The 288,358-nt window shown below is 35.3% G+C and overlaps 1 protein-coding gene across 1 annotated transcript; it reads left to right on the plus strand.

Annotated features, from left to right (window-relative positions):
- Positions 1 to 152,423: 152,423 nt before the first annotated feature.
- Positions 152,424 to 153,572, plus strand: PABPC5 (poly(A) binding protein cytoplasmic 5; the record flags this gene model as incomplete). The annotated part of the gene is made up of 1 exon (XM_082864955.1): positions 152,424 to 153,572. The coding sequence occupies one exon, from the start codon at positions 152,424 to 152,426 to the stop codon at positions 153,570 to 153,572; it is 1,149 nt and encodes a 382-aa protein (XP_082721081.1).
- Between the last annotated feature and the right edge of the window lie 134,786 nt (positions 153,573 to 288,358).

The raw sequence follows: 288,358 nt of genomic DNA on the forward strand, positions 1-288,358 counted from the left end.
TAACCATTAGCTTCAAAATTATCTGTCAATGGTATCATATGTTCCCAAAAGGATAATATCTAGACGGAAGTCTGAGCATTTTAAAAATCATCTACTATAGAATCACTTTTACCTTTTATGATTATATCAATGTTGCAGGACATTAATTTTACTGACCTTTATATTGCAGACGTCCAAATGAAAAATTATATTGTTAACATTTAGTTTTCATGTTAGTATTTTTCAAAAGGGATTTTTGAGACATTCTGAGTTAGAAACTAGTATGTGTGTTTGTGTGTATGAGTGTGTATGGGTGCCCGAATGTGTCTGTGTGTATTTCTGTGTGGGCATAAAGTTTTTACCTCTTTCAAATTGGTATTTTTTTCTTCCACTTACATTCATACTGCATGTGCATCACCAGTACTTATTTTCTAATCACCAAACATACACTTTCATGCCACCTTACTACCACCATCAAATCGTGGATTTGAAATTGATTCATTAAAGAATCCTTTCCTGGGCACCTTCTCATGTTACATCAGTTTATGATTAAAGTATAATATACTTCTCAGGACTTATTATTAATTAATTGTGGACCGATTTATTCATTTACTCTCTATCTTTCCTAGTAGGTGATAAACTCCATTAAAACAGAGATCCTCTTTTATCATCTATCACATACACAGTACCTGGCACATGGCAGAACTTAGTAAATTTTTTTCAATGAATTATGGAAGATGGAAAGAAGAAAGTTGACATAACACATTGAAAAGTTAGAGAGCTCTTTAGAAAAAAAGATTATGACTGATTGACATACAACTAAGTCTATTCTCTATGACTGGGGCCTGTGAGTGCAAAACCATTTTGACAAAAGCAATAACTACCCCAATGTGACACAAACTTATTTGGTTATAAGAATTATAAAGAAGAAGCCTCATTCACCAGAGGGTTGACAGCAGGAGCAAGAAGAACTACAATCCTGCAGCCTGTGGAACAAAAACCACATTCACAGAAAGATAGACAAGATAAAAAGGCAGAGGACTATGTACCAGATGAAGGAACAAGATAAAACCCCTGGAAAACAACTAAATAAAATGGAGATAGGCAATCTTCCAGAAAAATAATTCAGAATAGTGATAGTGAAGATGATCCAGGACCTCGGAAAAAGAATGAAGGCAAAGATCGAGAAGATGCAAGAAATGTTTAACAAACATCTAGAAGAAATAAAGAACAAACAAACAGAGATGAACAATAAAATAACTGAAATGAAAAATACACTAGAAGGAATCAATATCAGAATAACTGAGGCAGAAGAACGGATAAGTGACCTGGAAGACAGAATGCTGGAATTCACTGCTGCAGAACAGAATAAAGAAAAAGGAATGAAAAGAAAAGAAGACAGCCTAATAGACCTCTGGGACAACATTAAATGCACCAATATTAGCATTATAGGGGTCCCAGAAGAAGAAGAGAGAGAGAAAGGACTCAAGAAAATATTTGAAGAGATTATAGTCAAAAACTTCCCTAACAAGGGAAAGGGAATAGCCACCCAAGTACAGGAAGTGCAGAGAGTCCCAGGCAGGATAAACCCAAGGAGAAACACACCGAGACACATAGTAATCAAACTGGCAAAAATTGAAGACAAAGAAAAATTATTGAAAGAAACAAGGGAAAAACAACAGATAAAATACAAGGGAACTCCCACCGGGGTAACAGCTGATTTCTCAGCTGAAGATCTACAAGCCAGAAGGGACTGGCATGATATATTGAAAGTGATGAAAAGGAAAAGGAAGAAGCTACAACCAAGATTACTTTACCCAGCAAGGATCTCATTCAGATTCAATGGAGAAATCAAAAGCTTTACGGACAAGCAAAAGCTAAGAGAATTCAGCAACACCAAACCAGCTCTACAACAAATGCTAAAGGATCTTCTCTAAGTGGTAAATACAAGAGAAGAAAAGGACCTACAAAAACAAACCCATAACAATTAAGAAAATGGTAACAGGAACATACATATTGATAATTACCTTAAACGTGAATGGGTTAAATGCTCCAACCAAAAGACACAGGTTTGATGAATGGATACAAAAAAAAGACCCATATATATGATGTCTACAAGAGACTCATGTCAGACCTAGGGACACATACAGACTGAAAGTGAGGAGATGGAAAAAGGTACTCCATACAAATGGAAATCAAAAGAAAGCTGGAGTAGCAATACACATATCAGATAAAATAGACATTAAAATAAAGAATATTACAAGAGACAAGGAAGGACACTACATAATGATCAAGGATCAAACCAAGAAGAAGATATAACAATTATAAATATATATGTACCCATCATAGGAGCACCTCAATACATAAGGCAACTGTTAAAAGCTCTAAAAAAGGAAAGTGACAGTAACACGTTAGTAGAGGGGGACTTGAACACCTCACTTACACCAATGGACAGATCATGCAAGCAGAAAATTAATAAGGAAACACAAGCTTTAAATAACACAATAAAAAAATGACACAATATACCAGATAGATTTAATTGATATTTATAGGACATTGCATCCCAAAACAGCAGATTACAGTTTCTTCTCAACTGCACATGGAATATTCTCCAGGATACATCACAACTTGGGTCAGAAATTAAGCCTCAGTAAATTTAAGAAAATTGAAAGCATATCAAGCATCTATTCTGACCAAAATGCTATGAGACTAGAAATGAATTACATAGAAGAAAAAAGAGAAAATAAACAATGATGAACCACACAAATGAAATTAAAAATTCTCTAGAAGGGATCAATAGAAGAATAACTGAGGCAGAAGAACGGATAAGTGACCTGGAAGATAAAATATTGGAAATAACTACTGCAGAGCAGAATAAAGAAAAAAGAATGAAAAGAACTGAGGACAATCTCAGAGACCACTGGGACAACATTAAATGCAACAACATTTGAAGTATAGGGGTCCCAGAAGAAGAAGAGAAAAAGAAAGGGACTGAGAAAATATTTGAAGAGATTATAGTTGAAAACTTCCCTAATATGGGAATGAAAATAGTTAATCAAGTCCAGGAAGCACAGAGAGTCCCATACAGGATAAATCCAAGAGAAAAACGCCAAGACACATATTAATCAAACTATCAAAAATTAAATACAAAGAACACATATTAAAAGCAGCAAGGGAAAAACAACAAATAAAACACAAGGGAATCCCCATAAGGTTAACAGCTGATCTTTCAGCAGAAACTCTGCAAGCCAGAAGGGAGTGGCAGGACATACTTTAAGTGATGAAGGAGAAAAAAACCACAAGCAAAATTATTCTACCCAGCAAGGATCTCATTCAGATTTGAAGGAGAAATTAAAAAATTACAGACAAGCAAAAGCTAAGAGAATTCAGCACCACCAAATGAGCTTTACAACAAATGCTAAAGGAACTTCTCTAGGAAGGAAACACAAGAGAAGGAAAAGACCTACAATAACAAACCCAAAACAATTAAGAAAATGGGAACAGAAACATACATATTGATAATTACCTTAAATGTAAATGGATTAAATGCTCCAACCAAAAGATATAGACTGCCAGAATGGATACACAAACATGACCTGTATATATTATGTGTACAAGAGACCCACTTCAGACCTAGGGACATATACAGACTGAAAGTGAGGGGATGGTAAAAAATATTCCATGCCAATGAACATCAAAAGAGAACTGGAGTAGCAATTCTCATATCAAACAAAATAGACTTTAAAATAAAGACTATTACAAGAGACAAAGAAAGACACCACATAATGATCAAGGGATTGATCCAAGAAGAAGATATACCAATTGTAAATATTTATGCACCTAACATAGAAGCACATCAATGCATAAGGAATATACTAACAGCCATAAAAGTGGAAATCAACAATAACACAATCATAGTAGGGGACATTCACCCCCCACTTTCACCAATGGACAGAGCATCCAAAATGAAAATAAATAAGGAAACACAAGCTTTAAATGACACATTAAACAAGATGGACTTAATTGATATTTATAGGACATTCGATCCAAAAACAACAGAACACACTTTCTTCTCAAGTGCTCATAAACATTCTCCAAGATAGATCATAGCATGGGTCACAAATAAAGCCTTGGTAAATTTAAGAAAATTGAAATTGTATCAAGTATCTTTTCTGACAACAATGCTATGAGACTAGATATCAAGTACAGGAAAAAATCTGTAAAATAATACAAACACATTGAGGATAAACAATACAGTACATAATAACCAAGAGATCACTGAATAAATCAAAGAGAAAATTAAAAAAAATACCTAGAAACAAATGACAATGAAAACATGATGACCCAAAACCTATGGGATGCAGCAAAAGCAGTTCTAAGAAGGAAGTTTATAGCAATACAATCCTACCTTAAGAAACAAGAAACATCTCAAATGAACAACCTAATCTTACAGCTAAAGCAATTAGAGAAAGAAGAACAAAAAAACCCCAAACTTAGCAGAAAGAAAGAAATTGTAAAGATCAAATCAGAAATAAATGAAGAAGAAATGAAGGAAATGATGGCAAACATCAACAAAACTAAAAGCTGGTTCTTTGAGAAGAAAAACAAAATTGATAAACCATTAGCCAGACACATCAAGAAAAAATGGGAGAAGACTCAAATCAATAGAATTTGAAGTGAAAAAGGAGAAGTAACAACTGACACTGCAGAAATACAAAGGATCATGAGAGATTATAACAAACAACTCTAGGCCAATAAAATGGACAACCTGCTAGAAATGGACAAATCCTTAGAAATGTAAAACCTTCCAAGACTGAATGAAGAAGAAACAGAAAATATGAGCAGACCAATGACAAGGACTGAAATTGAAACTGTGATTAAAAATCTTCCAACAGAGGCTTCCTAGGTGTCAGTGGTTGAGAGTCTGCCTGCTGATGCAGGGGACAAGGGTTCGTGCCCCGGTCCAGGAGATCCCACATGCCATGGAACGGCTAGGCCCATGAGCCATGGCAGCTGAGCCTGTGTGTCTGGAGCCTGTGCTCCACAATGAGAGCAGCCACAATAGTAAGGGGCCTGCGTACAGCAAAAAAAAAAAAAAAAAAAAATCTTCCAACAAACAAAAGCCCAGGACCAGATGGCTTCACAGGCCAATTCTATCAAACATTTAGAAAAGAGCTAACACCTATCCTTCTCAAACTCTTTCAAAATATATCAGAGGGGGAAACACTCCCAAACTCATTCTATGAGGCCACCATCACCCTGATACCAAACCCAGACAAAGATGTCACAAAGAAAGAAAACTACAGGCCAATGTCAATGATGAACATAAATGAAAAAATCTTCAACAAAATACTAGCAAAGAGAATCCAAAGGTTGTGGAAGTTGGTGGAATAGTAAGATGCAGAGATCACCTTGCTCCCCACAGATACATAAGAAATACAACTACACATGGACGTGCTCCTATAAAACACCCACTGAATATTGGCAGAAGACCACAGACATCCCAAAAGGCAATAAACTCCCCAGGGACCTGGGCAGAGCAAAAGAAATGGAATCCAACAGCACATTGAAAGGATCATACACCATGATCAAGCGGGGTTTCTCCCAGGAATGCATGGATTCTTCAATATATGCAAATCTATCAAAGTGATACACCATATAAAAATCTGAAGGAGAAAAACTATATGATCATCTCAATAGTTGCAAAAAAAGCTTTTGACAAAATTCAACACTCATTTATGATAAAAACCCTCCTGAATGTATGCATAGAGGGAACTTTCCTCAACATAATAAAGGCCATATACGACAAACCCACAGCCAACATCGTCCTCAATTGTCAAAAATTGAAACTATTTCCACTCAGATCAGGAAAAAGACAAGGTTGCCCACTCACACCACAATTATTCAACATAGTTTTGGAAGTTTTCACCACAGCAATCAGAGAAGAAAAAGAAATAAAAGGAATCCAAATCGGAAAAGAAGAAGTAAAGATGTCACTGTTTGCAGATGACACGATACTATACATACAGAATCCAAAAGTTACTACCAGAAAACTACTAGAGCTAATGAGTGAATTGGGTAAAGTAGCAGGACACATAATTAATTAATGCACAGAATTCTATTGCATTTATCTACACTAATGATGAAAAATCTGAAAGTGAAATTAAGAAAACATTCCCATTTACCATTGCAACAAAAAGAATAAAATATCGAGGAATAAACCAACCTAAGGAGAAAAAAAGACCTGTATGCAGAAAATTATAAGACACTGATGAAAGAAATTAAAGATGAAACAAATAGATAGAGAGATATACGATGTTCTTGGATTGGAAGAATCAACATTGTGAAAATGATTCTAGCACCCAAAGCAATCTACAGATTCAATGCAATCCCTATCAAACTACCACTGGCATTTTTCACAGAACGAGAACAAAAAATTTCACAATTTTTTTGGAAACACAAAAGACCCCAGAGAGTCAAAGCAATCTTGAGAATGAAAATGGAGCTGGAGGAATCAGCCTCCCTGACTTCAGATTATACTACAAAGCGACAGTAATCAAGACAGTATGGTACTGGCACAAAAGCAGAAATATAGATCAATGAAAGAGGTTAGAAAGCCAAAAGATAAACCCATGCACATATGGTCACCTTACCTTTGATAAAGGAGGCAAGAATATACTGTGGAGAAAAGACAGCATTCACAATAAGTGGTGCTGGGAAAACAGGACATGTAAACGTAACAGGATACACAAAAATAAAATCAAAGTGGATTAAAGACCTAAATGTAAGGCCAGACACTATCAAACTCTTAGAGGAGAGCATAGGCAGAACACTCGATGACATAAATCACAGCAAGATCCATTTTGACCCACTTCCTAGAGAAATGGAAGTTAAAAAAATAATAAAGAAATAGGACCTAATGAAACTTAAAAGCTTTTGCACAGCAAAGGAAACCATAAACAAGACCAAAAGACAACCCTCAGAATGGGAGAAAATGTTTGCAAATATAGCAACTGACAAAGGATTAATCTTCAAAATTTACAAGCAGCTCATGCAGCTCAATAACAAAAAAACAAACAACCTAATCCAAAAATGGGTAGAAGACTTAAATAGACATTTCTCCAAAGAAGATATACAGATTGCCAATAAACACATGAAAGGATACTTCACATCATTAATCATTAGAGAAATGCAAATCAAAACTACAAAGAGATATCTTCTCCCACCGGTCACAATGGCCATCATCAAAAAACCTACAGACAAGAAATGCTGGAGAGGGTGTGGAGAAAAGGAAACCCTCTTGTACTGTTGGAGGCAATGTAAACTGATACAGCCACTATGGAGAACAGTATGGAGGTTCCTTAAAAATCTAAAAATAGAACTACTATATGACCCAGCAATCCCACTATTGGGCATAAACCCTGAGAAAAACATAATTCAAAAAGAGTCATGTACCACAATGTTCATTGCAGCTCTTTTTACCATAGCTAGGGCAGGGAAGCAACCTAAGTGTCCATCAACAAATGAATGGATAAAGAAGATGTGGCACATATATACAATGAAGTATTACTCTACCATAAAAAGAAACGAAATTGAGTAATTTGTAGTGAGGTGGATGGACCTAGAATCTGTCATATAGAGTGAAGTAAGTCAGAAAGAGAAAGACAAATACCATATGCTAACACATATATATGGATTCTAAGAAAAAAAATGTCATGAAGAGCCTAGGGGTAAGAAGGGAATAAAGACACAGAACTACTAGAGAATGGACTTGAGGTTACGGGGAGGGTGAAGGGTAAGCTGTGACAAAGTGAGAGAGTGGCATGGACATATATACACTACCAAACTTAAAATAGAGAGCTATTGGGAAGCAGAGCATAGCTCAGGGAGATCAGCTCAGTGCTTTGTGACTGCTTAGAGGGGTAGGATAGGGAGGTTGGGAGGGAAGGAGACACAAGAGGGAAGACATATGGGAACATATGTATATGTATAATTGATTCACTTTGTAATAAATCAGAAACTAGCACACCATTGTAAAGCAATTATACTCCAATAAAGATGTTAAGAAAAAAAGAAAGACTATTGTGCCTTAGATAGGAAACAACTCAAGTGTCTCTCAACAGATGGAAAAAAAAAGAAATGAATTACAGGGAAAAAAACATAAAAAACATGAACACATGGAGGCTAAACTATACATTACTAAAAACCCAAGAGATCACTGAAGAAATCAAAGAGGAAATCAAAAAGATACCTAGAAACAAATGACAATGGAAACACGAAGATTCAAAATCTATGCAATGCAGCAAAAGCAGTTCTAGGAGGGAAGTATATAGCTATACAAGCCTACCTCAGGAAACAAGAAAAATCTCAAATAAACAATATAAACTTACACCTAAAGGAACTAGAGAAAGAAGAACAAATAAAACTCAAAATTAGTAGAAGGAACGAAATCAAAGAACAGAGCAGAAATTAATGAAATAGAAACAAGGAAAACAGTAGCAAAGATCAATAAAAGTAAAAGCTGGTTCTTTGAGAAGATAAACAAAATTCATAAACCATTAGCCAGACTCATCAAGAAAAAGAGGGAGATGACTCAAATCAATAAAATTAGGAATGAAAAAGGAGAAGTTACAACAGACACCGCAGAAACACAAAGCATCCTAAGAGATTACTACAAGCAAATCTATGCCAATAAAATGGACAACCTGGAAGAAATGAACAAATTCGTAGAAAGGTATAACATTCCGAGACTGAACCAGGAAGAAATAGAAAATATGAACAGACCAATCACAAGTAATGAAATTGAAACTGTGATTTAAAATCTTCCAAAAAACAAAAGTCCAGAACCAGACAGCTTTACAGGTGAATTCTATCAAACATTTAGAGAAGAGCTAACACCCATCTTTCTCAAACTCTTCCAAAAATTTGCAGAGGAATGAACACTCCCAAACTCATTATATGAGGCCACCTTCACCCTGATACCAAAACCAGACAAAGATACTACAAAAAAAGAAAAAAAAGAAAAGAAAATTACAGACCAATAACACTGATGAATATAGATGCTAAAATCCTCAACAAAATACTAGCAAACAGAATCCAACAGCACATTAGAAGGATCATCCAACATGATCAAGTGGGATTTATCCCAGAAATGCAAGGATTCTTCAGTATATGCAAATGAATCAATGTGAAACTCCATATTAACAAACTGAATAATAAAAACCATATGATCATCTCAATAGATGCAGAAAAAGCTTTTGACAAAATTCAACACCATTTATAACAAAAACTCTCCAGAAAGTGGGCATAGAGGGAACCTAGTTCAACATAATAAACGGCATATATGACAAACCCATAGCAAGCATCATTCTCAATAGTGAAATACTGAAAACATTTCCTCTAAGATTATGAACAAGAGACGGATATCCCCTCTCACCACTATTATTCAACTTAGTTTTGGAAGTCCTAGCCACAGCAATCAGAGAAGAAAAAGAAATATAAAGAATACAAATTGGAAAAGAAGAAATAAAATTGTCACTGTTTGCAGATGACACGATACTATACATAGGGAATCCTAAAAATGCCACCAGAAACCTACTAGAGCTAACCAATGAATTTGGTAAATTTGCAGGATACAATATTAATGCACAGAAATCTCTTGCATTCCTATATACTAATGATGAAAATCTGAAAGAGACATTAAGGAAACATTCCCATTTATCATTGCAACAAAAAGAATAAAATACTTAGAAATAAACCTATCTAGGGAGAAAAATGAACTTTATGCAGAAAACTATTAAGACACTAATGAAAGAAATTAAAGATGATACCAACAGATTGAGAGACATACCATTTTCTTGGATTGGAAGAGTCAATATTGTGAAAACGACTATATTACCCAAAGCAATCTACAGATTCAATGCAATCCCTATCAAATTACCAATGACATTTTTTACATAACTAGAACAAAAAAATCTTAAAATTTGTATAGATGCACAAAAGACCTCGATAAACCAAAGCTGTCTTCAGGGAAAAAAACAGCTGAAGGAGTCAAGTTCCCTGACTTAAGACTATACCACAAAGCTACAGTAATCAAGACAATATGGTACTGGCACAAAAACAGAAATATAGATCAATGGAACAGAATAGAAGACACAGAGATAAACCCATGCACATATGGTCAACTAATCTATGACAAAGGAGAAAAGGGTATACAAAGGAGAAAAGACAGTCTCTTCAATAAGTGGTGCTGGGAAAACTGGACAGCTACATATAAAAGAAGGAAATTAGAACACTCCCTAACACCATACACAAGGATAAACTCAAAATGGATTAAACACCTAAATTAAGAGTAGACACTATAAAACTCTTAAAGGAAAACATAGGCAGAACACTCTATGACATAAATCACAGCAAGATCCTTTTTGACCCACCTCCTAGAGAAATGGAAATACAAAGAAAAATAAACAAATGGGACCTAATGAAACTTCAAAGCTTTTGCACAGCAAAGGAAACCATAAATAAGACGAAAAGACAACATTCAGAATGGGAGAAAATATTTGCAAATGAATCATCAGAGAAAGGATTAATCTCCAAAATATATAAAGAGCTCATGCAGCTCAATATTAAAAAAACAAATAACCCAATCAAAAAATGGGCAGAAGACCTAAATAGTCATTTTTCCAAAAAAGACATACGGATGGCAAAGAAGCACATGGAAAGCTGCTCAAAATCACTAATTATTAGAGAAATGTGAATCAAAACTACAATGAGGTATCACCTCACACCAGTTAGAATGGGCCTCATCAGGAAATCTACAAACAGCAAATGCTGGAGAGGGTGTGGAGAAAAGAGAACTCTCTTGCACTGTTGGTGGGAATGTAAATTAATACAGCCACTACAGAGAACAGTATGGAGGTTCCTTAAAGAACTAAAAATAGATTTACCATATGACCCAGCAATCCCACTACTGGGCATATACCTTGAGAAAATCATAATTCAAAAAGACACATGCACCCCCATGTTAATTGCAGCACTATTTACAATAGCCAGGTCATGGAAGCAACTTAAATGCCCATCGACAGCTGAATGGTTAAGGAAGATATGGTACATATATACAATGAAATATTACTCAGTCCTAAAAACAAACGAAAGTGGGTCATTTGTAGAGATGTAGATGCATCTAGAGGCTGTCATACAGAAGTAATTCAGAAAGAGAAAAATAAATATCATGTATTAACGCATATATGTGGAACCTAGAAAATGGTACAGATGAAGCAGTTTGCAGAGCAGAAATTGAGACACAGAAGTAGAGAAAAATCATATGGACACCAAGGGGGGAAAGCGGCAAGGGGTGGGGGTTGTGGTGTGATGAATTGGAAGATTGGGATTGACATGTATACACTGATGTGTATAAAATGGATAACTAATAAGAAAAATAAGTAAATAAATTAAAAGAATTACATGGAATCCTTAATTAATAGACCGTCTTCCTTGGATATTTGGATATATTTGAAATCAAGTAGGACTATGGAATTTGTATTTTATAGGTAGCATGATAATGATTAGTTCATTAGGAAATTTTAAGCCTAAATACAACAAAACCTCCAATTCACAGAATAACTTTTCAAAGGAAAAAATCATAGCAACAAGAAACTCATTATATTAGTAGTAAAAATATGAAGTTTTATTTTCTTTATTTTTACAATCCATTCGAACATATTTAAGAATTTTCTTTTATATATTATTCATATTTGTTAAAATTATTTATTGTAATAGATCCCAATAGCAGGTTTTTAATTAATAAATATGTTTGGACAGAGTATGTTTAGACTGACAGAAAAGTTGCAAAGATAGAACACATAATTTCAAATACCCTTTTTCCAACTTTCCCTAATGTTAACATCTTACATAACCTTGCGTTATTTGTCAAAACTAAAAAAATAATTTTTTCAGTTTTTAAAAGGAAGATTTATTCAACAAGTTTCACTTAGCACAATACACCTAAAAGGAAAATCACAATACAATGAAAAGATTTAAATCAAGGCCTCAGAATTTCATACAAACACCAAGACCAAAATTCTAAAGTATTGGTATTGCGTCTCAAATTTTCCCCATTAACTTAAAAAAAAGCTTAAACTTACATGCCATAGAGGTTATTAAATGAAACTAGAATTAACAAATATGCCAAATGTTTCACTTTTAATTGTAGACACAGCTCCTATATTGAGTTTCACAAAAAAGCATGTCTTTCAACAATGCATCCAAACAGTGCTCAATGTAATGTGGTGTAAGCAATATTTAACATAATTCAATTGCTTTAACCTTAAGTACATCCTACAATATAACTAACTTGAGGAAAGCTGAAAATTATTTAACAGTAACAGATTACTCAACCTAGTTACATCCTAAATGAATGTTTATGTTCAAAAATACTGAAACTTAAGCCTTTAAAACAATCCTGATTTCCACTTAGAGTAAGCATAAACCACAAATTTGTATTGCAAAACTGCTAAAACTTAAGTTTTGTTTTTCTTTTAAAAAATGTTGACCAAGAGTCAGTGACCAGGATCAATTACATTCCCCATCCACCACTCATACTGGACATGCTAGACATCCCTCCCATTCCGTTCACTCCCATAGATGCTCGGCTTCCACTACTGTAGTAGTTGCTGTTCACTGCTCCTTGGCTGCCTATGCAATGTTTGATTGAGAATCACTGGAGTTTTCCTGTAAAACTTGGTCATATCCACTCATGCTGCTCTGGCCACCATAGCCGCCTCCATTACCACCACTCAGCTGCTGGCTGGCTGGGCCACCATAACTGGACTGGTTTGACAAGCCCATGCCTCCCATCATTTGGCTACCATAAGCACCACCACTTGGTACAACACTATTAACTAAACTACAGACTCTATTCACATTTTATGAACTTTTCCACAAATCTACTCTTTTCTATGCAAGGACCCCACGCAGGACATAACATTGCATATAGTCATCGTGTTTCCTTAATCTCTCTCCAGTTTTTGACAGTTCCTAAGACTTCCCTTTTTTTCATGATCTTGACGTCTTTGAGGAGTATTGGTCAGTTGTTTTTTAGAATGTCCCTCAATTTGGATTTGTCTGGTATTTTTCTCATGATTAGACTGGGGTTACAGTATGAGGACCACATCATATTGGGGGTACATGATATTAATATGACAGTCCTGGTGATGAAAATCTTGACCACTTTGTCAAGGTGGCATCTACAATTTTCTCCACTATTACATTACTATTACACTCTTTATATTCTCTCCTCTTTGGAAGCCAGTCATTATGTCCAGTTTACACTCCAGCCAGAGAGAAGGATTAAGTTTCCCCTCCCAGGGGATGAGTACCTATAAATATTATTTGGAATTCTCCTGTAAGGATGTTTTGCCCCTTCTTTTCCATTTATTTCCAGTAGAAGATATTTAACATGAGGAAATCTGGCTTTTTCATCATTTATTTCTAAGAATACTCTCCCCTTGACTTTCCTTTCAGTATGCATTTGTAAACTAAGCCCCCTCTCCTCTAAATTATACACATTCAAAAATTTTCCTCTTCATTCTCATGAGTTACATTTGATGAATGTTTGGGATTTTTTTAACCAAAAGCAGAGGAAAAGACAAATTTTCTGGTACTGAAAGTTATATATGCTGTACAGCGAGTTTTATTTTGCTGAGTGTGAAGTAAAAACAATATACTAATAAAAATAAATGAACTAAGGGAATAAGAAAAATATATTTTCTGAAAGTTATACCTGACATTTGGCATATATTTCATTTTAAATTTGCCAAAACTGACTATAGTGTCAACAATTTTTTAAAATAGTAACATGAGATAAAAAAATGTTTGAGGTTATAGTTCTACCTATACAATTAATTAATTGATGATAAATTATAGAGTGTTCTGTTATAATATTTTGGTAGACAATTTGTACCTACCACATGTATGACACTTTTATATGTATAAATCATCTCTCTATTGAATAAGGACCAAGTCTGTAAGTTAAGATAATCAAAAGTAAAATACAAAGGAAACGACTGAGAATTGTAATTTTTAGGAAACTGTTGTAATAGATTAATTTGTGTCTTAATTACCACTGAAAGCCTTTCTTTTGCAACATCATCTATATGCTCACAGCACCTATCTTGTCCCACACACTAATTGTGCCTAAAGAATATTTCTTTCAGAGTTAAGTAAATAATCTTCTTTTAGAAATATGCATGATGGCTTTGTTGGGAACTCTAAGAGAAAGCACAAGTGAGAAACTTAGTGAGATAGTAAGCAGAATTTTCCCTTGTTGTTCTTTCTCTTAAAAAGATGCCTGACTTCATATTACCAAAAGTCAGGTCCTGTATTCCTAGGGAATCCTAGGTAAATACTTTGTCTTTAAATGCTTGATAACCCCTCAGCAGCTCTTAACTCAAGCTTTACCTGTTAGATCAGGAAATAATATGCTATAGTAGGAATATTGGCAAACTACAGCCCACAGAACAAATCCCACCTGCTTTCTGTTTTGTAAATAAAGTTTAATTGGAATACCACCACACTCATGTATTTACTATTATCTATGATCACTTTCTTATCACACATGTAGAGTTGAGAAGCTGTGACAGTGACCCTATGACCCACAAAGCCTAAAATATTTACTGTCTGGCCTTTTATGGAAAAAGTTTGCTGACCCTTGCTCTGTATAGTTAACTAACACCAAAATGAGATCTAAACCTCTATCTATATTATTTTTAACCTGTTCCTAAATGCAAAATACAGTCACTTTTGATAATTCTGAGAAAAAATATGTTTAAATAAAAATTAACATATTTTCCATAAAATGATTATGTGGGATTTTTATGATTAAACTTATAGCTATAAATATCTATGAATATGTATATAATTTCCACAAACGTCTTGAGAGTAGTGTAAATAGTAAAAATACTGTCTATGCCATATGAATTTGGCATTTAATATATGCTACTGGCTCCTCAGCTTCTGCTTGACTCTTCTGGAACATGGGAAATCGACAAAAATAGTTCACTGATTTGCAGCCCAAGATGTTGTATATGTTGAAAGTTTAAAAATAACACTGGTTGCCTCTCATATTAGATGTAAAAATGAGCAATGGATTGGTTTACTAACATCCAGACAATTGTTTCATAATTATAAAATAAATGCCTATGGAAAAAACTGAGAGAGGTAAAGCTGTGTATTCATTCTCTTCTTTAAATAGAGGTATAATACCAGAAATTGAAATTGTTTTGAAATAATTCACCATTTCTTTTACTTTCACAATTAATTGGCCTTGAGGAATTGTTATCTATCAGGTTTCCAGAGTGAATATTTTGTCATCTAAAATAAGAAACTTTTTTTAATATGATAAAGTTATTATGCTCTTAGCCACCTCAAATGACAAGAACTAAAAAACAAAACCGATTCCTTAAATAACAGCCTAATTTTTTAAATAATTAGAATTTATATATTCTAATCCATTTTTAAGCCTAAGTTGTGTTCCCAGCTATTTATATTTTTTTCCAGCCTCAATCAAGAAATTTGTGAAGAAAATCAGCTTACACATAAGGCATTTGTACTATCATCTGACCATCTGACTTGTACTATTATTTGACCAGTGGACAGAAGGGAGCATTCTTGGAAGTCCTTCAATTTACATATATACTTTCCTTAACACCTCTGTGTATGTTTATCTATGTGTATCTTCTGGTGCATTACCACATATCTGTGTTTCATTAGATTGCTCAAATTTGCATGTAAGTAAGCCAATACAATTTTGAAATCAAGTGATTCAACAGTAATGTGAAAGATTATGCAATGAGAGAAGTATGAGAAGGGTTGTATTGAGCCAAGCTAGGTTTTTATAAATATTGATTGTATCCTGAGAGATGTGAAAGTAGAGTAATTTTCAGGTTTTATTTATTTATTTTTTAATTTTCATTTATTTATTTATTTATTTGTGGTACGCAGTCCTCTCACTGTTGCGGCCTCTCCCATTGCGGAGCACAGGCTCTGGGTGCGTAGGCTCAGTGGCCATGGCTCATGGGCCCAGCCGCTCCGTGGCATGTGGGATCCTCCCAGACCAGGGCATGAACCCATGTCCCCTGCATTGGCAGGTGGACTCTCAACCACTGCACCACAAGGGAAGCCCCAGGTTTTTTTTTTTTTAGTATATGCTATCAATTTGGCTATCAAGATATGTTCTTCAATTTTAAGGCAAAGTTATTAATTTTAATTATCATGGAACATTTACCTATCATCAGATTGCATTCCATGGGTACAGTCCAAGGTGTTCCTTATTTTAAAGTTCAAAAGTAGAGGGGAGACCTTCAAGATGGTGGAGGAGTAAGACATGGGGATCACCTTCCTGCCCACAAATACATCAGAAATACATCTATCTGTGGAACAACTCCTACAGAACACCTGCTGAATGCTGGCAGAGACCTCAGACCTCCCAAAAGGCAAGAAACTCCCCACGTACCTGGGTAGGGCAAAAGAAAAAGAAAAACAGAGACAAAAGAATAGGGATGGGACCTGCACCTCGGGGGGGGAGCTGTGAAGGAGGAAAAGTTTCCACACACTAGGAAGCCACTTGACTGGAAGAGACGGGGGCTGGGTGGCAGGGGGAAAGCTTCAGAGCCACAGAGGAGAGCACAGCAACAGGGGTGCAGAGGGCAAAGTGGAGAGTTTCCCTCACGGTGGATCGGTGCCTACCAGCACTCACCAGCCTGAGAGGCTTGTCTGCTCACCTGCGAGGGTGGGTGGGGGCTGCGAGCTGAGGTTAGGGCTTCAGAGGTCAGATCTTATGGAGAGGCCTGGGATTGGCTGCCTGAACACAGCCTGAAGGGGGCTAGTGCACCACAGCTAGCCAGGAAGGAGGACGGGAAAATGTCTGGACCTGCCTAAGTGGCAAGAGACCATTTTTGGGGGATGCATGAGGAAAGGGGATTCAGAGCACCACCTAAATGAGCTCCAGAGACAGGCGCGAGCCACGGCTATCAGCGTAGACACCAGAGACGGGCATGAAATGCTAAGGCTGCTGCTGCAGCCACCAAGAAACCTGTGTACAAGCATAGGTCACTATCCACATCTCCCCTCCTGGGAGCCTGTGCAGCCCACCACTGCCAGAGTCACGTGATCCAGGGACATCTTCCCCAGGAGAACACACGGCGTGCTTCAGGTGTTGCAACATCATGCTGGCCTCTGCCACCGCAGGCTCACCCCACATTCAGTACCCCTCCCTTCCCCAGGCTGAGTGAGCCAGAGCCCGTGAATCAGCTGCTAATTTAACCCTGTCCTGTCTGAGTGAAGAACAGACTCTCTAAGGCAACCTACAGGCAGAGGCAGGGCCAAACCCAAAGCTGAGCCCCAGGAGTTGTGCAAACAAAGAAGAAAAAGGGAAAATTTTCCCAGCAGTCTCAGGAGCAGCAGATTATATCTCCACAATCAACTTGATGTACCCTGCATCTGTGGAATACCTGGATAGACAACGAATCCCAAAATTGAAGAGGTGGACTTTGGGAGCAACTGTAGACTTGGGGTTTGCTTTCTGCATCTAATTTTTTCCTGTCTGTATGTTTATCTTAGTTTAGTATTTAGAGTTTATTATCATTGGTGGATTTGTTTATTGATTTGGTTGCTCTCTTCCTTCTTAATTTTTTTGTATATATATATTTTTCCTTTTTCTCTTTTTGTGTGTATGTGTTTGCTTCTTTGTGTGATTTTCTCTGTATAGCTTTGCTTTTACCATTTGTCCTAGGGTTATGTCTGTCTGTTTATTTTTTGTTTTTTTATTGTTTTTAGTATAGTTTTTAGTGCTTGTTATCATTGGTGGATTTGATTTTTGGTTTGTGTGCTCTCTTCTTTCTTTCTTTTTTTATTATTTTTAAATTTTTTTATGTTTAATAATTATTTTTTATTTTAATAACTTTATTTTCTTCTTTTTCTTTTTCCTTTCTTTCTTTCTTTCTTTCTTTCTTCCTTTCTTCCTTCCTTTCTTCCTTTCCTTCTGAGCCATGTGGCTGACAGGTTCTTGGTGATCTGGCCAGGTGTCAGGCCTGTGCCTCTGAGGTGGGAGAACCAAGTTCAGGACATTGGTCCACCAGAGACCTCCCAGCTCCATGTAATATCAATCAGCAAGAGCTCTCCCAGAGATTTCCATCTCAACACTAAGACTAAGTGGTTAGTATCCAAAATATATAAAGACCACATACAAGTCTATAGCAAAAGGAAAAATAATCTAATTTTAAAATGGGCAAAAGCCCTGAATATATATTTTTTGAAAGAAGATATATGAATGGCCAACAGGTACATGAAAAGATGATCAACATTACTAGTCATTAGGAAAGTGGAAATCATAAACACAATGAGATATCACTTCACACCTGTTAGTATAGCCATCATAAAAGACAAGAGATAACAAATTCTGGCTAAGATTTGAAGGGAACACTTGTGAACTGTTGGTAGGATTCTTAACTAGTACAGCCCCTATGAATAACAGTATAGAGGATCGCCAAAATATTAAAATCAGAACTACCATGTGATTCAGCAGTTTCACTTCTGGAAATGTATGTAAATCTAATGGAAACAAAAACTGGAAAAGATATCTGCACAACCACTTTCATAGCAGCATTACTGACAAAAGCAAAGACATGGAAAAAACCTAAGTTTCCATCAGTGGATAAATGGATAAAGAAATTAAAGTATATATATATATGGAATTAAAAAGAAAAGTTCTAAAGAACCTAGGGTCAGGACAGGAATAAAAATTCAAACATAGAGAATGGACTTGAGGACATGGGGAGAGGGAAGGGTAAAGTGGGAAGAAGTGAGAGAGTGACATTCACATATATACACTACCAGATGTAAAATAGATAGCAAGTGGGAAGCAGCCGCATAGCACAGGGAGATCAGCTCAGTGCCTTGTGAACACCTAGATGGGTGAGATAGGGAGAGTGGCAAGGAGACACAAGAGGGAGGGGAGGACGAGGGGAAGATGGCAGAAGAGTAAGACGCAGAGATCACCTTCCTCCCCACAGATACACCAGAAAAACATCTACACGTGGAACAATTCCTACAGAACACCTATTGAACACTGGCAGAAGACCTCAGACCTCCCAAAAGGCAAGAAATCCCCCACATACCTGTGTAGGGCAAAAGAAAAAAAGAAAAAGACAGAGACAAAAGAATAGGGACGGGACTTGCAACAGTGGGAGGGAGCTGTGAAGGAGGAAAGGTTTCCTCACACTAGGAAGCCCCTTCATGGGCGGAGACTGTGGGTGGCAGAAGGGGGAGCCTTGGAGCCGCAGAGGAGAGCACAGCAACAGGGGTGCGGGGGGCAAAGCGGAGAGATTCCCAGACAGAGGATCAGTGCCACCCGGCACTCACCAGCCTGAGAGGCTTGTCTGCTCACCTACCGGGGTGGGCGGGGCTGCGAGTTGAGGCTCGGGCTTTGGTCAGAGCGCAAGGAGAGGACTGGGGTTTGGGGTGTGAACACAGCCTGAAGGGGTTAGTGCACCACGGCTAGCAGGGAGAGAGTCCGGGAAAAGGTCTGGAGCTGCTGAAGAGGCAAGAGACTTTTTCTTCCCTCTTTGTTTCCTGGTGCGTGAGGAGAGGGGATTAAGAGCCCTGCTTAAAGGAGCTCCAGGGACGGGTGGCGCGAGCCACGGCTAAAAGAGCGGACCCCAGAGACGGGCAGGAGATGCTAAGGCTGCTGCTGCCACCACCAGGAAGCCTGTGTGCGAGCACAGTTCACTATCCACAACTCCCTTCTGGGGAGCCTGTGCAGCCTGCCACTGCCAGGTTCCCGGGATCCAGGGACAGCTTCCCTGGGAGAAGGCACAGCGAGCCTCAGGCTGGTGCAATGTTATGCCAGCCTCTGCCGCCGCAGGCTCGCCCTGCAGTCCATGCCCCTTGCTCCCCCAGGCCTGCGTGAGCCAGAACCCCCAAATCAGAGGCTCCTTTAACCCCGTCCTGTCTGAGCGAAAACAGAGGCCCTGTGTCAACCTACATGCAGAGGTGGGGCCAAATCCAAAGTTGAGCCCCTGGGAGCTGTGAGAACAAACAAGAGAAAGGGAAATCTCTCCCAGAAGCCTCAGAAGCAGCGGATTGAGGCTCCACAATCAACTTGATGTACCCTGCAACTGTGGAATACATGAATAGACAACGAATCTTCCCAAACTGAGGAGGTAGATTTTGAGAGCAAGATTTATGATTTTTTCCCCTTTTCCTCTTTTTGTGAGTGTGTATGTGTATGCTTCTGTGTGAGATTTTGTCTCTAAATCTTTGCTTGTACCATTTTTCCTAGGGTTCTATCCGTTCATTTTTTTAAAACTTTTTTCTTAATAATTATATTTTTAATTTAATAAGTTTATTATATTTTACTTTATTTTATTTTACTTTATCTTCTTTCTTTTTTCCTTCCTTCCCTCCTTCCTTCCTCCCTCCATCCCTCCCTCCGCCCCTCCCTGCTTTCTTTCTTGCTTTCCCTCTTTCCTTCTTTTCTTCTTTCTTTCTTTCTTCCTACTTCTACTAATGCTTTCTCTCTAATTTTTCTCCCTTTTATTCTGAGCCATGTGGATGAAAGGCTCTTGGTGCTGCAGCCAGGAGTCAGTACTATTCCTCTGAAGTGGGAGAGCCAACTTCAGGACACTGGTCCTCAAGAGACCTCCCAGCTCCACATAATACCAAACGGTGAAAATTTCCCAGAGATCTCCAACTCAATGCCAGCATCCAGCTTCAATCAACAACCAGCAAGCTACAGTGCTGGACAGCCTATGCCAAACAACTAGCAAAACAGGAACACAACACCACCCATTAGCAGAAAGACTGCCTAAAATCATAATAAGTCCACAGACACCCCAAAAGACACCACCAAATATGGACCAGCCCACCAGAAAGACAAGATCAAGCCTCATTCACCAGAACACAGGCACTAGTCCCGTCCACCAAGAAGCCTACACAAACCACTGAACCAACTTGAAACACTGGGGACAGACACTAAAAACAATGGGAACTACGATCCTGCAGCCTGCAAAAATGAGACCCCAAACACAGTAACATAAGCAAAATGAGAAGACAGAAAAACACAACGCAAATTAAATAAGAAGATAAAAACCCACCAGACCTAACAAATGAAGAGGAAATAGGCAGTCTACCTGAAAAAGAATTCAGAATAATGATAGTAAAGATGATCCAAAATCTTGGAAATAGAATAGAAAAAATGCAAGAAACATTTAACAAGGACCTAGAAGAACTAAACATGAAACAAACAACGATGAACAGCACAATAAATGAAATTAAAAATACTCTAGATTGGATCAATAGCAGAATAACTGAGGCAGAATAAAGGATAAGTGACCTGGAAGATAAAGTAGTGGAAATAACTACTGCAGAGCAGAATAAAGAAAAAAGAATGAAAAGAACTGAGGACAGTCTCAGAGACCTCTGGGACAACATTAAGCACGCCAATATTTGAACAGAGGGGTTACAGGAAAAGAATAGAAAAAGAAAGGGACTGAGAAAATATTTGAAGAGATTATAGTTGAAATTTTCCCTTAGATGGGAAAGGAAATAGTTAATCAAGTCAAAGAAGCACAGAGAGTCCCATACAGGATAAATCCAACGAGAAATATGCCAAGCCACATATTAATCAAACTGTCAAAAATTAAATACAAAGAAAGCATATTAAAAGCAGCAAGGGAAAAACAACAAATAACACAAAAGGAAATCCCCATAAGGTTAACAGCTGATCTTTCATCAGAAACTCTGAAAGCCAGAAGGGACTGGCAGGACATATTTAAAGTGATGAAGGAGATAAACCTGCAACCAAGATTGCTCTACCCAGCAAGGGTAGATTTGATGGAGAAATTGAAATCTTTACTGACAAGCAAAAGCTGAGAGTTCAGCACCACCAAACCAGTTGTACAACAACTGCTAAAGGAACTTCTCTAGGCAAGAAAAACAAGAGAAGGAAAAGACCTACAATAATGAACCCCCAAAAATTTAGAAAATGGGAATAGGAACATACATATCAATAATTACCTTAAATGTAAATGGACTAAATGCTCCCACCAAAAGACACAGATTGGCTGAGTGGATACAAAAACAAGACCCATATATATGCTGCCTACAAGAGACCCACTTCAGACCTAGAGACACATACACACTGAAAGTAAGGGGTTGGAAAAAGATATTCCATGCAAATGGAAACCAAAAGAAAGCTGGAGTAGGAACTCTGATATTGCACAAAATAGACTTTAAAATAAAGACTAGTAGAAGAGACAAAGAATGACACTACATAATGATCAAGGGATCGATCTAAGAAGAAGATATAATAATTGTAAATAATTATGCACCCAACACAGGAACACCTCAATATATAAAGCAAATACTAACAGTCATAAAAGGGGAAATCGACAGTAACACATACATAGTAGGGGACTTTAACAACCCACTTTCATCAATGGACAGATCATTCAAAATGAAAATAAATAAGGAAACACAAGCTTTAAATGATCCATTAAACAAGATGGACCTAATTGATATTTATAGGACATTCCAACCAAAAACAACAGAATACACATTTTTCTTAAGTGCTCATGGAACATTCTCCAGGACAGATCATATCTTGGGTGACAAATCAAGCCTTGGTAAATTTAATAAAATTGAAATTGTTTCAAGTATCTTTTCTGACCACAACGCTATGAGACTAGATATAAATTACAGGAAAATTCTGTAAAAAATACAAACTCATGGAGGCAAAACAATGCACTACATAATAACGAAGTGATCACTGAAGAAATCAAAGATGAAATCAAAAAATACCTAGACACAAATGACAATGGAGACATGGCAACCCAAAACATATAGGATGCTGCAAAAGCAGTTCTAAGAGGAAAGTTTATAGAAATACAAGACCACCATAAGAAACAGGAAACATATCAAATAAAAAACCTAACGTTGGACCTAAAGCAATTAGAGAAAGAGGAACAAAATAACCCCAAAGTTAGCAGAAGGAAAGAAATCATAAAAATCAGATCAGAAATAAATGAAAAAGAAATGAAGGAAACAATAGCAAAGATCAATAAAACTAGAAGCTGGTTCTTTGACAAGATAAACAAAATTGATAAAACATTAGCCAGACTCATCAAGAAAAAAAGGGAGAAGACTCAAATCAATAGAATTAGAACTGAAAAAGGAGAAGTAACAAGTGACACTGCAGAAATACAAAAGATCATGACAAATTACTACAAGCAACTCTATGCCCAAAAATGGACAACCTGGAAGAAATGGACAAATTCTTAGAAATGCACAACCTGCCAAGACTGAATCAGGAAGAAATAGAAAATATGAACAGACCAATCACAAGCACTGAAATTGAAACTGTGATTAAAATCTTCCAACAAACAAAGGCCCAGGACCAGATGGCTTCACAGGCGAATTCTATCAAACATTTAGAGAAGAACTAACACCTATCCTTCTCAAACTCTTCCAAAATATAGAAGAGGGAGGAACACTCCTAAATTCATTCTTCGAGGCCACCATCACTTTGATACCAAAATCAGACAAGGATGTCACAAAGAAAGAAAACTACAGGCCAATATCACTGATGAACATAGATGCAAAACTCCTCAACAAAATACTAGCAAACAGAATCCAACAGCACATTAAAAGGATCATACACCATGATCAAGTGGGGTTTATTCCAGGAGTGCAAGGATTCTTCAATATACACAAAACAATCAATGTGATAAACCATATTAACAAATTGAAGGAGAAAAACCATATGATCATCTCAATAGATGCAGAGAAAGCTTTTGACAAAATTCAACACCATTTATGATAAAAACCCTGCAGAAAGTAGGCATAGAGGGAACTTTCCTCAACATAATAAAGGTCATATATGGCAAGCCCACAGCCAACATCACCCTCAATGGTGAAAAACTGAAAGCATTTCCACTAAGATCAGGAACAAGACAAGGTTGCCCACTCTCACCACTCTTATTCAACATAGTTTTGGAAGTTTTAGCCACTGGAACCAGAGAGGAAAAGGAAATACATGGAATCCAAATCAGAAAAGAAGAAGTAAAGATGTCACTCTTTGCAGATGACATGATACTATACATAGAGAATCCTAAAGATGCTACCAGAAAACTACAAGAGCTACTCAATGAATTCTGTAAGGATGCAGGATACAAAATTAATGCACAGATATCTCTGGCATTCCTGTACACTAATGATGAAAAATCTGAAAGTGAAATCAAGGAAACACTCCCATTTACCATTGCAACAACAACAAAAAAATAAAATATCTAGGAATAGAGACAAAACACCTGTATGCAGACAAAACACCTGTATGCAGAAAATTATAAGCCACTGATGAAAAAAATTAAACATGATATAGATTGATGGAGAGATATACCATTGTTCACAATGGTGAACAACACAATAAATGAGATTAAAAATTCTCTAAAAGGAATCAATAGCAGAATAACTGAGACAGAAGAATGGATAAGTGACCTGGAAGATAAAGTAGTGAAAATAACTACTGCAGAGTGGAATAAACAAAAATGAATGAAAAGAATTGAGGACAGTCTCAGAGACCTCGGGAACAATATTAAATGCACAAATGTTCAAAGTATAGGTGTCCAAAAGGAAGAAGAGAAAACGAAAGGGACTGAGAAAATATTTGAAGTGATTATAGTTGAAAATTTCCCTAATATGGGAAAGGAAATAGTTAATCAAGTCCAGGAAGTGCAGAGAGTCCCATACAGGATAAATCCAAGGAGAAAAACACCAAGACACATATTAATCAAACTATCAAAAATTAAATACAAAGAAAAAAATCTTAAAAGCAGCAAGGGAAAAACAGCAAATAATATACAAGGGAATCCCCATAAGGTTAAGAGCTGATGTTTCAGCAGAAACTCTGAAAGCCAGAAAGGAGAGGCAGGACATATTTCAACTGATGAAAGGGAAAAACCTACAACCAAGATTACTCTATCCACAAGGGATCTCTTTCAGATTTGATGGAGAAATTAAAACATTTACAGAGAAGCAAAAGCTAAGAGACTTCAGCACCACCAATCCAGCTGCACAACAAATGCTAAAGGAACTTCTCTAGGCAGGAAACACAAGAGAAGGAAAAGACCTACAATAACAAATCCAAAAGAATTATGAAAATGTTAATAGGAACATACATATTGATAACTACCGTAAATGTAAACAGATTAATGCTCCAACAAAAAGACACAGACTGGCTGAATGGATACAAAACAAGACCCATATATGTGCTGTTTACAAGAGACACATTTCAGACCTATGGACACATAAAGACTGAAAGCAAGGGGATGGAAAAAGATATTCCATGCAAAAGGAAATCAAAAGAAATCTGAAGTAGAAATTCCCATATCAGACAAAATAGACTTTAAAATAAAGACTATTACAAAAGGCAAAGTAGGACACTACAGAATGATCAAGGGAACAATCCAAGAAGAAGATATAACAATTGTAAATATTTATGCACCCAACCTAAGAGCACCTCAATACATAAGGCAAATGCTAACAGCCATAAATTAGAAATTGAGACTAACACAATAATAGTATGGGATGTCAACACCTCCATGAATGAAAAGATCATCCAAAATGAAAATAAATGAGGAAACACAAGCTTTTAATGATAAACTAAAGAAGATGGACTTAATTGATATTTATAGTACATCCCATCTGATACAACAGAATACACTTTCTTCTAAAGTGCTCATGGAATATTCTCCAAGATAGATCATATCTTGGGTCACAAATCAACCTTTGGTACATTTAAGAAAATTGAAATCATATCAAGTATCTTTTCTGACCACAGTGCTATGAGACTAGATATAAATTACAGAAAAAAATCTGTAAAAAATACATACATATGGAGGCTAAACAATACACTACTTAATAAACAAGAGATCATTGAAGAAATCCAATAGGAAATTAAAAATACCTAGAAACAAATGACAATGAAAACACGACCCAAAACCTATGGGATGCAGCAAAAGCAGTTCTAAGAGGGAAGTTTATAACAATAGGATCCTACCTCAAGAAACAGGGCTTCCCTGATGGTGCAGTTGTTGAGAATCTGCCTGCTAATGCAGGGGACATGGGTTCGAGCCCTGGTCTGGGAGGATTCCACATGCCGTGGAGCAACTAGGCTTGTGAGCCACAACTTGTGAGCCTGCGCATCTGAAGCCTGTGCTCCGCAACAAGAGATGCCGTGATAGTGAGAGGCCCGCACACTACAATGAAGAGTGGCTCCTGCTTGCCACAACTAGAAAAAGCCCTCGCACAGAAACAAAGGCCCAACACAACAAAAATAAAAATTAAAAAAAAGGAAAGAAGAAAAATTTCAAATAAACAACTTAAATTCACACCTAAAGCAACTAGAGAAAGAGGAACAAAAATAACCCCAAAGTTAGCAGAAGGAAATAAATCATAAAGATCAAATCAGAAATAAATGAAAAAGAAATGAAGGAAATGATAGCAACGATCAATAAAAGTAAAAGCTGGTTCTTTGAGAAGATAAACAAAATTGATAAACCATTAGCCAGACACATCAAGAAAAAAAGGGAGAAGACTCAAATCAATAGGATTAGAAATGAAAAAAAAGAAATAATGACTGACACTGCAGAAATACAAAGGATCATGAGAGATTACTACAAGCAACTATATGCCAATAAAATGCACAACCTGGAAGAAATGGACAGATTCTTACAAAAGCACAACCTTCTGAGACTGAACCAGGAAGAAATAGAAAATATAAACAGACCAATCACAAGCACTGAAATTGAGGCTTTGCTTAAAAATCTTCCAACAAACAAAAGCCCAGGACCAGATGGCTTCACAGGTGAATTCTATCAAACATTTAGAGAAGAGCTAACACCTATCCTTCTCAAACTCTTCCAAAATATAGCAGAGGGAGGAACACTACCAAAACCAGATAAACATCCTGATACGAAAACCAGACAAAGATTTCACAAAGAAAGAAAACTACACGCCAATATCACTGATGAACATAGATGCAAAAATCCTCTACAAAATACTAGCAAAAAGAATCCAACAGCACACTGAAAGTGTCATACACCAAGATCAAGTGGGGTTTATCCCAGGAATACAAGCGTTCTTCAATATGTGTAAATCAATCAATGGGATCAAGCATATTAACCAACTGAAGGAAAAAAAAATATGATCATGTCAGTAGATGCAGAGAAAGCTTTTGACACAATTCAACACCCATTTATGATAAAAACCCTCCAGAAAGTAGGCATAGAGGAAACTTACCTCAACATAATAAAGGCCATATATTACAAACCCACAGCCAACATCTTTCTCAATGGTGAAAAACTGAAACCATTTCCACTAAGATCAGGAACAATACAACGTTGTCCACTCTCACCATTATTATTCAACATAATTTTGGAAGACTTAGCCACAACAATAAAAGAAGAAAAAGAAATAAAATGTATCCAAATAAGAAAAGAAGAAGTAAAGCTCTCACTGTTTGCAGATGTCATGCTACTATACATAGAGAATCCAAATCATGCTACCAGAAAGCTACTAGAGCTAATCAACGAATTTGGTAAGGTATCAGGATACAAAATTAATGCACAGAAATGTCTTGGATTCCTAAACACTAACGTTAAAAAATCTGAAAGAGAATTTAAGGAAACACTCCCAATTACCATTCCAACCAAAAGCATAAATTACCTAGGAATAAACCTACTTAAGGAGACCAACGACCTGCTTGCAGAAATATATGAGACAATGATGAAAGAAATTAAATATGATACAAACAGATGGAGAGGTATACCATGTTCTTGGATTGGAAAAATCAACACTGTTAAAATGACTCTACTACCCAAAGCAATCTACTGATTCAGTGCAATCCCTATCAAAATACCAATAGCATTTTTCACAGAACTAGAACAAAAAAATTCACAATTTGTATGGAAACAGAAAAGACACTGAATAGCCAAAGCAATGTTGAGAAAGAAAAACGGAGCTGGAGGCATCAGGCTCCGGGACTTCAGACTGTACTACAAAGCCACATTAATCAAGACAGTATGGTACTGGAACAAAAACAGAACTATAGATCTATGGAACAGGATAGAAAGCCCAGAGATAAACCCACACACATATGGTAACCTTATTTTTGATAAAGGAGGCAAGAACATACAATGGATAAAAACAGCCTCTTCAATAAGTGGTGCTGGGAGAACTCAACAGCTACATGTAAAAGAATGAAATTAGAACACTCCCTAACACCATATACAAAAATAAACTCAAATGGTTTAAAGACCTAAATGTAAAGCCAAACACTATCAAACTCTTAGAGGAAAACATAGGCAGAACACTCTATGACATAAATCACAGCAAGATCCTTTTTTGACCCACCTCCTAGAGAAATGGAAATAAAAACAAAAATAAACAAATGAGACCTAATGAAACTTTAAAGCTTTTGCACAGCAAAGGAAACCATAAGCAAGATGAAAAAACATCCCTCAGAATAGGAGAAAATATTTGCAAATGAAGCAACTGACAAAGGATTAACCTCCAATATTTACAAGCAGCCCATGCAACTCAATATCAAAAAAACAAACAACCCAATCCAAAAATGGGCAGAAGACCTAAATAGACAATTCTCCAAAGAAGATACAAGATTGCCAACAAACACGTGAAAAAATGCTCAACATCACTAATCATTAGAGAAATGTAAATCAAAACTACAATGAGATATCACCTCACACTATTCAGAATGGCCATCACCAAAGAATTTACAAACAATAAACGCTGGAGAGGGTGCAGAGAAAAGGGAACACTCTTGCACTGTTGGTGGGAATATAAATTGGTACAGCCACTATGGGGAACAGTATGGAGGTTCTGTACAAAACTAAAAATAGAACTATCATACAACCCACCCATTCCACTACTGGGCATATACCCTGAGAAAACCATAATTCAAAAAGTGTCATGTACCACAATATTCATTGCAGCTCTATTTACAATATCCAGGACATGGAGACAACCTAAGTGTCCATTGACACATGAATGGGTAAAGAAGATGTGACACATATATACAATGGAATATTACTCAGCCATAAACGGAAACGAAATTGACTTATTTGTAGTGAGATGTGTGGACCTAGAGTCTGTCATACAGAGTGAAGTAAGTCAGAAAGAGAAAAACAAATACCATATGCTAACACATATGTATGGAATGGAAAAAAAAAGGTTCTGAAGAACATAGGTGCAGGACAGGAATAAAGATGCAGACACAGAGAATGGACTTGAGGATGCGGGGAGGGGGAAGGGTAAACTGGGAGAAAGTGAGAGAGTGGCATGGACATATATACACTACCAAATGTAAAATAGATAGCTAGTGGGAAGCATCCTCATAGCACAGGGAGATCACCTTGGTGCTTTGTGACCACCTAGAGGTGTGGGATAGGGAGGTTGGCAGGGTGACGCAAGAGGGAGGAAATATGTGGATGTATAGTTGATTCATTTTGTTGTAAAGTAGAAACTAACACACCATTGTAAAGCAGTTATACCGCAATTAAGACGTTAAAAAACAGTTTTTTTTCCAGTTAAGCAAAATGAATAAGCTCTTGACATCTTCTGTACAACACTGTACCTATAGTCAACAATACTTATTGTACTCCTAAAATTTTACCAACAGGCTAGATCTCATGTTAAGTGGTTTTCTACAATAAAATTTTTTAAATGTTTAACTGGCATATAAATTTAAAAAGTAAGTTAAATTAAGTTCAAAAGTAGAAACAGTTCAATAGTGAATATCCAATTGTGCTGATCAAAGTCTAAAGATGGCTTCAAAATATCCACATGGCTTCAGTGTTGGTACATGATTGTTAAAACATGTCATTGAAATTTAGATGGAATGTAACTCTACAATGAGTTAAATATTAAGAATGGTATTCACTGTTTTACTATGTGTGTAGTCCAGTAAATATAGAAAATAAAAAAATGCTGCATCACTATATTTTTTCTACTACAATGATGTGCAATTCAAGTGAGATATGTATGTCTAAACTAATTGAAAACTGTATCTGTCTGCTACAAAAGCATTCATCCTGAAATTTAAGCTATAAAATATTATGACCTCAAGGATTTCCTGATAAAATATTTTTAAGTATTGAAATTGGCAATCTATGATTAAAGAAAAATATCCAGGATTGATGTCCATGTGTTTACATTTGATGACCACTTTTTAATGGAAAATGAGACCATCCCAGGAGGGAAAGCTTCAAATTCTGATTACAAATAGAACATTAATGTTGTTAATTTTGTTGCGCTCTGGAGATTTTTCCAAGTCTCAGTTTAAAGACTCTGTAGGCTTAAAGGCTTAAAAGTTAATTCAACATTCTCACTAGGTAGATTTGCAACCTTTCATGAGTCAAATTAATGCATATAGGTGATGAGAGGCAACAGGCTATTTTCTAAACTATTGTTTTGCTTTAACTCTTAATGTCTTCTATTTTGATTCACTGACTTTGGGTGGAAATGGTTTCATATTTGTAGAGCTTTCTCCCTCTTTAGGCCTCGGAGGAACTGAATGTCTGTGCTTTTTCTGCTGAAGAATTGCTCTTAATGAAATACTCAGGAATGAAGTACTAATTTATAACCTGAAAAAATTTTAAATCCTCACCCAAGCGCATATATTTCCACACTTTCATATTGGAAGTTCAGCACTTCTACTACCAAAATTCTACATTTAAAGATGCATCACATTACTCAATTTTCAAAACCAAAGTCTATTATAACTTCCATGTAAGAGGTTAACACCATGGGCTAAATTAGACTGAAAATATTTTTAATTTTCAGGGAAGCATCAGCCACTACTTTCAAAGGTAATTTTGATGTTTTAATATCAGAAAGATATAATTATGACATTATGCAATGCATGTGTGTTAATTTAACTAAACCAAAGAATCTATTACCTCCACGTTTTGTGGCTCTATAATTGTATCCTGCCTTCTTGACTTTAATAGAACAAGTGATATATCAAAGAAAATAGCATTATTTGAGAAAATCCTTTGGAGATTTATGAACAGTATATCATTTTTAACTGAATTAATTCTCCTTTTGTGATATCTGTACCATGTTCTTTCATAAAGTTAAAAATGCATTTGACTTTATTTAGAAAAGAACTATACCATTGAAAATACTTGAATATTTGTCCTAGAGTTTACTTAGGGTAAAGTCTCCTGTAATTTGGATAAGATTTCTTTTAGATAAAGAAAATAAGTTCTAAGTCACAGAAATCAAAATAAGCAGTGTTTGGAACTGAAGGTGATTTTGATTCTTAGGGTTGTAGATTAAGAGAAAATTAAGCTCGTCCAGAGCTTGCTTGCTTTAGAGTTTCAGTGAAAACATCAAGCAAATCATCTTTCCAACTCTTTAGTAAATATACCTAATTAAACTTGTTGTCTTTCAGAGCTCTTATTTTCACTGTTTACAAAATGAAAGAAAGCATATCCTTGATGAGGAAATTGGGCAAAGAACCACTCACATATAGGTCATGTCCTGATAGAGAACAGGTCCTGGTGGAACAGAACAAGAACTACCCTTGTACTTTTGTTTGAAGATTATCATATTTATAATAATTATTCTTAAAAGTATCAACAGTTATACTGTGATATATGCAGTAAATTCAAGAAAATATCTTTATAATTAAAATTCTGCAAATTGAAGTTAATTTTACCATTGTTAACTGACAAAAGGAGAAATATATTTATACATCAGGATGGAGATAACTTTTATATATAACATTAATAATTTAACATAATGCTGATGTGGGCTTACTGTATTAAAGGTTTTATGTGCAAGATCTAACCTACCAGTTCTACAATAACCATACGAAGTAGATGCTGTAATGATCTCCATTTAGAGAGAAAGAAACAGATACAGGTGGAAAAGTAACCTGCCTAAGTTACACAACTAAGTAAGTACAGGGGGCAGGAATTTCAGAGTGGAGTACTGAATTTGTCCTTCCATAAAAGGAACAAAATATTATTCCAAAATTAAATTTTTCAGAACGCTGGAAGATACCTAAAGACTTGAAAAAATCTGAGAAGTATTTATTCAAGAAAAACTGCTGAACTTTAATAGGAAAAGTAAGCTTTGAGGAATTGTAACTTGAGCAACATCTTTCCCCCAAAGCCAGCAGACTTGGATTCACCAAAGGGGGCAGACAAGGTTTGGAGCTCCTCAGAAAAGTCCCATCCCCAGGGCATTGTCACTCTTAAACCTGTCTTGCATCTCCCTAGAAGAGATTCATGCCCAGGGTGTTTTTGTTATTTGACCTGAATAGGAGATTGTCTCCAGAAATTTGTCAAAAACAATTAATGCCCTGAGGTATACAGGAGTCTTGTCAAAAACTCTTTTAAATTTCCTTTTATGACAATTTGAGGAAGAAGCTGTCCATAGGGTCTGCTATAGACTGAATGCTTATGCCCCCTCAAAACTCAAATGTTAAATCCTAACACTCAGTGTGATATTTTTTGGAGGTGGGACTTTTGAGAATTGATTAGCAGCCTGACTGAACTAAAAAAAAATGGTACTGAGGAGTGGGGTACTTCCGTAACAAATACTTAAAAATGTGGAAGCAGCTTTGGAACTGGATAATGGGTAGAGGCTAGAAGACTTTTGAGGTACATGCTAGAAAAAACCTACATTGCCGTGAACAGACCTTTAAGGGTGATTCTCATGAGGACTCAGAAAGAAAAGAGGAAAGCTGTAGAGAAAGACTCAACCTTCTTAGAGAATGCCTAAAGTAATCTTGAACTAAATGTTGGTAGAAATATGAGCAGTAAAGACCCTTCTGATGAGGTCTCAGATGGAAACTGGAGAAAGGTGATCCTTGTTATAAAGTGGCAAAGAACCTGGCTGAATTATGTTCATGTTTTCATATATTGTGGAAGGTAGAACTTGTGAGCAATGAAGTTACCTATTTAGCTGAAGCAATTTCTAAGCAAAGTGTTGAAGGAGCAGTTTGGGTCCTCCAGACTGCTTATAGTAAAAAAAGTGAGAAGAAGAAATGGCTTAAACATGGAATTGTTAATTGAAGAAGGAGCAGAACTTAAAGATCTGGGAAATTATCAGCTTATTCATATTGTAAAGAAGGATAAAGTATGTTTGGGAGAGAACACTAAAGGTGTGGCCAAAGGACCATTTGATAAGATCAGTCAGCCATCTCAACAGAAGCCAGGAGCCATTGTTGAAAACAATGGAAGAATGCAAAAAAGGAGCCACCTCTGCATGCCCTGCCCAGCATTGCCTGATGTGGTGAGCTCCACTTCCCATACTCTGGTGGCATGCTCCTTGGCTGCCCCCAGTGCTGCTCTGGCAGTCTCTGGAGTGGTGCAGTCCATGGCAGTTGCCCCTCCAAAAAACAAATCAGCAAACTCTGGTAGCATCCTTGTGGTGCTATCTCTGTTGGCATGCACAGAGTAGGGGGCTTTTGGGGTGTGGCTGTCTCCACCTAGATTTGAAAAGATACCAGGCAGAACCATAAGCATAGAACCCCACCTCAGGAAAGTTGTGGGCAGGGCCATAAGGGTAAGGTTGCCCAAAACCTTGGGGGCCAACCCCTGCCTGGCAAGACTGTGGGAGCAGGACCACTACCCCAGTGAGTTTGGAAGTCAGGACACCGTCCCAGTGTATCGAGAAAGTGGGAACTCTACAGCAGTAGGATGGGAGGGCAGAGGACTGAACCAAAGAAATATTCTCAAGTTTAAGGTATAATGAAATTTGCCACATTTGCTTTTAGACTTACGTGGAACCTGTCAAACTTTTCTTCTTTCCTATTTCTCCCTTTTAGAATGGGAATGTATAACCTATGCCTGTCCCTCCATTGTGTTTTGGAAGCACATAACATATTGAGTTCACAGGATCACAATTTGCCTCAGAATAAACAATACCTTGATTTTTCACCCATATCTAATTTAAAAATTTAGAAGAGATTTTAGATTTTAGACTTTTGAGTTGATGATGGAACAAGTTAAGACTTTTGAGGCTACTGGAACGGAATAAATGTATTTTGCATATGAGAAAGAAATAAATTTGGGGGTACCAGGTGAGGAATGTTATAGACTGAATATTTGTATCCCCCCAAAATTCATGTGTTAATGTCTCATGTAATTTTATTTTGAAGTGGGGACTTTAGAAAGTGATTAGGTCATGAGGGTGGAGTCCTCATGAATGGGATTAGTGTCCTTATGAAAGAGATCCAGAAAGCTCCCTCATCTCCTTACACTGTGTGAGGTTACAGTGAGAAGGCAGTCATCAATGAACCAGGAAGTAGGCCCTCATCAGACACTGAATCTGCTGGCACCTTGATCTTAGACTTTCCAGTCTCCAGAACTGTGAGGAATAAACTTCTGTTCCTTATAAGCTGTGCAGTTTATAGTATTTAGTTATAGAAGCCCAAATGGACTAAACAGGAGCTTTGAAAACTCTTACATATTTCTGCATATGTGGAAGCCCACATACATGTTCAGAGCAAGAGCATGCCCAAGAAAGACCCAGAAGGACCCTAATTGATCACCTCTGGCTGACCTTGAGGTTTGTACTAGGAGGAAGTGAAGGCTTAGGAAGAATTGTAAATAGTCACCCCCATGCACATACACATACATTCAGGGCCCCTAACTAGGGAAAAAAATGTCTCATTGATTGAAGGTATTTAATAAAAACTGTGTCTAATCGTTAACTGAACACTAAGCTAACCTAGCAGAGATTTCACTATCACATATGACAGGGAATACAGACTTTACCAAATTAGTCCAAGAAAGTCACTAACAAACAAATATCAACAACTATAGCAAGAGCAATAAATTTTATAAGGAACAATGACAAACCATGGGCAGGAGTGGTTGGGGGGGTGTTGTATAAGATATACTTTCTTTGTGTGACAGTAATAATACAAAGGAGGTGAAATGGAACTGGGATATATTAGAGGAAAATATTTCTGTACTACTGAAATTATGTTATATTAATCACAACACTGTTTTAAGATGCTGATTGTAGAAGTGACATGAGCCAAATAGTGGAATAGGAAGCTCCAAGCTCTTGGTCCCCACAGAAACATCAAAACACAAACAGAAACCAGATAAAATAGCTTTATAGGAACTCTGGAAAATAGCTAAAGTCCTACCACAACGAAGTAAGCTCCCAATCAAGAGAAACCTTATGAAATTTCATGGCATTTTTTTCTCACACTTGTCCTACTTTTTCACTAGCATGGTGTAGTTTGTTCTGAAGGAGGCAATAGACCAGATTCCAATTCTCTCCCTGAAACTGGAGGGAACAGAATGGACATTATTTGCAATATTCTAGCCTTTTGGGGGACTGACTGAAGGATTGTCTCTGTCCTGCCTAACTCAGATCTTAAGTAGAGAGAAGTGGCAGACACTGCTCATGAAAGGTAAGCATCACTAGACACCCACAGAGGCCTGGGTCAAAAGATTACATGTAGAAATAAACAATGTAAATTAAGACCCTAAGGAGAAGTTGGGATGAGACTACTTGGGAAGTGAAGACATTCAGAAGGAGCGATGTATGGGAGAAATCATAAAAGTGAGACATGGGTCCAGTTAAGAAGCATGCTCAGAAAATACCTGAGAAGATTTTAAGCTTTCACTTTGGTTTGATCATTAAGCTCAGAGCAAGTCCAGCTCATTAGTGAAGGGCTTCCCAGGCACAGAGCCAATCTGCATAGACTGGGAGACTTGGCTGTTTTTTCAAATGTCCAATTTTCAACAAAAAATGAAGAAGCATAAAAAGAAACAAGCAAATATACCTTATTCCAAAGGAAGAAAATAAATGGGCAGAAAGTTTTATGCTCCAGAGGACTCCAATAGAAAGAAAAACACAACCCAGATAATGGGAGAAAATATTTGCAAATCACACATTTGATAAGGAAATTGTATGCAGGATATAAAAGGAACTCTTACATCTAAATAATAAAATGAAAACCCATTTAAAAGATTAAATAGATGTGTCTCCAAAGAAGATACAAGGGCCAGTAAACCCATGAAAAGATACTCAATGTAATTAGTCATCAGGAAAATACAAATACAGATCATTCTGAGATATCATGTCACACCCACCAGAACAGCTATAATTAAAAAGACAGTTTGGAGAAGATGGGGATAAATTTGAACACTCATAAACTACTGGTGGCAGTATAAAATGGTGAAGTCACCTTGGTCATCAGAAAGGGAAACAGAGAGCTACCATACAACCCAGCAATTATATATATATATGTGTGTGTATATATATATATATATATATATATATATATATATATATATATATATATATATATATATATATAAAATATTATATATTATATATATCAAAAGAAATGAAAAAATGTGGTTACAACAAACTTATACATGAATGTTCATTCAGCATTATTCATAATAACCAAAGGTGGAAACAATTCAAATGTGCATTAAATGAAGAGTATGGAAATACAAATGCAGTATATCTATACAATGGAATATTATTAAGCAATATAAAGAAATGAAGTACTGATACATGCTGCAACATTAATGAACCTTAGAAAGGTTACGCTAAGTGTAAGAGACCAATCACAAAGAAGTCAATCACAAATATTGTATAATTCCATTTTTATGAAATGTCCAGAACAGGAAAATCTATGGAGACAGATAATAGATTAGTTATTGCCCAGGGATGGGGGTGATATGGGGATTGGGAATGATGACTTGAGGGTGCAGACTACTTTGGAGGATAATTAAATTTTTCCAAAATTAATTGTGGTGGTGGATGTGAATTTCTGTGAATATACTAAAATCATTTGAATCATACAATTTAATAGGTGAATTTTATATGTTAATTATACCTCAATAAAGCTTTCAAAAAAAGGAGAAACTAACCAAAAATAATATGACACCTATGAAATTAGTAACTCAGATTATTACCAATTTCAGGTATAGTAAAATTGAAAGTTACTTTTTAAATTTTGGTAACATTTTTCACTGATTGTTATGAGATATCTGCAAAATTACCTTTATGCAATACGCCTTTCAGCAATAACCATCAGGAAACTTTGAAAAAAAAGTAGTTTATTACTTAAAAGACATGGAATTTACACAGCACACCTGGGGTCGTGGGGGGAGAGAGAGAGAGAGAGAGAGAGAGCGAGCGAGCACATGGGCCTGGGTTTCTGCCTTTATTGGGGTCTCAGGCAGGAGCCTAGAGTTTCACAGGATCATTATTGGTGATTTAAAACATTAGCACAGAAAATTAAAGAGCTGGAAGACAAAAAAAAAAAAAATCAAGTAGTCCAAATGATCAGTTATTGAAATCAGCAAAGACCTTTAATACAAAGGAGCCTCAGTGTGGGGAGGCAACCTGACTCTGTATCTTGTCCTGTGGCTGGCAATGTGTTTATTCAAGATAGTCATCTTTGAAGTGAATGCCTTCTTGAAATGGAAGCCTCAGTAATCAAACCTTGTCATGCATTTGCAGTACGAAAAATAAATAAATAAAAACCACTTTCAGGGCTTACACTGCAATCCACTCTAAGATGCAGAGGAATCAGAGTCAATGGTGAGGAAACTAACTGCCTGGGTAGCTGACATGCTAAAAGTCAGGGGTAGGACATGTTGTAACCCAGAAAGTACATATCTGAATAGGCTTATAGTAGAAAATTCCATAATCATACAGGCAATAATCTGAAATCCAGCTTGTAGCCATTGTCCCAAACTTGAAGTGTCTCCCAATGAAACTAAGTCAGTAATCTCAGGAGCCCTAGGAATGTGTTCAAAGAATTGGGTAATATTGTGAAATATATTAACACCTTGGGCCATTTAGTGTAAGTAGGTTTGAACCTCTCTGGAGTTGGTAGATTTTTGCATATCTCATTGAACTAGTTTCTTAGTCCTGAGAATAGGCTAGTTCAGTTAAAGTTTGTGTCTCATTTCAGGAGTCAGTGATGCAGGTAGGCTACTGAAGTTAGACCTATGGTACAATCAGGTATTTAATAAGAAGCATTTCTATGGATATAAAAGAAGAATAATAGCTAATGATTGGAGCAGAATATAAACCAGATTTTTGAGCCCAAGGGGCAGCCAGTCAAGAAGATTTCTAGGTATCAGAGTCAAAGCCTCTTCAGATGAATTGAAGGTAGGCAGTAACAATCTGATAGATTTTCCTAGTTTGTAGTTTGAATGTCTCTGGTGATCTTTCTGAGTGAACCATACAGCAACAGGCATGAACATTGTCCATACGAGAACTGCTGAAATGATTTCTCTGAAGTTTATATAAAGTTGTCCCTCTTTAGCTTACATTGTTTTAGGAAAAGAGCAGTTTTAGTTCTCAATGATTCCAAGTCAAAAGGGTGGAAGAAAAATTGCAAATGTTAGTTTGGAGAGGTTTAGCCAAAGAGTGGAGGAAACTAGAAGAATTCAGTATCTGGTCCAGTTTTACAGATAGAAAACAAACCTCAAAGACAATAGGCAGTATTAAAATCTAATATCCACGAAGGTGTATTACTAAAAAATATATTTTCTCTCTAAAATTATCTTTATTTCTACCAAATATAGTCAAATTGAGACTAATTTGTTTGCAAAATAAGTCATTTCAATAAACTTGGCCCATTTTTTTTTACATAAGTGCAGCAAGAATAATAATTGATCATATAGACTCTTTTAAGTCTGCTTTGCTAGAATTGTTCATAAAGAATCTCAGATTGAACTTTTAAAGGCCTCTTATGGCCAGGAAAGCCAAGCCAAGGACTTACCATCAGACTTTGCCCGTAATACGTATAGATTCGGGTAAATTCCTCTCTTATTGGGGTTCCGAAAATATCCTGAAGTTTCTGGACCTGCCAAGAAGGGATATTCTTATTCATCTGGTAGGGCTTCTGGGAACTTTGTAAACAAGGTACCAGGATGTTCTTCCAAGGGGCTTTATTGGCTCCATAAAGTTAACCTTAGTTTCTTAAAGCTATCTGGTTATATCTAAGTCTATGCATGTCTCTCTCAAAGATGACATTCCAGTCAAAGCCTTGGTAATATAACTACTCTTTCCAATTGTGTCCTGCTAAAAGAAGAGCAGATGATTATTGAATTTATGCAAATAATTATACTGCCACAAAAATAAAAATATTCATTGGGACTTTCTGAATTCTGGATGGATCAGGTAGGGAGAAAAAGTAAATGTTTCATCTTTGTTCACAAAGGTAAATCTTACCAAATCGTTGATAACTTAAGGGAGAAGAGAAAATGTGGAAAAGTAAAACATTAGAGAACCAGCAATAAAACAAAAAGTTACAAAAATTGTTATTCATTCTCATCAGTTTATTCAGTCTCATGTAACTTATCCTGGTTGATCTTGATCTTTTGTTAGTAGTTTTATGAATCCAGCTTTTCCTTAGAGATCTGTAAATTCTTACCCAGTTTAGTTTTATGATCTTAAGTTTATCCAAAACCTGTATTTGTCAAAAGTCCTTTCCATAAATTTCCTTGAAGAGGAAGCTTTATTTATTTATTTATTTATTTATATTTTGGCTGTGTTGGTTCTTCGCTGCTGCACATGGGCTTTCTCTAGTTGTGGCGAGCGGGGGCTACTCTTTGTTGCGGTGCACAGCTTTCTCATTGCGGTGGCTTCTCTTGTTGCAGAGCAGGGGCTCTAGGCATGTGGGCTTCAGTAGTTGTGGCATGTGGGCTCAGTAGTTGTGGTTTTCAGGCTCTAGAGCACAGGCTCAGTAGTTGTGGTGCATGGGCTTAGTTGCTCCACGGCATGTGGGATCTTCCTGGACTGGGGCTCAAACCCATGTCCCCTTCATTGGCAGGCAGATTATTAACCACTCTGCCACCAGGGAAGCCCTGAGAACATGAGCTTATTTGAATTTAGTAAACCTAGGTAGAATAAAAGTATTATACTTAATGCTGATAACTCTAAAGACATGTCTGTATTAATTAACTCAACAAACTATGTTTATCAAAAATTTTCCTAGATCATGTGAATTTGAGAATATATTTGCATTAGTTTTTATTCTATTTCTAACTTTATTCATGAGTACTCATTGTTAAACCAATTAAATAGAGCTCTTTTACAAATTAATTTTGGCAATTCCTCCAGAGGCAGGGAGAGAAAAAGAGGGAAAAAAAAAACATCCACAGGTAGAGAGAGAAAAAGAGGGAAAAAATCAGTTAAAAAGTCCTCTTTCCCTCTTTGTTTTTTTTTTTCTGGAGTCTCAAGCAAGTTTTAGTTACCTCCTGGGGTGTTTACCTTCCAAAACAAGGTAAGACTTATGTCTTCAAAGGACAGAGAAAGAATATGTAAGTTTTCTCTTAGGAGTTTTAGTACCTTTTGGATGGTTTTGGCAATCCCAATATAATGTAATAGGGCTGCCCTGTAAAATAATTCTCTAGACTCAAGGTCAAATGGAGGCCTCTTCAGGGTTTGAAATGAAGAGAAAGTCATTTGGGTCACTATGAACATGGAAATGATAAACCCATTGGGCCATGCCAATTTTGAGCAGCAGGACATGGGCTTCATCCTAATGTTTTCCATTCACTATGAGCTGTAGCAGTGATCACAGTGATGGAAGGATAAGCAGGGCACCAGGCAATAAATATCCAAGGGGCACCTCATAAAGTAGGTTTCTTGGTTCTGTCCCATTCAGAGGGGACCCAAGGGGGCTTAGGACCTGTGATATTTTGGAATCAGCAAGCATGTAGCCCAGATGGATTTTTTTTTAATTTATGGAATTTAGGGACTTTAGAGACACAGTACTGACCAGTTGACACATTTTGGCAGCTGTGAATAACAATTCAGAGAGTATTCCAAACAAAAAACTAAAACAAAAAACTGCAACTGCCAATTAGTTCTCCTCTCTCCTTTCTGCTGCATAAAATCTTTAAGAAAAGTTTGAATTTCAATTGAGGTAGAGTTTTGGATCTTAGTTTCTACTTCTTGATTTTCTCTTGTTAACCTAATCTTACGTGTTTTTACCAAAAATTTTGGATGGCATCACTGTGAGCCCTCTTCATAGTTGTCTGCTTTCCTTTCCAGGGTGTCCCAAGAGACCTCTCCAGGATTGAAGTCTGCTTCCATTAACACAACATGCAAAGGATCTTTGGGAAAACTCCTAGGCCTCTGGTGTGTAATATCAGAGTCTTGGCATACTGGTATGAGTGGCATTGAATAACACCCAGGAAGCTCCCAAAGGATTTTGCATTTATCAAGGAGCAAAAGTACCTTACTGTGAAGTGAAGTACCACTGCAGGGTTCTTAGGAGGCTCTGGCACCAGATGTTCAGAACATTTATATTTGCCCATTAATTTTTTAGTAACATCATATCAGGGATTGGACCCACAATATACCCTCAATTTAGGGGATGAAGAGGAACAGTAGTGAGTGAAGTGGTGACAAAGAGGCCATAGGCCTCTGTAGTATTTCCCTCTGATGATGACACTGATTTCCAGGTGCAAGGCTATTTCACTCTTCTGGGTTAAGACAAAGTCCCGGCACGACCCACGCACAGTGTGGTTGCAGGCAAAGTCTCACATCCTCCTCGCTTACATGAATTATTCCTTTTCTTCATGCCTTTAGCTCTGAACTTCTCCTTGGGTAGTGACAATAGCCTTGTAGTCCAGTTCATCCTTTTTAGCTCTCCTTGGCCTGGAAGTGTGGAGGACCCTTACACACATTCATAGTCAATTAAAGTCTTTAAAATTAGTAGTCTAATCATCACGTTAGACCATATGGCCTTGATCACACTGCTCTGGAGGGATTGTTGAATTATTATGGTAACCATGACATTTTGGGAGGGAGACCCCAGGCACACATGACAGAGGCAATATGAGAAACCCATAGCAGTGCAACATACCCCCAGCATGCAGTGCTCCTTTCCCAGGTGGTGTGTTACCCACCTAAGTTAGGTGGTTAGTAAGCAAGTTGCAGCTAAAGGGTATTCCTTTAGGTTAATTGCCAGGGATAATCATGCAATCTTGCCAGCTATACAAATTGTTTTGTGCCAGTCTCAGTCTATCAATAACTAAAGTTGTGATTGGACCAGTCCCTGTGGTTTTTATTATGATTACAAGACATCCTTCAGTGATAACCAACAGGAAACTTTGAAAAAATAGAGGTTTATTATTTACAAGACCTGAAAATTACACAGTGCAACTGGAGCCACACAGCAAGATTTCAGGGTAGAGAGAGAGAGAAAGAGAACACAGGGGTCTGAGGTTCTGCTTTAATTGGGGTCGAGGGTGGGGGTCTAGGGTTTCAAGGGCTCACTCTTTATTGGGAAATTTAAAACATAATAGCAGGAATTGAAAATGTGGGAAGAGAAAAAAGCAAGTAGCCCAAATGGTCAGTTATTGAAATCCACCAAGATCTCTAAAACAAAGAAACCTCCATTTGGGGAGGTGGCCTGTCCATTTATCTAGTCCTGTGGCTGACAGTGTTGTTTATTGGAAACAGCCATCTTTGAGGTGAATACCTCCTTGAAATGGATGCCAGCAATTAAAGTTTGTCAGGCACTTGCAGTACAAAAAAGAAAAAAGAAAAAGCAACAACTATCAGGGCTTATACCACAATATGGAAAATCACAGGCCCTAAAATAGCTAAAGCAATCTTGAACAAGAAAAAAATGGGAGGACTCATCCTACCTAATATTAGGGCATGTAGTATAGCTACAGTAATCAGCAGAGGGTGATGTTGGTAGAGGCACAGACACATGGGTCAATGGAACAGAATAGAGAACTCATAAATGGGTCCACACAACTATGCCCAACTGAATTTTGACAAAGGTGCAAAAACAATTCAATGGGAGATTGCAAATGCATTTTCAACAAATGCTACTGGAGCAATTAGATATCTGGACCTAAATTTGAACCTGGACCTAAATTTGAATCTGGACCTAAATTTAACACCTTAAACAGAAATTAATTTAAAATGGATCATGTTCTTAAAAGTAAAACTTAAAACTATAACAATTTTTTAAATACATAGAAAATTTTTAGAAAAAATTCTGGACCAGCACTTGCTGAACATTCATTAGAATCATCAGTAAAAGCACAGCAATAAAAGAAAACAATTGATAACTTGAGGTTCCTCACAAGCAATATGTTTGTTCTGCAAAAGACACTGTAAAGAGGATGAAACAATAACCTACAGAGTGGAAGAAAGTATTTGCAAACTGCATAACTGACCAAAGACTTGAATCAGGAATACATTTTTTAAACTCTCAAAATTAACAGTTAAGCAAAAGGAAACAATACAATTTAGAAATAGCAAAAGATATGGAAAGCCATTTCAAAGAAGAGGATATACAGATGGCAAATAAGCACATGAAAAGATGTTCACATCACTAGCAATTAGGGAAATGCAAATAAGAGCACAATGAGATATTACTATACAATTATTACAACAGTTAAAATAAAACATGCATGGTGACAATATCAAATGCTAATGAAGATGCAGAGATTCTCTCTCTCATATATCACTGGTGGGGATGTTAATAGTACAGTTTTAATAGTTTAGCAGTTTCTTTTAAAACTGAACATACACTTAAGATATGACCCAGCAATCACTTTCCTGTGCATTTATCCCAGAGAAATGAAAACTTATAACCACGCAAAAGTCTGTATACAATTTTCACTGAAGCTTAATTGCTATTGGCCAAAACTGGAAAAAAAATGAAAGTGTCAAACAATAGAATGGTATATTCATGCCACAGAATACTACTTAGCAGTAAATAGGAATAAAGTATTGACACATGCAACAACTTTGCTGGATCCAAGGGGCTATTACTCAGAGTGAAAAAAAATCTGAAAAGGTCAGATGTTCTGTGAGTTCGTTTATATAAAATTCTCAAAATGACAAAATTATGGAGATGGAGAACAGATTAGTGATTGCAAGGCCTAAGTAGAAAGAGTTTAGGAAAGGGGAGTGGGTATGAGGTATGACTATAAAGGGATAAACTGAGGGAGATATTTGTGATGATGGGATAGTTTTGTGTCTTAACCTTAGTGGTGGCTACTTGAATCTACATAAATGACAAGATGGAATATAGCTATACATACACACTTTACCAATGTCCAATTCCTTGTTTTGATATTGTACAACTGTAACATAAGAGGAATCCATTGATGGAAAATGGATGAAAGGTACAGAGGATCAATCTCTTGCCTCTTTGCAACCTCCAGATATTCTGTAATTATTTCAAAATGAAAAGATTTTTTTTAAAAGGTAATACATCACAACAGAGTAAGTTTTTGTCCAGGCCTTTAAGGGTGGTTGAAAATTTTAAAACTCATCAGTGTAATTCACACCATTAACAGAAAAATGGAGGAAAGGATCTGATTATCTCCTGATGTAAAAATAGCAACTGATAAAATCAATCATTTTTGACAAAGCAAAAAGCTTAGCAAATGTAGCATAAGAGAAATACCTCAACTTGATAAAAGACATCTATATAAAACCTAAATCTAATTTCATATTGAATCATCGCACTTGAGATTTGAAATGAGAAATGGATGCACACACTATCCCCATCTCTATTCAGGGCTGTACTGGAAGTCCTAAATTATGCATCATGACATGGAAAAAAAACAATGCAGTAAGTAATGAAAGGAAGAAGGAAAATCTTCATGTTTGTAAATGCATAGAAGCTCTGAAAGAATCCACACACACAAAATTAGAATTGGTTAGAGAATATAATGTATTTTGTATACAAAGTAAATACACAAAAATAAAATTTGTTTCTATAAACTAACAACAACAAAAAAACTTAAAATGAAGACTTAAAATTAGTAGTAATCATTTCATCAAAAACATCAAATACCCATAGGAGCATCTCTAACTTCTAGGGTGAAAACAAAACAAAAACAATAAACCCACTGTAAAACACTTTATTATATGTGAATTGTATCTCAATAAAGCTGATAGAAAATAAATCAATAGACCAAGATTAAGGACCTAGTTTTATGCCACAGTATACACTTTTAGCACTAAGTACAGAGGGGAATTTCGTTTCCTTGCAACTCATTTACCAGAGAAGAGATTTTTGCCACGTTTATTTATAAGCTCTCTCAGTCCATTTACTCACTTCACCCTCAGGGAGGTGTAGTGATGCTTTCACTAGTAATTTTGAGAACAATAATTGAGCGTGTTAGTTTCGATTTGATTTAGGAGTGAGCCTGCTTATGGGCAGCGCTAGCTTTTCTCTGGTATTCCACGCCAGCATACATGAAAACAAGCACTTGAGTGGGTATGTCTTTTAATATGGTGTTCAGTATCAGTGGTTGCACTTCCCCATAGTATTATTCCCCATAGGTATAATACATGTTTGCCAACCTAACCTCTACCAGTTATAAATGCGAAAATTTGTCCCAGACTGCTAATCTCTTTTTTAATTAGCCTTTTCTTTTCAGATTGGAACAGGAAATGGGACTCTTACTAATTGGGTTTTCAGAGAATTCAATGTATACTGCCATTAGTGTAACAGAACATTAATAAATCATTTGTATTATGGAGAATCAGTAATTTTATTATGTCCTACCCTTTTAATGAGAGCACAAACTAGATGCTTGATATTTGATAGCATTGTTGAAATACCTGAAGCAAAATTAACTACTTATTTATATATAAAACTTTGGAAAATATTTTACCTCCTTTCAAATCCTATGACTCCAAACTCATTATTTACAGGATTAAAACTTAAAACTGACTGGCATTTCAAATACCATTTTCTAATATTTTATGGAAACTGATAACTTTCAAAAATGATTAAATAGATCTGGGCTGAAGGAAGGAAATTGAGCACAAAGGTTAGGAAATGATTCAAGTAGTTAAAAATACAAAAATCTCATAGGGAGAGTGTTTCTTAAAGCATAGATTTAAACAAAGCTGGAAATCATAAATGTATGATGTCAAAGAATATATTACAAATGATTTCCTTACTTTAGACATTTTAGTTATAATCTTTATTATGCACTGATTTAAGTGAAAGGCACATGTTCAAGTTTTACCATTATATAGTTAGTGCTGCAATGGACTTATTCAAAAGTATTTAATTCTTATATTGCTTCTTTACAATAAGATCCCTAATTGATTAAAAATTGATAAGGATAATTTGTTATCTCACCAATAAGTTAGTTCATTCCCCATGTGTTACACAGCTACCATGTTACAGGACATAAGAAATATAAACATTTATAAGACATGAGTCTTACCCTCAGGAGAATAACAGCCAGGTAGTCCTTTGATATCAACATGAGAAGAGGTCAAGTAAAGCAAAATATCTTAGCTCAACAAGTTTCTTCAGTGAAGAGTATGAGATCAACAAGGTAGAGAAGGAGAAATGGGATAACTTTAGGTCAAATACTGAAGAAGAGCATGAGTTTGAAGCATATGAATAAGTATCAATGGCAGCCAACATACAACATTTAGGCACTGGACTCTGCAGAAGACAGGGATGTGTAGGATAGGATATCAAAAGTTGAATGAAAGGCACATAAAGGAAGCTGCGAGGGAACACAAAAGAATATTCACTGACTTTATAATTTTGCTTATGTATCTTAGTTTAAGTTCCCCAAGACAGAGACCCTACAACAAGTTTTCCCAACTGGGTGTACATCATTAACTCTAGTCATGGAAGCACCATGAGATATTCCAGTGAACCCACCAAATTTCATATGCATTAATCTCTGCCTACATTATATAGCAGCAATCCTATCTACTCATAATAACCAAAGTATATTAATTCTGATTGAATGAGAAATTATTTCTTTGCCTGCTTGTCCACTGAATTGAGACCCTCTAAGGGACAAATTGACAATCATAACTTTAAGTTCCATGGAAGAGTTACTGAGTCCCATGGAGGAAGTATTGCTTGCTTTGGAGTCAAGACCTTCAAGTTAGCAGAGCCATAGAATTGCAGGAAATGGAAACATGTTCTGGAAGTGAGTGAGCAGATGTGATGGTAAGCAGGACCAATCCATCATCCTTCCTTTGGTTCCAAAACCAAAGTTTATTTGCACTTGGCCACAGGACCATATGTCAGTAATTGGTTCAATGCACACACTGTATTCTGTAAAATATCACCTCAACCCTAACAGGATGTCATCCACAAGCTGTTGTATTCACTGAGCCTTTAGTAAATTATTCAAAAGGTCTATGTGGCCAACTGATTTCAGGTGACACAGCAAATGGTAGAAATGATAAATTATTCTTCAAAACAAAATGAATCCCTGGGTCTGAAGCACTCATGTAGGATTCCATGTAGATGTATCAGACAGTTACTCCAAAGTAAGGACAGCAGAACTCCAAAGGCACTGTAGGCAAGGAAGGCAAATCTATTTTAGAGTAGATGTCAATTTTTGCAAGAGTGAATTATTGTCCCCTTCAGTGTGGAAAGAGTCTGGTATAATCACCTTGAAACCAAATGGCTGGCTGGTCTTCTTGTTGAATGGTATCAGATCAAGTGTTTAGCATTGGTTTCTACTAGTGAAAGGTCAGGCATTCATCAGTATAAATGGTTATATGAGTGGGATCTCAGGCTATTACAACCATATATAGTGTCCATTCCTGCCACCATGCTTACTCCTTTATAGGTCCATTGTGCAAGCACATGGGTAGCCAAGGATAGAGGCTGGTTGACATTCACTGGATGCTCAGTATCTCTGGATGCTGAGTGTCTCTTCTTGGTGGATAGTCTCTGGTGGGCACTGTTGAAAGACAGAAAATTATAGTAACTCTATCTAATCTCCTAGGTTCATCCATATGCCTATCGCAGTCTGCACTGTCTCCAAAATATTCCAGTATTGTTCCTGACAAGACCTTACCAATAAGGGAAGCTATTTGACATATGTATTCTTACTTCAGGCCACTTTTTCATTGATAACAGAATAACAACCAGCTATACTGCATACAATTCAGCATACCAGGAGGATGTCCTGTCACCAGGTACGCACCTTCAAAAAACGGTTTGTTACCAAACCCTTGTCAAAACTAGATGCCTAACCCACATAGACCTTGTGATTCTCCAACCTGATACTCCCTTTTTGTAGTGAATCAACTCAGATTCAATGTCTATCAATATGAGAAAGACTCAACAAGTCTCACTTTTCAGTGTAGTTCCTTAAAGAACCCAGCCAGCCTGGGCACAGTGGTATTTCAGCTTTTACTTGAAAAATGATAGCTATCCTTTTGTGGGAAACTTTATCCAGCAATCCACTATCTGAATCATAGCACTGGCTGAATGGGGCTCCTGATTCACAGAGGTTTCCTAAATGCCTAGTCCTCTTTAACTGCTGGTGATGTTAAGCTGAATCTCAATTGTATCCAACAAGCTGCTGCATCACTTCAGCCTAAGCACTAGCGCTGCAGAACCAAAAGCAGATGTGATTTCTTACTAGCTCAGTGACCAGAAGAACTCCAGAATGTCTTCTTAGCTCGAGCTAATATTCCCCTTGAAAAACCTTGTAACGTTTTACCCTTCCCCTTCTTTCTACTTATTAGGTTGTTGTCAATTGCTTAGTTGTTTAGTGTCACTTGGAAAACTACAAGTTGGCAGGTTATCACTCCCAGCCCCTTTGGATCCACGAAATGTGAACGGGTTACAACTATTAATAAAACTGTATGGGTTTCCCATGTAGAAGTTCACTGCAAGGCCCAGTTCTCTAATGAGACTGAATAGAATCAAGATGCTGATTGAGCCTGCACCAACTAGATTGCCACCATTGTTGTGTGGACCCAACATCATATTGTACTTTGCAACACATCAACCATCATAGAACAAGCACAATGTAAAGCATGCTATATTTCAGATGTAGTAGTTACCATTTAATGGCAGGCTTATGACTCCTGCCAAAAGATGATGTGGTTTTCTCATGGTTAGGGAGGCCATAATGCATAGACCATTGCCTCTGCCCACTCTGACATATTAATTACATCAGACCTTAGCCTCCCTCTTGGGGTAATGAGGGAGAGGTTTCCACAGCTTTGGGTACATTTTAAAGATTATGACATTACTGTTTCAATCTTATTGGCCAAGCCCAGTCACACAATTGTGATTCTTGAAACTTACTGTATAAGATGTTTCACTTTTCAGGACATTTTCAGTCTGACAATGATATACCTTTTTTATCACAAAAGCTAGTCAATAATGGGCTGATTGTCAAGGTATTCAATGAAACTTTCATGTCCCCTACCATCTACAAGCATGTGGGATTGATGAATGTGGGTACAACTTTCTCAAAATCAACTCAAAAAGATTTCTGACTTTACGTATTTTCCCTCCTTCTGTGCTACATACCTTAGTAAGGCAATTTGTTAGTTGAATGTTCTGTCTTAAGAAAGCAATCATCCCCAAGTGGTTCTGGGTAATGATCCACTTAACAGAAGCAGCATGTGTGCTTGTAAACCTATTTTGAATCATTCCTTGGCACAGTACTTCTTTCTTCCCCATACCAACAACCCCATGCTTGTATGGTTGATATAGCCTCCAAGTGTCAGCATGACCAAAAGAGGCCCAGCAGATTCAAACTTAATTCTTGTTCAACCACCTGGATTTTTTTGATAAATTAACATGGTCCTACAGCATGATGATAAAGACTACTTGTTGAGTGCACTGATCTCTGAGTCACCTACAGTGGTCTATGTGAGCCAAATAAGGGGCTCTAAGGATCTCTGTAATTTTTATAAAACTACCCTTGTCCCTATTGCACCTGACACTTTCACTTGAAAAGTCTAGGTGTAAATAGGAAATGATTGAAAGAAAAAAACAGTGTAGTTACAGCTACTAATTTGTGGCACACTAAGTTTGTGTTGGTGAAACGAGACAACCACCTTCACACCTGGAGAAGGAATCACTTTAACCCCCGGAGTGAAAAAAGAGTGAGGAATATTAATGATCTTTATCTTTCAGAATTCCCATGGGATAGGGAAAAAACACCCTTGTATGTCCCTTCTAAACTGCTGCAAACACCTTATATTTGAATGTTATGAATCCCAGCCACACTTGGGACAGTATATCCTTTAACCTTACCCTAAAATCTATTGGAAACAGCAGAGGATGGCTCTACTTTCTTCATTTCCCAAGCAAAACATCTTTCAGCACCTGCAGATGTATTTCCTTTTCTATCATTATTTCCTTAGCTGTCACTGGTTGCATGCGGTAGGTGAATGCCACCTGACTGGTGGCATGGACAAACAAGACAGTTTTAACTGATTCCATGATTAGTTCTTACTGAAAACAAGGACTAGAATCAATTTTTCAAACTTAACTGGGAACCTCAAGGCCTACTGCTAGTTAGGAGGCCACCTTATTGATATTATTAACCTGGGTAGTAGACTGATATAGTTTCCACTTGGGAGCCTCAACAACTGTAAACAATGCTTTCTGTACAGGGTCCATGTGCACCCCTGTAACTGTATTAGTTTCATGGAAACCAACTATTAGATTGTTTCAGTTTGTTCCTTAAAAGTATTCATAAGAAACCTTCAGGTATTTAATGACACACCACCAATAGATCATTTATGTCTCATATGACTGCAGAGCTCTTTCAAAATGAGTATCACTTTAGTTAGACAAGGGAGAATCTCAGAGGGCTAACAGACTCATTAATCAGTGTGCCCTGAGGCAATTATCCCTACAATGAGAGTCATCCAATTTAAAAAAATGGTACATAATTTGTACCTGACTTTAGCTGAAGGGATCAATAATACCATCTGAGCTCTGAAAAGCATTCAGGTCAGCCTTAACTTACTGGCCAGAGTCATTATGGATGACAGAACTGCCATAGACTACATATTTGCAGACCCAGGTGGTATCTGTGCCATTTCTAATGCAGCCTGCCCTCCCTGAATTAATTCCTCTAATCAGCTGTTATGACCAATAAGGAAACTTAAGGAGAAAGCCACCTCACCTTGTAAGGTAGATCCAGTTGTTTAACAATATTTGTTCAGTTGATGGAGTCCAGGATGTTGGCAGGCATGTTTGAAGTCAATACTATAGTTTGACCTCATTCTGCTTCTTAGAGCCCTGTAGATAGTTGCCTTAATTAAATGCAGTATGAGCCAAGTTGATTAGATATGATTCCAGTCTCTTAGATATATTTTGTTGTGGCTAATAAAGGGATATACACATGGGAAAATCCTTCGGAAGTCAACATTGTGTACGAATGAGTGGTGGATATTGTTGGGAGACAATGCTCCATAGGTCTCTCACGTTTCTTTATATTTTGCAAGCAGGATTGACTAGCTTTATTCCAGACTATCTTCCAAGATGTTTGCATAGTGAAGAGCCTTGGAAAATAGTGATAGTGTTTCCATATGGAACCTAGGGCACCTTTTTCATAAGCATAATTAAAATGTCTCTTTCCAGCCAAGATCAGGTAGGCTTACTGGCCATTATAAAGGTTTAAGTTCCCTATGCTTGAGGTATCTCTCTAGTAATAAAACACACTTCATGTGCCAGCATTGCTTGGCCGTCTTCTCAGTGCCCTGTGGGAACTGGGGTTCAGGAAACTGGCACAATTGCTAATATTACTGTTACCGTGAACAGTAAACTATTCTTTGTCTCTGATTTAAGAATGTCACGTCTTCTGTCAGCATCAATGAAACTGTGGCAGGTTAACTTGTTGTCCTACAAATAGGGTAAAATCTCAGATTCTTCATAATTTTAAACACTACAACACTCATATCTTCAGAAATTCTTTTTGGAATCAAGAAATGTATATGGGGCTTCCCTGGTGGCGCAGTGGTTGAGAGTCTGCCTGCCAATGCAGGGGACACGGGTTCGTGTCCCAGTCCAGGAAGATCCCACATGCCATGGAGCAGCTAGGCCCATGAGCCATGGTCGCTGAGCCTGCATGTCCGGAGCCTGTGCTTCACAACGGGAGAGGCCACAACAGTGAGAGGTCCGTGTACCACAAAAAAAAAAAAAAAAAGAGATGTATATGAAGAAAATTAAATTATCTTTTGAATAATAATTATAACAGTGGGGGAAAAGACCATCACTTGGCTTTGTACATATGCAAAACCTTATTAAATCAAGGATCCAGGAAAGTCAAACTGAAATATCCACTTTGTTAAGATCATTCTAAATTCCACTTGCTGTGTAGTATCTTCTTTGATCTTTCCTAGTGAGTCACCTTGGAAGAGTAAAGAAACCTACAAGAATAAACAAATGTTTAAGCAATTTTGTCAGAGAGTAGATATTCATGGAGATGCAACAACAAAGAAAAACAGAAGGATAAAATTTTTAACCAACAAAGTGGTGAAGTAAGAATGATTATTTTTCTTTCATCATCATTGATTTAACATTTTTCACTGAAGTCAGAAAATATTAATTTCCTCAGTTTCATTTTGAAATATTTTGGAGCACATTCATTTTTATTTAAGGAAGAAGGATCTTACTTATTTCCTATTTACAAAGACACTTCACAATATGAAGGAATACATTTACACTATATGGGAGTAATTGCCCCAATGAACCAAAAAAATCATTTTTATTCTTCTAGTTTAATTTAGGTATAGAAGACATAAAACTCAATGATCCATTGTACTATTTTTTTGATATGTGAACATAATGACCTACATTACAAAACAGATGTCCATTTCAATTTTGTCTGTACTTGTAAGTACACTCAATATAAAATGCCAGTTTTAATAGGAAATAAGAGCTAAATTATTTTTATATAAAAGATGTTTTATCTATGTTTTTAATGATGTAGGCCTTTACTCATGCTCAAGACGTAGTGAATATTTAAGAATATTTTTTAATCTCAAGCCAGATCTTATTCACTTTTAGTATGTGGACACATCTTCTTTAGATAGAAATATATCTAGTACTTTTACCACTAGCAGCAAATGCATTGTGTGGCATTGGATCAGTCAGACAAAAACACAAATGTATCATGAAATCAGTGTAATTCTTAACAGAAAACAGATGGAACACTAAATCAGTGTAATCAAAGAGAGTTTAAGAAAGAGACCATTTACAAATATGTAAAAACAATACTGTATGATAAAGCTAACAGAAGCAGGGAAACATTACCATGCCTAGTCCTGAAGGGTTAAAGGTAAAAAGCAGTTACCAGCACTTGGTGAGAACTCAAACTTAGGTTGTAGGATGTGGCCACCTAACAGGCCACCTAACAGGTAACCTAACAGGTGAGAACTCAAACTCAGGTTGTAAGATGTGGCCACCTAAAGGAGTTGTAGCCTTTCTTAGTGGTACAGAGCTCCTGCCAATCAATAGTGTGATAGGGAAGGAGCAAAAGCAATTGTTACCCTGACATTGTCCTTTACCCATTTTCTGAGAAGCTGACAATATCTCCTATTGATATCCCAATATCTTCTGACCCAACCTGAAGCCATAAAACAGGGGAGGCTGGCTGATCAATTTCACAGAGCTCAACTACCTGGAGCACAGAACAGGGAAAGTTGCATTGAGATTGGATCTGGTGGAGCAGAGAATGTCCAGGGCAAACATAAATGGAGGGGAAAACCTCAATAAAATAGTCATTTAAAACTAAAGACTTCAGGGATGCAATAATCCTACAAAGAAGAAATAGAAAAAGAGAATTCTTCTGTCTGAAGGCATCAGAAAGTTGTTAAAGCAACAAGAACACGAAAGGATAATCCAGGGAAGCAAGGACTGACAAACTTTTTCTTAATGGACTAGATGCAAATACTGTAATCTTTCAGAATATAGCCTCTGTTGCAACTATTTATCTATGCCATTGTAGCAAAAGTAACCACAGATACTTGTTGAGTGAGCATGGCTGTTTCAATAAAACTTTACTTACAAGAACAAAGAGAAGCCCCCCCTCCACTGTAGCCCATAGATTTAAATATCTAACTTCCTCTGTTTCTAACCACTAGACCCATACTTAAAGGGATCAAGTTATTTGGTAGTCTCAGGCTCAGGGATTTATACAGGGTATGCACATCATGGATGGGGATTATTTTTTCCACTAGTTCTAATATATGTATAATTTTAATGCCAACAATTTAAAAAAGGAGAAAGAAAGCAATAAGAATATTTTGAAATTTCCAAAACTGACAATATACATCAATTCATATACTCAAGAAGCCCAAACACAATATACACAAAGAATACCTAGAGATGTAATCATAAGACTTCTGAAAGTGTTTTAGAAAAATCAAATCTTAAAAGAAGCAAGAAAAGAAAAAAAAATGTTACCTTAAAAGTAACAAAGTAAGAATAATGGCTGACTTTACAACATAAATGTTGAAGGTTAAAATACAGTGGAATGGTATCATTAAAGGGCTGAAGGAAAATAACTGCCAAGCTGGAACTCTATAATCAGCAGAATTCTTCTTTAAAAATAAAGGTGAAGATATTTTCAGATAGACAAAAAGTGACAATCTGTCACTGGAATATGTGCACTACATATCATACTAAAGGATGTTTTTCTAGCAAGAAAACATTTCCAAGAGAAACATGGATTTGCAGGAAACAAGGAAAGAAATAAAGTACAAATATGTGGGTAAATATTAATGAACAATAATAAGATATTGGTACAAAACAGTAACAGTAATGTCTTGTGATATTTAAAATATAGAGAGAATTAAAATGTATGGCAGTGATAATTCAAATGTTGCAAGGGGCAGTGAGTGTTGTTAACAAATGTTAAGAATATAATATTATTGAGTATGTGGTAAAAGCAATGATTTGTATTAAATTGTATTGAACCAAGTGTGCATATTGTTATTTCAAGGGTAACCACTAAAAGTGTAGTAAAAGAATAAATAATGAGCAAGGTAATGGAGGAAAAGCTAAGTAATTAACATAAAAGAAGGCAGTAAATGAGAAAAATATAAAATAGTTTGGCTACATGGAGAATTATAGTAAGAGAATATATTAAACTTAGTGACTACATTAATGTAATTATATGTAATATAGATGAGTTGCATATTCCAGTAAAAGACTTATATTGGCAAATTGGATTAAAATACAGTTGACCCTTGAACAAAACTGGTTTGAACTGCAGGGGTCCACTTATATGCAGTTTTTTTCAATTAATATGTATAGTACTACACAATTTCTGATTGGTTGAATCCATGGATTCAGAGCTGTGGATACAAAGGGCTGACTATGGTACTTGATACCACGGATTTTGTTTTTTATACTTTTTATTTTATATTGGAGTATAGGTGATTAACAATGTTGTGATAGTTTCAGGTGTACAGAGAAGTGATTCAGTTCTACATATACATGTATCTAGAATCCACAGCAGCAGGTCCTGGAACCAATCCCCCATAGACACAAAGGGACAACTGTAATAATTACATGCTGTTTACAAGAGAGTCATCTTAAAGAACACACAGAGGTTAGAGGTAAAATAATCAATAAATATATACTTTGCAAAAACTAACCAAAAGAAAGTTTGTGTATGTTAAGACTTTGTTAAATTAACTTTTGCTAATAGAGCAAAGAGTAATGGATGGAGAGCCACAGTTCAATAACAGACAACAGGAGAAATTGAAATAAAGAAGTTTATTCTTTAAACCTCCTCCAGGTCCTAGAGGTAATACACAGCACACCTGGAGGGGCCACATGAGGTCAGGGCAAAGTACAGGCAGAGAGAAAAGCAGGACCTGGGGCACATGCCTTCATTAGGGTCAGTGGGTGGAGTGCTTTGGGATGCCCAGGCTAGATCTGGATTGGTCAATTCAAACCAAAAGAGTAGGGTTTTGGTAAGGGTCACAAAGTTCTTATCTAAGGGGTGCCTAAGAAGTACAGGCACTGGGATAAGAGGGAAACTGTTGATCCCAAGGGCTGTTGGGAAAGTCGTATCAGGAACTTATATTTGCTTGTGCCTCTGTGGGCTGCTATCTAGGACATGTGCTTGCATGAGGGGGCTAGTGTCACTTTAAGGTCACTGTAGGCTGCTTGGCCAAACAAAATGTATGCCAGGCAGCAGAACCATGGATTAGTTTAGCTAAACTTGCAACAGTGTAGCTATACTATATCAGAAAAATACATATTAAGACTGGAAGGTACAATCCTCTAGGTAGATATCACAGTTCTAAACCTGTATGCATGCAATAGCGTAGCTTTAAGATATAAGGCAAGTTGGAAAAAATAAAAAATAGAAGTGGATGAGTACACAATGTGAATGAGAAGCATTAACAGTCCTCTCTTAATAGCTGAGAGAATAAGTAGACAGAAAAGCAGTAAAGATGTAAAACATTGTAAAATTTAATATTAAAACCTCAAACAAATTGGCATATATAAAACAATGCATTCAACAATAAGAAAATACACATTCTTTTCTAGTTCACATGGAACATTTTCCAAAATTAAGCATTTTCCAAAGCATGCTTCAGAAATTTAAAAGACTTAAAATCATTCAGGGTAAACTTTCATCCAGTGGAAGTAAACTAGAAATTGTTACAAAAAGATAAATAGAGAATCCTTGAACCCTTAGAAAATAATACAACTGTAAACAGGTTAAGGAATAAATAGCAATTACAAAAATTTTAAATGAATGCTAATGAATATATGACATTTCAAAGAGCTAAAGAAATGCTTAGAAAAAAATGTATAGTCTTAAATGGAGATATCAAAATATTAGAATACCTGAAAATCCATTATATAAACTTCCACCTAAAAGAGCTAGAAAAGAACAGAAAATGGAGCTGATGAAAAGTAGAAGGAAATAATAAAATAACACATATCAGTGATAAAAATCAAATAACCAAAAGTAAAAATCAAAAAAGCCAAAGCAAATTATATCAAAGGTTAATAAAATTAATAAACTCCTAGCAAACTGACAAAGGAGGAAAAAGAGACAAGAAAAATTACCTGTATCAGGAATTAATGAAAAAGGTGGCACTAGTAATAATTCTGTAGGTATTAAAGACATAATAAAGATGATATTATGAATACAATAGGCAAATACATTTGAAAAATAATGGACAGATTCATTAAAAATAAACTTCCAAAATCAAACAAAAAAGAAATAGAAAATCTGATTAATTCCATATCCATTAAAAATAAAATATATTATTAAAAAGCTTCTGTAAACAAAGAAATAAGCAAATCAGTCAAAGATTTCAAGCATAGATGGTTCACCATTAACTTCTTCCAAACATTTAAGAAAAAAATAACCATAGAAGTAAAAATAGCAAATAAAATAATAACAATCATAAAACAATGTATAAAAAGGACAGTAAATCACAAAAAAGTGGAGTTTCTTCCAAAATACAATGATTTCTTAACACTTAAATATTATTCCACATAATGCACCTTCTTAACAGGAAGTAAAGATTAAAAGCATATAATCAATTCAATAGGTGCAGAAAATAAAACTGCAACTATTTCACAGGTTGGAAATTTGAAAGAATTCACATGACTTCCCAGGAGACACATAAGACTTTACTAAAAACAAAGGATATGACATAGAAGGGGATAGAAAGCACAAGGAACATCAGGGCTCCAAGAGACTTCCAGTAGCAGCTCATCATGGTCTTTTCTTAGTCACATAGGATGTTTCATCCCCAGATTTTAAACCATCAAGTCAGACACAAGGAATCTTCATTTCAAAATAACTTGAACAAATGTTTCAAACAGCATCTTTTATACCTCACTGGTCAGAGGGCTAAGAAAGTGTATATAACTAGTTAAACTAGGTTTAAAACATAAACCTGGACTTTCTTAAACAATGCAAACAAGCTGTTCCTTGTTGTCACCAGGGAAATTTCAAACTTTAGATAGCAACTAAAAATTTATAGCTAGTCCATAGGAGACTTATCTTGGCCAAGAGACAAAACCAGGCTTCCAGTGATCAATACTTCTATTCAACATTGTACTAGAAGCCCTAGTAATGAAATAAGGGTGAAAATAAGATGTAAGAGAGGGGAATTAGAATAGAAAATATAAAAATATCATTTGTAGAAGAAATCACAGTTTATACAAAAAACAAAGTTTTCTACAAAAAATAATTTGGATTAATAAGTGAATTTAGCAAGGTCACTGGATATAAGATGAATCTTAAAAATGAATTATATTACTAAACACCATCAAAAAATAAAATTAAAATCTTTGATTTATAAGAGCAAAAACTCATCAAATATCTATAAATAAAGCCACAAAACATGTGCAAGTCCACTATTCCAAACACCACAAAATACTGAGGGAATTTAAAATAAATAAATGGAAAGACATATCATGTTCTTGGATGTAAGAAAAATAATTTAGTATATCAGCTCTCCAAAAATTGATCTGTAAATTGAATAAAATTTCAGTTAAATTCCCACAAGATTATTTATGAAAACTGAAGAGATGATTCTAAAATTCAAATGAAAATGCTAAAGGCCAAGATTAGGCAATGCAATCTTGAAGAATAACAAATAAGGTGACTTACACTAAAAAATTTCAAAATTTCTTATAAAGCTGTAGGAAACTATGTTTTTTCTTAAAATAGACTTTATTTTTTGGAAGTCCTAGGTTTATGGCAAAATTAAGCAGAATGTTTACAGAGTACCTACAGACTCCTTGACACCTGCCCCCCCACACACACAGTTGCAGTCTTCCTCACCATCAACATCCTGCGCCACAGTAGTGCATTTGTTACATTCAATACACCTACACTGACATGTCATTATCATCCAAAGCCCACAGTTTACATATGCGTTCAGCCTTGGTGTTGTACACTCTATGGGTTTTGACAGCTGTATAACAACATGCATCCACCATTACAGTTTCATACAGAATACTTTCACTACACTAAAAATCCTCTGTGCTCCACTTATTCATCCCATCCTCCCCCAAATCCCTGGCAATCACTCATATTTTTATTGTCTGCATACTTGTATCTTTTACAGAATGTCATAGTTGGAATCATACAACATATAGCCTTTTCAGATTGGCTGCTTTCACTTAGTAATATGCATTTAAGTTTCCTCCATGTCTTTTCATGCTTGATAGATCATTTATTTTTAGTGCTGAATAATATTCTGTTGTCTGGATGTACCACAGTTTATTTATCCATTTATTTATCCAGGACATCTTAGTTGCTTCTAGACTTTGACTCTTATAAACAAAACTGCTATAAACATACATTTGCAGGTTTTTGTTTGGTTGTAAGTTTTCAACTCACTTGGTTTAATACCAAGGATTGTGATTGTTGAACCATATGGTAAGAGTATTTTAGTTTTGTAAGAAACTGCCAAACTGTCTTCCAAAGTGCCTTTACCATTTTGTATCCCCACCAGCAACAAATGAGAGTTCCTGGGCTCTGCATCCTTGCCAGCATTTGGCAGTGTCAGTGTTTGGGTTTTACACTATTTTAATAGGTATTTAGTGGTATCTCAACGTTGTTTTAATTTGCAATTCCCTAATGACATATGATGTTCTGCATCTTTTCATATGCTAATTTTCATCTTTATATCTCCTTTGGTGAGGTGTCTGTTCAGATACTTTGCCCCCTTTTTAGTCAGGTTGTACACTTTTTATTGTGAATTCTAAGTGTTATTGTCATATTTTGAATGACAGTTCATTATCAGATATATCTTTTGTAAATATAGTCTCCAAGTCTTTGGCTTGTCTTCTGATTCCCTTGACAATATCTTTCACAGAACAGAAGATTTCATGTTAATGCAGTCCAACTTTTCAATTTTTTATTTCATGAATTCTATCTTTGGTGTTGTGTCTAAAAGTCATTGCCAAACGCAAATGATTTTCAAGCAGATCTAGCTACTGATGCCAGGTGAGAATTCCCACCTCATAGAGGATGGCAAACCGCATAAAAATGCCTACCACTTTCAGAAGGAGCCCACTGACCTCAGCCCACTGCATCATGTATGAATTTGGATTTGCTAAAGTGGACTCAATACACTATGTTCTGGTTGGAACAACACTTTAATCACAGAAAGGAGAAAAGGTTCAGTAAGATAAGTGTTTGTCATGTGCACTGGTCTCCCATGATCAGTGGGTCCCTCCTGGTAGCTGATGCAGGGCTATGGACTGATGCACCCCACATGTGATGTAGGCAAAGACCCCATTTCTTCCCCATGGTGGGGGAGATGTAGTAATGGGGCTGGCCAGGCACCATATAATGCACAATATAAGCAGTACAAAGAAGTTCACTGCGTACCTAGAATAGGGAATGATTTCTCCTAATAAGAAAGAAGCATCCAACCTCTCTCTATATAAGGGAATGTTCCAGCCCTAGAGCACTAAATGCACAATCCTGTGGAGGGGTGTGAAAGGTCTTGCCAAGACTGTTTCTAGTCTTCTAAGAGTTTTACAGTTTTTTGTTTTACATTTAAGTCTATGATCCATTTTGAGTTATTTTTTGTGAAGGGTGTAAGGACTATGTCTAGATTCATTATTTTGCATGTGAATATCAAGTTGTTCCAGTACCATTTGTTGAAAAGACTATCTTTCCTATATTTTATTGCTTTTGATCCTTTGTCAAAAATCAGTTGACTATGTTTACATGGACCTATTTTGGAGCTCTCTATTTTGGAGCTCTCTATTTTGGAGCTCTCTATTTTGTTCCATTGGCCCATACCTTTGCCAGTACCACACTGTCTTGATTACTATAGCTTCGTATTAAGTCTTGAGTTAGGCAGTGTCAATCCTCTGAGTTTGTTCTTCTCCTTTAATATTGTGTTGGCTATTCAGGATCTTTTGCATTTTTATATAAATGTTAGAATTTGTGTCAATATCTATAAAATAATTAAAATAAACTGTTGGTGTTTTGATTGTGATTGCATTGAATCAATAGATCAGGTTGGCAAGAACTGGCGTCTTAATATTGAGTCCTCCTCTCTATGACATGAAATATCTCTCAATTTATTTAGTTCCTCTTTGTTTTCTTTCATCAGGGATTTTTAGTTTTCTATGGGTGTAATGTTGTTAGATTTATACCTAAGTATTTCATTTTTGGAGGTGTTAATGTAAATGGCATTGTGTTTTTAATTTCAAATTCTAATAGTTAGAATATATATTATAAGGTATATAAGAAAAATACTGTGATTTTGGCACAAGGACAAAAATAGACAAATGGAATAGGGTAGCATTCATAAAATGAGCTCACATATAGATTCACATGATTTATGTCAAAGGTGCTACAACAGTGCCTGGAGAAAGGGTGTTCTTTTTAGTAAAATAAGATTCAGCCAACTGGGAAATAAAAGAACTCTGACCTCTACTTCATACCATATATAAATATCAATTCCTAATGGATTGTTGATCTAAATGTAAAAGGTATAACAATAAAGTGTTCATATGAAATAATAAAATATCTTCATGAATTGCAGGCTGGCAAAGACATTTAATAGGACAAAAAGTACTAACTATAAAGGAGAAAAAGATGAATTGTACCACATTAAATTAAGAACTTCTCTTTTACCTAAATTAGTATTAAGAAAATGAAAAGGCAAGCATAGACTGGAAGAATATAATTGCAATTCATATATTTGACAAAGGACCCATATCCATTATATACAAAGAACTATAGTTCAATAATAAAATGATGGATACTCAGTTAAAAAAAACCCACAAATACTCAAATGGGTACAACAAAAGAGGATGTCATAAGACCACTATTCAACTGCTTTAGTCTTTATAGAATTGAAGCATAGAATCTTGTACTCACTAGAATTTCTGAGATGTAAAAAAAAAAAAAACTGAAAATATGAAGTGTTGGTATTGATTTACATCAACTAAAATCATCACACATGCTATTAGAGTATATATTTGTATACCCAGTTTGGAAAGCTGACAGTATCTACTAAAACTGAATATATACATATTCCATGACCTCTCAATTCTACTTCTAGGTATCTACCCAATAAAAGTGCATGTTCACCAAAAGATATCCACGGTAAAGTTCACAGTAGCACTATTCTAATAACCTTAAACTAGACACAACCCAAATTTCCTTTAGCAGTAAAGAAAAGTAGATTGTAGTTTATTAATCAAATGAAAATCAGTACATGAACATTAATGAATGGACTACAACTACACGTAACGATGATGAAGAATCTTATAAATTTAATGTGGAGTAAAATAGATTATTTCTGTGTGTGTATGTGTGAATCATATCAAGTTCAAAAATAAGCAGAATTAACATATGCAGAGAGAACTCAGTATATTGGTTACCCTTGTGAGGCAGAAGAAAAGGAAGGAGAAGACAAAGTACTGATACTACTAATGTTTCATTTTTGGTCTAGGTGGTGGTTACATAGAAGATTTTACCTTTTGAAAATTCAATGAGCTAATACACTTATGTTTTGTTCACTTTTATTATATGCTAATACACTTATGTTTTGTTCACTTTTATTATATGCTAATACATTTATGTTTTGTTCACTTTTATTATAAGCTAATACACGTTTTATTCACTTTTATTATACTTCAGTTTAAAATTAGCAAAAAAGGGAGGAAAAAATCGTATATAATAGAGGCTAAAATAAAACGCGTGATGATTTTCAGTGTCCAATTTTCATACCTTTGAGTTTCTTTTTATAAAGAGTTAAACATGTATTTTAACTAACTGCTGATTATAAATAACATTGTTAGTACTTCTGAAGGTTCACATTTTTCATAATATCTTTTCAAAACTGATTTCTATATTATCTCTTGTACATCAGTATAGCCTATTTTAAGGTCATATGTTAAATTATAATGCATTATCCTGATATCAGACCAATATTTTGAATATGTAACAGTATATGATGATGATAATAATCTAAATACATATACATATATGTCTATATACTGAATGAATGACCTATTCAAGTTATTTTCTGATGGTTATTAATTGCAGCCATTTGATAGATAGGGGAAGGTGGAGTTAGTGTTTTCAAAACATGACTCAATTACATTCATTTGAAACCAGAATAAGCTGTCATTTTGATGAATAGACATTGGTTCAATTTAAACACAAATTTGGACTTGTAATGAGATGACGTCAAGCCTTCCTTGCTGCATATTATTAGTCATGGAAATGTCTAGTGTAAAATGCACTGGTTAGGGTTCAGATGGGATTTAGTATATCTAATTATTACACTGATTTTACATATTTCAAACCCCTTTATCTTACTAACTTTCTCTCCTTAAGATCTTTGCATGTGCTAAAGGGAAAAGAAAGTCTACCAACAAATACAAAATGTAAAGATGGCAGAAGTTAATGCAATGTCTTATTCTATGGCACTTGCCAAAGGACCAGAATTCAGATGCTAACATAGCTCAAAGGAAATGCTCTACTTACCTCCAGGTGCTGCCCATCTCAAAAAAGTATAGTGTTAAAACAGTCAAGGAAATGATACCATGTTGGATTGTCTCACACAATTAAAAAAAAAAGTTGGGAAACTATTTTTGATAGATCTGTAAAGAGAAAAGTACTTGAGACAATCTAAGTAGAAAAGTAAAAAGAGAACTTAGTAGGAAAGTAGATAAAGAGCGTAAGTGGAAATAAGCCCAGCACAAAACCTTACATGTAGTAAGGCTTCAATAAACAATAAAAGTGTGAATTCATAATGGAAGTGGTCCAAATATTTTTTTAAAAAGTTAATATAAACAGCAAGCAATTTGATAATGTTAAGCTTGTAGATCACTGGGTTCTGTTCTTCACTGTATGGAATGGAGTTTCCAACAATTGCAACAAAACACATTCATATTTTGCTGCTACCAAAAATATTTTAACCCTTTTTATATATCAAATCTACTATGAAGTACTTTGAACACTTCTCCCACATTATATGAACTATGCTTAATAGAGAATATTAAACAACTATCTAACTCATTTTCACTTTTTTGGTAGCTTAAGTGTAAAACTTACTGGAAATAAAACACCATGGTAATTTTGTATGGTTCAAAATTTGGAATCCTTAGTATGAGCAACATTTTTTTAACTGGGTGCCATTCCTTTTCTATTGCTAGTACCCCCGAACAAAATTCAAACCAGGGGACAAAGGACACACCCATGAAACTCAAAAGAGCAGAACTCAGAATAGTACACAATTAAGCTGTATTAATAACTCCTAACTCACAAAATATAATGAGAAAGAGAGAAGGGAGTTAAACCAAGGAGAAGCAAAGATTACAATTTCTCAAACTCCAGTCATGGAAAAGTGCTTGCTAACAATACAGAAAGTACTGGATGTAGTTTTCCTACGTGACATGACTCCTCAGGAAATTGGATCCTTTTTTTGTGGTCCAAGGAGATCCTTTTTTTGTGATCAAAGGAGAGTAAGCATTTCTTTTATCAGGCAGCAGTAGATGGACTGGGTATATATCATATAGTGTCCCAGAGAGATGACCATTAGGCCCTCTGTTCTATGGAGTGAGCTGGATTATAGTCTTAATTAATTTTATTTGAGTGTTAGGTATTCAGGGCCTGGGCCATCTATTATATTGAAGGAAGCCAGATATTAAATGCTAGACTGCTTAAGCAAAACTTATCTACTAAGCTTTTTTAAAGATGTAGCTGAAAACTATTCTATTAAGCTCAAAAATAACATTTCTTCCTAAATTCAAGTTACTGCAGTAATACCAAGTTTTATTGCCCAGATTCATACCTAAGGTCTATAGATTTCAACTATCTAAGTAGACAACCAAGTGACAATGTATAATTTCCTGGAAAGCCCTCAGCTCAGCTCAGAAAAGGCATTGTCCCAAGCACTCTTATCCAGATAATGTCACCTCCTCTATTTTATTAAGAAAACTCATGTCATTTGGTGTGAGACTCTCTCTCTCTACAAATTATTTTCATCTAAATCCTGTGTTCCCTTCTTATCTTCAAATGAATAGAACAGGCTATGAATCCAGGTAAAGGCCAATTCCATCTGAACTTTTGATTGCAACTATTCTCATATTCTTGGGGATCTTGTCTTATAAATTACTCTCTCTCTCCCCTCATATTTTCAGTATTCTCCTTCTCCTAAAAGTATACTCAGGTTTTGCCCATCTTAAACAAATAAATAGCCCTCAATTGAAATCTATCTCACTCTGGTTACTGCCTTGCCTCCTTATATCTCTCTTTCTTTTCTTTAAAAAAGTTTCTTAAGGTGCTTTCTGCATTCACAGTCTCTTATCTCTCACCTAATCCTCAATAAACTAGTCTGATTTCTGCTACCATTACTCCACTAAAACTCCATTCACAAGATTATTTACATATTACCAAATATATGAATTTTCAGTATTTTTATTGTATGTTTCTCCTGTATTTTATACTAATGGCTATTAGTCTTTCTTAAAACAACCTATTGTTTGAATTTCATATTGCTTCTTTCTTCTGTCTCTTCTTAGCTTTGACCATTTCTTCTTGGTCTCCTTTGTTGGCTTCTCCTCAGCTGCCTACATCTTAAAAATTGAGGGTTTACTAAGATTTTATACCTGACCCACTGCTCATCTGTCTCTACAACCTCCTTGGACATATCCAGTCATATTCATTGTTTTGACCACCATATTTTTAGCATGGATAAGATGTGTGTATGTATGTGGTATATATAAAATTGTGTTTGTGTGTATACTTGTTCATACCTTTTTTTTTATTGTGAATGTACTTTGCCTGTTGAGAAAATTAAATCTGATTATAAAAACCTTAAAGTTGTTTTTTGCTTAACCAACAGCTAGACTGACAGATTGTAAATGACATCTTCTGAAAGACAAAGGCTTATTTTATGGGCATGCAACCTGTGCAATAGAACAGGATTTCTATCTCAGAAGTACCCTGCACTTGGTTTAATTCTTTCTTGTGCCACATTGTTAATAAATTTTGAAAGGGTCCCCATATTTTTGTTTTACACTGGGCCCTGCAAATTATGTGGCTAATCCTGCTGAAAGGACTGGTAAATGAAATGACCTCTGTGTGAACTGACATTATAAACATGGATGCCACACAGTAGATTATCTGCCAAAATCTTCCCTGTGGCCCAGGCCCATTTGGCCATAATGACCTATGGACTGATCTAACTATGGACTGAATAGTAACTATATAAAGAAATAGTCCAAAAGTTATCTGTAAATGTGTGGCTGAGTAGACTTAGGGACTCTCATATTGAACTAAAATAAGTGGGATGTAATCTAAGGGAAGAAATAAAGAGATGTAATAAAAGTGAGAAAAACTCAACTCTGCTTAAGGCCTGTGGGAAAGGGGATGAGTTTTAGAGAGCCTAGAAAAGGCACCATACACGAAGAGTGATATAATATATTGGACATCAGTGCTGTGTAACTTGAGAAGTGTTCTTATGTATTTTCCAGAGACTTGATTAGGGTTTCTCAAACTTGGCACTATTAACATTAAGACTAAATAATTCTTTGTCGTGGGGAGCTATCCCGTACATGTAGGATGCTTAGTAGCATCCATGCCCACACCCAATAAATGAAAATAGCACTCTCTGCCCTCCCCCAATCCCTAATATATGACACCAAAAAAGTCTCTAGATATTGCCAAATATTCATTGAGAGTGAAGTGGTGGAATTGCCCCATTTGAGAACAACTGACCCAGGTAAACATTTTTCAAAACTTCCTTTATTCTGATTCTATTCTCATCCAGTGACATTTCAGAAAAGAAGAGCATTCATTGTTATTTAATAAATCAGAACATAGATCAATAATGCATTAGTCTCTGGAGAATCTAACTGAGGTCATTCATTCTCTAAGAGATTGGTCACCTCTGAATGTGATATTCACCTTATAAAATTGAGTTTCTCAATGTGGACCCCTGAGAACCAGATTTTGGACCACAGACAATCAACTCAGTAATGCAAAATTGTAGCCCTATGCCAGTGTTCCATCTTGACTTTGTTTTTCGTTTTCCAGTTTTTTATTATAGTTGATTTACAATATTATATTGGCTCAGGTGTATGACATAGTGATTCAATATTTTTATAGATTATACTTCATTCAAAGTTTTTACAAAATAATTGCTGTATTTCACTGTGCCATACAATATATTATTATTATTTCTATTTTTGGCTGTCCTGGGCCCTCGCTGCTGCACACGGGACTTCTCTAGCTGCAGTGAGCAGGGACCACTCCACTCTGCTGTGCACAGGCTTCTCATTGCATTGGCCTGTCCTGCTCTGGAACACAGGCTCTAGGAACGTGGGCTTCAGCAGTTGCAGCATGCAGGCTCAGCAGCTATGTCCCACGGGCTCTAGAGTGCAGACTCAGTAGTTGTGGCACTCGGGCCCAGCTGCTCCACGGCATGCGGAATCCTCCCAGACAAAGGCCCGGACCCATATCCCCTGCATCAGCAGGCAGACTCCCAACCACTACACCAGGAGGGAAGTCCCATACAATATATTCTTTTTGCTTATTTATTTTATCTATGGCAGTTTGTGTCTCTTAATCCCCTACACCTATTGTGCCCTTCCCCCTTCCATCTCCCAACTGGTAAGCACTAGTTTTTTCTTTATGTTTGTGAGTCTGCTTCTGTTATGCTATATACATTCATTTTATTTTTAATCTAATTTTTATTTTATATTATAGTTGATTTACAATGTTGTGTTAGCTTCTGGTGTACAGCAAAGTGATTCAGTTATACATATACATATATCCATTCTTTTTCAGATTTTTTCCCATATAGGTTATTACAGAATATTGAGTAGAGTTCCCTGTGCTATACAGTAGGCCCTTCTTGATTATCTATTTTATATATAGTAGTGTCTATATGTTAATCGCAAACTCCTATTTTATTCCTCACCCTCCCCTTTCCCCTTTGGTAACCATAAGTTTGTTTTTGTTTCTGTTTCATGAACAAGTTCATTTGTGTCATATTTTGAGATTCCATATATAAGTGATATCAAATGATATTTGTCTTTCTCTGTCTGACTTACTACACTTAATATGACAATCTCTAGGTCCTTCCATGTTGCTTCAAATGGCATTATTTTATTCTTTTCCATGGCTGAGTAATATTCCATTGTATGTATGTACCACATCTTCTTTATTCATTCCTCTGTTGGTGGACATTTAGGTTGCTTTCATGTCTTGGCTACTGTAAATAGTGCTGCGATGAATATTAAGGTGCATGTATTATGGTTTTCCCCAGATGTATGTCCAGGAGTGGGATTGCTGGATCATATGGTAGTTCTATTTTTAGTTTTTTAAGGAACCTCCATACTGTTCTCCATAGTGGCTGTACACATTTACATTCCCACCAACACTGTAGGAGGGTTCCCTTTTCTCCACACCCTCTCCAGCATTTGTTGTTTGTAGACTTTTTGATGATGGCCATTCTGACTAGTATGAGGTGATACCTCATTTAGTTTTGATTTGCATTTCTCTAAAAATTAGCGATGTTGGGCATCTTTTCATGTGCCATCTGAATGTCTTCTTTGGAGAAATGTCTATTTAGACCTTCTGCCCATTTTTTGATTGGGTTGTTTGCAAATGACATGATACTATACATAGAAAATCCTAAAAATGCTACCAGAAAACTAATACAGCTCGTCAATGAATTTGGTAAAGTTGCAGGATACAAAATTAATACACAGAAATCTCTTGTATTTCTATACACTAAGAACAAAATATCATCAAGAGAATTTAAGGAAACAATTCCATTTACCATCACATCAAAAAGAATTAAATACCTAGGAATAAACATACCTAAGGAGGCAAAAGACCTGTACTATAAGATATTGATGAAATAAATTGAAGATGTCACAAACATATGGAAACATATACCATGTTCTTGGATTGGAAGAATCAGTATTGTCAAAATGACTATACTATCCAAGGCAACCTACAGATCCAATGCAATCCCTATCAAATTACCAATGGCAGTTTTCACAGAACTAGAAAAAAATCTTAAAATTTGTATTGGAGACACAAAAGATTCTGAATAACAAAAGCAATCTTGAGAAAGAAAAGTGGAGCTGGAGGAATCAGGATTTCTGACTTCAGGCTACACTACAAAGCTAAAGTAATCAAAACAGTATGGTACTGGCACAAAAAACAAAATATAGATCAATGGAACAAGATAGAAAGCCCCCAAATAATCCCACGCACCCATGGTCAGTTAATCTACAACAATGGAGGCAAGAATATACAATGGAGAAAAGACCATCTCTTCAATAAGTGGTGCTGAGAAAACTGGACAGCTACATGGAAAAGAATGAAACTAGAACATTCTCTAACACCATACACAAAAATAAACTCAAAATGGATTAAAGACCTAAGTGCAAGACAAGATACTATAAAGCTCTTAGAGGAAAACATAGGCAGAACACTCTTTGACATAAACCACAGCAATATCTTTCTGGATCCACCTCCTAGAGTAATGAAAATAGAAACAACTTTTTAAAAATGGGGTCTAATTAAACTTAAAATCTTTTCCACAGCAAAGGAAACCATAAACAAAACAAAAAGACAACTCATGGCATGGGAGTAAATATTTGCAAATGAAGTGACCAAGAAGTGATTAATCTCCCAAATATACAAAGAGCTCATGCAACTCAATATCAGAAAATATATTCATTTGTTTTAGTTTTTAGATTCCACATATAAATGATGACATAAAGTATTTGTCTTTCTCTATCTGACTTATTTCACTAAGAATAGTGATCTCTAGATCCATCCACATTGTTGCAAGTAACAGAATTTTATTCTATTATATGGCTGAGTACTACTCCATTGTGTGTGTATATGTATATATATATATATATATATATATATATACACATCATATACATATATATAATTTATATATCACATCTTCTTTATCCATTCATTTGTTGATGGGCACTTAAGTTGCTTCCATATCTTGATTATTATAAATAATAATGCTATGAACATTGAGGTGCATTTATCTTTTAGAATTAAAGCTTTCATTTTCTTTGGATATATACCCAGCAGTGGAATTGTCTGATGATATAGTAGTTGTATTTTCAGTTTTCTGCAGAACCTCCATACAGTTTTCCATAGTTTGAACCAATTTATAATTCCAACAACAGTATAAGATTCCCTTTTATTCTTATCCTCACCAACATTTGTTATTTGTAGACTTTTGATGATAGCCATTTTGACATGCATGAGATGATATCTCATTGTGGTTTTGATTTGAATTTTCTTGATGCTTAGAAATGTTGAACATTTTTTCATGTGCCTGCTAATGATCTGTACATCTTTGTAGGAAAAATGTCTATACAGGTTTCTGCCCATTTTTTAATTGGATTCTTTGTTTGTTTGGATATTGAGTTGTATGAACTGTTTATAAATTTTGGATAGTAACCTCTTTTTGGTCATATCATTTGCAAATATTTTCTCCCATTCATCAGGTTGTGTTTTAGTTTTGTCGATGGTTTCATTTGCTGTGCAAAGCTTTTGCTATTAATCATGTCCCATTTGTTTATTTTTGCTTTTGTTTCTTTTTCCTTAGGAGACAGATCCAAAAAATATTACTACACCAGTAATGTTCTGCCTATGTTTTCCTCAAGGAATTTTATGGTTTTCAGTGTCACATTTTGGTATTCATTCCATTTTGAGTTTGTTTTTGTATATGATGTGAGAAAAGTTCTAACTTCATTCTTTTACATGTAGCTGTCCAGTTTTCCCAGCACCACTTATTGAAGAGACTGCCTTTTCTCCATTGTATATTCTGGCCTTTGTGGTAGAGTAATTGATCATAAGAGCATGGTTTTATTTCTGTGCTTTCTATTCTGTTCCATTCATCTGTATGTCTGTTTCTGTGCCAGTACCATGCTCTTTTGATTACTGTACCTTTACAGTATAGTCTAAAGTCAGGGAGTGTGATACCTCTAAATTGCTCTTTTCTCTCAAGATTGCTTTGGCAAATCGAGGGGGTTTTCTGTGGTTCCATATAATTTTTTAAATTATTTGATTTATTTCTGTGAAAAAATATCATGGATATTTTTATAGGGATCATATTAAATCTGTAGATTTCTTTGGGTAGTATGAGCATTTTAACAATATTAACTTTTCCAGTCGAAGAACATGGGAAATCTTTCCAACTCTTTGTATCATTTTCTCCTTCCTTCATCAACGTTTTATAGTTTTCAGAGTATAGGGCTTTCACCTCCTTAGTTAAGTTTATTCCTAAGTATTTTATTCTTTTTGATGTGATTGTAAATAGCATTGTTTCTTTAATTTCTCTTTCTGTATGTTCATTAATAGCGTAATGAATAGCAGTAGATTTCTCTATATTAATCTTGTATCCTGCAACATAGTAGAATTCATTTATTAGATCCCTTAAACTTTTCATTTTTATTTTATTTTATTTTTTGCTGTTATGATTGGGTGATTTCCATTATTCTACCTTCCAGGTCACTTATGCATTGGTCTGTATCACCTAGTCTGCTGTTAATTCCCTCTAGTGTGTTTTTCATTTTGTTTATTATATTCTTCAGTTCTGACTGGTTCTTTTTTTAATATATTTTCTAGTTCCTTGTTAAAATTCTCACTGTGTTCATCTATTATTTTCCCTATTTCAGGTAGCATTCTTATTACTAAGCTTTTAATTCTTTATCTAGTAAATTTTTTATTTGTGTTTCACGACTTTTTTTCAGGGATTTTCTCTTGTTCTTTCAACTGAGACAAACTGAATCTTCTCATTTTACTTATCTTTCTCTGTATCTATGGAATTAAGTGAAACAGTTACCTATGGTAGTATTGAAGGGATGTCATTATGTGGGAAAGTTCCTATACAGTCTGCATGTGTCCAGTGGCTTTAGTGAGAGAGCTTGACTTGACATCAACACAACTCATGTCTTTCCTCAGGATGTGCTGGCAGCTATCACCTTGGTAGGATGTTGAGCTAAAAATGTAGGGGTTATACTTATATATAACATCCCCTCATTTACACAGAATGAAAATCTCTCTGTTCCAAATTGGTGTCAACTAGATAGTATCTTAAATCCTTCCTTTGGCCAAATTAGAACTGTTAAAGTTGGAATGCAAAATGAAAAAAGTCAATATTCAGTCTGACTTCCAAAGTAAAATATTTGAGTCCAGAGCAAGATAATATAATTGAAAGTCAATTTTGGTTTTGTTTTTATTGGAGTATAGTTGGTTTACAATGTTGTGTTAGTTTCTGCTTCACAGCAAAATGAATCAGTTATACATATACATATATCCACTTTTTTTAAGATTCTTTTCCCATATAGATCATTACAAAGCACTGAGAAGTGTTCCCTGTGCTATACAGTAGGTCTTTATTAGTTATCTATTTTATACATAGTAACATGTATATGTTAATCCCAATCTCCCAATTTATCCCTCCCCTCTTTCCCCCCTGAAATTTGGGTTTTGAAAAAGAGGAAAATGTATTGAAAAATCCAAAATTTCCTCTTACATTAAAAAAATCATTTTACTATAGGACATAGTGCACAGAGGATGAAACACATGGCAGAAAGAATTCCTCTGGACAGAAAAGTAAAATAGGAGGACTTCCCCAAGATGGGATTATTTTGTTTCAAATATACTGCAGCTGGGATAAGGAAGGTGACTACGAACATAAAACCCAGTCCCCAAACTTCCTTGATCTTGGTCAAAAGAATTAGTGTAGTAGAAACACTGATAAACTTTCAATAAAATGAAGGAGAATATAAGACTATCCAGATTGTTCCTCTTGTTATTATTGTTGTTCTTGCCTTCCTGCTCATCCATCCTGGCACATGTCAGTAAAGGTAGAGGGAGTATTTCAATTAACTGATTTGAGAGAGGGCTCTGTTCCTTAATAGCCTATGTGTGGTATGCAGGACATATAGGACTTCCCAGGTATCCTGGTGAAAGAATGCAGAAATCCTTCAAGCAGCAGTCTTTAATAGGGATTTATATACACCTGAGGATTACCAATCCATTCCAAGGGGTGTAAAGACATAGATAGTTTAAAAGAATAAATTCCTAGAACCTCAACATTCATGTATACTCTTTCTAAAAATAATTTTCCCAAGGACAACCTTTCAGTTGCATATCCTTTTCTATACTTTACTTTTCCATGCACAGCTATAGTAGAAAGTTCTGAATGAGCTCTGACTAATGGTGACAGCTTCCTATCTTAAATGCACACTATGCTTCTACTATTTTTTTTTACCTCACTGACTTCTCCTAATTCAAAGGAACCTCCTGAGTCCAAATGCAAACAGCTTGACAGTGGGAGAAGTTAATGTCCCCAGAGAAAACTTACAACCAATGGGGAATGGAAACTTAAGTGAATTGACCTGAGATAGTAAGCAGAGAGTATACAGGTCTCTATACCTCAAAGCAATGATCACTAAAGAGTACCCATTGCAAAGGAGACACTATGACTATATGAGAAAATAACACATTTGGTGGATGTCAACAAGCGTCTAATATGGTGCAGGAGTGGTGGCTATGCATGGCTGAAACTCATATCTATCCTCTCTAAAAATCTGGTCTAGCACCTTTATCTGAGGAATTACAGAATACACCTAAAGTCCTCTAAGAGACCCTTCAAAATATTACCTCTTATAACAAAGGAGGTTTTTGACAGTAGATAAATAGCTTCATCAGGGTCACATTACCACAAGATTTATTGGTACTATAGTATCCTGTGTTATCCAGAAGCAGCATATAGAAGGCCAGAATGGTTGTTTAAAAGCTCCATTAAGGTGACAATATACTCTAGGTTTGGGATGCTATCCTCCAGGATATGGTATAAGGCATTGAACTAATGACTGTGAGCTCCAGGAATCAAGAAATGAAATAAGATTGGCCCATTTGTGGATTTTTTTTGTGTCTCATACCCTCAATTGTATGTACTTCTGGATTAGAGATTCTAGTTCCCTGATGGTGACACTCCTGTAAGTTGAATATTTGATGAATTTACTGAATATAAGGATAAAATAGTTGCTTGATCCTTTTAGAGTTTTCATATCAGTAGAGCAGCAGACCAACTGAGCAAGGAAAAGGCTACTATTTTGGTGGGTGGGTGGTCAATTTTCTCCAATTCCCACGCAATGCTAGAGTTGCCACAATATAATACAAGCAGGGAAACTATTTCTGAAACTACAATGATATACCATTTTATAGCCATTGGGAAGGCTATTATTAAAAAAAAAAGAACAAGAAATAAATGTTGGCAAGGATGTGGAGAAATTTCAACCCTTGTACATTTCTTCTAGGAATATAAAATGATTCAGCAACTCTGGGAAACAGTATGACAGTTATTCAAAAAATTGACTGTAGAAGGCATGAAGGCACAAGAACATGAGTGCGTGGCTTGAGTGGCAGAGATTTTTTTCCTGAGCCATCAGAGGGAGCCGCAGCACTTCTCTCGAGTTGGTGATTGATCGACTGTGATCCACCATGCAAAAGTGAGTGGTGAAAGGCAGCAGGGCTGATGGGTCACAAGGATGTAAGTGTGACTGAAGGCTCTCACACCCTCTACTCTAGGACAGAATCATGAATAAATTGGAGGACAAGCAGGACAAGACGATATGAAGAAGTTTACAGGCCCTCTATTGCCAACTGTTAACCGTGTGGCTGGAAGGGTCTTGATGCTCTGGCCACGTGTCAGACCTGTGTCTCTGAGGTGGGAAAGCCGAGTTCAGCACATTGGTCCACCAGAGACCTCCCAGCTCCATGTAATATCAAATGGCGAAAGCTCCCAGCTCCATGTAATATCAAATGGCGAAAGCTCTCCCAGAAATTTCCATCTCAAACTTAAGAAAAAGCTCCACTCAACAACCAGCAAGTTACAGTGCTGGACACCCTATGCCAAACAACTAGCAAGACAGGAACACAACCCCATCCATTATCAGAGAGGCTTCCTAAAATCATAATAAGGTCACAGACACCCCAAAATGCACCACCAGTCATGGTCCTGCCCACAAGAAAGAAAAGATCCAGCCTCATCCACCAGAACACAGACACCAGTCCCCTCCAATAGTAAGCCTACACAACCCACTGAACCAACCTTAGCCACTGGGGGCAGAAACCAAAAACAATGGAAACTACGAACCTGCAGCCTGTGAAAAGGAGACCCCAAACACAGTAAGTTAAGCAAAATGAGAAGACAGAGAAAAACAAAGCAGATGAAGAAGCAATGTAAAAACCGACCAGACCAAACAAATGAAGAGGAAATAGGCAATCTACCTGAAAAACAATTCAGAATAATGAGATAGTAAAGATGATCCAAAATCTTAGAAATAGAATGGAGAAACCACAAGAATTGCTTAACAAGGACCTACAAGAACTAAAGAGCAAACAAACAATGATGAACAACACAATAAATGAAATTAAAAAAAGTTCTAGGGCTTCCCTGGTGGTGCAGTGGTTGAGAGTCCGCCTGCCAATGCAGGGGACACAGGTTCATGCCCCGGTCCGGGAAGATCCCACATGCTGCAGAGAGGCTAGGCACATAAGCCATGGCCACTAAGCCTGTGCGTCTGGAGCCTGTGCTCTGCAATGGGAGAGGCCACAACAGTGAAAGGCCTGTGTACTGCAAAAAAAAAAAATGCTCTAGAAGATATCAATAGCAGAATACCTGAGACAGAAGAACGGATAAGTGACCTGGAAATTAAAAGAGTGGAAATAACTACTGCAGAGCAGAATAAAGAAAAAAAAGAATGAAAAGAATTGAGGACAGTCTTAGAGAATTCAGAGACAACATTATACACACCAACATTCGAATTATAGGGGTCTGAGAAGAAAAAGAGAAAAAGAAAGGAACTGAGAAAACATTTAAAGAGATTACAGTTGAAAACTTACCTAATATGGGAAAGGAAATAGTTAATCAATTCCAGGAAGAACAGAGAGTCCCAACAAGATAAATCCAAGGAGAAACAAGCCAAGACACATATTAATCAAACTATCAAAAATTAAATACAGAGAAAAAATATTAAAAGCAGCAAGGGAAAAACAACAAATAATATACAAGGGAATCCCCATAAGGTTAACAGTTGATCTTTCAGCAGAAACTCTACAAGCCAGAAGGGAGTGGCAGGACATATTTAAAGTGAAGAAAGAGAAAAACCTACAACTAAGATTACACTACCCTGCAAAGATCTCATTCAGACTCGATGGAGAAATTAAAACCTTTGCAGACAAGCAAAAGCTAAGATAATTCAGCACCACCAAACCACCTTTACAACAAATGTTAAAGGAACTTCTCTAGGCAGGAAACACAAGAGAAGGAAAAGACAAAACAAAACAAAAACAAACCCAAAACAATTAGGAAAATGGTAATAGGAACATATATATCAATAATTACCTTAAATGTAAATAGATTAAATGCCCCCACCAAAACACATAAAGTGGCTGAATGGATACACAAACAAGAACTATATATATGCTGTCTACAAAAGACCCACTTCAGACCTAGGGAAACGTAATGACTGAAGGTGAGGGGATGGAAAAAGATATTCCATGCAAATGGAAATCAAAAGAAAGCTGGAGCAGCAATTCTCATATCAGAAAAAATAGACTTTAAAACAAAGACTATTACAAGAGACAAAGAAGGACACTACCAAATGATCAACAGATCAATCCAAGGAGAAGAAATAACAATTGTAAATATTTATGCACCCAACACAGGAGCACCTGAATACATAAGGCAAATGCTAACAGCCATAAAAGGGGAAATCGACAGTAACACATTCATAGTAGGGGACTTTAACACCCCACTTTCACCAATGGACAGATCATGCAGAATGAAAATAAATAAGGAAACAGAAGCTTTAAATGATACATTAAAAAAGATGGACTTAATTGATATTTATAGGACACTCCATCCAAAAACAACAGAATACACATTTTTCTCAAGTGCTCATGGAACATTCTCCAGGATAGATCATATCTTGGGTGACAAATCAAGCCTTGGTAAATTTAAGAAAATTGAAATTGTATCAAGTATCTTTTCCGACAAAAATGCTATGAGAATAGATCTCAATTACAGGAAAAGGCCTGTAAAAAATACAAACACATGGAGGCTAAACAATACACTACTTAATACTGAAGTGATAACTGAAGAAATCAAAGAGGAAATCAAAAAATACCTAGAAACAAAGGACAATGGAGACACAACAACCCAAAACTTATGAGATGCAGCAAAAGCAGTTCTAAGAGGGAAGGTTATAGCAATACAATCCTACCTTAAGAAACAGGAAACATCTCGAATAAACAACCTAACCTTGCAACTAAAGCAATTAGAGAAAGAAGAACAAAAATACCCCCAAAGTTAGCAGAAGGAAAGAATTCATAAAGATCAGATCAGAAATAAATGAAAAGGAAATGAAGGAAGCGATAGCAAATATCAATAAAACTAGAAGCTGGTTCTTTGAGAAGATAAACAAAATTGATAAACCATTAGCCAGACTCATCAAGAAAAAGAGGGAGAAGACACAAAGGAATAGAGTTAGAAATGAAAAAGGAGAAGGAACAACTGACACTGCTGAAATACAAAGGACCATGAGAGATTACTACAAGCAACTCTATGCCAATAAAATGGACACCGTGGAAGAAATGGACAAATTCTTAGAAATGCACAACCTGCCAAGATTGAATCAGGAAGAAATAGAAAATATGAACAGACCAATCACAAGCTCTGAAATTGAAACTGTGATTAAAAATCTTCGAACAAACAATAACCGAGGAACAGATGGCTTCACAGGCGAATTCTATCAAACATTTAGAGAAGAGCTAACACGTATCCTTCTCAAACTCTTCCAAAATATAACAGAGGGAGGAACACTCCCAAATTCATTCTATGAGGCCACCATCACCTTGATACCAAAACCAGACAAGGATGTCACAAAGAAAGAAAACTACGGCCAATATAACTGATGAACATACATGCAAAAATCCTCAACAAATTACTAGCTAACAGAATCCAACAGCACATTAAAAGGATCATACACCATGATCAAGTGGGGTTTATCCCAGGAATGCAAGGATTCTTCAATATATGCAAATCTATCAATGTGATAAACCATATTAACAAATTGAAGGAGAAAAACCATATGATTATCTCAAGAGATGCAGAGAAAGCCTTTGACAAAATTCAATACCCATTTATGATAAAACCCTGCAGAAAGTAGGCATAGAGGGAACTTTCCTCAACATAATAAAGGCCATATATGACAAGACCACAGCCAACATCATCCTCAATGGTGAAAAACTGAAAGCATTTCCACTAAAATCAGGAACAAGACAAGGTTGCCCACTCTCACCACTGTTATTCATCATAGCTTTGGAAGTCTTAGCCACAGCAATCAGAGAAGAAAAGGAAATAAAAGGAACCCAAATGGGAAAAGAAGAAGTAAAGCTGTCACTCTTTGCAGATGACATGATACTATACATAGAGAATCAAAAAGATGCTACCAGAAAACTACTAGAGTTAATCAATGAATTTGGTAAAGTAGCAGGATACAAAATTCATGCACAGAAATCTCTGGCATTCCTATACACTAATGATGAAAAATCTAAAAGTGAAATCAGAAAAACACTCCCATTTCCACTGCAACAAAAAAAATAAAGTATCTAGGAATAAACCTATCTAAGGAGACAAAAGACCTGTATGAAGAAAATTATAAGACACTGATGAAAGAAATTAAAGATGATACAATTAGATGGAGAGAAATGTCATGTTCTTGGATTCGAAGGATCAGCATTGTGAAAATGACTCTACTACGCAAAGCAATCTACAGATTCAATGCAATCCCTATCAAACTAGCACTGGCATTTTTCACAGAACTAGAACAAAAAATTTCACAATTTGTATGGAAACACAAAAGACCTCGAATATCCAAAGCAATGTTGAGAATGAAACACAGAGCTGGAGGAATCAGGCTCCCTGACTTCAGACTACACTACAAAGCTACAGTAATCAAGACAGTATGGTACTGGCACAAAAACAGAAAGATAGATCAATGGAACAGGATAGAAAGCCCAGAGATAAACCCACGCACATATGGTCACCTTACCTTTGATATAGGAGGCAGAAATATACAGTGGAGAAAAGACAGCCTCTTCAATAAGTGGTTCTGGGAATACTGGACAGGTGTATGTAAAATTATGAGATTAGATCACTCCCTAACACCTTACACAAAAATAAGCTGAAAATGGATTAAAGACCTAAATGTAAGGCCAGAAACTCTCAAACTCTTAGAGGAAAACATAGGCAGAACACTTTATGACATAAATCACAGCAAGAACCTTTTTGACCCACCTCCTAGAGAAATGGAAGTAAAAAGAAAAGTAAACAAATGGGACCTAATGAAACTTAAAAGCTTTTGCCCAGCAAAGGAAACCATAAACAAGACCAAAGGACAGCCCTCAGAATGGGAGAAAATATTTGCAAATGAAGCAACTGACAAACAATTAATTTCCAAAATTTACAAGCAACTCATGCAACTCAATAACAAAAAAACAAAAAGAAATTCCATAAATGGACAGAAGATCTAAATAGACATTTCTCCAAAGAAGATATATAGACTGCCAACAAACACATGAAAGAATTCTCAACATAATTAATCATTAGAGAAATGCAAATCAAAACTACAATGAGATATCATCTCACACCAGTCAGAATGGCCATCATCAAAAAATCTAGAAACAGTAAATGATGGAGAGGGTGTGGAGGAAAGGGAAGCCTCTTGCACTGTTGGTCGGAATGTAAATTGATACAGCCACTGTGGAGAACAGTATGGAGGTTCCTTAAAAATCTACAAATAGAACTACCATATGACCCAGCAATCCCACTACTGGGCATATACCCTGAGAAAACCATAATTCAAAAAGAGTCATGTACCAAAATGTTCATTGCAGCTCTATTTACAATAGCCGGGAGATGGAAACAACCTACATGTCCAGCATTGGATGAATTGGTAAAGAAGATGTGGCACATATATACAATGCAATATTACTCAGCCATAAAAAGAAATGAAATTGAGCTATTTTTAATGAGGTGGATAGACCTAGAGTCTGTCATACAGAGTGAAGTAAGTCAGGAAGAGAAAGACAAATACCATATGCTAACACATATATATGGAATTTAAGAAAAAAAGTGTCATGAAGAACCTAGGGGTAAGACAGGAATAAAGACACAGACCTACTAGAGAATGGACTTGAGGATACGGGGAGGGGGAAGGGTAAGCTCTGACAAAGCGAGAGAGAGGCACGGATATATATACACTACCAAACGTAAGGTAGATAGCTAGTGGGAAGCAGATGCATAGCACAGGGATATCAGCTCGGTGTGTTTTGACCGCCTGGAGGGGTGGGATTGGGAGGGTGGGAGGGAGGGAGATGCAAGAGGGAAGAGGTATAGGAAAATATATAAGTATAACTGATTCACTTTGTTATAAAGCAGAAACTAACACACCATTTTAAAGCAATTATACTCCAATAAAGATTTAAAAAAAAAAACAGATGATCTTGATATACTGTCACTTGGAGAGTCAGGTACAGAAAAGCGTAGGCTGAACCATCTTCAGGAGATAAATTATATATTATAATAAAGAGAAAGGAAGGGGCATAAGATATTAAGATATGATGTGAAGTCTTTGTATCTTGCTATATGTCATGAGACTTCTGCATCTGTAAAATTCCATTAAATAATACATGAAGACCAACTATCAGTATTGAATTGGATATCATCAAATATGAATAAAGGGGATACTTTATCTTGCTCCTTAGGAAGCATTGTTCAGGTATATAGTTTGATAGTAGATAATGCCTTCTTAGCCCATTCTCTCTAAGATAGTGAAGACCTTTTTTACTGTTTATATGTATGATACAAGTGTCCAAGGGACCAAGACGAGTCCTAACCAGTTTTCCAAAAGAAATTCTGAATAATGTGACCATCGTATTTATGTTTTACTTTAGATAACATTAAGTAATTATTTGTTAGCGCTCAATCTGTTTTCATGGTCACTTTTTGAAGAGGTTTTATCATTGTGTCAAATATTTCTCATAAAATAACATATTAATTAATTAATTTAAGGCCTGGAAAAGAAATAGGAAGCTCCTCTGATATTTGGTCAAACATTCCCCAGGAAATATCCATGTACCAATTACTGAAATCAGAAACCTGTGTTCTGTATTTCATGTAGATCACCCCCCTTATGAGAGTCACAGAGTAGGCTGTTATTTTTATTTAAATGAATGCAATTTAAAAGAAGGTGAAATTTTGGCAGATGGGAATTAGAGTAAAATCACATATTAAATAAGGAAAGTCATCAAATCAGGAATTGGCTCAGTGTTTAATAAATTTCTTCTGTTCATTAACAGCTTTCCTGGTTTTCCATAGGTTTTCTGGGCTGTGTTGAAATTTATTCTTCCTGTAAAGAAAAAGATATGATTCTTTCTTTTCTTTTTTTAATATCTTTATTGGAGTATAATTGCTTTACAGTTGTGTGTTAGTTTCTGCTTTATAACAAAGTGAATCAGCTATACATATATCCCCATATACCCTCCCTCTTGCATCTCCCTCCCTCCCACCCTCCCTAACCAACCCCTCTAGGTGGTCACAAAGCACCGAGCTGATATCCCTGTGCTATGCGGCTGCTTCCCACTAGCTATCAGTTTTACATGTGAGAGTGTATATATGTACATGCCACTCTCTCACTTTGTCCCAGCTTACCATTCTCCCGCCCCATGTCCTGAATCCCATTCTCTAGTAGGTCTGCATCTTTATTTCCGTCCTGTCTCTAGGTTCCTCATGACCATTTTTTTTTAATATTCCATATATATGTGTTAGCATATGGTATTTGTTTTTCTCTTTCTGACTTACTTCACTCTGTATGACAGACCGTAGGTCCATCTACCTCACTACAAATAACTCAATTTCATTTCTTTTTATGGCTGAGTAATATTCCACTATATATGTGTGCCATATCTGCTTTATCCATTTATCTCTTAATGGATACTTAGGCTGCTTCCATGTCCTCACTCTTGTAAATACAGCTGCAATGAACATTGTGCTACATGACACTTTTTGAATTATGGTTTCTCAGGGTATATGCCCAGAAGTTGGATCATATGGTAGTTCTATTTTTAGTTTTTTTTAGGAAGTCTCCATACTGTTCTCCATAGTAGCTGTAACAATTTACATTCCCACCAACAGGGCAAGAGGGTTCCCCTTTCCCCACACCCTCTCCAGCATTTATTGTTTGTAGATTTTTTGATGATGGCCATTCCGATGGGTGTGAGTTGATATCTCACTGTAGGTTTGATTTGCATTTCTCTAATGATTAATGATGTTGAGCATTCTTTCATGTGTTTGTTGGCAATCTGTATATCTTCTTTGGAAAAATGTCTATTTAGGTCTTCTGCCCATTTTTCGATTGGATTTTTTGTTTGTTTGTTATTGAGCTGCATGAGCTGCTTGTAAATTTTGGAGATTAATCCATTGTCAGTTGCTTCATTTGCAAGTGTTTTCTCCTATTCTGAGGGTTGTTTTTTCATCTTGTTTATGGATTCCTTTGCTGTGCAAAAGCTTTTAAGTTTCATTATGTACTATTTCTTTATTTTTGTTTTTATTTCCATTTCGCTAGACAGTGGGTCAAAAAGGATCTTGTTGTGATTTATGTCATAAAGTGTTCTGCCTACGTTTTCCTCTAAGAGTTTTATAATATCTGGACTTACATTTATATATTTAATCCATTTTGAGTTTATTTTTCTGTATGGTGTTAGGGAGTGTTCTAATTTCATTCTTTTATATGTAGCTGTAGAGTTTTCTCAGACCCTCTTATTGAAGAGGCTGTCTTTTCTCCTATTCTTCCCTCCTTTATCAAAAATAAGGTAACCATATGTGCATGGGTTTATCTCTGGGTTTTCTATCCTGTTGCATTGATCTATATTTCTGTTTTTGTGCCAGTACCATACTGTCTTGATTACTCTAACTTTGTAGTATAGTCTGATGTCAGGGTGCTTGATTCTTCTGGCTCCATTTTTCTTTCTCAAGTTTGCTTTGGCTATTTGGGGTCTTTTGTATTTCCATAAAAATTGTCAATTTTTTGTTATAGTTCTGTGAAAAATGCCAGTGGTAGTTTGATAGGTATTACATTGAATCTGTAGATTGCTCTGGGTAGTAAAGTCATTTTCACAATGTTGAGTCTTTCAATCCAAACATGGTACATCTCTCCATCTGTTTGTATCATGTTTAGTTTCCTTCATCAGTGTCTTATAGTTTTCTACATACAGGTCTTTTTTCTCCTTAGGTAGGTTTATTCCTAGGTATTTTATTCTCTTTGTTGCAATGGTAAACGGGAGTGTTTCCTTAATTTCACATTCAGATTTTTCATCAATAATGTATAGGAATGCAAGAGATTGCTGTGCACTAATATTTTATCCTGCTACTTTACCAAATTCATTGATTAGCTCTAGTAGTTTTCTGGTAGCATCTTTAGGATTCTCTATGTATAGTATCATGTCATCTGTAAACACTGACAGTTTTACTTCTTCTTTTACAATTTGTATTCCTTTTATTTCTTTTTCTTCTCTGATTGCTGTGGCTAAAATTTCCAAAACAATTTTGAATAAGAGTGGTGACAGCAGGCAACCTTGTCTTGTTCCTGATCTTAGTGGAAATGGTTTCAGTTTTACACAATTGGGGATCATATTGACTCTGGGTTTGTCAAATATGGCCTTTATTATGTTGAGGTAAGTTCCATGTATGCCTGCTTTCTGGTGGGTTTTATCATAAATTGTGTTGAAATTTGTCGAAAGCTTTTTCTGCAACTGTTGAGATGATCGTATGGTTTTTCTCCTTCAATATGTTAACACTGTGTATCACATTGATTGATTGGTGTATATTGAAGAATCCTTGCATTCCTGGGATAAAGCCCACTTTATCATGGTGTATGATCCTTTCAATATGCTGTTGGATTCTGTTTACTACTATGTTGTTGAGGATTTTGACATCTATGTTCATCAGTGATATTGGCCTCTAGTTTTTTTTCTCTGTGACATCTTTGTCTGGTTTTGGTATCAAGGTGATGGTGGCCTCATAGAATGAGTTTGGGAGTGTTCCTCCCTCTGCTACCTTTTGGAAGAGTTGAGAAGGATAGGTGTTAGCTCTTCTCTAAATGTTTGATAGAATCCGCCTGTGAAGCCATCTCGTCCTGGGCTTTTTTTTTTTTTTTTGAGGTACACGGACCTCTCACTGTTGTGGCCTCTCCCGCTACAGAGCACAGTCTCCAGACGCACAGGCTCAGCTGCCACGGCTCACGGGCCCAGCTGCTCCATGGCAGGGGGATCCTCCCAGACTGGGGCACCAACCCGTGTCCCCTGCATCGGCAGGTGGACTCTCAACTGCTGTGCCACCAGGGAAGCCCTTGTCCTGGGCCTTTGTATATTGGAAGATGTTTAATAACAGTCTCAATTTCAGTGCTTGTGATTGGTCTTTTATATTTTCTATTTTTTCCTGGTTCAGCCTTGGAAGGTTGTGCTTTTCTAAGAATTTGTCCATTTCTTCCAGGTTGTGCATTTTATTGGTATATAGTTGCTTGTAGTAATCTCTCATGATCCTTTGTATATCTGCAGTCAGTTGTTTGTTCTGCTTTTTCATTTCTAATTCTATTGATTTGAATCTTGTCCCTTTTTTTCTTGATGGTGGTTTATCAATTTTGTTTATCTTCTCAAAGAACCAGCTTTTAGTTTTATTGATCTTTGCTATTGTTTCCTTCTTTTCTTTTTAATTTATTTCTGATCTGATCTTTACGATTTCTTTCCTTCTGCTAACTTTGGGGGTTTTTTTGTTGTTGTTCTTCTTCTTCTAATTGCTTTAGGTGTAAAGTTAGGTTGTTTATTCGAGATGTTTCTTGTTTCTTAATGTAGGATTGTACTGCTATAAACTTCTCTCTTACAAATCCTTTTGTTGTATCCCATAGGTTTTGGGTCATTGTGTTTCATTGTCATTTGTTTTTAGGTATTTTTTGATTTCCTCTTTGTTTCTTCAGTGATCTCTTGATTATTAAGTAGTGCATTGTTTAACCTCCATGTATTTGTGTCTTTTCAGGTTTTTTTCCATGTAATTAATTTCTAATCTCATAGTGTTGTGGTTGGAAAAGATACTTGATATGATTCCAATGTTCTTAAATTTACCTAGGTTTGATTTGTGACCCAAGATATGATCTATCCTGAAGAATGTTCCATGAGAAGAAAGTTTATTCAGTTGTTTTTGGATAAAATGTCCTAGAAATATCAATTAAGTCTATCTTGTTTAATGTGTCATTTAAAACTTGTGTTTCTTATTTATTTTCATTTTGGATGATCTGTCCATTGGTGAAAGTGGTGTGTTAAAATCCCCTGCTATGACTGTGTTACTGTCGAATTCCCCTTTTATGGCTGTTAGCATTTGTCTTATGTATCAATGTGCTCCTATGTTGCTCGCATAAATATTTACAATTGTTCTATCTTCTTCTTGGATTGATCCCTTTATCTTTATGTAGTGTCCTTCTTTGTCTCTTGTAACAGTTTTTGTTTTAAATTGTTTTTTTTTTTGATATGAGAATTGCTACTCCATCTTTCTTTTGATTTCCTTTTGCATGGAATGTCTTTTTCCATCCCTTTACTTTCTGTATCTGTCCCTGTCCGTATGTGTCCCTAGGTTTGAAGTGGGTCTCTTGTAGACAGCATATATATGGGTCTAGTTTTTGTATCCATTCAGCCAGTCTATGTCTTTTGTTGGGAGCATTTAATCCACGTACTTTTAATGTAATTAACGCTATGTATATTCCTATTACCATGTCCTTAATTGTTTTGCCTTTGTTATTGTAGGTCTTTTCCTTCTCTTGTATTTACTGACAGAGAAGTTCATTTAGCAATTGTTGTAAACCTGGTTTGCTGGTGCTGAATCCTCTTAGCTTTTGCTTGTCTGTAATGGTTTTAATTTCTCCGACATATCTGAATGAGATCCTTGCCAGGTAAAGTAATCTTGGTTGTAGGTTTTTCCCTTTCATCACCATAAATATGTCCTGCCACTCCCTTCTGTCTTGCAGAGTTTCCACTGAGAGGTCAGCTGTTAACCTTATGGGTTTATTTGTTGTTTTTCCCTTGCAGCTTTTAATATTTTTTATTCGTATTTAATTTTTGATAGTTTGATTAATATGTGTCTTGGTGTGTTGCTCCTTGGATTTATCCTGTGTGAGATTCTCTGCACTTCCTGGACTTGATTAACTATTTCCTTTCCCATATTAGGGAAGTTTTCAACTATAATCTCTTCAAATATTTTCTCAGTCCCTTTCTTTTTCTCTTCTTCTTCTGGGGCCCCTATAATTCGAATGTTGGTGCATTTAATGTTCTACCAGAAGTCTCTGAGACTGTCCTCAATTCTTTTCATTCTGTTTTCTTTATTCTGCTCTGCAGTGGTTATTTCCACTATTTTATCTTCCAGGTCACTTATACATTCTTCTGCCTCAGTTATTCTGCTATTGATTCCTTCTAGAGCATTTTTAATTTCATTTATTGTGTTGTTCATCATTGCTTGTTGTTCTTTAGCTCTTCTAGTTCCTTGTTAAATGTTTCTTGTATTTTTCTCCATTCTATTTCCAAGATTCTGGATCATCTTTACTATCATTATTCTGAATTGTTTTTCAGGTAGGCTGCCTATTTCCTCTTCATTTGTTTGGTCTGGTGGCTTTTTACCTGCCTCCTTCGTGTCCTGTGTATTTCTCTGTCTTCTCATTTTGCTTAACTTACTGTGTTTGGGGTCTCCTTTTCACAGGCTGCAGGTTCTTAGTTCCCATTGTTTTTGGTGTCTGCCCCAGTGGTTAAGGTTTCTTCAGTGGGTTGTGTAGGCTTCCTCGTGGAGGGGACTACTGCCCGTGTTCTGGTAGATGAGGCTGGATATTGTCTTTCTGGTGGGCAGATCCACATCTGGTGCTGTGTTTTGGGGAGTCTGTGACCTAATTTTGATTTTAGGTAGCCTCTCTGCTAATGGGCGACATTGTGTTTCTGTCTTGGTAGTTGTTTGGCATAGGATGTCCAGTACTGTCGTTTGCTGGTCATTGATTGGAGCTGGGTCTTGATATTGAGATGGAGATCTCTGGGAGATTTTCACTCTTTGATATTATGTGGAGTTGGGAGGTCACTGGTGGACCAGTGTCCTGAACTCGGGTCTCCCACCTCAGAGGCACAGGCCTGACACCTGCCTGGAGCTCCAAGACCCTGTCATCAACACGGCTCTGAATAAAATGGAAAAGAAGGAAAGAAAGAAAGTAAAAATAAAATAAAATAAAAAACTTATTAAAATAAAAATTAAAAAATAATAATAAAAAAATTAAAATTATTACAAAAAAGAAAAATATAAAGAAGAGAGCAACAAATCCAAAACACATATCCACCAATGATAACAAGCGCTAAAATGTATACTAAAAAAAAACCTCAAAAAAACAAAACTGAACAGGCAGAACCCTAGGACAAATGGTAAAAGCAAACTATACAGACATAATCACACAAAGAAGCATACACGTACACACTCACAGAAAGAGAAAAAGGAAAAAATATATATATATCATTGCTCCCAAAGTTCACTGCCTTAATTTGGGGTGATTCATTTTGTATTCAGGTATTCCACAGATGCAGGGTACATCAGGTTGATTGTGGAGATTTAATCCTCCTGTTCCTGAGGCTCCTGGGAGAGATTTCCCTTTCTCTTCTTTTTCCGCACAGCTTCTTGTGTTCAGCTTTCGATTTTGCCCCACCTCTGTGTGTAGGTCGCCTGAGGGTGTCTGTTCTTCATTCATACAGGACAGGGTTAAAGTAGCAGCTGATTAGGGGCCTCTGGCTCACTCAGGCTGGGGAGGATGGAGGGGTACGGGTTGTGGGGTGAGATTGGGGTGGCAGAGCCCAGTGTGATGTTGCTACAGCCTGAGGTGTGTCACGTGTTCTCCTGGGGAAGTTGTCCCTGGACCATGGGACCCTGGCAGTGGCAGGATGCACAGGCTCCTGGGAGGGGAGGTGTGGATAGTGGCCTGTATTTGCACACAGGCTTCTTGGTGGCTGTAGCAGCAGTCTTAGTGTCTCATGCCCATCTGTGGTGTCGGCGCTGATAGCTGCAGCTCAAACTCATCTCTGGAGCTCATTTAGGAGGCACTCTTAATCCCCTCTCCTCGTGCACCATGAAACAAAGAGGGAAGAAAAAGTCTCTTGTCTCTTCCGCAGTTCCAGACTTTTCCCTCAGGCACTCCTGACTAGCTGTGGAGCACTAGCCTCCTTCAGGCTGTGTTCATGCAGCCAACCCCAGTCCTCTCCCTGGGATCCGACCTCCGAAGCTGGAGCCTCAGGTCCCAGCCCCCACCCACCCCAGCTGTTGAGCAGAGAAGCCTCTCTGGCTGGTGAGTGCTGACTGGCACTAATCCTCCATGCAGAAATCTCTCTGCTTTGCTCTCCGCACCCCTGTTGCTGCACTCTCCTCTGTGGCTCCAAAGCATCCCCCCTCTGCTACCCTCAGTCTCCACCTGCAAAACGGGCTTCCAAGTGTGTGGAAACCTTTCTTCCTTCACCCCTCCCTCCCACTGGTGCAGGTCCTCTCCCTATTCTTTTGTCTCGGTTTTTTCTTTTGCCCTACCCAGGTACGTGGGGAGAGTTTCTTGCCTTTTGGTAGGTCTGAGTTCTTCTGCCAGCATTCAGTATGTGTTATTTAGGAGTTGTTCCACATATAGACGTATTTCTGATGTACTTGTGGGGAGGAAGGTGATCTCCACTTCTTACTCTTCTGCCATCTTGAAGCTCCTCCTGATTATTTCTTGTTAAGATATATTAATCAGCTGTATTTCCTAGGTGATCTCATTTTGCATTTGATAAAATTTGATAATGAAAATACGATTTTAATTGGTGATAAATTTGAAGAAATCACTTTTATGCAATAATGAAAAGTACGTAAAATATAATCATGCTTCAGCATAATAAATTTATCACAGAATAATGTAGTTACAATATTAAATAACATTTAGGGGAAAAAGTTTAAATGAAATAGCCACAAACTCTAACAAATTTGAAAACATTGTCATTAAAGGACCTTTAAACTGTTAGCAAGTAGACATAATAAAGCTGAAGAATAAAAAATATCACATAAAGGAAATTTCCATTAAATTGAAAATAATTATTTTAAAAGGGCTTAAATACAGCACTAATGCTTTTTGCTTACCATAATTTAGTTAAGGAGATTTAGGAGTTCCTGTGTATATTATAATGTTGGAATAATTGAGGAAGCAAGATTGTTTTAAGAATCTACTTTTTCCATGTTTAAGGTTATAGCTACACACTTGTATAAACTGTGAAACTATAATCTTTTGAAAATTAGCAAAATGTGAAGAATTTTTTAAAAATAACATAAAACAGCCTGGACTAAAATAAGCAAACCAAACCAATTTTTAAAAGGTAATCCTCAGAGATGTATTCATTTACCTCTCTGACATTTTAACCAGGAGAAAGCTTTGGTTATAGCTATCTGATGCTAATACAATTCTCTGTAAGAAAGTCCATCAATAAATAAAAGCAATTTGTTGAGGAGTATAGGCCATACATAATGCAAATCTACAGACTGATCATTTGCAGCACTAAACATATATGTGTTTTATAGAATAATTTAGAACATGTCTGGCTATATTTAATCAATGAAAAATTTTTGCCAAATCATTTTAGCTTAGCTTGCAATTCCTGAAAGGTGCTGTTGACATTTGGAGCAGGGCAATGATTTGCTCTGTCATACTATTCCATTTATTGGATAATGTTTACATCTTAGGCCCCACAGTAATAAATGCTAGTAGCACTGGTAATTGTCACAACTAAAAATGCCCTAACACATTTCTAAGAGAGAGGAACACTCCTAAATTCATAACCAATGGCAGTATATTTTGAAGATAACATGTTAATTGCCTTTATTTCAAAACTAGCTAACCTACCTCATTTTGCTATGCAAACAATTATTAAATTACTTGAGTTCTATTTTTTCCAACAAAAATAGAATTAGGTTGTGTTTCCTTTATCATTTTATATAATTAGACATAGCATACATGAATATAAAAGTGCAAAACTAAAATTTTCAGTCAAATGATTTACCGTAAAGTAAAAACTCATGTAAGTACTACTCAGGTCAAGAAATATAACAATGCCATCAGCCTCAAAGTTCACTTCTGTCACCTCCAAATTACTACACTCAACTATTCTATAAATGAAAATAACTGTCCTGACCTAAATGGTACTCTTTGTTTAGTTTTCTTTGTGGCTTTTCCCCTTAAACATGTAACCTATTAACACTATATTTCAGTTTGTTTGTTTACTTTTTATAGAGATAGAAATGTAAAAATGTATTAGTTTTGTATACTTTCACTCAAACTTAGGTTTAAGAGATCCATTCATATTGATGAATGGAAAATGATCTAATAATACTAGTGGACTTCAATATCTTACTTTCAACAATGGATAGATCATTCAGATAGAAAATGCACAAGGAAATATTAGACTTGACCATACTTTAAACCAAATGAACCTAACAGACATATAAAGAACATTCCACCCAGTAGCAGCAGAATACATATACTGCTCAAGCACACATGGAACATTCTCCAAGATAGATCATAAGACAGGCCGCAAAACAAGTTTTAATAAAATTTAAGAAGATTGCAATCATACTAAGTATCTTTTTCAACCACAATGGTATGAAGCTAGAAATCAACACCAAGAGGAAATATGGAAAGTTTACAAATGTGAAAACAAAACAACACACTCTTTAATAGCAAATGGGTTAAAGAAGAAAGCAAAAGCAAAAGCAAGAAATATCTTGAAACAAATGAAAATGGAAGCACAGCATATCAAAACCTATGGTATGCTGCAAAAGCAGTCCTTAAAGGGATGTTTTAATAATAAATGCATATATTAAGAAAAAAGAAATATCTCAAATGAACAACCTAACTTTACACCTCAAGAACTAAAAAAAAAAAGAACAAACTGAGCCCAAAATGAGTAGAAGTAAGGAAATAACAGAGTCAAAATAGAGAAAAGAAAAACAATAGAAAAGATCAATGAAACTAAGACCTAATTTTTTAAAAGATAATAAAATTGACAAACCTTTAGCAACACTAACAAGAAAAGAGAAGACTGAAATTAATAAAATCATAAATGAAAAAGGAGACATTACAACTGTCATAAGAGACTGCTATGAACAATTAATGCTAACAAATTAGATAATCTAAAATAAATAAATTCCTAAAACATACAACCTACTAAGACTGAATCATGAAATATAGAAATTATGAAGAGACCTATAAGTAGTAAGGAGACTGAATCAATAATCAAAAATCTCCCAACACAGAAAAGCCTAAGACCAAATGATTTCACTGGTGAATTCTACTAAAATATTTAAATAATTAACATGAATCACCAAACACTTCCAAAAAATTATAGAGGAGAAAACATTCCTAAACTCATTTTACATTGCAGTGGTACCCAGATGAAAAGCCAGATAAGGATACTACAATAAAACTATAAATCAACACCCCTGATGAATATAGATGCCAAAATTCTCAACAAAATGTTAGCAAACTGAATTCAACAACACATTGAGAGGATCATACACCATGATCAAGTCAGTTTATCCCTGAGATGCAAGAGTGGTTTAGCATAAACAAATCAATAAATGTGATATACCACACTAATATAATGAAAGATTAAAATTATATGATCACATCAATTGATGCAGAAAGAATATTGTATAAAATTCAACATCCTTTCATGATAATAATCCTCAACAAATTGGGCATAAAATGAACATACTTCAGCATTATAAAAGCTATACACAGCAAAACCAGAGCAAACATCATACTCTACAGTGAAATGTTGAAATCTTTTTCTCTAAGATCAGGAGCAATACAAGGATGCTCAATCTCACCACTCATATTCAACTTAGTACCGAAAGTCCTAGCTAGAACAAAAAAACAAAATAAAGAAATAAAAGTCATCCCTATTAGTAAAGAAGAGTAAAATTGTCATTACTTGCAGATGATATAATCTTACATATAGAAAATCCTAAAGACACAACCAAAAAAAAAAAACCACTGGAACTAATGAAAGAATTCAGTAAGTTGCAGGACATAAAACCAATATACAGGAATTAATTGCGTTTCAATATACTAACAAGGAAATATCCAAAAGAAAAATAAAGAATAAACAATCCCATTCACTATAGCATCAAAAACAATAAAACACTTAAAAGTAAATTTAACCAAGATCTGTATAATGAAAACTACAAGACATTGATGAGAGAAATTGAAGAAAAAAAAAAAGGAAAATATCCCACGTTTATGGATGGGAAGAAGTAATATTGTCAAAATATCCATAACACCCAAAGCCATCTATGGATTCCATGAAATTTCCATCAAAATTCCAGTGGCTTTTTCACAGAAATACAAAAACAATTCTAAAATGTGTGCTGAACCACAAAGAGCTCCGAAAAATCAAAGCAATTCTGAGAAAGAAAAACAAATTCAGATGCATCACATGTCCTAATCTCAAAGTATACTGCAAAGCTATAATAATTAAATCATTATGGCACTGACATAAAAATAAACACATAAAATAGACCAATGTAACAAAATCAAAAGCTCAGAAATAAACTCCCACATAAAGTCAACTAATATTTTAACAAGGGAGCCAATAAAATTTAGTTGGGAAAATATAGTCTGTTAAACAAAGGAAAAAATATAAATTATAATTATGTGATGTGATAGAGGTGGTAGCTAATGCTATGGTTCAATAAGTATATTTCCATATAAAATGTATCAAATCAACATGTAGTACATCTTAAACTTACACAATGTTATATGTAAATTATATATCAATTTTAAAAGAGAAAAATTTGGGGGATGAGGGGAAGATGGCGGAAGAGTAAGATGCAGAGATCACCTTCCTCCCAACAGATACACCAGAAATACATCTACATGTGGAACAACTCCTACAGAACACCTACTGAATGCTGGCAGAAGACCTCAGACCTCCCAAAAGACAAGAAACTCCCCATGTACCTGGGTAGGGCAAAAGAAAAAACAGAGACAAAAGAATAGGGATGGGACCTGCACCAGTGGAAGGGAGCTGTGAAGGAGGAAAGGTTTCCACACACTAGGAAGCCCCTTGGCGGGCGGAGACTGCAGGTGGTGGAGCGGGGGAGCTTCAGGGCCATGGAGGAGAGCGCAGCAACAAGGGTGTGGAGGGAAAAGTGGGGAGATTCCCGCACAGAGGATTGGTGCCGACCAGCACTCACCAGCCCGAGAGGCTTGTCTGCTCACCCACCGGGGCGGGCGGGGCTGTGAGCTGAGGCTCAGGCTTTGGTCGGAGCACAGGGAGAGGACTGGTGTTGGCTGTGTGAACACAGCCTGAAGGGGTTAGTGCACCACGGCTAGCCGGGAGGGAGTCCGGGAAAATGTCTGGAGCTGCCGAAGAGGCAAGAGACTATTCTTTTCCTCTTTGTTTCCTGGTGCACGAGGAGAGGGGATTGAGAGCACTGCTTAAAGGAGCTGCAGAGATGGGCGTGAGCCGTGGCTAAAAGCGTGGACCCCAGAGATGGGCGGGAGACTCTAAGGCTGCTGCTGCCACCACCAAGGTGCCTGTGTGTGAGCACAGATCGCTATCAACACCCCTCTTCTGGGGAGCCAGTGCAGCCCGTCACTGCCAGGTTCCTGGGATCCAGGGAGAATGCAAGGCGGGCCTCAGGCTGGTGCAACGTCACGCCGGCCTGTCGCCACGGGCTCGCCCCACACTCCGTGCCCCTCCATCCCCCCAGCTTGAGTGAGCCAGAGCCCCCGAATCAGTGGCTTCTTTAACCCCGTCCTGTCTGAACGAAAAAGAGACACCCTCCAGTGACCTACACGTGGAGGCGGGGCCAAATCCAATGTTGAGCCCCTGGGAGCTGTGAGAACAAAGAAAAGAAAGGGAAATCTCTCCCAGAAGTCTCAGAAGCAGCAGATTAAATCTCCACAAACAACTTGATGTACCCTGCATATGTGGAATACCTGAATAGACAACGAATCATCCCAAATTTAGGAGGTGGACTTTGAGAGGAATATTTATGATTTTTTCGCCTTTTCCTCTTGCTGTGATTGTGTATGTGTATGGTTCTGTGTGAGATTTTGTCTGTATAGCTTTGCTTCCACCATTTGTCCTAGGTTTCTTTCTGTCCAATTTTTAAAAAATTTTTTTCTTAATAATTAATTTTAATAACTTTTTTATTTTACTTTATCTTCTTCCTTTCTTTCTTTCTTTTTTCCTTCCTTCCCTGCTTTAGAGAATGAATGATCCCAAATTGAGGAGGTGGACTTTGAGAGCAAGATTTATGATTTTTTCATCTTTTCCTCTTTTTGTGAGTGTGCATGTGTATGCTTCTCTATAAGATTTTGTCTGTATAGCTTTGCTTCCACCATTTGTCCTAAGGTTGTACCCATCTGTTTCTTTTTAAATTTTTTTCTTAACAATTATTTTTTAATTTAAAAATTATTATATTATATTTTATTTTACTTTATCTTCTTTCTTTCTTTTATCCTTCCTTCCTTCCTTCCTTCCTTCCTTCCTTCCTCCCACCATCCCTCCCTCCCTCCCTCCCTCTTTTCTTTCCTTCTTTCATTCTTTCCTTCTTTCTTTCTTTCTTTCTTCCTTCTTCTACTAATTCTTTCTATCTAATTTTTCTCACTTTAATTCTGAGCCATGTGGATGAAATGCTCTTGGTGCTACAGCCAGGAGTCAGTGCTGTGCCTCTGAGGTGGGAGAGCCAACTTCAGGACACTGGTCAACAAGAGACCTCCCAGCTCTACATAATATCAAACAGTGAAAATCTCCCAGAGATCTCCATCTCAACACCAGCAACCAGCTTCACTAAACGACCAGCAAACTACAGTGCTGTACAACCTATGCCAAACAACTAACAGACCATGAATGTAAACCCACCCATTAGCAGAGTCTGCCTAAAATTATAATAAGGCCACAGATACCCCAAAACACACCACAGGACATGGACCTGCCCAACAGAGAGACAAGATCCAACCTCATCCACCAGAACACAGGCACTAGTCCCCTCCACCAGGAAGCCTATACAACCCACTGAACCAACCTTAGCCACTGGGGACAGACAACAAAAACAACGGGAACTATGAACCTGCAGCCTGCAAAAAGGAGACCCCAAACACAGTAAGATAAGCAAAATGAGAAGATACAAAAACACACTGCAGAGGAAGGAGCAAGATAAAAACTCACCAGACCTAACAAATGAAGAGGAAATAGACAGTCTAACTGAAAAAAAAAATCAGATTAATGATAGTAAAGATGATCCAAAATCTTGGAAATGGAATAGACAAAATGCAAGAAACATTTAACAATGACCTAGAAGAACTAAAGATGAAACAAACAATGATGAACAACACAACACATGGAATGAAACTTACTCTAGATGGGATCAATAGCAGAATAACTGAGGCAGAAGAATGGATAAGTGACCTGGAAGATAAAATAATGGAAGTAACTACTGCAGAGCAGAATAAAGAAAAAAACAATGAAAAGAGTGAGGACAGTCTCAGAGACCTCTGGGACAACATTAAACGCACCAACATTCGAATTATGGGGGTTCCAGAAGAAGAAGAGAAAAAGAAAGGAACTGAGAAAATATTTGAAGAGATTATAGTTGAAAACTTCCCTAATATGGGAATGAAAATAGTTAATCAAGTCCAGGAAGCACAGAGAGTCCCATACAGGATAAATCCAAGGAGCAACACACCAAGACACATATTAATCAAACTGTCAAAAATTAAATACAAAGAAAGCATATTAAAAGAAGCAAGGGAAAAGCAACAAATAACACACAAGGGAATCTCCATAAGGTTAACAGCTGATCTTTCAGCAGAAACTCTGCAAACCATAAGGGAGTGGCAGGATATATTGAAAGTGATGAAGGAGAAAAACCTACAACCAAGATTACTATAACTAGCAAGGATCCCATTCAGATTTGATGTAGAAATTAAAACCTTTACAGACAACAAAAGCTGAGAGAGTTTAGCACCACCAAACCAGCTTTACAACAAATGCTAAAGGAACTTCTCTAGGCAAGAAACACAAGAGAAAGAAAAGAACCACAATAACGAACACAAAACAATTTAGAAAATGGGAATAGAAACATACATATCGATATTTACCTTAAATGTAAATGGACGAAATAATCCCAACAAAAGACACAGATTGGCTGAATGGATACAAAAACAAGACCCATATATAGGCTGTCTACAAGAGACCCTCTTCAGACCTAGAGACACATACACACTGAAAGTAAGGGGATGGAAAAAGATATTCCATGCAAATGGAAACCAAAAGAAAGTTGGAGTAGCAATTCTTATATCACACAAAATAGACTTTTAAATAAAGACTATTAGAGCAGACAAAGAAGGACACTACATATTGATCAAGGGATCAATCCAAGAAGAAGATATAACAATTGTAAATATTTATACACCCAACATAAGAGCACCTCAATACATAAGGAAAATACTAACAGCCATAAAAGGGGAAATCGACAGTAACACATTCATAGTAGGGGACTTTAACACCTCACTTTCACCCATGGACAGATCATCCAAAATGAAAATAAATAAGGAAACACAAGCTTTAAATGATACATTAAACAAGATGGACTTATTGATATATATAGGACACTCCATCCAAAAACAACAGAATACACATTTTACTCAAGTGCTCATGGAACATTCTCCAGGATAGATCATATCTTGGGTGACAAATCAAGCCTTGGTAAATTTAAGAAAACTGAAATTTTATCAAGTATCTTTTCCGACCATAACGCCATGAGATTAGATATCAATTACAGGAAAAGATCTGTAAAGAATACAAACACATGGAGGCCAAACAATACAGTACTTAATAAGGAAGTGATCACTGAAGAATCAAAGAGGAAATAAAAAAAATATGTAGAAACAAATGACAATGGAAACACGATGACCCAAAACCTATGGGACGCAGAAAAAGTAGTTCTAAGAGGGAATTTTATAGCAATACAAGCCCACCTTAAGAAACAGGAAACATCTCGAATAAACAACCTAACCTTGCACCTCAAGCAATTAGAGAAAGGAGAACAAAAAACCCCCAAAGTTAGCAGAAGGAAAGAAATCATAAAAATCAGATCAGAAATAAATGAAAAAGAAATGAAGGAAATGATATCAAAGACCAACAAAATTAAAAGTTGGTTCTTTGAGAAGATAAACAAAATAGATAAACCATTAGCCAGACTCATCACAAGAAAAAGGGAGAAGACTCATATCAATAGAATTAGAAATGAAAAAGGAGAAGTAACAACTGATACTGCAGAAATACAAAAGATCATGAGAGTTTACTACAAGTAACTCTATGCCAATAAAATGGACAACCTGGAAGAAATGGAAAATTCTTAGAAATGCACAACCTGCCATGACTGAATCAGGAAGAAATAGAAAATATGAACAGACCAATCACAAGCACTGAAATTGAAACTGTGATTAAAAGTCTTCAAACAAACCAAAGCCCAGGACCAGATGGCTTCACAGGAGAATTCTATCAAACATTTAGAGAAGAGCTACACCTATCCTTCTCAAACTCTTCCAAAATATAGCAGAGGGAGGAACACCCAAATTCATTCTACGAGGCTGCCATCACCTTGATACAAAAACCAGACAAGGATGCCACAACAAAAGAAAACTACAGGCCAATATCACTGATGAATATACATGCAAAAATCCTCAGCAAAACATTAGCAAACAGAATCCAACAGCACATTAAAATAATCATACACCATGATCAAGTGGGGTTTATTCCAGGAATGCAAGGATTCTTCAATATCCGCAAATCAAACAATGTGACAAACCATATTAACAAATTGAAGGAGAAAATCCATATGATCACCTCAATAGATGCAGAAAAAGCTTTTGAAAAAATTCAATACCCATTTACGATAAAAAGCCTGCAGAAAGTAGGCTTAGAGGGAACTTTCCTCAACATAATAAAGGCCATATATGACAAACCCACAGCCAACATCATCCTCAGTCGTGAAAAACTGAAACATTTCCACCAAGATCAGGAACAAGACAAGGTTGCCCATTCTCACCACTCTTATTCAACATAATTTTGGAAGGTTTAGCCACAGCAATCAGAGAAGAAAAGGAAATAAAAGGAATCCAAATGGGAAAAGAAGAAGTAAAGCTGTCACTGTTTGCAGATGACATGATACTATACATAGAGAATCCTAAAGATGCTACCAGAAAACTACTAGAGCTAATCAATGAATGTGGTAAAGTAGCAGGATACAAAATTAATGCACAGAAATCTCTGGTATTCCTATATACTAGTGATGAAAAATCTGAAAGTGAAATCAAGAAAACACTCTCATTTACCACTGCAACAAAAAGAATAAAGTATCTAGGAATAAACCTACCTAAGGAGACAAAAGACCTGTATGCACAAAATTATAAGACACTGATGAAATAAATTAAAGATGATACATATAGATGGAGAGATATACCATGCTCTTGGATTGGAAGAATCAGCATTGTGAAAATGACTCTACTACGCAAAGCAATCTACAGAATCAATGCAATTCCTATCAAACTACCACTGGCATTTTTCACAGAACTAGAACAAAAAATTTCACAATTTGTATGGAAACACAAAATACCCCGAATAGCCAAAGCAATCTTGAGATCAAAAAACAGAGCTGGAGCAATCAGGCTCTCTGAATTCAGACTATACTACAAAGCTACAGTAATCAAGACAATATGGTACTGGCACAAAAACAGAAAGATAGATCAATGGAACAGTATAGAAAGCCCAGAGATAAACCCACACATATATGGTCATGTTATCTTTGATAAAGGAGGCAGGAATGTACAGTGGAGAAAGGACAGCCTCTTCAATAAGTGGTGCTGGCAAAACTGGACAGGTACATGTAAAAGTATGAGATTAGATCACTCCCTAACACCATACACAAAAATAAGCTCAAAATGGATTAAAGACCTAAATGTAAGGCCAGAAACTATCAAACTCTTAGAGGAAAACATAGGCAGAACACTCTATGACATAAATCACAGCAAGGTCCTTTTTGACCCCCCTCCTAGAGAAATGGAAATAAAAACAAATACAAACAAATTGGACCTAATGAAACTTCAAAGCTTTTGCACAGCAAAGGAAACCATAAACAAGACCAAAAGACAACACTCAGAATGGGAGAAAATATTTGCTAATGAAGCAACTGACAAAGGATTAATTTCCAAAATTTACAAGCAGTTCACGCAGCTCAATAACAACAAAATAAACAACCCAATCCAAAAATGGGCAGAAGACCTAAGTAGACATTTCTCCAAAGAAGATATACAGACTGCCAACAAACACATGAAAGAATGCTCAACATCATTAATTATTAGAGAAATGCAAATCAAAACTACAATGAGATATCATCTCACAGCAGTCAGAATGGCCATCTTCAAAAAATCTAGAAACAATAAATGCTGGAGAGGTTGTGGAGAAAAGGGACCACTCCTGCACTGCTGGTGGGAATGTGAATTGGTACAGCCACTAGGGAGAACTCTATGGAGGTTCCTTAAAATCTACAAATAAAACTACCATATGACCCAGCAATCCCACTACTGGGCATATACCCTGAGAAAACCACAATTCAAAAAGAACCATGTATCAAAATCTTCATTGTAGCTCTATTTACAATAGCCCGAAGATGGAAACAACCTAAGTGCCCATCATCGGATGAATGGATAAAGAAGATGTGGCACATATATGCAATGGGATATTACTCAGCCATAAAAAGAAACGAAATTGAGCTATTTGTAGTGAGGTGGATAGACCTAGAGTCTGTCATACAGAGTGAAGTAAGTCAGAAAAAGAAAGACAAATACCATATGCTAACACATATATTTGGAATTTAAGAAAAAAAAATGTCATGAAGAACCTAGGGGTAAGACAGGAATAAAGACACAGATCTACTGGAGAACGGACTTGAGGATATGGGGCAGGGGAAGTGTGAGCTGTGACAAAGCGAGAGAGGGGCATGGACATATATACACTACAAAACGTAAGGTAGATAGCTATTGGGAAGCAGCCGCATAGCCCAGGGAGATCAGCTCGGTGCTTTGTGACTGCCTGGAGGGGTGGGATTGGGAGGGTGAGAGGAAGGGAGACACAAGAGGGAAGGGATATGGGAACATATGTATATGTAAAGCTGATTCACTTTGTTATAAAGCAGAAACTAACATACCATTGTAAAGCAATTATACCCCAATAAAGATGTTTAAGAAAATTTTAAAAAGAGATAAAATTTATATTGCTAGTTGTCCTCAATAAGATGGTTGGTCTGAATTACCTAATATTACTTTTATTTATTTTTTATTTTTTTTACAACATCCTATGAGGAATCTATTTTACATAAAATGTTGTCCTATTATAGTCTGAAAACCAGTAAGGGTCTCCAAGAATCATACTGGTAATCCTTGAACTGGCTATTTGTATAATATTATTTCTCATAAAAATTACTTTTTCCTGACATAATCAATGTATTTACAATAATTTAAAAATCTATAATTTAGTTTGATTTTAATAATTTAATGAATTATCTTACTTGTGAAGACTTCCCTATCCCCCACACATATTTATTGAAGCATTCATTGCATCACCTATTTGTTCCCATAGCATGTTGTCAAGGACCTTGTACAATAAACTATGAGCTCTGTTAGAGCAAGAAACCTTGCCTAGAACATGGTTAGTACTTAGTATATAAAGAATCATTTAACTTTCTCATTAATTATGATGAGATTTTTGCAGTGTAAGTGGACAGCTTTTTTTCCCCAAATAAACAGTTTTCGGTTGATTATAAACAGAAAAAGAAATCTTGAAATTCCACGAATTTTATGATATTTGGCTAATTTCATGTGAAATTCATAACCAGTACAGTAATTCCCCTGCATATGAATGAGTTCTGTTTGAGAGTGCATTCATAAGTCCAATGTGATCGTAAGTCCAACAAAGTTAGCCTAGGTACCCAACTAACACTATCGGCTTTATAGTACCATATTCTACTAGGTTTATAATACTTTTCACACAACTAATACATTAAAAAAACAAAAAAAATAAAACGTTTTTAATCTTAAAATACAGTACCTTGAAATGTTCAGTAGTACAGTACAACTGCTGGCATACGGGGGTTGGCATACAGGGGGTGGCATTGAGTGAACAGGCAAGAAGAGTTACTGACTGGAGGAGGGAGAGGAGGTGGGAGTTAAGTAGAGCTGAAGAATCATCAGCAATAGGAAACAGAGGGCAAGCTGCAATTTCACTCACACCGGACATTGATGGAACGCACATTCGCATCTTTGAAATTTCGCAACTTGAAGGTTCGTATGTAGGGGACTTACTGTTTGTGTTTTATATGAGTTATATACAGCTTATGAATCCATATGAATTATGAATCATAATTCAGTTTAATTGCCAAAGCAAAATAAAACCTGGTTTCAGCGTTGGAACCTTTTATTCAAGTGAAAGTTTATTGGGAAACATAATTCAAATAAAAGTAAAATTCTATGGTTAAAATGCTGTGGGAGTCACTGGAATCATGCTCTGCTTCATTCCTCTAGTCTCTTGCCCTCACCTATCTCTCACCTCATAGTTAATTTTCTTGGCTATAACGGCTTTAACAATTTTAAGGTACATATAAACATTCAATAGTTACTTGTTGAAGGTTTGGATGAGGTAATTAATGAATTAAAAACAAATGCTGCTCTCAAAGTCTTTGTTTACTAAGAGAGCAGGAGAGCATACATGCACCAATATTAAGACAATGTTCAAGGGCCTAATTTAGAAACAAAATTGAAATAAGTCTCAGTTTTTGCGTTTATATTAAGTGGAATGAAATCTAGAACTTGAATAAAAGGAAAATCTAGAAAAATGCCATTTAAGACTAACATGAGGGAAAATTCTCCAAACACATCCATCTTTGTCAAGCTTTTTGTTTTAAATTTCAAAAATAATATGATTTTTAGAGAAAAGGATAATGATCCATGTTTTCATACTGAAATCTGCTACCTTAGAGTACCTGAAACACTATATTTTGGGGGAAGGAGATTACTGGAGTGACAATCAGATTATCTTCAGAGAGTTGATTCAAATTCTAATGCTTTGATACAAAGTAATACATTTAACTAAATTCATGAGGCAAATAAAATTAAAGTACAGGCATAACGCATTTTACTGTGCTTTCCTTTATTGCACTTCACAGATACTGCATTTAAAAAAAAATGAAGTTTTGTGGTAACCCTGTGTTGTTAGATAATGGTTAGCATATTTTAGCAATAAACTATTTTTTTAATTAAGATAATTACATTTTTTTAGATATAATGCTATTGCATACTTAATAGACTACAGAACAGTGAAAACATAAATTTCCATATGCACTGAGAAACCACTGTGACTTGCTTTATTGTGTAGCTTTATTGCAGTGGTCTGGAACCAACCACGCAGTATCTCCAAGGTATGCCTGAACTAAATTTGATATTTTCCTGGACATTTAGAGAGGGTAAGAAATGTTCGAAAGAAGTAATTTAAGGAGAATTTAATAAAGGGATTAGTGACAGAGTGTGAACAGAGTTTAGAGAAACTAACAAGGGATTGTGCAATAACACAGGGATCGCAAAAATGGGGAGGCTTTGCATCCTTAGTCCTGAAGGGGTAAAAGGGAGAAATTGACTACAAGAACCTGTATTAGAAAGCTACATGGAGGGTGCCACTTACCTGAGCTATGACCTTCAAGGTCTTTGGTAAGAGGACACAGCTTACCTGTAGGTTAAATGACAGGAAGAGAGCTGGAGGAATAAATACATCAATTTCATTCTCCAACTGTGAGCCTCTGCCTATCAATGCACACTCCATTGGCAAAACCTAATCAGAAGCCAAAGAGTAAGGAAGCTTGTTACTATGACCTTAAGTACAGAACAGGATGAGAGATAGAGAGTGGATCTGGAAAGGAAAGGGAAAATATTGATCGTGCTCCTCCATTGTGATGTACACTCTATGAAGGCAGGGACTGTCTAATTTTTTCACCAATCTAGATGTATCCTCAGCACCTAGATTACTGCCTAGAACAAAGTCGAATCTCAATAAATATTTTAAAAATGAATTTGGATAGCCAATTGCATGCAATACTTTAAAAGATCTGGAAAAGGCACCAACTCAAAATGCTTCATTTAATATTCCATTTGTATTCATTGAGGCAGGCTAAGTTATACTGTGGAAAGGATTCCAAAATGTGACAAAAATAATACAGTTTTATTTCTTGCTCTTGCTATATGTCCTTCATAGTGTTGTCCCTGCTCTTCATAGTCACTCAGGGACAAAGTTTACAGAGAAGCCACCAGCTTAGAATTGTCAGTCCTATACCAGAGGGAAAAGAGAATGTGGAATTATTGATAATTAAATAATCATTCTGTAAATGATGTCTTCTCACAACTAATTGACCATAGTTAGTCACATGGCCCCACTCAATCTCAATGGGAGCTGATAGTGCAATCCTGCCATATACCAGAAAGAATGAAAGCCCAGAAATATGACTACCCGAATGCTGTCAAAGCAAGCATATTTTCATTGAGTAGATTATGCATGGAAGATAGTGGCAACTAGACATGTCAATAAAGCAAATTAAGTTTCTAGAAAAGAGAAAATTTATATTAATGAATTTACTAATAACAGTATTTATTAGGATTGTGTTTTGAGTTATATTGTGAGAGACAATTTTAGTTCAAATAAGACCTTTTGCCTTCCTATAAACTAGCATATTGTGAAGTTTTTTATTAAAGGTAGACCTCTTGAGAAGGCAAGCATGCAACTGACACTTGTTGGACTTACTGAGTACATTCCTTTCATAGACTCATAAAATACAGCGGTTGAAAAGGATGCAAAAGGATACAGTCTCCTTAACTTAGAACTGAAGAAAATGAGGTCTAGAAAACCAATGGGAGTTGTTCCAAGAATACACAGTTGGTGGCAAAGCCAGGGCTCAATTCTAGGTCTAACCGCCACTCAAATACTTTTTCTACAACACTACAGCTGCATATTATCTCTTACTGTAATTACTATTAGAAATATGACACCAATTAATTAACTTGACAGTAATAAGTACTCATTGTTTAGTAATAAAAGACAATTTTAATCTTTAGTCACTTTATGCAATTATACATAAACACCAGTTTGAAGACAGGATATGCATTCAATAAAGATTTGCTAGTGGTTCTGTTGATTATATGTGGAAGGGGAGAATACAACAAATTTATTGGATATTACCCTGACTTATCTATATTCCTTTGCTAGTAAAAGGCAAAAACCTGAGCAAATATTTAAGCAAACTTCCCAAGGTTTAAATGATATTGTTCTTCTAATTTTTTAACTGTTCACTCACAAAAATGAAAGACCAAAGAGTGCCTAGGGTTTCCACTCAAATGATTAAGTGATGAAGTTTATTATTGCTGATGCTGATGATCCTCCGAGAATCTAAGGTAAACCATACTGAGTAAATAGTCTAGTTACACGGAATTCCAGTGTTCTGCTATTAAATGATTAGTTATATCAGATTTTATTAGTATAATTTTATATTCATCAGTTTTATTTAAGTCAGTAGATTTGAAAACAACTTACTAAATTCTTATTTCATAAAAGCTCACTGGTGTGGATAAAAATGGGTAATTTTCAGTGTTTTTAATTTCTGAGACTGTGGCTGAACAGTTACTAAATAGCTCTCTACTTCATTAGAAAGTAAAAGCTTAGTTTTATTCATCTATAGAGTGGCTTAAGGCAAAGTAGCATAGCATATTAACTGTAAGATGAATTTTTTAACATGCTCATAGTTAACTCATTGTTTGCCTGAAGTATAAAATACATCATGATTTCAGAATGGTACTTTGAACCTAGTGCAATCCTTAGCTTCAGGGTTTGTTTCTCTAAAAGATGAAAATAAAGAACATCTCAGTTTTTGTATTCCTTATCTTCTGGTAAATCACTCTTTAAAAAATGGAAAATAACCAAATTGGTATTCCTTAAAAGCCACCTAATCTACAGCTTTGATTTATATGCTTTTTACTTATACCACTGTCAGAGTTTCTGAAGACAAGTTCTAAATAAAGATTCAGCAGGTAAACAGGATTTTCTTTTTTTTTAATGTAAAGATATAAGGTTCATTGCCTAAAAATAGCCATATGGGATAAAAAATAAATTATAGGTTTTGAAGCTCATTATAGGACCCACATATTACCAATGATAGTCATTACTATTATTTATGGAATCACAATGGTTCTGTTACATTTTTTAACTGTCTTGTAAATTCCAATGTGTGTGAGAGTTATTTCTTAACTCTTCTATCTTGGATTGAAATTATTATTTTCTGAGTTTAAAAATATGCTAATTTAATATGGTAAAGGAAGGCTAAAGACAGTAAACAGAAAGGAAAATAATTCAGTTTAATACCTTTATTTTATTTTCAATCTGTAACCTATAGCAATTTTTTTTTTGGCCACATTGTTACCATGGGGAATCTTTGTTCCCTGACCAGGGATCAAACCCGCACCTCCTTCAATGGAAGTGTGGAGTCTTAACCACTGGACCTCCAGAGAAATCCCACCTATAGCATTTTGAACTTAAATTAATGCCATTGAAGACTGGAGAAAATGTGTACACAAAGAATTGCCACATAGGCATATTGTTTTTTCAAAGTTTAGGTAGTACAACTATTTCTTTTAGGTTTGCTTCATTAAGTACATTCCAGAACTCCATTGTGAAGCAAATGACATTAGAAAACAAACAGAATAGATGCCAATCATAAGGAAATTTTAACTCTATCTAAAGACATTTTAAAATAAGTTGATGAAAAATTAGTTATGATTTTTCTATGTAAAGTGGTATATAAATATTATCAAACTATAATTTATTTATCATTCACTCATTCTTTCAACTAACATTTTAAAAGTGTTTCCCTCATTAGGGAACAGTGAATCAAAAACACGAGATACTACGTTACCTCCTCTAGAATGGCTAGAATCAAAAATTTGACCATAGGAAATATTAGCAAGGATGTGGAGAAATTGGAACCATCATACACTCCTGGTGAAAATATAAAATTGTATAGCCATTTTGGAAAACATTCTGGAAATTCTTTAAAGAGTTAAAAATAGAGTTGTTATAGGATCTAGCAGTTCCACAGCTAGATATACCCAAGAGAAATGAAAACATTATGTTCATACAAAAGTTGCTTCACGAATGTATATAGCAGCATTATTCTTAATAGCCAAAAGAAGAAACCACCCAAAAGTCCATCAATGGATGCATGGGTAAACAAAAGTGGTTTAGCTATACAATGCAATAGTATTCAGCCATAAAAAAGGAATAAAATACTGATTCATGTTATAACACGGATAAACTTTGAAAAAAATTATGCTAAGTGAAAGAAAACAGTTACAGAAGCCCACTATTATACAACCACATTTACATGAAATACCCAACTAGACAAATCCTAGAGAAAAAGGAGATTGATTAGTAGTTGCACAGGGGCTGAGATGAAAAGGAGCTGGGGAAAGACTACTAATGGTTATGGGTTTTCTTTTGGGGGTGGTGAAAATATTCTGGGATTAGATAAAGGTGATGATCGCACAAATCTTTAAATATATGAAAAACCACTGAAGTGTAAGTTTAAAAGAGTAAATTTTATGGTATATGAAATATAACTCAATAAGTCTGTTCTTTTTTTTAAAAAAAAGATGTTTGTTATATGTGAGACACTATTTGGGATGTAAGATAACAAAACACAGTTCCTGCTCTCAAAAGGAAAAAAAATTGCAAACTGGAGAGAAATCAATATGGGAAATTATTGCACTAGTCTTGGTAAGAAATGGGAGATAATTATTGGATTGGCTCAAAGGTAAATGTGGTAGAGATGAAGAGGAAGCTATAGGTTTGAGAAATTAACTGAGATGTAGAATCAATATGATTTCTTCTAACATCGGATATGGTAATGAATGAAGGAATCAAAGATATTCTAGTTTGTTACAAAAAAGATCATTATTTTACATGAGTAATACAGGAAGAGGAGAAGGATTCTAGGAAAAGAAAAGCAATATAGTTTTGGACATTGAATTTAAAGATATCTATAAAACTACATCCACCCACATTTATTGTCCATTTTGTCTTCATCAGTAACCATTTCTGGAAACTGAATTAGATCTTTGTTAGCCATATAACAGTTCATACTCTTAGGAAAAATATCTTCCTTCTGAAAATCTAGTCTTAATTTCATTAATCTAGAAAGAATATTTTGGACCTAAAAATGCCTTGAGAGTGGTAGAATAACAGCACAAAAAGAACTTACTTTCCTCAACAAAATCTGGACCAGCTTCACATATACTTCATGTAAATTTCTGGAATCTAATGTCTACTAGCATTTTCACTTTGATTTGTATGCATTAACCTTTATGTTGTTTTAACATTTTTTAAACATCTTTATTGGAGTATAATTGCTTTACAATGGTGTGTTAGTTTCTGCTTTATAACAAAGTGAATCAGTTATACATATACATATGTGCCCATATCTCTTCCCTCTTGCGTCTCCCTCCCTCCCACCCTCCGTATCCCACCCCTTTAGGTGGTCACAAAGCACTGAGCTAATCTCCCTGTGCCATGCGGCTGCTTCCCACTAGCTATCTGTTTTACGTTTGGTTGTGTATATATGTCCATGCCACTCTCTCACTTTGTCACAGCTTACCCTTCCCCCTCCCCATATCCTCAAGTCCATTCTCTAGTAGGTCTGCGTCTTTAACATTTTAATAACATATTATATGCCTTCACTCCTGAGAAACATTTTTGATTTCAATGATTTAAGAATGCGAACCATAAGGACACATTTTTATTAGGAGCCTGCATAAACATTCCTTCTATGAGCAGAAAATTCTCAATGGTATAAAGGGAAATCAGAAGAGGGATTGGGGAAAGTCAAAACGGTGATTAAATCATATATTATAGATCTCTTGCCCATAAATAAATAGTGCCTAAATATTCATATTATGTAAAATATACATATTTTGAATATAAAAATGGCTACAGAATGTATAATTTTGTTTTTAAAAGTAGATTTATGTTTTCTTCTGCTAAGAAATTGTTACTTGAGATAGAATTAATTAAAATGGAGGATACATATATAGTAATATATATAATATTCTTACTATTATATAATATTCACTTTAAATAGTGATGTTTACAATTTATCTATTTATGTCAGTCATAGCTAAAACACGCACTCTCACAAGAATCAACTCTGAATTATCTATACAAATAAAATGGCTGAAGGATATATAAAATCCAAAAATTATTTATAAACCCAGTTGCTAATTTCCCAATCCTCATCCCCATCATTATTGTTTGCTTAGGCTTCAAATGCCTAGAACACACACCATTTACTGCTTTAGAGAGATGATGCTTTGGGAGTTCAATTGTCCTCTAATTTTAACTGTATACTGAAGAGTCTAAATGTAGAAATTCATAGCTAAATATATTTTTTATTACTAAAATTATATAAAATTTATCAAGTATTAGTCAATCATGGACTCCTACAAATAATTTTTCTACTTTAGTGCATAACTTTGGTCTTTATATTGAATTAGGTCAAGGAACTACATAAGTATCATCTCAATGTCTTAAATTATCAGATAAAAGAATATTTTTATATTTAGTTGAGAATATCAAGTCTCTTTACAAAAGATTTCAAAATTAATTAAAATGAAGATAAAAAACTGGTCTTCTAATATTCACATTGGATATCTAAGCACATAATTAAATTGTCTGCATGGCTATATTAGCAATAAAGAGGAAGAAAAGTTGATGTACCACTATAGAGAAATGGAAAGATTTTGGAGATTTTTCTTTCAGAAAATAGAGTGGACAGAGCTAATATGTATACTGCTGCTTGTTAAACATGTGTATACGTTTCACATTCAACATAACCAAAATGTTTAAATATATATATATATATATATATATATATTCAAACCAAAGGAAAGAAAGAGAAATTTCAAGGTGCCAGAAAAAAACTCTAAGCTAGATTAACAACCTTAGCTGACTCTAGTGATCTAGAGATACCCTACTGAATACAGTATAGACATAGGGGATGAGACCTTAAATCCATATGGGGATAAGAGATCTGGTCTTGGATGAAGGTAAAGCAGGGAATTACATTTGAAATAGCCTAAAGCTGAGACTTTGGAAAGGCAAACCCTTCAACGAAAGGAAATTGGAAAGGTTCTGCCCACTGGCCCACAAAATCTATAAGGAATTTGTTTCTCTGCCTAGAATTTCTTGGTGAAAAATATATTCCATTAAAAAATAATGTTTAAGATACCAAATGGGCATGTGATTTCAAGTTTACACCACTTATTTGGTGCAAAAATTCTGAGGCCAATAAATGTACCTGAAACCCCTGAGGGCGCACCTACTATAGCAAATGCAAAATCTCTTTAACAACCGTCATGAATGCCTTGATGATCCACCCAGATCCCCCTGAAAAATGAAGAACTTATTTCCCCCAGCTGTATGGAGTGAGGCCTAGGAGATAGCCTATAGCTGTCAGCCCCTATGGGGATTACCACTGCTGAAAAGATCCAACTTGCCCAGAGGCACACTTTCACCTCAAGGCAGCCTGCCTCCAAAGACTGGTCAAAGTGATAATATAAGGGTCAAGCTCTCTTGTTACAATGGGACAATTTTAATAACTCCTTGAAGGGTCTGATGAGTCATTTATTAAACCTGTATTGCAGTATTAATCTTGAGAGCACACCCTAAAAGAAAATTCTATATGCAAATCCATGCACATATGGTCACCTTATTTTTGATAAAAGAGGCAAGAATATACAATGGAGAAAAGACAGCCTCTTCAATAAGTGATGCTGGGAAAACTGGACAGCTACATGTAAAAGAATGAAATTAGAATACTTCCTAACATCATACACAAAAATAAACTCAAAATGGAGTAAAGACCTAAATGTAAGGACAGACACTATAAAACTCTTAGAGGAAACATAGGCAGAACACTCTATGACATAAATCACAGCAAGATCCTTTTTGACCCACCTCCTAGAGAAATGGAAATAAAAACAAAAATAAACAAATGAGACCTAATGAAACTTAAAAACTTTTGCACAGCAAAGGAAACCATAAAAAAGATGGAAAGACAACCCTCAGAATGGGAGAAAATATTTGCAAAAGAAGCAGCCGACAAAAGATTAATCTCCAAAATTTACAAGCAGCTCATGCAGCTCAATATCAAAAAACAAACAACACATTCCAAAAATGGGCAGAAGACCTAAATACACATTTCTCTAAAGAAGATATACAGATAGCCAACAAACACATGATAGAATGCTCAACATCATTAATCATTAGAGAAATGCAAATCAAAACTACAATGAGGGGCTTCCCTGGTGGTGCAGTGGTTGAGAATCTGCCTGCCAATGCATGGGACATGGGTTCGAACCCTGGTCTGGGAGGATCTCACATGCCACAGAGCAACTAGGGCCATGAACCACAATTACTGAGCCTGCACGTCTGGAGCCTGTGCTCCGCAACAAGAGAGGCCGTGATAGTGAGAGGCCCACGCACCGCAATGAAGAGTGGTCCCCACTTGTCACAACTAGGGAAAGCCCTTGCACAGAAATGAAGACCCAACACAGCAAAAATAAATAAATAAATTAATAAACTCCTACCCCCCCCAAAAAAAAGCTACAAGGAGGTACCACCTCACACCGTTCAGAATGGCCATTATGAAAAAATCTACAAACATAAATGCTGGAGAGGATGTGGAGAAATGGGAGCCCTCTTGCACTGTTAGTGGAAATGTAAATTGATACAGCCACTATGGAGAACAGTTAGGAGGTTCCTTACAAAATTAAAAATAGAACTACCATATGACCCAGCAATCCCTCTACTGGTCATATACCCTGAGAAAACCATAATTCAAAAAGAGTCATGTACCACAATGTTCATTGCAGCTCTATTTACAATAGCCAGAACATGGAAGCAACCTAAGTGTCCATCGACAGACGAATGGATAAAGAAAATGTGGCACATATATACAATGGAATATTACTCAGCCATAAAAAGAAACAAAATTGAGTTATTTGTAGTGAGGTGGATGGAGCTAGAGACTGTCATACAGAGTGAAGTAAGTCAGAAAGAGAAAAACAAATACCATATGTTAACACATATATATATATGGAATCTAAAAAAAAAAAAAGGTTCTGAAGAACCTAGGGACAGGACAGGGATAAAGACACAGATGTAGAGAATGGCCTTGAGGACACGGGGAGGGAGAAGTGTAAGCTGGGACGAAGTGAGAGAGTGGTATGGACTAATATATACTACCAAATGTAAAATAGATAGCTAGTGGGAAGCAGCCGCATAGAACAGGGAGATCAGCTCGGTGCTTTGTGACCACCTAGAGGGGTGGGATAGGGAAGGTGAGAGGGAGATGAAAGAGGGAGGAGATATGGGCATATATGTGTATGTATAGCTGATTTACTTTGTTATAAAGCAGAAACTAACACACCATTGTAAAGCAATTGTACTCCAATAAAGATGTTTTAAAACAAAAAAAGAAATAGAAACCATAATGGTAAAAAATGCACATTATAGAGAAAAAGGAAGGCAGATTTGGGTGGAAAATAGGAATGTTTGGGGCAGGCAGTAATAGTATATTGGAAGTCATTATCCAATCTATCTTTCTTCTAATGTGCATTCATGTTCTGCAGATACTAGAAAGTAAAAACATACATTTCCAAGGCTCCCTTGAACTACGTCTCTGGATGTGACATAGATTCAAAACAGATGCTCCGATGTGAGACTTTTGCTTCTCCTGATTCTGCTGTTTGCTGGCAAGCAGAGTCATATAGGCTTAACAAACGTCCCTGTGTTCTGCCACTCATTTTATATCAGGACCATGACTAGAGTGAGGCCTTTGGCACAAAAGTTAAGGAGATACCAAAAGTCTCAGTAATCAAGAAAAATTATATTTAATGAAATATTTTGGAAGGCAAAATTAATGTAAAAAATCCACAATGGACAAAATATAAAAGTTCTAGAGAAAGCTAGGATCAACATACTGATTTTGACTCAGGCTCTAATATGGCTTCTGACCAGCAATGTAATTGATCCTATCTTTATTTACAACATTGATAATTTGCCCATTTTGAATATTTTGCCCATTTTGAAATCAGAAAATTATTTCTGATTTAATTACATTATCAGTATATTTTGTTTGTGTTTACCATCTTATGTTATGCTCTCCATTTGTTTTGTCCAATATTTTTTTTCCTTTTCTTTCTGACCTCTTTTTGATTAATTATTTTAATATTCAATTTGCTTTTTTCTCCTAGTTTAGGTAAATTCATATTCTACTTCTATCCTTTTAGTGATTACCTAGAAATTTAATCTTGTAGATTCAATGATATAATTACTAAATATCTGTTCCCTCCTCCAGGTGTGTGTTTCTAGGAATTTTTAAACTTTATGTGGGTTATCCGTTTTTTTGACATATAATTTTTCATACTACTCTCTTATAATCCATTCTATTTCTGTAATATTTGAAACAAAGTTCTCTCTCTCATTCTGGATTTTAGACATCTGAGTCCTCTCTCTTTTTCCTCAGTAAATATAATAAATAATATAGCTGAAATTTTATTAGATATATTAATATTATAGAAAAAACACCTTTTGAGTTTTTTGATTATATATAATGATTTTCTATTCCTTATTTTATCTCTGTTCTTATCTCTATTTCCTACATTTCACTAATTTTAGGTTTAACATGTTCCTCTTCTTCTAGTTCCTTAAGGTGTAACATTAAGTTATTGAGTTGAGCCCTTTTTTCTTTTTCAGTATAAGCATTTACAGCTATAAATATCTTTCATAGGACTGCTTCTGCTGTATCTCATAAGTTTTCATATGTTGTGCTTTAATTTTTATTTATATCCAGATATTTTCTAATTTCCTTTGTGATGTTATTCTTTGACTCATTGTTATTTTAAAATGTGTTGTTTAATTTCCACATAATTGTGACTTTTCCAATTTTTCTTCTGCTATTGATTTCAAGTTTCTTTCCATTGTGATCAGCCAAAAACACTTTGTATGATTTCAATCTTTTAAATTTATAAACACTTGTTTTGTGACCTAATATATGGTTTATCCTTGGATATGTTATACGTGTACTTGAGAAAATATGTATTTTACTATTGTTGAGTGAAATTATCTCTACAAGTATTTTAGGTTCAGTTAGTCATATTGATATATAAGCCCTCTGTTTCCTTATTGATCACTTGTCTGGTTGTTATATTCACTATTGAAAGTGGGGTATTGAACTTTCCTACTATTAATGTGAAGCTGTTTATTTCTCCCTTCATTTCTGTCAATGTTTGCTTAATATAAATTGGAGCTATGTTGTTTGGTACACATATATTTATAATTACTATTTCCTCTTGGTGAATTGATGCTTTTTTCAATATATAATGTCTTTCTTTGTCTCTTTTGACTCATTGGTTTTTCAAGAGTGTGTTGTTTAATTTTTACATACTGGTGATTTTCTAGGTTTCCTTCTGTTTCATTCCATTGTGGTCAGAAAATATACTTGGTATGATTTCAATCTTAAATTTGTTGAGTTGTTTTGTGACCTACCATGGGATCTAGCCTAGAGAAGGTTTAGTGTGTGCCTGAGAAGAATGTGTGTTCTACTGTTGTTGAAGGGAATGTTCTAAATATATCTGTTAGGTTCATTTGATCTCTAGTGTTGTTCAAATCCACTGTTTCATTACTGATTTTTCTATTGGTGTTCTATCCGTTATTGTGAGTAGGATATTAAAGTTCCTTACGATAATTGAATTGCTATTTCTCCCTTCAGATCTGTCAGTGTTTGCTTTTCATATTTAGGTGCTCTGAAATTTGATATTTACTTTTATTTTATCTTCCTGATCAATTGACCGTTTTCTCATTATATAATAACCTTCATTTTCTCTCATAACAGTTTTTGACTTAGTCTATTTTGTCTGCTATAAAGACCCCTACTCTCCTTTGGTTACCATTCACATGAAATATATCTTTCCATCCCTTCACTTTTGTTTATGTGTATCCTTAAATCTAAAGTGAGTATCTTGTAGACAACACACAGTTGGGTCTTATTTTTTTTTTTTTTAGATCCATTCAGCCACTCTATGTCTTTTGATAGGGTAGTTAATCCATTTACTTTTAAAGTAATTATTGATAGGTAAGGACTTATTTTTGCCATTTTGTTCATTATTTTATTCTTTGTCCCTTTGTTCCTCTCTTGCTGTCCTCCTTTGTGATTTTTTGACTTTTCATAGTGATCTGCTTTGATTCCCTTCTTTTTTCTTTTGTGTATGCTCTGTATTTTCTTCGTGGTTACCATGGGGCTTATGTAGAACACCTTATAACCATCTATTTTAATCACATTAAAAAATTCTACACTTTACTTCTCCCACACACACACTTTACGTAGTTGATGTCACAATTTGCCTTTTTTTATACTATGTATCCATTAACTTTTTTTTAGTTACTGTTATTCTTAATACTTTCATCTTTAAATTTTATACTAGAATTAAAAGTTATTTAATGTAACTTTAAACGTAATTTAGTGTAACCATTACAGTGTTACAGTATTCTGTATTTATCTATATATTTTCATTTACTAATGTGTATTATACTTTAATATTTTTTCATATTGCTGACTGTAACACCATGGGCTAGGATGTTGGAGATACACTCCATTCATCTCCCTCATTCTCTGTGGAGAAATCTTTCAATTCTGCACCTTCTCTCAACCTCACAGAGCTGTTTTGGTTGCAGCAAGTCCCTGCCTCTTTTCCTTTTTTCTTAACTGCTACACTGTGTCTGAACTGTTCTGGTTCCATCAGTGCTATGTGAGAGGAAATAGAAACCAGCCCCTCAGGCAGTATCCTGAAAGCTTGGGATGTTGAAGGAACACTTCAACCCCCCTCCTTCCCTCCTGGAGGAGGTGTCTCAGGTTTTGCACTTTCTCTCAATCTTGCAGATCATGCCAGTGGCAGCAGGCTTGTCCATACCCTTTTCTTTGTTTTTAACTGTCCCCAGGCACCTAAATATGCTGGTTTCATCAGCACTCTATGGAAAATGAGACAGAAACTGACTCCACTGGCAGTGCACTGAAATGCCAGGATATTGGAGGCATGCTCTGTTCTCTCTCTCACCTGAGAGAGAAGTCAAGGTCAGAGGTGACCTGTCATGTTGAGCTGTGCTAACTTGGGGGAGGGGTTGATAGGGGTTAAATAAAATTGTTCTTCTTACCCTTCCCAATGCCACTTTTCTGGGTTTTGTGTTCTTCTGGAATATTACAACTTTGTAAATTGATGCTCTACTTCTCATAAAGGTATTTTGGTCTATATATCATTGTTAAATCAGTGTTTCTGTGGGAGAACAAGGATTAGGACTTCCTATTCCTCCATTTTAGTGGTTCTTTTGCCTGTAATCATTTGCTCCCAGGAATCTGCAGATCTGCAGTCTCCCTGAAGTATTCATGCACCACAGCACCTACCATTGTCTCTGTGGCTTCCATCCTGAGAAGAAGTGTGCTTCCATTCCCATCTGAGCTTCCAGTCAAGCAAAATAAGATACCAGTCAAAGAGTCCACAGACATAGAAGAGCATTGCAAACAATCTCTATTCCTTTTTTTTTTTTCAGCCCAAGGGAGGGAACCAGGAATTGGGCCACTTTCTCTGGAACTCAGGAACACCATGCTGAGGAGGGAGTGGGTTAAGGATGAGTTAAAGTGCCATGAAATTTCCTACTATTTTGAATGTGGATTTTGCTCGATTGGGCATTCACATGGTTTCTGCAGATCTTTGACTTTGTTCTAGAGCTCCTATAAAGTTATTTTAATCAGTCTGTAGTGCTTATTTTATGTTTCCATTGGGAAACAAGGTCCTGGAACTTTCTAGTTTACCATCCTGCTGACATTACACTGTAATACGTTATTTTACATTATTTTATTTTTCATTTTTATAATTTATACTTTGTACTTTTTCAAATCTGGTAGATCATTTTTTGGGTTTCCTGTTCTTTGTGGATATTTTCATACTTGTCATATATTTCTCAAGTACTGAAAATATAGCTATTTAAAAATTAACATCTGACAACTCAAGCATGTGAAGTCTTTGTGGACTGTTTTTTTGTTGTCTGATTTTTCTGATATTTCTCATACATAGTGTCCTGTTTTATTTTTCCTTTTGTGTGGATTTGTTTTTGATGGTGAACTGCTTAATTTCTTGTAAAAAATAACTACTAGGATTATTTGAGACCTAGAAAAAAGGTACAATCCTACAGATAAGTTTCACATTTACTTCTCTTTGATGCATTTAGGTAGTACCAGCATAAGATTACTATGTTCTAATGGGAGGTTTGAGTTTTTAAGTGTTATTTGGATAGTATGGATTTGGAGTGAAAACACTGTAAGAACTAGTTTGTGTTTATGATTGAATTTAGGTGTATTTATGGACACTTTATTTTAGTCCTATACTACGTGGTACCTTAGCAACTTTCCCTGTCATTTGGAGGGCAGGAGGGTTAAGGGTACATACATGCACTTTATTTCTAGTTTAAATCTCTCCTGATTATATAGGTTTTTGGGGTCCCAGTTTTGTTGAGAAGGTGTCTTTTGTTTGATACTCTTATCTTAAGAATGCCCTGGATTTTGCTTGCTGTTCCTCAAACCCTTCAAGACTATGGAAATCTATACTAAATGTTGTCAGATGGGGGGGTGGAAATCTTAGGTCAAATATAGCTCAGTGATTTTCCTTACCATCCTTGGTTCTTCATTCACTCAATAATTCTTTACTATCTTGCCCATTCTTCCATGTTTTTAAAGATTTTTTAAAAAAATTTTCCAACATCTTTGACTACTTTCAGTAAGAGTATTAGTCTGGATATGTAACTACCTGTATTACTAGAAATAGAAGACCAGTATTGATTTTTCACAATCACAGTTTCTAGTTTAAATGGGCTACTGTTTCAAATCAGGAGTTGGTATATGAAATGAAAAGAAAATACTTATTCTACAAAGTGAATTTTCTCAACATTTCTCAAAATATCTTCTATGGATCACTTGCCTCTCAGTCACTCCAGCTAATTGTGAAAATGAAGATTTTTCTGGGTCCCACCTAAGACATATTGGATAATGATGTCTAGGAGTTAAGCCCAGGAATCTGTATTTTTGTCAGCGAACCTAGTTAATTCATAAGTACACAAAATTTTAAGACCCTTCAATTTAGAACTAAAATTAAAATAGTTAATTTCCCTTTTAGTTTTACTTTAAAATACTTCCATTGAAACAAGAGAGAATAAAGAGAACCCCTGATGAGAAAGATAGGTCAGATGTCTAAATGATGTTTATGGACTTGACAACAAAGAAAAGTGGGAATACATTTTACACTTTAATAAATGTTAATTTCTACATAATTAGAGAAGTATAATTCATAATTGTGAGTATAAATTGATTAATATAACCAATAAAGAGTATTACATATTCAAAGGCAACAAAAAATTTTATTCTTCAATAATATTTTTAATCAGTGGTGGAATTTAGATGGTAGAAAAACCAATTTCAAACCATGCAGTTCACAGCAGAGCATTGTGCAGCAATTTACTTAACATGCGAAAGAACAAACATCTTTAAGCTTTGTGAAGAGCATGTCAGGGAGTCTGACAAGGAAAACCTCAGGGTATAGTCTTTCTACCTGCAAATAAATGGCTGCTACTGTGTTGTACATTCATGCACCTTTCACCTGCTGAGTTTCAGTGACTGATATTGCACTGGCCATTTTAAGAGACAGCTTCTCTGTAAACTGAATACAACCTATATTTCAGAGAACCTTCCACTCTTTTTTCCTGTTGATAAAAGCTAAATGACTATTATGAATCAAAATCCTTATTTTAGATATTGGTGGGCAATAAGATATGCATGAGAGGAAACATCTTTTAGGAGACTTGAAAACAGATGATACAAGATAGATCTAATCAGAGGATGTCTATGAATTTAGTGTACTTTTGCACAAATAATTTAAGAATTTTGACTTGCTGATGATTCTGTAATCAAAAAGTGGGAAAAGTAACCATATTTTAAAATTGTCATTTAGGAAAATGTAGGGCCTCTACAAATCATGTTAGCAGTTGTCATACCTATAATTTTTTTATAATCCATTGTAACCATTATAATATTGAAGACAAGAATATGCTATGGGCAGAAACACACAAAGGTGATGCTTAATGAGTCATAGGTTCTACATTCCTTGAAGTATAGGTGGAGTCTGTGACTTGCTTCTACCAATAGAATATGGCAAATGTGATTAGATGTCAATTCCTTGATAAGGTTACATTATAAGAGAGTCCATTTTATCAGATTAAAGGGAAAAACTCTCTTACTGGACTTAAAAAGTAAGCTGCCAAATTTTTGATAGGTCTATGTGGGAAAGGCAGGTGAATGTCCTCTAAGAGTTGACTCACAGCCAAGAAGAAAATAGGAATCTCAGTACTACAACCATAAGGAAAAACTAGGTGGTCTTGGAAGAGGATACCAAATTCCAGAAAGAAATACAGCCTAGCCAACACCTTAATTGCAGTCTTGTGAGACTCTGAGCCAAGAACCCAGTTAAGCCCTGCTCAGACTCCTCAACCATAGATGGAAACTGAGATGATAGATAGGTGATGTTTTCATCTCTTTGAAATGTTGTTTTCTAACTGTGGGGGTGATAGAGTCAGCCAGTCCATCTTGCAACAACAATTTTAAACACTTAAGAAATGTATAACTGATTCACATTGTTATAAAGCAGAAACTAACACACCATTGTAAAGCAATTATACTCCAATAATGATTTAAAAAAAGAAAGAAAGAAAGAAATCTATTACAGAATAGTCATTAAGCAGTTTGGACGTAAAGATCTGTAGACTTTTTGCAGAACTGGTAAACAATGATTACATTTTGATATTTCCTTGAGCCTAGTTGCCATTATACCTATTGATTCATTGTCTCCAGATCTAATTGAGTCATCTTTAAAATATAGGTTAATAAACATTCACACATTAATACATAGGCAATTCTATTTTAGTGTCATTTATAACTTTTTTGTGGAACTCTGTAATTATGAATGAGATAGAAATAAGGCAAAAGTCCATGATTAAGCACAACCACTCTAGACACTGTGATGTATTTACCAGTGTGGTAATGTCAATCACATAGAAAAATGCTGACAGACAAAGCACTTTAAAGTTAACATATATGATATAAATTATCAATAGCCACATAAATCATCAAAACAAGATGCCTGTGGTCCTTCAAAATAATTGTTTACCAACTACATTAGAATTCAAAATGTCGGAATACAGATGTGATTTGTATAATCATAAGTAGGCATAGTCTTCAGTTATTTGGTAAAAGACCAGGGATTGCACTACAATTTTCCATAGAGAAAATGATCCCTTGATAGTATTATTAGTGATGGAAAACTGAAACCTTTTCTCACGACCATTGCTATTTTACCAAAAAAAGAAAAAAGAAAAAAAAGGGGGCATAGTGAAATTTAATGTCAGTGATAGGAACATTGCACTTGGAAGTTTAAGAAAAACTCACTTTAACTGAAGTTAATTGAAGTATTAATTTTGAAATCTTTAAGCCCCTCCCCCAGGTAAATATCAACAATATAATATTAAACAGAAGAAAATATAGAAAAATTTAAGGATAATTGTTATTGATGCCTAAAATCCATTTTATAGCATGCATCAACATTTTAAACATTAGTTTTTATTGTACATCTGTCATCTTAGCACCAGAATCAAAGTATGGTCTAAACTTTCTTTTATCAGTAGACATTTAATAAATATCAGTTTATTTGATATGAGGGAATAGTTTAAAATTTGGTATGCTTCAGATTAAACAAGTAAATAGGATCAGAATCAGAAACTATGAAACTATTTTTTCACTTCTATGATCATTAATTTTATGTGCCAACTTGACTAGGCTGCAGTATCCAGATATTTCCTAAAATTCCAGTCTTGCTGTGAGAGTGTTTTTTGATGAGATTAATATTTAAATCTGTAGACTTTTAATAACGCAGATTTCCCTCCATAACGTGGGTAGGCTTCATTCACTCTGTTGAAGGCTTTAGGCGAAAAAAACTGAGATCTCCCAAAGGAAAGAGAATTCTCCCTTTAGACTTGAGCTGCAAAATCAACAGCTCTTCCCTGGGTCTCCAGTCTGCCAACTTGCTCTGTAGATTTCAGAATTTACAACTTCCACAATTGTGTGAGGCAATTCCTTAATAATCTCTCTCTGTCTCTGTCTCCCTCGCAATACACACACACACACACACACACACACACACACACACACACACATCCTACATCCTTTTGGTTCTGTTTCTCTAGAGGACACTGACTAATACAGATTTTGATACAACAAGTGTTTCGAGAGGAATAGAATCTTAAGGATCAATTTTCTGAATTGATCCTGGGGGTTTCTGGAATTGGTTTTCTAATCTGATTTGACTGAAAAGTAAATGGTTCTATTTCTAGTAGGAAAAAGGGCACTGATAATCCATAGTGTGCTGTTGAAATAGAGATATTATTGGATTTCTGTCAAGATTCAAATATCTATTGAAAATTAAAAGTACCATCATAGAATGTTTCTCATCAAATATTTATAAAAAGCAACGTTCTGAGTGACCTTGTCTATGATACTTTAGGATTTTTTTTTCAAACTTATGAGTGTAACGAGATTGGCTGGTTGCTCCTAATTCAGCTGGACAAAGTAGGAAAAGAAAAGACTGAGCTCAGGGATTCTAATTTCCAGCTCAAGTGCTGTATAAATGACCTAGAAGTTTTAATGTCTTCCCTGAAAGAAATCAAACCCAGAATTTTGTCCTGTGTGTGGCCAAATCACAATACAAATTGAATTCCCTACTTGCAGGGTGTCTTCTGTTAAAAGTGAGGGCATTGATTGGGAAGGAACAGGATCCTGAAAATTAGAATGAGTCTTTATGGGAAGATCCTGATGGTGCTGGGGATATTGAAACTCTAAATTCTGATTAGTCTTCTTTGCCTGTAGGAGCCTCTCCAACTCTGTCTGAGTAGATTAACCTTGCTGTGACTGGGGAAACTGCAATGGCTTCCCCTGAGGTAATTGCCTTGGAAGACACTGCTGATTTTCCTTGATACCTACCCCCACCACCCCTCTTTGTTTCTAGAGCTATAATTCAAATCCCATCAGGTGTTAAAGTTGAGGTACAAAATGTGACCCATAAGGAAGTGTGCACAATTATTTCAGACTTAAAAAGAACATGGGAAAATATTTCTAACTAATAGTGTATCTTAGATAATAATATATTGTTGAAATATATTAATTCCATATAAAATTAGTTTTCAACTTGAATAAGTCTGAATATATTGAGTTCTTACCATGTGCAAGGTATTCTTTAACAGCATCATTTTATTTCTTTGTGATCTGTTCTAGGCTTTCTTCTCTTTTCTTTATAACTTCTCTTCTTAATTGGTACCATCAACTTTGATTTTAATTTCAGCATCTAGATGCTGAAAATCCCTATAACTCTCCTCTAAGCTTCACATCTATTCATCCAGCTTCCTATTGAACAGTTCTACTTGGATGTCTCACAGACACACTAATTCAATATATCCCAAACCAACCTCAACACTTTTCATCTCAAACTCACTTTCCTTATAGTAAATGGCATTACCAGCCACTCAACTGCTAATGCCAGAAAACTAAGATTCATCCTACACATCCCCAACCTCGTAATTATCTCTGGAATCCATTCACTTCTCTCCACTTCCACTAACTGCCATCTTAGTTCAGATAGACATTATTTTTAATCTTGACTACTTAAAAACCTCCTCATTATTATTTTTCTAAATACATATTTTACTACAATCCAGTCTCTACATAAGTCTTAATTAAACACAAATCTGGTCATTACACTCCCTTGCCTTTTCAGTCCCTTGAATATGCTATGAACTTTTTCACCCGAGCATTTTCACAAGATATCCCTTAAACCTGGAACATTTTTCACTCCCAATTTTAGCTAACTTAGCCTAGCTAATTCTTTCTTCCTCTTTCATGTCTCAGATTAAATATCATTTCTTCATGCAAGCCTTTTCTGATATGCCAAACTTTGATCTCCTTATAACACACTCAAAATATTTCTTCATAAATCTTGCAAAAATTTATTCTATTTTCTCTGCTATTTAGTCATTTCTAGGAGGGCAAGGATTGTTTCTTATTCATTGCAATACCATTACTGATACAATATTTGTCACTTAGAAGGAATGAAATAAATATTTACCAGATGAATGAATGGAAGGGTGAATGGATGAAGAGGTGAATGGATGGATGAATACAATATTTTCAAAAACCTACTGTAACATATTATGACAGTATCCAAAAGAAAACGTTTCTGTCATTCATTACATGGGTAATGAGATTATCCACTCTGATAAGTGTAGAACAGCTGAAAAAGAGTTGAAATTTAAAATCATTTAATAATATATGTGTGGATCTGTTTCTGTGTTCCATTTTGGGGGGATTATTTGTTTATATATGGTAATATTATACCTTTTTAATAAATTTTTATAGTAGGTCATGATATCTGGTAGTGTATAGCCTCCACTTTTGTTAATTCTCATGTCTGACTTGTTATTCTTACCTTTTGCATTTTCAAATAAATATTGAAATTAGTTTGTCAATTTGCAAAATAAATCTGCTGGTATTTTGATTTATATCTCGAATCTTAAATCTGTAGAAACATTTTGAGAGAATTTACATCTTTACAATTTTGAATCTTCCAATCTTTGAGAAAAATTTATCCCTCTATTTATGTCTACTCTCTCTGAAAAGCATTTTTTGTTTCCATTGAATGTCTTACACATCTGCATTAGATTTAATCTTATTGATACTTGATGTTTTTTATCATGTAATTAACATCATTTCTTAAACATCATTTTCTACTACTTTGTGATTGTTGTATAGAAACAAAGTTCATTTTTTATGTTGACCTTGTATGCAAAAGACATGATATATTCCCTAATTATTAATGATATTCTGTGTGTTGGTACTTTCAAAAATACATTTACAACTATAACGATTTTCTTTCTCCTTTTCTATACTTATTCCATTGTTTTTTGTTCTTGCCATATTTCACTGTGTAGGACTTCTAGTACAACACTAAATAGAAATGGAAATTGTGTTCTTTAATTTCCCATTCAAATTTCAGGTTGTATGATTGAATATAATTTTATTTGTAAGTTTTTGTAGATGCCTTTTATCATACTGAAAGCTTTCCTTTCCACCACTATTTTGCAAATATTTTTAATTCAGAAAAAGTGAGTTCAATTTTATCAAACATTTTTTGTCTTAGCCAAGATAATAATTTTTTTTCCATGTTTTCTGTTAAAAGGGTGAAACATTTTGATGTTTTTTTTTTAATTTTTAGCCACCCTTATGTACCTTTAATAAATCCTACTTCACTAGGATGTATTTTATCTTTTCTTTTGAAATAATGATAGAGTCACAGGAAGTTGCAAAGAGCATACAGAGAGATCACTGTACCTTTCATCTAGTTTCTCCCACTGGTTACATCTTACATAATAAATGTATCAAAACCAGGAATTTTACATGGTACAACATGTGTGTGTATAGTTCTATGCCATTTTGTCCCATGTTTACATTCATGTAACCACCACCAAAATAAAAATACAGAACTATACCATTATCATGAAAATATCTATCATTCTATTCTTTTTGTAGTCATACTCACCTCCATTCCCCAAAGTTTCTCTACCAGCTGGTGATGACTAACCTATTCTTTATCACCCTAAATTTGTCATTTTGATAATGTTACATAAATGGAAACATAGTGTGTGACCTTTTCAGATTAATCTTTTTTACCTCAGTATAGTTACACTCGAGATTCATCAAAGTTGCTGCATGTACCAATCATTAGTTCCTTTTTATTGCCAAGTAGTATATAATGGTATGAAAGTACCACCATTCACTCATTGTGGAGCACTTTGATTATTTCCAATGTGGTGCTAATACAAATAAAGTTGAAGAGAACAATAATGTACATATTTTTATGTGAATATAAATTTCTAATTTCTCTGGGATATGAGATACAAATGTGGTTGCTGGGTCATATCATAAGTGAAGGTTTAATTTTTTAAGAAACTGCAACACTATTTTCTAGTGTGGCTGTATCATTTTCATTCCCTCCTGCAATATATAAAAAAAAAGTTTCTCTTCATCCACACTAGCATTTCATATAGTCACCATGATTTGTTTTACCTTTTTAATAGGTGTGTGATGATATCTTATTGTGCTATTAATTTGCATTTCCCTGATGGCTCATGATGGTGAAATTCTTTTTTCGTGTGTTTATCTGCCAACTGTATATCCACTTCTGTGAAATGTCTCTTCAAATATTTTGCCATTTCTAATTGGATTGTTTTTTCCTACTTTTTTTAAACTGTTGAGTTTTAGAATACTTTAGATATTCAAGATACAGTTCCTGGGATGAGGGGAAGATGGTGGAAGAGTAAGACACAGAGATCACCTTCCTCCCCACAAATAAAACAGAAATACATCTACACGTGGAACAACTCCTACAGAACACATACTGAATGCTGGCAGAAGACCCCAGACTTCCCAAAAGGCAAGAAACTCCCCACGTACCTGGGTAGGGAAAAAGAAAAAAAAGAAGAAAACAGAGACAAAAGAATAGGGACGGGACCTGCACCAGTAGGAGGGAGCTGTGAAGGAGGAAAGGTTTCCACACACTAGGAAGCCCCTTGGCGGGCGGAAACTGCAGGTGGCGGAGGTGGGGAGCTTTGGAGCCGTGGAGGAGAGTGCAGCAACATGGGTGCAGAGGGCAAAGCGGGGAGATTCCTGCACAAAGGGTCAGTGCCGACCAGCACTCACCAGCCCGAGAGGTTAGTCTGCTCACCCACCAGGGCGGGCGGGGCTGCAAGCTGAGGCTCGGGCTTTGGTTGGATCACAGGGAGAGGACTGGGGTTGGTGGTGTGAACACAGCCTGAAGGGGTTAGTGCACCACGGCTAGCTGGGAGGGAGTCAGGGAAAAGGTCTGGAGCTGCCAAAGAGGCAAGAGACTTTTTCTTCCCTCTTTGTTTCCTGGTGCACGAGGAGAGGGGATTAAGAGCGCTGCTTAAAGGAGCTCCAGAGACAGGCGCGAGCCGCGGCTAAAAGCGTGGACCACGGAGACAGGCAGGAGAGGCTAAGGCTGCTGCTGCCACCATCAAGAAGCCTGTGTGACAGCACAGGTCACTATACACACCTCCCTTCCGGGGAGCCTGTGCAGCCCGCCACTGCCAGGTTCCCAGGATCCAGGGACAACTTCCCCGGGAGAACGCATGGCGAGCCTCAGGCTGGTGCAATGACACGCTGGCCTCTGCCACCACAGGCTCACCCCACACTCCGTGCCCCTCCCTCCCCCCGGCCTGAGTGAGGCAGAGCCCCCAAATCAGCGGCTCCTTTAACCCTGTCTTATCGGAATGAAAAACAGACGCCCTCCAGCTACCTACAAGAAGAGGCGGGGCCAAATCCAAAGCTGAGCCCCTGTGAGCTGTGAGAGCAAAGAAGAGAAAGGGAAATCTCTCCCAGCAGCCTCAGGGGCAGCGGATTAAAGCTCCACACTCAACTTGATGTACCCTGCATCTGTGGAATACATGAATAGACAACAAATCATCCCAAATTGAGGAGGTGGACTTTGAGAGCAAGATTTAGGATTTTTTCCCCTTTTCCTCTTTTTGTGAGTGTGTATGCATATGCTTCTCTATGAGATTTTGTCTGTATAGCTTTGCTTCCACCATTTGTCCTAAGGTTCTATCTGTTTGTTTATATTTTTAAAATTTTTTTTTCTTAATAATTATTTTTTAATTTAATAACTTTATTATATTTTACTTTATTTTATTTTATCTTCTTTCTTTCTTTTTTCCTTCCTTCCCTCCTTCTTTCCTTCCTTCCTTCCTCCCATCATCCCTCCCTCCCTCCCGCCTTTCTTTCTTTCTTTCCTTCTTTCCTTCTTTCCTTCCTTTCTTCTTTCTTTTTTCCTTCCTTCCTTTCTATATTTCTTTCTTTCTTTCTTCCTACTTCTACTAATTCTTTCTCTCTACTTTTTCTCCCTTTGATTCTGAGCCATGTGGATGAAAGGCTCTTGATACTGCAGCCAGGAGTCAGTGCTTTGCCTCTGAAGTGGGAGAGCCAACTTCAGGACACTGGTCAACAAGAGACCTCCCAGCTCCACATAGTATCAAATGGCGAAAATCTCCCAGAGAGCTCCATCTCAACGCCAGCAGCCAGCTTCCCTCAACGACCAGCAAGCTACAGTGCTGGACACACTATGCCAAACAACTAGAAAAACAGGAACACAACACCACCCATTAGCAGAGAGGCTGCCTAAAATCATAATAAGTCCACAGACACACCAAAACACACCACCAGACATGGACCTGCCCACCAGAGAGAGAAGATCCAGCCTCATCCACCACAGCACAGGCACTAGTCCCCTCCACCAGGAAGCCTATACAACCCACTGAACCAACCTTAGCCACTGGGGACAGACACCAAAACCAATGGGAACTACGAACCTGCAGCCTGCAAAAAGGAGACCCCAAACACAGTAAGATAAGCAAAATGAGAAGACAGAAAAACACACTGCAGATGAAGAGCAAGATAAAAACCCACCAGACCTAACAAATGAAGAGGAAACAGGCAGCCTACCTGAAAAAGAATTCAGAATATTGATAGTAAAGATGATCCAAAATCTTGGAAATAGAATAGAAAAAAGTGCAAGAAACATTTAACAAGGACCTAGAAGAACTAAAGATGAAACAAACAACAATGAACAATACAATAAATGAAATGAAAAATACTCTAGATGGGATAAATAACAGAAAAACTGAGGCAGTAGAATGGAAAACTGACCTGGAAGACAAAATAGTGGAAATAACTACTGCAGAGTAGAATAAAGAAAAAAGAATGAAAAGAATTGAGGACAGTCTCAGAGACCTCTGGGACAGCATTAAATGCACCAACATTCAAATTATAGGGGTTCCAGAAGAAGAAGAGAAAAAGAAAGGGACTGAGAAAATATTTGAAGAGATTAGAGTTGAAAATTTCCCTAATATGGGAAAGGAAAGATTTTTTCAAGTCCAGGAAGCACAGAGAGTCCCATCCAGGACCAATCCAAGGAGAAATATGCCAAAGACACATATTAATCAAACTGTCAAAAACTAAATACAAAGAAAGCATATTAAAAGCAGCAAGGGAGAAAGAACAAATAACACACAAGTGAATCCCCATAAGGTTAACAGCTGATTTTTCAGCAGAAACTCTGCCAGCCAGAAGGGAGTGACAGGACATATTTAAAGTGATGAAGGCAAAAAACCTACAACCAGGATTCCTCTACCCAGCAAGGATCTCATTCAGATTTCATGGGGAAATTAAAACGTTTACAGACAAGCAAAAGCTGAGAGAGTTCAGCACCACCAAACCAGCTTTACAACAAATGCTAAAGGAACTTCTCTAGGCAAGAAACACAAGAGAAGGAAAAGACCTACAATAATGAACCCAAAACAATTTAGAAAATGGGAATAGGAACATATGTATTGATAATTACCTTAAATGTAAATGGACTAAATGCTCCCACCAAAAGACTCAGATTGGCTGAATGGATACACAAACAAGACCCGTATATATGCTGTCTACAAGAGACCCACTTCAGACCTAGAGACACATATAGACTAAAAGTAAGGGGATGGAAAAAGATATTCCATGCAAATGGAAACCAAAAGAAAGCTGGAGTAGCAATTCTCATATCAGAAAATATAGACTTTAAAGTAAAGACTGTTAGAAGAGACAAAGGAGGACACTACATAATGATCAAGGGATCGATCCAAGAAGAAGATACAGCAACTGAAATTATTTATGCACCCAACATAGGAGCACCTCAATACATAAGGCAAATACTAACAGCCATAAAAGGGGAAGTCGACAGTAACACATTCATAGTAGGGGAATTTAACACCCCACTTTCACCAATGGACAGATCATCCAAAATGAAAATAAATAAGGAAACACAAGCGTTAAATTATTCATTAAACAAGATGGACTTAATTGATATTTATAGGATACTCCATCCAAAGGCAGCAGAATACACATTTTTCTCAAGTGCTCATGGAACATTCTCCAGGATAGATCATACCTTGGGTCACAAATGAAGCCTTCATAAATTTAAGAAAATTGAAACTGTATCAAGTATCTTTTCCGACCACAATACTATGAGACTAGATATCAATTACAGGAAACATCTGTAAAAAATACAAACACATGGAGACTAAACAATACACTATTTAATACCGAAGTGACCACTGAAGAAATCAAAGAGGAAATTAAAAAATACATATAAACAAATGACAATGGAGACATGACCACCAAAAACCTATGGGATGCAGCTAAAGCAGCCTAAGAGGGAAGTTTATAGCAATACAAGTTCACCTTAAGAAACAGAAAACATCTCGAATAAACAACCTAACCTTGCACCAAAAACAATTAGAGAACTAAGAACAAAAAAACCCAAAGTTAGGGTTTCCCTGTTGGCGCAGTGGTTGAGAGTCCGCCTGCCGATGCTGGGGACACGGGTTCGTGCCCCGGTCCTGGAAGATCCCACATGCCGTGGAGCAGCTGGGCCCATGAGCCATGGCCACTGGGCCTGCGTGTCCGGAGCCTGTGCTCCACGGCGGGAGAGGCCACAACAGTGAGAGGCCCGTGTACCAAAAAAAAAAAAAAAAAAAAAACCCAAAGTTAGCAGAAGGAAAGAAATCATAAAAATCAGATCAGAAATACATGAAAAATAAATGAAGGAAATGATAGCAAGGATCAATAAAACTAAAAGCTGGTTCTTTGAGAAGATAAACAAAATAAATAAACCATTAGCCAGACTCATCAAGAAAAAAAGGGAGAAGACTCAAGTCAATAGAATTAGAAATGAAAAAGGAGAAGTAACAACTGACACTGCAGAAATACAAAAGTTCATGAGAGATTACTACAAGCAACTCTATGCCAATAAAATGGACAACCTGGAAAAAATGGACAAATTCTTAGAAATGCACAACCTGCCAAGACTGAACCAGGAAGAAATAGAAAATATGAACAGACCAATCACAAGCACTGAAATTGAAACTGTGATTAAAAATCTTCCAACAAAAAAAAGCCCAGGACCAGATGGCTTCACAGACGAATTCTATCTACCATTTAGAGAAGAGCTAACACCTATCCTTCTCAAACTCTTCCAAAATATAACAGAGGGTGGAACACTCCCAAACTCATTCTACGAAGCCACCATCACCTTGATACCAAAACCAGAGAAGATTGTCACAAAGAAAGAAAACTACAGGCCAATATCATTGATGAACATACATGCAAAAATCCTCAACAAAATACTACAAACAGAATCCAACAGCACATTAAAAGGATCATACACCATGATCAAGTGGGGTTTATTCCAGGAATGCAAGGATTCTTCAATATACACAAATCAATCAATGTGATAAACCATATTAACAAATTGAAGGAGAAAAACCATATGATCATCTCAATAGATGCAGAGAATTCTTTTCAAAAAATTCAACACCAATTTATGATAAAAACCCTGCATAAAGTAGGCATAGAGGGAACTTTCCTCAACATAATAAAGGCCATATATGACAAACCCACAACCAACATCATCCTCAATGGTGAAAAACTGAAAGCATTTCCACTAAGATCAGGAACAATACAAGTTTGCCCACTCTCACCACCCTTATTCAACATAGTTTTGGAAGACCTAGAGTCTGTCATACAGAGTGAAGTAAGTCAGAAAGAGAAAGACAAATACCATAGGCTAACACATATATATGGAATTTAAGAAAAAAAAATGTCATGAAGAAGCTAGGGGTAAGACAGGAATAAAGACACAGACTTATTAGCGAATGGACTTGAGGGTATGGGGAGGGGGAAGGGTGAGCTGTGACAAAGCAAGAGAGAGGCATGGACATATATACAGTACCAAACATAAGGTAGATAGCTAGTGGGGAGTAGCCGCATAGTACAGGGAGATCAGCTCAGTGCTTTGTGACCGCCTGGACGTGTGGGATAGGGAGGGTGGGAGGGAGGCAGCTGCAAGAGGGAAGAGATATGGGAACATATGTATATGTATAACTGATTCACTTTGTTATAAAGCAGAAAGTTACACACCATTGTAAAGCAATTATACCCCAATAAAGATGTTAAAAAAAATGATACAGTTCCTTGTCTCATATGTATATTGAAAATACTTTCTCATACTTTGTAACTTGTTTTCATCAGCTAGCAGGGTATTTTTTAGGGCAAACATTTTAAATGATGAGGTACACCCTGTGGATGTTTTTTCTTTTATGTATGGTGCTTTTGGTGCCAAATAAAAACTTTTCAATAAGTCATGTGCCAGAATATTTCCTCCTATGTATTCTTTTTTTTTTTTTTTGTGGTATGCGGGCCTCTAACTGTTGTGGCCTCTCCTGTTGTGGAGCACAGGCTCCAGACGCGCAGGCTCAGCAGCCATGGCTCACGGGCCTAGCCACTCCGTGGCGTGTGGGATCTTCTTGGACTGGGGCGCGAACCCGTGTCCCCTGCATCGGCAGGTGGACTCTCAACCACTGCGCCACCAGGGGAGCCTCTATGTATTCTTTTAAAATTGTTATAGCTTTACATTTTACAATTTTTAATTTTATTATTTAATTTTTTATAGAATACATCCTTGAGTCTATCTTACATCCATTAGTTTACACCTCCCATTTGCCCTTCCCTATATTGCCCCTCCCCACAACTGGTAACCACTACTTTGTCCTCTATATCTGTGAGTCTGTTTCTTTTTTGTTATATTCACTACTGTTTTGTATTTTTTAGATTCCACATATAAGTGATATCATAAGTATTTGTCTTTCTCTGACTTCTTTCGCTTAACATAATACCCTCCAACTCTATCCATGTTGTTGCAAATGGTAAAATTTCAATTTTTTTTCATGGCTGAGTAGTATTCCATTGTATATATATACACCATATCTTCTTTATGCATTTGTCTGTTGATGGACACTTAGGTTGCTTCCATATCTTTGCAATTGTAAAACATGTTGCTATGAATATTGGGGTGTATGTTTCTTTTCAAATTAGTGTTTTTGCTGTTTTTGAATATATATCCAAGAGTGGAATTGCTGAGTCATATGGTAGTTCTACTTTTAGTGTTTTGAGAAAACTCCATACTGTTTTTCACAGTGGCTGCACCAATTTACATTCCCACCAACAACATAGGAGGATCCCTTTTTCTCCACATCCTTGGCAACTTTTGTTATTTGTGTTCTTTTTGATGATAGCCATTCTGACAGTTGTAAGGTGATATCTCATTGTGTTTTTGATTTTCATTTCCCGGATGATTAGTGATGTTGAGCATATTTTCATGTACCTGTTCTCCATCTGCATGTCCTATTTGGGAAAATGTTTATTCAGGTCTTTTGCCCATTTTTAAAATTATTTTTGTTTTTGGCCACACTGTGTGGTACATGAGATCTTAGTTCCCTGACCAGGGATCAAACCCATGGCACCTGCATTGGAAGCATGGAATCCTAATCACTGGACCACCAGGGAAGTCCCCTCTGCCCATTTTTTAATTGGGTTTCTTGCATTTTCATTTTTTTGATGTTGAATTGTATGAGCTGTTTATATATGTTGGATATTAACCACTTATTGGTCATATCATTACAAGCCAATATCACTGATGAACATAGGTGCAAAAATCCTCAAGTAAATATTCAAAAATCAAATACAAGAGTACATTAAAAGGATTACACACCATGATCAAGTGGAATTTATGCCATGGATGCAAGGATCTTTCAATATCTGCAAATCAATCAATGGGATACACCACATCAACAAATTGAAGAATAAAAACCACATGATCATCTAAATAGATGCAGAAAAAGCTTTTGACAAAATTCCACATTCATTTATGATAAAAATTCTCCAAAAAGTGGGCATAAAGAGAATATACCTCAACATAATAAAGTCTGTGTATGAAAAACCCACAGCTAACATCATATGCAATGGTGAAAATCTGAAAGCATTTCCTCTAAGATCAGAAATAAGACAAGGATGCCCACTCTCACCACTTTTATTCAACATACTATTGGAATTCATAGGCACACCAATAAGACAAGAAAAACAAATGAAAAGAATCAAATTAGAAAGGAAAAAGTAAAACAGTCACTGTTTGCAGATGACATTATACATAGAAAATGCTAAAGACCCTACCAGAAAACTACTGGAGCTCATCAATGAATTCAGTAAAGTTGCAGAATACAAAATTAAGATACAGAAACCTGTTGCATTTCTATACACTAACAACAAAATAGCAAAAAGAGAAATTAAGGAAACAATCCAATTTTCCATTGTATCAAAAAGAATAAAATACCTAGGAATAAACCTACCTTAGGAGGCAAAAGACCTGTGCTCCAAAAACTTTAAAACACTGATGAAAAATTAAAGATGACAGAAACAGATGGAAAGATATACCATATTCATGAATTGGAGGAATTAATATTGTTAATATGACCCTACTACCCAAGGCAATCTACAGATTCAATGAAATCCTTCTCAAAACCCCCTTGGCATTTTTCAGAAAACTAACATAAATAATCTTAAAATTTGTATGGAAACACAAAACACCCCGAATAGCAAAAATGCTCTTGAAAAAAGAGAACAGAGCTGGAGGAATCACACTCCCTGACTTCAAACTACACTACAAATGCTACAGAGATCAAAACAGTATGGTACTGGCACAAAAACAGACACATCGATCAATGGAACAAAATAGAGAGCCCAGAAATAAACACACACACTTATGGTCAATTAATCTATGAGAAAGCAGGCAAGAATATACAAAACAGAAAAGACAATTTCTTCAATAAGTGGTGCTGAGAAAACTGAACAGCATTCCCCCAGCAATGAATGAGCTTTCTTCTTGCTCCACATCATCATCAGCATTTGATATTGTCAAATTTTGGATTTTAGCTATTCTAAAATATATATATTTGTATCTCATTGTTTTAATTTGCAATAATATAACTTGAATCCATTTAGTGAATTAAAAAGGAACTATGTTCTTTAGTTTCAACAGATGATTTCAAGTACTTTATTATCCTGAATGATATCTAAAAGGAATTAAATAATTCCATGAAATTCAGAGTTATACTTTTATTGCAACAAAATATATTATAGCTAGATTGAATAAAAACAGATTGTTATATTTGTAATTTATTCTGTTTCTCACATACTATTCTTCTGTAGTTATACATTTCACAAGAGATGACAGTTTAAACTGAGACATTAATTCAATGAAAATCACAAGGTTAAGACAGTTCTCCACATATCATAGAAATAATTGGTGACAACTAAAAATTAAACAAATTATACAAGCAAAATTTAAAGTTGTGAGAATGGGTTAATAATATGCATATCAAAAGATGAAATTCAATATTGAAACACTAAATTACCAGTAGAAATGAACTATTATCCTCTGAATAGGCCATCTTATTTTAAAAACATTATATACACTATTCTTATTTTGTCATTCAGAAACAGATATAAACATCCTGGTATGTTCATATTATCCTAATGTTTGTATTTGGTTCTTCACTAGGGTTTGAACATGGAAATTAATTAGGGTCAATGGGATCTAAAGGAAATCTGCTGGACAGGGATTTGGTTTCTGAGAAAGCTTTTCTTTCATGATTAAGAGTGATAAACTAGAAGAGTGTCCTGCCTTGTCCCATCCTGCTTCAAATATAGGCTATGAGAATGAGATTCCTGTAGTTTCCATTATAGGCATGTGAAGATGACATCTCAGTATTCTTGAACCACCTATCTCTGGTATTCCTACATGAGAGTAATAAAATTCTAAAGTTTAATCCCATTTTAGTCTGGTATTTTATTATTTGTAGCTGAAATATTCTTAACTGATAGACCAGTTTTCCTACAACAACAACAACAACAACAAAATGCTATGGATATTGCCTTAATCCATTCAGGATGCTATAATAGAAGTTCATAGACTAGGTGACTTCAAAAACAAATATTTATTTCTTACAGTTCTAGAGACTGGAAGACCAAGATTAAACCACCAAAAGATTCAGTGTTTGGTGAGATGTTGCTTTTTCATTCATAGATGGCCATCTTTTTGCTGTGTTTTCACATGGCAGAAGGGTCAAGGGAGTACCCTGGGGTCTCTTGTATAAAGGCACTAATCCAATTCATGAGGGTTCTGACTTCATGGCCTAATCACTTCCCACAGGGCCCACCTCCAAATATCATCACATTGGAGTTTAGGTTTTGACATATGGGAATTTTGGGGGAGGTGGGTGGTCTCTGGTAGCTGTCAATATGAGAAAAGGCAAGCAGTCAGGTAAATAACTAAAATTTATGAGTCTGATATTTGTTTTTAACTGTTTGTTTTTTATTGTTATTTTTTCTCTTAATTAATCTTTTATTCTGACTGAAGTTACAAGGATTAATGATTTCTCCCAAGAACAAACATCTTATAATCTTACACTCATAGATATCAGAAATTCCTGTTATCAGAATTACTAATATGTGAGCAGATACACAAAAATTTCCAACAGAATTCTCCCACTTGAAAAGTTTATAAAGAGAACTTGCAACTTCCTGTCCAGCACATAGTGAACTTGGAAGTCATCACTCCCATCCACACAAGAAGAAAAAAGCTGAATAAACTAAAAAAACGTAACTTTTCATTTTTCTATCTGAGAACAAAGATTGCAGGACAAAACTATTGCCCCCAAAATTGGAGAGGAAGACAGGCAGAAACAGAGAATAACAGCTTATAATAGAAGAAGCCCATGAGCTGAAACCTCCATGTTATCCAGTCCAAGATAGGAAAATCTAAAATGTAATTGAGAAATTGCTGGAAGTTCAGTGTGGACAAATTTGAGAGTTAAAAACTCCAGGTTGGGGAGGCAGTCTTAGAGATGTTTCCACATTTTTTTAAAGTTTTATTCTAAGAGGTATACTAGGTTTTCAGTGAAGATTAGACAAAAATGTCTTGGTGTTTCCAGCAGGGGTAGGGAGAAGTAGCCATTTGGAAATGCACTCAGAGCATTCAGTATTTTTTAGCAAGGCCTAGCCTCAAGAGAAACTATTTTATCAGAGACTAATTAACAGAGTTTAACCAGAAGCTAACCAACTTGAGGGAAGGGATATACCCAACTCCAGCCTTCTCTAGCTTTCTATAACTTAAGGGATGGAGAGAGATGAAAAGCACTTACAAAGGCCACACCCCCAGGGGAACAGGCTAACTAAAAGGCTGAAACCTAATAATAGGACAATAAAATACTTCCCTTCCCCCAACACCTAAGAATACATCAATAAAGACTTATGTACCACAGTTACATTTACCCAGTACATCATGTCTGCCTTTCTGCAAAAAAAAAAAAAAAAAAAAAAAAAAATTACAAGGTATACTGAAAGGTTAAAAAAAAATACCACAGTTCGAAGAGACAGAGCAAGCATCAGAATCAGACTCAGATATGACATGGATTTTGGAAGTATCTGAAAAGAAAATTAAAAGGACTATCTGTGATCAATATGCTAAGGAGTCTAATGTGAGAAGCAGACAACATGTAAGAACAAATGCATAATGTAAGCAGAGAGATGGAAATTCTAAAAAACAACAAAAAGAAGTGCTAGAAATCAAAAACACTGTAACAGAAATGTTTTGATGGGCTTATTAATAGACAAAGAATCAATGAACTAGAAGATATGTCAATACAAACTTCACAAACTGAAATGCAAAACAACAACAAAATAGAATAGAATTTCCAAGAAGTGTGGGGAAACTACAAAAGCTGTAACACATGTGTAATGATAATACCAGAAAGAGAAGAAGAAGAAAACAAAAACATATCTGAAGCAGTAATGACAAATTTTTTCAGGATTAATGTCAGACACAAAATCACAGACCCAGGAAGCTCAGAGAACACGTAGCAGGACAAATACTAATAAATCTATACCTAGGTATATGCACTACTTGTGATGCAGTATGGTGTTATTTGAAAGTGAACCTGGCTTTGTTGTAAATGCATATTGCCATCCACAGGGCAATCACTAAATAAAGTTTTAAAATAAGAAGTATAATTTATATGCTAAAAAGCAAAGAAAATAAAATCATATAAAATGCTTAAATAAAGCAAGAGAAGGCACAGGAATTCCCTGGTGGTCCAGTGGTTAAGACTCCATGCTCCCAACGCAGGGGGCCAGGTTCAGTCCCTGGTCAGGGAACTAGACCCCGTATGCCGCAACTAAGCATCTGCATGCTGCAACTAAAAGATCCTGCATGCCACAACTAAAGATCCCACATACCGCAATGAAGATCCTGCAGATGTGACAACAAAGATCCCATGTGCCAAAACTAAGACCCAGTGCAGCCAAATAAATTTTTAAAAAGAGAGAGAGAAGGCAGAAAAAAGTGGAAGACAAAAGTAGAAACAACAAAAGCAATGAGTAGAAAACAGTAACAAATGTGATAGATAAGAATTAACTATATCAATAATCACTTTAAATATCAATGATCTAAATACATCAATTAAAAGACAGAGACAGAGTGTATTGAAACCCAAGGCCCAACTGTAAATTGTCTACAAGAAACCCACTTTGAATATAAAGGCACATATAGATTAAAAGTAAAAAGATAGAGAAAGATATAACATGTTAACACTAACCACAAGGAAGTAATAGTAGCTATATTAATTTCAGACAAATTCAACTTCAGGGCAAGGGAAATTATCAGGAATAAAAGAGCAATTGACAGTGATAAAGGGGTCAATTATCCAAGAAGACATATCAATCTTTAATGTGTATGTACCTAAAAACCAAGTATCAAAATACTTAAGAAAAAAAGTGATGGAACTGCAAGGAAAAATAGGCAAATTCATTATTATATTGGAAGTTAAATATCCCTTTGTCAGTAATGGGCAGTACCAGCATGAAGAACATCAGTAAAGACATAGTTGAACTCAACCATATGATCAATCAATTGAATCTAATTGACATTTATAGAATACCTCACCCAGCAACAGCAGAATACACATTCTCCTCAACTCACATTGAACACTTACCAAGATAGATCATATTTTAGGCCACAAAACATACCTTATCAAATCAAAAAGAGTAGAAATCATACAATGTATGCACACACTACAATGGGATTCAACTAGAAATAAAAAACAAAAAGATATCTAGAAAACCACAAAATACTTAGAGATTAAACAACACCTAAATGACAAGCTAGTCAAAGAAGACTCAGGAGAAATTAAAATGAAAATATAACATAAAAATTTGAAATGCAGTGGAAGCAATGTTTAGAAGGAAATTTACAGCATTGAATACATATATTAGAAAAGAAGAAAGTTATAAAATCAATAATCTAATCTTCTACATTAAGAAACTAGAAAAAAAGAGAAAATTAAATCTAAGGTAAGCAGAATAAAACAAATAATAGAGATTAGAGTAGAAATCAATGATTGAAAACAGGAAATCAATAGACAAAAAAACAGAGAAGACACAATTTACTAACATCAGAAATGAAAGAAGGTACATTACTACAGGTACCATGAATATTAAAAGGATAATAAAAATATTATGAACAACTCCATGCTCACAAATTTGATAACTTAGATGAAATGGACCAACTCCTTGACAGACACAATCTGTCAAAACTATTTCAAGAAGAAATAGATAATTTGAATAGGCCTATATCTATTTAAAATGTTGACTCAATAATTAATAACCTTCCAAAACAGAGAGCACCAGTCCCAGATGGGTTCACTGGTGAATTCTACTAAATGTTTAAAGAAGAAATTATCCCAATTTCTGCAATTAATTTCAGAAAATAAAAACAGAGGAATCATGTCATATTCATACTATAAGGCCAGCATTATCCTAATATCAAAACTAGGTAAAGTCAATGCAACAAGGGAAAACTACAAACCAATGTCACTCATGATCATAAAAACAAAACCCACAACAAAACATTAACAAATTAAATCCTACATTATATGAAGAGAATTATACAATTCCAAGTATGTAACCCTGGTTCAACATTTGAAAATCAATTAATGTAACCCATCACATTAACTGACTAAAGAAGAAAAATCACATGATTATATCAATAGATACAGAAAAGGCACTTGATAAAATCTAAAACTATTCACAATAAAATCACTCAACAAACTAAGAATAAAAGAGAACTTCCTCAGCCTGGTAAAGAGCATTTACAAAAACCAACAGATAACATCATACTTACTGATGAGAAACAGTTATTCCCCACTAATGCTGGGAAGAAGGCAAGAATGTCCCATAACACTGCTCTACTATTCATTATCATACCGAAAACCCTAGTTAATGCAATAGGAAAAGAAAATATAACGTACATAAATTGGGAAGGAAGAAATTAAACTATGTTCATAGATGACATGACTGTCAGTGTAGAAAATCTGAAAGAATTGTCAAAAAAGAAGAAGAAAAAAAAAAACTCCTGGATCTAATTAGTGATTAAGCAAGGTTTCAGGATACAAGATTAGTGCACAAAAGTCAATTGCTTTCTTATATACAAGAAATAGACAATTAGAATTCAAGATTAAAAAAACTACCAAACGTAAGGTAGATAGCTAGTGGGAAGCAGCCGCATAGCACAGGGAGATCAGCTCGGTGCTTTGCGACCGCCTGGAGGGGTGGGATAGGGAGGGTGGGAGGGAGGGAGACGCAAGCGGGAAGAGATATGGGAATATATGTATATATATAACTGATTCATTTTGTTGTGAAGCTGAAACTAACATACCATTGTAAAGCAATTATACTCCAATAAAGATGTTAAAAAAAAATAAATGAAAGACTGAATGAAAAAAAAAAACACAGTAATATTTACATTATCACCAAGTGAATGAAATACTTAGGTGTAAATCTGACAAACTCTGTGCAATATCCAGATGAGGAAACCTACAAAACTCTGATGAAAGTAATCAAAGAACTAAATAAATGGAGAGATATTCCATGTTCATGAATAGGAAAATATATTGTAAGATGTCAGTTCTTCCCAAATTAATATATAGATTCAACACAATCCTAAAATTCCAGCAAGTTATTTTGTGCATATAGGCAGATTCTAAAGTTTGTATGGAGAGGCAAAAGACCCCGTATGCCAGCATAATATTGAAGGAGATGAACAAAGTCAGAAAACTGACACTCCCCCAACTTCAAAACTTACATTAAAACTATAATAATCAAGACAGTGTCATACTAGCAAAAGATTAGACAAATAGATCAATGGAACAGAATAGAGAGCTCAGTCATAGATCCAGATATAGTCAACTGACCTTTGACAAAAGAGCACAGGCAAGGATAATCTTTTCAACAAATGGTGCTAGACACAGAACTTACACCCTTCACAAAAATTAATTCATAATGAATCATAGACATGAATGGAAAATGCAAAACTATAAAACTCCTATAGAAAACATAGGAGAAAATCTAGATTGCCTTGAGATTGGAAATGACAAAGATCTGATTCTTTTAAGAAAATAATGCTTAAGTTGGAATTCATTAAAATGTTTCCAAAAACTCTTCTCTACAAAAGGCACTGTAAAAAGAATGAGAAGACAAGCCACAGACTGGGAGAAAATATTTGTAAAAGATATGTCTGATAAAGGATTATTATTATCTCAAATGTACAAAGAATTCTAAAAACTCAACAAATTAAAAAAAATAATCCAGTTAAAAATGGAAAAAAATTTTTCAATTATTTTTCAATTATTTTATCTGGGTATTTCACTTCTAAATACTCAGCAGTGGAATTGGTGGATCATATGGTAGTTCTTTTTTAATCTTTTGAAGAACCTCCAAACAGTTTTACATTTTGCATTCCCACCAACAGCGTGCAAGTGTTCCAATTTCTCCACATTAGTTCCAACACTTGTGCTTTGTTTTTTGATAATAGCCCTCCTGACAAGTGTGAGGCTATATCTCATTATGGTTTTGATTTGCATTTCCCTAAAGATTAGCAATGTTGAGCATTTTTTCATATACCTGTTAGCCATTTGTATGTGTTTTTTTTTTTTGAGAAATATCTATTCAAGTCCTTTGCACATTTTTTAATCTGGTCATTAGCTTTGTTTTTACTATTCTGTTGTAGGAGTTCTTTACATATTTTGGAGATTAACCCTTTATTAGATATATGATTTTCAAATATATATACACTCCCATGTTCACTGCAGCACTATTCACAACAAACAATCTGTATAAAAACCTAGTCCATCAACAGATGAATAAAGAAAATGTAGTATATGCATACAATGGCATACTGCTCAGCCTTTAAGGAAAAGAAGGAAATTTGCAATATGTGATGAGTGATGACATGAATGAATCTTGAGGACATTATGCTAAGTGAAATAAGCCAATTGTAGAAAGATAAATATTGCATTATTCCACTTTTACGAGGTAGCTAAAATAGTTCAATTCATAGAATTAAAGGGTAGAATAATGGCTTCCAGAGGTCAGGGAGAGAGGGAAATGGGGAGTTATTATCAACAGGCATAAAATTTCAGTCAAGCAAGAATATGCTCTAGAGATCTGCTGTATAACATTGCAGTCAATAATAATATACTATAAGCTTAAAAGTTTGTTAAGATAGTAGATCACATATTAAGTGTACTTTCCACAATAAAAAAAATTTTTAGAAAAAAATGGGTGAAAAATCTGAATAGGAGTCTCAGCAAAAATGACATACAGATGGAAAATATGCATAAAAAGGTAATCAGCATATGTCATTTGAGAATTGCAAATTAAAATAATAATGAGATACCATTATATGCCTATTAGAATGATGAAAATTAAAAACATGGACAAATACAAATGCTGACAAGGATGTGGAGCAACAGGAATTATCATTCATTTCTGATGGGAATGCAAAATGGTAAAGCAATTTTGGAAGACAATTTGGCAGTTTCTTACAAAATGAAACATATTGTTAGCATAGAATCCAGCAACTGTGCTCCTTGACATATATCCAAATGAAGTGAAAATTTACGTCCACACAAAAACCTACACAAAGATATAGCAGCTTTATTCATAATTTGTAAAACTTGGAACAACCAAGATGTCCTTCAGTAGGTATTTGGATAAATAGATCAATGGAACAGAATAGAGTACAGCTAGACAATGGAATATTACTGTCAGCACTATAAAAGAAATGAGCTTTCAAGGTATGGAAAGACACGGAAGAACCTTAAATATATATTACTAAGTAAAAGAAGACTGTCTGAAAAGGCTACATCCTCTATGATTCTGTCTATATGACATTCTGGTAAAGGCAAAAGTATGGAGACAGTAGAAAGACCAGTGATTGTCAGGGTATAGGGAAGAAGACAGGATATATAGGCAAAGCACAGAGGATTTTTAGGACAATAAAACTATTTTGGATGAAATTGTAATGGCAGATTAGTAATATTACATATTTTCCAAACCCATAGACTGTACACCACCAAGGGTGAACCCTAATGTAAGTTATGGACTTTGGGTGATAATGATGTGTCAATATTGGTTCATAAATTGTTACAAATGTACTGCACTGGTGCAGTATATTGATGTGGGAGGCTGTTTGGAGTGAGCTAGAGTGTATGTGAGTACTCTGCATTTTCCACACAATTCTTCTGTGAGTCTAAAACTATTCTAAAAATTAAGGTAGCTAGCTGCTATCTCGTGCCATGATAGATTGATTGCCAAGGCAACAATCACATTCCCATAAGGTGGAAAGATTTATGTTTTTGTCAAGTCCCTGAGTGTCAGGGGAACAATGAAGATAGGTCTTGGGAAAATGTCTGATATCATTTGTGAGGGTGGGATAATATAATTTATAGTTAGCCATTAAAACCAACTTTCCCCACTTCATAATTTCCTTAAAAGCCCACAAAATATTTGTTTATTAGAAACCTACTTTGGAATACAATTTAATGTTGGAGTAAATAGTATGAGTTGATAAAAATAAAAGTAAAATTATTTAGTTTTCAATTTTTCAGACATGTGTTTCCATTAATATTAGTTTACCCACATCCTGTCATTACAGAAAAAGTGGGTTTATGTTTTCTTTACAGAAAGCAAAAAGTGTTGCCATTCATTATCTTTATGTTTCCAACCAAAAGGATACATGTCCCTTAGAGCAGAAGAAGTTGTGTTATATTGCTGGTTTGTCTTCCTTCCTCTCTCAGTCCTCAAAGATTAACCTTACACCTTTATTAAGATCAGAATTTCAGTCTGTTTTGCAAATAATGTCCTTTTCTAGATCTAAAGTCTCCTGGTGTAAAGGTATCACATAATATGAAAAGCAATATGTGTAGTATAAATTTTCAAGTTCACAGTTGTATGACAACAGCTTCTAGCAAACAAAAGGGTGAATCCAAAAGTATACTTAGACGAGGTTAAAATACTCAGAGTTCAAAATAATGTTTCTTCAAGATGAGTATACATTCAGGCTTTATAATGATCCTTGATCCTTGATATTGTATCAGGGCCAAAACTTTCTTGTGGGTCAGAAGAGAATGGTTACTCTTCCTGCTTCGTAACTGTACTGTAGCAAGATTTGGAAAATTATAACTTCTTTTAAAATATAGCTATTATTTTTATCCTACACTAAAGGAAGAAATAATTAATAACACATTCAAAGTATCTGGGATCCCATAAAGGCTTATTTTGCATGCCAAATCTGATGACTAGTAGTAGCTGCCTGTAGCACTTTGCTTACAAATATGATGAAACCAGGTCCAGGCTCAGTGGCATGATTGATTAGTCTTGTTTCTCTTGGCTGTAAGAGGGCACACACCCTAAATATGTGTTGGCCCTGTATAAATCTTTTCAATTCAAATCAGTCTCGGTAATTTCAATTTAATTCAAATGAACAAGAAGAGAAAAGTAATTTTTTTCAGTATAAAATTTAAAAGTCATTCCCCAAGATCATATACTTCATCCAGAAAAGAAGTCCAAGGACCCATATATAAGAGAGAGCATGGTCAAAAGATAAAAGAGATTGGAAAATAGTTAAAAGGGGAGAAGAAAATATTTAAATGGGCCAAAAATGAAGTAGGCAATCTTGAAAAAAATTTAATTAAGCTAGGCCTTGAAGAAGTGTTTTTAAAGGCAGAGATGAGAAGGGAATAATAAGTGTAAAGAAATGGAAAAAGAATAAGTAATAAATGCTAGATGCTATTTTCTTTTTAGACCTTTCTGAGGTTGCCTGAATAGAAACAATTAAGTTCAAAAGTGAATATTCCAGAGGCTTCTTCTTTTGTTTTGTTTTTTTGTTTTGCTTTTTATTTTTTACATCTCCAGTTATGTTTCCACATGTAGTAATTGTACAGTACTTACAATGAGAGTAGATGTAATGATTCAGTAATACAAAGACACATACTGAGTACCTTTCTTTTCATGTCCTAAATTAGGAATCATCACTTCAGCATGACTAACAAAATGAGGAAGAGGGAGAGGGAAAGGAGGAGGGAGAGAGGGAAGGGGTCATACAAAATATACAGAAAAAATGTTCAAAAAGAGCATCTATGAAAATGAATAAGTAGACATCATAAAGTAATTTTAAACATTTTAATTCCTATTTCCTTGTGGCAATTATTCATATAATTTTTATTTTCTTTTACCTTCTCTGCAACCCTTCTAAGGGTTTGTGGAAAAGTCTAACAGAGGTAGCCTATTTAATGCTTGACCTGTATTTTACATGGCTAGTAAATGATACTAAAAGCATAATCAATTCTAAACATACACTGGTTTCAATATGACCACATCCTTTCTCAGTCAGCTGTTATTCTGGGAAGTTGAAATGACTTATTATCTGAGACCTATAGACCTCATTCAGTGCAATAATTTCTCATTACACCTATCAACATAAATTTCATTTAAATCTTATAAGTTTGTAAAATAAATGCTCATTTGAAAATGATTATGAAGTTCCTTTTTATTTTAAGATAGGCTGTGCTAGTCTGCATTCCACTATTAACTGCTATCACAACACCCAGTTTAGAATTTCCCACATAGATTTTGTCACAAATTGGAATTAATTTATTTGTTTTGTTTATTTTTTATTTGTCTATGATATTCCCCCCTCCAGAACGTAAAAACTATAATGTATAGTAGGGACTGTGTGTATCTCGTTCAACATTCTATCCCCAGTGACAAAGTGTCTGGCACCTAGGGGACCCTCAAAAACTACATTTTACTTAAGCAAATGGCTAAACCACAAACAGACCTTAAAATGTATCTAGATACCATCATACACCAAATGTCTTGAAAATTGGATAACTTCTTGAAACAGTTATGTGAAGAAAAACAAATGTCTTGGTGGGTGGGGAAGGGGGAGAATTGAAGCAAACATAAAATGCATAGAATTGAAGCGCAGAGCTCACTTAAGTTGATGAATAATGTATCCAAACATTCTAAAGGTCATTTCAATATTATTGGAGCCACAAATAGGTAAATAAATTAACCAAGAGAAATGTCCTCTCATTATTAATGAATGATTTTTAGTCTTAGTAGTAAATAAGTTTCAAGAATGTTTCAGCAGCCAAAGTCTAGCATTGACTTAAATATATTTTTTAAATAAATAAGAATAATTAGAGTCACAAGCAGGATTCTTTAGTTAACAGTAATAACTCCAGGACCCCTTATATCCTTTGAAATTTTGTGGTAGATTTATCACCTCTATCTAAATGTAAATATTTAAAACAGGACTGTATTTCTAATGGAAATGTGCTAGAGCTTAGGTGTTGCTCCAAGCCAATGAATAATTATTTTGATTACACTGTAAAACAAAAAGTAAGCATTACTGATAACTCTTTATTGAGGAAAATCAAAGTAATTAAAATGTGTATTTTCTCTCCAGATCAGATGAATTAGTTTACTTTAAACCTTGGAGTTTCTGCAAGTTTTTACGCTGTTAGATACTAGCTTGTCATTTAGACTCTCTGATGTTGCACAGGAATTAAATTTAAAGGACACAATAAAGAATTAAATGTATAACTTTAATAAAATAATTATGGAAATAGTCATAACTTTTTAATAAAGTATTAATATTTGTTATTCCACCTCACCCAAAAAGAGAAATATATGGAAAGAAAACTCTATAATGAAAGAACCTTATCTTTAAGAGTGTACTTGATAGACATTTCTCCAAAGAAGACATACAAATGGCCAACAAACACATGAAAAGATGATGAACATCACTAATTATCAGAGACATGTAAATCAAAACTACCATGAGGTATCACCTCACACCAGTCAGAGTGGCCATCATCAAAAAATCTACGAACAATAAATGCTGGAGAGGGTGTGGAGAAAAGGGAACCCTCCTATGCTGTTGGTTGGAATGTAAATTGGTACAACCACTATGGAGAACAGTAAGGATGTTCCTTAAAAAACTAAAAATAGAGCTACCATATGACCCAGCAATCCCACTCCTAGACATATATCCAGAGAAAACCATAATTCAAAAGGATGCATGCACCCTGATATTCATTGCAGCACCATTTACAATAGCCAGGACATGGAAGCAACCTAAATGTCCATTGACAGAGGAATGGATAAAGAAGATGTGGTACATATATGCAATGGAATATTATTCAGCCACAAAAGGAAAGAAATAGTGCCATTTGCAGAGATGTGGATGGACCTAGAGATTGTCATACAGAGTGAAGTAAGTCAGAAAGAGAAAAATAAATATCGTATAAAATTTCTTATATGTGGAATCTAGAAAAATGATACAGATGAACTTATTTGCAAAGCAGAAATAGAGTCACAGATGTATAGAAGAAACTTATGGTTACCAAGGTGGGGGGGATGAATTGGGAGATTGGAATTGACATTTATACACTACTATATGTAAAGTAGATAACCAATGAGAACCTACTGTATAGCACAGGGAACTCTACTCAATGCTCTGTGGTAACCTAAATAGGAAGGAAATCTAAAAAAGAGTGGATATATGTATATGTATAACTGACTCACTTTGCTGTACAGCAGAAACTAACACAACATTGTAAAGCAACTATAGTCCAATAAAAATTAATTAATTAAGCCATGATGCAAAAAATAAAGTGTATTTGAAATTGTGGCAAAGGAGATTAAAGATGAAATGGAAAATATAGGTATTTTACCTTGTAAATCTAATGTCCACTTAATATAATTCTGCTGTATGTATCAAAGCATGAAGATAATGACTGATTTCAAAACAAAATGGGCATACAGTTCCTGTTACCTATTATGAAGATGAATATGGATGAACAAGCAGTATACAGAAGGAGTCCCGATAGCTTTCACAGGGATTATATGAGTACTTAGTGTGCCTATAGCCAAAACACAGGGATTTGGGGATGGGAAGTCTTTTAAAAGAAAGACTAATCTTTCTTTTATGATCCTCCCATTGATAAAGATTAAACAGTAATGTATTATTTTGCATTTGAACTTTTAGGTTAGGAAAGATAAGCAGAGTATTTTCCTCAATCATCTGTTTATTTAAATGTTCAGTTTTCCTTATCTGTGAAGAACTGTTCTCCACGTTTTACTTTTTCTGAACAGTTTTTCCAGAAGGAAAGGAAAAAAGTGCAAGATATCATGATCAGTATCTGGAATATGTTTTATTTTGTTTTGACATTTTAAAATGGAAGTCTTTAATTTTCTTCCCATCACATATTCCTTTCTAAATCCGTATTATGTAACACTTAACCATGCTCCTGCAATCTGCCTACACCCAAACATACACACAACTGAGACAATATATATCCAAGCTCTATCAGCAAATGGACTGACCATCAATCTATAACTTTATTCTGGTTTGAAAACATTAGCTAGGCTTATGAGAAGTTTCTCTTGGAGACAATTTTATAAAAGTGATTTAAGGAGCTTTTTATGGTTGAGAATAGTATGAATAGCATTAGCACTACATGTATTTTCTTAAAGATTATATAATACTACTCAACTATAAAATCACCTGTGCTTGTTTTTTGTTTTTAAATAGCATATGTGTAATCTTTCTCTAATCTGTTATATGGCAATTCTTCCACTTTTCCTTTGGATCAAATTTGGTAATTCCTATTTTGCTAGGAGTTAGCCATTTCCTCTAAAGTTTTATGTTGTTGGTAAAATAACATAACATAACATAATTAACATAACATAAAATAACATAACATAACATAATTGTGTCATCATTTTTGACATAATTCTGACAGCATATATTAACATTTAATAATTCACATACCATCTAAGTGTACGATACCCACTTCTGAGAATCTACTTAATAGAAATGAGTAATAATATATAAAAGTATGTGAATAAGGACGTTTATTATAGCATTGTGTGTTGTGACAATAAAATAACTAAAAGCAGCTTTATTGTCCAACAGTAAATAAATGGCTTAACATATTTTGTGTCATCTAAAAGCATAGATTAATGGGTACAGAGTTTCAGTTTGGTAAGATGAAGAGTTCTGGACATAGTGATGTCGCTTGCATGACAATGTGATGACAATGTGAGTGTACTTAAAACCACGGAATTGTTCACTTAAAAATCATTAAGATGGTAAATTTGATGTATATTTTCCCACCATTAAAAATAAAAATAAAGTTTACATTTTTAAACAATTATTATTTTATTTATTGTTCTAGGTCAAGTGAAATGACTATAACTCAGGATTTTTAATCAAAGAATGTGGTGTGTGTGTGTGTGTGTGTGTGTGTGTGTGTGTGTGTTTTCCCTGTATGAGGCATATGTTCAGTAAACAAACCCTAGTAAGGAGAGATTTGTCTGAGACTATCTGTCAATTGGGTGATACTCCTACCCTATTTTAATGCATAATAAGATAAAATACTTTGCCTCTACATCATATGTAAAACTCTAAATAGACTGAATTTTAAATGCATAGCAATTGCATAAATTTACATTGTAATATTCCATGGGTTCATTTTAAACTAATAGGATCTAATTAAAAGAGAACCCTAAGGATACACCTAACTAAACCTAAATATATATGAAGTTGTTATATTATTTTTATATGTTAATACTCAGATTTATCCACAGTTGAATGCATGACTTTTTAATTCAACAGGGATTCAATTAATGAGAGAAAGGAAAAAAATGTTAAAATTTTGTAAAAGAATCTTTCTTAATTTCCATCAAACCACCTAGGGTTATAAATGTATGAATTATAGCTACAGCCTTTGAATAAATATCTAAACTATACTTTTATAATTTGAAATACTGAAATTTTGGTTAAATGTTGAAAAATGAGATATTCTGGTTTATTGACAATTTAGCATAAATCCCGTTCCATTGTATATTCCTTTGAAATTTTTTCCACTTTTGGTTACTTTCTCATTTCAGTAAATACATTCTAATAAACACAATTTAATCTTTCTTTGATAATAAATCTTATCAAAATGCCTTCAGGATTATCATCCAGAGCATAAATACTCAGGGAGCAGGATAAAATTTTGGAAATAGAGACAGAGAGTTGCTACTGGCTCCAAAACTTACTACTACATGTTTAATGCCAAATTGTTTTTTTGCCAATTTTCCTCTCTTTGTCTGAAAAACATGAGCCAAGTTCTAGGTAATAAAGGTTTTACTTTGTTCAACTATCCCAGACTTCATTCAAGAGAGTAGCAAATTTACTTTCATTGTGAAGTCCGAGCACCTTGCACAACTCAGACTTTTAATTGGAAACAGGATCAAGTGCCTGTTAAGACAAGGCTGAAAAACATAAATTTCCAACTGTCCTCTTCTTCCTCTCATGCTGACAAATTTCTACCAACTGTAAATAACAATGTGTGGTAGGTTGCACTTAGAATACCAGTTGTCCAGGATTCTTTCCTCATGCAAAATGTTTCTCAGATTTAGAAAGACTCAGATATGCTTCAACCAACTGCCTTAGTAATCTGGGTGGGGATTTTTAATGGATTTAATATATGCATCAGATTTACATAGACTATAAACTTACCTTGAATATATAATAAAAATGACAGAGAAATGTTCCACATCTGATTTTTATCCCAGAGACAATTCTCAATGTAAATATTAAAATGATTAAACAAATTATAGATGAAAATGTTTCCCTTTTTCCCATAAACTTCTGCTTAGCAGAGGGAACTCTACTAAAATTTATTTATTTCACAGCAGTTCTAAATTTCTGATTTTTGATCTGATAAAATGTTCACTATAGTTTAGAATGTTTATACTGCAATGACCCCAAAATGGCTGGCAAGTGTAGAGTGGAGGTTATTCTGAAAATAATAATTTTTATTATTAAAAGTATTTCCAATTTATTCACTTTTAGCTGAGTTGGGTCTTTGTTGCAGCATGCAGGCTTTCTCTAGTTGCGGCAAGTGGGGGCTACTCTTCGTTGCAGTGCGTGGGCTTCTCATTGTGGTGGCTTCTCTTGTCCCAGAGCACAGGCTCTAGGCACGTGGGCTTCAGTAGGTGTGGCATGCAGGCTCAGTAGTTATGGTACACGGGCCTAGTTGCTCCATGTCATGTGGATCTTCCCGGACCAGGGCTCGAACCATGTTCCCTGCATTGGCAGGTGCGTTCTTAACCACTATGCCACCAGGGAATTCCCGAAAATAATTATTTTTAACAACCCAATTCCATCTATAATATTAGAGAAAATATATACAAATGAATTGGAATATGGACAGCATTTAGGTGGTTACATAAATAAAATATTAATTTGATTTAGTGATAATACTGTGGTAATTATTCTCTTGGATTTATGTTGTTATTTTAATATAGCATTTTCAGTAAAGTAATACTTTTATATCAGAAAAATAAAAACAAAAGTTCTGGCCCATTGTCAATTAAGTTTATGAGGAAAGATGTTTATAAAGTATATGTTCAAAGTACAATAAAGTAAGCACATGTTCACAAGTGTTTCTACATATTGGTCAACGTGGTGATATTTTAAGACCGGTTTTTATTAGTCTATCTCTATAACATTTTTTAATTTGTATTTGCTTTTTCTCACATAGTCTCCATGTCTTAGCTAAGCAAGAACCCTTGAGGAGAAAATTACAAAATAATTGAGTAAATAATGAGGGCAAATTGTCATCTTTAGTCAACTCTACCGTCTAATAGAAACTGTAGAAAATAAAGCAACACATGAATTTAGCCTGTTATTCTAAGAATTTAAGACAACACCCTTTGGGGTGATGTCCTTCTCTTGCATTCCTTTTTTGCCAGGATCTTTTCCAGCCTAACAGTACTGACATATGTTTTGTTCGGATTTTCTTTTTGAGGGGAGGGCTTGTGGAAGGGGCTGGTTGAGTTATGTGTTACAGACACTGATGATTTTCCGAAGACGGGGTAACATTCCTCTTCAGAACAGTTTACCACGAACTCTAAAGAGAGATCTTGGGAAACCTCTGAGCTGTGTCTAATCTTATAGCATTGTTCCCTGGAATGGTTTAAAGTTGACAATTCAAGTTGAAATTAGCAATTAATTGTGTAAAGTGCCTATATCTTAACGTGTTTATTTCATCTTCAAACATTATATATTTTGCATTGATTCTGCAGCTTTTACTCTTTAACTAAGATTTTGCAATTTGTGATTATGGAGGCAGCACATCTTCAATGTTTCCTGGCACTAAGTATCATTAAAAGTCATTTTATGGCTCTCCAATCATTAAAACCTTAGTATTACTGGAGCAGCGAAAAGAACGCTGCCTATTACCTGGGGATAATGCTACCATTATGTTGAAGTTCAATGGAGTAAAAATAAAGGCCAACTACAACATGGGCCTGTGTTTTATTTGACCCTGTGATCATTTAGCACTGGACTGGGAGTCCAGTACAGCTGTCAACTGAGTTTCCAATGCACTCAGGAAAGTATGCAACCTATATGCTATTTCGAAACGATTTAGGGAATTCATTTAAAAACACACAAAAAAATTATGAGAGTCCCACCTAGGTCTTCACCTCCTTTGATTTTGGGGTCAGTAGCCTAAAGGTAATATTTTAAAATAATAAATAAAATTTCAAAAATAAGAAATGAAAAATCTAGAAACCATTTAAATCTTTTTCTTTCGTTCGTTCTTTTCTCTTTTTTCTTTCTTTCTTTTTTTTTTTTTAACATCTTGGCACACAGCAAGCGGGAAGTTACTTAGCACGGTTCCGGGTTTCCTTGCGCCCCGCCCGCTCGCCCTACCACAGCTAGAAGCTTTTAGTCCCTGGGTCGGTGTGTCCTGCAGGGCGCAATCCCTGTCCATCGGTCTGAGCTCTGCCCGCCCGCCGCGCATCTGCCCTTCTTTCCTGACTCCGCCCCGCATCTGTCCGGAACCTCCTCGCGTCTGAGCTGACCCAGTGCGCGTCTGCCAGTCAGTCCCTCCGGACCCGCCGCGAGTCTCAGGCTGCCGAAATCTCTGCGCGTCACTCGGTCCGTACCCAGTGGGCATCTTGGGTATCTGGGCGGTCTCCGGTCCCCCGCGCGTGTGTCTGTCTGTCTGTCTCTCTGTCCGATCCGCCGCCTGCAGCCTGCCTGCCCGGCCGCAGCGCACCAAGTGTCCAGTCTGCCCTTTCGCTGACGCTGAGTGTGTGTAGCGCGGCCTTAGTGAGCGCGAGCCCGCCTGAGACCGGCCAGGCAGCCGGCGGAGGAATACATGTTCGGCTCCTGCCCTTGTTGATATCATTTTAAGCCCACACGAGCTTGAGGCCTATATTTATGCAGAAAACGGGTCGTGAGGCCTCTTTCGGCAAGGCTAGGTGTGGGGAGCCAGCCAGCTGCTTGATGATTTCTTACAATTTAACGGGGAAAGGGACATTTCTTTCCTACTACTGGCTTTTGAAACTGATTTTAGATCTGAATGGGTGGAAATTCTAAGCCACCTTAGGGAGAACGGATTCGTTATTGGGGTGCTTTTTTGTCTGATGCATTTGTTCTGAGCCTGCTGACCAGCTGTTTCTGAACTTCATTTTCTCAGCCTCAACAGTGATTCTGAGTCTGCTTTTAGCTTCCTTCGCCTTGGCTTTTTTTCTGTTTGTGAACAGCTGCTTGGCCCATAGCTTAGAGAAAGCAACCTCTTTTTCTCTCCCAAGAAAACCTCCTCCCTGTGCTCAGAGAGATGGGGAGTGGGGAGCCTAATCCTGCTGGCAAGAAAAAGAAGTACCTCAAGGCTGCCCTGTATGTGGGTGACTTGGACCCAGATGTCACCGAGGACATGTTATATAAAAAGTTCAGGCCTGCTGGCCCTCTTCGCTTCACCCGAATCTGCCGTGACCCGGTGACCCGCAGCCCCCTGGGCTATGGTTATGTTAACTTCCGCTTTCCTGCGGATGCTGAGTGGGCCTTGAACACCATGAATTTTGATTTGATTAACGGCAAACCTTTCCGCCTAATGTGGTCTCAGCCAGATGACCGCTTAAGAAAGTCTGGAGTTGGAAATATATTCATCAAAAACCTGGACAAATCCATAGACAATAGGGCCCTTTTTTATCTGTTTTCTGCTTTTGGGAGCATTCTCTCCTGCAAGGTAGTATGCGATGACAACGGCTCTAAGGGTTATGCCTATGTGCACTTTGACAGCCTGGCCGCTGCCAATAGGGCCATCTGGCACATGAATGGAGTGCGGCTCAACAACCGCCAGGTGTACGTTGGCCGATTCAAATTTCCGGAAGAGCGGGCAGCTGAAGTTAGAACTAGGGATAGAGCGACTTTCACCAATGTTTTCGTTAAAAACTTTGGAGATGACATGGATGACGACAAACTGAAGGAACTTTTCAGTGAATACGGGCCAACTGAGAGTGTTAAGGTAATAAGAGATGCCAGTGGGAAATCGAAAGGCTTTGGATTTGTGAGATACGAGACACACGAGGCTGCCCAAAAGGCTGTGTTAGACCTGCATGGAAAGTCCATCGATGGGAAAGTCCTCTATGTAGGGCGAGCACAGAAGAAAATTGAACGCCTGGCCGAGTTAAGGCGAAGATTTGAGCGGCTGAGATTAAAAGAAAAAAGTCGGCCTCCAGGGGTGCCTATCTATATTAAGAACCTAGACGAGACCATCGATGATGAAAAACTGAAGGAGGAATTTTCTTCCTTTGGATCAATTAGCCGGGCCAAAGTGATGGTGGAAGTGGGGCAAGGCAAAGGGTTTGGTGTTGTCTGCTTCTCCTCTTTTGAAGAGGCTACCAAAGCAGTAGATGAGATGAATGGTCGCATAGTGGGCTCCAAGCCTCTGCATGTCACGCTGGGCCAGGCCAGGCGCAGGTGGTGAGAATAAGAATGCTCAATTTGTTTCAGCCTTAAGCTGGTGCCTACTTAGTTTGGGCTACTTTGTGATAAGAGGTTATTTTATGTGAATTCACAGCATTTTTTAAGTGAATACTTTCTTTTGAAAAAAAGTGAAACTAGAAAACCTTGTTCATTTTAGTGAAGAACATAATTTCTAATTGTAAAACTGTCATTTTGTACTATTTTTCGATATAATAGCCTTAGGAATATGTAGATTAAAATTTATTCCTCCACATGCTTTTTTGCTAAACCAGTCAAGTGAGGTAATGGAGTATATTTCCTTCCTTATTTCACTAATACTACTAAATTTATTTTCTCCTATGAAAGTATTCTCGAGATGGTCCTTACTTCTGAGTCTATCACAGTGAAAATTTCTAACTTGTTTTTTGAGAAATCAGTAGAGCAGGGGAAAGCGTATATGATCCAGTTAATATTTGTGTATAGGTTCACTTTAAATTATTATTTAAAATGAATATTCCTTTTAAAAGATGTGAGCTTTCTTTCTTCCTTTTATTTATTTATATATTTTTTTCCTTTTTAATATATTGTGGGCATACCACAGACTTGATAGTGACTTTGACTAAGTTTTGAGAGTTTTCGTTATTAACTTCATGCCCAGAGAAAGAAGCATATTGGTATTTCCTCAATCAATACCTTAGAAAATTAATACTTTAAACATTGATTATTTAAATTCTAAGTTTCATCTTAAAAACCTTTTCTGAAAGCTTTGATATTTGAAGACAGTCTAAGGAGCATTCTTTTTTTTTTTTGCGGTATGCAGGCCTCTCACTGTTGTGGCCTTTCCCGTTGTGGAGCACAGGCTCCGGACGCGCAGGCTCAGCGGCCATGGCTCACGGGCCCAGCCGCTCCGCGGCATGTGGGATCTTCCCGGACTGGGGCATGAACCCTTGTCCCCTGCATCAGCAGGCGGACTCTCAACCACTGCGCCACCAGGGAAGCCCTAAGGAGCATTCTTATCACTCATTTTTCTAAACTCCTTAGTAGGTATACATGGATCATGTTTAATCAACAAGAAAGGTGAATAACAGCACTGAATTGCCTTTGTCTATAAATAACTTTAGGATTAACTTCAGCCTCTGTTGTGTCAATATAGAAGGTAAACAATCCTGTAATGATGTGGAAAACTACTTTGAATAACATCTTCTATTAAACTTGTCATTATCTCTTATAAATTGTTGAATATATCAATAAGGTAATATTCACAGATGTTTCAAAGTTAAGGAAAAGGTCATTTCTCTTGATTAAGTCACATGCCTCCATCTATCATATGAGAGCTCTTAATTGTTTTCTTTTTGTTTTCTTTTTGTCTAGCTGCTTGGAAGTTGCGACAAAATGTTCTGTTCTATATTGCAATTACATTATTTAGCCTGTAATTTCTATACGATGGACTTTCTGTGTTTCACTTTTAGTTCCCTCTTCTCCATATCCATCTACCTTCCATCCATATTACACTTGCTTTCATATTTTCTTTGGATTGCCTTTCTTTTAATATACGCCAGTTCTAATCGATTTTGGGATTAGAGAGATAAATACCTAATTTATGTAAAATTGAAATAATTACTTTTTAAAAATAGGATTCACTCATACCACAGATCCAACAGTAAGAAAATGTTTTAACTCTATTCTCAGTTGGTTTTTATTTATATAGAAATCTTTGGTTTCATACATAATACAATATAAATATATAATTTTATTAACACTTTTGTTGGCTATTTGCCCATAAAATAATGAGAATAACCTGTTTCTATGTAATTGTTTATCTACAAATGACTTGTATATTCATTATCAAATATTTTCAAATGGAAATTACTGTTTTTATTGATTATAAACATAATACATGCTTCTTGTAAAATAATGTACAACAATGCAGAAACTTACAAAGAAGGAATTAAAATTCCCAGAGTTCAGAGATAACCACTATTAATATTTTGTGTGTGCATTAATATTTTAAGTGTGTGCATATACTTTCATGCCTTTTCCTCTATGTATACACACACTGTTTTACAAAAAAAAAGAAAACATACTATATGTACTGTTTTTTTATTTTAAACTAAAACATAATCATCTTTTCATATCAATAAATACCAATCTGTATCATCAATTAGTGACTGCATAGTATTCCATTGGGTGGATGTACTATAACTTACCTTAAGTAGTTCATTATTGAATGAGATTTACATGCTTTTCAATGTTTCTACATTTGTAAGCAATGCTGTGATGAGCATCCTTGCTTAAAAACAGTATAAGTTATAGGAGCTTGATAAAAAATATCTAGAGCATGTAAAAGCTTAAATCTACTAGAAAAATAAAAATGCACATCATATTGATATATATGTATCTAAAATTTGAAAAGTTAATGATATATTCTTCATTTAAATACAAAAGAAAAACTAACAGGATATAATTTTTCATATTTTATGAGTCTACTTGATTTACATCATTGTGATCATTAAGATATATGAAAATGAAGCAACTTCAAATAAAATTTAAAATTCTTACATTGGTAATTATTTACCATATGTATTCTCTATTCCTTTTCCCCCATTGCCAGTTTTCATTTAAATCTGTAAACCTGAAGTGTCAGTGTTAAGACCTTTACAAATGCTTTGATTCAGAATAAATCACAAAAGATTTCTGGAAGGTAAAAATCCGCAAGTATAAACATTTAATACATTTTGGGAAATTATTTAAGAATTTAAATTATTACTGTTTTCAAAAAGCTAGTCAGTATAAAGAAAAGGATTAATTAAAATGTGGCTAAGTACAGATAAAACATACATGTTAGGACCCTGCAAATCAGTCAAAAAAACTCTGTAAATTCAGGTGGAAAATATAAATATAAGCAGGGGGAAAATATAAAGGAAAGGTAATCTCTATTTAAACACAAACACCTGGGTAGTTGTTCAATCTTGTACTTTTCATTTTTAGCTACATTTAATACACTTCTAATAATTAAGGCTTCCAAGGGGGAACAAAATAACTGAACAGCTTAAATCAGTGACAAAGCATTAAAATAGATTATTATTCATTTTCTAGATGATTAGTAAAACTATACTATCAATGATCAAGTTAATAGTGGAGTGTTTAGTACTAAGGTTTTGTTTTTTGTTTTTCATACTTTTTTTTTCAACTTTTCAAGATAGTCACTTGTACAAGTTTCAAATGTTCCCAGGGAGAAGAAAATTAAGAACATTTTTTGTGTGTGTGATTGCAAGCATCATAGAAAAGGTTATTTGGGGAGGATTTTCTGTATAGGAAGTTTCAAGCATCCTGGTGCTTTTCTGGTTGAATCTATGGTTAAGGGGAAAAACAAGATGTTACATGTGTAAGTGATATTTTTAGCCGAGTGAAAAAAGTAAGAATTACTTTTTTCTTTAAGGGAATATTTAGGAATGGAGTGAATACCATCTTACCTATAAATAAGTAGCCTAATTTAAGGGAATAGTTAGAAATGTATCAATAAATGACTGATTATAGATGATACTGGTGTTCCCAGTACCTATGACAAAACTTGGAATATAATTAGCATTCCATGATTACTTGCAGAATTAATGAGTTCATAACCTATGGATTATATCTCTCCACTTGTTTGCTTTCAAATTCTCTTTTCAGTATTTACAAGAGAAATGAATTATTACAGAATAAGCCATTTTTATTAAATCTCATCCTATGAAGAAATAATTAAGAACAGATTGGTTACATAGATTGGTGCTTTTAACAGTGTTACTGATGACACAGATTCATGCTTATACTGTTAAGGTGTTATCAGTGCTTTTACTCTTATGCCCTCTTTTTTCTCAATGTTCAACACTTGATTGATGGGCCTACCTTAGACAGAGCTTCTAATAATTGGCATAACTTAGATAAAAGTCTATTTGTAGAGTAACACTTTTTAAATAAATTATTGGGATGGTGCTTCAAGACCAAGACTATTCCACAAGATCTTGCTCCTATATTGAACCAAGCAATGATGATCATCCCTGAGACACTACTGCTTGTACATGTGAAATGAATTAATTCTTACATATTTCAGGTTGTTATTTACTTCCCATGAATTATAACCTAACAAATGGTTTCCTGGAGCCTTAAGAAAGTTAATGCATCCCACTTGGCTCCAGGTGATCATGGTCAGTAGTTAGAAGTAATCTAGCTACCACTGAATATCTGAAAAGAAAGAGGCCTAACTCAACATACAAATACTGAGGATGTAATTCCCATGAAACTTTTTTTTTTAATTTTTATTGGAGTATAGTTGCTTTACAATGTTGTGTTAGTTTCTACCCTATGAAACTTTAAAAAACCAACTCCAAGTACTTTCACACTCAAAAGTCAGAGTCAGTTTTAAAAGGTCTCCCATTTGGCACAAAAAAAAGATCAATGTTCTCACTAAATTTCTCATCAAAATTTGAGGCCTTCATAGTTTATTTAATTTTAAAAAATATTTAGTGCTTTAAAGAGACTGCAAGAAAAAGGACGAGTGCTGATATTGTATGGCATCACTGTCTCAGTCATCAGAGTAAATTAGTTTCTTTGTTTTAGAACTAATAGTAAGTAAAACACCAGATGTTGACATCTTTTGTATAATAAATAAGACTTCTATAATGTATAATAAATAATTTTACATTTTTTGAGACTGATCTGAAACTTCCAAAAGGGTAAATTATGCTTCTGAAAAATCAAGGACTTCTAAAATCAATATTTGGGGGGCATTTAAAAAGTAATTTTAAACTAATTTACACAGAATGGCAAGAGACTATTCCTTAAGTCACCACTCAGGATTTGAGGCAGACTAAATTCCTGTAAAGAACAAACGCAGAGAGGAATTTCCAAGCTCTTTTTTCAGAGTTTCAGGAAGCCCAGCATATATACCTAATTGGTTTCATTGTACAAAAAAATATATAATACATTAATGTCCCTAAATAAAGGAATAAATACCTTACTTTTTTTGTGATGAAGGGCAGCTTTATTACATTATGGCAAGGATGGTAACAAAACAATGCAAGTCAAGATGAAGAATGTATTTCCCTGTTCACTGAGGAATTTTTAAAAAGGGGGATTTGTGAAATAATTCAAGAATAATTAAAAGAAGGAACATAGAGAAACAAAGAGTAATTTAAATGTTATAAATCAAACTGAATACTATAAAGACAGTAAAATTCTACCTAGTTTGATATCTGCTTTAGGGTGAAGCTTCATGAATTGTTTTCGTTCACTGTGTATGGGTATTCTTAACACTGATTTGACTACTACAGTAACACTAAACCTTTGGAATATTTCATTTCTAAGTGAATTTCTTAAATAATTATTGGTGCTGGTCTGCTCCTCTCTATTCTCTTACCCCCATCGCCTAATCTCAACTCCATCCTTCTTAGAACACTCAAGTTTATATAAGGTATTTCTGGTTTACATAGTTTGTCAAAACATCACCTCAAACACTTCTGTCAGATGTGCATGTATGTGATGTTGTACCATTTTGTTGAGATAAAGTTTCAGAACTTGCATGTCAAGCCACAGTAGATAGTGGAAAACATCTACTGTTTATATATGGATGAATGTATCTAGCTGAAGATATTCATTTTAAAATAATGTAAATATCAGAACGATGCTAATTAAAACAACAAAGCTGTGGGGTCTGTTTGGAATTGTGGTTTCATAATGTATACATGGGCTGGAGCATCTGATTACCAAAGACTGAGTAATACATATTGCTAATGTGGGACAAATTTTGAGATATGAAAGCAACATTCCAAGCATAACAAGAGATAATGCTAAGAGAAACTGTCCAACTTTTCTGAACGGGCAGCATAGACAATGAATATTATCTCTGTGCAGCCTTTAGTTGTTATGTGGAGACACACCACAATAATGTGAACTCTCTCAGTCAAAGAGTAATATATAGGAAGATACAGTTTTCTGAAACTTCTATTATATTTTGATGTAAGTGAAACAAACTGAAAGAATGAAAAAAAGTATGAACTAAGTATGTCTCTTACTTTAGTCTCCAAGAGCAAAAGTTTCACTTTAAGCAGAATGATTTTCTTAGATCACTTGGTCATTTTAACTGTTTTTTATCTTTAGATTGTGAGAGATGCAGTTATGTAATCTATTTTATTGCTGAAAGACAAATGTATTTCCTCAATATATTCTATTTTTAAGATAATATATAAACCAGAAAATGGTGTCGCAATCTTTCCTCAACAGCAAGTTTCACCATACAGATCATTTAAGCTGGATTTCTGATATAAGTAATTGCATGCTTGAAATTTTATCTCTAATCTGGGGCCAAGAATTTAGGGCTGTGAGAAATGTGTTTTAATTGGTCTTGGAGCATACTTTTTTAGAGTACTGTTTGGTAGAACTTTTCAAGTTTCTGGGTAAAATTGAAAAAGTTTTCAAGTATTTGAAACAATATGTAATCTGTCTCTAAAATTAGAATTAGGGCTCATTGAATAACTAAGAACACTATATTAAATGATTTTAGTCAGTATTAGGAATTCATCAGTAAAAGGGGAATTTCAGATAAATTGAGAACACATATTTTGAAATGCATAAAAAATGAATTAATACTAGTGAATACATTGTTCTCAGGGAGAGAGTTCCCACAAAAATATTTAAAAGTAAAATTGGATACAAAAGGGCAAAAAAATTCATGGGAATCTTTCACAGCTACTCAGAGAGAGGAGCCACATTTCTCTGGTGACCCATCAGCCGAGGCCCAAAGGAGCAACGGAAATATAGAGAAGGTGGAGAAAAGAGGAAAGTTTTGGCCTTTAGAAATACGAACTTGTAGTGCCCCATGGAAACTTCATTAAGAAAAGTCAGGATTTAACGCTTAAAATTCTCTCAAGAGATAAATTATTTCTTCCTTTCTTAATCTCGCATACACTACTTAAAATCTCAGGACTTCCTGGAATTCTTATTAAGATATTCCAGCAATAATTTCTAACTTCCAACAACAATGACTCTGAAATGTGCTATAGTGTTTTGATTTTTTTAAGCTCCCTATGTTTTAGTGTTTGAACTCAGTTAGATGTCCCAAGATTTACGCTTTCCAACATGCACTGGTAAATTTATAAATTTACTATGACACAAATGGTAGATCATTTGTATCAAAAATTTAAGGTTTGCTTGGTGATGGGGGAGGGAGGCAGTACTAATTCTAGTAAAGTTAAAATCTTGTTGTTTATAGGGAAATTAGATGTGCTGATGGATGGATGGATGAATGAATATGTGCATACATACATAAATATATGCATAAACCATAATAAAGAAGGGATAAAAAGAGAGATAAGAACAAATGCATGGAACCCAGGAATAATGATGTATCCTCTGTCATATGGGTTCAAATTCAGAACCACAGACCTCCTACACCAAAAACAATGCTTTGATTCCCAAGCAAGGCTGTGTTCCAAGGAAAGGTGATAGGACACATGATGACGGGTGGAAAGAGCCATAGGCAGGTTTGGTCCCTGTGGCAATTTACTCCAGTGAGATCTTTATAATGAACTGATATTTACCAGCATGCTGGCGGTGAAGTACTGGCCCACATGTAATTAAAAAATCAGTATTGAAACTTGCTCAGTGCAAGTCGGCATTCTGTGTTTCTCAAAATTTGCTCCAGAGCGTCTCAGAATCACCTGGGATGTTTGTTAAAATTGAGATTCCTGGGACTTGCCCTTGGCTTACTGAATCAAAACTGATATAGCAGTGATGAAGGTGGGGTGAACAACAGAAATCTACATTTTTCTCATAGCTTCCAGGTGATTCTTATGCACACTTACAAAGATCTAGAACAAGAGTCAGCAAACTTTTTCTGTAAAGGACCAGACAATAATTTTTACCTTTGTGGGATAAGAAGTAACATCAAGGATATTATCCAGGCACCTATACAACAAGAAAAATCAAATTTCTACACATTTTAAAATTGAAAAAAATTCAAAATATAGTGATGATAATGATAAAAGAGCATTTTTGTTACAATTCTAATGAGAAGAATTTGGGGGGTTACACTTTGCTAAATTAGGGTTCAAAGTTGGTTTTCTCAATCGTCAAATCAATTGTAAATGTGTTCATCTGTAAAAACCCTTTTAACTTATAGGCCATACAAAAACAAGTGGCGGCCCAAATTTGGCCTGTAAGTTATAATTTTCCAACCCCTGATCTAGAAACACTGGTCTAGAGATTTTAGCCTAGAAAATATTTCCCAACGTTAGCAAATTAAGATAACTGGAAAAAACCCAAAAAACAACTTATCAACTTATATCATTCAATAAAATAAGTTAAAGATGAAATAAAGTTAAAAATAAAAACAAAAATAATAATAATCCATAAAAGTACTAGAACACAGTAGAAGTGATTATTTTTTTCCAAATTTCTGGATAGGGAAAAATTTCTCAACAAATAGTAGATGAAAGTATCCAAAACAATCCCGTTATAAAAAAGCATCCCATTTGAGTAGGAAAAATGTTATATACTGTATGTACAGTATATACTGTGTGTACATGTATGTGTTTATACTATGTATGTGTGTGTGTGTGTGTGTGTGTGTGTGTGTAAAGACTATACAATTACATCAAAACACTGAGTAATTTTCTTTGGTTATAAAATTATAGGTGATTATTGTTTTCTTCTTCTTTATTATTTTTTTCCTAAATAGTTTATAACTAAAATGTAGAATGTCTTTAATAAAGAAAAACGGTTTAAAAAATATAATTACAAAGATTTCATAATAGCTGAACATTTATCTCCTCAACCTCCAAGTCTGCTCCTTCTTGTATCTTCTCTATCTCAGTAAATGGTATCACCTTTCTTGCAGATTTTAGGCTAGAAACCTTGGAATTGTTCTTGACTCCTTTATTTTTCTCACATCTCACATCCAGTCAGTCAGGAAATTGTGATAGCTAAGCCTTGAAGGTATATTCAAAGTCTATGACATTATCACCTCTATTGCCAGCAAGCCAGTCCAAACCACCATCATCTCTCACTCAGATTACTTCAGCAGACTCCTAATAGAGCTCCCTGATCTCATCTTTTTCTTCCTACACTCTATTCTTCACACAACTGGCAGGATTATTCCTTACAAAAATAAGTCAGATCATGTAATTTCCCTGCTCTCAATGTCCAATAGCGGTCCATCTCACACTCAGTGAAGCTCAAAGTATTTACCATGACCTTACATCACTGATTGAATCTTTTATTCCTCTTTCCTTCTCTCATGTCACTCCCACCACACTATCACTTCAATATTCTCAGAAATATCAAGCACATTCCCATGTCAGTTCCTCTGGTCCTGCTCTGTCCCTTTGTCTGGAACTGTCTTTACCCAGGTAATGCATGGTTCATTCTACCCATTTAATCACGTCTCAGCTAAAATGTCACCAAATAAAAAAGACTTTTCCTCACCCCTCTATATAAAATTGCAAATCTTATTCCCTTCTAGAACTCTTTATTCCTCTTATTTAACAGAACTTATTTTTCTTCATAGCATTTAAAAATACCTGACATATTTTATGCTTATTTGCATTATTTTCCCCCACCCCACTACCACTACAATGTATTCTCCATGTAAGCAGGGATTTTGTTCATTGCTATCCCAGTGCCTAGAAGAGTGACTGATAGGTAATGATGGTAAATAAATATTTATTTAATAAATAAGGAAATTCCCTGGCAGTCCAGTGGTTAGGACTCCACGCTTCCACTGCTGGGGGCCCAGATTCAAACCCTGCTTGGGGAAATAAGATCCCGCAGGCTGCATAGCACAGCCAAAAAAAAAAAAAAGTAATAGATAAATTGCATGACATGATGAAATGTAACATGACAGGAAAGAGAGATTATTATATAATATTATGATATCATATCTTATCATAAAATGAAGCAGTATGCATTTTGCTAATGAGGAAACAATAACAGCAACATAAAACCTTCCCATGTAGGACAAAAAGGATACTGAAAGGAAATTCAACAAAATATTTATAGTAGAGATGAGGCTCCCTGAAAAGTGAGACGATGTGTAATTTTTTTTTTTAGTTTTGTATTTTTTTTGGATATTTCAAATTTTATTTAATGAATAGATATGATTTTATAATGAATAAAATTGATGAACTTTAAAAATTCTTAAAATACAATGGAATAAATAAAAATTAAAGCTCAATAACTTTGTGTAGATTAACATTTTCCTCCTATATTTCTCTTAGTGAAATGAAAATCTAAAGGCAACTAGAAACTGGAAATTATTCACACCAGTTGTGCCAGATCAATGGTTACAATTTTTATTTTTATAGAAAGAGATCACACAAATCAATACAAAAGTAGTTTACATGAGAAATATATCAACAGGCAACTATTTATTTTAAAAAAAGAAATAACAACTGGATAGCAAACATATTATGTCCAAGGTAACTAGCCAAGAAAATGCAAATTTAATGAGACAACATTTTCACCTATCAAATTGTAAAACTTAAAAACTTAGTCAATGTTGGTGAACTTGTAGTTAAAACATGCACTTGATCAACTATTGCTGATCAAGGTTCAACTTTTTAGAGTTCTTTTGAAATTATTTTGGCAATTTGCTTTAATGTCCCTAAAGTTGTTCATAGCTTTTGGACACAAGTGATTACTATCTTAAAACCCATATATGTACAGTTCCCCATTAGAATGGAAAATTTCATTTTCAAACCCTCAATAAATATTTCTGTAGTAATCTTCATGCCTTATCGCTCTCCTATGGCCTTAACAACACCCCACCCTCACAACACAACATAATCTCCAAGGAAAAAATGTGCATTATGTTGGCAAGGTTAACTACTGTATGCCAGAAAAACTCACTTTTCTTCAAATATGGCCCCCACTTTTCTATCTGCTTTTCTCTAGTAACTACATCTACCACAGAGCTGAGATCATAGAAGGTGGTCAGTACCTATTTGTAAATCGAGTTGTAGAAAACACACATTCTGATCTCTTCTGACAAAGAAATGGTTTGTTTTCTACTGTTATAAATGAAGGATAAAATCCAGAAAGAAGGGAGAGACTCAAATGAAATTAGCCTCTGCCAAATCAGAACTCACAAATTTACGTTGATCTTACTCTTTTATGGTCGTGTCCAAAGATATGCTCAGGCCACCCAACATGGCTGTTCTCTTGCTCTCTGTACTTCCCTTGCTCGACCAGTCCCTGCTTCACCTAAACCCTACTCACAAGACTGACATTCCCTCTCAATTACAGAGCCTAATCAGTAAATGCCTACATACTTGCCCCAGGCCCCAACTAGTGGCTGTTCTAAACTTTAGGCCAGAACATTTCTATTACCATAGCTTATCAAAGGGCGGTGAGGTGCTTGTTCCTTTGACAGTTTCCCTGGTAACCAATGAACCAACCTATAATCCACTATAACTGGTAATCCGCCCCCCACCCTCCACCCCATGCAATGCCTGCCGTCTGCCACACATAGTGGCAGTGGCGTTGGTGTTGCTCCAGGACCTTGCTTCAGATGTGTAAGATTTCCCTATCCATTAAACCATTGATGTCTCTGTCAGGGCTGACTCCAGGCTCTTCTTCGTTCTTGAGGCTGGGCAAGTACAAGGCTTGCAGGCTTGCAGGCTTGCAGGGTGCAACCCAACACCAAATTACACAAATATCGATTTGATCATTTAGGCTAAATAAGCAAACTTTCCCACACTTGTGTGTTTGTGTGTGTGTACGTGCTTGTTTTTATGTGTTTGTGTGTTTGGGAAGAGGGAGAATTATCAGAGTTGTCCAGTTAAAGTAATTAAAATAATTGAACCAGTTATACGAGTAGAGATAGTCTCCAATATTTTCTGAATATTTTATACAGCTTCAGTATTTACTAACTCAGAACTGTAAGAACATAAAAATGAAAATTTGGGGGCTTCCCTGGTGGCGCAGTGGTTGAGTCCGCCTGCCGATGCAGGGGACACGGGTTCTTGCCCTGGTCCGGGAAGATCCCACATGCCGTGGAGCGGCTGGGCCTGTGAGCCATGGCTGCTGAGCCTACACGTCTGGAGCCTGTTCTCCGCAATGGGAGAGGCCACACGTGAGAGGCCACACGTGAGAGGCCCGCGTACCGCAAAAAAAAAAAAAAAAAGAAAATTTAAAGGATTTACCGAATTTGAAGTGTATTTGGAACAGAATAAAAGTGTTAAGGAAAGATCATTATTGAAAGAAATATTTGTGTTTTACCAGTTATAGAAGGAAACATAATATTCTATATAATTCCCCCAGAAAAAGAAATAGTATAGAGTTACTTAGGAATGCGGATGATGTAGATGTCAGCCTCAATAGGTATCTGTAGTCACTTGTAAAGTGAATTGTTTAACAACAGCAACTATTTAACAACAGCAACTAGATAAACAAAACAAGCATGTCATTAATCTAATTTCAGGAATGACAAGAACTGAGACAAATGGTTAGATTTGCTGCAAATTAAGCAAACTACTTTGGTAATTTTTTCATCTATTTAAATAAAAGTTTAGTACCTATTTAAAATGGAATCTAGTGTTTCTTTTTCTTAATATATATTTCTCAATACTATATATAGTATTGGCAAACTTTTTTTTCTTTAATTGTGAAAAACACATTGTTTCCCTTTATATTAAAAAAAATAAAAGCTTTAGCTGTAATGGTTGTTGTTCTTACCACCAACCATGATAGTGTACGTAATCTTGCCTTCCACGCCATTCATTCTCTCTTATTTGCCAGTATGTTTGACAACAAACACAGTGTATAATTAAACTCAGATTTGGTGTTAAGTTGTAACCTGAGGTGTTAGTCACAGTGCTTTTAACTCCTTGAACTTTTCTAAACTGTTCCGCTTTCCCTTATCTATGAAGAAAAGATTTGGGTCATTTAGGAGATGGGGAGATAATTACCACCCTTTAGCAAGTGAGGAACAGTATTCACAAAAATGTGAGGATGGTCAGTAATATATATATATTTCTTCCCCAAGATTAAGCCTACATCTGTGAACATGATGTCTTTGGTACATGTTATATAATCTTCAGTTTCCCAACATAAGTATGGGTTATAAAGCTCCACTGCTTTAAAATTGTTCTGATAGGGAGAAGATGAGCAACTTTGTAAAATAATTTGCATATATATTCAAATCAATTTTTAAATATATACGCCTTTCTAAAAGTACTATCATCCTCCCTGAAATTAAATCCTTATACAGTAACATTTTCTTTTCCTGCACCTATTAGTGTTGGATTGGTGCCCAGACCAGAAAACCATTTTTGACTACCACCATTTCATCCTGAAGGAATTTGCAAACCCTGTCCTTAATGGCTACATATTTTCAGCTTCCCCCATAACACTGAATCATTCTGTATGGCTAAGGAAGCCCAGGGCAGCCTGAGGTTACTATGTAGTTATATTCCTGTTTGCCTCCAAAGATATCTACATAGACCACTAAGTGGACTTCTTGGAAATGTACAAATATGAAGAAGCCAGATTCTTTTTGAAAAGGATCAGCTATCTAAAATTAAGCAAATTTGGCATACACAGTATAACTGAGGAAAGGCTAATTCAAAACAGTAAAAATAAAGTTAATAGTAGAAACACTTCTGAATTAGTAAAGAGTCCATAAATAATGAAATAAGTCATATACTTGATGATTTCAAACATAGACTGTTTCAGTAACTTAATTACTTTGGGAATCACTGCATTCCAAGTTAATTTTAATGTCTTTATTTTAACATCTTTATTGGAGTATAATTGCTTTACAATGGTGTGTTAGTTTCTGCTGTACAACAAAGTGAATCAGCTATATATATACACATAGCCCCATATTTCCTCCCTCTTGCGTCTCCCTCCCACCCTCCCTATCCCACCTCTCTAGATGGTCACAGAGCACTAAGCTGATCTCCCTGTGCTATGTGGCTGCTTTCCACTAGCTATCTATTTTACATTTGGTAGTGTATATATAACCATGTCACTCTCTCACTTCGTCCCAGCTTACCCTTCCCTGTCCCCATGTCCACAAGTCCATTCTCAATGTCTGCGTCTTTATTCCTGTCCTGCCCCTAGGTTCTTCAGAACCATTTTTTTTTTAGATTCCATATATATGGGTTAGCATACAGTATTTGTTTTTCTCTTTCTGACTTACTTCACTCTGTATGACAGACTCTAGGTCCAACCACCTCACTACAAATAACTCAATTTCATTTCTTTTTATGTCTGAGTAATATTCCATTGTATATACGTGCCACATCATCTTTATCCATTAATCTGTCAATGGACAATTAGGTTATTTCCATGTCCTGCCTACTGTAAATAGAGCTGCAATAAACATTGTGGTACATGACTCTTTTTGAATTATGGTTTTCTCAGGGTATATCCTAGTAGTGGGATTGCTGGGTCCTATGGTAGTTCTGTTTTTAGTTTTTTAAGGAGCCTCCATACTGTTCTCCATAGTGGCTATATGAATTTACATTCCCACCAACAGTGCAAGAGGGTTCCCTTTTCTCCACACCCTTTCCAGCATTTATTGTTTGTAGATTTTTTGATGATGATCATTCTGACTGGTGTGAAGTGATACCTCATTGTAGTCTTGATTTGCAATCCTCTAATGATTAGTGATGTTGAGCATTCTTTCATGTGTTTGTTGGCAACCTGTATGTCTTCTTTGGAGAAATGTCTATTTAGGTCTTCTGCCCATTTTTGGATTGGGTTGTTTGTTTTTTTGATATTGAGTTGCATGAGATGTTAATGCTTTTAAAGATGTTCATTGTTTTTTTAAATCTGGAGTCAACTTTCTTAGCAGCAGCAGAAGTCAAGAACACTGCTATAACAATTTATATTTAACAGTGTACCATATGTTTTAGGCAATACAGTAAGCTATAAATAAATAGATAAATGATTACATATATAAATAAATAAAAGGAAAAATGACTAAAAATAAATACAACTATTATTATTTACAGAAGATGGAGTTTTGTTATGTTGGAAATCCAAATAAATCTGCAAATAAACTATTAACATGAAAACTAGATTTCTGTTGTGTACTGGATATAAGATCAATAAAATATTATGTCTTTCTATATACAAGCAAAAAATTATTTGTCTTCCTATATACAAGCCAAAATTAGAAATTTGAAAGGATACCATTTTATGTCAAACATACCAAAAATATCAAATAACAAGAAAATAGCCAACAGAAAATTAGAAAAATTAGAAAACTTCATTGTGAGACATTAAAGAATACCTAAATAAAGGAGATACACAATGTTCAAAAATTAGGAGACCTAGTATCTTAAAAAGATTAACTATACAAAATTGGTTTATAGATTAAATGCCATCACAGTCAAATTTCCAACAGGTTTTTCTTGTGTTAAACTTGATAAGCTGATTCTAAAATTTGTATAGAAATTCTAAGGGCCAAGAAGGGTCAGGGTAATGTTAAAAAATAATATGGTGGGAAAAATAGCTCTATCAGATTCTAATACTATATAAACTTGTAATAACGACTATTGTTAAGTTTTAAAAATTAAGATGGTGAGTTAATTATTAAGCCTGATAGATTAACAGAATAGAAAGCCAAGAAAGGTGTTTTCACACACTTAGAGAAAGACACTTGATTTATAATCAGAGGTTGCACTGATGATATGAAAAGACATCTTTATCTATTTATCATTTATTTTTATTAAACAAATGGTTCTGGAACAATATACATGTGAAAAAATAATTGGACACCATTCACCATACCCAAATATCAATTCCAGGTAGATTAAATAACTACATTTGTAAGACAAAACAACAAAGCTTTTTAAAAGACAATGTTAGAGAATAACTTTATAACAGAAAAGGAAAATTTGATAAATTAAAATATATTAAATTTTAAAACTTATATTCATCAAAGGACATCAAAAAAAAGCATTAAAACATAAGCCATAGAGTGGTAGTAGACAGTCACAGTGCATGTAACCAACAATAAACAAGTCCTCAGAATATATAGTAAACCCCTACTTATTAGAAAAAAACACAGAATAAACAATGCCAATCTAAAAAAAAAGTTCAATAGATTTGAATGGAACTTCACAAGAAGAAAATAAAAATGGACAATAACCATATGAAAAGTTGTTCAACCACATTAATCAACAAAATATAAATTAACATCACACTGAGAAACCACTGCACATCCATTAGTGATAAAATTTAAAATATCTAAATTTACTAATGGTTACTTTGGATGCTTAAATTCATTTTAGATTAAAACATTTAGGACATTATTAACAGAAGGGAATTTCTTTAATCCAATAAGGAATATCTTTTTCAAAAGCTAGAAAAATATCATTCTTAATGGTGAAACATTGAAAACTATCACTTTAAGATGTGGAAATTTGTATTATGCTGTTTAGGGTGTAAGGTCCTAAAACCACTTTTGAGAATAGTTTGTGTATACCTTATAAAACTGAAGACACTCATACCTTATGACCTACCAATTCCATTCCTCATTATATATTAGGAAATGCATGCACACATCCACCAGGATACAGCACTGTTCATAATAGCCCCAACAGGAAACAACCCAAATATCCATCAAAAAGTGTACAGTCATAGAATTATGATATATTCATACAAGCACCACACTATGAAGCAATGAAAATGAAGGAACTACAATCACACCCAATAAGAACTAATCTTATAAACATGATATTATAAAAAAGAGGTCAGTCTCAAGAGAACACATATATTCAAATTTTATAAAGTAAAAAAACAGGTGATAATAACTATAGTATTTATGAATATGTGAGTAGGTAGCAAAACTATAAAGAAAACAAGTGATTTTCACACAAAAAAATATGGTAACGTTTATCTCTAAGGGAGAGAGAAAACTTTGTGATCAAGAAGGTGCTCTATTTCTTGACCTGAGTGGTGGTTACAAGATGTTCACTTTGTAATAAAATGCTAAGCTATGCAAATATTTTATGGAGTTTCTTTATATATGTTATAATTAAAAATAAATGCGTTAAAAACAAACAAAAGTGTATTCGAGTATAATGTACCATCCAGATTCATTCTTAGCCAATAATCTCGCAACGTAATTGTTGGACTTTCAGTTCTAAAAACATTTATAAAAGAATTCTAAAATCTAGAAAAATAATATATTATCTGAAAATAAAGTATCAGGTCTTTGGTGCAAATAATTAGCTCCTCTACTATAGTATATTAAACCGTATATAGAAATTACTTTGTAATTTAAAAAAATCACTGATTGTAGATAGTTATTCCAACAGTGCAGTATGATAGTCTCATCATTTATTAAATGGAAACATTTTATTAAACAAACATATTTTCAGAATCTTGTAAGTAATTATGTTACTGGGAAGTAATGTAGTAAGCATGTAAACACAATGAACACAATGACTCCATGATCCAAGCACAGGTTCTAGATGTCCTCATCATCCAGGAGTTTTATGAAGTGGACCTTTAGAGCACAAATTAATAAATAATTTCATTTCATAATGTAAGCATTGATGGTTAAAACAGAAATCCACAAAGAAGATAAAGTAATTAGATGCCTAGTATTGGTAACAGAGGGCTTTGATTGTCAGAAAATTTTTATTTCCTAATCAAGTCATCAGAGTCACCCATGGTAATATGGAAGCCATTACTTTATATCCATGTTCAAAGCAGTTAGAACAGGGTAGCATTAAAGAGTTTGAATAGATCTGGCCCATTTTAACTTCCATGTTTCAGTGTATATATATATATATATATATAACCAAGATTCACATAGGCCTTAAATAGCAACAGTGTATCTTTTTCTAGTCATCGGTTCTAAAAAAACAGACACTTACTAATTAGAAAGGACCAGTGAAGGGCAATGTAGCGCCACTGCCAGAAGCGGATCTATTCAGATTAGGGTTATCGGATACCTTTGTAAAGTTTACATGGAAGAATTTGTGATATCTGGAACAGTTACAGAGAACTTCAATTTCCACTGATGTCAATTGAGCGCCTAATTCACTTAAAATAAATAAAAGAATCAAATCTAGAATCCTGATTGAAGTATATTATACCATCAAAGAGACTGAGAATTTAGCTGTAGTTTCTTATGCTCATGAAAGTAATGTTAATGTTACTATCAGATTAGATTTCTTCTTTAGGTCTCATGTTGGACCTGAGTAGGATCAAATTAAGACAGGATATGTTTCCAGTGTCATTTTAAACTCTAAATCTACCTACGATGTACAGTGAGCATTGCTGGTAATGTGGTAAAAAGTATCCCATACTGGCAAAGTTAGCACAGTCTAATCTGATTACACAAAAATGGAGTAAAGGTGTTCTTTTTTACTTTTACCCCTAGGTATATAGATGCCATCTTCTCTTCCACAAAGGAATCAGCAGATAAGTTTACTGAGCTTGCAAGGAAAATAGTGCTATTTGAAAGATTCCATGATATTCAATTTCATAAATGATTTTTGATGTAAGTATTATACTTTCCCAGTTATTTTCTGAATTAATTAAAAATAAATAATAGCTACATTTATGTAATATCTATTATGTGATAGATGATCTTAGGTTTTTTATATACAATATTAAGTATTGTAGCCTCATTCTGTATACACTCTGCTCATCTTTAAGCTCACCTGCACTGATAGTAGCAACTTCCTTCTTCAAACACAGGCAGCCCTCTGCTTCTCTGCCTGAGAGCTTTCTCCTGTAGGTCAGGAGCTTGCTCAGCATGAAGCCAGGGCAGCACCAAGGGCAGGGGATTTAATTCTCACAAAATAATCCTCAGCAATGAAAGATGGGAATAAGTGAATGAAGGCCCCAGCTTTTTTGTCCTTCAACAGGGCATTTCAGAGGCATGTTCTGCACAATATCTCAGAGGATGAACAGCAGGACTGGGCATCAGTTGTCCACATTAGCAATCCACACATCAACACACTCCTAATTGACTTCCTTCCTTCTCTCACTTTCTCTGCTCTCTCTTGTGCTTCCTGGAATCATCTTCTAAATAATTACCTGTACCCCAGACATTGTCTAAAGGACTACTTTGTGGGGAACTCAAAGAAAGACAGAAATAAACTTAATATCTTGATTTTAAAAACTGAGAAACAGAAAATCCATATAACTTGCCTGCAGTTGCAAAGCTAGAACAGGGCTGAATTTAGGATTTGAACCTATGTTATTCTGGTTACATAATCTACATTCATTCATTCCATTATGTTATATTATATTCTATGTTTGGGATTTGATTAAAAATAGTTTCACCATATTGTTCCCAAACCTATTTATATGCAACCATTTCTTTATTATTTTAACATCTTTATTGGAGTATAATTGCTTTACAATGTTGTGTTAGTTTCTGCTGTGTAACAAAGTGAATCAGCTATGTGTATACACATATCACCATATCCCCCTCCTCTTGCATCTCCCTCCCACCCTCCCTATCCCACCCCTCTGGGTGGTCACACAGCACCGAGCTGATCTCCCTGTGTGATGCAGCTGCTTCCCACTAGCTATCTATTTTACATTTCATAGTGTATATATGTCAATTCTACTCTCTCACTTCATCCCAGCTTACCCTTCCCCCTCCCTGTGTCCTCAAGTCCATTCTCTATGTCTGCGTCTTTATTCCTGTCCTTCCCCTAGGTTCATCAGAACCATTTTTTCTTTTAGATTCCATATATATGTTTATATATATATATATTTTATATTTTTTTTTCTCTTTCTGACTTACTTCACTCTGTATGACAGATTCTAGGTCCATCCACCTCACTACAAATAACTCAATTTCATTTCTTTTCATGGTGGAATGATATTTCACTGTATACGTGTGCCACATCTTCTTTACCCATTCATCTGTCCATGGACACTTAGGCAACCACTTCTTTATGTTTGCCTATTTAGACATATAAAATTGCAAAGTAGAATGGGGAATACTTGTATGGTGTGCCAGAAAACAATGCCATGCTGTTATTGTACAGGATTTGTATACTATTATAAAAGCAAAGTCTAGAAAGATTTATCATTAATGATTCTCCATCTTTATGCTATTTGTTGCTAATAAATCTATATTACTACTATTATAGTAAAATTAATGGAACATATTAGCAAAAAGAAGCCCTGTTCAATTATCACAATATGTAATCCTAAGCATAGAGCTTCAATCATGGAAAAGAGAAAAATTTAAATTGAATAAGGAATGTTGAATTCTTCCTTTATGTTCCTTAAATTTCTTAAATATCATACTTGAGAGTTACTTTGAGAACACTAATAAGACTACTATCATCTAAAATAGTATTTTAAAAAAGTAACACTTCTGGATGGCTTGTAAAGATCTTGAAAGTATTAACTCTGTCCTAACAAATAAAATGTTGAACAAATTGAAAACTCAACAACTCTTCTTAGGTCTGTCAGGAAAGTGAAGTTACAAAGCAAACTTCTGCCCCCCAAATTGTAGATACAGACAGGTAGATACGGGGAATCACAACTTACCTGAACAGAAACCCACAAGCAGAAATCTCTGCAAGGACCTGTACCAGGGTAGGAAAAAAACAAACTGTAATTGATAAATCGCTGGAGGCTCAGTGTGGATAAAAACTTTTGCACTGCATTACTAAAGGTCTATTTACTGCAGTTTCTTTTTCCCTGTACATTATGTCTGCCATTCAAAAAAAAATTACAAGGCATACTAAAAAACAAAAAACAATTGAAGCCACAGAACAACCATCAAGATCAGAGTCATATATGACAGGAATGTTGGAATTATCATACCAGAAATTTAAAAAAAACTATGATTAATAAACTAAGGGCTAGAGAAACAAAGAATGACTCAGACAAACAAAAATAGAGAGAATTTGTTACCAATAGACATATATTGCAAGAACTAATAAAAGGATATCTTCAGAGAAGTAAAATAATATAGTTCAGAAACCTGGATCTAGATAATGAAGAAAGGAAAAATCACTGGACAAAGCATAATTGAAATAAATAAAATAGTTTTCATTATTCTTTTTAAAATTAATCTAACAGATAACAGTTTGTAACAGCTACAAATGTATTTGAATATATATATATATATATTTATGTATAAAGGAAATGAATGACAGCAATGATAAAAGGGACAAGATTGAAAAATTAATACTCTTTTGTTATTATTAAGGTAATTGCACTACCTGTGAAGTGGTATAGTGTTGTTTGAAAGTGGACTTATACTAGTTGTAAATGTATACTGAAAACTCTAGAGAAACCATTAATAAAAAGTAACAAAAGAAATAACTTGATATGCCAAGAAAGGAGAAAAAGTGAAATCATATAATATGACCAAGTAAAACAACAAAAAGCAGAAAACTTCTGGAAGACAAAAGCAGGAGCAAAGAACAAGTGCAACAAACAGAAAACAGTAACAAATATACTAGATATTAATCCAGGTATATCAGTCATCAATGGTCTAAATACACCAATTAGAAGAAAGAGACTGTCAGAGTGGATCAAAAAACAAGACCCAACTATATGTTGTCTGCAAGAAACCCACTTTGAATATAAATACATATACACTAAGAGTAAAAGAACAGAGAGAGGTATACTATGCTAACACTAACCAAAAGAAAGCAGGAGTAGCTATATTAATTTCAGACAGAGTAGACTTTGGAGCAAGAAAAAATATTAGGGATAAAGAGGAACAACATATAATGATAAAGGAGTCAGTATTCCAAAATGACATAACTATCCTTAATATATGTGTCTAACAACAGAGCATCAAAATATGAGAGACAAAAACCAACAGAACTGCAAGGAGAAATTGATATATCCATTGTTATAGGTGGAGACTTGATCTCCCTTTTATCAGAAATGGACATAACCAGCAGGAAGAACTTCAGTAAGACATAGTTGAACTCAATAGTACCATCAAACAAGTACATGTAGTTGACAACTATAGATTACTTCATCCAACAACCGCAAAATATACATTATTCTCAAGCTCACATGAACCACTCATCAAGATTGAAAACATCCTGGGTCATAAAACACACCTTAAGAAATTAAAAAAAATAGAATACATATAATGTCTGTTCTCAGACCACAGAGGGATTGAACTAGAAATCAACAATAGAAAGGTAGTTGGAAAACCACAAACAACACACTTATAAAAGTGTCAAAACAGAAATTTCAAGAGAAATTAAAAAAAATATCTTGAACTAAAGAAAGTGAAAACACAATTTACAAAAATTTGTGGAATGCAGCAGAAGAAATGTTTAGAGGGAATCTTATAACATTGAATGCATATATTAGAAAACAATAAGTACCTAAAGCAATAACCTAAGCTTCAACCTTAGCAAACTAGGAAAATAAGAGCAAATTAAATCCAAAGTAAACAGAAGGAAACAACTATTCATAATTAGAGTAGAAATAAATGAAATTAAAAGCAGTAAATCAGTAGAGAAAATCAACAAACCCAAAGCTGGTTCCTTGAAATATCAATAAAGTTGATACATCTCTATTCAAGCTAACTAAGAAAAAGAGAGAAGACCCAAATTACTAATATCAGAAATGAAAAAGGGGACATCACTGCAGATACCATGGACATTAAAAAGTTAATAGAGAAACATTATTTAAAAACTCTGTGCCCACAGTTTGAATAACCTAGAAGAAAAAGATCAATCCCATGGAATTGCCAAATTTCACATAAGAAAAAAAAATCTGAATAGGCCTATATATATTGAAGAAATCAAATCAATAATTAATACTAAATTAATACTAAATAACCAAGAGATCACTGAAGAAATCAAAAAGGAAATAAAAAAATTACCTAGAGACAAATGACAATGAAAACAGGATGATCCAAAATCTATGGGATGCAGCAAAAGCAGTTCTAACAGGGAAGTTTATAGTTATACAAGCCTACATCAAGAAACAAGAAAAATCTCAAGTAAACAATCTAACCTTACACCTAAAGGAACTAGAGAAAGAAGAACAAACAAAACCCAAAGTTAGCAGAAGGAAAGAAATCATAAAACTCAGAGCAGATATAAATGAAATAGAAGCAAAGAAAACAATAACAAAGATCAATAAAACTAAAAGCTGGTCCCTTGAGAAGGTAAACCAAATTGATAAACCATTAGCCTGACTCATCAAGAAAAAGAGGGAGAGGACTGAAATCAATAAAATTAGAAATGAAAAAGGAGAAGTTACAACAGACACTGCAGAAATACAAAGCATCCTAAGAGACTACTACAAGCAACTCTATGCCAATAAAATGGACAACCTAGAAGAAATGGACAAATTCTTAGAAAGGTATAACCTTCCAAGACTGAACCAGGAAGAAATAGAAAATATGAACAGATCAATCACAATTAAGAAATAGAAACTGTGACTAAAAATCTTCCAATAAAACAAAAGTCCATGACCAGATGGCTTCACAGGTGAATTCCATCAAACATTTAGAGAACAACTAACATCCATCCTTCTCAAACTCTTCCAAAAAATTACAGAGGAATGATCAATCCCCAACTCATTCTATGAGGCCACCATCACCCTGATACCAAAACCAGACAAAGATACTACAAAAAAAGAAAATTACAAACCAATATCACAGATGAATATAGATGCAAAAATCCTCAACAAAATACTAGCAAACAGAATCCAACAACACATTAAAAGGATCATACACCACGATCAAGTGGGATTTATCCCATGGATGCAAGGATTCTTCAATATCTGCAAATCAATCAATATGATACACCATATTAACAAATTGAAGAATAAAAACCGTATGATCATCTCAATCGATGCAGAAAAAGCTTTTGACAAAATTCAGCACCAATTTATGATAAAAACTCTCCAGAAAGTGGGCATAGAGGGAACCTAGTTCAACATAATAAAGGCCATATACGACAAACCCACAACAAACATCATTCTCAATAGTGAAAAACTGAAAACATTTCCTCAAAGATCAGGAGCGAGACAAGGATGTCCACTCTCACCACTTTTATTCAACATAGTTTTGGAAGTCCTAGCCACGGCATTCAGAGAAGAAAAAGAAATAAAAGGAATACAAATTGCAAAAGAAGAAGTAAAACTGTCAGTGTTTGCAGATGACATGATACTATACATAGAGAATCCTAAAACTGCCACCAGAAAACTACTAGAGCTAATCAATGAATTTGGTAATTTTGCAGGATACAAAATTAATGCACAGAAATCTCTTGCATTCCTATATAATAATGATGAAAAATCTGAAAGAGAAATTATGGAAACACTCCCATTTATCATTGCAACAAAAAGAATAAAATAGCTAAGAATAAACCTACTTAGGGAGACAAAAGGCCTGTATGCAGAAAACTATAAGACACTGATGAAAGAAATTAAAGATGATACCAACAGATGGAGAGATATACCATGTTCTTGGATTGTAAGAATCAATATTGTGAAAATGACTAAACTACCCAAAGCAATCTACAGATTCAATGCAATCCCTATGAAATTACCAATAGCATTTTTTATGGAACTAGAACAAATCATCTTAAAATTTGTATGGAGACACAAAAGATCCCGAATAGCTAAAGCAGTCTTGAGGGAAGAAAACGGAGCTGGAGGAATCAGGCTCCCTGACTTCAGACTATACTACAAAGCTCCAGTAATCAAGACAATATGGTACTGGCACAGAAACAGAAACATAGGTCAATGGAACAAGATAGAATGCCCAGAGATAAACACACACACCTATGGTCAACTAATCTTGACAAAGGAGGCAAAGATATACAATGGAGAAAAGACAGTCTCTTCAATAAGTGGTGCCAGGAAAACTGGACAGCTACTTGTAAAAGAATGAAATTAGAACACTCCCTAACACCATACAGAAAAATAAACTCAAAATGCATTTGAGACCTATATGTAAGACAGGACACTATAAAATCTTAGAGGAAAACATAGGAAGAACACTCTTTGACATAAATTACAGCAAGATCTTTTTTGACCCACCTCCTACAGTAATGGAAATAAAAACAAAACTAAACAAATGGGACCTAATGAAACTTGAAAACTTTTGCACAGCAAAGGAAACCATAAACAAGATGAAATGACAACCCTCAGAATGGGAGAAAATATTTGCAAATGAATCAATAGACAAAGGATTTATCTCCAAAATATATAAACAGCTCATGTAGCTCAATATTAAAGAAACAAACAACCCAATCCAAAAATGGGCAGAAGACCTAAATAGACATTTTTCCAAAGAAGACATACAGATGGCCAAGAAGCACATGAAAAGCAGCTCAACATCACTAATCATTAGAGAAATGCAAATCAAAACTACAATGAAAAAAAAAAAAAAAACTACAATGAGGTATCATCTCACACCAGTTAGAATGGGCATCATCAGAATATGTACAAATAACAAATTCTGGAGAGGCTGTGGAGAAAATGGAACCCTCTTGCACTGTTGGTGGGAATGTAAATTGATACAGCCACTATGGAGAACAGTATGGAGGTTCCTTAAAAAACTAAAAATAGAACTACCATATGATCCAGCAATCCCACTACTGGGCATATACCCAGAGAAAACCATAATTCAAAAAGACACATGCACCCCAATATTCATTGCAGCACTATTTACAATAGCCAGGTTATGGAACCAACCTAAATGCCCATCGACAGATGAATGGATAGAGGAGTTGTGGTACACATATACAATGGAATATTACTCAGCCATAAAAAGGAACGAAATTGAGTCATTTGTTGAGACGTGGATGGATCTAGAGACTGTCATACAGAGTGAAGTACGTCAGAAAGAGAAAAACAAATATTGTATATTAACGCATGTATGTGGAACCTAGAAAAATGGTACAGATGAACCAGTTTGCAGGGCAGAAGTTGAGATACAGATGTAGAGAACAAGTGTATGGACACCAAGGGGGGAAAACTGCCATGGGGTGGGGATGGTGGTGTGCTGAATTGGGCAATTGGGATTGACATGTATACACTGATGTTTATAAAATTGATGACTAATAAGAAACTGCAGTATAAAAAGTAAACAAAGAAAAAAACAACTAATATTAAACTTTCTTTGGGTTATTTGTATGGAAATATGTTAATATAAATGTTTCAGACATTACATGAAATTTCTAAAAATCTTATATGTTCTGGTATAATGTTATAAGTCATAATTCTCGTTATTACTTTAAAATGTATATCTCAGAAATAACTAAATTTCCTTGTCAATTGCATTATTATGAACTTTCATCAAATCTTTAACTGTGGTCATTTTTATGTCTTTTGTCATTTACAGACAGTTCTGGGTGTACCCTGATGCTTTTGCAAAAATGTTCCTATAAAAGGATTTCATCTTCAAGGAATTCATGGAAAAGACTCTGACAAGTACAGGTTTCTGGTAACTGACTATACTGCTGAACTGAATAAATAAGCATTTTCAGAACTCTAATGGAAAACTGATGGATTTAAAAAGTGCTAACAAAAGATCATGATGAAGAAAATTAATTACATGTGACTGAGTGAACTGATGAGGATGATTATAATTTTTCTGACTTTCTGTTTGAATAAAAAGAAAAATCCAAAAAAAAATTAATACCTTTCAAAAGAGAGCACCAGGCCCAGATGGGTTCACTACTAACTTCTACCAAACATTTAAGGAAAAAATTATATAAATTCTTTACAATCTCTTCTAGAAAAATCAAATCAGAGGGCATACACTCTAAATCTATAAGTCCAACAGTAGTCTAATACTCAAACTAAAGACAATACAAAAATAAAAATAAAACTACAGACCAATATCTAGAGTGAACACTAATGAAAAAAATCCTCAAAAAATTTAGTAAATCAATTCCAACAATAATGTATAAAAAAAGTAAACACCATGATGGAGTGGGATTTATCCCAATTATGCAAGGTTGGTTAAACATTCCAAAACCAATTGAATTAATCCACTACATCAACAGATTAAAGAAGAAAAATCACATGATCATATCAATGCAGAAAAACCATTTAAAAAATCCAGCACTCATTCATGATTAAAGAAAAAAAAAAGAAGAAAAACCTCTCAGCAAACTAGGAATAAGAGGGAAATTCCTCAATTTGGTAAAAAAAGATAAACAACAACAAAAACCCCTACTGCTAGTATCATACGTAATAGTGAGAAACTCAATGCTTTCCTACTAAATTCAGGAACTAGGTATAGATGTCCTGTCTCATCACTGTTCTTTGACATGGTACTGGAAGTACTAACTAATGCAACAAGGCAAGAAAATGAAAAAAACAGGTATATACATTGGGAAGCAAGAAATAAAACTGGCTTGGTTTGCAGATAACATGATTGTCTATGTAGAAAATCTGAAAGAATTGACAGAAAAAACTCCTAGAACTAATAAGCAATTACAATCATCCTTCAGTATCCATGGTGGATTGGTTTCAGGAATCCTTATGAATACCAATATCTGTGGATGTGCAAGTCCCTTTTAGAAAATGGTGTAGCATTTGCATGTAACCTATGGACATCCTCTTGTGTACTTTAAATCATTTCTAGATTATTTATAATGCCTAATACAATGTAAATGCTATGTAAATAGTTGCTGGTGCATGGCAAATTCAAATTTTGCTTCATGGAACTTCTGGAATTAAAAAAATATATTTTCCACCCATGGTTGAATCTGCAGATGTGGAATCCACAGATATGGAGGGGCAACTGTATACAAAGGTAGCAGGTTAGAAGATTAGTATACAAAAGTAAATCACTTTCCTACATACCAGCAATTAACAAGTGGAATTTGAAGTTTAAAACACATTCATTTACATTAGAACCCCAAATATGAAAACTCTAATAAAATGTATAAGATCTATATGAGGAAAACTGCAAAACTCTGATGAAAGAAATCAAAGAACTAAATAAATGGTGAGACATTCTATGTTCATGGATAGGAAAACTCACTATTGTCAAGACGTCACTTCTTCCCAATTTGATTTATAGATTCAGTACAATTCCAGTCAAAACCAATCAGAACCATTTTGTGGATATTGACAAACTGATTCTAACATATAAAAGGAGAAGTGAAAGACCAGAATAACCAGCTAAGTATTGAAGGATAAGAATGAAGTTAGAGGACAGACACTACCCAACTTCAAGACTTACTATAAAGCTTTAGTAATTAAGACAGTGTGATATTGGTGAAAGAATAAATAAATAGATCAGTGAAACAGAATAGAGAGCCCAGAAATAGAGCCACATAAATACAGTCAACTGACCGTTGACAAAGGAGCAAAGGCAATACAGTGGAGCAAAGATACTTCTTTCAACAAATTGTGCTGGGGCAACTAGACATTCACATGCAAAAAAAAAAAAAAAAGAATCTAGAGACAGACTACACCCTTCACAGAAATTAACTCAGAGTGGATCATAGACCTAAATGTAAAATATGAAACTATAAAACTCCAAGAAAACATCAGAAAAAATCTAGACGACCTTGGGTATGGTGATGACTTTTTAGGTACAACACCAAACACCCCAACTATGAAAGAAAAAGTTGATAAGCTGGACTTCATTAAAATTAAAAACTTCTTCTCTGCCGAAAACAATGTCAAGAGAATGAGAAGAAAATTCACAGACTGAGAGAAAATATTTGCAAAGGATACATCTGATAGGGAGCTCATTTCAAATATACAAAGAAATCTTAAAACTCGATAATAAGAAAATAAACATGATTAAAAAATAGGTCAAAGATCTGAACAGTCATCTCACCAAAGAAGACCTATGGATGGCAAGTGAGCATATGAAAAAATGTTCAACATCATATGTCAGTAGGATATTGAAAATTAAAATAACAATGAGATACTACTACATACTTATCATAGTTGCAAAAATCCAAAACGTTTACACCATTGTTGATGAGGATGTGGAGCAACAGCAACATTCATTCATTCTTGGTGGGAATGCAAAGTGGTAAAGTCACTTTGGAAGACATTTTGGCAGGTTTTTACAAAACTAATCATACTCTTAACAAATGATCCAGCAATCACACTCCTTGGTATTTATTCAAATGAAGTGAACACTTATAGCCACACAAAAACCTGCACATGGATGTTTATAGCAGCTTTATTCATAATTGCCAAAACCTGGAAGTAACCAATGTGTCCTTCAGTAGGTTAGTGGACAAATGAAATAAACTGTGCTACATCCAGATAATGGAATATTATTCATTGGCAAAAAGAAATGAGCTATCAAACCATGAAAAAACATGGAGGAACTTTAAATTCATCTTAATAAATGAAAGAAGACAATGAAAAGGCTACATACTGTATGATTCCAACTGTATGGTATTCTGGAAAAGGCAAGATTATGGAGATAGTAAAAATATCTGTGATTGCTTGGGTATAGAGAAGAGGGAGGGATGAATAGGCAAAACACTGAAGAATTTTAAGGGCAGCAAAACCATACAGCATAATAGTCTCATAGTGGATATATGTAATATATTTGTCAAAATCCATAGGCCGTAAACACCAATAAACTACAGACTTTGGCTACTGTTGTGTCAATATAGTTTTACCAGTTTTACAACTTTACCACTAATGTGGGTTGTTGATAGTGGGGGAGGTTGTCTGTGGGTAAATGAGAACTTTCTGTACTTTGTGCTCAGTTTTGCTATGAATCTAGAACTACTCTAAAAAATGAAGTTTACTAATTAGAGAACACATATTTTTAAAAAGTATTTCTACCAAATATTTTTAAAGTGCTTTGCTGTACAGAAAGAATTTGATGTAGCTATAAGAAATGGTTTAGTTATTATGGTAGATGGTTAAGCAAAGTGGTTGAGAGAGCACAGATTCTGGAGCCAGACGCCCTGGCATAAATCCCAGTTGTATTACTTACTAGCTACATAATTTTGCGCAGATTATTTATCTCTTTGATGGTATCACTTTTTCATATATAAAACTGGGATAATAAAAGTATCTTACCTCACAGATTCGTTGGGAGCATTACATGAGTTAATGTATGTAAAGTTCTTAGAATAGAACCTGGCCCAGAGAGTAAGCATTCAAATAAATATTAACTTATTATTTTATATACGTATTCAAAAACTTTATTGAATTTTTATTAAAAAATGTTAGCAAAATTATAAAATTCTTACCAAAGTTATTGGCAATCTTTCTTTTTCTAAAAAACATGTTTGAAAAATAAATAAATAAAAAGCATGTTCATTTGTATAACAATCTTTCTGAACTGGATATAAACTCACAATACACCTCTTATCTCACCTTTTAACCACATCATCTGTTTTACAGATTCCCTACATGTCACACTCTGCCTTATCAAAATTCCTTGCCTATAAAAAATCTAAATTTTATTGTTATTTAGATATGATTAAATTTGCAACTATTTTGTATTTCTTTTTCTGTTATGTATTATAAATCAATTTTCATAAGTAGAATTCTATAAAGAAAAAGAAAGTTTGTCTATTAAATATGCCTAGAGGAAGTTGAAGAACACAATATACTTGCAAGGTCACATTAAAAGTTTGGGATGTTTAAGGTCAGAGCTTGGAAATTGCAATTAACTTTTAAAATGGCATTTTGTGCGTGTGTGTGTGTGTGTGTGTGTGTGTGTGTGTGTGTGTGTGTGAATAGAAGAGGATAAAATGACAAAATCTAGGGAAAATGTCTAGTATAGAATGGTCATAAAATAATTCATGCATTCAACATATAATTTGAGTGTGTTTTATGCAGGATGTCTATTGAATAAAGTATAAATACATGAATGAATGAATAAATGAATGAAACTATTTATCTACCAGCTGTTCTGGAAAAGGAATAAAACATGCAAAGCAAACCTAAGAATTTTGGTCAATAAATCAAGCAATATTTGCTCAAAAGACTGAATTTTGGAAATATAGTCTTCAAAATTGCCACTTTTCTACATGACAAAGAAGAAAAGAAATGTTGACCTGAAGTTGTAGTGTGGAATTGGGAGAGTGAAGTTGATCAAGGAGAGATTCAGAAAACATACAGCTTTACAAGTTTGTGTAAACAAACTCCTCCACCTACTTGACTGACTAATTTCAAGAGATCCATCAGTTCCCAATATTTTCCCTTCTTCCTCCCCAGTTCTTCACTTCAGTTTGAAAGCTGTTTGCCTGAGCATGCACAAAGTGCTTGGCATGGCAGTTAGCAAGAAATGCTTATATTTACAGATCACAGAGATGGCACACTCACTGCCCAGGAGGCTGACTCTACCAGGAAAGAGCTTGTTGTCCAGATGTCAGCTTATGTGAAGATGGTTGATATGTGTGGTTATTTGTGACTATTGAGTCCTGCTCTATTGTATCATAAATAAGTTGCATTCCAACTAGTTGCCAAAAGATTCTGTATATGGGAAACTCTCTAATTTACTCGAAAATAGATAAATAAAATTACTTAAAATTCTGTGTAGGAAATTACACAGAAACTTAGAAATAAAAAAGAATGGTTTTTTAATCATTTACTCATATTTGGAAAAGAAGAACAAGAGTGACATAGGGAAAAAGGATGGACAAGATCATAAATAACTCAGTGTATGTTTATTGAGCATGCAATTTGTACAGAATTTTGAAGTAAACAATGTGAGAATAGAAAAGAAATATATAGCATTTATTCCTATTCACAAGGCACTTGTAGTCTTGTTGGAGAGCTAAGTGAAAGAGTCAGTAAAGGTGCTAAATCATATATATCCATATGCCAAACTGTTCTGTGTAGGTTATATGTGCCCTGAAGCATCAGGCAGGGACAGTTCAATATTGACTTCAAGCTTAGTTTCAAAATCAAGGAAAGCTTTATGCAAGGCTCATGGTAAATCAGTTTCTGTTTTATTCTCACTTGTTAATCCGTAATTTCAAAGAACACCAAGGAAATTTGTCATATTTTCTTTCATTAAGTAAAAACACAAATGACAAGAAAAAGCCTTATTTAAGATTATAATGAGTTACCAACCAAACTATGCTAAAAATAGAACAAAGTGGACATCATTATTACTAAACTGCCAATAATTTTTGGTAGCAATAAAAATGAGTTACATAAGTCCCAACTTCTCCAAGTCCCTCTAAGCCTGTTCTCCATCTCACATTCAAAATAAATATGAAGTCCTTATTTGCTATTTGTTTCAACAACACCTGTGCAGTAACACCATAAATCATTACCTCTCTTGTAATGGTGATTTACCTTAAAGAAAAATAGTGATAATGACATCCACTGGAAAGAAAGGTTGACTCAAATACTATAGTGAACATTTAAAAAGGGTTTGTCAACTCTTCTCTAGCACTGATCCACAGGGGACAGCATCATACAAGGACGTTCAGATCCTGGGGGAAAAATGACCAGAAGTTTCTCTGTTGGAAAAGTTAAAAAAATAATTTTTGCTATTTCTGTTTACTTTATTTCTGACCATTTCCATTGAATAACAATTTATGCTAAAATAGTAATACTATTCATTTTTCCTTCTGTATTAAGAGAAAGTTAGTTGTGCACATGACCATGTGCATATATGTGTGTATAATGTTAGTTGTTTATATCAAAGGACATTCACTTGCAACAATAGCAAAACATGTTTATCTTAACAAAAAGAAGAAAAGGCTTATCTTTGAGGAATTAATTGAATTATGAGCTCACAAGTATGAGAATTTTGCTTCATATGAGGAGCAACAAAATAAAAATTGTAACAGGGGGCCGTTATTTCATTTGGGTTCTGGTATCTTATTTAAAAATAGAACAAAACAACAGCAAAAATTTCCAAGTAGTCACAGGAAGCTAAAGGGGGATTTCAAAAAGGACACAAACATTACTTATCCAACAACACTGACAACAAATTCTGCACCTTAAAAACTGTAAAAAAATTATAATCCAACCAATCTCAAACTTTCCTATAAATGTTACAGTTTTTCAACTTTTCTGAGAAGGTTTGTTTTTGCAGTAAGCAATTTAAAACCTGTAAATATGTCATCTATTATTTCTAAGTTTTTAATAGTAAGGTTTCTAACAGACCAATTGCTACTATAAATGACTTAGGGAGGAGTCTGTAATGTAACAAATAGTGCTAGCTTCGCTCAGAACCATATATAATGCCCTACTCTTTTGTGTCCTTATAAATTAACAATTGTTTAAAGATCCAAGCTCCAGAAGATGTTAACTGATATAACTTAACCTTCTTATTTAATATACTTCAATTACACATAAAGTATAGAGATTAATTTTTTAAGAAAACCTACTTACCCACTACCCAGCTTTATCAAATCTGAATATTTTGCTATATTCTCTTCACATGTGTTTTTAGTAAATATGTATTACAAATACACTGAAGCAGGCTGTGCAATCTTCACTGGCCTATTCCATCTCTCCCTCACCAATGGTAACTACTATCCTTTATTCAATGCTTATCATTCCGAGACATGTTCTTATACTATTAATACTTATGTATCAGTTAAAATATGTAATTGTTTCCTTGTTTTACACATTTTATAGGAATGACTCAGCAAAACGGTGGTATAGAAATTTCTAGCTCCCATCCCCTTCCAGAAACATCAACTTGAACTGCCATCCATGTACACAAATTCTTTCACAAGATCCAAGGATTTCAGGTGAGAGATTACAGCACCTGGGTGAAGCACAGAAATAAGAAAAGATGCATTGAGCAAAATAAGAAAGATGTACTCACATTGCCTCCATCATCCCTCCCCCAAGACTAGGTGTACCAATGTGGAGAGAGGCACTCCCCATGGGAGAAGAGTGAAGTGAGCACCTGACTTCACTGTAGATCCCAGTGGCTTCCTGCCCCAGCACTAGGCCAAATCTCATGGCCTTAGGTGGTTTCAGCAAGCTCCCATGAACCTAGGCCCTCGACCAAACCTAGTGCCTGCCAGCTTCCACGACCCCAGGAGGAACCCCCAGCACCAGGCTCCTGGAAGGCTCCTGTGAACCCAGACCCCATGCTCACCCATGTGCTTGGCTCCAGGCAGCTTCTGTGGCACCAGGCCCCTTGAATGCTTCCATGAACCCAGGCTCTCAGTCCACGCCAGCATCAGCTGCTTCCCATGGTCTCAGGTGGCTCCCATGACAGCAAGCTCCAAGTGGACTCCAGCAAACCCAGGCTCACAGCTCACCCCAGCATTGGCTGGCTTTCATAGCCCTGGGTGACTCCTGTGGTTCCAGGCTCCCAGAAGACTCCTGAAAACTTAGGCCCCCAGCTCATCCAGGTGCCTGCTGGCTCTATTAGCCACATGCAGCTATCGCAGCCCCAGGAGGCTCCTGCAACCTCAGGCAGCTTCTGTGGCACAAGGCTTCTGGGGCCTCCCGTGAACTCAAGCTTTCAGTCCACCTCAGCACCAGTTGGTTCCAGTGGCCACAGGTGGCACTGGTTCCAGTTAGACTCCAGCAAACCCAGGCTCGAAGCTCACCTCAGATTTGGCTTGCTCCCATGACCCAGGTGGCTCCTGGGAACCCAGGCTCCTGGTGGGCTCCTGCAAATCCAGACTCCAAGTTCACACTGGTGCTGAATGGCTCCCTTGACACATGGTGCCCTGCAAGCTCTCGTGAACCCAGACTTCCTGCACATTCCAGTGCTCACTGGCTCACGTAAACCCAGGAAACCCCGGTGGCCTCTGGTTCTCAATTAGTGGGTCAAAGAAGAAATCAAGAGTGAAGTAAAAAAAAATACTTTGAAACAAATGAAAATGGAAACACAGCATACCAAAGTTACATTAAGAAAAAGGAAAGATCTCAGATTAAGCAATCTAAGTTTTCACCTCAAGGAAGTAGAAAAAAAAAAGCTAAGGCAAAAGTTAGTAGAAGGAAGGAAATAACAAAGATCAAAGAATAAATAAATGAAATACAGAATACAAAGTATATGTAGAGATATCTATGAAACTAAGAGCTGGTTTTGTTAAAAAGATAAACAGAATTGACAAATCTTTAGCTACTCTAAAGGGAAAAAGAGAAGACTTGAATAAATAAATATAGCAAAAATAATATAACAAAATTGAAACTAATCATATCACTCACATCAATATACATGAATGAGATTAACTTACTTATTAAAAGAAAAATTATCAATTAAGTTCATAAGCAAGACCCAAATGTGCAATAAACAAGAGAAACAAACATTTATATTAATATCATGATACTCTATATATCATTTCTTTTTGCTGAAACTTACATTTTAAAGTTTTAACCATGTGTGTATATGCTGCTCTAGTTTGTCATCATAACTTCTATTATAGTTCCATAATACAGTGCATTTTCCTAATGTAGGCATTTGTTATTTCAGATAATGCACCACTACAAAACTATAAGTAGTGCTACATAGAATATATTTAGAAATAGAAATGCTGGGTTGAATGGTGAGAGCACCTTCAAATTTACCAGATGTTGCAAATTTGTCCTAAATAGTGCACATATATGTCTGATAGCCATGCCAGAAAATTGCAATTTTTTTTTATTCTTACCTGATTTCTTTTTGTCAGAAACTTTTTCCAATTTGCTAGGTTTGTAACAATATCTCACTACAGTTTAAATTATGTTTTCTTGATTATTGGTGAGGCTGAGTATATTTTCATATATTAATTGACTATTTAGATTTCCTCTTCTGTGAAATACCTACTTAAACTTGCCCATTTTACTACTGATTTTTTCTGTTTCTATTACTTATTTATAACTCCTTTATATATACTAGATACTAATCCTTTCTTGATAATATGTCATTGAAATGTCTTTTCTCAGTCTATGACTCATTTTTAATGAGTCTTTTTACAGTGGTTTTGTAAATGAGAGCTATTTTTAAAAAGTAGTCAAATATAAATATTTTTATGTCATATTTAATACATTCTTCCATATCTTGAGACCATAAAGACACCCACCTTTTTACCCTAAAACTATTTGACTTTTCTTTTTTGAATGTAAATCTTTAAACCATATGCTATTTACTGTTATGTATGGTATAATTTGAGTTCTAATTCCATTTTTTCTTATGGATACCCAGATACTTCTGTGTCATCCTAATCTGAGCAAATATTTTTTAAAGTATTAGTTCATTCTCACACCAGGCTTTATGTAACATACCATAAAAATGATTATGTGTATAGATTGTAAATATTTCTCTAAAAGGAGATTTTAGTCTACTTTTTCATCTCTCTTTTATATTCACTAAAATGATATTTTCAGCATCCAATTTTGGCATTGTTTTATTATAAATTACGTCTTTTAAACTTTTCCCATCACATTTTACATATAGCTAGCTATAAGACAGAATAGACGTAGCCAGACATTCCCTGCTAGATTTACAATCCATGTTATGTTTCTCAACAAAGACTATTTTAAAATGAGTTATTTGGCTTATTTTTTTCCTCCCTGTTCTCTTCTTCATTTACTTAAAATCTGTATTCCTACTATTTCATGATCCCTATCTTCTAAATTGCCTTTCATGATTACATTTGCAACAAACTCTTCTCTAATAGCTAAAGTTCTGCTTTTTTGTTCATTGTCTTACATGTCTTCCTTAGAATCTGTCTAATTAGATAGCTCAACTACCCATTGTAATCCTTTACTCATACAATAGTCAGCTAAAAACATTTTATGGTGACCATTTGCATGTGGATTGTAAATGTGCACAACCTAGACACATAAGATCTAAATATTCCATCAAATTTTCCTAATGAGTTTTTCCCATTGATTTCATTTGTAAGAGCAGCTATCATTATATAAAATCCTATTTTCTTGATTGTTACTGAGAAGGGGTTAGATCTATATGCTTTGTTCCTTATATATTTTACAATTAATGCCTTACTCTTTTTTTTTTCTTGTAAGTATAAAGCAGAATGCTCTTGTAAAATATCAACTTACTACACTGATATTGTATGAGAACCACATTGTAAAATACCTAGAAGACCCAAAACATGTACTTGGCCTTGGACTCAACTCTAACTTAAACAAAATGCTTTCCAAGAGAAAGAGCAAAGACAGAAACCTAGTCATGGAAATTTTCATTTAATGTTCCTCAGAAGATTACAGGAGATTCATTAGGAGCAGAAGCAAATTATGTTGATTAGGAAGAAAGAGAAGAGGATAGCTTCCACAGGAGCTAATATATTTAACATGCATGTCCAAGGGATGTGTGGAGATACACACAAACAAACACAAATACAAGAAAGTAGAGAAAACCCATAGGAGGGTCTGATAGAGGCAAAACTCCACATAGCTAAACATTTTGAAAAAACATGAAAAATCAAAATAAAATATTTTTATTTTTGCAATGAAAAAATGAAAGAAGATAGAGATGCTGATTGAGGTGGATAATTTAATGTGAATAAATTATCACATTAGGCAGGAAGGCTTATTTGGTTCACTGAAGTATCTTCAGCATTTAAAAGAGTGCTTAGCACAAACTAGGTGTTAAATAAATATGTATTAGATGAATGAATGAATTAGGAAGCAGAAATGTTCTAGCTACTCATTTCTTTTTATGTATCCATCAGTGATCATTATTGGCTGGAAAAGGAAAAATTTAAATATGAAGGAATTAAAGTGTAATGAAATTTCTTACGGCTCTAAATAATGTCAACACTCCTAGCTTGATGAATTTTTTTAGATCCCTGAACACTATAATGATTTAGAGGTGAGATTGTTTATTTGATATCCATGATCTTAGAAGAATCCTAGAGAGTAAGATTAATACCAAAAGAAAGGACAAGGAAGAAGAGAAACTATAAATGAGTGAGCTTGACATCAATCCCCCAAAAATATTTTCAAATGGATGGCTCTTGTGTAGTTAGCAAAGACAGAGAAAATCACTCAAAGCTAACATGAGTTTAAAAACCAAAGCCACATACCTTACCAAACTCATTGAAAAATAAGGTCACTAGACTAATAATAAATCAGAGAATCCCCTTGGCTATAATATCTCTAAATAACAAGAAAACATTTAATGTGATAGTGTTTTAAGATATCCTTTAGTGTAAGATATAGAAAAGAAGATATTGAACAAATTGATAAAATTTTAATTAAATGGAAAGAATGTAGACTAGTAGATAAATGCCATTGTTTTTTATTTTATCTTGTGTTCTCTTGTTTGTTTATATATATATATATATGTAGTATATATATATATATGTATATATATATGCTACATATATATATATATATGTAGTGAGGGGACTGATGGAATGACACAGAGTTATATTCTTTTCTTTTCTTTTTAAACATCTTTATTGGAGTACAATTGCTTTACAATGGTGTGTTAGTTTTTGCTTTATAGCAAAGTGCACCAGTTATACATAAACATATGTTCCCATATCTCTTCCCTATTGCATCTCCCTCCCTCCCACCCTCCGTATCCCACCCCTCTAGGTGGTCACAAAGCACCGAGTTGATCTCCCTGTGCCATAAGTTTGCTTCCCACAAGCTATCTATTTTACGTTTCATAGTGTATATATGTCCATGCCTCTCTCTCACTTTGTCACAGCTTACCCTTCCCCCTCCCCATATCCTCAAGTCCATTCTCTAATAGGTGTGTGTCTTTATTCCCGTCATACTCCTAGGTTCTTCATGACCTTTTCTTTTGTTTTTTTTTTCCCCTTAGATTCCATATATATGTGTTAGCATACGGTATTTGTTTTTCTCTTTCTGACTTACTTTACTCTGTACAACAGACACCAGGTCCATCCACCTCACTACAAATAACTCAATTTTGTTTCTTTATATGGCTGAGAAATATTCCATTGTACATATGTGCCACATCTTCTTTATCCATTCATCTGTCGATGGACACTTAGGTTGCTTCCATGTCCTGGCTCTGGTAAATAGAGCTGCAATGAACATTGTGGTACATGACTCTTTTAGAATTATGGTTTTCTCAGGGTATATGCCCAGAAGTGAGATTGCTGGGTCATATGGTAGTTCTATTTTTAATTTTTTCAGGAACCTCCATAATGTTCCCCATAGTGGCTGTATCAATTTACATTTCCACAGACAGTACAAGAGGGTTCCCTTTTCTCCACACGCTCTCCAACATTTATTGTTTGTAGACTTTTTGATGATGGCCATTCTGACCAGTGTGAGATGATATCACATTGTACTTTTGATTTGCATTTCTCTAATGATTAATGATGTTGAGCATTCTTTCATGTGTTTGTTGGCAATCTGGATATCTTCTTTGGAGAAATGTCTATTTAGGTCTTCTGTCCATTTTTGGATTTGGTTGTTTGTTTTTTTAGCATTGAGCTGCATGAGCTGCTTGTAAATTTTGGAGATTAATCCTTTGTCAATTGCTTCATTTGCAAATATTTTCTCCCATTCTGAGGGTTGTCTTTTGGTCTTGTTTAAGGGTTCCTTTGCTGTGCAAAAGCTTTGAAGTTTCATTAGGTCCCATTTGTTTATTTTTATTTCCATTTCTCTAGGAGGTGGGTCAAAAAGGATCTTGCTGTGATTTATGTCATAGAGTGTTCTGCCTATGTTTTCCTCTAAGAATTTGATAGTTTCTGGCCTTACATTTAGATATTTAGTCCATTTTGAGCTTATTTTTTGTATGGTGTTAGGGAGTGTTCTAACTTCATACTTTTACATGTACCTATCCAGTTTTCCCAGCACCACTTATTGAAGAGGCTGTCTTTTCTCCACTGCATATTCTTGCCACCATTATCAAAGGTAAGGTGACCATATGTGCTTGGGTTTATCTCTGGGCTTTCTATCCTGTTCCATTGATCTATATTTCTGTTTTTGTGCCAGTACCATACTGTCTTGATTACTGTAACTTTGTAGTATGGTCTGAAGTCAGGGTGCCTGATTCCTCCAGCTTCATTTTTCATTCTCAAGATTGTTTTGGTTATTTGGGGTCTTTTGTGTTTCCATACAAATTGTGAAATTTTTTGTTCTAATTCTGTGAAAAATGCCAGTGGTAGTTTGATAGGGATTGCATTGAATCTGTAGATTGCTTGGAATCCAAATTGGAAAAGAAGTAAAGCTGTCACTGTTTGCAGATGACATGATACTATACACAGAGAATCCCAAAGATGTTACCAGAAAACTACTAGAGATAATCAATGAATTTGGTAAAGTTGCAGGATACAAAGTTAATGCACAGAAATCTCTGGCATTCCTATACACTAATGATGAAAAATCTGAAAATGAAATTAAGGAAACACTCCCTTTTACCATTGTAACCAAAAGAATAAAATATCTAGGAATAAGCCAACTTAAGGAGACAAAAGACCTGTATGCAGAAAATTATAAGACACTGATGAAAGAAATTAAAGATGATACAGATAGATGGAGAGATATACCATGTTCTTGGATTGGAAGAATCAACATTATGAAAATGACTCTACTACCCAAAGAGCTCTAGTCTTTACTCTGTCTTACACACTTTTTAAAATCCAGTACTTAAACAGGAACATAAGTGCCTGACTTTTAAATTGGTTCAAGTCAAGCATCTAGAAGTGATATAAAATAAATTAGAGGAAAAATAACAATGCAGAATAATTTTTGTAGGCTGAAAGTATAGGCCATACAAAAAAAAATAAATATGATAGGGGTAAAGCTCTGTACTTAAGGTCACAAAACCCAAGAGGCGGAAGTATTTTGAGAAGAGACTGGACAACTATTTTGAATGAGTCTGAGATGTGAGGTAAAGTAAATACTGAATAATATCACTAGATGTAGCTCATATTACATTAGCAACCTTAGCAAGAGATTTTATGGTGGAATGATGAGTGTGGAGTGTTTTGTACTGTCAAATTATGGTCACTAATATTTATAGTAATAGTTGCAATCCTGTCTCACCCTTCATTTGTCCAGTAAAGTCAATGTTTCTTCTCTCTACAAGCAATGTACTCTCTAGTTTATCTGTAATACCCCCTTTTTTTCTAGCTTCCTAGTAGCTTATAACTCATCCTCATTGTTTATGGTATTTCAATGTGCCCTTATATTTCTACTCTAAATATTGGTAATGAAGGGCTTGAACTGTAAGGACAGACATAACTTGTATTAGTCCAAGCTATAGCATTCCTAGTTGTGTGATTTTGAACAAGTTATTTAACTTTTTCTCCCTCATTTTCATTACCTGTAATGTGGGAATAATATTAGTAATTATATCTCATATGATTTATTTCAAAGTATCTAATACATGTGTAATGCTTAGTACAGAACTTGACACATAATAAGAACTAAGTAAATGTGGCTGCTATTATTATTGTCATCATCATTTCTATTGCTACCATTGTTATAATTAGATCAGAAATGCATCCACTAGTAAAAAATAAAGAACTTGTTATTTTTAAAAATAACTTCTATTTAAGAAAATATATTTGGAGTTTTGATCAATCTAGATTCTAATATGAGTCAATAGTGTGAGGATCTACCCCAAAGCTATTGCAGCCTGGAATTTCAAACAATAAAGTGTAGAATTAAGAACAATGGAAGTGGCAAACCTCTGTTCAGGTCACTTCACACTTGACATATGAATTAGTCTGCTCATTTCTGACTACCAAATATTAAGAGAGAAACTGCCAAAATTAGAAAGCTTCTAGGACACTATAACCAAGTATAAAAGGGTCTGAACAGAATGACATGTTGTTGAACAGAATAAGACTTCGAAAAAGCAGAATTAGCATGAGTATGATAACTATATTCATATTTTAAAAAGAGCTATCCTATGGAAGTGGTTTTAAAAGAAGAACTTCAAATTGTGCTTCTTAAAGCCTTAGATTCGGGGGGGGAGGGATAAATTGGGAGATTGGTACTGACATATACACACTACTATATATAAAATAGATAACTAATAAGAACCTACTGTAGAGAACAAGCTCCCGAATATGACTGCTGCCAGTGCACACACCCCAGCCTGAGCACAGCTGGCCCAAATCTCCAGGGGACTCTCCTAGACCAGCAGACTTGGACCTTGGATGGTGACTGTACCATCTCTGATACCTCCTGCCAACTGAATATATAACTTTTACACCCATGAATGAAATTCACTGGACTTCTAGTCAACCTTAAAAATTTATTGTGTAGCTGACAGGATCTTGGTGCTCCAGCCAGGTGAAAGGGCTGAGAATCTAAGGTGGGAGAGCTGAGTTCAGGACATTGGACCATCAGAGACTTCTGGACTCCATGTATAATCAAACAGGGAAAGCTCGCTAAGAGGTCTCCATCTCAATGCAAAGACCCAGCTCCACTCAATGACCAGCAAGCTCCAGTGGTGGACACCCCATGTCAAACAACTAGCAAGACAGAAACACAACCACACCCATTAGCAGAGAGGTTGCGTAAAATCATAAAAAGTTCACAGACACCCCAAAACACACCACTGGATGTGGTCCTCCCCACCAGAAGGACAAGATCCAGCCCCACCCACCAGAACACAGAAACCAGTCCCCTCCACCAGGAAGTCTACACAACCCACTGAACCAACTTTAGCCACTGGGGACAGACACCAAAAACAATGGGAACTACGAACAGGAAGACTGTGAAAAGGAGACCCCAAACACAGTAAGTTAAGCAAAATGAGAAGACAGAGAAACACAGAGAAGATGAAGGAGCAAGATAAAAACCCACCAGAAAAAGAAAATGAAGAGTAAATAGGCAGTCTACCTGAAAAGGAATTCAGAGTAATTATAGTAAAGATGATCCAAAATCTTGGAAATAGAATGGGGAAAATACAAGAAACATTTAACAAGGACCTAGAAGAACTAAAGAGCAAACAAACAATGATGAACAACACAATAAATGAAACTAAAAATTCTCTAGAATGAATCAATAGCAGAATAACTGAGGTAGAAGAATGGATAAGTGACCTGGAAGATAAAATACTGGAAATAACTACTGCAGAGCAGAATAAAGAAAAAAGAATGAAAAGAATTGAGGACAATCTCAGAGATCTCTGGAACAATTTTAAACGCAGCAACATTGGAATTACAGGGGTCTCAGAAGAAGAAGAGAAACAAAAAGGGGACTGAGAAATACTTGATGAGATTATAGCTGAAAACTTCCCTAACATGGGAAAGGAAATAGTCAATCAAGTACAGGAGGTGCAGAGTCCCATACAGGGTAAACCCAAGGAGAAACACACCAAGAAACATATTAATCAAACTATCAAAATTTAAATACAAAGAAAAAATATTAAAAGCAGCAAGGGAGAAACAGCAAATAATATACAAGGGAATCCTTATAAGGTTAACAGCTGACCTTTCAGCAGAAATTCTGCAAGCCGGAAAGGAGTGGCAGGACATATTTAAAGTGATGAAAGGGAAAAACCTACAACCAAAATTACTCTACCTAGCAAGGAACTCATTCAGATGTGACAGAGAAATTAAAACCTTTACACACAAGCAAAAGTTGTGAGAATTCAGCACAGGCACACCAGCTTTACAATAAATGCTAAAGGAACTTCTCTAGGGAAGAAACACAAGAGAAGGAAAAGACCTACAATAACAAACCCAAAACAACTAAGGAAATGGTAATAGGAACATACATATCGATAATTACATTAAATGTAAATGGATTAAATGCTCCATCCAAAAGACAGAGACTGGTTGAATGGATACAAAAGCAAGACTTGTATATATGCCATCTACAAAAGACCCACTTCAGACCTAGGGACACATACAGACTGAAAGTGAGGGGATGGAAAAAGATATTCCATGCAAATGGATATCAAAAGAAAGCTGGAGTAGCAATTCACGTACCAGAAAAAAAGGACTTTAAAATAAAACTATTACAAGTGAGAAAAAAAGACACTACATAATGATCATTGGATCAATTCAGGAAGAAGATATAACAATTGTAGATACTTATGAACCCAACATGGGAGTACCCCAATATATAAGGCAAATGCTAAGAGCCATAAAAGGGGAAATCAGCAGTAACACAATAATAGTAGGGCACTATAACACCTCACTTTCACCAATGGACAGAGCATCCAAAATGAAAATAAATAAGGAAACACAAACTTTAAGTGATACATTAAACAAGATGGACTCAAATGATATTTATAGGACATTCCATCCAAAAACAACAGAATACATTTTCTTCCCAAGTGCTCAAGGAACATTCTCCAGGATAGATCTTATCTTGGGTCACAAATCAAGCCTTGGTAAATGTAAGAAATTTGAAATTGTCTCAACCAAATGCTATGAGAGTAGGTATCAATTACAGGGAAAAAAAACTGTAAAAAATACAAACACATAGAGGCTAAACAATATGTTACTAAATAACCAAGAGACCACTGAAGAAATCAAATAGGAAATCAAAAAATACCTAGAAAGAAATGACAATGAAAACACGATCACTGAAAACCTATGGGATGCAGCAAAAGCAGTTCTAAGAGGGAAGTTTATAGAAATACAATCCTAAGTCAAGAAACAAGAAAAATCTCAAATAAACAACCTAACTTTACACCAAAAGCAATTAGAGAAAGAACAACAACAAAAAAGTTAGCAGAAAGAAAGAAATCATAAAGGTCAGATCAGAAATAAATGAAAAAGAAATGAGGGGAAGCAAGCAAAGATCAATAAAATTAAAAGCTGGTGCTCTGAGAAGATAAACAAAATTGATAAATCATTAGGCAGACTCATTAAGAAAAAAAGGTAGAAGACTCAAATCAATAGAATTAGAAACGAAAAAGGAGAAGTAACAACTGACACTGCAGAAATATAAAGAATCATGAGAGATCACTACAATCAACTATATGCCAATAAAATGGACAACCTGGAAGAAATGGACAAATTCTTAGAAAAGCACAACCTTCTGAGACTGAAGCAGGAAGAAATAGAAAATATAAACAGACCAATCACAAGCACTGAAATTGAGGCTGCGATTAAAAATCTTCCAACAAACAAAAGCCCCAGACCAGATGGCTTCACAGGCAAATTCTATCACACATTTAGAGAAGAGCTAACACCTAACCTTCTCAAACTCTTCCAAAATATAGCAGAGGGAGGAACACTACCAAACTCTTTCTATGAGGCCACCATCACCCTGATACCAAAACCAGACATAGATGTCAAAAGAAAGAGAAAACTATAGGCCAATATCACTGATGACAATAGATGTAAAAATCCTCAACAAAATACCTGCAAACAGAATCCAGCAGCACATTAAAAGGGTCATACACCATGATCAAGTAGGGTATTTCCCAGGAATGCAAGGATTCTTCAGTATGCCCAAATCAATCAATGTGATACACCACGTTAACAAATTGAAGGATAAAACCATATGATCACCTCAATAGATGCATAAAAACTTTAGACAAATTTTAACATCCATTTATGAGAAAAACCCTCCATAAAGTAGGCATAGAGGGAACTTACCTCAACATAATAAAGGCCATATATGAGAAACCCACAGCAAATATCATTCTCCATGGTGAAACATTGAAACCATTTCTACCAAGATCAGGAACAAGACAAGGTTGCCCACTCTCACCATTATTATTAAACATAGTTTTGGAAGCTGTAGCCACAGCAATCAGAGAAGAAAAAGAAATAAAAGGAATCCAAATTGGAACAGAAATAAAGCTGTCACTGTTTGCAGATAGCATAGAGAATCCTCAAGATTCTACCAGAAACTACTAGAGCTAATCAATGAATTTAGTAAAGTAGCAGGATACAAAATTAATGCACAGAAATTGCTTGCATTCCTATACACTAATGATGAAAAATCTGAAAGAGAAATCAAAATTGTGAAAATGACTATACTACCCAAAGCAATCTACAGATTCAATGCAAATCACCTTAAAACTACCAATGGCATTTTTCATAGAACTAGAATAAAAAATTTCACAATTTGTATGGAAACACAAAAAATCCCGAATAGCCAAAGCAATCTTGAGAAAGAAAATCAGAGCTGGAGGAATCAGGCTCCCTGACTTCAGTCTATACTACAAAGATATTCTAATCAAGGCAGTATGGTACTGGCACAAAAAAACAGAAATATAGATCAATGGAATACAATAGAAAACCCAGAGATAAACCCATACACATATGGTCACCTTATCTTTGACAAAGGGGTCAAGAATATACAATGGAGTAAAGACAGCCTCTTCAATGAGTGGTGCTGGGAAAACTGGACAGCTACATGTAAAAGAATGAAATTAGAACACTCCCAACACCATACACGAAAATAAACTCAAAATGGATTAAAGACCTAAATGCAAGGCCCAACACTCTAAAACTCTTAGAGGAAAGCATAGGCAGAACACTCTATGACATAAATCGCAGCAAGATCCTTTTTGACCCACCTCCTAGAGAAATGGAAATAAAAATAAACAAATGTGACCTAATGAAACTTAAAACCTTTTGCACAGCAAAGGAAACCATAATCAAGACGCAAAGACAACCCTCAGAAGGGGAAAAATATTTACAAACAAAGCAATTGACACAGGATTAATCTCCCAAATATACAAGCAACCTAAGTGTCCATCGACAGATGAATGGATAAGATGTGGCACATATATACAATGGAATATTACTCATCCATATAAAGAAACAAAATTGAGTTATTTGTAGTGAGGTAGATGGACCTAGAGTCTGTCATACAGAGTGAAGTAGGTCAGAAGTAGAAGAACAAATACCATATGCTAACACATATATATGGAATCTAAAAAAAAAAAAAGGTTCTGAAGTACCTTGGGGCAAGACAGGAGTAAAGACGCAGACATAGAGAATGGACTTGAGGACACAGGGAGGGGGAAAGGTAAGCTGGGATGAAGTGAGAGAGTGGAATGGACATATATATACTACCAAACATAAAATAACTAGTGGGAACCAGCTGCATAGCACAGGGAGATCAGCTCAGTGCTTTGTGACCACCTAGTAGGGTGGGATAGGGAGGGTGGGAGGGAGACACAAGAGGGAGGGGATATAGGGATATATGTATGTGTATAGCTGACTTACTTTTTTATACAGCAGAAACTAATACAACATTGTAAAGAAATTATACCCCAATAAAGATGTTTAAAAAAAAAGAAGAAGAATCTTCTGTATAGCACAGGGAACTCCAGTCAATACTCTGTTATGGCCTATATGTAAAATGAATCAAATATAAAAAAAAAGAGCAGATGTATGTAAATGTATAACTGATTCACTTTGCTGTATTCCTGAAGATAACACAATATTGTAAATCAACTATACTTCAATAAAATTTTTTTTAAAAAAGCCATAGCTTTTGTCAAAGAGGATTTTCAGTAAAAAGAGAGTAGTGAAGTTTGCAGACAAAGAAGAGCTAGGATTCCGATATTTTACTTCAACTAAATCCACTCTAGTGTCACCTGTTTTATATACTGAGCATCACAATAAGATTTAGGGAATGATATATAGAGGGGAGACCTATACTGCAAAACAAGAAAAGAATCTGCATATTTCCCTCTAAGTTATATCTGACATGATGACAGTTTTTCCTGTCAATCTACTCTACAGATCTCCTCATTATGTTTTTTGTTTGTTTGTCTTGTTTGCTTTTTTCCAACCATAAACAAGTAATATGATTTTATTTCCTTGGATTTACATTTCTAGTAGTAGCCCATTTAAGGAAATCATTGCTATCTTTCCAATTTGGTAAATATAAAACAATTTAGAAATAAAAATATTATAAAATCTGAAGGTAAAATTGCATTAGAATTTAAAGATCAAATTACTTTGTCTATATTGGTATTTATACATTGAGAAATATTCCTTTACAATTTCATGGTAAAATTGTAAATGAATCCACAAACTAAAAACAATTTATCTATGTGAAAAGCCAAGATGCTTTCTAAATCTTTAGAATAAAGCCAGTCTGACTTTGAGATAAAATTCTTTACTGCCTTCAATCAATACAAATGGTATTGAGGGGACTCCCTGGTGGTGCAGTGGTTGAGAGTCCACCTGCCAATGCAGGGGATGCAGGTTTGAGCCCTGGTCAGGGAAGATCGCATGTGCCATGGAGCAACTAAGCCTGTTCACCACAACTACTGAACCTGTGCTCTAGAGTCCGTGTACCACAACTGCTGAGGCCCGTGTGCCTAGAGCCCATGCTCTGCAACAGGAGAGGCCACCACAATGAGAAGCCTACGCACCACAACAAAGAGTGGTCCTTGCTTGCTGCAACTGGAGAAAGCCTGCTCACAGCAACAAGGACCCAATGCAGCCAAAAATAAATAAATAAAATAAAATTTTAAAAAATGGTATTGAGAGGCAACATTGGTTTTAGAGTCCAACAGACCTGGGTTTGAATCCTAACTCTTCCAATGCTTTGTATTGTTTCATTAGGCAGTTCACTTAATTTTCCATACTCATATTTGCTCATCAGTAAAATGAGAATATCACCAAAATTACCTATTTCATTGGACTGCTGTGAATAACAGACTAGATACTACAGTAACCATGATTTATACTTTAAAAACTATCATGAAAATATAATATGATTAATACCACTTAAGCAGTAAAGTTTGATTTATGCAAATTCTGTTAAATGGCAAGCAAGAAAACAAAATGAAGATAGAAATATTCATCAATATTTTGAGTAGTATAAATCCAATCCAGTTGTTGGACCTAACTTCATCTCTATTTTGAATCTGAGTTCATATTAAAGCAAGGGCATGACAGTCAAATGGATTTAAAATATTTAAATTACTTTCCGAATATACCAACCTCTATAATTCTACAAACTTTCAATAAAGAGATAATATTTCAAAGTGTTTTCTTAGGGTTAATGGGTAATAAAAACATGTGTGGTATTTTCCCTCTATAACAATAAGTTCTCAATGCTTTTTTTTTCTTATTACAATGTTATTAAGGGACACAATAGAGTCTCAATAGATACAGTGGCTCTGTAGGATAGTGATTTTTCATGATGATGTCATAGACCCCAAGACAAAGTATTATCAATATATTGGTGTATGAAAGAATCCCAAAGGTTCTTCTTCCTAAAGGGTCCTGGATTTTTCTATCCTGCCCTCATCCTGGTAAGAACTTAGACTTGTGTTGTCCAATATGACTAGTCACACATTGTCATTTAATTATAAAGTAATTAATTAAATTTAAATAAAATTTAAAATTCAGTTCCTTAAACATGGTAGCAACATTTCAAGTGCTCATTAGCTTCATTTCCTTCATCATAGAAATTTTTATTACAGTACCAAAATAGACAGATTCTGTATAGAGTTACAATAAAGTTTCAAAATTCAATGGGCATGGTATCTGCAAGATGGTAGACTAGAAGTTGCCAGACCCTGTTTCTCCACAGAAATACCAAATTAACAACAAATATGGACCAAAGTAGCTTTATGAGAATTTAGAAACCAGGTAAAAACTTGGAACAACCAAGGAAATGCCTAACCAAAAAAAATCTATATTGAAAACAGTAGGAAAATTCATACTGCTTGAGTTATCCTTCTCACTGCCTCTAGTGCAGCACAGTGCTTTCAGGAGGAAGCTTCACAATTTCCAGTTCCTCTTTTGAGATAGAACGAAAAGAATGAAACTTGCTTACAATGTTCTGGTTTGTCTGGGGACAGCTCAAGGGACTGGTTTCTGTCTCCTGTGAGTCAGAGCACAGAATAGAATGTTGGCATAGTTTGGATATTAGGTCAGAGGCTGCTGAAAGAAGTGTCAGGCACCACAACACAAAAGCATTGCAAGGGGAATGCATACTTGTAGGCACCTAAAGACAAGAGATTACAGGCAGAGGAATACAATAGAACATGTACCCTGAGAAGAGGCAGGGATGAGATTCTTAGGGAAATTAAGACATGTAAAATCAGCTATGTATAAAAAGTTGGAGTTAAAATCACATTCACAGCCCCAGGGAAGATGCAGCCTCAGGTAAAGTGCTGAGAGGAACTTGAGCCTTCATGCTGAGATGATTAGTGAAGGTCTTCTGCTGCATAGAGCAAGTCTGCAAAGACTAAGGAAGGTCATTGTTTTCTCAAATGCCAACTGTCAACAAAGGATGACATACAAAGAAAGAGGGAATCATGGCCCATGTGAAGGAGAAATACATTTTCAGAAACTGACCCTAAAAAGAAATAGGCCTTAGATTTATTTGACAAAACCTTCAAAATAGTCATCTTAAATGTGCCCAATGAGGGGGAACATGGACAGACAAATCAGGAAAAGGATATATAAACAAAATGAGAATATCAGTAGAGAAGTAGAAATTATAAAAAAGAACCAAACAAAAATTCTGTGGCTGAAGAATGTAACTGAGTTGAAAAAAATCACTAGAGATCAACAGCAGATTCAAACAGACAGAAGAAAGAATTAGTGAATATGAAGACAGATTGTTTGAAACTATCCAATCTGAGGAAACAAAAGAAAAAAAAAGAAAGAAGAGGGTAAATAAAGTGTAAGGGACTTATGATACAGCATCAAGAAGATCAAAATACACATTTTCAGAATCCCAGATGGAAAAGAGCGAAAGGGGCAGAGATCTCATTTAAATAAATAATAGCTGAGAACCATCCAAATTTGAGGAAAGACATGAATACTCAAATACAAGAAGCTCAATTATCTCCATGTAGGAGAACCCAAAGAGACACACCCAGAGACACATTATAATCAAACTGTTGAAAATCAAAGACAAAGAGAGACTCTTGAAAGCAGCAAGAAAAAAGTGACTTGTCACACACAAGGGGTCCTCAATAATATTATTAGTGGCTTTCTCAGCAGAAACCTTATAGGCAAGAAGGCTGTAAAATGATACATTTAAAGTGCTGAAAGAAAATATTTTCAACAGAGAATATGATATTTGGTTGGCAAAACTGTCCATTACCATTAATGTTGCCCTACAAGAAATGCTAAAGGGAGTCTTTCAAGTAGAAGCAGCAGATGTAACTTAAATCATATGAAAATATAAAGTATTCTAGGGAAGTTTAATAGGTGGACAGACATAAAAAGCTATATTATTGTAATTTAAGCTATATTATTCATAATTTTATTTTTTTATTATTTTATAGCATTTAAAAGGCAAATGATAAAAATAATTATAAATCATCTATGTTAATGGGTACACACTATTAAAGACATAATTTGTGACATCAATAACATAAAATGAGGGGGGAACCTTGAAGATGGCAGAAGAGTAAGACGTGGAGATCACCTTCCTCCCCACAGATACACCAGAAATACATCTACATGTGGAACAACTCCTACAGAACACCTACTGAAGGCTGGCAGAAGACCTCAGACCTCCCAAAAGGCAAGAAATTCCCCAAGTACCTGGGTAGGGCAAAAGAAAAAAAGAAAAAACAGAGACAAAAGAATAGGGACGGCACCTGCACCAGTGGGAGGGAGCTGTGAAGGAGGAAAGGTTTCCACACACTAGGAAGCCCCTTTGCGGGTGGAGACTGCGGGAGGCAGAGAGGAGAGCTTCGGTGCCGCGGAGGATTGCACAGCAACAGGGGTGTGGAGGGCAAAGCGAGGATATTCCCGCACAGAGGATCGGGTGCCGACCGGCACTTACCAGCCCGAGAGGCTTGTCTGCTCACCCGCCAGGGTGGGCGGGGCTGCGAGCTGAGGCTCGGGTATCGGTTTCGGTCGGAGCGCAGGGAGAGGACTGGGGTTAGCGGCTTGAACATAGCCTGAAGGGGTTAGTGCACCACGGCTAGCCGGGAGGGAGTCCAGGGAAAAGTCTGCACCTGCCGAAGAGGCAAGAGACTTTTTCTTCCCTCTTTGTTTCCTGGTGCGCGAGGAGAGGGGTTTAAGAGTGCTGCTTAAAGGAACTCCAGAGATGGGCGCGAGCTGCGGCTAAAAGCGCGGACCCCAGAGACGGGGCGTGAGCTGTGGCTAAAAGCACGGACCACAGGGACAGGCGGGAGATGCTAAGGCTGCTGCTGCCGCCACCAAGGGCCCTGTGTGCGAGCACAGGTCACTATCCACACCCCTCTTCCACAGAGCCTGTGCAGCCTGCCACTGCCAGGTTCCCGGATCCAGGCACAATTTCCCCAGGAGAACGCACGGCTGGCCTCAGGCTGGTGCAACGTCATGCTGGCCTCTGCCACCGCAGGCCCACCCCGCACACAGTGCCCCTCCCTCCCCCTCGGCCTGAGTGCATCAGAGCCACCGAATCAGCGACTCCTTTAACCCCGTCCTGTCTGAGCAAAAAACACACACCCTCCAGCGACCTACACGCAGAGGCAGGGCCAACTCCAAAGCTGAGCCCCTGTGAGCTGTGAGAACAAAGAAGAGAAAGGGAAATCTCTACCAGCAGCCTCAGAAACAGAGGATTAAAGCTCCACAACCAACTTGATGTACCCTGCATCTGTGGAATACATGAATAGACGAGTCATCCCAAATTGAGGAGGTGGTCTCTGAGAGCAAGATTTATGATTTTTTCCCCTTTACCTCTTTTTGTGAGGGTGTATGTGTATGCTTCTGTGTAAGATTTTGTCTGTATAGCTTTGCATCCAACATTTGTCCTAAGGTTCTGTCTTTTTTTTCCTAAATAATTATTTTTAATTCAATAACTTTATTATACTTTGTTTTATTTTACTGTATCTTCTTTCTTTCTGTCTTTTTTCCTTCCTTCCCTCCTTCCTTCCTTCCTTCCTCCCTCCTTTCTTTCCTTCTTGCATTCTTTCCTTCTTTGCTTCTTTCTTTCTTTCTTCCTCTTTCCTTCCTTCCTTCCTTCCCTCTTTTCTTTCTTTCTTTCTTTCTTCATTCTTCTACTAATTCTCTCTACTTTTTCTCCCTTTTTTTCTGAGCCGTGTGGATGAAAGGCTCTTGGTGCTCCAGCCAGGAGTCAGGGCTCTGCCTCTGAGGTAGGAGAGCCAACTTCAGGGCACTGGTCAACAAGAGACCTCCCAGCTCCACATAATATCAAACGGCAAAAATCTCCCAGAGACCTCCATCTTAACACCAGCACCGAGCTTCACTCAACGACCAGCAAGCTACAGTGCTGGACAACCTATGCCAAACAACTAGCAAAACAGGAACACAACCCCATCCATTAGCAGAGACGATGCCTAAAATCATAATAAGGCCACAGACACCCTAAAACACACCACCAGATGTGAACCTGCCCACTAGAGAGACAAGATCCAGCCTCATCCACCACAACACAGGCAATAGTACCCTCCACCAGGAACCCTACACAACCTACTGAACCAACCTTAGCCACTGGAGACAGACATCAAAAACAGTGGGAACTACGAACCTGCAGCCTGCAAAACGGAGACCCCAAACACAGTAAGATAAGCAAAATGAGAAGACAGAAAAACACACAGCAGATAAAGGAGCAAGATAAAAATGCACCAGACCTAACAAATGAAGAGGAAATAGGCAGTCTACCTGAAAAAGAATTCAGAATAATGATAGTAAGGATGATACAAAATCTTGGAAATAGAATGGAAAAAATGCAAGAAACAGTTAACAAGGACCTAGAAGCAATAAAGATGAAACAAGCAACAATGGACAACACAATAAATGAAATTAAAAGTACTCTAGATGGGATCAATAGCAGAATAACTGAGGCAGAAGAACGGATAAGTGACCTGGAAGATAAAATAGTGTAAATCATGACTGCAGAGCAGAATAAAGAAAAAAGAATGAAAAGAACTGAGGAGAGTCTCAGAAACCACTGTGACAACATTAAATGCAACAACATTCGAATCATAGGGGTTCCAGAAGAAGAAGAGAAAAAGAAAGGGACTGAGAAAATATTTGAAGAGATTATAGTTGAAAACTTCCCTAATATAGGAAAGGAAATAGTTAATCAAGTCCAGGAAGCACAGAGAGTCCCATACAGGATAAATCCAAGGAGAAATACGCCAAGACACATATTAATCAAATTGTCAAAAGTTAAATACAAAGAAGGCATATTAAAAGCAGCAAGGGAAAAACAACAAATAACACACAAGGGAATCCCCATAAGGTTAACAGCTGATCTCTCAGCAGAAACCCTACAAGCCAGAAGGGAGTGGCAGGACATACTAAAAGTGATGAAGGAGAAAAACCTGCAACCAAGACTACTCTACCCAGCAAGGATCTCATTCAGATTTGATGGAGAAATTAAAAATTTTACAGACAAGCAAAAGCTGAGAGAGGTCAGCATCACCAAACCAGCTTTACAACAAATGTTAAACAAATTTCTCTAGACAAGAAACACAAGAGAAGGGAAAGACCTATAAAAACCAACCCAAAACAATCTAGAAAATGGGAATAGGAACATACATATCGGTAATTACCTTAAATGTAAATGGACTAAATGCTCCCACCAAAAGACACAGATTGGCTGAATGGATACAAAAACAAGACCCTTATATATGCTGTCTACAAGAGACCCACTTCAGACCTAGAGACACATACAGACTGAAAGTAAGGGGATGGAAAAAGATATTCCATGAAAATGGAAACCAAAAGAAAACTGGAGTAGCAATTCTCATATCAGACAAATAGACTTTAAAATAAGGACTATTAGAAGAGACAAAGAAGGACACTACATAATGATCAAAGGATGGAACCAAGAAGAAGATATAACAATTGTAAATATTTATGCACCCAACATAAGAGCACCTCAATACATAAGGCAAATACTAACAGCCATAAAAGGGGAAATCGACAGTAACACATTCATAGTAGGGGAATTTAACACCCCACTTTCACCCATGGACAGATCATCCAAAATGAAAATAAATAAGGAAACACAAGCTTTAAATGATACATTAAACAAGATGGACTTAATTAATATTTATAGGACACTCCATCCAAAAACAACAGAATACACATTTTTCTCAAGTGCTCATGGAACATTCTCCAGGATAGATCATATCTTGGGTGACAAATCAAGCCTTGGTAAATTTAAGAAAATCGAAATTGTATCAAGTATCTTTTCTGACCACAACGCCGTGAGACTAGATATCAATTACAGGAAAAGATCTGTAAAAAATACAAACACATGGAGGCTAAACACACACTACTTAATACTGAAGTGATCACTGAAGAAATCAAAGAGGAAATCAAAAAGTACCTAGAAACAAATGACAATGGAGACACAATGACCCAAAACCTATGGGATGCAGCAAAAGCCGTTCTAAGGGGGAAGTTTATAGCAATACAAGCCCACCTTAAGACGCAGGAAACATCTCGAATAAACAACCTAACCTTGCACCTCAAGCAATTAGAGAAAGAAGAACAAAAAAACCCCAAAGCTAGCAGAAGGAAAGAAATCATAAAACTCAGATCAGAAATAAATGAAAAGAAATGAAGAAGACAATAGCAAAGATCAATAAAACTAAAAGCTGGTTCTTTGAGAAGATAAACTAAATAGATCAACCACTAGTGAGACTCATCAAGAAAAAAAGGGAGAAGACTCAAATCAATAGAATTAGACCTGAAAAAGGAGAGGTAAAAACTGACACTGCAGAAATAAAAAAGATCATGAGGGATTACTACAAGCAACTCTATACCAATAAAATGGACAATCTGGAAGAAATGGACAAATTCTTAGAAATACATAACCTGCCAAGACAGAATCAGGAAGAAATAGAAAATATGAACAGACCAATCACAAGCTCTGAAATTGAAACTGTGATTAAAAATCTTCCAACAAACAAAAGCCCAGGACCAGATGGCTTCACAGGCGACTTCTATCAAACATTTAGAGAAGAGCTAACATCTATCCTTCTCAAACTCTTCCAAAATATAGCAGAGGGAGGAACACTCACAAATTCCTTCTATGAGGCCACCATCACCTTGATACCAAAACCAGACAAGGAAGTCACAAAGAAAGAAAACTACAGACCAATATCACTGATGAACATACATGCAAAAATCCTCAACAAAATACTAGCAAACAGAATCCAACAGCACATTAAAAGGATCATACACCATGATCAAGTGGGGTTTATTCCAAGAATGCAAGGATTCTTCAATATATGCAAATCTATCAATGTGATAAACCATATTAACAAATTGAAGTAGAAAAACTATATAATCATCTTAATAGATACAGAGAAAGCTTTTGACAAAATTCAACACCCATTTATGATAAAAACCCTGCAGAAAGTAGGCATAGAGGGAACTTTCCTCAACATAATAAAGGCCATATATGACAAGCCCACAGCCAATATCATCTGCAATGGTGAAAAACTGAAAGCATTTCCACTAAGATCAGGAACAAGACAAGGGTGCCCACTCTCACCACTCTTATTCAACATAGTTTTGGAAGTTTTAGCCACAGCAATCAGAGAAGAAAAGGAAATAAAAGGAATACAAATTGGAAAAGAAGAAGTAAAGCTGTCACTGTTTGCAGATGACATGATACTATACATAGAGAATCCTAAAGATGCTACCAGGAAACTACTAGAACTAATCAATGAATTTGGTAAAGTAGCAGGATACAAAATTAATGCACAGAAATGTCTGGCATTCCTATATACTAATGATGAAAAATCTGAAAGTGAAATCAAGAAAACACTCCCATTTACCATTGCAACAAAAAGAATAAAATATCTAGGAATAAACCTACCTAAGGAGACAAAAGACCTGTATGTAGAAAATTATAAGACACTGATGAAAGAAATTAAAGATGATACAAATAGATGGAGAGATATACCATCATCTTGGATTGGAAGAATCAACATTGTGAAAAGGACTCTACTACCTAAAGCAATCTATAGATTCAATGCAATCCCTATCAAACTACCACTGGCAATTTTCACAGAACTAGAACAAAAAATTTCGCAATTTCTATGGAAACACAAAAGACCCCGAAAAGCCAAAGCAATCTTGAGAACAAAAAAAAGAGCTGGAGGAATCAGGCTCCCTGACTTCAGACTGTACTACAAAGCTACAGTAATCAAGACAGTATGGTACTGGCACAAAAACAGAAAGACAGATCAATGGAACAGGATAGAAATCCCAGAGATACACCCACACACATATGGACACCTTATCTTTGATAAAGGTGGCAGGAATGTACACTGGAGAAAGGACAGCCTCTTCAATAAGTGGTGCTGGCAAAACTGGACAGGTACATGTAAAAGTATGAGATTAGATCACTCCCTAACACCATACACAAAAATAAGCTCAAAATGGATTAAAGATCTAAATATAAGGCCAGAAACTATCAGACTCTTAGAGGAAAACATAGGCAGAACACTCTATGACATAAATCACAGCAAGATCCTTTCTGACCCACCTCCTAGAGTAATGGAAATAAAAACAAATATAAACAAATGGGACCTAATGAAACTTCAAAGCTTTTGCCCAGGAAAGGAAACCATAAACAAGACCAAAATCCAACCCTCAGAATGGGAGAAAATATTTGCAGATGAAGCAACTGACAAACGATTAATCTCCAAAATTTACAAGCAGCTCATGCAGCTCATTAACAAAAAACAAACAACCCAATCCAAAAATGGGCAGAAGACCTAAATAGACATTTCTCCAAAGAAGATATACAGACTGCCAACAAACACATGAAAGAATGCTCAACATCATTAATCATTAGAGAAATGCAAATCAAAACTACAATGAGATATTATCTCACACCAGTCAGAATGGCCATCATCAAAAAATCTAGAAACAATAAATGCTGGAGAGGGTGTGGAAAAAAGGGAACACTCTTGCACTGCTGGTGGGAATGTGAATTGGTTCAGCCACTATGGAGAACAATATGGGGGTTCCTTAAAAAACTGCAAATAGAACTACCATATGACCCAGCAATCCCACTACTGGGCATATACCCTGAGAAAACCGAAATTCAAAAAGAGTCATGTACCAAAATGTTCATTGCAGCTCTATTTACAATAGCCCAGAGATGGAAACAACCTAAGTGCCCATCATCAGATGAATGGATAAAGAAGATGTGGCACGTATAATCAATGGAATATTACTCAGCCTTAAAACGAAATGATATTGAGTTATTTGTAGTGAGGTGGATAGACCTAGAGTCTGTCATACAGAGTGAAGTAAGTCAGAAAGAGAAAGGCAAATACTGTATGCTAACACATATATACGGAATTTAAGAAAAAAAATGTCATGAAGAACCTAGGGGTAAGACAGGATTAAAGACACAGACCTACTGGAGAATGGACTTGAGGATATGGGGAGGGGGAAGGGTGAGCTGTGACAGGGCGAGAGAGAGTCATGGACATATACACACTAACAAACGTAAGGTAGATTGCTAGTGGGAAGCAGCCGCATTGCACAGTGATATCGGCTCGGTGCTTTGTGACCGCCTGGAGGGGTGGGATAGGGAAGGTGGGAGGGAGGGAGACGTAAGAGGGAAGAGATATGGGAACATATGTATATGTATAACTGATTCACTTTGTTATAAAGCAGAAAGTAACACACCATTGTAAAGCAATTATACCCCAATAAAGATGTTAAAAATAAATAAATAACATAAAATGAGAGTGACAGAGATGTAAAGGAGTAGAGGTTTTTTATGCAATTCAAGTTAAATTGTTATCAGTTTATATTAGATTCTTAAAACTTTAGAAAGATTTATGTAATCCTCCTGGTAATCTCAAAGAAAATATCTATGGAATATACACAAATTAAATGAGAAGAGAATAAAAAATGTCAATACAAAAAGTCAAATAAACACAAAGGAAGGCAGGAAAGAAGGAAATCAGGTACAAAAAAGCTATCAGATATTCAGAAAACAAATAACAAAATGTAAAATTAAGTACTTTCCTATCAGTAATTATGTTATATTTAAATGGATTAAACTCCCCAATCAAAAGACAAAGATTGGCAGAATGGATATGAAAAAATAAACAATACCAAAGTATATGCTGTTTACAAGAGATTCACTTTAGATCTAAGGGCACACATAAGTTTAAAGACACATACTGGAAAAAGATATTCCATGCAAATAGCAAACAAAAGAGCAAGGGTGACTATATTAATATTAGACAAAATGGACATTAATCAAAAAAATACTGTTACAAGAGGCAAAGAACATTATGTAATGAGAAAAGGGTCAATTCATGAAGGAGATATGACAATTATAAATATATGTGGTACAAATAACAGAACTCGCAGATATATGAAGCAAACATTAACAGAATTAAGGGGAGAAATACAGAATTCTACAATAATGGTAGGCAACTACTCTTTCATTAATGGATAGAACAACCCACACAGAATATTAATAAGGAAATAGAAAACTTGCAAAACACAATATACAAAATTTTCCTAATATATATGTATAGAATACTCCACCCAACAATATTAGAATGCATTTTTCTCAAATACACACAGGATACCCTCCATAATAAACCACATATTAAGCTACACACAAGCCTTAATAAATTTTTAAAAGATTGAAATCATATAAAGTATCTTTTCTAATCACAGTGGGATGAAATTAGAAATCAGTAGGAGAACGAAAATAGGAAAATTCACAAATATGTGGAAATTAAACAACATCTTCTATAACAACAAATTGGTTAAAGAATAACTCACAAGGGAAAGTACAAAATGTCTTAAGATAAATAAAAGTGAAAACACAACATACTAAGAGAAAAATTTACAGCTGTAAATGCTAATATAAAAAAAGAAAGAAGATCTCAAATCAATGCCCTAACTTTATACATCAACTAGAAACTAGGAAAAGAACAAACCAAACCCAAAGCTCATAGAAGAAAAATATAATAAAGATTGGAGCAGAATTAAACAAAATAGAGAATAGAAAATCAATAGAGAAAGTCAATGATACCAAGAGTTGTTTATTCTAAAAGATGAGCATATTTAAGCTTTAAGTGTACTGACCAAGGAAAAAAGAGAAAAGATTTAAAAACTAAATCATATAGGCAAGTGGGAACATTACAACTGATTTCACAAAAATAATAAAGATTGTAAGACAATACTGTGAACAATTGTACACCAACAAACTGTATAACATAGATGAAATGGATAAATTCCTAGAAACACACAAGCTACAAAGACTAACTTATGAATAAATAGAAAATTTGAATATATATGTAACCAGTAAGGATATTGAATCATTAATAAAAAAAAAGTCCCAATAAAGAAAATCTCAGGATGAAATGGCTTCATTGGTGAGTTCTACCAAATATTTAAAGAAGAACTAACACCAGTCCTTCTCAATCCAAAAAGGAAATAAAAAAATAACTCCATTCATCAAAAATAATAAAATACTTAGGAATAAGCTTAACCAAGAAGGCAAAAGACTCATACACTGAGAACTATAATATGCTGGTTAAAAAATTAAAAAGACACAAATAGGTGGAAATATACACTATGTATACATGTGTTGGAACACTTATCATTTAGATGTCAATACTACCCAAGGTGGTCTACAGATTCAGTACAATCCCTATCAAAATCCTAATGGAATTTTTTTTGGAAATAGAATAATCCATTATGAAATTCATATGGAATCTCAAGGTATATTGAATAGCTGATGTAATCTTGAAAAAGAAGAACAAAGTTGGAGGTCTCATACTTCCTGATCTCAAAACTATTACAAACCTACAGTATTCAAAATAGTGGTACTAGCATAAAGACAGACATACAAACCGATATAACAGAATAGAGAGTCAAAAAGTAAACTCTTGCATAAATGGACAAATGATTTTTGACAAGGCTGCCAAGACCATTGAATAGGGTAAAGGCATTAATCTCAGAAAACAATGTTGGGAAAACAAAATATCAATATCCAAAATAATGAAGTTGTACCTTTACCTGACACCATATACAAACATTAAGTCAAAAGGAGCTGAAGACCTAAAGATAAAAGCTAAAACTGTAAAACTCTTAAGAGAAAATATAGGGGGAAATCTTTACAACATTGGTTTTGGCAATGAGTCTTTTGGACATGTGACTAAAAGCACAGGCAACCCCCGAAAATAGATAATTTAGACTATGTAAAAGTTTAAAACTTTAGTGCATCAAAGGACACAATCAGCAAAGTGAAAAGACAGCCCATAGAATAGGAAAAATATTTGGAAATCATATATCAGCAAAGGGGTTAGCATTCAAAATATATGACGAATTCCTACAGGTCAATAGCAAAACATTTTTTTTAAATAGGCAACAGTCTCGAATAGACATTTCTTCAAACAAGATATAAAAATGGCCAATAAGTACCTAAAAAATGCTAAGCTTCACTAATTATTAGGCAAATTAAAATCACAGTGAGATACCACCTCATACTCGTTATAATGTCTACTATCAAAAAAAGATAAAATGACAAATGTTAATGAAGATGTGGAGCAATTGGATACCTTGCGTACTATTGCTGGGAATGTAAAAGTTGCAGCCACTATGGAATACAGTATGGTGGTTCCTTAAAATTTTTTTTAAAATAGAAGTACCTCATGATCCAGCAATTCTACTTTTGGGTATATACCCCAAATAATTGAAAGCAGGGCCTTGACAAGATATATGTAAATCTCTTTATAGTAGCATTATTCACAAGGGTTAAAAAGTGTACATTGATGGATAAATGGATAAAGAAAATGTGTCATATATGCACAACAGAATATTATTTAGCCTTGAAAAGGAAGGAAATTCTGACACATGCTACAACATGGATGAACATTAGGACAGTATGCTAAGTGAAATAAGACAGTTACAAAAAGACAAATACTCTGTGATATCATTTGTATGAGCTACATAGAATAGTCAAATTCATAAACACAGGAAGTAGAATGGTGGTTTCCAGGGCCTGGGAATAAGGGGAAATGGAGGGTTGTTATTTAATATGTATAGAGTTTTAGTTTTGCAAAATAAAAATGATCAGGAGATTCATTGCATAACAATGTGAATTTTATTAACACTACTGAATTGTACACTTAAAAATTGCTATGATGGTAAATTTTATGTAATGTATTTCATCACAATTAAAATTCAATGGAATATGAAGAAAGGAAGAAATTAAATAAAGTATAGCATAACTGCAAAAGTCTCTGAGAGAAAACGGTTTGAGCAGAACCTAGAAAAGTAGAAAGAAATTAGACAAATGAAATGATCCACGCAGTGAGAAGATTAGATAATTAGATAGAAAAAGAGAGAACTTCACAAACTATAAAATTAATATGTACAAATGAAGAGAGGCAGTTAACTTTAGAGCATATTCAGGGTAGTTAGAGTCATCTGGTGTTGCTGGGAATATAAGAGTAGTATAGTAGGAAAAGAGGATAGAAAGATATTCTTTGGGCAGAATTCAGACATTTTTATCTACCAGACTTAATAATTCAGTACTATACCAATAAGAAACACCCAGATTCTTTTTTAATGGGAGTGATATTATCAGAGCTATATTCTAAAAATATAGCTGTGTGTATAGTGTGGGGGTTGATTTGGTGCGTGGAGTGATTGGAGGCTTATAATAGAACATTTAGTTGGTCTTTGTAATGGTATATACAATGGTCATTAAGTTAAAAATTCAGAAAATGCATGTATGCATGAGGATGATGTCAGCAAGGTGGTGGGATAAGAATTCCCAGAGCCTTTTTTCCTCCCACAGACACAATTCAACTACAATAAAAGGACACATTTCCTGTGGAGGAATCCAGAGATCACCCTGGGTCAGCATGAAACTAGCTGCCTTGAAGCCAGTAGGAGAATTTTTGGAGCCCTCCTACCATAATCCCTCCACTTGGCACAGTACCCTATGATTAAAAGGAAATACCCAATCTCTCAGCTTCTCCCTGGGGAAGGAAGGAGAGAACTGGAGCATATGTCCATGTGTCAATGTTCTGAATTTTAAGGAGGCTTCCCAAAAGACTAGTTTCTGTCTTGCCTCTGTCTGAACACTGACAGGAAAAGGCCCAGTTTGGGAGCTGCTGAAAACAAAGACAAAGGTATGGATAAGTGTGCACTCACTGGCCATAGTCCTTCCCTCTAGCTGGCACAGAACACGTTGGTGAAAACCCCCAAATCCTAGCTTATCCTTTGGGAGGGAAAGAGTTGGAGCATCTATACAATGTTTAGGATTTTTAGAGGGCTGCCCATGGAACTAGCTTGTTTGCTGCCAGTTTCAGAACACTGAAGACATATGGTATACTCTAGATGCCTGCGGAATGCTGAAAATAAAGGTGAATGTTTGGAGTCTTACCCACTCACTGCCAGGGCCCCTTCTCCTGGCTCAGCACAACTTATTTGGGAAAACTCACAGCCCATGGCTTCTCTCTGGGGAGGAAAAAAGAAGACTGAAACACATGTCCGACATTCAGACTTTTCAGTGGGCTATACGAAGGACTGGTCTCAGTCTAGCAGGTCTCACAGTGATGATAAAACCCAGTATATTCCCAATGCCAAAGGGCCACCAGGGGAAAAAAAATAGAAAGAAAAAGCAATTGGGTGGTGTTCTGCTGTTGCTCCAGAGGACATGCAGTATCACAGACAAACACCAGAGGGAGCAAGAGATTATAAACTCCTGAAAAAAGAAACCAGAAATTCCCTCTAATTAGGAATTTACATGCAGAAGTCCAAAGAAGACACATCCACAGAAAAGATCTGAAAGGCCTCCCAGAATCTCTAGCCAGGTTCATTGAGGATGTGCTTTCCATGTATGAAGCCAGTCCATAAAGACTGAGAGAAGTGGCTGTTTTTCAGATACATTGATATCAACACAAAGTTACAAGGAACACAAAGAAATGGGTAAAAATTGCCCAAAGTAACAAAATAAATCTCAAAAAAATCATCTTAAAGAAAGGTAAGTATCAATATATGAATTACCTAACAAAGAATTAAAATAACCATTGTAAAGATGTTCAATGAGCTCAGGGAAATGATACATGAACAAACTGAGAATTTCAACAAAGAAAAATGTTTTTTTAATAGCAAGTTTTGGAGTTGAAAAATACAATAACTAAACTGAAAGATTTGAATAAATGGTTCAACATCAAACTTGATCAAGCAGAAGAAAGAATCAGCAATATTGAAGACAGGTCATTTGAAATTATCCAATCAGAAGACAAGACAAAAAATAAATAAATAAAAGACTGAAAAAGAAAGAAAAAAGCTTAAGGGACTTATGAGTGACTAGCAAACAGACAAATATATGTAATATGGAAATCCTGGAAGGAGGAGAGAGAAAGGGGCAGAAACTTTAGAGAAATAATGGCCAAAAAATTCCCAAATCTAGAGAAGGAAATGAACATTCAGATTCAAGAAACCCAAAATTCTCCAAAAAATATCCATGCTGACACACATTATAATCAAATTGACAAAAGGAGGGGTTTCGAAAACAGCAAGATAAAATCAAAGAGCTTTTCATGTATAAGAGAGTACCCAAAGACCATCAGCAGACTTCTCCATAGAAACCTTGCAAGCCAGAAGGAAGCCAGTTGATATAGTCAAAGAATCAAAAGAAAAAAAAAAACTGCCAAAAAAGAATACAATATCCATCAAAATTATCCTTCAAAAATGAAGGCAAAATAGATTTTGCCAGGTAAACAAAAGCTGAGAGAGTTCATTACCACTAGACTTGCCTTGCAAGAAATGCTAAAGGGAGTCTTTTGAGTTGAAGTGAAGGGATGATAAAAAAGAACACAAAAGCATATAAAAGTATAAAGCTCACTGGTAAAGGTAAATATATAGATAAACACAGAATATCGTACTAATGTAACAGTAGCATGTAAATCACTGTTAATTCTGGTAGAGAAATTAAAAGACAAGATTATAAAAAATATAACTATAAAAATGTTAATGGAAACACAATATAAAAGATGTAATTTGTGACATTACTAACATAGTGTATAGTTTTTGTATTCTATTGAAGTTATCAGATTAAAATAAATTTTTATAACTATTAGATTTTTTTATTTTAAGTCCATTTGGTAACCACAAAGAAAATACATAAAGACAACACACAAAAGAAAATGAAGGAATCAAAACATGTAACTATAAGAAAGCAACAAAACACAAGCGAAGACATCAAGAGAGAAAAAGAGACAAAAATGCTATAAGACAGGGCTTCCCTGGTGGCGCAGTGGTTGAGAGTCCGCCTGCCGATGCAGGGGACACGGGTTCGCGCCCCGGTCTGTGAAGATCCCACATGCCGTGGAGCAGCTAGGCCTGTGAGCCATGGCCGCTGAGCCTGCGTGTCTGGAGCCTGTGCTTCACAACGGGAGAGGACACAACAGTGAGAGGCCCACATACCGCAAAAAAAAAAAAAACTGCTATAAGACAAATGGAAAATAATAAAATGACAATGGTAAGTCCTCCCCTATCAATAATTACTTTAATTGTAAATGGATTAAAATTCCCAATCAATAGAGTGACCGAGTGGTTAAAAATAACAAGAACCAAATATATTCTGAGTATAAGAGACTTGAGATTTAATAGCACACATAGGCTAAAAGGGAAAGGTTGAAAAACAATATTCCACACAGATGTTAAACAAAGGAGAGCAGAAGCAGCCATATTTATATCAGACAAAATAGATGTTATACCAAAAACTATCAAAAAATACCAATAATGACATTATATAATGATAAAAGGTTCAAAACACCAAGAAGACATTAAAATTATATATATATATATATATATATATATATATATATATATATATATATATATATATATCCAACATCAGAACACCCAAATACATGAAGCAAATATTGACAGAACTGAAGGGAAAAAAACAGACAGCAATACAATAATAGTAGGAGATTTCAGTATCCCACTTTCAATAATGAATAGAATATCCAGACAGAGATAAATAAGGAAACAGAGGAAGAAAACACTATAGACCAGGGCTTCCCTGGTGGCACAGTGGTTGAAAGTCCACCTGCCGAAGCAGGGGACATGGGTTTGTGCCCCGGTCCAGGAAGGTCCCACATGCCGTGGAGTGGCTGGGCCCATGAGCCATGGCTGCTGAGCCTGTGCATCCGGAGCCTGTGCTCCACAACGGGAGAGGCCACAACAGTGAGAGGCCCACGTGCCACAAAAAAAAAAAAAAAACATAAAAAAGAAAACACTATAGACCAAATGGACCTAAGAGATCTATACAAACATTCCACTCAACAGAAACAGAATACACATTCTTCCCAAGTGCACATGAAGTATCCTACAGGATAGATCACATTAGGTCACAAAATAAGTCGTGACAATTTTAAGAAGACTTATTTCATACCAAGTACATTTACAGACCACAGTGAAATGATCTAGACATTAGAAGCAGAAGAAAAACTTGAAAATTCACAAATATGGGGAAATCGAACACCACACTCTTAAACAGCCAATGGGTTAAAGAAGAAATCAAAATGGAAGTTAGAAAATATATTGAGACAAAGAAAGATGTAAACACAACATACCAAAACTTATGGGCTGCAGCAAAAGTGGCACTAACAGGGAAGATTATACTGATAAATGCTAACATTTAAAAATAGAAACATTTCAGATAATCACCCTAAATTTGTACCTCATGAAACTAGAGAAAGAAGAACAAACTAAGCCCAAAATTAGCAGAAGGAAGGGGAAAAAAAGTTACAACAGAAATAAATGAAATGGAGGATAGAAAAACAGTAGAAAAATCAGTGAAACTAAGAGTTGTTTTTATTGAAAAAATACATAAAATCAACAAACCCTTAGCTGGAGTAATAAAAAGGAGAACACTTAAATAAACAAAGTAAAAAAGGTGACATTACAACTGATGCCACAGAAATGAAATGGATCATAAGACACTGCTAGGAATGATTATATGCCAACAAGTTGGATAACCTAGAAGAAATGGATAAATTTCTAAAACATACAATCTATTGAGATAGAATCACGTAATATAGAAAATCTGAACAGACTTATAACTAGTAAGGAGATTGAATCAGTAATCAAAACCTCCCAACAAGGAAAATCTCAGGGCCAGATGGTTTCCCTGGTGAATTCTACTAAACATTTAAAAAAGAATAAACACCAATCCTTCTCAAACTCTTGCAAAAAAATTGAAAAGAGCATTTCTAAACTCATTTTATGATATAAATATTACCTTGATACCAAAATCAGGGAAAGACATTATGAGAAAAAAAAATCTACAGGACAATATCCCTGATGAACATAGATGCAGAAGTCCTCAACAACATACTAGCAAACCAAAATCAACATTACTTCAAGAAGATCATACACCATGACCAACTGAGATATATCCCTGGGATGCAAGGATGTTTCAGCTTTTGAAAACCTATCAACATGATATGCCACATTAATGCAACAAAGTATAAAAGTACATGATTGGCTCAATAGATGTAAAAAAGCATTAGACAAAATTCAATACTTTTTTATGATAAAAACTCAACAACTAGGAATAGAAGGAAATTATCTCAACATAAGGCCATATATGGAAAAAAAAACTATTAGAATTAAGAAAATTCAATAAAATTTGGTAAAGTTGAAGATTACAAAAATCAACATACAAATATTATTTGTCTTTCTATACACTATCAATGAACAAGATGAAAAGGAAATTAAGAAAAAAATCCCATATACAGTAACATCATATACAATAAAATACTTAAAAATAAATCTAAACAAGGAGGTGAAAGACTTGTACATTAAAACTGTGAAATTGATGGAAGAAGACACAACTAAAGGAAAAAGACATCCCAAGTTCATTGACTGAAGATACAATATTATTAAAATATCCATACAGATTCATTAAAATCTCTATCAAAATCCCAATAACTATTTTTACAGAAATAGAAAAGGCATTCATAAGGTCATGGGACCACAGTGAACCCCCAAATAGCTAAAACAATCTGGAGAAAGAAGAACAAAGCTAGTAGCCTCATTTTTCTTAATTTCAAAATATATTACAAAGCTACAGTACTCAAAACAGTATGGTACTGGCATAAAGACAGACATATAGATCGATGGAATAGAATTGAGAGAACAAAAATAAATCCACACATATACAGTAAAATGATTTTCAACAAGGTGTCAAGAATACACAATGGGGAAGGGATAGTCTCTTTAACAGATGGTTCTGGGAGAACTTGATAGCCATATGCAAAAGAATAAACTTGGACATTTATCTTACATCATAGACAAAAATTAACACAAAATGGATTACGGACTTAAATGTAAAACCTGTTATTGTAAAATCTCCTAGAAGAAAACGTAGGAGAAATCTTCATAACATTGGTCTTGATGATAATTTGTTGAATATAACACCAAAAGCATAGAAAATAGTAGTAAAAATAGACAAGTGGGACTTCAAGCAAAAAGTTTCTGCACAGCAAAGAAAACAATCAAACAAGTGAAAAGTCAACATAATGAATGGGAAAAAAAGTTTGGTAACCATATACCTGACAAGAGATCAATATCCAAAATATATAAGGAGCTTCTACAACTCAACTGGAAAAAAACAAATAAACAGATTTAAAAATGAGCAGGAATCTTGAATAGACATTTTTCCAGAGAAAACATACAAATGGTCAACATGTGTATAAAAAGACACACAATATCACTAATCATCAGAGAAATGCAAATCAGAGCCACAATGAAATATCACTTCACACCTGTTAGGATAGCCATTATCAAAATAAATAAATAACAAACATTGGTGAGAATGTGTGGGTATAAAAACCTTTGTGCACTACTGCTGGAAATGTAAAATGGTTAAGCTGTCATGAAAAACAGTATAGCAATTTCTCAAAAAATTAAAAATATACTATATGATCCAGCAATCTGGCTCCTGGGTACTTATCCAAAATAATTGAAATCAGTATCTTGAAGAGATATTTGCACTCCCATGTTCATTGTGGTATCATTCACAATAGCCAAGTTGTGGAAGCAACTTAAATATCCATGAACAAGTCAAGAAATGGAAGCTACCTAAATGTCCATTAACAGATAAATGGATGAGGAAGATGTGGTACAATGGAATATTACTCAGCCATTAAAAAGAATGAAATAATGCCATTTGCAGCAACATAGACGGACCTGAAGACTATCATACTAAGTGAAATAAGCCAGGTGGAGAAAGACAAATATCATATCATGTGGCTTGTATGTGGAATCTAAAAAAAAAAAAAATGCAAATGAACTTATATACAAAACAGAAATAGACTCACAGACATAGCAAACAAACTTATGGTTACCAAAGGGGGAAAGGTTGGGGAGGGAAAATTAAGAGTTTGGGATTAGCATATGCACATGACTATATGTAAAATAGATAACCAACACATATCTACTGTATAGCACAAGGAACTGTATTCAGTATCTTGTAATAACCTATAATGGAAAAGAATCTGAAAAAGAATACATATATATAAAACTGAATCACTTTGCTGTATACCTGAAACTAACACAACATTGTAAATCAACTATATGTTAAAAAAATAAAATTAAAAAAATTCACAAACAGGTGAATGGATAAAGAAAATGTGGTATATACATACAACATAATATTATTCAGTCTTAAAAACGATGGAAATCCTGTCATATGTGACAACATGGATGAAACCTGAGGAAATTGTGCTAAGTGAATTAAACTAGTCACAGAAGGGCAAAACCTGCATTATTCCACTTACATGAGACATGTAGTCAAGCTCTTAGAAGCAGAGAGAAGGGTGGTTGCCAGGAGCTAGGGGAAGTGAGAAATGAGTATAAAGTTTCAGTTATGCAAGATGGAAACTTCTAAAAGATCTGCTGTACAACTTTCAGTTATCGATTCTGTACTCTACACTTAAAATCTTTTAAAGGTTTGATATCATGTTATTTGTTTTTTACTGCAATAAGAAATGCATGAATGAGCATCTGTCAAGGTAGACACTAGTTACAGTCTTCATGAAGCTCACATTCTAGTGGAAGATATGGACAAATAAATAGTAATAGTTCAGTGTTAAATCATATAATAATAAATTCAGAGTACTAAGAGGAAACTTTGAAGGGATATCTAACCAAAACTTAGGAGAGAGATAGCGAGGGAAATATTCATAGAAAAAAATGATGCTCAATTTGGGAAGGTGTTAGCTACATGAAGGGAAGATGGATTTAGGCGAAAGTGTATTCAAGTCACATTTTCTAACGTGTAAATATTTAAGAAAGGAAATTAGATAAAGAGGGAGGAACTGATTGTTCTGTATGTCTGAAGATATAAGCTAGAGAGTATGGAGTGGGAAAAAGAGAGTGATCAAAGGAATATGAAGCTGGGAAAGTAAACAGGGACCACATATTTACTAGCTTGGTAAGTCGTTATAAAGAATTTGGACTTTAAGAGCAATGAGGAAACATTGATATTAAGCTACAGAATGATGTGATCAGAGATGGGAAAGTGAGTTAGTAAACTGAAGTAATCCAGTTGACAGTCTATGGTGGTCTGAACTATTTAATATTGAATAGCTATAATTGACAGGTTTAGTGATTGAATAGATGTAGAGAACAGTGGCAGTCAAGGATGATTCCTAGGTATGTAGATAAGGCAAGTGAATCGGTAGTGTGTAATTCACTGAGACAGAGAATACATAATGAAGACTAGAAAGTGATAATACCAGAAATATGGGAGAATCATCAGATTTTGGCAACATGTGTACAATGGATAATTTTTATTTGGAACTCTGAAATCAAGACTATTTTTCTAATTTAGAGTAGAATGTTTTAATTTCTATTTTTGAAACTTAAACAATTCAGTTTCATATGAATCATCCATAATATATTTTCATTAGTGCACTGATTCTCTTTTGCATTTACTTGATAGATATCTCTTATCTGCCCTACTGATATTGGTAAATTTTACTAAGAAACCAAGTTGAAGGTAGATTTTAACAAAGAAGAAAGGGCCAGTGAAAACAATAAAATGTCTGGTTTTAAAATAGCCCAAAGGCAGTAATAATGCAGGTATTCCAATAAGAACATAAAATTGTACAGCCTAGAGTTACTATTATTTCCTCTTAGTAAATACTTCTGAACAATATGCTTTAAAGTTATTTGAAATTATATCTGTTAGGACGATATAGGTTGCAAATTTTCATCTTTCTTTGGTCCCCAGACATTAATAAGACTTTCTGTCTGGTTATGGGTTAAATATGAATAGAATTATATATTAATGAAATAGTTGCTAATGAAAGATGAAGATATTATAAAAAGTTAGGGGACAGAATCTTAAAGCTAAACATTGCTAATTCATTTGCTCTAATAAGACAACTATTCATGAATCAGTTCCTACAATTAATTCACGTTCTCTGACATGATTCTTTGGAAAGTAATGCCAGTCTTCTGTTAAATTTTTAAGCATGTGATGTAATCATTGCACTTTAATTTGGGAAGATATTTCAATAAGTAATTACTTGTGATAGTCTAACCTATTTTGTAGTCAGACTATTTAGTTAAAAGTTTTATAAGCAAACTCAAATCTCCTGAAAAATAAAAACAAAAAAAACCCCACTAAATCTTGTTTTCTGATTATACTATGGTGTTACATCGTCCCTTCCTTCACAGGCAAAACTTTTAAAAAGTGTAATCTATAATTACTGTCTTCATTTTCTAACAGGCATTTCATTTGTTTCTCATAATCTAGTTTCTGTTCTAAATGAAAGTGGGGTTTTGTGTAGGCAATTGGTCATCTCCTAACTTTCAAATTCAAATGCTTATTCTTAATCCTCACTGGGCATTTGACATTGTTCACCAACAGCATTGTAAACACCATCTCATTTTCAAAGCTCTCTTTCCTTGCCTGTCATAACGTTGCACTCTCCTGATTTGTCTGCTTGTAAAACTTGCCCCTCTCCATCTTTTAACTGTAAGTATTCTTTAGTGCTTTGTCTCTTTCCATGCTACATTTTCCCCAGATGATTTGAATTATCACATACAGGCTGCTGATTACCATATCTATAATTCTGGCACTGCTGCCCTCTTCAGACTCCAGACTCATTTTAAACATATGGCTTGGCGTGTGTCTCCAAGCAAATATCCCACTAGGATCTTAAACCTGACATTTTTAATACCAAACTTACCTGAGTCACCAAACTTGTTCCTTCTCCTATGTTCCAAATCCTTATTAATTGGTTCTCACCTTTAAAATCACTTACATTAGAAACCTCATAGACAATTTTAACTCATTCCTTTCTTTCACTTCACATTCAAACAGTTTTGAGACCTTATAATCCTGCTTTCACAATGTCTTTTATATATATATATATCTTTTCCTTCCTATCTATGGCCATACTTCATGTCTTTATTAACTCTTGCCCAAAGTGTTACCAAAGCTCCTAATTGTTTTTCTTTTCTTCATTATTTTTGCTAGAGTTATTTCCATAGGTAAATTTATTCCACTACTCAGCTCAGAACTATTTTGAGTTTCTCCACTACATAGGAAAATAGATCCACATTCTTTAGCAAAGCATTCAATGTGTCCTGATCCAACAAAATTTCCAGTCTCATTTTCTACTATATCCCTGTATGTAACCTATGTTATGGCCATTATGATTTTTCATCCATTCATATGCCCAGTATTCAATGATACAAAAATTACTCAATATTCAAGATTCAGCTAAAATATCACCACTTCCATGAAGCTTTCTGTCACTTAAAATCAGTATCTTCTTTTTCTATATTCCTGTAACATTTTATTTTTACCTCAGTTATAGTACTTATGTTCTTCTTTACACTTTGGTAGTTTCTAAAATATCTAGAACCCAAAATAAATAAACCAGTGTACTGCAAACTGTGTATATACACTGAACAATGTTTGATTATTACCTAGAGTTTAAGTCCTTTAACAATACATATACTATTTGGGCAGGAAAATATTTAATGTTACACTAACAGACAAAGAAGTAGATCATGAAACTGAGAGAGATGGAATGTGTTTTAGAAATCACACATGAATTATCTTCTAACCAATTTCATGGTGACAAAATAATCATTATTGCTCAAATGTTTCTTTCTAAGACATCAACATACTATATGTTAAAAATGGTTTCTAAATCAGTTTCATCAAGATAATTTTTCAAATCCTCCTTCACTACAGCAACAGAGTATGTAGTACAAAGAGATAATTATGGAGGTAGTGAGATTGCCACTAAATAGTAAGAAAAATAAATTATAATGCGAACCAACTACAACCAACATCATGTTAATGTGGTAAAATTATACCTTTGACAAAGCATTGAATATCAACAGGAACAAAGCAATACATCATTCATAGACAGCTACTGGCCTTTACCACAAACCAAATGACATATACTAAATTTGATTCATGCCTAGAAGAAAGAATATATTCATCATTCACTTATATTTTCAATCACATTGACCTAGGGAATAATAGTATCTTTGGGACATGGGTTTAACATTCATAATGTACTTCAACGTACTCTAAATGCCATAATTTGAAAATCATTCTTAGGAACTGTTTGTATTGTTTATACATCTGGGCTTTCAACATTATAGGGCAACCTCCAAAGCCACGAATAGACCTTGTTAATTATTTCGTAGACCTTAGTGACAGTGTATACAGAATAATGAATATAGAGCTGAAGAGCAATTCTCTTTGATTAGACATGCTCCCTTTCTGACAGAGTAGGTCTTCTTTGACATGTTTTCTCACCTATTTTCTTTTGGGTTTGTCTTTGGATCATAGGCTAGTAAAAAACTTCCTGGCTGCAAAAGTGAAAATTTTTGATAATCCTTTCAAATACTTATATGAAAAGAAAATAATCTCAAATTGCAAAATATCAAAATACCCTTTTGAATCAAGTTTCTAATGATTTCTTTCATCCAACATTTTTCTATTCTCATTAGTGTTAGCTAAAAGATACACACCAGTAAGAAACAATTCTCCATGGGTCTCACATTTCTGCAAGTCTTGCAAGGAGTAGCATTGTTTGCCTTTCTTCCAGACTATTTTTTTCAAAAATGTTTGCATAGTGAATTGCTTTAGAAGATAGAGACAATATCTCCCCCCAGAGCACAGAGAAATTTTGTTTACTGTTGAATATGATAAAGATAGTGTCTTCACCCAGGGCAAAGATCAGACAGGCTTACTGACCATTTTAAAGGTTCAAGTTCCCTAAGCTCAGGGTTCCTTTCCTTTCCTGTAATGTAAACCATTTCATGCACAGTTGTCACCTGGCCCTCTTAACATCACTCTACAGAAATTGAGGCTTTGAGTAGTGGCACAAGTACTGGCACTCTGGTTAATGCTGTTACCATGAGTAATAAAGTTCCTATTTTTGTGATCCAGAATTCTCAAGTTTCCTGCCAGCCAGCCTCTATAAAACTGCAGTAGGATAACTCATTAGCTTGTAAGTAGAATAAAATCTCAAATCCTTCAAAGTTCTGGACACACTCATAGGTTCGTTCTTTCATGTTAAAAAAAAAAGAAGAAGAAGAAACAACCTCTAGGCAACATTGTCTTAGAAAGGTGTTTTAAATGAATGTATTAATTCAATTTTTCCTAGTGCAAATTCATTATCGCCAGTTGTAGTCTGCTTAGGTAGCTAATGCTATTCAAACATTATTTTTTCCATTAATTTAATGATTAAATTGTTTTGTAATTTCTTTTCATTTGCCCCTGCACTTTCAGTCTATTTTAAGATTAGTTGAGAGGAAAACCTAGCCAGATACATTTATGTTCCTATACTAATGGGTTCATAGAGAGTTGTCTGACACTTTGATGCTTTAGGAAATAATGACTTACTCCATACGGAACAGTTCTGTTCTATGAGAATGTGGAAGAAAAATGCTTAGTTCATGGTAGAAGAGGTTATAGTTGTGTGCCTTACATACATTTAAAAAAATACAAACTTACTATTTCTTTTGCATATGACAATGCTGTTTTATATCTGCAGCTTAAAAAGAAAAGATATTATGTTAGATCAAACTTCAGCTATTTTCTGTACTCCTGGGTTTAACGGGGGAAAGCACTTTTTCTCCTCCTGTCATGCTTATTTTGTTGAATCCTACACATGCATGGAACCTGATTTTTAGCTTCTTTCTAAGAACGCTACATTGTGTGTGGAAACAGTTTGGAGGAAATTTCCATAGAGATTAAAAAAAATACTAACCATGCATTTTGTTCTCATAGAAATTGTATGAGTAACCATATCTTACACTGGTGATATAATATTTGAGTTACTGCTATAACTAACAAGGTTTCAAAAATATTCCATTATGGAGAGGAATATCATCTAAATTGTAAGATGCTGTATTTCGCTATAACAATAACATAACATGGCAATATCAATAATTTCCTACTGTTCAGAAATCAACTCACAAATATGTGATTCTGGGACTTAGAAAAAACAGAAGTGAGTTCATAATTCAGAAATTAATTAATTCACTGTTTTCCCAGATTACTCAAAGTAGAAAAAAAATTAGAAGGCAGATATTTATTTTTTGCTTTATTTTTCATATGTATTGGTAAAAAATAAGATAAATGAGAGTATTGTTAAATATATTAATTCAGTTATAAGTCACTATACTTTTCAAAGTTCTGTGTCCTAATCATCCTTAGATTATATAGAAAAGAACCTCTAACCTTTCATTAAAATAAAACATTAATAATGACACAAATCATAGTTGAAAGAAATCTTAGAGATAAATCACATGTATTCCCTAAAAAGCAGAAACAATTTTCTTTTATCAACTAAAGGGGGTCAAAGTTTACATTAAGATAGACATGGAATCTCCAAAAGTGTGTAATACCCCAAGTATTGTATGACTTCTTATTTAATACTTAACATTCTTCTTGTAAATAAAATTTTACATGTATGACATGATGGAAAATATGCATTGAATTGCATTTGTATTCAGGTTGTATATAAATGAAGACACAATATTTTAGGCTGTTGGTTAGTAATCTTTTACATCTCTGCTTTACCCAGCTGCCTCTCTTTCTCCTCTCTAACAGAATTATAGAACTGAAAGTTACAAGGGACCTAAGAGGTCAGCTAACCAACTTGTCTTGAGGAGTAGTAATCACTCCAACTACCCTTGACATGTGGTTTTCCAACCTTTTCTTGAATAAGTTTAGGAATGAGGTGGAAAGGGCTAATGGCCATAGAAACCAAGAATTTTTTTCACATGAATTATTTCATAAAACTAATTTATGTGGTGAAAACAATATAAAAATATTGTTCCTTGTAATTATAACTTTGCACATTTAGAAAGGTCAGAAAGCACATAATCTTCTAGATGAGTTTTATAAACATTCAAATATCTCATCAAAGATGGGCTAACTATACACTTCTAAACTAAAATCAAGGTAAATGATATGAAATTCAAAGAGTGTCATATTATGTTTAAGCAGCATATTACTTTATACTTTTAGCCTTGTGGTTACTATTCTATCTAGTTAACTGCAATACTTATCTCACAAGTAACCTAAATGTGCACTAATTTGAATATGTGTAAAGAAGCACTGTTTATAATTGTTTAAGGACAAAATAGTAGTTTCATATTTCAGTGAAAATTATCAAAATATGTTATTTGTCATGACATAAAGATGGCCTAGGAAGAGAGAATAATAGGTAGACTAAGAGACATGTAGAATTAAGGAACAAAAGAGGATGGAAGGAAGAGAAACTTTATAATGAGTATATGACACCATGTCACTGACACCTAGTCACATTATCAAAATTACCCGTATTTATAGTGACCATATGTCCCATTTTGCCTGGAACAGTCTTGGTTTATGCCTGTTATTCTGGAGGCATCCTCCTTTCACTCCTGAAAGTATCTTTGTTTAGATAATAAATTATATGGTCACCCTACCTAGATTAATTTAAGGAATTAATTCAGTTGTGTTAGAGGTAATTTATTTAAAACATTCATTCTCCTAAATGGGCATATTTAATAATGGTAATTTTTTTTCATTTTAAAATAAACTTTATTGAAGAATAATGTATATACAACAAAAAACATCTATTTTAAGTGCACAGTTCAGTGGGTTTTGAAAAATATATACACCCTTGTAAACACAATTCCAAACCAGTTATGTAATATTTCTATCACACAAAAAGTTCTCTTGTGCCACTTGGTAGTTAATTTCCACCATCAGTCCCAGGAAAACAGTACTTTCTGTCATTATAGGTTAGATATGCCATATCTAGAGTTTCACATGAATGGAATCATACTCTATACTCTCTTTTGTATCTGGTTTCTTTTGTTCATCATAGTGTTTTAGAGATCCACGCATGTTGTAGTATGTATCAGTAGTTCTTTTCTTTTTCTTGCAAAGTAGCATTACATTATATGGATGTGTTACGATTTCTTTAACAATCCACACATTGAAGGAACCTGGGCTGTTTCCAGTTTTGGGCTATTATGAATAAAACTAGTATGAACATTCATGTACAACTCTTTGTGTGGACATATGCTTTCCTTTCTTTTGGATGAAAACCTAGGAGGAAAATAGCCAGATTATACAGTAAGTGTACCTTTAATTTTATAAGAAACTATCAAATTGTTTTCCAGAGTGGTTGTATGATTTCACAATGCTGCTAGCAATATATGAGAGTTTTAGTTGGTCCACATCCTTGCTAACACTTGGCATGGTCACTTTAATTTCAGCCATTCTAGTGAGTGTGTAGCGATGGTTTTCCTTTGCATTTCCCTGACTAATGGAGTTGAATATCTTCTAACATATATTATTTTTTGAAGTGTCTGTTCAAACCTTTTTAAAATTTGCTTAACAGTATTTCAACTATGATTGGAGAAGTGATTAGAAAACATAGCATGCATTAGGGTCCCTGATAGTCGTACTGTAACTTCAACACATCAAAAATAGATTAAAATAAAGTAAGTATAAAATATGAGTTTATAAAAATATAAAAACAAGCTAGATTTTCTTTTCTTTTCTTTTTTCACTCAGCAGGTATTTATTGGGGCACTTCTGGGCCTTGATGGAGATACATTCTAGTTACAGTACCTTTTAGAACATAATTTTTACATCCTCCTTTCCTTTTCTGACAAGTTTATTTAGGTACAAGTGAGCAGAGAAGCTCTTCAGAGCCAAGTGGGAGATGACCAGGAACCTGGAGTAAAATAAATAGAAGCCTAGGTCAGGGGAAAACTTGTTTGAATGGGACAATAAGAGAACAGGGAAACTTGCTTGAATGGGATGATAAGAGAACAGGGAAAACCCCAAAAGATGGCATGGGTGGCAGTAAGCTGGGGAGGAGCCTGGATTGCCTTCAACATACAAGCTAGATTTTCAAAAGCTATAAACTCATCTTTAACGATGGAAAGAATGACTATACACAAAGTGACTGAAGTGATCTCAGTATTGCTCCAGCTTTTTCAGAACAGTTCCATAGACTGTGCTTAGCACAGTGCCTTGTACCCAGTAAGTGCTCAATAAATATCTGTGTGTTTGTGAAGGGTCTTGTATCATATTTAGATTACTGTATTTAATTTGGGGGAATGCATTAATTAAGAAAAATATGCAGTACTTCCTTGGAGGTGCAGTAGATAAGAATCCGCCTGCCAATGCAGGGGACATGGGTTCGATCCCTGGTCTGGGAAGATCTCACATATCACAGAGCAACTAAGCCCGTGTGCCACAACTACTGAGCCTGCACTCTAGAGTCCATGTGCCACAACTACTGAGCCCATGTGCTGCAACTACTGAAGCCTGTGTGCCTAGAGCCCACGCTCTGCAACAAGAAAAGCCATCACAAAGAGAAGCCTGTGCACCACAACGAAGAGCAGCCCCCCACTCGCTGCAACTAGAGAAAGCCTGCGTGCAGCAGTGAAGACCCAACGCAGCCAAAAATAAATAAAATTAAATCTTTAAAAAAAAAGGGGAAGAAAAATATGCTTTCTATTTTTTACACAATTTTTTTCCTCTTGAAAGCACACATTTCCACTACTGAAAATCTGCTTATTAAGTTAACTAAGTGTCCAGACACTTTTCCAATTTCATCTCATTTAAGTTGATTCACTTCTCACTTATAATACTTAGTTGGTTCAGCTCATATTTGAAATTTATAAACTCTGCTCTGTCAGATAACCTAGAAAAAAATTATCATTGAGTGCAAAATATTCTTAGGATTAAAAATGAGCTTGTATATGCTGAATATCATGTTCTTTTTTATATTTCTACTCACTTTAGATTATATATATTCCAAATTTATTTCTATAAAATAAGATATTAGATTGTGGGGAATTACATGAATTTTAATCATACACCCAAATTATAAGGAATTAAATATAACATTTCTTATTATATTCACAGAGTCACAAGTAATATATCAGCACTACCAAAACTCAAGAAAACACTTTGTCCAATTCCATTCAATTAATAAAAGATGAATATGTAAAATTGGAAAACAAAGTTAAACCTTGTGAATTTAGACCATTTTCCATGCAATCTATATCTGTATCTATTTCTACTGTATATATCTACAGTGAAAGCACAGTTGTGTGTTCTGCATATATACATATATGAAGTGAAACATACAGTTAGTATGTATGAATTGGAAAAATACTTGTTTTTTGTCACTTTATGAACACTATTCCCAGACCACTGCTTTCTTCCTATTCTCTTCCTAGGGCCCTCAATACAAAAAGGCATCCTTCACTACAAAATTCTATCTGATATAACAATAGCTAAAGTGTCCTACTAAATAGAGCAATTCTTATTCGTTTACTTTAAAACATCTAATTAAAATAAAATTATAAATACAATCTAATTACTACTGGAGCAGGATTATCCAATACACTCAGTATTTTGTAAAGGAGAAAGCTGTAATTAATATGCAGTAAATCGATGTCCTAAAAATGAGAACCAAGAATTGCTGAGGTTTTCATATTACACCTTCAGCTTTTCAAGGTTCCCTCTCTAGAACATCATTAAGGAAGTATATTCTTATTTTCCTTAATCCTAATTGATCTTATCTTTTCCTCTCCTGATTAGGTATAGAAATGATGTGGGCCTTGTTTGAATTAGCTAATCCACCATGGAGAGCAATAACAAAGAAGCCCCAAAAGTCCAGATACAGTGGTGTGTGGAAGAGCAGGCTGCATTTGGATTTGTTACCTAATGACAACTGATGTTCCATGCATAATTTCTACTATGGATCAGACATGTCCAATTATAGAGGATAGAAAGTTTTCCCATAGCTTCTATTTGGCACAAATATAGTTTATGAACTAAAGCAACTCTGTGCTTACACATTACCCATGTAATAGAATTCATTTTAACATTTTTAAAGTATCTATTATGTATAAGGTTTTCAGTTGGATCTAAGGGTAAGAAAAGATGAAGATGTAATGTTTGCCCTCAAAGTATTTTTAATCCAATAAAATCAATAAAATTGATATGTCACATACTACACATATATGTTTTCATATATATATATATTCATATGGCATAGAAGCACCAATGAGGTAAGATTATTACCTGTGCCTGGAGAGCTCCAGAAAGGCAGAGCTATGCTGTGAAGAATGGGTCAAATTTTGAGTAATAGGCATTTCAAACAGAGAGAACAGTGTGAACAAAGGCATAGAAGTGGAAAGTAGAGATTCGAGTTTGTCTGAACCATGAACTAGGTTATAAAGCAACAGGAGTAGAATCAGGAATGTTAATTTTTAATTCTGTTGATGTCTTATTAGTCGTTTATTTATTTTATGTGTCATGCTTTCTGAGTCATATATAAATACAAGTTTACCTAACACAAGCCAAGGTAACAAATATATTATATTCTCTTAGGTTTTATATTTTATGTTTTATAGATTAAAATTTTCCATTTTGGCCTATGATCCATTTTGTATATGGTTTGAGAAATTTATGAATTAAGGTTCTTTTTATCTTTCTTCTTCCTCTCCTCCTCCTCCTTTTTCTCCTCCTCCTCTTCTTCTTCTTCCCTTCTTGGCATATGTCTGTCCAATTCTTCCAGCACAGATTATTTATTTATTTATTTATTTGGCTGAGCTGGGTCTTAGTTGTGGCATGTGGCATCTTCATTCTTGCATGTGGGATCTTTGCTGCAGCATGCAAGACCTTTTTTTTTTAGTTGCAGCATGTGGGATCTTTAGTTGTGGCATGCAGGATCTTTACTTGTGGCATGCAGGCTCTTTAGTTGTGGCATGTAGGACCTAGTTCCCTGACCAAGGATCGAACCTGGCCTCTGCATTGGGAGCATGGAGTCTTAGCCACTGGAGCACCAGGGAAGTCCCAACACCATTATTGAAAAGACTATTCTTTCTCTATTTTCTCCTTAGAATTCTCCTTACAGTTTTGTTAAAAATCAATTGACTATATATGTGTGAGGCTATTTCTGAAATCCCTTATGCATTCCATTGATCTACTTATCTTTTTTCCAGTACCACATTGGCTTCCATATTGAAGCTTTATACTAAGTCTTGAAATTAAGTCATCTCAGTCCTCTATTTTTTTTCAAAATCATTTTGTTCACCCTTATTCTTAAACCTCAGTGATCATTCTCTCTTCTCAGCAAATATCTCATGATACAGTGTGTGGAGATCATGCTTTCTCAAGTTCTACAGCTCCTGACAGCTTTTCTTTTACTTGATGAGTCCAAAAAAAAAAAAAACAGATTTTTTTAGGGTCCTGCAGGACATGTTGTAGACTCAGAAGAAAGTAACAAGAGGATTCAAGTCAATTAGAAAATATGTGCCATGATAAGATAAAAAGTCCTCAATGATGCTTATTACAGGAGGGAAAAGCTAATTCAATTAAAAGAAAATATTATCTTACACTTAATTTTTCTGGTTTTGTAAAAATAATACAAAAGTTCATTTATGTGAACTGTATGATTAAGGCCTAATTACCATGAAGCATGACAATAATATGTGCATTATTGAGTAAATGTTAGACTTACTTTGCTATGTTTTATTTCAGTATAACAGGAAATTGCAAAGATGTTTAGCAAGTCTTCATAGATTTCTGGATGACAGAGCACAATTGTTGCTAATGTGACAAATTGTATATGCAACTCCTTTTTTTTAATTGGTAATTTTTCTATGGGAGAAAAAAATTAAAAATAAAGTTTAAAAAAAACAGACTGAGAAAAATACTGCAACTCAAATCACAAGTGGCAAAGGCTAACTTCCTTAACATATAAAATACTCTTTCAATTCAAAAAGAAAGAAAACTCATGATAAAAGTGCACAAATCAGATTAACAAATAGTACACAGAAAAAGAACTGCCAATGACACTTAAAAAAACAGAAAAAAATGCTAAATATCACTTATATGTGACATAAAATATAAACTACAATGAGCTATCAGATTTCAACTATAAAACTGTCAAATATCAACAACTTTGGTAACATATTGTGCTAGCAAGGATGACTCAGATACTCTATTTCATAGTCATACACATGTGCAAAATGATTCATATACAGAAAAAATATTCATTGTAAAGTCTTTTTTAACAGAAAAAAATGGAAACAAGTTTCTGTTGACTGAATATCAGTTAAATGCATTCTGATATGCATGCACATACATACACATGCATTTGTTTGTAAATGCATAGATTATGTCTGGAAGTGTGTACACACAAAAATCCGGTTAGAATGATTGCCTCCTGAGCATGGAACTTAGAGAAGGAAGATTTATTTTTCACTATATATTCTTTTGTATGTTTTTATGTACTACCACTTTTTAGATAAAGACGCAAACTTAACACATTCATTTTTCCCAAGTCAACTTCTAAGTTAAATTCTAGCTCTTATTCTTCCCTATTTTCCCCCCTTCCATCTCCTTTCCTTCCAGAAAAATCAGTCCTAAAGCTATTCAGTAAGCCAAAGCAAGGTAGGTAATCATGCTGGAGGATATGTAAGCAGCAGTGGCCCAAATTAGGGTGTCAGAGTTGGGTAAGAAGAACATCTCCATAGGAGTCCTGCATACAAAGTATGTTTAAAGTCATATCCAACTGAAATAATGAAAGCATCTTAGTTTGGGCTGCTATAACAAAGTACCATATACCGGATGGCTTATGAATGGCAGAAATTTCTCTCTCACAGTTCTGGAGGCTGGAAGTCCAAGATCAGGGTGCCAGCATGGTTGAATTATGGTGAGGATCCTCTTCCTGGGTGCAGACTGCTGACTTCTTTTTGTAGCCTCACATGAGAGAGCAGAAAGGGGAAGCAACCTCCTTCATGACTCTTATAAGGGCACTAATCCTATTCATGAGGCTTCCATCTTCATAACTAAGGAGGGCATATGCAGGGAAGTGGTCTGGCACTGGGTGTCATAGCCCAGGCAGGGTGAGGGAGGCTTCCATGAGAGGAGAAGCCTGGTTTGAGTTTAGGGTCCAAGCAAGGTGAGAAGGACATCTACATAAGAGGGCTGCACAGGGGAGGGGAATGGGGACAAAGTCAAGAGATTAGTTATATACAGAAGGGGTTGATCAAATAAGTAAATATATTAAACATAACAGAAGCCAGGTTTTTCACTGTCAGAAAAAAGGAAATAAAATATGGAAAGGGATAAAACTAGGATAAAACCCGATAGTGTAGATTGAAATTGAAGATATCGATATGAGCTCATGGTTTAAAAAATATAGAGATAGATATGCAAATAAATATATAACTAAAGTTTTGTTTGTGTTTGCATACACACACATATACATACCCTAGCCTTGGCTCAGCAACATCTCAATACCAGTGAACACATGTAGTACTCAGATCCTGATTGTAAATACCATTTTGCACTAAAAGGGACCAGAGCTGCTTGAAGAAATGAGTGATTCTGGGGCTGGTCAAGGAGAATATAAGATTTTGATAGTTGTACTGTGGTTATGTTGAATAAAGTCCTCGTTTGTAGGAAATATACATTAAACTAGTATTAGGGGTTGATGGATATCATGTTGGTAATCTATTCTCAAGTAGTTCAGAAAAAAAAAAAGATTCCCTGAAGTGTACTTGTAACTTTTTCTATAAATTTGTGATTGTTTCAAAGGTTACATTTTTTTTAAACTTTAAAAAAGAAATTGTATAAAATCAAGTTTTATTTTATCACTGGTATATTGAATGTCTGTCACATTTCTTTCTATTTTATTATTTGCTTCCTTTCCTTAGTTTTGCATACTACATGTGCAGTTGAAGAAATACTCTGGAGGGTCTACTTTTTCAAACTTATTCTTTTTTTTGAAAACATCACCAAAGAGCTCTTTTATACATGGAATTCATCAATAAGTTGGAAATGCTCAATTCTGCTGGCATTTAATGGTGTTCCAACATATTAATGTTTTCAGTGATTTCTCTCTAGTTCAGGATTACAGAACAAAATTCCTGAAAGCACACATGTGCGTGTGCATAGGCATGCACGCACGCACACACACACACACACACACACAGAATAATAAAAACAGTATAAAGAATATATTCATGGTTGTGGTAAGCCCAAGTTTGAAACTACCATTAGCTCTGACCATAAATTTATTCTATCACATTAATTCAATAGGTTTATAATAAGTATCTCCATAATTTTCAAATCCTTTCATTTTTTTTCAGGTGACTTGGAACATAATGGAAATGTTTCTTATGTGGTAACATGGTGAAAATTAAAACATTAGCTGGTTTCTGAACATTATGAGATTTGTGAAAGAAACAAATTAAGTCTGGTTAATTTCAGTAGCTGGATACACTCCAAACCTAATCAACATTTTCTTCCCGCTATTAGAAAAAACACCTGTAAGCCTCCTGCATCTGGAAACACAGCACTGTCATTCTCATTCATGTTCATAACATGCAGGCTAGAGCCATTTTTAAAGATTAACTTACTATTATATTGTGGAGCATTTATACAGAATTTTGAGAACCTTTAATAGAAATATTTGAAGAGAAAATATTTAATATGTTTAAAGACAAAAACAAAAAATGCAGGAATCAGTGTGTAGAGGATACGGTCTGTTAATGTGTGAAACAAAGGTAAGGAAAAAAGAATCAACATGCTTTACTTTTTAAAAATTGGAAAAATTAAATTGTCATTATAAACAAAAGTGTAGCCAATAACTACTATGGAAGATTGAAATTTGTTTTTATAAGAATCCTTCTCCCCTACATGAGCTAAATAGAAAACCTTTTCACTTTCAAGAGAGTACTTAGATTCAGAGTTCTGTTAAAAGTAGTATTCTTGGCTATTTTCAAATGACTTTACTACTTTTATTAGGATAATGCAAACTTAATACTATGATGATTGGAGAGTTAAGATTGAAAGAATATATCAACTGTTGCTGAAGATTCATTTATTTATTAACTATTCAATGCCCAGAATCTACTTTCCTTAGGGAAATAAATTTTGTGATTCCCTTTACTGTGTCAAGCCCTGTGATTGGAACTTTACATATAATATCTGCTTCAATCTTCACAATAACCCTATGAGAGAGGAATTGTTATTTCCATGTTGCATGCGTAAAGATTAGAGGCTAAGTAATTCACAGTCCAACAGGAAAGCTGAATTCTATGACTGGGTCATACCTAAGATTATACTCTTTTAATTAAGTTTCATGTACAAATATAATGCAGTTAAAATGAAAGGTATTTGGTTTGAATAAAAAACTCCTTATGGAAGAGTGATTTAGTATAACTCACCATTGGTAGCAGTTACAAAATTGTAAAATTTTGTCAAAGAACTACATAGTGAGGCTCTAAGTTAGAGTATTAAACAAAAACGAAACATCTGTTCTTCAAATTTTATTCTTGAATGACAACTCCCAAGCTCCTAGCACTGAATCTGCTGCACGGAAAGCACTCAATACCTACTCTCTCCTTCTCTATCTTGTGTGTGTGTGTGTGTTTTAAAACAAATTAGACTATAAATTTAAATAATATCCTGTGTCCAGTAAGCCATAAAACTTCTCTCTGGGCAATAACAAATTCATTCTAATCCACTACTTTCCACAGATCTTAATTTTATAGTCTTACCCTATTCTCTTTGTTCTCAAGATTCTCAGATCTGACATGTGAAATGGATTATGAAGTAACCCAAGACTAGATAAATGATAAGGTGTAAAAGTGTAAGAAGACAAAAGGAAAACTATAATAACCTCATGGTTTCATATTTCAGAGAGGGAGGATTATTATGTATTTTTCAAGAGAGAAAATTCTACAAAACATCATTATTAAAAAGCTATACATGTTTCAAAATCTTTAAATGATTACATAATCTGTGACTTAATAAATAAATGTAGGTAACCTTTAATCAAGAGTGCCCTGAGCTTAAATTCCTCCAAGCTTCCTCACTGCTCAACTTTGTGCACTTAATATTGTAAAAGAGGATTGTCCTATTTACACTTATCATATCAAATCAATCTTATTGTCATGTCAAATTCAAAACATTTCCATTTTTCAAAGTGACCATCAAATGAGAAAAATGTCATAGACATACTGTACCGGACATCTGCTGCTTTGTCTGCCCAGTATTCCTCTCCCTTTCCTTTGGAAGCTGCATCTTCGTTATTGCATACAGGCTAGATGGAACCACCAGTGTGCTTCATCCTACCTGGCCCAGGGATAGGCAAGCAACCTAACCAAGCCCATCATATTCTCTTTGTCTTTTTGAAATTGAATCCAAAGTGGAGGAATAAAAAATGGGGGAATAGGAGCTATTTATCTACAAACTGAATCCCTGGAAATGTTCTGATTCCAGGCTTTCTGCGAACAGTTACTTATTTCTTTGTATCTGTGACCCATATCATTTCCTACCAGTTAAGTCTCTATTTGTTCAAGAAAATCAGAGTTCATGTCTGTTCATTAGACTCATAGATCCCTACAGCTGATACACATAATTAATTAAAACATCTACAAGGCATCTGACTGATAATCATCAACTATTTATAGGCAAGACTGATAAACATGGGCTTCATTTATAAATAACAATAGCTAACATGTATTGGGAGCTCAACTGTTTGCCACTATATTTGCTATGCATGTATTTCATTGCTTCATTTAATTCTCACTTCTCTAAGAGACAGGTATTATACTTGGTGCAATTTTACAGATGAGGAAACTGAGGTATAAAAAGGACCAATTACTTGCACATGTTCATATAAGTGGTAAGTGATACAGCCAGGACTTGACTTGAACCCTGAAAGTCTGACTTTAGCACCTATGTACATTACCATGACACAATAACTGCTTGACATTAGCTACTGCTGGTAAAATAACTCTACCCAAAGATGAATAGATCCACTCCAGACTAGAGGGATATTTCTAGAACTAGGTTATCAGTCTTATAGAATATGTGTATCATTAACTTGAATGAAGACATGCAACTCATTATTATTAAATCTGGGTATGACACAAAGCCTGGAGAAATAGCTAATGACATTGGGTGACATATTTTAAAAGGAATACTGCACCCACATAGGGCTCAATAAATGTTCACTTCTTTCTTCCCTTTCAGAGATGCTGTGAGGCATTCATTCAATGAAGAATTGTACCTCATGACCCTTAGGCCTTATGATCCTCTCTGACTTTATAGTTCTATTTTCTTTGCATAAAGTAGATTCCTGAATTTTGTATAATTTGAATCTTCTTTGGCATATTTTATTTTCATTTGTCTTGGGATACTTCCAAAATTCTCTTTTGATTTTCTCTTTGATCCAATGGTTTTGGTGGCTCAAGAGTGTGTTGTTTAGTTTATACATATTTGTAAATTTCCCCATTTCCTTACTGTTATTAATTTCTAGTTTTATTACATTGTGGTCGAAGAAGATACTTGTGATGATTTCAATATCCTTTAACTTGTTAAGACTTTTTTTTCCACATAACATACGATCTATCTTGGGGAATGTTTCTTGAGGACTTGAGAAGAATTTATATAATTCTGCTGTTGGGTGGAAAGTATTGTTATGTGTCTGTTAGGTCCATTTAGTCTATAGTATTGTACAGTTCTGTTGTTCCCTTATTGATTTGCTGTCTGGAGATCCTATCCATTATAGAGTGTGTGGGATATTGAAGTCTCTTGTTATTATTATATTGCTATTTCTTCCTTCAGATTTTTCAATGTTTAGGTACTTTGATGTTGAGTTTATATATATTTATAATTGTTAGATCTTCCTGTTGAACTGACCCTTTTGTCATTATTTAAGACCTTCTTTACCTCTTGTAAGTATAGTGACCCCTGTTCTCTTTTGATTACCATTTGCATGGATATCTTTTCCATCCTTTCACTTTCATCTGATATTTGCCTTTAAATATAGAGAATCTTTTGTATGCAGAATATTGGTGGATTTTTTTTTAATCTATTCAGCCATTCTATGTGGGTTTTTTTGTTTGTTTTTTTGTTTTTTGTTTTGTTTGTTTTTTGCGGTACGCCAGCCTCTCACTGTTGCGGCCTCTCCCGTTGCAGAGCACAGGCTCCGGACGCGCAGGCTCAGCGGCCATGGCTCACGGGCCCAGCCGCTCTGCGGCACGTGGGATCTTCCCGGACCGGGGCACGAACCCGTGTCCCCTGTATCGGCAGGCGGACTCTCAACCACTGCGCCACCAGGGAAGCCCATTCTATGTGTTTTAATTGGGAGAATTAATTCATTTATGCTTAAAGTAATTATTGATAGGTAAGGACTTTCTTCTGTATTTTGTTAACTGTTTTCTAACTGTTTTGTCAATCTTTTGTTTCTAACTTCCTTTCTTGCTGTCATCCTTTGTGATTTAATGATTTTTTTTTGCAGTGGTATTATGTGATTTCTTTCTCTTTGCCTTTTGTATATCTTTTTTTTTTTTAACATCTTTATTGGGGTATAATTGCTCTACAATGGTGTGTTAGTTTCTGCTTTATAACAAAGTGAATCAGTCATACATAAACATATGTTCCCATATGTCTTCCCTGTTGCGTCTCCCTCCCTCCCACCCTCCCTATCCCACCCCTCCAGGCTGTCACAAAGCACCGAGCCAATATCCCTGTGCCATGTGGCTGCTTCCCACTAGCTATCTACCTTACTGCCTTTTGTATATCTGCTTGAGGTTTCTTTTTTTTTTCCTTGCGGTTACCATGAGGCTTATATAAAAATCTTATAGTTATAACAGTGTATATTAAGATGATAACAATTTTACTTCTTCTTCTCCTACATTTTATGCTATTGGCATTATAATTTAGATCTTTTTATGTTGTGTACATTAACAAATTATTGTATATGTAGTTATTATTAATACTTTGGACTTTTAACTTTTATACTTGACTTAAAGGTGATTTATGCACCACCATTACAGTATTAAAATATTCTGAATTTGACTGTATGCTTATGTTTACCAGTGAGTTTTATACTTTCATATGCTTTCATGTTACTAATTAGCATTCTTACATTTAACTTGAAAAAACTCTTGAGCAAGGCAGCTCTAGTGGTGATGAACTCCCTCAGGTTTTGTTTGTTTGGGAAAGTCTTTATTTCTCCTTCATTTCTGAAGAACAGCTTTGTTGGGTATAGTATTCTTGCCTGGCAGGATCTTTTCTTTCAGCACGTTGAATACATCATCCCACTCTCTCCTGGCCTTCAAGATTTTTGCTGAGAAATTCACTGAAAGCCTTATGGAGGTTCCCTTATATGTGATGAGTCACTTTTTGTCTTAACTGCTTTCAAACTTCTCCCTTTGTCTTTAACTTTTGATAATTTGATTATAATATGCCTCATAGTTTTCTTTGGGTTGATCCCGTTTGGGTACTTTTTACCTTCATGAATCTGGATATCTATATCCTTCCCAAGATTTGAGAAGTTTTCAGCCACTATTTCTTTAAAAAACTTTCTGACCCTTTCTCTCCTTCTTCTCCTTCTGAGAGTCCCATAATGTTTATATTGATTCTCTTGCTAGAATCCCATAAATCCTGTAGGCTTTCTTCACTCTTTGTCAAGTTTTCTTTTTTCTCCCCTGATTGGGTAAGTTCAAATGATCTCTCTTTGAGTTTGCAAATTCTTTCTTCTGCTTGATTAAATCTGCTGTTGAAATTTTCTATTTCATTTATTGTATTCTTCAGCTCCAGAATTTCTGTTTGGTTCTTTATTATTATGATTTCTATATCTTTTTTGATCTTCATATTTTGTTCATGCATTGTTTTCCTTATTTCATTTTTTTGTCTATCTGTGTTTTCTTGTAGCTGATTGAGCTACCTTAAAACAATTATTTTGAATTCTTTGTCAAGCAACTCATGGATCTCCAATTCTCTGGGATCTATTACTGGATTATTATTAGTTTCTTTTGATGGTGCTGTGTTTGCCTGATTCTTTGTGATCTGTGTCACCTCAGGTTGATGTCTATGCATATGAAATAGCAAATTCCTTTTCATATTTTTGACAGGTAAAGACTTTCTGCTGCTAAGTCTCTGGACACATGGAATTGCTTTCAGGATTGCTATAAAGTGTGGCTGAGGCCAGGTGACATGTCTGCTGTCAGCTCTGCAGTTGGATACATGACTTGCAGGTCTGTTACCTGGGCAGCAGGTGACTGTAGTGCCAGGTCCCCAGTGGACAAGACTGTTTCTGGGATCACAGTCTAACAGTGCTGGAGCTCTATCATGGGACCATTTCTGGGTTCACAGTTGAGTCCACAGGTGATGGACCTGTTACTAGGGGCCCAGATGTGTGTGGCTTCCACTAGTTCCCTGAATGGGCTCTCAGCAAGTCCCTGGGTGGGTCCCTGAATACGTAGGACTGATTTTGGAGCGCCATAGAGTGGGACTGGAACTGGGTCACAAGGCTTGTTATTGGAGGGCATGGTTGGATGTGTCCCTTGCCAGGTCTCTGGGCATGCAGGACTGACTCCTGATTATAGCACATCAGAGCTGGAGCTGGTTCACAGGGCTGCTTCAAAATCTGCAGTCAGGTCTGTGGTAGGTGGCCCTGTTACAGAGGGCACAGATACATGTGGCTCCTCCAAGTTCCATTGGTGGACAGGATTGGTGGCAGGACTGTAGCCAAGGAGGGCTGCAACCCAGTTTTTAGTGTGATGGAGTTGCTTTCAGTCTGCAGCTGAGACCACATTTGGCAAATCTTGCCACTGAAGTGTAGGACTGCCTTCTCAGAGTGGCTCTCCTCAGTCTTGGATTTTACCAGGAATGTGTAATCTCTTGCCTAGATCTGAAAACTCCCACAAAGGCACTTTTGTCCATGGATGGTTACCAGATCATTGCTTCCATGGGGGAATGCAAGCTAGGGACCTCCTATTCCAGCATTTTTTGGTATTACTATCTAGGTATAATTTTTTAAAAATAGGTAGGTCCTTCTGGTTTCAAGACTCAAAATTAGGTTTAAAATAAAACTTACCTGATTTTCAATATGTCTCCTGGATCATTGTCCTTTCTACTTTGACTTTAGACTTTCTGGTATCTAAATCAAGAATAGGCAAACTATGGCCCAGGGGCCAAAACTGGTCTGCCACTTGTTTTTGTAAATAAAAGATTATTGTAACACAGCACACTCTTCTGTTACCATAGCACAGTTAAGTAGCTGTGACAGAGATTACATGGTTCACACAGCCTAAAATATTTACTATCTGGCTATTTACAGAAAAAACTTTGCTTACCCTTGGTATAATAATCAAAAAATGATTTCTAAAATGATCAGCCTTGGACAAATGGCTGAGGTAGATAAAATATAATATGATAATCTTATACTACCAGAAATTAAAGAATTGCTTAAAAAAAGAATGGGGCCTGTCAAAAGGACAAAAGGAACCAACTTGAGAGAGTTCCTAATGGCCAAAGCTGAAGAGTTTTGAGCAGCAAAATAAAGGTAGTGTTGGACGGTAAATCAAAGAATAAAGTAAATATACATGAGTCCATAATAATATAAATAAATAATTGAATAACTAAATAATTAGGGGAGAAAGGACAAAACTTCCTCTTCAAAGAATACCAGTTAATAAATGTGGAAGGAATAAAAAAAAATAGAAAATAACAATTAACACACCAGAGTAATAACTGCTGCAGGTTAGATCCACAGAGGGATACTAAAATTAGTGGGTGAAAATTTAAGAAGAAATTGCTGCAGGTTAGATCCACAGAGGGATACTAAAAGGAATGAAAAAAATAGAAAATAACAATTAAAACACCAGAGTAATAATTGCTGCAGGTTAGATCCACAGAAGGATACTAAAATTAGTGGGTGAAAATTTAAGAAGAAATTTGCATATTTGCATAGCCTTGAAAAATTTTCCCCTGAATTTTTAATAATTATTGTGGTAGATTTTAACATAAGCCCACACTCCTTTGATACTCTTTTTTCAAGAATGGAGCTTAATTCCCCTCTTCTTGTGTATGGGCTGTACTTGGTGACTCATTCTAAAGAGTGAAGTATGGGATGAAAAAAAATAGTTACTTTAATAATATATCAGTAACTTGGAAGTTACCACCTTAACCAAGTGTTCAAAGTCAACATCAACAGTAATGTCTTGTTGATACCATGTAACATCTCCTATAATGCTATGAGAAAGGTGCTTTATCTCCGTCATATTCTTCCTGAAGATCTATAACTTTGGTCTCATATGAAAAAAACATCAGACTAACACAAACTGAGGAATGCTTTACAAATAACTAACCAGTGATCTTCAAATGTGTCAAGATCATGAAAAACAAGGTAAGATTGAGGAACTGTCAAAGATTAAAGGAGAACAAGGAGAAATAATGACTAAATGCAATGTAGTACCTTGGATTGGATCCTGGAAAGGAAAATAAAAATTAGCAGAAACACTGGTGAATATAAATAAATTCTGGAGTTTAGTGAATAATAATAATGTAACAAGGTCAATTTCTTAGTTTTGAAAAATGTACCATGGTAATTTAAGATATTAACGCTATAGGAAGCTGGATGAAGGGTATGTGGGAACTCTGTATTTTCTTTGTAATTCATCTATATATCTAAAATAATTTCAAAATAAAAAGTTTAGAATCCAAAACAAAAATGAACCCTCTTACACTGTTGGTGGGAATGTAAATTGGTGCAGCCACTATGGAAAACAGTAAGGAGGTTTCTCATAAAATTAACCAAATAAAGTTGCCATATGATCCAACAGTCCCACTGCTGGGCATATACCCAGACAAAAGAATAATTCAAAAAGATACATGCACCCCCATGTTCACTGCAGCACTATTTACAATAACCAAGACATGGAAACAACCCAAATGTCCATCGACAGATGAATGGATAAAGAATATGTGGTATATATATATATATATATATATATATATATATATATATATATATATATATATATATATAATGTAATATTACTCAGCTGTTAAAAAGGTTGAAATAGTGCCATTTGTAGCAACATAGATAGATCTAGAGATTACCATACTAAGTGAAGTAAGTCACAAAGGGAAAGACAAACACTATATAATATCACTTATAGGTAGAATCTGAAATATGCCACAAATGAACTTATCTATGAAACAGAAACAGACTCACAGACATAGAGAGCAGACTTGTGGTTGCCAAGGGGGAGGGGGTGTGAAGAAGGGAAGGACTGGGAGTTTGGGATTAGCAGATGCAAACTATTATATATAGGATGGATAAACAACAAGGTCTTACTGTGTAGCACAGGGAACTATATCCAGTATCCTGTGATAAACCATAATGGAAAAGAATATGAAAAGCAATATATATATATATATATATATATATATATATATAACTGAGTCACTTTGCTGTACAGCAGAAATTAATACATTTTAAATTAACTATACTTCAATAAAATTTTTAAAAAGTTATCTGCCATGAAGTTTTAATACACATCCATAAAAGCTGTAATGCCTCTTTCCTCTTACTCAATTTTCACACTAATGTACTGCAAGTGAGACAAAAGAGGATGACTTAGAAAAATAAAATTAGCATCATATGTCTTTTTACATACTTGACACTAGGCCATATTGGAGACTAATGTAATGATAACATTAACATGAAAGTCAAAATATACAAAAATCATTTTCTTAGTACCCTCTCTTTTACGTGATAGTAAAAAATACTTTATTAGGCCATGTGGTTAGCTCTCTTACATATTTTATTTTATAGCAAATTCATCATAACCTTACACTGTACCCAGTATTATCCAGGGTATTTTTCCAAAGTCTTGTTCATGTAAGTTTAGGGAATGCTCTATTAAAAATATTAAACTGGATTCTTTACCATAGGACTTTGTAGAAGTTTAATATATTAGTGTACTTTATGAATCTTATACAACATATACAGTATAAAGTGTCCCAAATGTCTTTGAACATAGGTCAGTTTTGCATTGAACATCTCATGGGATTTATGTAGGAAAAACCAACATAGCCTTTCCTTTAAATGTCACAGTTATACCCTTATTGCCTTATAGTAATATTAGCTCCCATTCTATTTTAACATGGTTTTAAGTTTTAGTATATGCCAGTGCCTATACTAAGTGTTTTGTTTGTTTGTTTGTTTTGTGGTACGCGGGCCTCTCACTGTTGTGGTCTCTCCCGTTGCAGAGCACAGGCTCCAGATGTGCAGGCTCAGTGGCCACGGCTCACGGGCCCAGCCGCTCTGCGGCATGTGGGATCCTCCCAGACCGGGGCACAAACCCGTGTCCCCTGCATCGGCAGGTGGACTCTCAACCACTGCGCCACCAGGGAAGCCCAATACTAAGTGTTTTATATACTTTATACAATTTAATCTTCAAAACAACCCTGTGAAATAATTGTTCAAATAAGAAAATGTATTTGCCCAAAGGTAGTCAAAATGCTATTAAGGGGCTATGATCTATGATGGAAATAAACCCTTGCCCATCTGACTACAAATCCAATGTCTTTAATCACTAAGCCACAGTGCCTCCATGAACTAATGTGGTGCTTTCCTGAATAAGACAGACTAATTATGTATTTGTTTAGGGAGTGTAATACTCTTTAGGAGTTTCCACGGAGCCACGTTCTATCACCTCCTAAATTACCCCTTGACAGAGCACCTCTAGAAATCTTTCTCTTAGATTTGTAGACTATTATCTAGAACACAAACAGTAACTAAATAAAGTGAAGCTGAGTATAGAAATAGTTCTTACACATTTGTTTATCTGAAGTCAACAGAGCAGTTGATGAACTAGAGAAGTCTGTTATAAATTCTCAAGCGAGTGTTATTGATGATTAATTTAGTATAAGTTTAAAACCCTCATATTTCTGTGAATCAAATAGAAGTGTGCTTACAATTTTTCCAAGCATGAGAAATTCGGAACACTAGAAAACTGAAGCCTCTAATATATGAAATATACCCTAATTTATTGAAAGCTACACAAAGTCGACAAACATCAAAGTAGAGAAATAATCTAGTTTTTGGTCAATTTGTTCAATTTTTGTCAATTTGTAACACCAGCAGTTAGAATAGCACCTGGTAATATTAAGTACTTAAGATTGTTGAGTGAATGAATGAACGCATGATAGAAGTAATCTGAAAAAGTCCTAATTAAAATATTTCATCTCAAATCCCTCAGGCCCAAACACATTCTAAATAAGTAATCTTTGTTGGTTGGTTTCTATTTTGTTTTTGTTGGGAGTGAAGGATGTAGATAAGAACATTCCTTCCCCTCACTCAGAATTATAGAACTGAAAACAATCTTGAAGATCATTTTTCTAAGCATCTCACCTTAAAAAAGTAAAGCCCAGATCTGTAAAGAGGTAAAGTGACATCCTGGAGATTATACAGGGAATCATCATTTCTCCTAATAATCTTTGATTTAACATTCTCCCCACCTTCAAATGTTAAACTAAATGCCTATTTGTCCTTTCAAACCACTGCATGCATATTTTTATCTCTGCACTATCTTTTACTAAATTTATTTAATTGAGTCCATTTACTTGATTATAATCACTTTGAAAGAAGAGATTTTTTTGATTCAAGTTTGCATTCACACACACACAAACACACACAAACACACCTTGTGCTTGGTAAATCTCAAAAAAAAAGTGTTTATTACCTGAACAAAATTATTAAGTGAAAGAATAGGGCTAGACCTAGGCTTTATGAATATGTGTTGGGAAAAAGCAGTCTCATATGCACAGAATTCTGATCCCCACTTGGTTTCATAAGAATAGGCCTTGGCCTGGGAACACTTCCTTACTAAGAGATAAGTTATCACAGCTTGTGCTAGACTTGTCACCTTGTGTGAGAATATCTTTCCCTGTTTCATACTCAAGTATACTCCTTTGTTAAGCTTAAGTGTGTACACTATATGTCACCTGGCCAATCCTACTGCTATATCTGTCCCATTTTGGGAGGGGACAGGGTCCTTCCGCTGCAGCACAAGATGGATGCACACAAGCCAATTGCCCTATGCCTACTGCTGAGAGGGACTCGCTGGTCATGAGAGACTATGTCCACTACTGAAGTTGATCTTCTTCTGCTTCTTCTCTATGTGAGTAAAGCATTTTTCCTCCCAATGCTTGGCTGTGTTGTTTTCCTTGGTGACTCTGATATCAAGATACAGTTGGAAGAAGTGCTCAGACTTCTACTCCTGATAATAGGAAATAGATGCTACTTGTTTGACAATATGTCTCTTTCCACAACGTTATTTTGCCACTTCTCTAATTCCATTTTTACATCTATTTGAAAATAAAACTACATAACCTATGTGGAAATTGGTTTTTCTACTGAAATAGTTCTGTTTGCCTCAGCTTCTTCAAGATGCTGTAAGATATTCCAAAGTAAAATATAGAAACTAAGAGAAACCCTTTGAAGAAAAATGGGTTTTTAAAAATCCCAAGGTCAAGGTAAGGATATGAAATGTCCAAAATACTGAAATATAGAGACAGAAAGATGAGTGGTTGCTTAGGACTTGGGAGGGGAGGAGATGAGGAGTGACTACTAATGGGTTTCAGGTTTCTTTGGGGGATGAGGAAAATATTCTAAAATCAGTTTATGATGATGGTCACAAAACTCTAAAAACCACTGAATTGTACACTTTAAACAGGTCAGCTTCAATATAACTTAAAAAATACCTCCCCTCAATGAAAGGAAATTGTCCACAGGAAAACAGGTTGTTAGCAAAGCTGAAATCTCTTGAAGTCCCATGATTTAAAATTTACACTTAATATGCTTTATATCAGAAAGGTGCCATATTACCCATTCTGTACTTTTAAGCATGTATACAGAAGCAATGAAAAATAATCTCGTAGAGCATAATCAGATATGGGTCCAATTCCAGTTCTAACACTTAATTGCTGTGTGACTGAGTTGCATAACCACCTTGAGCCTCCATTCCTTCATGTGGGACTATTAACAGTGCCTAATCCACAAGGCTGTTATAAACATTAAATACGATATCACATTGGTCACTTTTATTTTACAGTATTTCCAATTCCAGACTCTAGTCTCTAATTCTACCCACATGATCATTTTTGTTCTTCATTTCTGCTTATGGAAAATTCACATATTCCAACTGTGGACTTTAACCTCTAGTCCCACAAGCATTCTCATTTTTGTTCATCTCTCCTTTATGTGGTAAAGTTACACACAAATACCTTCACTCTGCTACATCCTACATGCATTAGGAATGAAAGCTCTCAAGGTGAACTTATGTATTTGAATCTCATATCTAACACTATTAACTGTGTGACTTTTGGTAGGTCTGTTGCCTCAGTTTCTTCATCTGTAAAGCAGAGATAAAATAATATTAACATCATAGGGTTATATATTTTTGTATATATAATGCTGAGGATAGTACCTGGTAAATAGCAAGTTCATAATAAATGTTGATATTAACAATATTTAAGAGTCTATTACTTTTTATAAAAATCTTCAACTCATGGATCCATAAACATTCTGGTGTAGCTTGTATTTTCCACTAAAGACTTGTTCACCCTTTTCACCAGCCTACTTCATTCTACACTTTATCCTTATGTACACTATATAGCCCTTTGTGTACTATAGCACCCTTTCCTTCTCATACTTACTTCTTTATCCTGACTTAATCAGTTGGCTTTGACAAAATCCCATCCTCATACTCTGTGTTCATTCAGTAACTGACTCATGGAAAATCAGGGGATTACCTCTGAGGTCACTGACATTATTTGTTCTAGAGTAATTCATAAATTATGCCTATTAAGTTTCTTGGACACAAAGGTACAGAGTAGGTGACGGGGATTCTCTAGAATATACCCAGAGTAAGTAATATGATCTCCATAATACCTAAGTATTCTTTATTTTTAACAGAAAATAATTCAGAAATACCTGTGTCATATTTGCAGTTAACCTCCCAAGGAACTAATAATTGAGAAACTTTTAAAAGTCTATTATTTTTCTTTGAAAAATAGAATAGGTATTTCTGAGTTTTCACAGATTGTTATAGAAAGTTCTGTGTTGCAGTAAAATTAAGGCAATATTTTGGTTAAGTATTATAGTAAATGATAGCTGTTCAGAGAAATTCAGTTCCTAATTTTTTGTTACTGGCAGTCATATTAGTGCCCTGGACAAGTTATGAAAGGCTTACTAACATTACTGGCTATAATAAGCCAGCACTTCCATCTTATTAATGTGGCTTTTTTCCCGCAACATGTAAAACTTTTGAAACAGAATTGGTGTATTATGTAGATTCTTTACTATTCATGACCTGATATATAGATTAAGTAGTAAAGTAGTGTTTGCCTTTGGAAAGTATGAATATTGTGTTAAGGTCCTATAGGTTTTTCTTTTCCTTATTCAGCCTCACTTGTTCCTGACTTTTAGTAGTCCAGTATGCATCACTGTCACTTTTACATTAGTGCTGCTACCATGAGCATTTATGCTAATTTAGTATATGTGCCAAAGTTATTACTGTTAGCTTCTGAACTGAGAATTAAACCTCATAAAGTCAGCTAACTGTATAGAATATTTCAGTATATCTCTGTCGATGAATTGTAAAGTCTATAGCCCCCTTAATGATTAACTCAAGAAATAGATCTTTTAATTTACATAATAGATGAACATGTGCCCCTACAGTCCTGTTGAGAACCTCAGTTGAAATGTACAATACTTTTCATAAGCAGTTGTTACCATGTCCTCTAGTTGTTGCTATCTGATAAAATCTTCTAGCATATGTTTGATATTTAGATATGTGTCAGTAGCTACACACCATGGAGATATCAAATGCTGCTTTCTTTTGTAAAAATCAGAGACAATAAAAGATTTGGAATGTGAGAGATACATATCTGTAGCTGTAGATACTTTTTTGCTATTTTTTCATTTCTTTGATGTGTGTTATGTGATTTTTGCAGTGGTTACATACATGCAATAAATAGTTATTTCCCTTGTTCTTAAAATGAAATTTAATATTAAATTTGATATCATATTTTGATAATACATTTGATAATGTATATTGATATTACCTCCATTTAAGCTATTTAATGCACGTCTTAAGCATTTACCTGTATCTTATTTGTACATATTTCCATTTTAAAAGAAACAACAACAAGCAAACAAACATGCTCCTAAGTAGCTTAAGCTTAAATTGTTTGGCAGTAAGGAATGACTGAGGAGTAATTATGTATTTTGAGGGTGAATTATTTCTACTTGTTGAGACAATTACATTGGACCTGTAATTTCAGCATGCATTGTTTTTCTTTAAACTTTTGCCAATAGAAATAATTTTGTGCTGTTTTTTTTCAGTTGTACAACTTCAACTTTTAATACAATTCAAATAAAGATTAAGTGAATGAAGAAATGTTTTCAAAGAAAAATCTCCAGAATACTTCACTAAGCAAGACAAGCCATTCTCTAGGGATAACAATATGCTTTAATGAAACATAATATTTTACACAGGTTAAAATTTTGTTTAACAATAAGTATACATATCTTTAAAACATCAAATATTCCTTTATATTCTTACCTAAATGTCCTCAGTGGATACCTTCCATGGTTTCTTTGATGGGCATCATTAGATTTCGAGATAGAAAAGTTTCCTCTGGCACTATTCTGCTACAATGGTAGACTCGCTAAACTTGTTTTTAAAAGGGCAAAAAGTTCTTTAAAAAAAACTGCATCCCTCTTTTCTTCCCAGTGAATAGATTTTATACTGACCTTCATACTTTGCTTAAGAATTTCAATATGCCAGCTACATCCCTTTAAGGGATCACTTCCTATTCATAACACTCAGAGTAACTGAACCAACCTATTATTTGAGGAAAGCTGGGAAATCAATCCTTTTTTCCTGTGAAGGAAGACCCAAGGTTTATTATAAGCATGCTACTATCTTGAATTACACTGGATCTTAAACTGGGGTTTACAAAGGGAACGAGACAATGAAAAGTAAGCTAACAACAACTGCTGTTAATGTTTTTAGAAGTGCTGAATGTTTTAAAATAGCAATAGTCTGTTGACAACATCCTTATCTGCAGAGATTTCCATCAGTATGGCATGAATATAATTGCTATCATCATATGGAAAGCTGCACAGTCACTGGAATTTGTTAGAATGAAGATCTGTGCACTGTTCCCAAGTGTTCTTTGTCATCTGAATTTATTTCTACAACTGGGAATAGTAGAACTACCAAATAATGTCACACCTCTCCCGAATTTAGATGGCCCTCACAGTTATATCATATTTAAAAAGTCAAATATAAAAGAATTTGATCTCCAGATTATTTTTAAGTAGTAAATTTAACAATTTTCTTTCATTTTTCAAGAGTTCTAATTCAAGTGAATGTATTTTTTCCAGTTTTATTGAGATATAATTGACATACAGCACTGTATAATTTTAAGGTGTACAGTGTAATGATTTAATTTACATATATTATGAAGTGATTGCCACAAAAAGTTTAGTTAACATCCACCATCTCACATAGATACAAAAAAGAAAAAAAATGTTTTTTTCCTTGTGATGAGAACTCTTAGGATCTACTCTTTTAACAACTTTCAAATATACCATACAGCAGAGTTAACCATACTCATTACATTGTACATTATATCCCTAGTACTTATGTACCAAAAAATTAATCAATAGTCAATCTGAGAGAGAAATGGAAAATTTTATTCAAGCCAACCTGAGGATTATAACCTGGGAGACAGTCTTTCAGAAAGCTCTAAGGACTGTTCCAAAGAGGTAACGTGGGAGGCCAGTATATATGTGATTTTAGAGAAGGGATACATGCAATTAAGCACACATCTTAGTAGAAGGTTACTGCTATTAGCAAGGAACGGATATCTTAGTTAATGGTCTTAGTGCTTTTCTAAGTATAGAAAGATGCAAGAAACTGAGTTCATAAAATTTACTCCTGAAAATATCTAACTATCTGAAGGCCTGTTCTGCCAGTTTTCCCAGAGCACAAAATACCTCATCCTGATCTTCACCCTGAATTCCTTTTAGGGTGTATTGTAGGTCAGGAACTGGAGTGGCTAATGACTTGATTCTTGTAGAACTGGATAGTGGACAAAATTATTTGTTTTACAATCTCCTCCCTTTCAGTCTTAAATTTGACCAAGGTTTGAGAGGCATTTTCTGATCAGTATTTCCCATGGCCCTAAGAATGCTCATTCCCAGGCCAAACGAGGATTTTGCTGATGGGCACTCAATATGCTTTTACTGGACTAGACCCTGTTAACAGTAGCCAAAAGTCTCTGGATCGCCTATTTTATTAGTCTGTCATGGTCCACAAAACTGTTCCCTCTTGTTCCTTCTTCTCATATCTAGAGTTACACTATTACAATCATTGGTCTTATAGAACTATATATTAGGTCAGTCGTTTCAAGTCAGCTAATCATCATTAATTTTATCTGAGTCTCAGTCACCACTTGGTAATGCAAGAAACAATAATCTTGTAAAATAGGCAGAACAAGTAACATAGCCAGTAACATTAACAAGGTCATAAGTAAGTATTTAAGCTAAGAACTTCCATTAGGTGTGGCCCAGTATCTCCCCAGGTCATCTGACTAGTCTGTTCTGCACCAATAGCTATCTGTAAGGGAAATGATCTACTGGCATTGTACATAAAGTTCACCAAAGATGTCTGCACATACAAGGTGAGTGGTGGGTCATCATGACCCCTTACAGGATTGAGAAAGGAATGTTATCTTGTAAGGAGTTACATGGCTGGTGTCAGAAGATGAAAAATTGATCTTTATGGTTGAGCAGGTATTTCTGCTACTGGGGAGGCCGCATTAACACATAATGCAGAGGCATAATGTGCACTTAGAGGGGAGGAAGGAGGCCCAAATGGGCAAAGAAAAAAATATGTTTAAATTTTTCTTGTCTTCCCTCAAAATATGAATTCTTCATTTCATCATAATTATTTATAACTGTAAGTTTGTATCTTTTGACTATCCTCATCGAACTCCCCCTCCCCCCACTTCTGGTAACCACAAATCTAATCTCTTTTACTATGAGGTGTTTTTTTTTTTTAAATTATTCCACATAAGTGAGATCATACAGTATTTGTCTTCCTCTGTCCAAATTATTTCTCTTAACAAAATGCCCTCAAGGTCCATCCATCCATGTTGTCACTAATGGCAGAATTTCCTTCTTTTGTGGTTGAATAATATTCCAGTGTATAAATGTACCACATCTTTTTAATTCATATATCCGTCAATGGCCGCTTAACTTTTCCCATATCTTGGCCTTTGTAAATAATGCTGCTATGAATATGGCAGTGCAGATATCTTTTCAACATACTGTTTTCATTTTCTTTGGATATATTTCCAGATGTAGAACTGCTGGATCATATGGCAGTTCTATTTTTAATTTTTTGAGGGCTCTCCATATTGTTTTCCATACTGGCTGCACTAATTTACATTCACACCAACATTATATAAGGGTTCCCTTTTCTCCACATCCTTGCCAGCATTTGTTATCTCTTATTTTTTGATGATAGCCATTCTAACACATGTGAGATGCAATCTCATTGTGGTTTTGACTTGCATTTCCCTGGTGATTAGTGACATTAAGCACATTTTCATGTACTTTTTGACCATTTGTATATTTTCTTTGGTAAAATGTCTATTCAGGTCCTTTGCCCATTTTGGAATGGATTATTTGGGCGGGGTTGGCATTGAGTTGTATGGTTTTATCCATTTTTGGATATTAATCCCTTACCAGATATATGGTTTGCAAATATTTTCCCATTCTATAGGTTGTCTTTTCATTTTGTTGATTGTTTCTTTTGTGCTGTCATGTTTTTAAACTCATCTCTAGAGAAACTGGCTCAGTAGTGGCAGAAAAATATGAAACATATTAAATCTGGTTGAAAATATTAACAGAATTCTGAGAATGAAGTAAGTTTTAAGTTGAAGACAAAAGGAAAATGAATGCTTATATCTATTCAAATAGAGAATATGGCACACTTTGGATGATACCATGTGCCAGATATAGTGCCATGGGTTTTATGGATATAATACCATTTAATATATATAAAGACATATAGTATCCCTATTTCAGAAGTGAGGAATCTCGACCTCTGATACTTAAAGTGATTTCTCCAAGTTTATGCTGTTAACAAATGGTAAAGTGTTTAAATGTAGTTTGATTCCTGATGCCTTCTCTTATCCACAATACTACACTGCCTCACAGATGTAGGAAGACTTTCATTTGTTTAATACTAAGAAAGGAAGTCAGGCAAATGAAGGAACAAACTGTTTAACAAGTGTGCTGCCTCTAGACATGATGACCAACATGTCGGCTTGCATTCCCGTGAACAACTGCCCCAAAATAATGATTGTTTGCCAGGAACGCTTTTTCCACTAGGGCGTCAGTTATGTGAGAAGTTGAATTTTTTAAAAAAGAATTGAATTAATATAACCAATATTTACTTAATCAATTTTAAATACTTCCTTTTTTCTCAAAAATATACTTTCCACTTTCATTAGAGTTGATTTAAAATACTGAAAAACTAAGTAGAAAAAAGCACTCCCTGAACAAAATTGGGGGAATTACTTCATGAAAAAAATTCAAGGACACGCTATTTTTCTCTGTCTACTAGGTGATGTGTTTATCCTTCGCGGCACTGCACAAACCCCAACATTTCTATAAATGGCTCCTCGACCCTCCTAGAGAGTGTTTGTCAATCTTTCCTTTTATCTGAAAGCAATTTCTTCATGCTTTCCATAACAATTCACACACTGCCCTGAAATTATATTTTCATGTTTACCTTACTACTGTGTATTTTACAGTGCCGGAATTGGGTGTGTATTCATCTCCCTATCTCTACTACTAAATACAATTCCCAATGCATAGGAAGTGCTTAACTATGGCTTAATGAAGAGATGGAAAGTACTCTTGCTGAATTCAGAGGCAGCTCTTCACTATGGTATTTAAATCTGAAAATAATTAAGCTCGGCTAAAATACTATATTTGGACTCCAAGAAAATGGAGTTGCTTTCAAATAAATGGTTATAAATGCATTCACAATAATGCACATTTTTATAAAAATTAAGACATTATACATGGCCAAGATATTGCCAAGTAAAATATACGATTAATTTCTTCAATTCCCACACCCTCTGATGAATATATACACAGTAAGATTATCTAGGAAATTTTTGCATACCACATTCACATTCAAATACATACCAAAATTTAGCTAGAGTTTGGTAAAAAGAAAATGTCAAAAGGGAGAGCATTTTGATATGGTTTACTTTTTAAAGTTCTGGATATGATACAACATAAGTTCTGTCTAGGTATCTGAGAAGTACCTTAAAACACTGACAATCTGTTTGTTTCATCATTGAATGGTTCTTCTAGACAAGTCCTGGTTTCCCAAGGATTATGCACACAGTTGCCTTTGCTGTTATTATTTTACGGCAACTTGTCTTAAAGTATTTTGGTTTATAGCTATTTTGTGGTACACCACTAAAGTGCAACAATCTCCACATACACGGTCTAATGGCAATTTATTTTTTATCTAGTAGCAATTTTTGATAAAAATGCTAGGTAATGACAGTGCTAGCTTGACAATGAATGAATGAGAGAAACACTGCTCTACACTTGACTATTTTATCTGCATGTTTTTCTTATAGACTATGGAACAAACCAACTGTTAGCAACAACAAAGTTCCTAACCTATAGTTAGAATAAATTCCAGTTTTATTATTCATAAGCATCTTAGCAACTCTTCCAAATGTATTGTTTCCATAATGTGGGGATGAATAAATTATTTATAATCATCTTTGGAAATAAAATCCGTATCTAGGTATTCTTTCAAAATGTCTCCTCAAAGCAAATTGCACTTTTAGGTATTTTTTCCTACCTATGTCCTTCCTATAAAAAGCTCCTAAGTCAATCTCTATAAAAAGCTCCTAAGTCAATCTCACAGTAATTAATTTGTAACACACAACACCAGTGTTCCAATAGAGGGCACTATTCTAAATAGGAGATTATTGTATAAGCACAAAACTAATGATAGTTAAATTGTTGGAAATTAATTATTTCTTATGGGACACTATATTGATCAGTATTGAGATCTAATTATGTGAAAATTTTATTTTTTTTCCAAAAAGGAATTTATTAAAATAAAATTAGTGATCAGATACCAACTTGATGATTTTGCCAGACTGTTGACATGGGATTAGAATTCCAGGAAAGGATCCAGTGTTTTCAAAAACGTTAAATATTGCTTATTTCACAATAAGAGTTTTAAATAATTTACATTTTGAGCTTTCTTATGATACTAATAATGCTAATAATTAAATGCCTTTCAAAACATAATTTCACTAATAGCTAATGAAACTCATAGGACTATCTTGTAAATATATAGTAGAACAGCTTCAAAAACTGTCACCATATGGTTTTAGCATAAGACATAGCACAAATTTGACAGACTAATGCATTTCCTTTCTCAGCCTTCGAACTACCGTCTGGAATTATTCATGGGCATAACCACTTTAGAGCTCATTTTGGTTTCTTAAATATGACCTTTTATTCTGAAATGAGTTTAGTTCTATTAAAAATGGATTAATGTAAAATGGAATACATATATATTCTTTAATAGCCATAAGGAGGGAAAAAAATTTTATTGCTTGAGACATTTAAAGGAAGCAGAAAAAGAGGGGGTTGAAAACAAAGTGAATAGGAAATAAAGTCTTCATATCTAAGATTTACAAGGTAATCCTTTTCCAAAAATGTATCCATTTATGTTTTCAAAAAGATGTCATTACTTTAATATTCAGTAACTTTGCAATTAATATTGACTCTGTCATAATGACTATTGCATATATCTGCTTTTTCATAAGTATTCAACTTTGACAACCTGCTGTGTTTTTCTGGTCTTCTAATTAATGAGCTTTTCTCACCTTGTGATTATCTAATTTTCACTTAATTGCTTTATAGTAATAAAGTTCATCTTACATTCTTCTCCCATAAGGATTAGATTTTTTTAATGCAACAAATCATCTTGTAGAGCTGAAAATGATGCATTTTATTAGGATGGTTTCTCTTCCTCTGAGATTTAGATGACTACAATTTCAACTGAAGGTTGGAGAGGTTATTATAAGTCTCCTATATTCAGTTATTCATCACTTATTGAATGTCATAAATAAACTTTCATTGGAAAATAATATTTTCCAGGAAAAAGAAAGCAATAGAAAACAATATTAAACCAAATCTATTTCCTTGTTATAAAACTATTGATGTGAGATCTCTTTCATGCTCAGTTTTTCACTCAACATATTCTACAATTTATTTTACTACTTCCACATCTCATTAACAAGTGCTCAAACACATTCTGGACTATTTATTACAAAGTACAATAACTAAACACATTTTTAAATGAATATTTTTCTTATTATGTCCAACTTTTGCTTTAATAAGAATTTTTACATTAATGGCATATTTTCAATCAGGACAAAACTTCTTTTATTTGTGATACCAAATACATTACTAGAAGAATAATTTGGATATTAAGCATAAAGCTGTGGCAACCATGTAAATTAATACACATATTTTAATATGGTCACCATTTAGAATGAGAAAAATTATTTAGCCCTAATTTTTGTATCATGACTTTACTGTATCTAAAAACAAAAAAGTAGTGTGGCCTTTTAGGTAAGGGCTCTACATATAAGGTTTTACCCTTAAGAGGTCTAGCTCAACTCTTGTTATCAGAATAAAGAAAGTTTGGTTCAGTCACATAAATGCTTCAAGAGAAACTGCTAATCTTTATTTTTCTTACAGATCACTTTAGAATATTGAAAATTCTCAACTTGTGATCTTTGTGTATTTAATATTAGTTCACCTGGTTTAAGATACAAATATGAGGATGATCAATAATCACTCAGCTATGTAATAACTGATACTTTCCTGTCAACACTTGAGGTGGAATGAAAACTTAAGTACTGTATAATCTGAGCCTCCAAATTTGTGGATTCTCTAATGTATACATCCACCTAAACTTTGAGTAAAATTTCCCTTCAAATATGATTCGCTAATTCTCATTAGTGCTTAATGCCTTTAAACAATACTTAGCATAGTTGTTTTTGATACTCAGTATTTAGTAGTTATTAATGAGAAAGACCAATGAGACGTCAAGATGGGTAGACTTTAGATTTTGTATAATAAATATTGCCATTTAGGTTTGAGAGGTTATTTTTTAAAATAAGAATAGCAACTCAATTATTTACTGTCTTTTGTGTAGTTACAAACTTAACTATAATCAGTAGATATGAGATTTTAATATAAAATGACAGAACGTTTCATGTTTGAGTTGTAAAATCTCTACTTCTGATATAATCTCCATTAGCCCTGAACACAGTTGTTACTGCAGCTTCATTTGGCTAGAAAATTGCCAACAAGAGCCCCTCTAATGAATAATGCAGTTGCAAAACACCGTAAGCATCCTAGTCTGATTAGTTTCATGAAAGGGATGATGAGTTATCTCATGAATAGTGTATTATTATGAAAAACAGGGAGACATTGTTGCTATGGTGTTTTCTTGGTGCTAAAACAAGGTATAATGAATTAGAGGACTAGGCAAGTAATATTTGTTCTGACAGGACCAAATTATGGTCATGCAGTGACAATATGAAACCACCACCATCTCTGATGGTAAAAGAAGGTTCAAGGGACGAGGGGAAGATGGAAGAAGAGTAAGACGCAGAGATCACCTTCCTCCCAACAGATACACCAGAAATACATCTACATGTGGAACAACTCCTACAGAACACCTACTGAATGCTGGCAGAAGACCTCAGACCTCCCAAAAGGCAAGAAACTCCCCATGTACCTGAGTAGAGCAAAAGAAAAAAGAATAAACAGAGACAAAAGGATAGGGACAGGACCTGCACCAGTGGGAGGGAGCTGTGAAGGAAGAAATATTTCCACACATTAGGAAGCCCCTTCGCGGGCAGAAACTGCGGGTGGCAGAGGGGGGGAACTTCGGTGCCACAGGGGACAGCGCAGCAACAGGGGTGCGGAGGGCAAAGCGGGGAGATTCCCACACAGAGGATAGGTGCCAACCGGCACTCACCAGCCCGAGAGGCTTGTCTGCTCACCTGCTGGGGCGGGCAGGGCTGCAAGCTGAGGCTCAGGCTTTGGTCGGAGCGCAGGGAGAGTACTGGGGTTGGCGGCATGAACAGAGCCTGAAGGGGTTAGTGCACCACGGCTAGCCGGGAGGGAGTCCCGGAAAAGGTCTGGAACTGCCAAAGACGCAAGAGACTTTTTCTTCCCTCTGTTTCCTGGTGCACGAGGAGAAGGGATTAAGAGCGCTGCTTAAAGGAGCTCCAGAGACGGGCATGAGCCGCGGCTAAAAGCACAGCCCACAGAGACGGGCGGGAGACGCTAAGGCTGCTGCTGCCGCCACCAAAAAGCCTGTGTGCGAGCACAGGTCACTATCCACACCTCCTTTCCGGGGAGGCTGTGCAGCCCGACACTGCCAGGTTCCCGGAATCCAGGGACAACTTCCCCAGGAGAATGCACCGCGAGCCTCAGGCTGGTGCAGCGTCACACCAGCTTATGCTGCCGCAGGCTCGCCCTGCACTCCGTGCCCCTTGCTCCCCGTGGCCTGAGTGAGCCAGAGCCCCCGAGTCAGCGGCTCCTTTAACCCCGTCCTGTCTGAGCGGAAAAACAGACACACTCCAGCGACCTACACGCAGAGGCGGGGCCAAATCCAAAGCTGAGCCCCTGGGAGTTGTGAGAACAAAGAAGAGAAAGGGAAATCTCTCCCAGCAGCCTCAGAAGCAGTAGATTAAAGCTCCACAATCAACTTGATGTACCCTGCATCTGTGGAATACATGAATAGACAACGAATCATCCCAAACTGAGGAGGTGGACTTTGAGAGCAAGATTTAGAATTTTTTTCCCCTTTTCCTCTTTTTGTGAGTGTGTATGTGCATGCTTCTGTGTGAGCTTTTGTCTGTATAGCTTTGCTTCCACCATTTGTCCCAGGGTTCTATCCGTCCGTTTTTTGGGTTTTTTTTTAGTTTTTTTATAATAATTATTTTTTATTTTAATAACTTTATTTTATTTTACTTTATCTTCCTTTCTATCCTTCCTTCCATCCTTTAGACAACGAATCATCCCAAATTGAGGAGGTGGACTTTGAGAGCAAGATTTATGATTTTTTCCACTTTTCCTCCTTTTGTGTGTGTGTATGTATATGCTTCTGTATGAGATTTTGTCTGTATAGCTTTGCTTCCACCATTCGTCCTAAGGTTCTATCTTTCCGTTTTTTTTAAATTATTTTTTCTTACTAATTATTTTTTTAATTTAATAAATTCATTATATTTTACTTTATTTGATTTTACTTTATCTTCTTTCTTTCTTTTTTCTTTCCTTCCCTCCCTCCTTCCTTCCTCCCTCCATCCCTGCCTCCCTCCGTCCCTCCCTCCTTTCATTCTTTCTTTCCTTCTTTCCTTCTTTTCTTCTTTCCTTCTTCCTTCCTTCCTTCCTTCCTTTCTTTCTTTCTTTCTTTCGTTATTGCTTTCTTTCTTTCTTCCAACTTCTACTAATTCTTTCTCTCTACTTTTTCTCCCTTTTAATCTGAGCTGAGTGGATGAAAGTCTCTTGGTGCTGCAGCCAGGAGTCAGTGCTGTGCTTCTGAGGTGGGAGAGCCAACTTCAGGACACTGGTCAACAAGAGACCTCCCAGCTCCACATAATATCAAACGGCAAAAATCTCCCAGAGATCTCCATCTCAACGCCAGCACCAAGCTTCACTCAACGACCAGCAAACTGAAGTGCTGGACACCCTATGCCAAACAACTAGCAAAACAGGAACACAACACCACCCATTAGCAGAAAGGCTGCCTAAAATCATAATAAGTCCACAGACACCCCAAAACACACCACCAGACATGGATCTGCCCACCAGACAGACAAGATCCAGCCTCATAAACAAGAACACAGGCACTAGTCCCCTCCACCAGGAAGCATACACAAACCACTGAACCGAACTTACCACTGGGGACAGACACCAAAAACAACGGGAACTACAAACCTGCAGCCTGCAAAAAGGAGACCCCTAAAACAGTAAGATAAGCAAAATGAGAAGACATAAAATCATACAACAGTTGAAGGAGCAAGATAAAAACCCAGCAGACTTAACAAATGAAGAGGAAATAGGCAGTCTACCTGAAAAAGAATTCAGAATAATGATAGTAAAGATATCCAAAATCTTGGAAATAGAATAGACAAAATGCAAGAAACATTTAACAAGGACCTAGAAGAAATAAAGATGGAACAAACAATGATGAACAACACAATAAATGAAATGAAATACTCTAGATGGGATCAATAGCAGAATAACTGAGGCAGAAGAACGGATACGTGACCTGGAAGATAAAATAATGGAAACAACTACTGCAGAGCAGAATAAAGAAAAAAGAATGAAAAGAACTGAGGACAGTCTCAGAGACCTCTGGGACAGCATTAAATGCACCAACATTCGAATTTTAGGAATTCCCAAAGAAGAAGAGAAAAAGAAAGGGAATGAGAAAATATTTGAAGAGATTATAGTTGAAAATTTTCCTAATATGGGAAAAACAATAGTTAATCAAGTCCAGGAAGCACAGAGAGTCCCATATAGGATAAATCCAGAGAGAAATACGACAAGACACATATTAATCAAACTGTCAAAAATTAAATACAAAGAAAGCATACTAAAAGCAGCAAGGGAGAAACAACAAATAACACACAAGGGAATCCCCATAAGGTTAACAGCTGATTTTTCTGCAAAAACTCTGTAAGCCATAAGGGAGTGGCAGGACATACTTAAAGTGATGAAGGAGAAAAACCTGCAACCAAGATTACTCTACCCAGCAAGGATCTCATTCAGATTTGTTGGAGAAATTAAAACCTTTACTGACAAGCAAAAGCTGAGAGAGTTCAGCACCACCAAACCAGGTTTACAACAACAGCTAAAGGAACTTCTCTAGGCAAGAAACACAAGAGAAGGAAAAGACCTACAATAACAAGCCCAACACGGTTTAGAAAATGGGAATAGGAACATACGCATTGATAATTACCTTAAATGTAAATGGACTAAATGTTCCCACCAAAAGACACAGATTGGCTGAATGGATACAAAAAACAAGACCCATATAAATGCTGTCTACCAGAGACCCACTTCAGACGTAGAGACACATACAGATTGAAAGTAAGGGTATGGAAAAAGATATTCCATGCAAATGGAAACCAAAAGAAAGCTGGAGTAGCAATTCTCGTATCAGACAAAATACACTTTAAAATAAAGACTATTAGAAGAGACAAAGAAGGACACTACATAATGATCAAGGGATCGATCCAAGAAGAAGATATAATAATTGTAAATATTTATACACCCAAAATAGGGTCACCTCAATACATAAGGCAAAAACTAACAGCCATAAATGGGGAAATCGGCAGTAACACAATCACAGTAGGGGACTTTAACACCACACTTTCACAAATGGACAGATTATCTGAAATGAAAATAAATAAGGAAACACAAGCTTTAAATGATACATTAAACAAGATGGACTTAATTGATATTTATAGGACACTCCATTCAAAAATACACATTTTTCTCAAGTGCTCATGGAACATTCTCCAGGATAGATCATATCTTACATAACAAATCAAGCCTTGGTAAATTTAAGAAAATTGAAATTGTATCAAGTATCTTTTCCAACCACAACGCTATGAGACTAGATATCAATTACAGGAAAAGATCTGAAAAAAATACAAACATATGGAGGCTAAACAATACACTACTTAATAATGAAGTGATCAATGAAGAAATCAAAGAGGAAATCAAAAAATACCTAAAAATAAATGACAATGGAGACACGATGACCCAAAACCTATGGGATACAGCAAAAGCACTTCTAAAATGGAAGTTTAAAGCAATACAAGCCCACCTTAAGAAACAGAAGACACCTCGAATAAACAACATAACCTTGCACCTAAAGCAATTAGAGAAAGAAGAACAAAAAACACCCAAAGTTAGCAGAAGGAAAGAAATCAAAAAATCAGATCAGAAATAAATGTAAAAGAAATGAAGCAAACGATAGCAAAGATCAATAAAACTAAAAGCTGGTTCTTTGAGAATATAAACAAGACTGATAAACCATTAGCCAGACTCATCAAGAAAAAAGGGAGAAGACTCAAATCAATAGAATTAAATGAAAAAGGAGAAGTAACAACTTACACTGCAGAAATACAAAAGATCATGAGAGATTACTACAAGCAATACTATGCCAATAAACTGGACAACCTGGAAGAAATGGAAAAATTCTTAGAAATGCACAATGTGCCAAGACTGAATCAGGAAGAAATAGAAAATATGAACAGACCAATCAGAAGCACTGAAATTGAAACTATGATTAAAAATCTTCCAACAAACGAAAGCCCAGGACCAGATGGCCACACAGGAGAATTCTGTCAAACATTTATAGAAGATCTAACACCTATCCTTCTCAAACTCTTCCAAAACATAGCAGAGTGAGGAACACTCCCAAATTCATTCTAGGAGGCCACCATCACCTTGATACGAAAACCAGACAAGGACATCACAAAGAAAGAAAAGTACAAGCCAATATCACTGATGAACATAGATGCACAATTCCTCAACACAATACTAGCACACAGAATCCAACAGCACATTAAAAGGATCATACACCATGAACAGGTGGGGTTTATTCCAGGAATGTAAGCATTCTTCAATATACACAAATCAATCAATATGATAAACCATATTAACAAATTGAAGGAGAAAAAACATATGATCATCTCAATAAATGCAGAGAAAGCTTTTGACAAAATTCAACACCCATTTATGACAAAAATCTTGCAGAAAGTAGGCATAGAGGGAACTTTCCTCAACATAATAAAGGCCATATATGACAAATCCACAGCCAACATCATCTTCAATGGTGAAAAACTGAAAGCATTTCCACTAAGATCAGGAAAAAGACAAGGTTGTCCACTCTCACCACTCTTATTCAACATAGTTTTGGAAATATTATCCACAGCAATCAGAGAAGAAAAGGAAAAGGAATCCAAATAGGAAAGGAAGAAGTAAAGCTGTCACTGTTTGCAGATGACATGGTACTATACAAAGAGAATCCTTAAGATGCTACCAGAAAACTACTAGAGCTAATCAATGAATTTGGTAAAGTTGCAGGATACAAAGTTAATGCACAGAAATTTCTGGCATTCCTATACACTAATGATGAAAAACCTGAAAGTGAAATCAAGAAAACACTCCCACTTACCATTGCAACAAGAAGAATAAAATATCTAGGAATAAACCTACCTAAGGAGACAAAAAGACCTGTATGCACAAAATTATAAGACACTGATGAAAGAAATTAAAGATGATACAAATAGATGCAGAGATATACCATGTTCTTGGATTGGAAGAATCAACATTGTGAAAATGACTCTACTACCCAAGGCAATCTACAGATTCAATGCAATTCCTATCAAACTACCACTGGCATTTCTCACAGAACTAGAACAAAAAAAAATCACAATTTGTATGGAAACACAAAATACCCCGAATAGCGAAAGCAGTCTTGAGAACGAAAAGCGGAGCTAGAGAATTCAGGCTCCCTGACTTCAGACTGTAGTACAAAGCTACAGTAATCAACACAGTATGATACTGGCACAAAAACAGAAATATAGATCAATGGAACAGTATAGAAATCCCAGAGATAAACCCATGCACATATGGACACCTTATCTTTGATAAAGGAGTCAGGAATGTACAGTGGAGAAAGGACAGCCTCTTCAATAAGTGGTGCTGGCAAAACTGGACAGGTACATGTTAAAGTATAAGATTAGATCACTCCCTAACACCATACACAAAAATAAGCTCAAAATGGATTAAAGACCTAAATGTAAGGCCAGAAACTATCAAACTCTTAGAGGAAAACATAGGCAGAACATTCTATGACATAAATCATAGCAAGATCCTTTTTGACCTACCTCCTAGAGAAATGGAAATAAAAACAAATATAAACAAATGGGACCTAATGAAACTTCAAAGCTTTTGCACAGCAAAGGAAACCATAAACAAGACCAAAAGACAACACTCAGAATGGGAGAAAATATTTGCTAATGAAGCAACTGACAAAGGATTAATTTCCAAAATTTACAAGCAGTTCACGCAGCTCAATAACAACAAAATAAACAACCCAATCCAAAAATGGGCAGAAGACCTAAGTAGACATTTCTCCAAAGAAGATATACAGACTGCCAACAAACACATGAAAGAGTGCTCAACATCATTAATCATTAGAGAAATGCAAATCAAAACTACAATGAGATATCATCTCACGCCAGTCAGAATGGCCATCATCAAAAAATCTAGAAACAATAAATGCTGGAGAGGGTGTGGAAAAAAGGAAACACTCTTGCACTGCTGGTGGGAATGTGAATTGGTACAGCCACTATGGAGAACAGTATGGAAGTTCCTTAAAAATCTACAAATAGAGCTACCATATGACCCAGCATCCCACTACTGGGCATATGCCCTAAGAAAAGCATAATTCAAAAAGAGTCATGTACCAAAATCTTCATTGAAGCTCTGTTTACAATAGCCTGGAGATCGAAACAACCTACGTGTCCATCATCGGATGAATGGATAAAGAAGACGTGGCACATATATACAATGGAATATTACTCAGCCATAAAAAGAAACGAAATTGATCTATTTGTAATGAAGTGGATAGACCTAGAGTCTGCCACACAGAATGAAGTAAGTCAGAAAGAGAAAGACAAATACCATTTGCTAACACATATATATGGAATTTAAGAAAAAAATGTCATAAAGAACCTTGTGGTAAGACAGGAATAAAGACACAGACCTAGTAGAGAACGGACTTGAGGATATGGGGAGGGGGAACGGTGAGCTGTGACAAAGTGATAGAGAGGCATGGACATATATACACTACCAAATGTAAGGTAGATAGCTAGTGGGAAGCAGCCACATAGCACAGGGAGATCAGCTCAGTGCTTTGTGACCGTTTGGAGGGGTGGGATAGGGAGGGTGGTTGGGAGGGAGATGCAAGAGGGAAGAGATATGGGAACATATGTATACGTATAACTGATTCACTTTGTTATAAAGCAGAAACTAACACACCATTGTAAAGCAATTATACCCCAATAAAGATGTTAAAAAAAAAGGTTCACAATGTGAAAGAAATTTGGCTAAATCATAAATTTCAGAAAATGTTTCACGTGTCGAACTATTTGAAAGAAAGTGGATTTTTACAATGCCTTACATTTCTACTAGTTCAATAGCAACATATCTGTATAAGGAGAAATTACATTTTGTCACTGTTCAATAATGTTCAATGTCAGAAGTGTTTGAGTTTTTTCACCAAGATGAGAACTTGTCTTTTTCCTAAAAAATCTAAAATTGCTATTGGAGGTGGTTGTAGCAGTGTGAACTCTTCCCTGAAGACTAAAGTTCATGACTCAATAGTGAAGTCTCTGAGGAGAGAATTGAAGCAGAAAGACAGATAAAGAAGGACATTTATTGGAGAGAAAGTGACGTATACAAAGATATGAGGATGAGAAAAATTAAGATATTCATGATAAAGTAGTTAGGTATGGCAAGGGAAGTGTTCCGTGAGGAAATTGCTTTTATATGGGACTGGGATGGCAGCCAATGCCAGATCACACCAGGCCTCACATGCTAAGCTAAGGAGCTCATTGAATAATTTTTAGTAGTACTAACATTGCCTGATATATATTTTTTAAATCACTAAAGTAGCAGAGTGAAAAACTGATTGAAGGGAATCAATACTGGAGATAAAACATTGGTTAGGCATGTTTCACCATGATCTAGGTAAGAGTAGTTATACTAAGGCAATGTCAGTGAAGAAGGAAATCACAGGACAGATTGTGAAAATGTTTAAATGAAGAATTTATCAATTATGTTGAACAAATAATGTGAGAGATGAAAGAAAGAAAAGAGGCTAGGAAACTACCAGATATCTATCCTGAGTAGTAGTAACTGTAAAATCTGGAGGGACGATGGTAAATTTGATTTAGTAACCATTATATGGAAATGCAAGTGGGACATGCCAGTGGATATACTGCAAAAAAAGTGTGATCTCACGGAGCTTCCCTGGTGGTGCAGTGGTTGAGAGTCCGCCTGCCAATGCAGGGGACACGGGTTTGTGCCCCAGTCCAGGAGAATCTCACATGTCACGGAGCGGCTGGGACAGTGAGCCATGGCCCCTGAGCTTGCGCGTCCGTAGCCTGTGCTCCACAACGGGAAAGGCCACAACAGTGAGAGGCCTGCGTACCGCAAAAATAAAAAAAAATAAAAAAAAGTCATCTCAGGAGAAACTTCAGGAGAGAAATCACCTTAAGAGTCATTTGCCTTTAGATTCTCGTTGAATTCATGGCTGCAGATGAGATTACATGGTGCTATGCTGGTGTCATAGCTGTTGTGAATGGAGAGAAAAAATAACCCTCTTTTTTAAAAAAGACAGCGACAGGAGTATCTGTTGCCATTTAGGAGGAAATTTGCTTATGTTTTGATTACTTCTTATACTTTTTGTTCTATATTATGCTATAATTTTTATTCTTTTGTAATACTGTATAATATAGTACATGTCTTCTTTCACTAAACAAACATTCAATATGAAATACTGATTTGATTTTGACTCTTGCCTAGTCTGATGATAGAATGTTGCTAGTCCATTTTCATAGAGGCATTTACATAATCTCTGACTAGTCCCTTTCCTCAAAACATAGAAAAATAATAGACTTTCACTTAGGAATAATTTTCTAAATTGTGAATGTTGTATAATGTGGAATTGGCTTTCAAATAATCCAGTGAGAAAGAAAGTGGCATGTAGTGTTATAGATGAAACTAGATTTGCGGTGAGTTGACAAGCTTTGAAACTGGATGATGAATACATTAGAGTTCGTTAGTCTCTTCTATTTTTATATATGTTTGAAGCTTTCCATAATAAAAAGTTTAAAATATTATAAGTAATCCTGCACATATAAAATGCACCGTAAACATTAACTAAAATGAAAATTGTGGAAAATTAATATTAACCATTGATCAGCAGTTACTAAATAAAAGAGGTTCCTAAGGGATGATGGTTAAAAGTAGTCTCCCATAACAGGGAAATACCCAGAAGAAACACACAGGGTGACGGCCATGAAGAGGAGCCCAAAGTCCCCACTCACGAGGGACTCAGGTCGATCCTACTGAGACATGAACTTTCACGGGAACCTCTCCACAGAGAGGCTTCACACGCACGTGAAGGTACCTGCATGAGTTTACTCTTTGCAGCTTTGCCAGCATCGGAGAAAGCGAAAACTCTACCTGAATGTGTGTTGATAACGTGGAGCCCCTTACAGAACTGGCTGCACCAGTACGGTCTGACATGGAAAGGCGAATAACACACAAGAGTAGGTTTTTAAATACACTTAACGCGGTTTTAAAAGTATGTAAACACAACAAGAAAGCAACTTCTCTGTGTCTCCAAGGAGCCCATGTTTTGTTTTTGTTTTTCTAAGTATAGAATGGTGTTTAGAAACCACGTACTAATATATAATAAATGGATTTGTTAAAATGAGGGAAAAAAAAGTAGTATCCCATAAGGAAAAAAAGAATACAGCATCTAAGTGCTCATGAATTTTATATAGGCTAATTTTACACACATTGTCATGATTCGAAGTCAGATCTTTGATACATTCAAATCAATTTGCCAGAACAATGCATAAAATGATTAAAACTGTAAGTTGAATCTGGATGGATTTGGTTTTCATATCGTGATTATTTTACCTATTTAGTTTCTGCTGTGATAACCATATCAAACCTAATAGTACCAAACCCCATGGTATGCTTTTAAAAAATAAATTAAAAAGCAAGGCTTATTTTACTATAAACTAGAAATATATTTCAACAACTTTATTCATTTTAACCTTAATTATATTTGTATCTTTAAAACTTTTGAGCCCATAACTATTGCATTTTTTATTTCTTTTTTAGTTGTAGAAAAGGTAAATTAACAATCTTCCATCCTGTGACTAAAATATTCAAGAATAAACTTTTCAAATGAAAGAGATAATTATTTATTAATTATTATGGATAGTTAGTTCATGAAATGTGTTCTTCTGATGGATGAAGGCACCCTCTGCCATCCCACATGCCTAATATCTATTTAGATAAAGTAAACTATAAAATAGCACAAGTGAAGCAAACTCTGCAATCATCACTTGACTCAGCTGGGAACATTATAAGTAATTAGAATTTTTAAATAATTAGCTATGACATTTGTTTTATAAACAGTAGTATATTATGATAAAATAAGGTATCTAAAGGATTCTATAGTTGTTTTCTCAAAGGGTCATCTAAGAACACTTTGCAATAGTATGTAGTGAGCTTGTTAAAAATGCTATTTCCGCCTCACTGCAGTAGACCTGCTGGAACAGAATTTCTGTAGTCAGTACTCAAGAATATGCATTTTAGTACAGTGCTCATAGTGATTTTTATGCTCACTAAATATTTAAAGTCACTGTGCTAGAGGCTAAGATGATGTAAAAGAAATTCTATTTAAAACAGCTATTCAGTGAAGGTTCTTTAAATTTCTACAGCAATCTCCACTCTATAATGGATAAAGCAAGGTTAGAGAATTCTATTCACTTTCTCAGGCCATACTAAATGTTTGACACAGGCAATTTGGAGCATGCCTAGAAAAAGAATAGTTGGCTCATAACTGGTGATCGGTATGTATTTGTTGAAATAATGAATATAATGTAAACAGACATTTTTTTTCAGTTTTGTCCTTTGATATCAGCACAAGATGTTATCTTCAGTAATGGAGAAATAGTCATTTACTAAACATCTACCATGTAGAGCACTATGTGGAGGGTTCTAGAAATATGACCAACTGAGCTACTCCCAAACTGAAATGCTAGAAAAAAATATTTTCTTGTGTAGTAGGTTGTTTCAGATTTCTGTAAATACATTTCACTTTAATGCATCTAGTCTATGATTTTTCCCTTAAAAACGGGTTGATAAAACTGCATAAGCATTATCATTAATATATAATGTTAGATAAAAAATATTTTGTTGTAGTACTTAGCTGGAAAAATGGAGCAAATGGGAGAAAGGAAGGTAATAAAATGGATGTTTTTGAGTCATAAAAAAACAATTCTCCCAATGTGACAGATTCTAATGTAAGTTCACCAAACTCATTACTTTCTTCTTGGCACACATCTACATTTCTCAGCCTTCCTGGCTTAATTTAAGTGTGATCTTGTGTCTGATTTCTGGGTAATAGAATGGGGGTGGCAGTGTTGGTCACTACTTCCAAAGCTATCCAATAAAAACCTCCCACTGTGATCAGCCATGTTGTTTTCTGCAGTGACTTTAGAAGTTATGTGTTGAAGACAGAGGAGCCACAAGATGGAAGGAGTCCGAATCCTGAATCACCACTTAGATGAAAGCTGTCAGCTAATCTGAAACCTATGTTTTTCACTTTACATAGATGTTAAGCCACTTATATTTGGGGATTTGTCTGTTACCATAGCTACCAAATCTTATTTAACAGAAATTAGTTCTTTGAAATGGCAAGCTGCCACAACAGAACCTAAAATTTCATTACTTTAACAGTCAGACAGTGAGCAGTAAGGTAACTGATTTGGAGGTTGAAAAGATGAAGACCCATGATACACGGTGGCAAAACATCTTTTTAAAAAATTGTTGCTTGCTATAACTTGGAAGGCAAACCATATGCTCACTGAGCCTATAACTCTAAAGAGTAAGAGTTGGAGTCAGAATCATACTGTGCCTTGTTTTTATTTGCTGTTTTTAGAAAGTATTAAAAGAGATAAGCTTAGAAAGGAATTGGCCAGTTTGCAAGCAAAAATAACCTGTGCATTTCGAGATCTTCAAAAAGCAGTACTATGGAAGCTCTTTCCACACCATGAAGGTTTACTAGAAAACTGCCTATCAATCCAAGAAAGTCAAAAGGAAGTTAGTTTTAAACTAAATCATTGAAATTTAGAGACATGTATTATGACCAGTAGTGAATTCCAAAGAAACAGAAAATTTAGCCCTTTAACTTAGGAAAGTTAAAATCCAGTTGAAGAGAAAAAATAAAATAAAAGCAAGTTTTGAAAGTAATTACAAACAAATCTAACTCAATCTAGATAATTATACATTTCATTAGCTGGGGGTCCTGTAAATGATGGTTAGTGATGAACAGATTATTAGATTCTGTGATCTCAACTGTAGTAAGAAACAAAACCCAACAAATCAATAAGCACAATACTAGTATAAGGTGTTTTTTTCTTTTCTTTTTTAACATCTTTATTGGAGTATAATTGCTTTACAATGGTGTGTTAGTTTCTGCTGTATAACAAAGTGAATCATATATATATATATATATATATATATATATATATATATATATATCCCCATATCTCCCCCCTCTTGCATTTCCCTCCCACCCTCCTTATCCCATCCCTCTAGGTGGACACAAAGCACCAAGCTGATCTCCCTGTGCTATGTGGCTGCTTCCCACTAGCTATCCATTTTACATTTGGTAGTGTATATATGTCCATGCCACTCTCTCACTTCGTCCCAGCTTACCCTGCCCCCTCCCTGCATCCTCAAGTCCATTCTCTATGTCTGTATAAGTTTGATACTACATACTGAGAGATGCAGAGTAAAGAGCATCTAAAAGAAGAGATAAATTTATCCTAGATTTGGATGTTAAGCCAAGTGTTTAAGAAGGTGATGTGAATGATTGGTAAAAAAGAAAGGTATTGGGACTTCCCTAGTGGTCCAGTGGCTAACACTGCACTCCCAATGCAGAGGGCGTGGGTTCGATCCCTGGTCAAGGAACCAGCTCCAACATGCTGCAGCTAAGAGTTCGCATGCCACAACTAAAGATACTGCATGCTGCAATGATGATCCCACGTGCCACAACTAAGACCCGACACAGACAAATAAATAAATAAATATTTTTAAATATATATATATATATATTTAAAAAAGAAAGATATCAGAGGAATATTTCATCTTTATAATTGTATAAAAGTTTAAAATATGTGATATCTTAATGGAGTCAAGTAGGGACATGCAAACCCATTTGCCTAATATTAGTGCCTTGTCCTAGTGACAAGTAATGGAAAAATAGTTAATATCTGCAACCATACTAATATTCTAACATTGGTTTGCAGTGGGAGGGAGTTGTGAATTGGGAATGTAGATATGTACTTATAGCCTGAAACTCTAGAATTCCATTCAAAGATACTTTAAAATCATATTGGACCATACACTATTATGGAAAAGAAACGAAGATGGGTTAATTATACTGAAATAATATTCAATTCTGTCCTTTCCTCTTCCATCCCACTGCCTTTGCATTAGTGACACAGATCTAGTAGACAGTGTTGACAGCTTCCTAAACCAGTTTTACTGCCTGCCCACACAGCCCTCCAACCCTTACCTCCCACCCCACCCCATGCATCTACCCTGCTCATTGACATCAAGGAAATCTTTCTCAAATGCCTATTTGGGTTATCTGCTTTAAATTACTCACTTGTAGCACCCTATCACCTATAGGATAAATTATAAAACACTTAGAGTGGTATGCAAAGTCACTTAGAGAGACAGACAAGACCCTGACTAATTTTTCATCTCCTCTTACACCACTTTTCTCATGAATTCTGTACTGAACCATTAACTGCTGCCTGACACCATAATCTTTTTTATATCTCTGTGCCTTCATGTACACTATTCTCCCTTTCCAGAATGAACCATCCACCAACTGTCTTTTGTTTGGGGGCTTAAGCATTGTCTTCTATATGGAGGTTACCCAGGTACTGCCTTCACTCAAGCATATATACATATCCCATATTTTGGGATACAAAAAATACAAAAGGCTCTGAGCCCTTTGTAAATTGACTTTATCACACTGTATTTCAATTTTCTACATGTTTATCTCCTATTAGACTTTAAGAGTTTTGAAGGCAATGACCATATTTGACTCATCTTCATTGTAGAGTGTTCAACACAGAGTAGGTGCACATTAAATTATGGCAAAATACATTTCTGATTATTAATGTAACACAAATAAATAGGAAACAACATAAATGAACAAGGGCTCAAGGCCGAGTCTGTTTTCTCTCTTTCATACTAGTTATCTAGGAAAGGAGTAGAATTCAAATCTTGGGAACATGGCTGTGATTAGTTAACAAAAGCATGGAGGGAACAGTGTAGCCCATTATGACACAGAAATGTATGCCCTACAATTAAACCATTCATTATTTTGAAATTTGACCTTTAGTAGCTTCAAAATGTAAACCACTAGTTTACATTTTATCAAAAACTTAAAAGGTGAAGAAAAATAATTTGTAAAATAGATGAGTTAAATTAGACCAGGAATGACCCAGTTTCCTCCACTCTTTAAAAACATTCACTGTCTTTGCATATGTTTTTTATGGTTTTCCTCCATATTAATCAAATAGTAGGATATAGGGGATTTCCAGGGAACAGACTGCCTAAGCACTAAATACCATTCACATGCTACTCACCTTTTGATTCCAGAGAATAAAAGGTGTCCTGTTGAACAGTCTTGTGTGAATGAGAATAAGGTCTTGAATAAATTGCTCACAAAATCCATGCTAAACTAATCCCCCAGTGGCTCCCAGTGGTCACATATGTCTTTTACACAAATCCCTGCAATGTTTCACTGACCACGTGGGCCTCCCACACCTCAGAAAATGGGTCAGTGGAGTCATTTGCCTATTTTTTTTTAAGAAAATGAAAAACACTTTCTGAATTTAGGCTAAGTATCATGTAATCTCTGTCATGCACATAAATGTGATAATTATTGCAGCTGGGCCTATAGGTCACTTCTTATTAGAAAAGCTTCATTAACTTACAAGATTTCTAAAAACTCAATACATTTAGTTTGTTCATGCTGCCACATTCATATTAGTAATCATCCACTATTGAACCTCCCAAAAAGAAACACATCAAATGTTTTTTTTCAGTTATTTAAAATAATGATAATATTTGTACATTTTAAGACATTGAGATGCAACAATCTTACACATTCTAAGCCTTTAGTAGCACATTTCATAAGTGCAAGTAACAATCAAATATATTGGTAATTAGGAGAACAGTTGTTAGTCTGTTCAATCTCAGTTATTTTACTACTTTTCATTGTAAATAAATATGTACATATTAAAGTCAGAACAAGCTACTACTTCAGAAAATAAGAAGAAATAAAAGATTTCTTCAAATGCTATTTCAATTTTATCATTAAGGTGTTCTTGATGTTAATGTTTTAAATTATCATGCATTTCCTGATCTATTCACTTTCTATATATTTGCTACCTGAGCCAGAAATGACATTTAATATTACCTTTATTGTACTTAGTCTTTTTATTATCAATTTGCCTGATCTCCATTCAAGGAAGAACAAAAGAAGGGGAGGTTTAAATGGCAGAATAAGCATTTTAAAGTTGAGTCATACTTCCTAATAGTAAATAAAACAAAGAAGATAACATCAAAGAAATGGCTAGAAGTGGAAACATTAAGAGTTTTTGCTTCCACTTTGCTACTAACCAGTTCTGCGACCATAGGCGTACAATCAAATCTCTATTCCTCAGTAGTCTCATCAGTAAAAATGGCATGTTTGGCTTCTCATTTCCCTGAGTTGTTGGCTAGTCTATGGGGTTAATACTTTGTATTAGGCCAAAGGAAAAAGGTTAAGGATGGATAAGGTAAGAATGTGTACCTCATAATTTTAAGTCATTATTTATATATTATATAGTATTATTATTTTAAATCAAAACACATATAAAATGATCAGAGAAACGAGCATGAGAGAACAGAGGATGAAAGAGCAAAAAGTATACATGAATTAACCATCGAATTTTGCACAAAGATCAATGTTATCGATTTAATGTGCATATCTACTTTTTTGGGAAGCTCTCCTCCTTGGTCTCTACTGTTGCCTCAGGGTATTATAAGATAGTTGAGAATGTTTGTAAAGATGTAGTTAGTATTATAAGCAAGGACTGTGGATGGCTTAATACATAATCAAGAAAGGAACCTATAGGATTATAAAGACATGCACTGATCCTAAACATCTTGAAAATATATATATATATATTATTACGTTCCTCCAGTAACTAAATGCTTCAGTTACCCACGGAGGTGGTGGTTCTTGACAGCAACACAAATGTGAGGAGAGTTAAAATATTTTGGAAAAGAATTACAAGAGCGTCAACACATATGTAAAGTGATATGCAGTCTTTTACTGTCTTTAAAAGAAATTATATTATGGTTTTAATAAAATAATTTCTGGAAACAGAGATAATTTTCAGTTCTAGGATTCTGTATTATTATCTTGGAGTTAAACAATGTCTTTCCCAAAAGGGATTAGGTTACTTGTCTCTACATTTCTAAAAGTCTTGAGAAAGCATTTTTTAAAAGACCCTCACAAACTTCAATGCCCACAGGGAGAAAAAATACACGGATTTGGGCCACTTTCTTATTCCTTGTTCTTCATAAATATGTGTTGTAGCTGAGCAAGAAACCCTATTATACCTGAGTCAGTTAGCAGTCACACAATTATTTGTCCAATTATTTTCAATTTTATATTTATGAACATTTGCTTCCTCAGTGGTCTCCACTTTGCTTTATCTAAAATTTAGAAAAAGAAGAAAAAAAAGATGTTTTTATGCTTTTCTAATAATTAAAAAAAACTTTCCTAAATACATATTGTGGATGAGAAAGTAATCCAAGTTACTACTTCATCCAGTACTCTAACAAGATCCAAACATTTATAGGCAATTTGTTCTGTGAAAAGTAGAATAAAAAAGAATACTACAGGTTGCCATTGTAATCTAGATTATTCAAAAATACTTACATATAACTAAATCAGATATCAAGCCTCACTTTAGTAAATGAAATGTTTCCATCATTAGACAACATCCTAGATGCAGGCTTTTAAACAATAGAGTGAAATTTCTGCAGTAATTGGTAGTTTATAAAGTTAGAAACACAATACTACAGTTACTAAAATGTTATCCAACATACTTGTTGTGTTAAAATCTTTCTCTAATAGATTTCTGGGAAGCACACAAGATAAAAAAAGAAAATGTGGCAAAATAATATCTGGTTTGCATTTAAGTGAATTATAGTGGGTTTAATTTCATTATAGCACTCTAACGAGTCATATTTTACACGACTCAACATAAATTTTGTGGTTTTCAAAAGATGTTGGTTTACAAGGGTTCAAAGCAAAGACAGATAGCAATTTTTGTTCTGCAGAGGATACATTCATAAACTAGCTTAGTTGCAGCAAGTTTTAGTGTTTAAAATAAATAAAACAATTACATTTTTAACTCTGACAGTCACAGCGTATCTATGATCATGCCACTTTGTTTTCATAGCCAAATAAATAAAATTCAACCTACGGGTGTGGTAAGATATAATTATGAAATAACTGGCAATTTTATAATACTTGAAGGCACCTATGAACAAGAATAACATAAATGAGATAAGATATCCCAATTTTTTTAAACAGTTGATAATATTCCTATAGTAAAGAGTTTTCTACTCAATATCCCATTTTTCCAAAAGTTTTTAGCCACTGATAAAGTAAAGAGTAATTGTTTGGAGCTTATGTATACCAGAATTTTGTCCTGAAATATTTTTATGAGAAAATGGGATAAATAAAAGTATTCAACATACACCAAAATACTGTCTGATATATAATTTAGGATTCTCTATTACAAAATACATTGTTTATGTTAAAGTTCCCACATCAACAGAAAATATCATTTCAACCAACACAACCATGTTTACAGGGCAGAACAGAAAGAAACATAACCTTATGGAATTTAAATCAGTGGGCTATTCAGTACATTTAAGGTATACAAAAAGAATCATTTATTCTCATGCCATTAAGCTTTCGGTAGGGGAAGCATTTAACAAGAAATTAAATGAAGCGGATCACGAGGTCTGTACAGTCTGATAAGTCATTTATAAAGAGAAAATATATTATCACATGGGTGACAGCAATCAACACAGGAGCTGTGCAGAATTTAAACCGACACATGTGTGCCAGCACATCTGAAAAAGGAAAAACTTGCAACATCATAAAATTCTATGTGTTCAGAATGCAACTCAGACTTATGCCTGCTTCTGGTAAACTAAGCAAGCTTCCAACACAAGGGTTTATTGCCAATGCAAGGTTAACACAACACAAATTTTGCCACATATATATTCTTCATGATCTACACTGAGGACATAATAGAGTCTGAATTACTAGGGCAAGCAGTAAATTAAAATTGTGATAGAAACTGTGTGCTTGTTTTTCAACCTAAGATTATGCTCAAAATATAAAGTGATCATGCAGAGAGGAAACAACTTCTAAACAATAGATATTTTCATTCTATGCACTACTCCAAAGATCCATACCCTAATAGAAATCAAAACCAAAATTGTTACTCCAGACCCTCACTTTCCCCAAGTCTCCTACCATGAGTAATGAACCCCAAGATTTATTATCATCGTTATATTTAAGCCCATGGTATTCTGTGTCCTTCCATACAGATTTGCTGTTTATAGCAAAATAACATTTTTATTCCTATAGTATACGGTAACAATGAAAGATTCTGTCTCCTCTATAGAAAGAACTTCTAGAATATTCTATTTCTGATTTTAAAGATGAAACAGTCCAGAGAAACTATAGATAATCCATTTGTTAATTTAGCATTCAATGAGACTAAACAAGAACACTACAGGAATAAATTATTCCAAGTATTCCTTCACAAGAAATCTGTCACCAAGTCTGGGCCCTTTTTACTATATACTAGAGATACCTTGAAAAATAGTGACAATGTTAAAGTTTACCAGAGTCCTATGCTCCTGGAAAACAGATAAAAGTTCCCCCAAACTTTTGTGTTCTAGAAAATGGCTTATCACACAGTCCTACCCTTCCCTATTATGACTTAGATAAGACTGGCAGATAAATTCCTTGGTTATCTGTGACAAGGCCAGATACAGATACTTCAAATTACCATTCTTTCTTTCAAATGATTGACTGAATTGTTTGTCCCTACTGACAAATTTGTACAAAACATCCATTAATTTGACTTGACCAAACTTTAGCCAGGCTTCTCTCCTCCCTTAAAGCACCTGAACTTTGACCCACCCTCATCCAGAGCCAACCTCAAAGTGTGGAACAGCCATCTCCTCCTTGACAGTTCCTCCCAAAAATAAGCTAAACTTGGGAAAAACATTGCCTGAAGAGCTATATCAACAAGCCACCTGCTTATTCCTTTCCCTCATACCGAGTTTATTCTAGCCTTGTTTACTTCTCCCAATGAAAGAATAAACCGGACAGCTGCTGTGTGTTGCCCCCAAGGCTGGAACTACACTGTACTCCACCTCCTCTGGGGTCAGAGATGACTCCCACTTCCAAAACCATGCCCATGCCCCAGGCCCCAGCTCAACAGCCACTCAGTATGTACCCCCAACTCACAAACCAGTGCAACCACTGCAGTAAATGCACATGTTCCCCAGATCCCACCACTTCTGCCGCATATGTGCCTGTATATCTTTCAGCCACAAATTATTTTCACAGGGAAAAGGAGAGCAGGAAGATCACAGTAGGCTTCACCACTGAGGATACTGACAACACTTACTACCTACAGACTTGGCTGATGAGGACCCCTGCAATCTTTGACAACACAGACCTCAGTTGACAGAGCTTGAGGGAGACTATGCCACTGTGCTAGACCAGCAACTGTGTTCCCACTGAGCTGGAGCTGCCAGAACGAACCCAGATGGCAGTCTCACACCCATCCCTAGGTGTAGGACTTTCCTCACTGAAGCCATTCCATAAAGTCTGGAACAGGTGACTGCTCCCTCAAATATAGAGACATCCAGGCAAAGACTACAAAAAACACACACACAAAAATAACAAGAAAACCATGACACCTTCAAAGGAACAAAATATTTTCTAGTAACTGATCCCAAGAAATGAAGATCTACAAATTGTCTGAAAAATAATTCAAAATAATTGTTTTAAAGAAGCTCCACAAGCTACAAGAGAACACGATAGACAACTCAACAAAGTAAGGAAAATAATACATGAACAAAATGAGAAGTTCAACAAAGAGGTAGAAATCATAAAAATTAAAAAAAGAAGAAGAAGAACAAAAAAAATTCTGCAGTTTTAGAATACAACAAATGAAATGAAAAATGCAATAGAAAGCTTCAACATCTAAGTCAATCAAGCAGAGGAAAGAATTTGTGAACTCAAAGACAAGATATTTGAACTTACCCAGTCAGAGGAGAAAAAACAATGAAAGAGTGAAGAAAGCCTATGGAATTTATGGTATATTATCAAAAGAATCAATATACACATTATGGGAGTCTCAGAAGGAGAAGTAGAGAAAGGGACAGAAAGCTTATTTAAAGAAATAGTGGCTGAAAACTTCCCAAATCTGGAGAGGAATATGGACATTCACATTCGTGAAGGTCAAAAGTCTCCAAACATGATCAACCCAAAGAAGACTACACCAGACACATTATAACCAAATGTCAAAAGTCAAGGACAGGGCTTCTCTGGTGGCGCAGTGGTTGAGAGTCCGCCTGCCAATGCAGGGGGCACGGGTTCGTGTCCCGGTCCGGGACGATCACACGTCCGGAGCCTGTGCTCCGCAACGGGAGAGGCCGCAACAGTGAGAGGCCCGCGTACGGCAAAAAAAAAAAAAAAAAAAAAAAAAAGTCAAGGACAAAGAGAGAATTTTGAAAGCAGTAAGAGAAAAGTAACTCTCACAAACAAGGGAACAGCCCCCCACCATCACCACCATAAATTTATCAAAGGTATCTCAGCAGAAACCTTGCAGGCCAGGAGAGAGTGCGATGATATATTTAAAGTACTGAAAGAGGAAAACAAAACAAAACAAAACAAAAAAACCTGCCAACCAAGAATACTACATCTGGCAAAATTATTCTCTAAAAAAAGGATTAAAGATTTAAACATAAGCCCTGAAACTGAAAAAAAAATACTAGAAAACTAGGGTAAAAGCTTCTTGAAGTTGGTTTGTGAAATTATTTATTGGATATGACCCCAAAAGCACAGGAAAATAAAGTGAAAATAGACAAAGAGGATTGCTTCAAATTAAAAAGCTTTTGTACAGCAAAAGAAGTGATCTACAGAGTGAAAAGACAACACGGCATGGGAGAAAATATTTGCAAACCATATATCTGATAAGAGGTTAATATCCAAAATACATGAACTCAAACAACTGAATTGAAAAAAATAAATAAGATGATTGAAAAATGGGCAAAGGACCTGAATAGAAATTTTCCAAAAGAAGACATCCAAATGGCCAACAGGTATATGAAAAAGTGCTCAACTTCACTAATTATCAGGGAAACGCAAATCAAAACCACAGTGAGGGCTTCCCTGGTGGCACAGTGGTTGAGAGTCCGCCTGCCGATGCAGGGGACATGGGTTCGTGCCCCGGTCTGGGAAGGTCCCACATGCCGTGGAGCGGCTGGGCCCGTGAGCCATGGTCACTGAGCCTGCGCGTCCGGAGCCTGTGCTCCGCAATGGGAGAGGCCACAACAGTGAGAGGCCCGCGTACAGCAAAAACAAAACAAAACAAAACAAAACAAAACAAACAAACAAAAACACAGTGATATATCACATCACACCTCTTAGAATGGCTATTATCAGAAAGATGAAACATAACAAATGTTGGTAAGGATGTGAAGAAGAGGGGACCAGTGTACACTATTGCTGGGAATGGAAACTGGTTCAGCCATTATGGAAAACAGTATGAAGATTCCTCAAAAAATTAAAAATAGTACTACCTTATGATCCAGCAATCCCACTTCAGGGTATATATCTAAAGGAAATGAAATCGGTATATTGTAGAGATATCTGTATTCCTATGTTCATTTCAGCATTTAAAAAAAAACAGCCAAGATATGGAAATAGTCTAAATGTCTGTCAATCCGTGAACAGATAAATAAAATGTGTTATGTATACAGAATGGAATATTATTCAGCTTTAAAAAAATAAGGAAATCCTCTTTGCAACAACATGGATAAGCCTGGTTGGACATTATACTAAATGAAGACAGATGCAGAAATACAAGTACTGCAATATCTCACTTATATATGCAAACTAAAATAGTCAAGTGCAGAAAGACATGCACTGGATAGTTTCATTATATGTGCAATCTAAAATAAAGTCACAGAAACAGAGTACAATGGTGCTTACTAGGGACTGGAGGGAGAGTTACATGGTGATATGTTGGTCAAAGAGTACTAAGTTTCAGTTATTCAAGATGAATAAGTACTAGAGATCTAATGTACAATAATGTGACCATAGTAAATAATACTTTCTTGTATACTTGAAATTTACTGAGAAGGTATATCTTAAGTGTTCTGACCACAAAAAATGTGGTGACTACCTGAAGAGATGGATATAGTAATTAGTTTGAATATGGTGATAATATCACAATGTATATGTATATCAAATCATCAATTGTATACCTTAAATATATATAATTCTTAATTGTCAAATACACCTCAATAAAATACTAACAACTAAATTTTAAAAGGGAACAACCTTTGTGCCTGACCATTGAGGGACTTGATGCTTGCAAACCCTTTTCACCCAATTGCAATAATCTCTCTCCCATTTATGAAATAGTCTTTTCAAATAAAATACCTCCTTACTTAAGCCTGGATTTGTTTTTTATTTGGCGATAGCCAGACATTCCTCTAAGCAACCCCCTTTCATTGATTGCCATTATAGGCATCTGCTGATGAGCAAAAACTTCAGTCAATCTTGCAATAATAGCCCATGTGTGTAATCACTTTGTCAAGCTATAATATTTCTCCTTAAACAGTCTATCTGGAAAAAAATTGGTTCTTCTGTCAGTTTGCTGTGAGGAGAAACAGCTTATAAATAAGGACTTGGATCAGCTCACATGTGTATGGCAAAAAGATGTCCAATAATAGTAAAATTTTCACGGCAGAAGGACTAGATGATACCAAACAAAAAGAAAAATTATGTTTTCCAGGTGAGAAAATTATACTTGACTGTATACTTTTTGTTTGTGGCTTGCTTTTTCTATCTGATAAAATTCTTACATTTCTGCTTTAATACTGTCTTTTTTTTCCCAAAAGGGGTCTTCAGTTTTTTTTAACATCTTTATTGGAGTATAATTGCTTTAAAATGGTGTGTTAGTTTCTGCTTTATATCAAAGTGAATCAGTTATACATATATCCGCATAACTCCTCCGTCTTCTGTCTCCCTTCCACCCTCCCTATCCAACACCACTAGGTGGTCACAAAGCACTGAACTGACATCCCTGTGCTATGTGGCTGCTTCACACTAGCTATCTTTTTTACATTTGGTAGTGTATACATGTCAATGCCACACTCTCACTTCGTCCCAGCTTACCCTTCCCATTCACTGTGTCCTCAAGCCCATTCTCTACCTCTGCATCTTTATTCCTGTCTTGTCCCTAGGTTCTGCAAGACCATATTTTTTACATGCCATATATATGTGTTAGCATGTGGTATTTGTTTTTCTCTTTCTGACTTATTTCACTCTGTATGACAGACTCTAGGTCCATCCACCTCACTACAAATAACTCAATTTCATTTCTTTTTATGGCTGAGTAATATTCCATTCTATATCTGTGCCATATCTTCTTTATCCATTCATCTGTTGATGGACACTTAGGTTGTTTCCATGTCCTCGCTATTGTAAAAAGAACTGCAATGAACATTTTGGTACACGACTCTTTTTGAGTTATGGTTTTCTCAGGGTATATGCCCAGTAGTGGGATTGCTGGTTGTATGGTAGCTCTATTTTTAGTTTTTGAAGGAACCTCCATACTGTTCTCCATAGTGGCTGTATCAATTTACATTCCCAACAACAGTGCAAGAGTGTTCCCTTTTCTCCACACCCTCTCCAGCCTTTATTGTTTCTAAATTTTTTGATAATGGCCATTCTGACCGGTGTGAGATGATATCTCATTGTAGTTTTGAATTGCTTTTCTCTAATGATTAGTGATGCTGAGCATTCTGTCATGTGTTTGTTAGCAATCTGTATATATTCTTTGCAGACATGTCTATTTAGGTCTTCTGACCATTTTTGGATTGCGTTATTTGTTTTTTTTTATATTGTGCTGCATGTGCTGCTTGTATATTTTGGAGATTAATCCTTTGTTAGTTACTTCATTTGCAAATATTTTCTCCCATTCTGAGGGTTGTCTTTTCTTCATATTTATGTGTTCCTTTGCTGGCAAAAGCTTTTAAGTTTCATTAGGTCCCATTTGTTTATGTTTGTTTTTATTTCTATTTCTATAGGAGGTGGGTGAAAAAGGATCTTGCTGTGATTTATGTCATAGAGTGTTCTGCCTATGTTTTCCTCTAAGAGTTTTATAGTGTCTGGCCTTGCATTTATGTCTTTAATCCATTTTGAGATTATTTTTGTGTATGGTGTTAGGGAGTGTTCTAATTTCATTGTTTTACATGTAGCTGTCCAGTTTTCCCAGTACCACTTATTGAAGAGGCTGTCTTTTCTCCATTGTATATTCTTGCCTCCTTTGTCAAACATAAGGTGACCGTATGTGTGTGGGTTTAATTCTGGGCTTTCTATTCTGTTCTATTGATCTATATTTCTGTTTTTGTGCCAGTACCATACTTTCTTGATTACTGTAGCCTTGTAGTATAGTCTGAAGTCCAGGAGCCTGATTTCTCCAGCTCCATTTTTCTTTCTCAAGATCACTTTGGCTATTTGGGGTATTTTGTGTTTCCATACACATTGCAAAATTTTTGTTCTGTGAAGAATGCCATTGGTAGCTTGATAGGGATTGTATTGAATCTGTAGATTGCTTCAGGTAGTACAGTCATTTTCACAATGTTGATTCTTCCAAGCTTAGAACATGGTATATTTCTCTATCTGTTTGTATCATCTTTAATTTCTTTCATCAGTGTCTTATAGTCTTCTGCATACAGGTCTTTTATCTCCCTCGATAAGTTTATTCCTAGGTATTTTATTCTTTGTTGCAATGGTAAATGGAAGTGTTTCCTTAATTTCTCTTTCATATTTTTCATTGTTAGTGTATAAGAATGCAAGAGATTTCTGTGCATTAATTTTGTATCCTCCTACTTTACCAAATTCATTGATTAGCTCTAGTAGTTTTCTGGTAACATTTTTAGGATTCTCTATGTATAGTGTAATCTCAACTGGAAACAGTGACGGTTTTACTTCTTTTCTGATTTGCATTCTTTTTCTTTTTCTTCTCTGATTGCTGTGGCTAAAACTTCCCAACTTTGTTGAACAATAGTGGTGAGAGTGGACAACTTTGCCTTGTTCCGGATCTTAGAGGAAATGATTTCAGTTTTTCACCATTGAGAATGATGTTGGCTGTGGGTTTGTCATATATGGCCTTTATTATGTTGAGGTAAGTTCCCTCTATGCTTGCTTTCTGGAGGGTTTTTACCATAAATGGGTGTTGAATTTAGTTGAAAGCTTCTTCTGCGTCTATTGAGATGATCATATGGTTTTTTTCCTTCAACTTGTTAATATGGCTTATCACATTGATTAAATCCATATATATTGAAGAATCCTTGCATTCCTGGGATAAACCCCACTTGATCATGGTGTATGATCCTTTTAATGTGCTGTTGGATTCTGTTTCCTAGTATTTTGTTGAGGATTTTTGCCTCTATGTACATCAGTGATATTGGCTTCTAGTTTTCTTTGTGACAACTTTGTCTGGTTTTGGTATGAGGGTTATGGTAGCCTCATAGAATGAGTTTGGGAGTGTTCTTCCATCTGCTATATTATGGAAGATTTTGAGAAGGATAAGTGTTAGCTCTTCTCTAACTATTTGATAGAATTCACCTGTAAAGCCATCTGGTCCTGGGCTTTTGTTTGTTGGAAGATTTTTAGTCACAGTCACAGTTTCAGTGCTTGTGATTGGTCTGTTTATATTTTCTATTTCTTCCTGCTTCAGTCTCAGAAGGTTGTGCTTTTCTAAGAATTTGTCCATTTCTTCCAGTTTCTCCATTATATTGGCCTATAGTTTTTTGTAGTAATCTCTCATGATTCTTTTTATTTCTGCAGTGTCACTTGTTACTTCTCCTTTTTCATTTCTAATTCTATTGATTTGAGCCTTCTCCCGGTTTTTCTTGATTTGTGTGGCTAATGGTTTAACAATTTTGTTTATTTTCTCAAAGAACCAGCTTTTAGTTTTATTGATCTTTGCTATCATTTCCTTCATTTCCTTTTCATTGTTTTCTGATCTGATCTTTGATTTATTTCCTTCTGCTAAGTTTGGTGTATTTTTGTTCTTCTTTCTCTAATTGCTTGAGGTGCAAGGTTAGGTTGTTTATTTGAGATGTTTCTTGTCTCTTGAGGTAGGACTGTATTGCTATAAACTTCCCTCTTAGAACTGCTTTTGCTGCATTCCATAGGTTTTGTGTTGTCGTGTTTTCATTGTCATTTGTTTCTAGGTATTTTTTGATGTCCTATTTGATTTCTTCAGTGATCTCTTGGTTATTCAGCAGTGTATTGTTTAGCCTCCATGTGTTTATATTTTTTACAG

The sequence above is a fragment of the Leucopleurus acutus genome (assembly GCF_964270905.1).
Source record: "Leucopleurus acutus genome assembly, chromosome: X".
NCBI classification, from domain to species: Eukaryota; Metazoa; Chordata; class Mammalia; order Artiodactyla; family Delphinidae; genus Leucopleurus; species Leucopleurus acutus.